This window comes from Tachypleus tridentatus, chromosome 2 (genome assembly GCF_004210375.1).
Source record: "Tachypleus tridentatus isolate NWPU-2018 chromosome 2, ASM421037v1, whole genome shotgun sequence".
Lineage (NCBI taxonomy): Eukaryota > Metazoa > Arthropoda > Merostomata > Xiphosura > Limulidae > Tachypleus > Tachypleus tridentatus.
Window position 1 is genome coordinate 39,679,565 of NC_134826.1, and position 288,358 is coordinate 39,967,922.

Below are 288,358 nucleotides of genomic sequence, written 5' to 3' on the forward strand. Positions count from 1 at the left end.
TGACTCCAAATAATGTAATTATGACTAGCTGGATATCTGATTGAAATTATTAAGTTTATAAAGCTGATCCTCCTAAGAGTTAAAATTCTAGTGTGCAAATAACCAAAATACTGACTACAGATACGTTTTAAATAAATAGAAGTATCGTCTGACGTACTGCTTTCTAACTAATAACATTGACAAAACTGAAGCAGACAGATATGGAAACTACACAAAGAAAAACGATTCATGGAGCTGAAGTTAAAAAACAAACAAACAATTAACACGTGTAATGAGATTTTCTCTGGAACCCTTAATGTAGTACGTTACTTGTAGTGCGACTTCCACTGGAACCCTGAATGTATTACATTACTTGTAGTGAGACTTCCTCTGGAACCCTAAATGTATTACGTTACTCGTAGTGAGACTCCATCTGGAGCCCTGAATGTATTACGTTACTTGTAGTGAGACTCCATCTGAAACTCTAAAAAATGTCCTTTCCTTCTAGTATATTCAAGCAATATCTTATCAAAGCAAAATATTTCCCAAGGAAACATCATCGTTGTAGCCAAATACAAATATTTCCATTCCAGATTAATAAAGTATTTATATCTTACTTCTAGGTATCAGAGTTTTATAGAAAAAAGAACATGATAGTTTCTCTGTGAAAAATCGACTTTGTGAGAAGTTACTTTCTGTCAAAACATGTGGTTCTTAATTTTGAAACGTTTCTATACAACTCTGAAGGGCTTCTCAGGTCATAAACCGTTTTATTGGCTGAAAGTTTCACGGTATTAATGAGTTTATTTCTTAAATTTACTGCTTCATAAACAGTAACTCAAGTTTTGCCTCCAAATCTAGGACGTTTAGTGCAAGAAAAATATGATGCAGTATTTCCAATTTTACACAGAGGATGCAAATAAATATTGTTTCCATCCTACAAGTAAGTCGCTTCTCAGTATAGGCATATTTGATTATTTAAGTATTTGAACGAATACACTAACTGAATTAATACAAGAAAAGTGAGCACGTTATTCGTGATAGTAAAATATACAAATGTAATTCTTTACTTGACAGTTTCTGTTGTTTATAGCACTTGACAAAACAGCTGTCGTTGAAAGTGCTTAATGCAGTTGTTTTTAGAATCACTTGGTATGTATTATCATTAAACGACAAGAACACACTTCCTGCTGAAAATATATACCATTACTACTGTAAATGCTCCAAACACCTATGATTGAAAAATATTACACATGCGCTGTTGATGCTCAAATCATTATGTATATAGTTCCCCACGGACACATTTTAATCAACTTTGTCTACTTCTATACGTTATATTCTTCTGTAGTGAGCATAATTTCATGTAATGGTAAAAATGATTATTTGTTCGATGTATAGGGCGTGTCGTACTAATTACTCTTGCTACTGGGCCTGGCATGGCCAAGCGTTTTAAAGCGTTCGACTCGTAATCCGAGGGTCGCAGGTTCGAATCCCGGCCCCACCAAACATGCTCACCCTTTCAGCCGTGGGGGCGTTATAATGTGACGGTCAATCCCACTATTCGTTGGTAAAAGAGTAGTTCAAGAGTTGGCGGTGGGTGGTGATGACTAGCTGCCTTCCCTCTAGTCTTACACTGCTAAATTAGGGACGGCTAGCACAGATAGCCCTCGAGTAGCTTTGTGCGAAATTCAAAACAAACAAACAAATACTCTTGCTACTTATGAATTATATACAAGGATAATCGTATCTTTTCATGAACTTACATACAATTTTCTTAGAATTCGTGGCGTCTCCAGAATAACTTAGCTTGTTGCTTTTTCTAACTTACCATTATGTTTATATTTTTGTAGATATTTCTTCTAAAATATCTTTAATACCCTGACAGTAAGCCAATCAAACTGTTGGTATCGAGACATTCACTTATCAGATTAACAACTGAAAGAAAAACAAAAACAGTCACGGTTTTACTTTGAAACAATAATCCTAAGTAGCTAATAGCTCTTCTGTCACATATCAGTTATACTAGCCACGTGGTCATAAATCACTAACAATTCTGTCATTTTGTAACACTATTTGACAGTTTAAATATAAATTTGCTGTATTTAAACCCTTGTTTGTTTAATCCAAGCTTAAGTGTTAGCATCACGGGCTCGGAATCTTACCGCCAAACCCCCGGAAGACATTCTTCTGTGAAAGATGACAACAATTAAGTTTATTAGTTTAGAGTTCTGCTTCCTACATGTGAACCTCGTATACTTTATTGATTATATAAATATTCACATTTACTACACGGTCTAACATTTCATACTGATTTACTTGTCTGGCTTCTTCCCTTTTAGCAATAAACGTAATCATACCTAGGCTACACCATCAATAAATTACAGAAGAAAATCAGAATTTCACTGTCAAATAAATCTAGAACATTAGATTAAAATAGTACTACCCAGTCTAGTCCTTTCAATTTAAAGTGCAAGCAACGAAAAAAAGTTGTAATTCTACTCTGGGGAATGTCGAACTTTGTTTTTTAGATAATCAACAACACAGAATTATGCGATGCAGATTGTACTGAGAGCTGCTAGATAATGTAATAAAAGAATACACCTTGCCCCTTTATTATATCATGTTTTGCTAGCCACAAAACTAAACCATAAACCTGGGTTTGATTTGATTTGATTTTGCGTCAGAACACTGATGTGTCTATTGCAAGACATTTATTTCTAAACAAAACGCATGCTTTTTTTTTTCGTACAATGGATATATATGTGTAAAGCCCCCCATAAAAAAAACATCCGGATGTCTGTCTGGTTGTCCATTATCTAACTACTGATAAACCACAGGGCAAATCTCAACCAAACTTTGTGGGATGAAAGTTTGGAACAAGGGGCATGTTAGTGGGGGTTCGCAACCCCTCCATTCTACATTATTACTGTTATTTAGCATTTATTATTTTTGATACAAGATGGTGCCATGCCCTTACATAGAATTAAAATAAAGTTTTATTAAATTTTCTATAATACAACATACGTATAGCGTGGATGAAGGACACACAAATGGTTTATATATCTCAGAGAGTGTGCTACCACTCTTTATGAAAAAAATGCAATGCAAAAAACGGTTGTCACTACTGTTATATTACATAAACTCTGATGAAATTTCTACCTAAACAGCCACTACAAGGCAGACATAAAGATCCATTTTGGAGCTTTACCAACTTCCTACTTTGAACCTTGAACTTTTAACTTAGGCTCACAAGACCCTTCTGTGTCCAATGGCTCTCTATTAACTAACTCCGCGAAACACTTCAAAAGGACGTTAAGAACTGGATATTAAAAGCGGGTAACAGAAAACATTCATACCGTTACTTATTTTACCGCAATCTCTTCCTACAAAGTTATCTGATCATCACACAATGTCTACTATGTTTTAAGTATATACATAGTGCGTTCTTGAAGCTAACACAAGATGATTTCTGAAGTAATAATTAATACTGCAATAATGAGTTATAAATAAATTGTGTGAACGTTAGCATTTTTATATTACTTATCATAACATCCAACCACACATTTTTAACTTCATAATCCAGACAAAACTTATGTCATTATATTTGACCTGAAGCTACAAACATGATTAGTATTTTTGACTTAATATTTTCAACCACACGAGAAGAATATGTTACTACAGATCATTTATTCTTCACGCGAAAATGAACTACAAGTAAAGGTTGGTATGGGTAAACAAAATAGCAGTCAAGATGTGTCTGTTTAATTTCGAGTAAAATAACTCGAAGCCTCACTGTAATAGTCGTTTTAAATGATAGAGTAATGAGAAAGCCACAGCGTTCATTCCTAACTCATGGTCTTATCTTCACTGTCCTATTGACGTTATAACACACCCACGACTGTAAGAGCGAACATGCTTGGAAATGGGTTTTAATTCTGTTACCCTAACCATCAGACCAGCAATCAATAAATTAAACCCCTATCCAAAGTAAAGAATTTTACTTGTACAATCTATACATAAATAAAGATGTAGAAAATTTAACAATGACAATTTTTATTTTTTTTACATTCTTTGCCACTAAGCGTAAAAATCCCACTATCGGTAGGGATCAAATACTAGATTTTAGCGTCATAAGCTCTCATTATTATCGAAGAACTACCAGGGAAGGGCGTAATTGGATGTGTTAAATAGCATCCAGAGAACATTCTTTATAATCTGAAATAATGAACTCTCACTTCTTCAATAGGCAAGCTGTTAATGTTCCATTCAGTATTTAATAATCAAATAAGTTATGTAACGAACTTTCTAAAATATTACCAATTTAGAATTCACCCTTTTCTAAATTTATTCGAGAAAAAGGCATTGTGTTGTCGCCATCTTACGAATGCAAAAATTAGAAGCAACAGTGTGTATATGTGTGTTTATAGCAAAGCCACATTGAGCTATCTGCTGAGTTCTTCGAATTTTAGCGTTGTAAATTCGTAGACTTACCGCTGTAACAGCGAGAAACAGAAACAACAGAGCAATTTAAACGTTTACACCAACAACGTATCAAACATATTTCTGTTATTAAACGCGGTCCGACATTTCCAGATACTTAAATAACTCAATTCTAATCTGAGAGTCGCGGTTTCGAATCCCCACCAAACATATTCGCCCTTTTAGCCGTATTAATAAGTAACTATCACTCCCACTATTCGTTAGTAAAAGAGCAGTCTGAGAGTGGGCGGTAGGCATTGATGACTAGCTACCTCCTTCCTAGTCTTACATTACTAAATTAGGTAGGGTTATCACAAATATCCCTCGAGTAGATTTGTGCGAAATTCGTTTTTATTGTAGCTTTCCGTTTTTACAGAAATAATAAATCCCAAAAGAGGTTTCATAAACTCCTCAACTGTAATAAAAACAGATTTTAAAAAAATTACGCTACTTTACAGGAAACGATATTCAAGTTGAAAGCGATTTACAGAAAGTAAGTAAGCATCTGTGCCACCGTGTAATATAGCGCAGCCACCTCTCTTTAGACTTTTTAAAAGATAATGTTATCAGTGACTCTTCTGTTGACGTCAGCTTCCTACCGGAAGACCAGAAAAATGCAATTCTTATCAGTGTGGAAGCGTGTTTTCCTTTATAAGACTGTATGTAACAGATGGTTGCTGTTAAACTGAGAATACGAATCTGAGGTATGGTCTATTAATTCAAGATATAAAGTTTCACAAAAGTAGGATCTGTAAATGTTTCCGTCTTTCTACGACCCACAAGAAAAAAATAAAGAATTACTAGTGATTTGTGTTACGCTACGATTCCCATGATAATTTACTTGATTAACCATAAAAAAGTACGGATGATACGACAGTAAAAAGCGTTTCGCTATTGGTTATTATCAGTTACTATCTCCAGGCAGCAAATTGTAATGCTGTTATCATTGGCGGATTAATGAAGTTGCGAAGAAGCTTAATGACGTCATAATACTACGTGTATTTTGTTTGGTTTGCTAGAACTTTCCATTAGAATATCATTAAACATGTGGGATGCTCTGAAAGTACGTTTCAAACAGTTAATGATTTAACTCATAACCCTCAAACTAACCCTTTGCGTCTTCTTTAATATACATAATATATTAATCCTGAAGATGTTTGTTTGTTTTGAATTTCGCGCAAAGCTACTCGAGGGCTATTTGCGCTAGCCGTCCCTAATTTAACAGTGTAAGACTATAAGGAAGGCAACTAGTCATCACCACCCACTGCCAACTCCTGGGCTACTCTTTTACCAAAAAATAGTGGGATTTACTGTCACATTATAACGCCCCACGGCTGAAAGGGTGAGCATGTTTGGTGCGACTGGGATTCGAACCCGCGACCCTCGGATTACGAGTCGAACGACTTAACCCAAGTGGCCATGCCGGACCTAATCCTAAAGAAGCCGCAAAGGCGAAACGAGAGTTTAAATACAAATATAATCTTTTTTATTTATCTAGAGTGAAAAGGTCGTTCTTTCTTAACTTTTATCAAAACGTGTAAATCCCTTCTGTATGCACTACAAATTTTTGAAGGACAATAGAAAATAACTTAACTGTACAAAATTAACGAAAACAAAAGCAATTAAACGCTTGACAAATAAATAGTTCATTATTGCTGCTGTGGTCATCAAACGAAACTATGTGAGCAATAAACGAAACATTTGTGAAACGTACAGTTGTCTCTTTTTCCTCAATTCTGTAAATATGAAGTCTCACCAACTACAGTAATAATATAATAAAATATGATAAAACAACTGAATACAGAAACGCTTACCGTTTCATAGAGAAGATTATATTATTTTATATTTTTGACTCTTACAGTACCCAGTGAAATAGTTAACCAAACAGATACGCCAACAACGGCTATTAAAACCCAAATTTTAGCGTCGTAAGCCTACAGTGTTACAACTTAGCCATCGCAAGGCGACGGGTTGTGAATCGAGATGATTTTCTTTCTCGAAAACTAGATAAAGAGAAATGCGAATAGAAGTTTCGACAAACCAGAAATCAGTGGTTTTGTTTGGTTAGAAGAATTTGTTTTTAGATAGATGAACTCTTGAAATACAAAATGCCTGACAATAAAATGTAAAATAATTGAGCGTTGTGGAAAGAAAGTATTCAACCACTTTACACAAATCAGAAATCAATGATTTTGTTTGGTTCCAGGAATGTGATTTTAGACGGCTGAAATGTTGAAATACAAAGTACCTAAGAATAAAATGTAAAATGAAGGCATATACTGGTAGATGACAGTGAAAAAAAAAATCCACTGATTTTTTATAACATAAATGCATTGTGCTCTAAAATATAGAATAAGCTGTTGTTACATATGATATTTTTTTGTACAGTTACTAAAACTACATGGGTCCGGGATGGTGCTCGACTCGCAATCTGTTTGTCGCATGTTCGAATTCCCGTCATAACAAATATGCTCGCCCTTTCAGTCGTGGGGGGCGTTATAATGTTACGGTCAATCCCACTATTCGTTGGTAAAAGAGTAGCCCAAGAGTTGGTGGTGGGTGGTGATGACTAGCTGCCTTCCCTCTAGTCTTACACTGCAAAATTAGGGACGGCTAGCACAGATAGCCCATGTGTAGCTTGGCGGGAAATTCAAAACTAAAATCAAACCAAACTGAAAGAACATCATCTGGTTGGCCAAAATGCTTTCTCGTATAAAAGTATGAAAACAGTACAAACATAACGCCAATACGAATAATTAAATCGGAATTTCTCGTAAACATCACTTGGAACCAGTTTTTAAAAACTGAGTCTTAAAAGATTTTGTGTTTGTTTGTTTTTTAGCCTACTGGATTTTCACTGGAACCATTTCAAATAAAGATTTAATAATCTGCCATGTGTGAATTTATTTCAAACTTTACAGTTTAAAAACTATATAAATAATTTTGGTTAAACTTGGCACTCTAATAAAACTCCCTGTGACAAACATACAATGTCTTTGTCACAATAATCACCTTTCAGGTTTACTGATTTGCTGCTGCTATTCACCGTTTTATGTCTTGTAACTTGACTTGAAATGAATGAGGTTTTTAGGATCACTCCAGTCAATCGTTCATAACTAAATATAAAGACAAACTGAAAGATTGAGGCTCTAAGGATCACTCCAGTCAACCGTCCATAACTAAATATAAAGACAAACTGAAATAATGAGGATCTTGAGATCACTCCAGTCAACCATCCATAACTAAATATAAAGACAAACTGAAAGAATGAGGATCTTGAGATCACTCCAGTCAACCATCCATAACTAAATATAAAGACAAACTGAAAGATTGAGGCTCTAAGGATCACTCCAGTCAACCATCCATAACTAAATATAGAGACAAATTTTCCTTGCACAGCAACTGGTTAATTTTCTTCAATATTGAGCCTATGGACTATGTTTTGGACATTTATTTTCTTATAATTATTAAACAAATGGTTTATCACCCTTAAACTGACGAAGCGTGATTGGTAGTTGAAGTAGCCTTTCTCCACAGTAAGGCTAGTAATGATTGTAATTACACCAATCTTTCTTGTTTTAATTCGGTTATGCAGTAATAAGAATGTAAAATAACTTTAACTACATTAAGATGCATAATGCCTCACTGGATCTCATGTCTCGCAAGTGACTGATATAAATGATATTTCAACATTAAGATGCATAATGCCTCACTGGATTTCATGTGTCGCAAGTGACTGATATAAATGATATTTCAACATTAAGGTGCATAATGCCTCACTGGATCTCATGTGTCGCAGGTGTCTGATATAAATAGTATTTCAACATTAAGATGCATAATGCCTCACTGGATCTTAATGTATCGCAAGTGACTGATATAAATGATATTTCAACATTAAAGTGCATAATGCCTCACTGGATATCATGTGTCACAAGTGACTGATATAAATGGTATTTCAACTAAAAGTCTTACTAACAATAGCAACAAGAAGGAAGATTAGTTAAAGGTGTTGCATATTTTTCAAATTTCATATCAAAAACTTATATAAAGAAAACAGATTTGTTTGTTTGCTTGTTTGTTTTTAAATTTCGCGCAAAGTTACACGAGGGCTATTTTTGATAGCTACCTAATTTAGCAATGTCATACTATAGACAAGACAGCTAGTCATCACCACCCACCGCCAACTCTATGTTAATTCTTTGACTAACAAGTTGTATCACTGAGTGTAACATTTTAACGCCCCCACAGTTGAATGGGTGAGCATATTTGATGTGACGGGAATTCGAACTCTCGACCATCAGATTACGAATCGAGCGCACTAACCACCTTGCCACGTCGGGCCTAAACAAACAGAAAATGACTGGATTTAAATTATCAAACTTACTATGATGCAATATCACATTACTCATTTACGTTTATACTGTTATCTGTTACATTAAAAATAGTATAAATCAATGAGATAATATAAAATCAATCAATTCAGACAACTCCAGTTTATAAAATTGCGTTAAATTACTTTTTCTTATACCAGAACAGTGACACAATTCCAGTAATATACGAGTTTAAATTAAACGAATTTCAATATATTGTTGATTATTTTACTCTTATCATTAATTGAGTTCGCTTCAGCCCATGGACACTATCATCACTGCTCGTACAGCAGAAAGTGGTTTGCAGATGCAGACATAAAAAAAAAAAAAACACTCGTTCTTTAATTCCCTTTATGGACCCTGAAAAGTTACTTTACTGTCAACACCAGCTCATAGTAACTCTTTTTATCAATGACTAAGACGCCCAGCGCAATTATAGCCAAATTTCGTAAACAAAAGCGTCCTATAAATAGAACGAAACACATCTGTAAGGCAACAGAAAATGTTCTGCAGTTTAGGGCTTTCAATGGATCATTAGAGAGATAGGACAAGAGTCTTACCACTCACGTTCCTCCCACTCCATTTATTCGTTACTGGTAGTTTGTACGTCCCGTAAAACCATCCTATCTTCATTGATTTACTACACTATGCTAAAGTGAAAGACAATTTCGTCCACGTTGCCATTAACGACAAGCTACAATTTAAAGTGCTCCGTCGATAGAAATTACATGGCTTCTGAATAGAACTCTGGAATGCCCTGAAGACAAAGCTGAAACTTCACCTAAAGAAAAACATTTATGGGAATTATTCGTAGCCACGACAGTGTTTGTTTTCAACAAACATATAAGGTTCACAAGAAGTGTTGAGTGTTCTTACACGATTCAGACGAAATTTTCAAGTTTAATAATGTTCAGTATAGCAAAAGTAGTTTAGTATTTTTTATTGTTATGAAATAAACATTTATTTATGGAGATACCTTAATGGACTCACAAATAATGAAGTGAAACGAATGTCATCTCGTTTTTTTTATTCTGTTACATCATAAAACGAATAAATTTTCTTCTTTGCTATTAGTAAAAAAAGTAACTGAGTAATATGGCGATGCTGATTCTAGAAATCATGTTAGAAGTCATTGGTCTCCACTAGTCTTTGAGTAAAGATAGATTTGTTAAAAATACTCTTATATATTTAAAAACAACACCTTTTGCTTTAACAACTTCAGTTATTCATTGAAAATTAATTTAAGAATGTATAGTCTGCATGCTTTGATAACTTTTATGTTCACAACATGAAGTACACGATTCGATGGCTTAGTGTCCTCAATTCGCAAGCTAACTTTCTATGAGTCCCCATTATCGATTATTATGTTCATTACATAATTCTCCCATTAGTGCTTCAACATTTATACAAAAACATAAAGTATCTTGCATACTGTATGGAAAAGCAAGACTTTAATGGCGACTTTGGTGAATTGAAATTCTTGTTTCTGGAGCTAATAATTTTCATTGCTGTAAATTTGAACCAAGAAGTTCTCTATGCTGCGTTGATATAGACAAGTCACGAATCAGAACGTTTAGCTTCTACTGTGTGATCAGATGAGGTAGTTTATTTGAGGTATCACATGAATAGAATAACTATTCTGCATCCAAATTCACTGATGGATGTAGCACTGAAAGAAAGATTCTATGGGATATTTGTTTCATTGCAAATGCATTGTCTGGATAGTTAGTGCATTGTTCAGTTTTGACTGAATTCCAGAAGCATTATTCGTGCAGAAATAACAGACAGTTAGACGATCTTTGGATTCATGTACAAATTTTGTAGTGGTGATAAGTTACCCTTATCTTGTGGGTAATGTTTTTTTATTTATGAATTTTTTATATATATTTCAGAACTGTAGCAGAAACTATTTGATAATTTTCCACTTTCGGTCTTTATTTCAACTGGACACAACCAGAATTTCAAATTATTTTGTAAAAAATATTTAAGAGAACTATGTTTACAGAACTAGAGTTTAAAATATTTTGAAAAAACAATGTTTAGCGAGATTTGATTATATTCGTGGGTGTGATGCAAGTATGAAGATCGGACTTTGTTTTGGGTGAGCACGAAGGGAGACAAAGTGGCCAACTGAGTGAATGAAAGGTAACTGAGAGAGAGGCGTTTGATTCCGCCCCTTTTATGTTCATTCAAGGGATTTCTCGAATGTTCGAGCAAACAAAGCACACGAGGTTTTCGTGATTCTTCAGCAGAGTAGTTGAGCATGAAATGAAGCTAAATCTGTACAAACTGCTACAGTCATATCGAGATCAAATAGCAGAAATGGACAATATATATTTGAAATTTTACCCCAGTACTATACAATCAGTATTTAAAGGTATCAAATGATTGTATGCCATTTATCCATTAATCTGTCCAAGTAAACTTAATTTCACAGCAAAAATCTATTGTACTGATTTGATTGCATGATATTTCCCATAATTCTAAGTAAATATTGAGACATTAGACATTAAAATAAATCAAGTTCCAGAGCGATGGAAAAATTCTGACTACATTTTTGAAATCAGAACCATCAGTTTTCTTCAGTATTAATGTTATGTTCTTCAGTGTTATTGACGAGTATAGTAGTTATTTTTACACATGACTATACCAATAAACACATAGTTGGTACTATTAAAATATAAAACACGAAATTATATTTTGTAGTTATTTTGTGAAAATATTACTGAAAAGCAATGCCATAAATGCCACGATATTAAACGATAATAATAAATAATAGTTACAAAAATAATGTTCATCAAAATACTTAAATACGTCAATGTTAAGAAATGTTAATTACTATATAAATTTAAACCTTAAAGCAGTTCAGCACTTCACATCTAGACATAAGTGTAACAGAAATCATACAGAGCTTCTTTGTACCACAATAATATTCTATCTTATGAGGGCTAACTTGAACATACACTTGCAGTAAACAGTAACCGAAAAACTTTACTTACTGTTATTGTGATGAATGCCAGTAGACCTATAACTGTTAATTAACGTAGAGTTAACCAGTCTTTTTTTTTGTTCTATTTTCAACCAAGTCACTCCACACTTTATAAAGTAATCAGTCATTCCATTTTTTATTAATAGTTTGTTTGATTTCTTAAGAAAATAACAAAGAAAACTGCTAATCTATTAAATTTTAGCGTGTTCTTTTTATATATATTTAATTTAGTTCAAACCACGAAAAAAGTTAAGTTTTGGCAAAAGTGACGAAATTTCAATGGTTTTTTTCTTCGTTTTTTTTGTTCTAGGATGATAAATGTTTCGTGTCTTTTTTCTATAAACAGTTACTGAAGAAAATCAAACTATAAAAAACTGAAAAAATACGAAGTTTTAGTTAATATTTTGACTCCTTTACAAGTGTGATATCTTCATTCACATAACACTGATTCTGATAATACAGATTCACTAATAACGGGAGGAGGGGGTTGACCTGATATTATCCTGTAATGCAGTTCTATGTACTCTAATTATTGAAAGCTAACTAAAGGCTAAAGACAAGAGTGCAGTTAAAGTAAGATATATTTATTTAAGAGAAATACAGTAAAAATGTGTACTTAAACGGCTATAATGGACAGTAGCCATTAGCTCTTTGATCTCAAGCTCCGAAACGTATCCCACAAGATTACATTCTAAACGTTTAGCCTGAAATATACTTGTCTGGCTTCACGTACCGTAGGAACTCTTGCAATTGTCTTTTCTACGAGAATTACTAAATTACAATTACAATACTTTACAGAATAAATAACAGTACAATGAGCGCCTGAAATTAAATGATTTTTAATGACATCTTGACCAACGAGATGTGAAAATAGCACAAAATAACAAATTATGAGAAATTTCTATATTGCTATAGAGAGGTAGAAAACATATGGCATTTTGTATGCGACATTTCTCTTAAAACCTTTACTTCAGGCTATTCCTCAAGAAAACAATAATTTTAATTAGAAATCCAGTAGGAGTTAAAGATGCGTGTTTGTTAAGTAGTGGCGAAACCTTCTTAAAAGCTATGGTTACAGTTTGCTGTTTATATTTTTAAAAGCCACAATACAAAAAGGCAAACGTTCATAGTGACACAATGAATAAAAAATATTACAACTAAGCCTCTTTAATAAACACAGTGGCGATTGTAATAGGAAAAATGCCACTAAAATTTAATACAATTTGGTAACGGTTGCTAGAAAAAATACACTGTACCAATTCCAAGCAAAGATGAACACATCATAACATGTCAATCGTATAATCAGTAAGTAATTTTTATATCAAACAATTCTTTAACAATTCGAAACATTATAAAACAGACTCTTCTAAAAATTAAATATGTTAAAAATCAGAGAAACGAGCAGAAGAACAAATATAAAGAAAAACGTACTTTAATAATGAATTGAGGGATGACAAAAATAAAATTCAAGTATTTGCTAAGTGATGTAAAACTAAACAAAACCACATTAAAACACCTTGCAATATAAAATATATCCTGCAGTCACAGTAAATAAACGCTATCCCCTTTTCAGTCTTCTATCTGGTCCGAAATCGAGTATTTTATCAACGGTTCACGATAAGTGAATTGCTTCTGGGTTGATTTAGATAAAATTCACTAACTGGCTAGCTTTTCGCGGTTGACACGCGAGTTTTTCGCCACTGAAGTTATATGACGTTTTTGTCAAAATACTAACGTCGCCACATCAGGTGTTTATAATAAACTGTCTCTGAAACATGCAAATTGTCGTCTCGAGTGAGTTACCTTCCATAAGTGTGTGTGTGTTTCCTCATAGCAAAGTGTGTGTGTGTGTTTGGAATAGTGTGTTTTCTTATAGCAAAGTGTGTGTGTGTCTTTGGAATAGTGTGTTTTCTTATAGCAAAGTGTGTGTGTGTGTGTTTGGAATAGTGTGTTTTCTTATAGCAAAGCCACGTCAGGCTATCTGCTCAGGCCACCGGCATAGCAAAGCCACAGCGGGCTATCTGTTGAGTCCACTGAGGCGAATTGAACCCCTGATTTTAGCGTTGTAAATCCATAGAGTTACCGCTGTACCAGCGTGGTACTCCACAAGTAAAATAGAAAACTATACTCTGCAATGTGTCATGTTATATAATTTTCCAGCTCTTAGGTTTTTCTTTTCAGACGTCATGAAGTAGATAATTACCAGCAGAATACAAAACTAATATATTTCAGTTAAAGTTATCAGAGCCAGAATTAATGTTCGTGCTGTAACTGTGATATATATATATCAATACACAGAAGAAACTCAGCTTTCTCATTACATAGTAGAAGTCACGTGTGCAACAAGATGTGCTGAGATGAATCTACTGAGGTCCATGCAGCGAGTCTATAACTTCTGTATCTCAGCTCAATCAAGCAAGTTATTCTTTCAAAACATCATACAATGTTTCACCTCTGAAACTCACTTAGTAGCTTACCCTGCAGGGTTACAATACTTTTTTAGCTAAGTTCGTGGAACTGGATTGTTTCTGGCGCATACAAAATAAACGCACAATCTTAGAGTTAATATATTCTTCCCTTTATTATCTTCTAATAGTGCCTTTTCTGCCATATAGTGCCCTCACCTATCTTTTCAGGCATAAATCTATGCATTACATCCATACGAAATTGGAGTTTTTTCTCAAACATTAATTTTTCCAGTAATAATCTCTCGTTCCCCTTTATCGTGATGTACAATAAGTGTTCATCCAGATCGATTAGAATTGAAAATCTTGGAAAGTATACACTTGGCAGCTTGGATTATCCATCTAAGAATAATAATATGAAGTATATGTTTTCACCACATCTAATATTTTGCACAACACAGAGAACATTTGACTATTGAAGTTACTGTCCTGATTTATATCCATCTCTTCAGTTGTTCCAAAGCCAGCTTATCCAGTGTTCTGCCAAGGCATCAGCAACAAGCAGAACATACTGATAAACTTGTTTTCCAGTAGCTCAGCATTATATCTGTGGGCTTACACACTAAACACTTGGTTCCAAACCAAAGGTAGGAACGACATAGCCCACCGTGGAACTATTTGTTTAACTAAAAGCCGAGGTTTACTTTTATTCTGGGTGTAATATTCTTTAGAATTAGTCATAGATTAATTCTTTATTAAGTTCTAGAGTAAGTTAAATGAAACAATTATATTTAAAGCAATCATATGTTTAACTTGTCATAAAAGATGTTTGCCTTCACTGGGCGACTCGGCATGACCAGGTGGTTAGAGCGCTCGGCTTGTAATCTGAAATTCGGGGATTCGAGTCCCCACACACACACACCAAACATTCCAGTTCCTTCAGCCGTAGGAGCGTTATAGTGTTACAGTCAATCCATTATTTGTTGGTAAAAGAGTAGCCCAAGAGTTGGTGGTAGGTGGTGATGACTAGCTGTCTTCTCTCTATTCCTACACTATTAAATTAGGGACGGTTAGCACAAACAATCTTGGTGTATCTTTAGGGGCAGTTAGCACAAACAACTCTCGTGTAGATTTGCACAAGATTCAAACACAAATGGACTTTTACTATGGAGTTAGTACTATCTCAATAATCCCAAATTCCAACGCTGGATAGTCCATTTAGTAGCTTTGTGCTTAATTTTAAACAATCCCAAATCTCTCCGCATCTTCTTCCAAAATACCCTTCAGAGATCTTGTCTCAGACTGACTAATTGTTAGTTACTCCAATCGCTAACATCAGAATTACCCAGAGCAACTAGCGCTTACTGGTCATCTCCCAATGAAATAAAAGAAAAATCATTACATCCAGAAGTTATCTAGGCACCAGTGAAAAGTAAAGCTGTCTATTTTCATATACAACAGGAAGCCCTGCATAGACAGGTGATTAGAGCACTTGATGAGCAATGTGAGAGTCGAGGGTTCTAATCCCCGTCATACTAAATATGATTGCTCTTCCAGACGTGGGTGTGTTATAATGTAACGGTCAATCCTGTTATCTGTTAATAACAGATTAACCCAAGAGTTTGCGGTGTTAATGACTAGCTGACTTCCCTCTAGTCTTACAAAGCTAAATTTCCGCTTGCCTAGAGCACACGCATGTCTGACATAATAAGTTTAATTAAATTCTATCTTTTTTCCCTCATCCATAGACATTTTACTTCCATCGTCTGTGATATTCGTCACAAAAATTCGTCTGCTTATCTACCATAATTCTAATGAATTATGAAATTAAATACAGTTAAATATTACCAACAGAACAGTTATTTGGAACAAAACGAATACTAAAACTTTTTCACCACAAATTATTCAAGTTTTTCTTTAATAAATCATCCGTCTTCTTTTGCCGCAAGCCTAGAAATATATATTTTACAATTGAGATTGTAAGACGATTCAAAAGAGTAAAAAATTGACACATAAATATTGAAAGAGGAATTATTAATTACCAACCTTTCATGGGATTTTTCTTTTCATGTAGGAGAAAAAAAAAACTGACACATGGCACTTAGTCGTGTTGAGAAATATTGATTGTTAAGACAATTTGAATATCCTCCACTTACCTGAGCAATAGGTCGTAAATCCTAATGCAACAATTAACTTAAGCCCCCCAATAATTCTTAGTTGACATTAACACCTGTCAACCTGTTTTGTAACAATCCCCATTCAAATACGCCAGCCTCTGTTATTTTGTACATACACGGAGCTAAGACTTATTTGATATACAAATATACGAGGACAGCGTGTGTGAGTGTGTGTATGTGCTTTTAATTTGAAGAGAAGGCCGCTAGTCATCACCACCCACCGTCAACTCTTGGGCTACTTTTTTTACCGGCTTAAAGGGCGAACATATTTGGTGGAACGGAGATTCGAACCCGCAATTCGTAGATTGGGAACCAAGTACCCTAATCATCTGGCCACGGCAGGCCAAGTCCAATTAGAGAGATTTCAGTCCGTGAGGAAAGCAAAGTAACGAACAGTCATATTATATGTATTATTTAAATATTCTAACATTAATATTACAACTCTATCTTTTTCACACTTCTTTTTTTTTTTACATTTTCTAATAATACACAATTAAAACCCACTTGTTTCTTTGTCTCGCATACCCACTATGATCAGAGGTAAGTTTACATATTTACAACGCTAAAATCCGTGTGTCAATTCATTGCGATGAACAGAGCATATTGTATATCTTTGACCTAAAAACAAACCTAATCTGGGTGCTTTAAAACAAATTTTAAATTAACTATTTAGGTTAAAGAGTGCTAATGTGTTAACTTAGGAGGTTAGAAAATAAGTAAAAACAAACAAAGTGAAATCACCGAGAGTTCTGGATATAAATCACTTTCTGTTAACAAAAGTATTTCAAATCCGCTAAGATATTTTACATATTTTAAAATAATGTAACGTCGAATGTCATTTAATAGTCAAGTGGTTAGGGCGCTCGACTCGTAATCTAAGGGTCAAGGGTTTGAACTGCTGTCACACCAAACATGTTCGCCTTTTCAGCCATGGGGACACTATAATATAATGGTCAATTCCACTATTCGTTGGTAAAAGAGTAGCCCAAGAGTTGGCGATGGGTGGTGATGACTAGCTGCCTTCCATCTAGTCTTTCGCTGCTAAATTACGGACGGAGCACAGATTGCCCTCGTGTAGCTTTACGTGAAATTCAATAAACAAACAAACAAACAAACCATTTCAGTTCCTGCAGAGAATGAAATCTACTACGAGAAAGTGGCAAATGTTTGCAGTGAAAGATAATAACGCATGCGTAAATATCATTTAGTGATATTTAAAAGTAATTGTGATAGTGGTTGTTTGGAGGCAACTGGTGAGTGTTACTATAATACGAAGGCAAAAGTTACTGGCGATTGCCTACAAAGATAACTTTAACGCTTTCAGATTAGGCCTAGTAGCTAAACAGTGACAAAACTTTACATTTGTATTTCGACCTAGGCTTTTCAATATGTAATTTATGAAATATAGTTTTAAAACTTAAGTGACTTACAAAATTATCAATTACTAAAATATTCAGGTTTTCCACGAGCCCCAAAATGCACGTAATCCATGGCAGAAGGCTAGGCTAAAACAATGTTTACATTGTTTGAAGAAGATAAAAAATAAACACAACTTCACCTCGCTTATTGGCCAGATAGTTAACATATAAAATAAATTAGCCCTCGGTCACTGAATTTCTTTTTCAAGAAAAACTGTGACTAGAAGTGTGACTAGAGGGAAAAAATATTAGTCAAAAGTACCAAGGTTAATTCTTAAGCTACTCTTGTCAAGTCGAATAGCTGGCTTTTATGGTTACTTTTGTAACATAGCCATGAGTACTCGGGTTTACAATACAGGTACGCTAACTATTTGGTCAAGTTCAGATGCTACAAAAAGTATATATTCTTGTGTTTTAGAACGACTGGTACGGGTATTAACACTTTTGTTGATAAGCAAAGAACAACATTTCGACCTTCCTTAAGTTAATGGCGCCCGGCACGGCCAGGTGGTTAGGGCACTCGACTCGTATTCCGAGGATCACGGGTTCGAATCCATATCACACCAAACATGCTCGCCTTTTCAGCCGTGGGTGCATTATAATGTAACGGTCAATCCCACTATTCGTTGGTGAAAGAGTAGCCCAAGAGTTGGTGGTGGGTGGTGATGACTAGCTGCCTTCTCTCTAGTCTTACATTGCTAAATTAAGGACGGCAAGCGTAGATAGCCTTTGTTTAGCTTTGCGCGAAGTTCAAAACAAAACAAACCAAACCAAACCAATCCTTAACTTAATACCCACACCAGCCGTTCTGAGATACATTTTCATTTCAAGTGGGTTTCTCGTCATCAAGAATATAGAATCTTGTTAAAAAAAAAATTTGAGGAATAATAATATGACATGCTACTGTACAGACATACACAATTTACATAATTTATGTTTCTTGTTGAAATTTATTCTATCATCAGTTTTACTAGGGTTTTTTTTTTTTATAGAAACCATTTCACTTTAAAGCGCTTGTAATTGGAATAAAGTTCGACCCTATATCGATATAAAAAATATAAATCATGCATCAGACGTTTGTGCATTGTAGAAATATTGTTGATAAGAGCTTGCACATGATGGTAACTTATGAACAATTTTTACAAACCTCATATAGTTCAATCTTTGGGCTGATTTCCTTATGATGTACTCGATTACCGTCAGAGAAATTTATCAATATATTACTTAGATGATGTGACTACAAGTAAGTTGCATGGTTTATTGTGATTTCAAGTACTTTTGACACTTAAGTTTGTTTATGGCGATCATTACTTACATACGAGAGACACTACATCAAGCCTTGAGTCATCTTCTGTACAAGTCAATCTAAGTAAACGACACAATTGGGTGTGCTATTAGCTCGACTATTTTCAGTATCAACGGTAAGTTTTTTTGTGGCGCTCAGCAGATATCAGTGAAGGTGAGTCTTTACTATAAAAGTCAAGCTAATAAAGTGCCCAGCCTTCACACTGATTGCCAACCGAGAGGTTGTGTTAACTTAATGACTATTGAATACTAGGCAGTAAAGAGTTAAACCAGACAAAAAATAAGAAGTTACTTTTGGTCCCTCAGCGCGAGCGAGTCACGACAAAATATGATATAGTGATATCCTAGCGGGCTTCTCTCGTACTACTGCCCTTTTCTCTCTCTGATGATTCGGTTATTTTATTCGTTTTATTCAGTTGTTTTGTGTTTTTTTTCTTGTGAAATATTTAGTCGGTAGAAAAGCACCGTGGGGCATATTCCTTGCACTCGCTTTCTTACAAAATAAAAACATGCCATGTTCTCTATTTGCGTAGGTGAACTTTTCACCAATCTACATAGGTCAAAGGGTAGATATAATAAAAAAAACTAGTTGAGAAATATGAAGGCTTGCACGATGATGCCGCACCTGTGCGTGAAGTCTATTTTACATACAGATTATCCAGTGGTGGGTTCTGAAAGCAGTGGGTGGTCAGGTTAATACTCATGTTTAACTCCTCCCCCCGAATAAATCCAAACTATATAATGCAAAAAAAAGCTCTTTTACTTGAACCCACATCAGAATGTGTGATAACGTATAATCAAGGATTGTGTTTCAAGAGGCTCTAAAACAATGTTGTTTTTATTTACAATCACTACTTAGCCTTTATTTTGTTTGTTTTTGTTTTTTTCTGAAAACCAATTGTGCAAAAGTATGCCTTTACTGTTATTGGTATTATTTAGATAATATTTTTTTTAAATATCAAAAAGTTAATTACTCAGGAAAATATAGGATTCCTTCATTAAAAAATGTAAAAAAATAATTCTTAATATGTGTATTTCTCAAAGTACAGAGTTACAAGTGATTTGCCACATTAAACGTTACATCAGGGAGAATACAAGGGCTGCTTTATATGTGTTTTGGACGTTCGCTCTAAGATAAGGAATCTCTATCCTACCCGTTTCCAATTTATAATCGATATTTTAGAGGATATACAACTATTCCGCAGCACCATCGCCAACTCTTGGGATCTGACAGTTGCTTTTATAACGCACCCATGGCCCAAACACGCGGAGCGTGATTTTGTGCAGCTGTTGACTCTTGGGTTCATAGTTCAATCTGCTAACTACAAGACCACAGCATATGAGGAAGGCAGTTTTATCAATTTAGTGTAGTAGTCTGCACGTGCTCAGTAGAAGCGATTCGAAATCGTGTAATTTAAGCAGATTAAAAGCGTACTCTAAAGTCGGCTGGTATGGTAATTAAAACTTTAATTAAAATAAACCAGAGAACAACGTTTCGCCCTTCTTAGGTCATCTTCAGGTTAAAAAAATCGATTAAAAACTATATTACATGGACTTCTTTCATGTCATTCGAAATAGCAATTATCTTCATAAATTTCAACCGAGTTCTGTAACGGCTTTAAATATTTTATTGAAAATACAATAATTAATATAATCATGTTCTTTCTTTTCTTGTGTTATGTAATGTTATTTATTTAACAACACTAATGATCTTTAGTTTGTATATATGTATGCAGCCTTTGTTAACTTAAAAGCATTATTACTTTACAATAATAATTTCAAATAATTGTGTCAGGTTATAATCAGAGCTTTATTTTCTTCTGCTTGTGTTAATCAGTGATGACTTGTAGAGAAAAATATATATGTAAAAACTGCTGGTATGGATTGAGAAACATTTTATGTAGAGAAGCGAACAACGTTTCGACCTTCTTCAGTCATCGTCAGGTTCACAAAGAAAGAGGTAACTGACCAATAGCTGACCACATGTTTGAAGGGGGTTGTGTAACTGAGTATAGGAATGTAGAGGGTGTGCTTAGATGTTTGATTATATTTATTAATATAGGTATAAAGGTGTTCCTTTGTATTGGTTTATTTTGGGTTTGAGTTGTTGTATAAGCAAGGCTTCTTTAATTTTGCGTTTGTTTATGTTTATTTCCTTATTTAGTATTTGGGTGTTTTCTATGGTTATGTTGTGTTTATTTGACCTGCAGTGTTTGAAAACATGTGAAGGTGACTTTTTATGTTCTTTGAATCTGGTTTCTATTTTACTACTTGTTTCTCCAATATAGAAGTCGTGACAGTTATCACATTGTATTTTATAAATAATGTTGGTGTGGTGTTTGTCAGTGTAGTTTTTACATAGTATAGACCTTAGTTTTGTACCTGGTTTTTGAATAAATTTGGTATTAACTGGAATGTCATATTTTGTTACTAGTTTTTGTCAAATGTTGGTTATTTTTCTGCTAATGTCGGGGATAAATGGTATGCAGTGGTATATGGTTTCGTGATTTTTTAATTTGTGGGATATATTTACTTTTGTTGGTTGATTTTGCTTTTTGTCTAGGTGTTTGCGTATAATGTTTTCTATGGTTTGTGGAGGAAACTTATTGATGTTGATGAGGTATTGTTTTGTTTTGTCTAATTCATCGTTAATTTTATCTGGTGAGCTGTGTTTATTTGGTTTCTTGGTATGTTGAGTTTTTGTTTTGTTTCATGTGCTGAGTCCCAAGGAATGTATAGTCCAGTATGGGTGATTTTTCGGTGGATTTCTGTTTTAAATTGTGTGTTGGTTCTTGTAATTTTGACAAACACCACACCAACATTATTTATAAAATACAATGTGATAACCTGCACGACTTCTATATTAGAGAACAAGTAAAAAATGGAAATCAGATTCACAGAACACAAAAAATCATCCTCACACGTTTTCGAACGCTGCAAATCAAATAAATACAACATAACCATCAAAGAACACTCAAATACTAAATAAAGAAACAAACATAAAAAACGCAAAGTTAAAGAAGCCCTAGTTATACAATAACTTAAGCCCAAAATAAACCAATACAAAGGAACATTTTTATACCTATATTAGTAAATATAATCCAACATCTAAGCACGCCCTCTACATTCCTATACTCAGTTACATAGTGATTTCTCTATCCATACCAGCAATTTTTACATATATATTTCTCTGCTTGTGTTATTAGTATGAATTAAGACAAAAACAAAATGTATTGAAAGAAATAACTCGCAAGCACGGATTATTAATGGAAAGCAATTATCCTTACCTTCGATTACTTTCGTATCATAACATGTTAATATCCATGGTATTACGACATTACGTAACACATTTGTACTAACATTTGCAGTTTTATCCAATGTCAGCTGTCATAGGTCTTGCTACGTGAATAATAGATAATTCCACTTGATGTGTAAGATACTTTGACTTATTTTTTTTATTTTTCTAAAGACACACGTTAACACTCATGAAGTATAAAAGACCATTTAAGTTTGTTCAGCCTATAGCTAGATTTAAAACATATATTATCTTCGTTGACTTACATAAAAAATAGCGCTCTTTTTATGGCTACCTATGAATTACAGTTTCGAGAACTGTTTTCTATCGCTTTGCTATTAGGCTGATAATTAAAAAACAAAACTAGCACCCAATAGTTTTGGCGTTTAGGAATAGAAGTTGTCTTGGCGTCTACAGTAACATATTAGCGTGTTAAGAGCAAATGGTGACCGTCTTTTCTCCAGATAACCATCTTAAACTGAGTTGTTATTTTTTCTCGAAACGAACTTCCTTTAAGAGTAAGCATCTTAAACCACACATCCGTCTCTTTACAGAATCCTTTTTTTTTTCGGTTCACTCGTCGTCTTAGTTTAAGATGACATTTGGAAGAATAATATAACTGAGTTATGCATTTTAGATAGAAATGTCCAAATGGTAGCTTATCCGTTGTAATGTATATCGGTCTCAGATGTTTCATAGGATGAGTTTTCATCCACAGAACATATCTAAAACTGAAGGTAAATGGCACTTAATATAAATGATATTTCAGGTCTCATGCTGCCCTTGAAACTATTTACTCTATTGCAGCTCGTGCTTTCTAATAGCCACGATTACGCAATATTGCCTAACGCCGCAATTTTCATTGTAAAATGTTTCTGCGACCGGCACCATGTTAATCGTATACCACGAAAAGTTTCTTTATACCTTCCACTCTACTTGAACGTGGGCTACCAAAACTACCATAAAGAATGGCACAGAAGTCTTCCAGAATTGCCTCAGGTGAGTCGCATGAGATTGCTGTTATATCACTTACTATCTTTCTAATAAAAACTGGCTTTGATTCCAAGTTGTCGCTAGAAGCATGTGACCTTTTCTTTGATAACAAATTGTTAACTTTAACTAATTGGTGATTGTCTTTTTAATCGTACTATGTGGCATGCCTGGCTTCGCCTGAATGTTTTGTTTTGTTTTTGTAGTTATAATTTTCGCCTTTCGAAAAGGTGTTGTTGACGAATAAATGGCAGTTGACTTATAATTAGAACAAATTCAATATAATGTTATCACAATGATGAGAATAGCCTGAGTGTTTATGGAAGAAAAATATATTGGTTGTTTCGTTGGTCAGTTTCTTAAACCATCCAAGTATTGTTGTTGTTGATAAAGAAGTTATAACTTCCTGATTAGGCCACAATTGAATTACTGTGTTCAGTTTGGGGTTTCTTGTTGTGGGAAGGGCATAAAATTGTCTTAAAGGAGGGATATTAAGATAATAACTTGGATAAAAGATTGTTATACGAGGGCAGATAAAAATATCTCAAATTTCATTATGAGGAAAGAAGAGTTAGAAGAGATCTGATTGAGGTTTATAATATTGTTAAGGGACGCAATAATGTTGATACATCGTGTTTTAATGGTGAAAATGATAAAATTAAGAAACACAAATTTAAACTCTGTTGGAGCAGAAGTCATATTCGACTAATACATTTTTACTTTTCTAACAGAGCAATTGGCTTTTATAATTAATTGTATTCAGATGCGAAGGATCCGGCATGCCTGGTGGATAAGGCATGCGACTTGTAATCTGAGGGTCGCGGGTTCGCATCCCTGTCGCGCCAAACATGCTCGCCCCTTTAGCTGTGGGAGCGTTATAATGTGACGGTCAATACCACTATTCGTTGGTAAAAGAGTAGCCCAAGAGTTGGCGGTGGGTGGTGATAACTAGCTGCCTTCCCTCTAGTCTTACACTGCTAAATTAGGGACGGCTAGCGCAGATAGTCCTCGAGTAGCCTTGCGCAAAATTCAAAAACAAACAAACAAAAATTCAGATGCGGTGGAAGCAGTAAATACAATGGCATTTCAAGAAAACTTGATACATATTTGAATGATAACAGGAGCTGACATTCCTACATGTAGTTAGTTTAGTCTAACTTAGATCAGTGGGTAACACACTCTACACCGCTACCACGCTGGTACAGTGGTAACTCTATGGATTTACATCGATGAAATCAGGAGATCGATTCCCCTCGGTGAACTCACCAGATAGCCTGATATAGCTTTGCTATAAGAAAACATACACACTAAACAGACCAAGAGGTTTTCCCCAAATGTTGTGATGTATAATAAAATATTGTATTAGTTTTTGTCCATTACTTCAATTGCCATTTTTACATTGTTGTAATTTCCCTTCTTTTGTTATCATCAGTGATCGTTATCGATTGTCCCTGATGATCTAACTTTATTCATTACCTCCTGTTATCCACTCGATGTCTCTTGTAAAGGGTCAGATATTATGTGAACTTAGTTTAGTTGAGTTTAATTTAATATGTATACAATTTAACTAAAGTACCAGCATTATAGCCATTTATTTATTATTTCTACTCAGTTGTTATTTTATAGTTCCATAACTTCAGTTTCTGTTTACATTTTTGGTATTTTCAGATGTCACGTTCGTCAACAATTACACCTTCTTAAGGGTGGATTGTGAAACGTTTTGTTTACGCACCACTATGCTGATATTAATTTGTTTAACGAACGTTAAACGTACAACAACACTTGAGGCTAACAGCTAGTGTTTACGACTTTATGTGTTCCGTTAGCTACAAGTCTACAGATTTACAAAGCTAAAATCAGGGGTTCAATTCCTCTCTGTAAATTCAGCAGATAGCCCGGTGAGGCTTTGCTATAAGAAAACACACACACACATTCCGTTAGTAAGATACACTATTATTTTTTACGTGTAACTTTAATTAATAGTATTGTTAAGAATGTTTACTATAACTCGTTTCATTATTCCAAGATTTTATCATTATAGCTTTATTGTTTGTATTATTTTGCACTAGTAACTTATATTCAGGACTAACCTAAACCTCCTAAACTTGTTGAACTTTGTGAGATTTTAGGTTTTAGGACTAAAATAGTGTTATCCACAAAGACAGTATTCAAATATTACAACAATGCATCCTAATCTTTATAAGCAAGAACTTATTACATTATATTTAATTAGCTATTCTCATTACCGGGCTCACGTTTATTTTCGGTCTAAGAAAATAGCTTGCTCTGATAAGAACTTAACATTGGTTTATCTTTCCAGTTAAAGATGCCTGTTTGCAACTAAACCTTTTGGACTTTTGTGATATATCTAAACGAAAAAATAGCATGTATTATTTCATATTAACTTTATATCGTGCATATATTTTAAAGGAAAACTGTATCTTTCTTCTCACTCATTTCTCTAAGTGTACATGTTATCAATGCGCCATGTACGGTTCAGTGATCCGCAAGACATATTTTCAGTACACCGTATTGTTACGTACGAGTTTTGACCTGACTGAAAATAATCAATTCATGGCTTCACTGTGTCAGTTTCATATCACGTAGTTTTCACGATTAATCTTCTAACTGGGAAATTAACAACAGACTTACTTTGATGAATGACGTTTGTATCAGTTGATTTTTGTGTAATACTTAAAATTATAAAGAGCTTTTTAATTTACCGTCTTTTTTCCTAATGTGTAATATGATTATTTATAAAACACCCAGTAAATAAATTAAATATATCATGTTAGAGTTTTCATATCTTTTAACTTGCGGTTTTTTCTTATTAATGTGTAGTATAATTATTTGTATGAAATCCAATAAATGTATACTTAAATATACAACGTAAGTGTTCTTTCGTGTATTTTCAATTTGCTGCCTTTTTTATAACGTATAATATAATTATTTCTACATTGTTGTTGTTTAGATGGAAGCACAAAGTTACACAATGGGGGATACCTCGCTAGTACAGAGGTAAGTTTACGTATTTACAACGCTAAAATCAGCGGTTCGATTCCCCTCTGTGGACCCAGAAGATAGTACGACGTGGCTTTGCTATAAGAAAACACACACACATACAGAATGGGCTATCTGCGCTCTGTCTATCACAGGCATAGAAATCCCGTTTCTAGCGTTATAACTCCGCAGACATATCACTGTGCCACTGAAAGACATTATTTGTAGAATATCAAGTAAATGTACATATACATACATGACGTCAGATTTTTTTCTTCTTGTTGTCTTAACAGGCTTGCTTACCCGGATGTAACTTGTATTGTTCGAAGCTGAAGAAATATTTGGATTCAGTTCCAGGCTGTCTATGTCGGAAAATAAATGTTGAAACCAATGACCTGTATCTTTTATCACAAAGACATTACAATTGGACAGTAATATTTCTGAATTCCTTTACGATTTCTACGTCAGTATTTATTTCGTTTTCCAAGTAATTCTTCTTCAAGATATTAAATGAAGGTTCTTTTGCTTTTTTAAATTCAGTTTTCTATTTTTATTCTTAAATTATTCTGATTTCATTCAAATATGAATTTCTATTTACGTGTTTATATATCATCATCCTTCTTTCAGTTTTATTCGAGATATTTTATATCTTAACGTGTCGTTGGGTGTGTTTTCTTCGTTTTTCTTCTTATACGTGAGGATTAGGTTACAGGAAGATATTCAAACTACTGTCACCAATATCAATACTTCTGACGTTTTATTTTATTTGCTATGGATTTTCGCTTACTGCTGGTGCTACACGTGATATTATAACCTCTTATTATTAAACCGGCAAGAATGATTGTTATTAAAGATTTCGTATTTAGTGTATTCTAAACAATTAATGATATATTAGCTTTGATCTGAAAAAAAATTGCAAAACAAATTATCGTATTTCGGTTCTGTACTAGCAAATAAATATTATTTAAGTTTATTATCTTTGAATTTGGTTTATGTGATTTTACAACAAAATCTTTCGAACCTCGAGCTAATTATTTTATTATGCTTCTATGCGTGACACGAATCGGCTCTAATCCGATCAACACACTTTTTCTGTTGCTGGAGGGAATTTTCAAAAACAAGTATTATTAGCCGGTGTTATTGGAATCGCTCTTGTTTTTGTATAGAGATTTGTATATTTCAAAACATTTGTTTAAACCTACGTCCCGTGAAACAGCAATAAGTTTAAGGACTTACAACATAAAATCCGGTGTTCCATTTCCTACGGTTTTGTTATAAAATGAACAAACTTAAATCTACACTAAGTGTTACCTGCACATAACCAGCCCTAGTCTTAAACTGATAGGCTAAACGGAAGACAGTTAGCCAATAGCACCTACTGTCAACGTTTGAGCTGTTTTTACCAAATAAAAAAATCTGGTTGCTCCTCCTACAGGGCATCACAAACATCAAAATGTGGAACAGACTTTTAGAACAAAAGGGCCACAAACAATGGTTCCTCAGAGGTACATTATTAACCAATAAAATAATCCTGGACCATTGCTATTTGTATGAAGCTCAAAATGTTAGCTGTAAGATATAGGATTTTTTTTCGTTTAAGTACTTTGGTGACGTTTTGAGAACTTTAGGATTAATATAACAACAAAGGATGTTATGGTTTGTTTGTTTATTTGTTTGTTTTGAATTTGCGCAAAGCTACTCAAGGGCTATCTGCTCTAGCGCTCCCTAATTTAGCAGTGTAAGACTAGAGGGAAGGCAGCTAGTCATCATCACCCACCGCCAACTCTTGGGCTACACTTTTACCAACGAAGAGTGGGATTGACCGTCACATTATAACGCCCCCACGGCTGAAAGAGCGAGCATGTTTGGTGCAATGAAGATTCGAACTCACGACCCTGGGATTACGAGTCGAACGCCTTAACCCACCTGGCCATGCCGGGCCTGGATGTTATGGTATGAGTGATACAGAAATGTAGTTATTGTAACAAAACAATAGTATCTATATTGATACTTCATTCTGGTACTTGATGAAGACTGTTTCACCCACTTTAAATGTCTCCCTGTAAAATGTCTGCAGTTATACCAGAGAAATTTATGACATATTTTTAACTAGTTTACAAACCTTCTACTCTAACGCTTATTGGTAAATAACCTATCCAAAAAATTACTGGTATTCGAAATATCGCTTTTTACCTTTACGTACTTGTTTCAAATTCCAAAATTCCCAGAATAATAGTTAAAAAAATAAATAGAACTCCTGTTTTTCGGTTTTGTTTTTACAGGGGCGTATTTTGGGAAATGGCAACAATCTAAATTTAAAACTAGTGAGCAACAAGTACAACTACTGTGTGGTAACATCTTTAAAAATGGTGTAAGAGATGAAAATTAAAACAAAGTTTTCGTCAACCAGCTTCATGGTGATGTTTGACCTAAATGTTAACTACATACTACTTTTTAATTCTTTTACATGTCTTTCACATTACTTTGTCAGAAATTAAGCACAAAGCTACACAATGGGCTCTCTGTGCTCTGCCCATCACGGGTATCGAAACCGGTTTTCTACCGTTCTAAATCCATGGGCGTCCCGCTGTGTCTGGGCTAGGCATGGCCAAGTGGTTAAGGCACTCGAATCGTAATCCGAGGGTCACCGGTTCGAATCACTGTCACATCAAACATGCTCGCCCTTTTAGCCGTGGGAACGTTATAATGTAACAACCAATCCCACTATTCGTTGGTAAAAGAGTAGCCCAAAAGTTGGCGGTGATTTGTGATGACTAGCTGCTTTCCCTCTGGTCTTATACTGCTAAATTAGGGACGGCTAGCGCAGATAGCCCTCGTGTAGTTTTGCGCGAAATTCAAAACCAACCCGCTGTACCACTGAATGGCACTTTTGCATTGCAAGGTCAACAGGATTAAGTAAGATAATATTTTACTATAAGTTATTTATTGTGCAACTTTCATACCATTTAAAACATTTCTATTGTGGATATAATGAGCTCTTTATTTGTCTGATCTTTATGCTGCTGGTTTAGTCCTAGTTTTAGAAATGGGCAAAATTAAAAAAAACAATGTCGACTTTAACGAAAGTAGCCTTCAGTCAATAATTAATTGTAAGTTTTCTTTGTTTCAGTCACTTTTACTAATTTTTGATATCGAGCAGGTTATGACGAATTATAAAAACTCGTAAATGAAAACAAAGGAAAAACTTTATATGACCACAACATCTATCATCTACGAGAGCTTTCACACTCAACAAGGATTTTTCAGGCCTGATGTATTACGACAACTCCAGTAAGACTAGCTTTTGGTGCTATTTATATATTATGTTTTATGAGCTACAAATGTTATGGAGTGGAAGAGATAGCGGAAATGAATTCTAGTTATCGCCAATTATAACAAAGTTACTTACAAATCAGAATTTTTGGGTAATAATTAATAACAGTATTTTTTTTTTTTACTTTTTGGTTATCGACATATTTTTATTTGGTTTTCGAAACTAATTAATATAAGGTTTTGTTATTAAATCACAATGGGCCCGGCATGGCCAAGCTCGTTAAGGCATGCGACTCGTAATCTGCGGGTCGCGAGTTCGCATCCGCGTCGCGCCAAACATGCTCGCCCTCCCAGCCGTATGGGCGTGATAATGTGACGGTCAATCCCACTATTCCTTGGTAAAAGAGTAGCCCAAGAGTTGGCGGTGGGTGGTGATGACTAGCTGCCTTCCCTCTAGTCTTACACTGCTTAATTAGGAACGGCTAGCACAGATAGCCCTCGAGTAGTTTTGTGCGAAATTCCATAACAAACACACAAACAATTAAATCACAAAACCACCTGACAAATTTGTGTGTGTGTGTATATGCGTGTGTGTGTGCTGTAGTCACTACAAAATTTGCAATAATAACAAAGAAACATTTTTGATTAGATACTTCAGACAGTCCTTAATTTGAATATAACACCTCCAGCAGTAGGAAAAGTACAGGGAGCTAGTTGTGTTACTTTGTGCTCTACTCCAAAGAAACAAACAAAACTGAATATAATATATTCATACATTAAGCATACCAAACAAGTCTAAGGTAGATGAAAAATATACATATTTTTAAATTAATATCAGGGTTTATTATTAGAGTTCACAAAATTTTAGGCTGCGATTTTACACAATTTAAATGGACTGGCGTTTCTAAAAATTTTGTATTAACAGAAAATATTGCTGTAATTTATTCTTACTTTATTTTATTATAACAAATTAGTTTTCGCAGACTTACAAGATAGAAAGGTTGACATTATTGCTGTAATCAAATCAAACTTAAAATAATTTATTATGTCTGACATACACATAAATACTGTTGCGAGTTGGACTTGGCATCAAAATGAACTGCAATTATAGAACTCGTTCCAAGTTCTTAACTTTAAGGCCAGGCATTTTCCAGGTTGTCACGTTGCTCGACTCGTAATCTGAAGGTCACGGGTTCGAATTCCCATCATACGAAACATGTTCGCACTTTCAGCCGAGGGGACGTTATAATGTGCCAGTCAATTCCACTATTCATTAGTAAAAGAGTAGACCCAGAGTTGACTGTGGTAGTGGTGACTAATTGTATTTCCTCTAGTCTTACACTGCTAAATTAGGAACGACTAGCGCAGATAGCCATCGCGTAGCTTTGAGCGAAATTTAAAACAAACAAACAAAGCTTCCCTTAACTTTGAATAAGTTTCAGGTCGAATTTACAATGTTAAAAGCTATTCGTTTAAATAATACATTCTGTACGAGTGTAGAGTGGTTTGTTTTATTTGTCGCCTAGTGATTAGTTCAACATATTTGTTTGAGCAAACAGCAAAGCTTTTACTCATAACAACAGAATTCGTAAGAACATAAAATAAACTTTCAGAAATAGAACTTGCTTGAAAACAAAATTTTGCAGTCCTGAAATAAAACTATTCTTTCCTTGGGCATAGCAACTAAATGTTCCTATTTTTCTTTGAAGCAGTAAAGTGTAAGATTATGAAGTAAACATTTTAACAAACGCACTAGAAAATCTTTATAATTTTCGTTGTTAACAGTCGTATCATGGATCACTGAGCACGCACTTGACACTGTCGTTTGTATCTTTATTGAGTCGATTAATCCAGTCAAAAACACTTTAACGACTATATCTTCATAAATTTGAGTTATGTAAAAGAGAAGAAACACAAGAAGTTATATACTGTCGTTTCTGGAGACGTGTGATCTATTAAAAACAAAACTTAACATTACAGTACTGACAAAACTAAATATAATTTGTAGTATCTTAATAGAAAATCGCTTGCAGATAACAGACAACCGTGAAAGGCAAGCTACGCATAAGAAAGTTTGTATATCAGTTGACGTATCCAAAATATTCAATTAAGCATCGATGCGAAACACTGCCCACGGTGCAAAAGAACCGCCAAAGTAGTGATTTCAGCTCACGCTTCTGCTTTATAACAGGAAAACGTAATCTTAACAGTTTATCCCCAACAGAAATAAGAATAACATCTTCGTTTCTTAATAACCCAATACAGTTTATTTAGTACATTAATGGATTGTTTGTTTCTTAACCGTCTTCTAAAGTGTTTAAAAACATCAGTAAATACAATAAAAACATTTGCTACTGAAGTTAAAATCGTAGCAAAAATTTCTATAGGATATTGAAAGTAACATAAGTATGGGCTAATTTACAATATAAGCTACAAGGACAGTTGCTTAGTTACATGTTCCTCCTGGACAAGCATGAAAATTCTTAGCTCCTACGTACAATTTATTCTCTAAAAGGTAGAATATTTCAACAAGCTAGTCACAGGAGAATAAAATATTATTACTTTATTGTCAAGTAATTTGTTTTGCGTGTGTTTGTTGAAGAATTCTAACTAGAGTTTATTTTGTTTGTATTTCATAACTAGAAGTTTATTTTATGATAGAGTTTAAATTTAGTTTGTGCACGCTCTTTACAAGCTAGCGAATCGTGATCATAATTAATTATGCCTGCCATACAACACTGTGTTGAGTTTTTTATATTTATTAACACTATATTATTAATATTTAGGGAATTTTAAGAATTAGAATGGTGTATAATAATTTTTCAAACATACCATATACACCATATACATTACTGACGACACGTTTCACTCAATTCAGAGCTCTTCAGGCTGGCTGGGTTACAATGAACAAATCAGTGGTCGAAATACTACTTTAAATTGGTCATTTGTTACAACAACCGTTATGTTGTGATTGACTTTTATACACCCCTAAGGGACTATATAAATAACGTAGTGACAGAAAATATATTAAACTTAATATAACGTCGTATGACAAGTATCGTATTTATTTTTGTTTATCCATTTTTATCTTTGTAATCAAAGTTTATCTCCTCTCTCTCTCTCACACACAAACATCCTTGTTTTAATAAAAGTTGAATAATAAAATTCAATACATGTTTTTATGAGAATATTTTATACCTTAGCAATTTGATATATCATAAAAACTCCCATAAAAGTCTTGTCGATGTCTCAAGAGTAGCTCTAAAATTTAGTGTGTAACACTTATTCATTTGTAAACTTTTGTTAAACTAATTTGATTCTAATTTTATAATATATATAAAAAATGTTAGCCTTGATTCCTGGAAAAGTCGTATAAATGTTTGTATCTTGATGAATGATGTTTCTCAAATGTCTTTGTATCGTAATATGTCTTATGCATCGGTTTTGGTTATCCAACCTCAGTTGTGTTTTGTTTGTTAACATTTTTAAAAGTCGGTAACTCATCATACGACACATGCAAAAAACTACAGAAGCACCTTGCTTGTTTGAAAGGAAAAGTAACAGATGTGTCTTTCTGATACAGATGATCTACAGACCTTCCCTTTTGGTGTTTCTGTTTTTCACAAAGACGTCACTGTCCTGAAAATAAAGTACGATCATTGTAAATATAAGGATCTGATATACAAGTCTAGGTTACCATGCCGACACGTTTACACAGGATGATTCTGATACAGGGTTGCGGGAAGTCCCCACCTTAATGCTCAACGTTCTTCCCGATGCCCTAATCGAACAATCGAATTGAACTAAAAATCATAATCATGGATCATTGGCTGGATCAGATGCAATCGAACCCTTCGTGGTTCGCGCCCCTACTATCGCAAAAATGTGCCTGTAAAAGCCGTGGTCAAATTCAACTCGGACCGGCATGGCCAGATGATTAGGGTGCTTGACTGGCAATCTGAGGGTAGCAGGTTCGAATCCTCGTCATAACAAACATGTTCGCTCTTTCAGCCACAAGAGCGTTATAACGTGACGATCATTCCCACTATTCGTTGGTAAAAGAGCAGCCCAACAATTGGCTGTGGGTGGTGATGACTAGCTGCCTTCCTTTAGTCTTGAACTGCTAACTTAGGTACAGCTAGCACAGATAGCCCTTGTGTGCGTTTTCGCGAAATAAAAAACAAATAAAACAAACAAATCCAGCTACTTTGGGTCCGGCATAGCCAGGCGTGCGACTCGTAATCTGAGGGTCGCGGGTTCGCATCTCCGTCGCACCAAACATGCTAACCTTTTCAGCCGTGGGGACGTTATAATGTGACGGTTCGTTGGTAAAAGAGTAGACCAAGAGTTGGTGGTGAGTGGTGATGGCTAGCTGTCTTCCCTCTAGCCTTACACTGCTAAATTAGGGACGACTAGCGCAGATAGCCCTCGTGTAGCTTTGCGCAAAATTCAAAAAACGAACAAATCAGCTAATTCGTCAGACAAATGTAAAACAAGAAAAGGTAGTGGTTGTTGTTAACTAACTGACTTTTCTTGACAAACCTTGGATCACTAAGCTTGAGGCAAAAACCTTTTACGTGATCAAAAATCACCAAAAATGTTGATACATTTTGTAATGAAGATAATATAAATAAGAAATTAAAGTAGTATACAAGTATAATATAAAGTTCAATAGGGATTCGAGTCGCTTGCCTCTAACCATTAGGCCATGCAGGGCAAGTTAAATAAAACCTTACATATTAATGTTGTAAGTCCATAAATTTATCATTCGCTCTCTAGAATATCTATATTTTGGGAATTAGCTATTATAGAGTAAATATAATAAGATGTCTTTCTTTTTTATGGTTATCTGTTGTAAATTGTATCTAATAGAATGTTTTATAGCGTTACTTGTCAAACTGATTTTAGAAACTAGAAATATCCAACTCATTGTTATACTGAAGACAGTTGAGTACGTTATATTAACACTATGTTGAAGCTTCATAACGTCATTACAGTTCATATTTTCGAGTTTAAAGTTCATCTGATGACCGTACATTTAGACAGTATACCCGCAGTATAGTTTCCATTGTAAAAGTCTCTATTGCATAGCTGTCATGTTCACAGATCATTTGTTTTCTTTGCATGTTTCCCATTATCAGTCAATTGTACGAGAATGACTGCTTTCCACTGCCCGTTTGAAAAGTCCAGTTGCACAGACATCTATTAGCGCTGCTCTTGACGATTTAACCGGTTTTGCCATCTTGTGGAACACCATGAGTACCTATTTCATTTACCAGCTGCTTTGCAGTAATTGAATAAATATGTTCATCACACATAACTTCTGTCCCTTTTCCAGACACAGATCCTTCTTAATTATGTGGAGAACTGTTGGCGCAGTAAGTAGACAATTATTACAACTGACTTTTGTGGTTGTAGATTCAACTTTTACACAATTCTACATTTTTGTATCGAGTCTGGAATACGACTTTTTGCGGGTCTTTTTCTGGATGGCCCTGGCGCTACAAGTTGATCCATATTTATTTATTTTCCGTGATAAGTAAGTTCTGGATATCCCCGTTTTGGAGATTCTAAATCTCGCACTGAACATATGTTTATAAGCAGTTTTTAATTTAAATTTCAGCATAGGATTTCAGCATTAATGTATTCGAAATTATTTTAACCGCATACTTTCCACTGTACACAAAAACAAGTATTTGTTTGTTTGTTGTAATTTTCTGGAACATGAGGTATGAACATTTTGTTAATTAAGTTCCTCTTGAATTCTGGAAACGCATGTCGGATGCTTTGAAACTTATGCCACGTCGAGTGCAGATTATTGTCACATTCAAGAGTGGTACATCACAATATTAAATGAAAGGTCTGATAAAACAGCCATTCAGTGAAGCTCTTTAAGCTGATTTTACGGGTAAAGTTAAGCAAGTGAAAGGGTTTGACTGTGTAAGTTTATTTCAAACTAAATGAAAATAATCTAATTTAGCAAACAGAATATGATAGTTTTAAACAATATGTCCGTAAAGAAGAAAGGTCCACCTTTCGAAAGCGTTCGGGTTATAGGGTTTTTATTCATACTTTTAAACAAAGGTATTCTGCATAACAATGCTCAAAATCCTCAGAAAAAAATTCAAACATTGTTAATCACAATAATAAGATTATCACTTGAATAACTAGTGAATTACTTAATGTATGTTTCTTTTATACGTATCACAATATCATTAAATGTAAAAACAGAGGTTTTTACGTTTGATCGCAAACCTATCAGTTTTTAAATAATCGTTTTTACTGAAACGCATTTTGAATTAATTGTCATGAGCTTTAAGACGAAGCAATTAAAGTAGAATACAAAAAAGGCTTAATCTTACTTGAAATTGTTTTGCTATACAAATTTTACTTCTAAATAATATCGAATGACAAAAAATGTTTGAGCTTCATGCATACCTAGAATTAAGAAAAAAATTGACTTTTTTTTTCCAAAGTTCACATTTTAACTGCAATAGAATTCCTTGCTTGATATCAACAGAAATCCAATATAGATCAGATAAGTTTGTTTGTGTTTTTTTCCCTGCGTAATTTAGACATTTTTCATCGTGTTCCACTTGCGGAGTAATGAGTTAGAAAGAACATAGATGTGGAATAGTTTTCGAAGTGGCTCACAAACTCTTTCTCATTATCTCCTCATTAGTGAAGGTTAGAAGACGACCAAGCCTCCTTTCTTTTACCTCTCCCTACCCCCACCCTGTCGGTCTGTCCTATCTTGGACCCCCGCTGAGAGACGGCTCGCATATCTCAGATGTCTACGGTGTTTTGTTGGTTTAAAAATAACTCACAACGACTTCATTAAAACGGCTGGTTTTGGCTCCCATACAGGGTTTCCTTTAAAGTGTTACAAACATGTCACCTCGGTAATTCAAGATGAGTTTTGGGATCTAGACGTGTACAGACCTTCTGTGTTCTGTAATTGTATGTTTGGAATTCCAGTTTTTCACAAGAGAATCTTTTTATAAATAATGTTCTCTTGGCGTCTTCAGCCTACCGACGTATACAAACACCATTAGTTTGTGGCATCTATAATTTGTCTTGTTAAAATATATGAACAACTGTTTTAGATATTCAAAAGTGTGTAAGTGTAAGCCCTAACATCAAATTAACTCAAAATTATCTTGAAATATTAGAACATAACAAAAGTGTAAGAGTATTTAACTGCACGCGAATTTATGTGCTTACTTTCAATCGATCTTTGACTTCGTTTGGCTTCATTGGTGCCTGTGACCGTGAAATATGTGATGGTCAGTAATTACTTGAACAGGTATACAAAATCGAAAAGGTAGTTTACCTGAGTGTTGTTGTTTTGAATTAAGTACAAAGCTACACAATGGGCTATATGTGCTATGCCCACCACGGGTATCTAAACTCGGAGTTTAGCGTTGTAAGTCTGCAGACATACCGCTGAACTACTTGGAGGCGTTTCCTCAGTGTAACTTTAACCTGTACTAACTCAATCATTACTACACTAGTTCAGTTTAAAATGTTCACCCCGCCAGTTCTGTTTTTCTGTAACTAATCCATAACCATCTCATGTAAAATTCATATCATAGAAATCATATTATGAAAGGTTTCAGTGAATGGGAAGTAGGAAGTCCTTCAGAGTTAAATGCTTAATCTTGTATACACACGAAAGGAAATCTTTAGTGATGGTGTATCTCGAAATATACTCAACTAATCGTTCAAACCAACAACTGGAACATTTTACCTTGTTAGTGTTGTCATCTTTCTTTTATTTATATCTGAATTAGCACGAATGGTTTTAAAGAAAATGGCGTGACTGATTCTATTGTCTTGGAACACTCAACAGTGATCTGCAATACGATTAATTATAACATCATAATCGTTGTTCCTAAATGATATATGTAAACTGTACTTAGTTTTGTAGTCTCTTCTGAACTAAACCTAATACTCTCTTACCCTCTATAGTGATATAAGTAGTTTTTGTTGTTCCTTTTTTTAAGTATTTAATGTTTAGTTTATGCACTATCAGGGCGACAACATGTGGTCAGAGGTTTCTTGTTTCAGCCACTTTAGCCCTCTGTTCTTTTGTTAGAGGATGTCTAGTGCCAGCAAAGATATTTCCGTGTATCTTTAGTTTAGAATAAAAATACTTAGAATTAAAATGTCCTTTGCTGCTCAAAGTATGGAATCAACAGAATCTGAGGTAACGCTGTCCGCTAAACAAAGTAAGTTGTTTGAAATTCAAGCTCTTTCCTTGTATCGCTTTTTTCCCAGTTTTGTAGAAAAAAAAAGACCCTTCAAAGTTTCCTCACCATTTTAGTGTTGAGGTGTTCTATCTTGTGAGAGAGAAAACTCTAAGAGTAACTGTTACATGATTGGAGTAAGAACTGTCTGTCATCACACTTTGACGCGCGCTCAATTTTTTGTGCTTTGGTGACGTAATAAAAATTACTTAAAGTGTTCACATGCTTTTATTTCTACACTGACTGCCGAAAAGTCAGTCCAAAACTCTTATGCGGAAAGCTCACTTAAATTACGCGGTCGAACTTATTGTTGGCTTGATTTTGAATTTCGCGCAAAGCTACACGAGGGCTAATTTAGCGGTGTAAGACTAGAGGAAAAACAGCTCGTCATCACCACCCACCGCCAACTCTTCGGCTACTCTTTTGCCAACGAATAGTGGGATTGACCGTCACTTATAACACCCCCATGGCTGAAAGGGCGAAAATGTTTGAAGGGACAGAAGTTCGAACACGTGACGGGCCTGATTTGAAAATTCCACACAGTTTATCTTGTTAACCAACTTGCATCTTTTGTCAACATTCAAAACTATCTTCGTATATTCATTATTAGTTATTTTGAAAAGGAAACTTAACAAAGAAACAGCAAGCCAATTATTTTCGTGCTTATCTCTAAATTTTGGTTTGTGTTCTTTAGATATACGATAAAAAATTCCTAATTAACTAACTAATGATAAGATATTTAAACGGTCTAATTCTGTTAAGACCACTTTAAATTTTGACAGATTTTCATGTTATGTTTTGTCTAGTTTTAGCATGGTACAATTTATTTTACAAACTTAGATATGTCTCTCAAAATAGCTCACGTTTTATTTAAACATCAACGGCTGGTCCAGTAGTAAACCTCAATGTTTCTAATACTAAAATTTGGGGTTCAGTCCCCGAAACAAACAAAACGCAAATAATCCAATGTTCTAAAAATATATAAACCTTATCAAAATAAATTCTCTGTTATCCAATATTACTACACTGTTTCTTTAACTGATTTTACCTTTAATATGCTTTTTTTACTAATATTTCGTAATGTCGAAGCTTATATTCAAAATTATAATCAATAAATAAATTAATAAAATCAGTTGATGTAATTGAATTTGTTTTGTTTTTAATATCATTAAAGAAAAGTGACTCTTTCACCGTACAGGCTATTAAGATACTTGGTGTAATAAAGTCTTGAAAATTAGAAAACAAAATTTGAATATTCTTTTTATTAATATCTAATGGTAGTCTATAGCAAAGACTTTTTTAACAAATGTGCTTGAAATATGACAGAAATAATTTTAAATTATATTATTAAGGTAAGCAATAAATCATCTACCAGCTTGGTTACGTATTCGCTAATTTTAGTTCACTCAAATATTTTTCTCTATAAAAAAAGGATTTTTTCGGTTTTCTTGTTTTTTGAATTTCGTGCAAAGTTACACAAGGGCTATCTGCGCTAGTCGTCTCTAATTTAGCAGTGTAAGACTAGAGGAAAAGCAGCTAGTCATTACCACTCACCGCCAACTCTTGGGCTACTCTTATATCAACGAATAGTGGGATTGTCACACATGCTCGCCCTTTCAGCCGTGAGTGCGTTATAATGTGACGGTCAAGCCCACTATTCGTTGGTAAACGAGTAACCGAAGATTTGGCGGTGGGTGGTGATGACTAGCTGCCTTCCAACTAGTCTTACACTGCTAAATTAGGGACGGCTAACGTAGATAGCCCTCGTGTAACTTTGCGCGAAATTCAAACCACTCTCTCATTTTTGGAAATTTTTATCCTTGAATATTGGGAAATTGATTTTAATGGGAAGTCCAAAACAACTCGGAAAATTGAAGATTTAAATCATTATAAGAATACTTCAAAATTGTAATCAGAAACATAGCCCGAAAATAGTACAAATCTTAAACTTCATAAAAGCTAAGTCTCTTTCCTTATATACTACATCTAAAAGCTGGAAATAAATCCCCATTTTTCACATAAAATATCACACAGTTAATTAGTGCCTTTTTAAAACAGACGTTTAAGCTTAGTAACTATCTCAATTTTTGATAAAGCTTTAACAAAACAACGAACTTCGTTTATGATGTTCTGGAATCACCAGTCAGTAAAGTGCCCACTTTTGTTAAACTATACCCAATTTTACGCCTTACCTGTTCTCCGTGAGCTTGCATAGTCTTTGTATATTGCTAAATAATATGACAGGATTATACTTAGACATTTTCTATCCTTCTTAATATAAACTGCTGGCCAAAATCTTAAGGCCAATGAACATAAAGAAAAAAATAAGCATTTTGCGTTGTTTGACTCAACCACTTATTTGAGTAGAGCTTTAAAAGATGAAAATAAGAAAAGGAAAATAAAAGTAAAAACCTTTTTAGCATTTAATAGGGAAAATGTGAACACTATGAAATTAGCCTAAATACTAGCTGGTCAAAATTTTAAGACCATACTAAAACGAAGCGTTAATCGGTAAACACGTAACGAAATTTAACCATTTGTGTTCAAGCATTAGCGTTGTAAACATCTCCTGTATTACACTGAGTAAAAATATGACAAAGAATAAAGAGTTGACAGAGATTGAATGTGGCAGAATTGTCGAGCTGCAAAAGCAAGGTCTTTCTCAACATGCCATCGTTGGTGAGATTGGGCGTAGTAAAACTGTTGTTGTAAATTTTTAAAAGACCTAGAGGGACACGGAACAAGAATTTCAAGTGGTCGGTCCAAGAAACTTTCGCCGGTGTTGAGCAGGAGAATTCGACGGGTTGTCTGGCAAGACACCAGCCGATCGTCGAACCAGATTAAGGTCTTTACGGACGCAGAATGCAGCTCAAGAACAATAAAACGGCATCTACGAGAGAAAGGCTTTAAAAACCGTAAACGTCTTCAAACGCCACGTCTCTTTCCACACCACGAAACAGCTTGGTTAAACTTTGCTGAGAAGCACCAAACATAGGACGTAGAAAATTGAACGAAGGTTTTGTTTTCTGATGAGAAAAAAATTAACCTGGATGGTCCAGATTCCTTCCAACGTTACTGGAACGAGAAGGATATCCCACCGGAGACATTTTCTACACGACACAATGGAGGAGGTTCTATCATGATCTGGAGTGCCAAATTGGCATGTTGGAGAGAGCATCATTATTGACTGAAGGCCCTCGCTTGTGTGGAAATGATTGGATCTTTCAATAAGACAACGCTACAATCCACAATGCCCGCAGGAGAACTGACTTTTTCATAGCGAATAGCGTGATTATTTTGGACTATTCAGCGTGTTCGCTCAAACTAAACCTTATTGAAAATGTTTGGGGGTAGATGGCAAGAAAAGTCTATAGAAATAGATGTCAATTTCAAACAGTGCATGATTTTCGTGAAGCCATCTTCACCACTTGGAATAACATTCCAGACAGCCTTCTGCAAACGCTTATATCGACCATGCTAAAGCGAATGTTTGAAGTTATTCACAATGACGGCCGTGCAACTCACTACTGAGACTTCTTGTTGGGCATTTCCTACCCTGTTTAGGACTTCTTTTTTGGTATGGGCTTAAACTTTTGACCAGCTAGTATTTAGGTTAATTTCATGGTGTTCACATTTTCTCTATTAAATGCTAAAAAGGTTTTCTATTTTTATTTTCCTTTTTCTTATTTTTATCTTTCAAAGCTCGTCTTAAATAAGCGGTTGAGTCTAACAACGCAAAATGTATATTATTTGCTTTATGTTTATTGGACTTAAGGTTTTGGCCAGCAGTGTATGTGTTTTTGTTTCTTTAGAATTTGTTTGATTTAAACAAATCAGACTGTGAGCCCTAAAAGTAAGTGTACCATCTCTAATTCTCAGGGCTCATAGTTCGTATCATGTTGTTGTCAAACGCGGATTTTACAATCTTACATTTTAACTGTTCCCAGTTTCGTTCTAGCAATATATGTAACTTGTCAAGCTCTTACTAAGTTGTACTTGTTGACTTACTGAAATAGAATATTCGTTCAAAGACTTATATTTCCCTCTCCTTTTTATGGTTACCTTTTTCTTTGAAAGTGCTCTCTGGTGACTCAGAGGTAAGACGGAAGTCATAAAATACGTGTTTCGATCTCTGCAACTATTTTAAGCGACTACAATTATAATATTGCTTTGTCTTAGTAATGTTTAGTTTAATCTAGCATGATTATTAAACGTCTTTAAAAGTTGTTGACCGACTTGGGTGTTTGATATTTAGATCATCATTTACCGCTACGTTTATACAAATAATGTCATCAGTTTATTGAACCATCATACTATAATGGAACTCTTGCTTGAATGATACTGGAAAATATTTTTATTACGTTATGTACAATCCACAACTCCGCGAAATTTTTATGCTGTGTGCATGTAAATTAGCAATAGGAGTCACGATTTTCTCGTTTCACCTCTGTTTCCTGCCATGAAGAACTTTTTCTTCACTCTTAGGGTGCAGATATGACGTCATGATTACCTCACACATAGATCTAATTCACTGACGGCATCTATAAAAATGTAATAGCACTGTCTGTTGTATGTCCATATTAATACTTTGTACGCTATAGATGGATCTTCAGAAAATTGGTACTGACGTTCAATGTGGAGAGGGGAGTCCATAGAGAAATACACACAAATTTTCAGTTTTGCATTTTACCGTTTTTACGAGTGTTTTGCGGTGCTTTTTTTACCATTACTTTCTCTCTGTTGAAGGTTATGTGGGTCCATGAAGAGATAGATTCAAATTTATGGTTTGATATTTTGTGTTTTGCTGTTTTTATGGGTGTTTTTCTATTATATTTAAAGAAAACAATGTTTAGTGTCCTAAAATAACCTTACATTAATCATGAATTTACATAATTTACGTCCAGGGTAGAGATGTCCCATCTAGTATTCCTAACGTGAAAATAGGGTCACTGGTAATTTATGTTTTAGAATAAATGATTGAATGATAAAATTACAAACTTTTATTTGTGAAAATAATTCAACATACACGATAGTCCTTAAGATATTTCACTGTTTTGTTCTTTTGAAACTTTGCCACTGAGGTTAACTCTTAACGACTTAGTTCTACGAGTCGACGACCCATTTAAAAAGCAAGAAGGAAAAAATAGTTGTAAGAGCAAGTCATCGTATTTCCCATGTTTCCTGTCTTTTTTTCTCAGTCATTAAACATGTAAATAGAAGATGGATAAGATATGTCCCCTTTCTGCCCCATTTAATCCTTACGCAAGGCTTAAAAAGGCCTCTCTTTGCATACTTGATCTGTGTTCAACTGCACGGCCGTTAATGACATCAGGAAACGGTTTCTTTCGTCAAGCTTCAAATTCCACTTGTCTTTATTATAGAGCCTCGAAATGCCATTTTTGAGGAGGAAGAAGGCTTAAGTTTGATACAAAACTTACTATGTAACTTTAAAAATACATCTAAAGACTGATTTGGTACATTAGCCATATTTGATGGCCATTCATTTCAGTTTCTACGCGTCATAAACTGAAATAGTGTTTGGATTGATCTCTCACAAGTAGGTAAATACAATTCAATAGTTTATTAATACTAGAAATAAACAGCCTTATAACAACACGATGTTCTTTTTATTTCACTAAACACTCAACGTTTTGCTTTACAGCTTCTTCAGAAGCGTTCACTAAAACACAAACCGGTTTCTGTTTCAAAATATTGTTTTAATAACCCTTTCTTTCCAATAAGTCTATTAATAAGGTAAATTAACACGTAACAAATACTTATTCCGGTCAAAGAAAGTAACTAACTCAGAGCGAAAGACAAACCAGCCTGATAGCAAGTAAAGCTGTTAGATGTACGTTTTACGCTCTTATTTAATAAAGATTATTGTAGCTTTTTTATCGGTTTGGATAACCCTCGCTATTAATGACATATTGTGCAATTATTTGTTTGTTTTGGAATTTCACGCAAAGCTAGACGAGAGCCATCTACGCTAGCCGTCTCTGATTTAGCAGTGTAAGACTAGAGCGAAGGCAGCTAGCCACCACAACTTACAGCCAACTTTTAGGCTACTCTTTGACCAACGAATAGTGGGATTGACCGTCACATTATAATGCCCCCACGGCTGAAAGGGCGAGCATGTTTGGTGTGATGGGAATTTGAATCCGCGGCCCTCAGATTACGAGTCGAACGTCTTAACCTACCTGGCCATGCCGGGCCATATATTTTGCAATAAACTCAATAATATCTCACGACAATCGGCCAGCCAAGATTTAGATAGACCTAAATACATACGAGCTATAGCTCGTATAGCTAATAATGTAAGACAATTTCTATAACAAAAGTATCGTAATAAAAATTCCAGTTGAAATGATAAAATCAGATACATCAAACATTCTAGTCAACACTGGAAACAAAATTAGAAATAAAGATAAATTAATTAACCACAGAAGGAAATGTATGCCAAATTTAAAGTCTGTCTTGTGAGTTCACAAAGATGTACAGCGTAGCACTCTTAAACAACACAGCATATGTTCAAGGTGTAGTTTATCGTGTGTGTGTGTGTGTTTTCTTATAGCAAAGCCACATCGCGCTATCTGCTGAGCCCACCAAAGGGAATCGAACCCCTGATTTTAGGGTAGTAAATCCTTAGACTTGCCGCTGTACTGATGGAAGACATAATTTATCGTTCACTACAAATCGTACTGCGTTTATAAATCTCATTTAACACTTGTTAACGATATATTATACTTGTATGTTTCATGTTATACTTGTATGTTTCATATTATACTTGTATGTTTCATTTCTGCATTATCATTGACAAATGTGCACTTTATGGAAGGTAGGATCGTTAATCAAAATTTAAGTTTTCGTTAGAATATTAATGATAAAAATTAATTTCTGTCCATTCTGTAAGAAACGTTGGAACACAGTTATCAACCCTATGCTGTTTTAATTCGAAATTTTTTATGAAATAAAATTATTTATTAAAATACGACACCGTTTCATGTCTTCAGAGAATATGGTGTCTACCCACAAGAAAACAAGTAAAACATCGTGACTGGTTATTATCTGTAAAAGTCGTGTTTACCAGATTGAATTATTTTTTTTAAATCAGACTTTAACTAAAATTTTATTTTCATACTTTATATTATGAAGTACAAAGTTAAACAGGGAAAATCTCATGTTATAAAGTTCAGATTCTACATTACTTAACACGTATTTCTGAAACAAAAGTAAAAGTCGAGTCCTGGAATTTCTGTTGTTCATTTTTTCTCTTACACCAGAAGGTTTTGAAAGAACCAGAATTTTTTGGTATTTTATAGAAACTGTAAGTTTCGTATTTATAAAGGTATAATAACATAGTTTCAGTAAAGACATTATATGTTTTTGCTGGTTTATTTTATTTTGCTTTTGGAAACTTTGTGCGTGTGGTGTGTGTTGTTTCAGCAATACCTCATCTGCTGTATCTACTGACGGGAATTGAACTGTTGACTTTAGCAATATAACTCTGTACATTTACGCCTGTCGCACTGAATGGCTTGAAAACATTACAGGAATTATTAGAATAATTATGTAGTTCTTAGAAACACACAGGCCCGGGTTCAAATCTCCGTCACACCAAACATGCTCGCACTTTCAGCCGTGAGTGAGTAATAACGTGACGGTTACTTCCACTATTCCTTGGAAAAAGAGTAGCCCAAGATTTGATGGCGGGTGGTGATGACTAGCTGCCTTCCCTCTAGTATAACACTGTTAAATTAAGAACGGCTAGTGTAGTTAGCCGTCGAGTAGTTTTGCGCGAAATTCAAAACAAACCAATCTGGAAATCACGATTACCTTACATTTTATGGTAAAATATGTATTTCTTTTTGTTACTAATTATCATTTCTGCTATTTCCAGATGGCTTAGGTTTATTTTAAAATGCTATCATTTTGGTATAAAATTAGCACTTTATTTATAATAGAATTACGTGTAACTTAAGATAAAATGTAAAAAAAAAAACTGCTAGATTTTATTTTCTCTATTCATTACATTGAGAGCTTGCCATTACTTGACGGTTAGGACGCTCGACTTGCAGTCGAAAGAGTTCGAATCCCTTATTGAATTTGCTCAATCTTTTGTCAGTTGTAACATTATAATGTGACAATAAATTCTACTTTTCGTTGGTAAAAGATTAGTCTAGGAATTGCCAGTAAGTGGTACCAACAAGCTATCTATCACTTCATAATTAGGAACGGTTAGCGCAGATAGCTTCACAAATTTCAACAAATAAATTATATCTTGGACGGGCTGGGTTAGTTACTATGGCATCGAAACGTGTCCCTGAGGGTCCCGCTGCCCACACCTGAATAAAATAGTAATAATAAATTACGTTCTCCACTTTGAGGGCTTGGTAGTGTTGTAAAAGAAAAAATAAAGTTCCGCTAGTGATTCTGAGTGGCCGAAAAGTTAACAGGTGCTGTTGACCACCTGTTTTATTTCTAGACTAGCAGTTCAGAAAGAGGGAAGGGCAGTTAGTCCAGATAACAGTATGTCTTATTCCGAATATCTAAAATAAACAATTTGTTGGTTTGTTTCTCGAATTTCGCGCGAAGCTAAGCAAATAATTTCTCTCTGAGTGTGAGTGTGTTCTTATAACAAAACCACATCGGGCCATATGATATGTCCACTGATTAAAATCGAACCCCTGATTTTAGCACTGTAAATCCGAAGTCTTATCACTGTTCCACCGATAATCGAGAAAATTTAGCAGTGAAAGAGTATAGGGAAAGCGTCTAGTCATCACCACCCGCCGCCAATTCTTGACCTACTCTTTTATCAATGGATAGTAGGATTGACTAAAACATAACATGCCTACAGCTAAAAGGAGAGCATATTTGGTGGAACGAAAATTCGAATCCCCGACACTAGCCTCCTGGCCATGGCGGACCTAGAAACAATTGATATCTTTTAAGTAAAATTGTAATCACTTGTAGGAAATAAATACATGCCGCAGTAAACGTGAAATTGGCTATTCTAACATCGGTCTACCTTATGTTGTCATGGGTGTGAGATTGTAAATCAGGCAGTAATCTACTGAAAGAAGCGAAAAAAAAAGTCATGCTGTGTGGTTAATCGGGTAAAATATGTTCTTAATTTATGATAACTAAAAAAATGTTTCTATTGATTTTCATTTTCATTGGATCCTTCCCTCCTGTGGCTCAAATGATAACTCTGAGGGCTTATAACGATAAAAATTTTGTTTCGATACTCGTAGTAAGCACAGCATAGATAGTCAACCCATTTTCACCTTTGTGTTTAGCAACATATTTTATTTCGTATAGTCTATTAGGGTGGTTAGAAATATTTTTATATAGTATTGCGTATTATGCCAAGCTTTAATCTATAAAAAATATTCGAAACTATAAGGAGATTTTTACCCATACTACTCTCAAATAGCGTTTTTTAAGGTTCTTTTTTTAACATGCTCTAGTTAACACACCCAGATTCACCGAAATACATTGGGTTGAAGCCATAACATGTAAATGATTGAATACTTGAATTTTTTTTAAGATTTCCCCAAAAAATGACAAACAAGCTAATCAAATGTGAAAGAAACTCCCTGATTTTCAACAAAGTTTGTTTCTTTGTTTTTGAATTTTGCGGAAAGCTACTCTCGGGCTGTATGCGCTAGCTGTCCCTAATTAAGCAGTGCAAGACTAGATGTAAGACAGATAGTCATCATCATCTACCACCAACTCTTGGGCTACACTTTTACTAACGAATAGTGGGATTGACCATCACATTATAAAGCCTCCACGACTGAAAGGGTGAGCATGTTTGGTGTGACGGGGATTCGAACCTGTAACCGTCAAATTGCGAGTCAAGTGCCTTAACCACTTGGCCATGCCGGGCCTTTAACAAAGACGTGGGACTATTTTGTTTGAGAAATCAATTACATCTATGATTTCTTTAGAAATGATAAAAATTAATTAAGCGTTTGTTTGAATAAATATTAAACAAAGTACCTAAATTTTTTAGTTTTATAGTGTTTTACGTTGAATAGTGTAAATTTGTCATAATAAACGTTATTATCTGACACTTTATTTATAACAAATGTCACAAAACCAGCAAATAAAATATAATCATAAAAAGTTCAGTTCACCAACTTAACCTAGTTCACATCAAAATAACTGTTGTTCAACTAGTTGATGAAATAAATAACCTATACTATGCCTTTTTATTCCATCCGATCTGATAAGGCCCTGGTCTCACGGTACTGAATATAACAGATATAGTGTGAATAACAAACAATAACAGTCTTCTTTACTTTCACTTATATGTTTTTATTATTATTAATGTAATTTTCTGACATTCATTTTCTGGTCAACCGATCCGTTCGGGAATCAATTAGGCTGATTTACTGATTGTTTACCAGGTCTTCTGAATCGTAGGTAACATTAATCAAGTCAGAACAAATAGATGGATAATGTTAATAATGGAGAGTTTGGTGTTAAATATATAAGTCAGTTGAGCTTAACAAAAACTGTGGACTGATTCTTATGTGTGATGACTTAAATTTATGAATGCTACAGTTCATCAACTTAATCTATTTTACACTGAAACTGTTGTTGTTCAAGTAATTGATGATATAAGTAATGTCTAGACCCTTACTATTCTGCTAGCCAGGTATAATTTGTATTTTTTACTTTTTATTTCAATGTAAAATGTTTGAACGTTTTCTTTCGTTTCGATTTTCCCGTTATACTGGTCAAGAAAGTCGTTAAGTTGATTTAGTGTTAGTTGTCTTAGCTCCTTTGTCATTCTATTGATGTCACAATTATTATGTTAATGTCCCACGGCTGTAATGCTGAAAAATGTGCAAGAATGTTGACAGAAGTGTCTTTCAGTGGTAGTTTAGGTAGTATCTTCAGAGAACGACCAGACACTTGGTTAGCGCTAGTTACTCTGGTAAGTCTGACTTTATAGATTCGAGTAAATAAGGTAGGATTTAAACAGTTTAAAAGGTCATCTTAAGTTTATCAGTCAGTTTGAAAGTAAGTCATGAGAGAGTAGAACTGATGTAATTAGTTCCCAACTCTACTAAAAACAACTGTCCAGTGGAATTACACACACTGCTTTTGTGAAGTTCACGGAGGTCGTTTCATACTTAGCGTCCAGTCTGTTTACTTCTTAGCACAGACTCAGTTATTTTAGCTGAATTCAAAATTATATTTTAGCTTATCTTGCCGAACCTCTCGTTATATAGCAAGACTTACCTAGTTTAGTCTTTCGGGAAATCAATTTACGTGAAAATACCTCACTAAGCCTCTTATATCTTTGCCGGGCTTATGTATCCTAGTACTGATCGAGAGGTCTCATTGGCACTGAATATAGCAAAAATATAATGATTGGCATGTTATGGATACATTATTGCTAGTAATATTTACCATCAGAAGGGGTACTCTCAACCGAATGAGGCTGACTTTCACACTTATAACACATACAGCTGCAAATACGAAGTGTGCTTTTCAAAACTGCACATAAAAATTCATTGCTCTTGCTTCAGAATTGTTAATAGTTCAGTGTTTTAATTTCTAAATGTATATTCATACGTTTTATTCATATGCTTCTAAAAAGTAAGCCTAAAACATTAAAATATAGAATGGCTTTAAAAATAGTTATTAATTAAATTTAAATACATCTGAATTTAACAAAATACGAATATTCTTATTTAGACGTATGCGCTAATTTATAGAAGTTAATGGACAAACAGGTGTAAAGATTATACTGGCCTGCGATGCCCCCTCCAGTGGCTCAGCGGTATGACTGCGGACTTACAACGCTAAAAACCGGATTTCGATACCCGTGGTTGGCAGAGCACAGATAGTCCATTGAGTAGCTTTGCGCTTAATTCAAAACAACAGCCTGCGATGGTTTTATTGTCTTGAAGTTTTGTACATGTTCTATAATAATTCCTGTACGCCGAATTCGAAAATGATATCTATTTTTTTTCATCACTTACAGACTTTTGGCAAAACGTCATATGTTCTTTAACATAAATGAATCATTTTCATTGAAATCAAGTCACATTTTGTTATGCTTAAAATGTTGGAAACCACTGGCTCTAGATTTTTCTAGACCAGTCCAGATGTGAGAGTTTTATTTATCGTTCTAGAATCCACGACATACACATAGGTAAGACATGAACGGTTAAAAGGCCCGCATTCTTTACCAGTTTTGGATAATATTATTTTTTGCGTGCAGTTTACATTATTTTTTCTCTTCAATGATATTATTCGTCGCTGTGATAACAAGTTATATAAATAAGTCAAACATATTCTGTTATATTTGAGGTAAATTTGATTTAAGTAAGAGTGTTTGCTTTCCTCATATTTGTAAAAGATCCTTATGTGATAGAAAAAAAGTTAATATTATTTTTGAAATCTGTGTCGCTGAATTAAGGAAAATATATTATTAAAATCGAAACAAGTATTGTCAACTATAAATTCGAAGGCACGTTTTACTTATTTTTTATCAAAAAATATATAACTCGTATGTTTGTGAGCTTATACCGCTAGAAACTGGAGGTTTCGATACTCGTGATGAGCAGAGCACTTTGCTCTTTGTGTAGCTTTGTGCTTAATAATTAACAACAAAAACTTATTTGTACATCCTTAAGCATTACTGAGTAATTAGGTTGAATTAAAAATTTAAACATAGCTACCTGAAAAAAAAGGCTTGTTTAATAGTTGGTTGTTTGGCGTTTTACAGCGCAAAGCAACAAAGCTACCTGCACCAAACTTGTTTAATCCGTGTATCAATAAGGTTTCAGTGAATCTTAAATTGCTATTTTGTTTTAGAAACTAAACAGATTCGTAAGACCTTCTTTACAAGAAAGTTCAATTTTCTAATAAGTTAGATTTTTTGTTCACAAAGGCATATTACGGCAGAACGTGGCCTGGTGGTTGGCTTACAAGGCTGCTGGTGGTAAAGTCCGAGGCTCAACCGGCGATATTTTTGCTATACACATTGTATATTCTAGCTGTGGAGACTTTATAACTGTATTACTCATCCCAGTTATACAGCATGAACGTATCTGCACAGACGACGGGTGTTGATGACTGGTTGAACACCCCCCTCCTCCGTTCAGCTGTTTCAAAATAGGAATTAGCGCGCCTGAGTCACGGAATCTCTGGCTTGTCGGTTTAACAGATGTGTTGCATAACGTGTCATTCAGTTGAACATAACATGCAGAATAAGTGCTGAAAACTGAAGAAAAATTATCGCATTTTAACTTAATAACTGTCATTATTCATATGGAATGTAACAATGTTTCAGGATGACGTTTATATATATATGTACAGTAATTGAATTTTGCTGCATCTGGTTCCCTTAACCTAAATTTGTGTTCCTTAAAGAACTTTTTTATGAACTTAACGTACTTTGTTCAGTGTGTTTTTCAGATATTCGCACAAAAACTACCAAAATGCAATATGCGTAATATTTGTCTTATATAGAAGTGTTAGGCAATAGAAAAACCAACTAGTCAACGGCACTCACACCCAAATCTAGGGCTAACTTAATCGAATAGTGAGAGATGATTGTCACTTATAACAAACATACGACCCCAAAATGCGGAACAGGATTTTGGAACAATGGGATGAAAATTCGTGATCACGAGAAACCCGCTTGAAGTAAAGGTGGAATGAAAACAAAATGGACCCTATAATTCACAGTCTAGCACGTTTATCACGTGGTCACTTCTGGTCACTTTTTTCTAGAATACTTAAATATGTGAAAAGATAAATAATGGTTAATTTAACAAATAAATAGACAACGAGTTTAAAACGTTCAATAAGTCAAGTAATAAGTACATTAAGTAGAGCACCAATAGTGCAATATATTTTCTAAAGGTAGAGATAACAACGCAATAAAAATAGATTGCATTGATAACAAAGAAAGACAAAATTCTATAGTTAAATCATTAAACCTATCATTTGATTTTATCTAAGTTTCTTTATAGTGTTATAAGGGGTTTTTCTCAATGGCTTTATTGGTCATTTCTAATGGTCAGTTGTAAGACAGCATTACTGTTTACATTTTCCTTTTGAATTAAACAGACAAAAATGTCTTATCATTAGTGTTTATAACTTAAGTAAGCCAGTAAGCCTATTTAAGAAGATTTTTGCTGTAGAGTCTAGACTTTATTGAATATTCTTTCCTTGTCATTGTTCACCTAATGTTACAGGGAGTGTTGCGCAAATGAGTATGTTTTTTACTCTCAATTTTTTCCTTTCTCTATCTCTCTCTCATATTTATGATTACTACCTTTGTATATACGATTAAGATTGATTTAACAGTTTAGATGTGCTAAAAGGATAGACTGTTGGCGGCTACTAAAGGAGTGAAAACCATTTAAGTAGGCGTCATTGCTTTTGTCGTGGTGCAAAAACCTCTCCCTAAGATGCGGGGCGAATCGCTAACTATTAGGTACTTCGTCGAAATTCAGTTTCGAATGCCATTCTCCAGCCATGTGGGCAAAGTGGCCAATTACATGATCTCCAGTTGATCCCATTACACTGTTTTAGGCTTTTATTCTACGGCCATATTTTTGACAGACAATTTATTCGCGCATTACAATGTCTACACTATTTTAAGGGTTTTTTTTTTTTGATAAACTGAGTACCTTAAGAAAGCTTTTGAAGAAAGCGAGATAAATTTTCTCATGCACACACACACTCATACAAAATACACGTCGTAATCTATTGGAGGTGCATTAAAAAGAAAGGAAAGTTCCACATTATATTCTCAACGCGTCTCTTCGTTAAAGATAAAGTATAATACCGTGTCGTACCTAAACTTGGATAATATAGCTGAGCATACCACCTTCTTCCTCTCATAAAAAAAAATTGTATGTGTCCATGAATATATAGGGAACATATGAATAATAGTAAAGAGTGTGTGTGTTTTTCTTTTAGCAAAGCCACATCGGGCTATCTGCTGAGCCCACCGCAGAGAATCGAACCCTTGATTGTAGCGTTGTAAATCTGTAGACTCACCGCTGTACTAGAGAGGGAGCTAATAGTAAAGATTAATATGTAGAAATGTGAACACTTTAGTGTTCGATCATAGTTACTAATTATAAAAGTGTCAGTTATAAGACTAAGTTTTAAAGTTGAGGTCAGGTCAAAATCCAGTTGATAACACAAACTATGTTTCTCTGTAACACACACAATTGATATAAGCTATGATTATCATACACATGAAATCGAATTACATAATTTCTTTCGCCAAGTAAGGAAGGAAAGGTATTGAAGTGGTGGAAAACATGAACTACAATATCATTTACAAGTTAATTAATTAGCTATTTATAAGAGTTGTATTGCTTTTCTTCTCAGAGATACAAAAGGAACAAGTTTCAAAGTATTTCCCCCTGTCAAACTTACATGATGAATAATTTCCCTGATAAGTTAGAGCTAATTGAATACGTCTAAAGTATTTTTTTCTCAAACTAGAAACACTTCGAACACTACATGCTGATAAAAATTGTTACGAAATTTGAATTGACTCTTGTATTATACACAGCTGGTTTGTTTTGAATTTTGCGCAAAGCTACACGAAGCCTATCCGAACTAGCCGTCCCTAATTTAGCAGTGTAAAACTGGAAGGAAGGTAGATAGTATCTACCACCCACGGCCAACTCTTTTACTAACGAATACTGGGATTCACAGTAGCTTTATAACGCCACCACTGATAGGGCAAGCACGTTTGGTGTGAAGGGGATCAGGACCCGCGACCCTCGAATTACGAGTCAAGTGCCTTAACCACCTGGCCGTGCCGGGCTATTATGGACAGTTGTTCAGTTATATTTACAAGTATAATAGAAAAATAAATTTTATAAAGACAGGTAGAAATCGATGTATACCTTCACTAGTTAGCTGTAGTAATACAAAAAGTGTTAACTATACATAAAATATTGAAACTAGAACGTCAATATGACAAAAACTGGCAATTTATGAATGCAAAATAAAAAAAATTAAAGCACGTTTCTTACCTTACATTACTTTAGGTTATATTTAAACTAACAAAACTAAAAGACAATAGGCAATCCAAATAATTAGCCCACCAGTTGACGTTATGAAATATTCGATTATTTTTATGCCTTGTTATGATATTCTAAACTCCAAATAAACACTTTAAGCATTACAACTACAAATACAGTATGAGAAAATAACTTATAACATTACATTCGATATTGTAGCGCTACTTTGTAAGATTGGTTTAACTTATTATTTAAACCTAGGTACTGGTATGTAATTACCAAATAAGAACATCCAGGAGTGACGTCATCGATGAAATAAATCAGTTTCATCAAAGGAGTGTGCTTATTCGTTTTCATTTAGCTTTGGTTAATAACAGAGTATATGTGACCACTTTATATGCAAATCACACTTAACTAAGGAGTCAACAAACTGTTAGTGCTGCAAGTCAAGTCTTGTCTAAGTAAAACAGATTTAAATGAATGGCAACTAACTCCTCACCACATTATGATAACTTTTAATATTTCTTCCATAGGATACAATAAACTCTCGTTTTTAAATATATATTTCTTCAAATTAGGCATTATTTCCTTGCTATCGAAGCAGGCTTAGCAATTAACAAACTAACCACTTTGGATCATTATGGCACTCTAGTAAAACGTTATTCAAGTGCGTAACGTGAGGTAAAATTGATAGAAAATTTCTAGAATTCTACAGTCTTGTGTCTCACTTTCGTTTGGTTTGTATTAATCCTAAATCGGGTCCTTTTTTTCTGTTCTACCAATTGATAGTGATATTATATTTAGTTTTTATTGTACACATATTTACCTCCCCTATTTTCCTTCAAATTGAGGCCTTCTGGAAGCTCTACAAATATCCACGTTATTTGGAAAAACCCTCTTTTAAGCCCCCCTGCCGGGTTTAGAACTCTACTCACTACAAGATTTATCTTTCAACGAATTATCCTGCTGAGCCTGTTCAGTCCATTTGAGCTTCCATTGGACTACTTCTTCAAACAGTGCATTAACAGTCTATTCTTTACTACCAGGAAATGTCGAATATGTCCAGATGAGAAAGCATTAAATCTTTCTTTTCTTCTCAGGAACTATTTTATTTTACATCTTAACTGAAACTAGTCTTTCTCATGAAAAAACTAATTGGATCTAGCCTTCTTATGAAAAATGAAATAAATAATGGATTAATGCTTGAATAAGTCTATCTTTTAAAGACATTAAATGTAGAGAGAAATCTAGTTAACTAAGGAAGAAATTGACAGTTTTTATTGTAGTTTATTAAAACTTCAACCGTATTGAAATTGGGCTTATGCGTTTGTAGAGAAAACTATAAACGTCATTTTAAACAAATAAAATAAAAACGATGACTAATGTTCAGATAAATGCTGTGTTTATAGAAACTTGTTTGTGTTTTAGCGAACACTCCAAAAGAAACTGTAAAGCGAAACGTTGGACGCCTAATTAAACAAATACATTTTGGTTTTATAAAGTCGTTTATTTCTAGTATCAGTATGTCTTATATACATCAATATATATATAATTCAATTGGTATAAGTTATTGATAGAACATGTTGTCTCAGAGATACATTTCTGGGGTTGCTCTGTGTTTTGCACTTAGTGTGATGCCACTGAAAACTACCTACTTTTGGAAAAGGTACATAACAGCCCTTTTCAACCCAAGTAAACATAGTCTGAGGTCATAAAAATTGTTTATATCATGGATTTATGATTTACAGGACGGAGATATCCATCGCATTTATTGACATTGGAGAATCAAGGAATATGAATCAACTTCAAAAACCAGGACCATTATAAACGAGACCTACAGTAGGTCGTAGATCAGCAGAACACACAGGCCAATGACAACAGTGCATAATATGAAATATAAAGATTTCATTCTAAAAAAACACAAGTCATGTGTACAAAAGCCGCTTCTACAAAAATCTTAGTTCGAAATCGTATACATAAAACAGCAAAAGAATGAAATGAGTTTTCATGTTATTTCATACAAGTACATACCACTCATCTTACGTAGCGCTTATAGACTTATCTGCAATTGGACTATTGAAACGAGAACTGGGAATCGTCATTCTTGTACACAAAATGGATTGTGTTTAGTATGAAGGAAGGAATGGTGTATTTTAGTTATGGCTTTTGCAATAAAAACTACGTTGCTGCACTATTATCCAGATGTACAGTTGTCAGATGAAGCATGACTTGATGTGGTGTTTCAGGCCTTAATGACTTAGTGTGGCTCCAAAATCATTTAAAACAATGTACTTAACCTCGGTATAAGCGAGAAACATATCCTGTGTGAAAATACTGGGACGAAATAAACATTTAATAAGAAGTAAATTGAGGTAGAATTGAGCTACAAAGTACGTACTTACTCCAAGTCTAAAGGGCAAGTGAAAATTTAAAATACACTTTTCTCGTATTATCAAAATTACTTTTTTCTGAACATTAGCACAAAACATGTTTATTTATACCATGAAATGATGAAGAATACTGACAAAATGCTTACTCAAATGACGTAAACATGGGCAGAATTGTCAGACATAGAAATAAAATGACAACTTTAATAATCAACCAGTTTCCCTTAAAATTCAAATAAATGTATTAATAAAAATATTCAAATGAATAACACCATAAGTTTCAATGTCAGGTGCTTTTCCTATTATTTATGAGCGTAAGCTCAAATGTCAATGTTTAGTATTTATAGAACGAAGTGATCACAAATAGATAAATACACTCATGTTTTAAGTATTATCATACTAGAAATCATTACGTCATCAATGAAATGCATGTTTTCTTAGCTTTCAAAGACAAGACTGACTACTACGCAAAATTTACTGCATCGTTCCGCTCAATCTGGGGAAAGCTTGAATAGAGGGAGTTCTCTCGCCGTCATGCCCTGTTGAAAGCAGACTGCTTCCGGAGCTTGGTGAGCTGCATCACTATTGACTGACTCCCTTCAGCACGGGGAAAATGAGATTCTTGGATCCCTGCCGGTTTTATTCATTTGTCACATTTAGGGGAGACACGACAAGACCTTTCTCTGGCATATATATGGGACATTTGCTTGCTGCGTGGAACTCCGATTATTACCTCATGTTGCAGTCACTGTTTTAAATGCTGTGTTTATGAAGACGAAAATCTTATTAGGTCCAACCTTGTCTACACTAAGCGTGACAAACATCTAAGGAAGACATTATTCGACGTTCCTAAAATATGGTGTAATACTTTCTGTGCCATGTTTGTAATATTTCCTCCTATGGAATCCCTTGATTTTTACGTTATGTCGCCGTTACTTTTTTAATTGCTGTGTGCTATGTCATAGGCAGCCTTATTCAGTCCAATTTGTTATCACAGGGTTAACCCAAAAGTAAATAAAATAAACATTTTCAGCATTTTGACACGTCCTTATGCGACTTTAACGACTGCTTATGACATAAAGTTGTAGCAACTATTCTATTAAATTAGTTTTAAAATCTCCACTACTTTAAGTGATAATAAATAGCTGATAATAAATCACTGTTTGAATTTTATCATTTGTTAGATTTATAAGTTCAGGAAATAAATTAAAAACGTTGAACGATTATTTAACAATTTAAGTCTTAATATTAATAAAAACCCTTCAAATTAATGAACTATATATAATTAGGAACGGATAGCGCAGATAACCCTCATATAGCTTTGCGCGAAATTCAAACAACAAACAAACTTGTTTAGGACTGTTTAGTAAGACTGATCTTAAATTTCTACTGTTGATATGTTTTGGAACGAGTTTTGTTTCGTTTTCATTTATAAAAACTATGCAAACGTGATTCTGAGCAACACTACTCATATTGTATTCATTTTCTACCTCACTAGAGGGCGTGTTGTTGGTTAGTTAAATGTTTTAGGTACAAAATTAAAATATATTATTTATCTCAAAGAGTTTTGTTTTCATACTTCTTAACATTCAGTTGCATTAGAGGAGCAGACCATTCAACAGTTTCCTGTGAAGGCTTGTCTGATAATTTTCCATTAATCAATTTCTATGAATTCAACATTTTTTCAGTAAATAAGTGTAGTCAAACAAGCATAAATCAGATAACACGAAAACAACGTTTGCTTGAATCAAATGTGAGCTATGTTTTAAAAAAATTGTTTTTCGGAGACAATATATATTAATGATAATAAAATACGACTTCCGTCGCTCTATACTCTCTTGTATTTAGCCCCTTGTCTAGAATTGCTTGAGAGTATTGCGTCATAAATAGTTGATAGGATTACGACTCTAGTCATTATTGCTAATACGTCATTTTCGCGCCCTCACAGCTTGTCTCTTGGTAAGAAAATATATCTACTGCTACCGTTTCCCAAAATGTTTATAAATCACGTCGATAAAAGTGACATCTGAACATCATTGCCACGTTAGCTGATCATTGGTAACTGAAGTGAACGAATCACACCACATCAACAAACGAAATGACTTCATACATCAGTTTGGTTGTTGTTTTTTTTTATAATTTCGCGTAAAGCTACTCGAGGGCTATCTGCGCTAGCCGTCCGTAATTTATCAGTGTAAGACTTGGGCTACTCTTTTATCAACGAATAGTAGGATTGACCGTCACATTATGACGCCCCCATAGATGAAAGGGCGAGCATGTTTGGTGCGATGGGAGTTCGAACCCGCAACCCTCAGATTATGAGTCGAACGCCTTAACCCACCTGACCATGCCGGGCCCAGTCTGGCTGTAGAAACTTCACTGGAGAGACAACCGCGCATGATTGTTTCAAACTTTAAACTTTACATAGGTTTTAGCAAAGTGATACATCGTACAGAGTGATAGATTACATAAGTTTTATGACTGAGAAAATTATGAAGGCACTTGCAATACGGCAACAAAACCGGGAATTTAATAAAACAAAACAATATCCTAGGACCGTCACAATGAAAATATCAGGTAAAAACAAATTATTATAAGAAAACAAAAATTAATGAAATATTTAAGTAATAGTAAAATTTATTTCAAAAGTTAAAACTTGTAACTAATAAAATAAATAATCGGTGTAATAGCTGGGAGCGAAAACGAAAAAGGGGTGTTTGTTTATTTTTCAAATGTTTGTGGTATGAAACTAAGGCAAAAACATTTAAATACAAAACTGATTTTCATGGTTTGTTTGTTTTTTGAATTTCGCACAAAACTACTCGAGGGCTATCTGTGTTAGCCGTCCCTAATTTAGCAGTGTAAGGCTAGAGGGAAGGCAGCTAGTCATCACCACCCACCGCCAACTCGTAGGCTACTCTTTTACCAAAGAATAGTGGGATTGACCGTCACATTATAACCCCCTCCACGGCTGAAAGGGCAAGCATGTTTAGTGCGACGGGGATGCGAATCCGCAACCCTCGGATTACGAGTCGCACGCCTTACGCGCTTGGCCATGCCGGGGCAAATTTTTATGGAAAATAGAGTCTATCAAAATAATTATCACAGGATTAAAGTATGGAATATAATTTAAAGCGAGGAAATAATGAAACACTTCTGTGGAAAAAAGATATAAGAGTACATTATAAAGAATATAAATACATATTAAACAATTTAGAGAAGAACCAGAAAACTCTGATATTTACCTTCTGCTACTACGTAAACAAAAACTCAGTAAGACGGTCAAAATGACTTTCATTGAGAAAACAAAGAATAATCGTAAAAAAAACCTAAAAGAAACTGTAACTGAAAAAGAATTGGTTAAAAAAGTAAGACGAGGTGTACAACTGGATGAAGTGCAGCTAACCGAATGAAAAGTAAATACACAGCGTGTATAAGATATCAGGTTCAAAGTAGGGATTCATACAACACCAGCTTCTAATTAACCTGGCTCTTTAGATAATGAAGACAAAGACGAACCTGGTTGGGCCCCTCAAATAAAGTAAAACATCGGATAAGGCAGTTTTAATTATGGTCATTTATCATTAGTAACATCGTGGTTGTAGTTACCATGGTTTCTTTGCCTATTTCCATTAGGCAACTATAGAGAATTTTAACATAAACAACGCTTTCTTCGCAAAGCCTATTAATTTACGAGTTTAGTCTAGAAAATAAAACATTAGCAGAGATATTTTGAAGTGTTAATTTCTTGTTAGTTTTGAATTCAAAGTGAAATCCTTTTGAAACAAAGCGTTGATTGATTGATTATTAATTAAGCACAAAGCTACACAATGGACTGTATGTGCTCCTCCCACCACGGGTATCGAAACCTGGTTTTTTTCAGCAGCGTGAATTCACAGACATACCACTGCACGACTGGGGAAGCAGAAATCAAAGCGTCTTCAAAGAATCTTATGAGTGAGTGAATAATAGTTTTCTATGTGATTCAAATAAACAGGGTATAATTTTTTGGTAAGTATGGTATTTTTAAACAAACATGCGTTATTATTAAAATTCTAAAAATTAAACCACTTTGTCATTTTTCTTAGAGTTAATTTTAAGCCAATAAAACAATTTCAAAACATTTTCTAAACTTTGATGGAACATTTATCAAGATATTTTCATTTTCAAATTTCTAAAATGTACAACTATTGTATATTATTATATAGTTCATTAAAAGCTTTGGTTCTCTGTTATTAAGCGCACTGCTACACTGTGACTTAACTGTGATATTTCCACGACCGATTTTAAAGTCTGTATAGTTGTGGTTAAATTAATTTCATAACAACATTTATTTAGATTTTACCTACACTTACATTTTCATTTTCAAAATTTTATATTTGGCCGGGTTTGGCCTTGTTGCTAGAATATTTGACTTGCGAGGGTTCAAAATCCATCACTAAACATGTATAGTCAATCATCTTTGATGGTGTTATAATGTTGCGTTCAATCCCACTATTCATTGGTAAAAGAGTAGCCCAAAAACTGATTACAGAATGTGTTGCCATTACCCTAGTCTATATCTTCAAAATTAGAGATGGAGGGCTTAGATAGTCCTCGAATTGCACTGCGCAAAATTCAAAACATACTATATATGGTCTGTTTTTTTTATGTATTTCTGAAAAAAAAAGAATTATCGCACCACATCTGAACCTTTAATATATTACCTACTATTAAGTAAGTAAGTAGCAAAATATAAGACTGGAAGTTATAGAAGGAAAACAGGTGCTACAAAGTACAGAAACATCATTGGCAGCGTTAAGATAGATTTTTATGTGATGAAAAAGCGCAAACTTATCTCTCCATCACTAAAATATAACACACTTTATATTATCATACCAGTTTTTTTCAGGTTTATGATCTCAGAAATACTTAAGTTAGTAAAAGAGACTTGATTCACGGGAGTGGATGTTCATAAGAATCCCAAACGGAAGAGACTTTAAGAGGAATGATGCATTAATGTGTTTTTGAAATACTCCGTAATGTGTAAAATAACCAGCGCAACTGAAAATACTAAAAAAAACAACTCTCCCTTTATTATGGTGAGAGGAAAAAGCGTACATGAAAGCTTTTGATACCTACATATGTTTTTACGAGGTTCGTGTGTTTCATAACTCTTGTACCAAATAAGGAGAGAAAATCCTGAGCAATGGTAAAACAGTTGTTGGCGTAACCTTTGCACCTGAGCTCGTTACGTTCCTATCAGTTGTGGCAATGTCTGTCAACTTCACTGTACCGCTGATTGGGTGAGATAGTATAACACTGAAGACAGCCCACTTCCCCCACACACAACATAGACGTTTAAAATTATCACCCTAATTCACTGTTGATGTTTTGGTTGTTTTTTTCCTTCTGCGTGCTAAAATATAGTCCAGCAAATCCCAAGTGGATCGCATGACTTGTCGTGGGATTAAATGTGAAAGTGATAAAAGCTTCAGTTAATTTACAGCCTCGCTGGATGGGAACGCTCGACAAGTACCGACGAAAGAAATGGAAAAAAGAATAGTTAAGTAAAGGGAAATTGTCAGTTTGATTCTTGACATGCGCCAGCAATGGGTAGCCTAACGTCGGAAGTAGTTGGAGCTAACTGATATAAATCACAGCTCAGCAACACGTGTTTCCTCTTAATGTGTTGAATGCAAGAAACTAGCAGTATCATAATAAGCTGACGTTATGTTCTTATTAAAAGCACAACGAAACTAAATGAAAACACCATGCGCTTAATATATGTATTATGCACATTGTACTTTTATTTACAGATATGAAGGAAGTCTTATTCAAAATTTTATACACAAACGTTTAACTATCTTACTTACATTTTTAAAAAATGATTGATGCAATCATTTTATATGTTCCGTAAATAAAGTATACTCTTTTATTTCCTTATTTTGACTTTTATTGGCTGTGTTGGTAAGAATACTTAGAATGTCTATTATTTTTAAATTTTACTTATTATTATTATACTTTTAATACAGAAATCGTTTTGTATTGTGAGCTTAATATATATATATATGGGCCTAATTATAATTTCCTAAGCTGGTGAACTATCATAAAATATTACTGGGATTACGTCCGAAAACGTCGTTAATAGCAAGGGCATCAAATTGGTGAAACAACGCATTCTAATCTTTATAACTAAGTGCGTAAGAGAAGTATATTCAATTAGCTATACTTATTACCAGGCTGATGTTTCGTTTTGCTTTAAATAGGTAGTTTGCTCTGAAAGGAAGGAAATTAATATCGGTTAACTGAAAGAAACTTTTAACTAATAATTTAGGTGTAATAATTGTGGAAAAAAAAAAGAACCGCGATAAACGAATCAAGAAAGAAAGTGGAAAAAGTATCTACAGTCTATTATTGTCACTATCAAATTTATTAGGCTTCATATGGTACAATACTTCGTCAGCTTTTAGTAATCAGTTCCACACTAATAATGTACCATTTTCTTGTAAAGTTTGTAACGTATTGAAGTATTAATATTATGCTTATGAAAATAATTAAACAAACCCTAACTTCAGAAAAATATTAAGTTTCTGCCTTTACTAAGAAGACTTTACCATTCATACTTACAGTACAGTCAACAACAGTTTAATTCTAAAATTATATATTTTTTTTAAGATAAGCGTTAGGCTTAAGCTGTTTTTAGTTGTAAGTTTGCGTGTGGAGCCAAAAATTGGTTAATAAAAAAATTGAGCAAGTTTTCTATAAATAATTAAACAATTGAAATAAGGAATGTTTATTTTCTAAAGGCAATTTGCTGATTTAACAGTTAAAAGAACAATACGCTCTATAATAATATTTTTTGTTTAAACGCTAGGATTCGAGGTTTGATTCCCCCGACGGACAAAATGCAGGTAGTCTATTGTGTAGCGTTGCGCAAAAACAAACTTCTGTTTGTCTAAAAAGAAAACGCTTTCACTGTCAAGTTGTGAAACGGCTGATTTTGTTTGTTGTTGTTTTTTATTTCGCTCAAAGCTACACGAGGGCTATCCGCGCTAGCCGTCCCTAATTTAGTAGTGTAAGGCTAAAGGGAAAGCAGCTAGTCATCACCACTCACTGCCAACTCTTGGGCTACCCTTTTACCAACGAATAGTGGGATTAATTGTAGCTTTATAATGTCCCTACGGCTGAAAGGACGAGCATGTTTGGTATGACGGGGATTTGAACCCGCGGCTCTCATACCGGGTCTTGAAGAGGCTGATAATGTATTTATGACGAGATTTATTTTCGCTACGTTCGTAGACTGAAATATATAATGTTCGTAGACGAAAATTCATAAAGTTTTTAGAAGAAAATATATAAATTTCATAAACTAACATATAAACAACTGATATCAGAAAGACTGCACTGTCCATCAGGTTTACATGGAGCTATTTATACTTTATTTGGACAGCGTATTTTAAAAGATGTTTATTCGACACTTAAGTTCCTTCTTTACTTATAACAATAGCTTCGAGGTATTTGAACACAAAAATAAAAACCGAGTTTCGATTCTCGTGGTCTTTCACGGGTAGACTTAACAAGAAACATTAGTAAAACAATTTTAATGTTGTACTTGTGGAGCGAGTGCTGATACACAACCGTACATTAATCTGAAACACGTGAAAAATGAAAAAAAGTAAAAGATTTTTTGCGCTTGAGCAACAAACTCGTGAACAACGCTGTTTTCCAAAATCAGTTTGGTTTGATTTTTACGTAAAGCTACAAAGTAATTATTCTCGTTAACCCTCTCTAATGGAGCAGTGTAGACAGTTATAATAATCTACTGCAAACTATTAATATTAACCGTTACATATAGCATCACCGCTGGAAAGAGGAAAATATATTTGGGTAGAAGGAGATTCGAACCCGCGCCACTCAAATAGCAAGTCAATCGTCCTAACCACGTGCCCATGCCGGATCGTCTTGAAGGGTTAATTCTAGTCATTAGCCACATATTAAATTCGTTTATATTAAACTTTTTATATATAAAACTTTCGTATAAAATAGATTTTTTGGTAACAAATTATAAATTAAACCAGGTTCTGACATGTACTGTTGCAAGTCGCTGAATAAGCAAGTGTTAAACGTGCATTCGCAATTACATCGCAAGAAACTTGTTTGCTTTGAAATTTTCCGAAGAAACTAAGGTAGCACAATAAACTGTTCTTATACTAATTTAGTTTAGTTGTAACTACTGGATTTAATTGTGTTTTTTATAACAACAACAAAAAAAGATACGACACGCATTGCATTTCAATCTGTCTACATTTTCTTAAGATACTAAAACTCTTAAGAAATGTTCTTCTTAAGGCTGATAAAACAAAGGCAAGAAATCAGTTGGCGGTTATTTGAGCAAAAATCGTGCGGTAAGTAGGATTTAATACACGAGATATAGATGCAATCCTTTAATGCAGAAATATATAAAGTGTATTTTTTAACTCTTTAAATACAGAGATTTAATCTGTGTTTCGCTCTTATCTGTTTGTTATCATGAGTTAGCTGTGGAAGTATACGATATTAATACGATTCTATGTAGTATTTCTTGATATTTTCTATTATGTACAATTCATTTTGTTTAACGAGAAAGCTGCTTGCTAGCAATAAATCCCAAAGTACGAATGTAAACGGTCTTAAAGGATAAAACATTATAAAGTGCTTTTAGGTATGATTATAGAACATGGAAATGTTCGAGCTTCCATCAAACGGGTCAAACACGCAGTTCTAAAAAAAAAAGGCAGAAGTGTTTCCATTAACCGTATGTACTACATCGTTTTCTTCTTTATGACAGATGTGTATGAGAAATACCTTATGTTATAACATTCTCTTACTCCTTTTCAACGAAATATCTATATAAGGTGGCCCATGTGAAAAATGTAGTTTAAGTAATGGTTATCAGTAGTTTAAAAGCCTGAAAACGTGGGACATGGAAAGAAATGTTATAATACTGAAATCTTCTAGAATGAACAAGTATGAATGAAACCTTAATGCTTGTTTGTTTAAAATTAAGTACAAATCTACACAGTAGGTAATCTGTGATCTTCTCACCACAGATATCGAAACAAAGTTTCAGTGTTGTAAATTCACGGATATATTGATGTGCTACAGGGGTGCTTAAAACTTAATGACAATAAAATTATCACAAAACCCTTAAAACGTATCGTAAGAACAACAAGATAATTTTTAATGAAGTCTAGAAAAACAGAAAAAAAATATTGAAATGGTGTTACAACGTGTGCATTCACACGTGGATAGTACATAATGTGTATAGGTTATCTCTGGTCAAATGACTGAATTCTTTTTTGTTTGTATGTTTAAAAAATTGGGCATACGTTTATTCTTAGAAAAATACTGTCAAACGTTGTCCTTCACTTTATATTATGAGAAAGTAAGTAATAATAGAACAGTATGATTTAAATTATTGATGACGAGAAACCCATTTGAAGTAAAAATGTATCTCAGAACGACTGGTGTGGGTACTGACATTTTTACTAATGGGTATCAACACTTTTACTAATAAAGCAGAGAACAACGTGCCGACCTTTTGAAGTCATCTTCAGGTTGGCAATTTTAACATAATGTCAACCTGAAGATGACTTCAAAAGGTCGGCACGTTGTTCTCTGCTTTATTAGTAAAAGTGTAATACGCATACCAGTCGTTCTGAGATACAATGTGCTTTGAACATTTAATAATAATATTCATAACAATAACGTTAATTAAAACACACGTTTCTGATTCATGTGAATTGAGAGTATAAAATAAGAAATATCACTATTTTTTATGATTTCGGATGATGCTAAAACGAAATAATTCAAAACGATATATAAAGAAGACATATTAATATGCAGTGAATAGACATATCATCTCTTCATCACACACAATCTAAAATGCATCGAATAATCACATTTATTATATTTATTCTCCATTCCAGGAGGCCCTGCATGGCCAGGTGGGTTAAAGCGTTGGACTCATAATCCGAGGGTCGCGGGTTTGAGCCCCGGTCGCATTATACACGCTCGCCCTTTCAGCCGTGGGAGCGTTATAATGTAGCGGCTAATCCCATTATTCGTTGGTAAAAGTGTAGCCCAAGAGTTAGCGGTGACTGGTGATGACTAGCTGCCTTTCCTCTAGTCTTACACTGCTAAATTCGGGAGAGCTAGTGCAAATAGCCCTTGAGTATCTTTGCGCGAAATTCAAAAAACAAACAAATAAACCTTTCCCGTAAAACAACGCTTGGATTTTTCTAGCTTTACTACAAAGTTAAACTATCTACTGTTCCTTTTAGATGTTTTATATTATAATAGAGCGTGTTGCTAAATTCATTCAGTTTGAAGTTCATTCACTCAAATGATCAAACCGTAGCCTTTCTTAAATTTAGAGTTACTGGTTTTTGGTTCGTACTAAAGTTTGTTTGGCACTAAAGTTAAAATATGTTCCGGTGTATTTCAATGAACATTGGCTGGTGTGAATTCGTGTTTCAGATTTGATTTGATTTTCCAGTAACACACGTCCCCAACCAGTTCTAAGTGTTGCTACTAGGAAAATGAAGGAACTACAATAAGTTATAACTTTTTTACGAAGTGTAATACCTTCCCGTAACAACTTCTTGATTCGTATTTTACCTTATAGCAACATAAATTATCTTATAAGTTAGAAATTTCTAAAATTTATATCACTGGGCAAACAGCAGGCAGTTTTACTATAAAATGTGAATTTTTATCTTTCTTACGATTTTACACAAAACTTTAGTATGGTAAAGCACTTCAATCAAGTAAAAAGAAAAGTATTTAGATTTTGAAATATTTCATTTCATATAATTGACACATAAAGATGGAGCTCTTCATTACTGAAGTTCGGTTTCTGAGGAAATTTTCTTTAAAACGTTGTTTGCAGCTGACATATTTAATATTAGGCGAAGTGCAATGGAAAATAAAGATTTCTGTTTAGTTCAAAGATTTATTCGTAAACGCCTCAAAATACCTAAAGCACGACAGATCTTTTGTACAGGTTATTGACGACCTTCGAAAAGCCAATTTCAATATAATGCGCCTTTCAAGAAGCGAATATTGGAGAATTGGATTTTAAGAATCATATTTTGAAAAGCAATTTTTCTTTTCTATGTGTTATAGGCATAGAACTGTAACTAGAGATTTCCGAATTCTTGGAGAATGCAACATCAGACCGAACAAAATCATTCTATTGATCCTAAAGTGATCTGAGAAAAACTAACGTACAACACAGAAATCTGAGCAGAACTGAAGTGCGTCATCACATGGAGATTGGATTTTTTTCCTTTCATTACTTCCTTTGTTTTTCTTCTTCTTTTTTTTCTTTAAACAAACAGGCATTTCTAGACTTCATTGTTGTTCTACAATCCAGAAAAGTCAAAATCCCACGCAAATAATAAAGAAAATAAGAAACTGTTGATTCTAGACTATTTACGACATCCATACGTCACAGGCAGTAGATATGGACCAAAAGTGTTTTTCGCTTCCTTTTAATTTATTGAAACTAAAATGTTGGCGAAACAAAGAAAACTAAAAACTTTATAGACTCTACATTGTAGGCACTTAACCAACGATTAGTTTTATAATCAACTCAAATTGAAATATTATAAGCGGTACACCAATATAACTAACATACAATAATATTCCTAGGTACCTTTTTTTTAAGAATTACTAATGGTTTGAAGAACGAACTACCTTACACTCTTTGAAGCTGCAGAATTTTAAACTTTTAAGTTTATGAAAATGTTAAGTAATGTAATATGTATCACAATACAGAACCCGTTTAAAATTTTTATGATTCGTTTTAACTCCCACAGCAAAGTCTAAACTTTTAAATGAGAAAACCATAAATTAAAAAATCGTTTGATCAGTGTTATTTTTCAGTACAGAAAGGAATACTAAACTGTATTTTGTTTTATAAAAATATTGAAACTTCTTTAAAAATTGATTTAATAATTTCAAAATTCTGGCTACGAATTGTATGTGGTGATGCACAAAGCTACACGAAGAATTATCAGTGCTCTGCGTGTGTTTTTCCTTATAGAAAGCCACATCAAGATATCTGGTGTGTTAACCGAGGGGAATCGAACACCTGATTTTAGCGTTGTAAATCTTTTGACATGCTACTGTGCCACGGGGGGGGTACTCGAAGGTACCTCATTGTTTTTAAAGAGAGGTCAAAATATTTGTCTTTTTTTTTTTTTCAATGAATCAAATTAAAGAAGCGATAATAACTCAGCGTAATAAGTTAAAACTCAGTTCTCAGTTTAGTTTGTTTGTTTCTTGCACTGCATATCTCGAGTATGGCAGATCAATCTGACAGCTCGGCACAGCAAGTTTGTTCTGTCTCAGACAGTTGTGACACCATGTCATTAAATGCAATTCAAGTGTTCAGAAGCATAGTCCGAAATATTTTTAGCCAGCTTTCTACAAACAATTATTTAAAATAATTGCCAGAGCTCAGGTTGAGTAAACTTCCCATGTTAAGAAACTATTGTTTACAAACTAACAATCTTAGTTAATACAGTTGAACAATTTCTTTAATTTTAAGACGTAGTTTGGTATGCTGAATGGTTTTATTTATAATTATTTCATTAACTCTTTAATTGTACTAAAAATTATACTTGAAGCTAATTCATGTAAGATAAAAGTATTGTGTTGATCTACATAAAGGTACTTCTTACACTGATATTTATAAACTACTACTCCAATGTTTTCGAAAGAACTTGCTCTGATTCAAACTCGTGTAAGATTTTCAATGTAGTAACACGAGACAACTTAACGCTGATGAACCAGCGGTAACGACTTCATCACTCATGGGCTTGTCAGGTCTCACGATGGATTGACTGTATTTTAAGTCTGAATAAATTATAGGTTAGATCAAACTCGGTTCGACAACCAATAGCTCTGAGGTATTTTAAGTTGTGAAAAATGCCATCTACCCACGTTAAGTTGTGTAGAGCTGTCTTTGACGAATATTGAAGTACATAACTCCATGCAGAGCTGTCGCAGACGAGTATTGAAGTACATACACTTCATGCAGAGCTGTCGTTGACGACTATTGAAATACATACACCTCACGCAGAGCTGTCGTAGTACATACACTTCATGCACAGCTGTCGTTGACGACTATTGAAGTGCATACACTTCATTCAGAGCTGTCGTTTACGAATATTGAAATACAAACACCTCATGCAGAGCTGTCGTAAACGAATATTGAAGTACATACACTCCATGCGGAGCTGTCGTTGACGAGTATTGAAATGCATACACTTCCTGCAGAGCTGTCGTTGAAGAGTATTTACATTTCATAAATTGTCCCATTACGTATGACAATAACTTAACGGAATTACTTTAAATCATCTGGTTTAAACCCAGTTCTTTCGATTGTAAGCTACTTTCTAGTCAACTGATATGGTAATGGAAGTTAAGTACAGACACGGATGACAAAATACTGTCAATTATTTTACCTTTCTTGTTAAGCCTAAAATTAAAATGTTTTACCTGCTCCTCTTCTTTTTCAGTATAGATGATAGAAATTGCACATTGATTTATTTAGGCTTTAGTCACATTAGCTTCGAATTTCCAATTAAACGTATTGGGAGTTTCTAACAGAATTGCACTCAAGCTCCAAACACTACCTAACTTTCCTATGTATTCTCACAACGAAACGTCGTTACATTACGTTTATATGAAATACTTTTCAGTTCTAACTTTTGGATATAATGAACACGTGATAAACGAAAATTTACGCTTCCAGATAAGCTAATAAGATCTTTACTACGCAGAAGATCCGTTGTCTATCGAAAGCTTTCCAGTTTGCAGGATACAAATTATCCCAAATCACCTTAATAGAAGTACAAGATATTGTATTGAATACTATATATCCTTTAAATCTAGTATGACTGTAAGTTAAAGTGATGAGTAAAAAACAATTAAAAACATTACACGTACAAAATACCGCTCACCCCTATGAGATGACATGTTTTTTAAATCGTCAGTCTCCATGGCTACTGCTATAGACTAAAATTCCCTTATTTCATAAAACTGATCATTCCCAGATTGCCCCTGAAGAAGAAAGGTCTACTGCTACAGACTGAAATTCCCTCATTTCATTATACTGATCATTCCTAGATTGCCCCTGAAGAAGAAAGGTCCACTTATCGAAAGCGTTCAGGTTATGAGGGTCTCTATTACAGTTTTATCAAGACTTCTTGGACCCACTTGTTTTCAGCACATCATGAAATGACTGAAATTCCCTGATACTAGTACACCTACGTGAGAAGTGGCGAATAGATCGACAAATGGTACTTATTATTTGTTATTAACATCTAAACAACGTTACGTGTATTTAAAATCGTAAATAAAATATGTAGTGAGTAAGATACAAATAAAAACAAAACACAAATAATACACAATTTGCTACGAAAAGAAGCCCAATATTGTGTTTTCGATTTGCCTTTACCCGAGGTAACTGGAGAAAATGTGGGATTCTTCGAAACCGATAAAACTTCGTGAAAAAAAGTGAAATGAAAAACAGACTTACCTTCATGTTTAATTTCAAACTTCAACAGAGTTTAGCAACAGAACTATTAGTCCTAATATAACACTGAAATATATGCAGTAGAGCTGGTCCGGCATGGCCAAGCGTGTTAAGGCGTTCGACTCGTAATCCGAGGGTCGCGGGTTCGAATCCCGGTTGCACCAAACATGCTCACCCTTTCAGCCGTGGGGGCGTTATAATGTGACGATTAATCGCACTATTCGTTGGTAAAAGAGTAGCCCAAGAGTTGGAGGTGGGTGGTGATGACTAGCTGCCTTCCCTCTGGTTTTACACTGCTAAATTAGGGACGGCTAGCACAGATAGAGCTCGAGTAGCTTTGTGCGAAATTCCAAAAACATACAATATTCAGTAGAAAAACATTAATAACCCATCTAATATTTTTGTGCACAACAACCGTACTGTTGACTAAAATTTTGCCAAACTCCTTGAACATGTATTTCAATACTCTGATGGGCAGAGCACAGGAAGCTCGTTATGTAGCTTTGTGTTTAAACTACAACGAACATATCTACGGGAGACAAAATACATCAGAAATCTTCTCGGTTGTACAAGAGCAAATATAGCTATCACTGTGTAGGTTACGCTCTAATCTTGTTAAATCTAATTTTTTAAGCAGTCCTGTGAAAAAAGTTTATTGATTCATTAGCAGTTTTACCGGATAATATTTTGATTTGATTATTGATAACAATAATTATGTAAATTATCTTCTGTGACCGAACAACATTTATTACTTTCCAATAAATCAGCGATAAGCTTGAAAACCACTAATACTAAAACAAAACAAGTTAATGTATTTTAAGAACTTAACATTTCCTTGGTAAGATCCGTAAGAAAAATAATGACATATCCCTGAATATATTCAGAACAATTAGTTATGCTACTAGGAAAGCCTGGCATAGCCTAGTGGACTGGGGCTCGACACGCAACCTACTGATAGTAGGTCCGAACATACTCATCCTTTCAACTGTGTGTGAGGGTGGTATAATTCGATGATTAATCCAGAGATTACTAAACTTACTTATCTTAAAATAAAGAACAATAAATCTAGAAGTAAACCAAACAATCACCTCTTCTCGCCACGACCTTTAAACTCAGTTGCTGCTGGACATATATTGCTTAAGCCTTTTAAAATTTCACATGTGGAGGATATCAAACAAAATTTTTTGGTTTTATATATACAGTTGAATAACCAAAATATCATACCTATAGTGATACCATAGAATTTCACTGATTTTTTAAGCTTAGTAGCCAAGATGTATTGAGATTTTGAAAAATATGAAACTTTGAGCAGACTAAAGACATAACCTACCTTCATGAAATCTTGGTTCAAAAGAACGTCATAACCTTTCATAGATAAAAATGGCTGAAAATATCACTAAGGGGACATTCTATACTGTTAATTTGTTATTCATATCATTAATTGTAGTAAAAGTATATAAGGGACCATTTCATAAAATGCAAAGAGATGAAAAACACATTAGATGTGAAAAAAATGATTGATGGTGCAAGTTAAAGGAAAAAAATCAAAATTAGCGAGGCACGTCTCTGCAATCAAAGCACATGACATTTACAGCATAAATTCATTCATTAGTTAGCCAAGCCACCTTATTTGTTCAACTTGAGAAATAATGGTGGGTAAAACAAAATACGCTGCCTAGCTAACTAATGAATGATTATCAGTAGTAAAATGTTCTTACCAATTTACGTGTCAATTTTGATTTCATTCCTTTAAGTCACAAAATCCTTTTTACGGCCTCATCTTTCTTTTACACACACAATGATTTTGATTAAATATCATGTCATGTTCAGTACACACCAACAAACTACAACAAGTAAGAAAGTGACACTCGACAGTAACTCACATTAGATATCATGTCATGTTTTTCTCAGTACACACCAACAAACCACTACAAGTAAGAAAGTGACACTCGACAGTAACTCACATTAGATATCATCTCATGTTTTTCTCAGTACACACCAACAAACCACTACAAGTAAGAAAGTGACACTCGACAATAACCCACATTAGCTTTAAAATTGCAACCCTGTTATTCGGAACAAACTTATACTTTACAGAAATGACCAGATTCTTTAAAATATACGATGGTAATTTTCCTCTCTAAAACTGTGTTAGTGTCTTTTTTTTCATAGTAACGCTACTGAATTTAGATTAATAGTGCCTTGTCATCACCTGCATGCACTCGTACAACCATATCAAGCATTTTTATTTACGCTAATTGCTTAAAGTAACATCATGTGATGATAAATGCTTTTAAATTAGGACGCTTTCATAAGATTAAGCAATCTTTTGCTTAAATATTGGCAATGAATAACAACCGTTTACTCGTCTGATTCTTCTGAAAACGTTTGTTAGAAACTGCTAATATATTTTCCGTGACCTAACCAATACTTAGATATCTATACGTGTTTTCACCTTATAGTTTTGCCCTATAAATCTGCCATCTTTAATCTGTATGGTAGAAACTAAAAGCAATCACTTTTACTACTAGGTGAAGCTACAGTAAAAATTTCGAACAGATAGTTTATGTTACTTTTTAGCATAGGAGTGCGCAAAAATATTTGGTCAAATTTGAGCGGCTTTTGTTGAATAACTTTGCACATGTGACTTATAGTTAGACAACTCTTGACACCTAATTGTAGGTATCTGTTAGTGTATGAAATGTAAAAAAAACCCGTAAAACTTAAACATGTTTTTCTGTTGAATAAAACTTCCGTTTTTCTTGACCTAACTAATACTTATCTACACAGCTTTTCACCCTACAGTTTTGCTTCTCTAAATCAATCGTCTTTAATCCAAATAAAAAAACAAATAAAAATGGTAAAATTTTACTCTTAGCTGTATTAAAATAGTACTAAAATTTTCGGACCGATAGATCCCATGAATTTTTACTAAAATTGTTGGTCCCATTTGAACGGTTTTTGCTGAATAACTTTGCACGTGGGAATTATATTTAAATCAAAGTTGATACTTAATTGTGGATTGTAAAGACCTATCTGTGTATCAAATTTTTTTTTAATCATAAAAATTAAGCATATTTTTCTATAAAATAAAGTTTTCTTACTTTCGGGTTCAATCAAAATTCGAGGTTTTTTGTCTCGTGTATTTCTTAATGAATTATCTCGAAATTTAGTACCTAAAGTAAGTAAAAATCTAGTGTGACACATCTTCTGAGAATATGTTGTAGTTTGTAACACCACAGCTTGAGCTACAGAAAGTAGAAATTACTGAACTATCATTCGTGTCAATAACATACATTATGACCTGTCGGTTGGGCCTGGCATGGTCAGGTGGTTAAGGCACTCGACTCGTAATCTCAGGGTCGAGGGTTCGAATCCCCGTCACACCAAACATACTTGCTCTTTCAGCCGTGGGGGCGTTATAATGGTCAATCCCACTATCCATGGTGTAACGGTCAATCCTACTATCCATTAGTAAAAGAATAGACCAAGAGTTGGCGGTGGGTAGTGATGACCAGCTGCTTTCACCCTAGTCTTACACTGCAAAATTAGGGTCGGCTAGCGCTGATAGCCCTCGTGTAGCTTTGCGCGAAATTCAGAAACAAACCTATAGGTTGTTTTCACCGCACGACACAATACCGCGTGTCTTCTTGAATATATTACACACAAAGTTAGGATAGATACACGACTAAAACATTTTTAATTCAGACCTCCTCTAAGAATTATGCAGAAATGGTAAACCTGCAAACAGGTCGCATGACCTAGTTAAGGAAAAAGAAATGTGACACTCTTATGTCTTGCAACTTCACTCCTGCTGATGACATGGTAAACGTCTAAACATGTAGATTCAACAATTTAGAAGCCAGAGATTAGCCTGAATTCAAAACGTTTTTAATTTTGTATATATTTTAACGTTTTGCGTTATTTATTTATTTTTTTTTATATTAAAGAATTTCGACAACTCCAATAGAATAACCCTAGGACTGGTGTTGTGTGAGGTATATTATATGTTTTCTCCACAACCTATCAATTGTAAAATTAGAAATGGCTACTGGAAATAGCCGAAACAACATGTCCGTCAGTATAAAAGTTTTTGTTCCACCGAGCGTTTCTCCAGCATTGTGGCTTCTGCTTTGAACTACAAAATATTGTATTTGTCATATTTTTTATTTGTATGTTGTTGTTGTTGTTCTACATATTACAACAAATAGATATGTAAGAACAACTAAGTTGATTTGTATGCTAAAGATATCTGGTATGGGTATTAAAAACTTTAATTAAAATACAGAACAACGTTTCGACCTTCTTAGGTCATCTTCATGAAAAGAATACATTTTTACTTCAAGTGGGTTTCTCGTCATCCTGAGCTAAGTTGATTTATTACCTTTATTCATCTTTCATTTGAAACTGTGAAAATGTGTAGTCAAATTTAAAACACTTGTAGGTGCGCCTAAAACAAACTAAAACAAAATATCTCAGTGGTATATGGCAGTGTAATCCTCACGCAACATCACAGATCAATTTTGAAAGACTCAAAAACACCCAATGTTTACCTATTGTTAGAAAACTTTAAGAAAACACACTCAGCAAAAAAATAAGACATTTCCAATAAAGATATAACCTTTGTGCCCATTAAGAAGAATTCAATATAAAATACGACTTGAAGTACTTTTATTTTTCTCCCTTACGATTACAAGCTCATTTCTACACAATAACCAAAGTGTCAACACATAAAACTTGAACACTTGTTTTTATTTGAGTTACCGAAAAAAATAACTCCACGTAAAAATTATATATTATCTTGACTACTGAGTAAAACGCCCCCCTGTGGCACAGCTGTATGTCTCCTGATTTACACTGCTAGAAACCGGGTTTCGATGCCTGTGATGGGCAGAGCATAGATAGCCCATTGTGTAACTTTGTGCTTAATTACAAAAAACAAACAAACTGTGTAAATAAATAAAGGTCACAAATATATAATCTTGATTTCAGTTTGGTTTACTCTTAAAATACAAATAATCTCACGACAGATAAAGAAATTGTTTCACATAAATTTCGCCTAAAAGGAAATAACGTAACCAAGCATGCAGAACATAAGGAAACAGTTGTTGTTTGTAGAAAATACCTTTCTCTTTAGGAAGTTTATCGACAGTTAGCACTAGATCGATCATCCTATATTGACTCTCATAACAACCCCGTTGACTGCTATCAACGGAAAGTTTACGCTGCTATAGAATATAAGATCAAGAGAAGCAAACTTCTCGTGTGTGAAAAGAATGTACCCTGGATCATCTCTGTTTTATCTTCTTCTGGAAAACTACTAGTCACCTGATCCAGGAAGACCTGTTGGGTTTGATTGCGGCTTTCATATTGAACTTACTTCATGCTATTTAAAGTACATGATGATACATTTTGTTCATCTTCTTCCGACTAATATGAAGGACATGAAGGTTCTTGTTTGTTTGTTTACTTCTATTACGGAACATTAAATCGACTTCCGACAGTGGAAAGCAATTCATACTTGACGAAACATCAATGTATGTCTTCAACCAAGATTATGAGAAGCTACATAAACCACAAACTACTGATGTTATAATTTAATTACCCAAACGTTTACCAAAATAAATACTTTCATTTCCAACAACAGTTGCCCCCCAGTGACATGGGTATCGAAACAACAACAATTAAAATAACTAGATGTACTTGCACAGGGCCCTCGAAAAGGTTCTATTTCAAGAACAAATAAACCCCAAAGTATGAATAACAAATATTTTAATTTCTTGCTTTTGAAGTTCACGTGTCATGATGTGTTTAGCCTACAGAGAGCATAATTCTTCTCGTGATTTATGTAAGGTGCACGTTTTGCTGACGTTACCACAATACAAATTGCAACGTTAAGCATACTTCATGTGACATCATTTTAGTGCCTGCTGACTGAGTGACAAACACTACACTACTATATAATGATGCGCTTAGTCACGTAAACAGTTTACTTCTGAGAAACACGGATTTCTTACTCGTCTTCCTAACTATAAACATTGCAGAAAAAAAAAACATTTTGGTAAAGCACTTTAACTCAGAAGATGGGGCTTTACGTAATTAATTACAGTACATTAAGAATTGTAAATTAATTTAACAAAGACGTAGACACTTACACAGTAAGTAGTATTTTATTTAATTTATGTGAAATCTACTGTATCCCATTCAAATCAGCATAATTTTGTTATCACAAGGAAATACAAACATTCTCGTTATGTACTTTCTCGGCCTGGAAACTTTGACATCACATAACATGTCAGAAACTAAGTCATATATTCTGCAAGAACATATGTTCCGACAGACGTAAGGTTAATATTATAGACATCTTGGTTCATCGTCAACTTATCCAATACAAGCAATTTCTAATATATGCAGGTGTAACATTTGTCCTCGAATATACAAAACAATGTCCATAAAACCCCATTAATTATCCCACTTCATCAAGACACATTTCATCTACGTATCACCTTATTATATTGTGTGATTCATGGTCTTTCATGTTGGAGGAACAGGACAAACAAGTAGATATTCATCGGTAAGTCTGCGGGCTCATACCGCTAAGAACCGGGTTTCGATACTCGTGTTGGGCACAGCACATATCGCCCATGGGGTTGCTTTGTAAATTACAACAAAATTATGATACGAAACACCTTGACATAGCTACTACATATAAAACACGCTGTTAAAAATACAGGTATAAGTAGAAACATTAGAGATATTCGTTGCCTTAGGCCGAATAAGTCTTAATTTTATGACTGATTGAAAATTGTACTTAGCTTATCTCACTAATAATTTATAGCCACAATTTTTTTCATTTTATTTGAAACAAAGTATTTCGAACTTGTTTTGTTGTTTTTTTTTGCGAATTCTGGTTCTTACATTTTTAAAACATTCTTCGATTCTATTTTGCTTATGGTAGAATAATTTTATTTTTATTTCAGTTTAACAGCTGAATTTCTATAACAGGTGGATTTACTATATCTTTAGTTTGCTGTATAACTTCTGGTTTTAATATTTCCTGTAAAATCCTTGATATTTATTGTATCTATAACCACTTCTAATATTCATACTTGTGTTTTTACAGCCATGTTCTTTCTTCACATTTACATATATATTTTTCACTTTTGACAGAAAAGTTGGATATAACCTGATAATTATATACCTATGTCACATCAAAACAAAATCTGCCCTTATATTTCATTTTATTTAATGGGACAACTAAGTGCTTGAACAAACAAAATCATTGCTTGTTACCAATGAACTTCCAAAAATATTACGTATAAAGAGTAAATTAAACCATTTGGTCAAATGGATTTGACAAAAGAACACAACAAATGCTTCCGTCAAACAACCTTTTTCGAAACAATGGTAAATGTTTATAGCCAATTATCGTGTTTCTTTTTCGGTATATTCGCTGTAGTTTCTCTTTTTCAAGTATATTGGCTTACAAATGATTAAATATCCTTGGATTTGTAATTAAATTTGTCAGATAATTGTCTGTTCTAAGTCGGTAAAAAGCAGGTAGGCCAACATATGTGCACAGTTACGTGAATAGTAATAGTATTCTGAAGTATATCTGTTTTGTTAAACCAAATTAAAGTGGTTTGATATTATTACTGTGTGTAATTAACTCTATAATTTCCAGTAGAATTCGATTTTGTCGATGTTTCCATTAAGCTAATAAGTGAGCTTTGATCACCTTAATAAATTAAACTCTTCTGTTTGTTGTTTTGTGTTTGTTTTTAATTTCGCACAAAGCTACTCGAGGGCTATCTGTGCTAGCCGTCCCTAATTTAGCAGTGTAAGACTAGAGGGAAGGCAGCTAGTCATTACCACCCACCACCAACTCTTGGGCTACTCTTTTACCAACGAATAGTGGGATTGACCGTCACATTATAACGCCCCCACGGCTGAAAGGGCGAGCATGTTTGGCGCGACGAGGATGCGAACCCGCGACCCTCAGATTACGAGTCGCACGCCTTAACGCGCTTGGCCATCCCCTGCCATAAATTAAACTCTTCATTTAACCCTATACAAGAAGAGAGAAAAAAACAAACACCAATAAAGGGTAATGTCTATGCTGGTAGAATCTTCTGATAATGTAGTACGTATAAGAGTAAAAAATAAAGACATTTGGTTCCATACATGATAGTGGACATTCTACAGCATCAAAATTCTACTATTAACATATTTTTAGGCCTTAAAATATTGAAGTGTTACTAGCAGTTATTGATTTCGCTTTAAGATAATATACCATAAACTTACCCTGTTATTATCATATGGTAATAAATGATAAAGTCATACATTTTTAAAAATAGGACATAACCCATTTAACCGGCGAAACGTTGAAGCGGAGTGTTTTGTACTCTTTTTTTATATTGTGTTTTTATTTTTGTTACACTCATTTGTTCCCAAGATTTATTGGATTACTCTCAAATTTCATACATTCTCCTTTAAGCGTAACTACAACTTCGTCATAACAAATGGGTGGATGAAATATTAGGGAAAAAAAACCAGTTGAATATATTTAATTTAAGAATTATACCACTTTTAGTGTCAATAGAATAACCAATCATTTTGACAGAATGTTATTTTTACTACAATAAGTAATTCTAGAAACAGTGTAGCAAGACCCAATGGTTAAAAGGCTCGACTCAAAATCTTCAAGTTATGGGTTCGAATTTCCTTCACTGGACTCACGTCCTTTTAAACTTTGGGGCATTATAATTTGATGGTCAATTCAGCTATTTGCTGCTAAAAATAAATGTAGCCCAAGAGTTGGCGGCGGCCGATGTTGGCTTGCTGTTGCCTTTCCTCTAGTATATTGCTGGTAAATTAGGTAATGCTAGCGTAGATAGCTCTCAAGTAGCTTTGAACAAAATTCCAAACAAACAAAATCGTGGTGCTATAAAATGTCTAAAAAAATGTGATTCTACCGTTTTTTTTATTCTTTGTAAAAATATTTTTTGCACAGAAAATTATTATTATATAAACCTTTACAAACTATAGAAATATACATACAACAGCCTACAAGTATAATAAAAGAAATGAAGACTGGAAAATCAGTTTTATTTTTTATCTGTTGAAGCCGTACGGTCGATAACAACAGCCTTCACGTTCGTTCACTTAGATGTAAAAACAGCAATTTTATTGACACTCGACTTTTGACCTCTATAAATTGTATTATTCAAGCACCCATTACCTACTGTGAGAAGAATGTGTTAAACTGTGATTTGGAGAAATGAACTGTACTACAGAAGCATTCCACGATAATGTACAAGAAAAGCCATGAATGTTGCGAAAATCACGGAATATTCTATCATGCAGAACTGAAGGTGATAGCAGTTCAACGGACATTTTGATGGATAAAAATTACGGGTTTTAGTCGAACTGGATCCATGTTTTTTTTATATTTTTCATATAAAAACCTGGTTGAGTTTAGATAATACTGTAAAATCATCGTGCCGTAACCTTCAATTGGACAATAGGCTTTGTCTACGGACGTAATGTCTTAGAAGACAATATGCTCGTTTGTTTGTTTCACAGCACACTGCTAAGTTTTCAACTGGTCCGATATCCAGTGTTAAATATTGCAAAACTGGTACACGTCACTTTGGAATATTAAAGGTTTTAATAGGAATTAGCTTTCTTCAGAAATTGTTTCCAATCTGAAAAGAATCCAAACTATCTTTTATTAAATATTAAAATTGTTAATATCTCAACGTAATATATATTCATTTTTTTTATATTTTATATCCTGTAGCAACACTCACGTTAAATAAGATGAAACTCGTCTGATATTGTTTATCTCTGGATATCTTTCTAGTGATTTGTTTAACTTTAGCTTAAAATAAACCGTATTAAATAATTATTAAATAATATTTGGGTTAGCTTATTACATTAAGATAAGATAAACATACAGATGTTACAGCAAACAAAGCTTCTAAACCATAAAAAACACTGGAAATTCATTAACCTTTCAAATTTTGTTACAAACTTTAATGCTTGTGTTTACTGACGACAAAGTTATGCATGGACAGATCACGCTAAATCCCAACATAAACAACTAAAGAAAAACATTTTCGAAAAAAGTAAGTAAATATAGGTATGCCTAATATCATTCTTTCGAAAACAATCTGAACAAGAGAGTTAGTAGGGATGGTATTTACTGTTATAGAAATGATGTAAATGTTATCTCTACTATCTTGGTTAAGTTGTTTTTGAAGGTTTGACATCAGCCATCCTAACATTTACTTTCTTTTCTCTTTGAAAAGTTTTCTTTACTTGTTTGCTTGTTATTTTTAATAAAGTGTTTCAATAGACATATGAAGGTTGTATTTTTAACCAAGTTCCAAATTCAGTGAGGTTCCAACTGTAATATTCATTATTTATTTTTTATTGGCTGGTAATTCCTGTTTTATTCGACATTTATTTTTGTTAAAGAAACACCAAATTACTGTTAAAAAAGCCAGCTTCACTGAATAATGGTAACATAATTTACACTATAATTACGATTTTTTAAAATCACTCCTAGTTATTAATAATACTTATAAAACTATGTCACATCAGTAAAATTGGTTAACACCATAGTTTTAATTACGAGTTATCATGTAATAAAAAAGAAACATGATAAATAAGGGTAAAAAGTCAAAACGTTTTCTTATAATATTTACAAACATTCCCAGAACTTCTGACTCAGTCACTACATATATATTGTTATAATAGGAAACACTGTAGAGTATTGTAAAGTTCTGATAATATATTCAAAGATATTTAAAATATCATTTCGATGAACAACGCGAATCATCCACACGGAGGCAGTGCTGACGCCTGCCTCATATTAAATTTGTGTAAGATACTTTTTCTTCATAACAATGAAGGAAGGTAACGTGTTTGAGTTTCCCAAATCTTTAGAAACATAATTTATCCCATTTCTCTATACTATTCATGCCATTAGTTTAAAACATCAATTAACAGTTTTCTGTAGTCGTTTTTTACAATTTAAACAACCTATCAAGAACTAATAAGCTGATTCGCAAGGTTCTATGATTTGTTTTGACTAATATGCATGGGTCATTTCCCAACGATCTGTGTGACCGCCCACGTATTGTAAAGTAAATGAGACACAATTAGAGTACAAAACATCACACACACTGGAAATTATAGATTTCCTGTCAAACGCTATTTTTCGCACGTGTGAACGAGTCCTAGAGGCTAAATCGATAACAAGTTTGCACAATTAGACACAGGGTACTTTATATAAATGATCATACATATAAAGAAAAACAAATGAAAATGAATGATGGATCCAATATTATATAAAGAGAACAGGCATTTCACAATAGTATATGTTTCATTTTTTTTTTAAATATTTCTTTTGTAAACACCATTTTCAGGAGAAGAATATCCAAGATACAACAGTTCCATTGACCGATCATGAGGTCAAAATATAAACAACCACTCGTTCTATACTTTTTCGTATCAAGTTCATCCTTAATTTCACTTTTATTAACGTGTTCCAACTAATCTTATATAAGCAATCACGTGAATCATATCTTTCAATGTCAGTTACTTTCATGTCCAACAAATTACACACTAATTTCTTTAACGTGTAATCAACAAATACTTTACGACTATTACAAGTTGGTTGGACGCTTAAACAATCCAAACCTCAGACTGAGCATTTATTTCTCGTATCAACTGAAAATTGGGATACTTTGCACAATGGAATCTTAAGTGAATAATTTTATTATAATAATGCATTTGCTATTGTAATATTATAAACAGTAAAAGATTATAAAATAATAACCGACATACTTCATTACTATAATGTTAATCTGATTCTACAGCATAAGTGTCACGATACCTTCATATTATCACAGATCATGAAATCTTACAGATATTGAAAATCAAATTGAAAGTATTTATTTGAAACAGATTAAGACATTTGATCAAATTACGAAGATCCGTTCTCTATGAGCTACACTCCCCTCCAGAGGCACAGCGGTATGTCTGCGGACTCATATCACAATAAATCGGCTTTCGATAGACGATAGATGGGCAGAGTACATATAGCCCATTCTGTAATTTTCTGTTTAATTCTGAACAATCAATCAATTGAAAACTTTATGGACAAAGGATAGTTCCACAATTGAAAAAAAGACACATTAAATCAAAAGTCGCATATATTTATGGTACGTAGGAACTCCATCTATAATGAAAAAAAATCCTCTGAAGCAAGGTTCAAGGATACAACTAACCTGCCTTTGATAAGTGCTACCAAAAAATGACTTCATTCAGCAACCGTGTAATTAGTTTAATTAAAAGACTCGGTTTCGGTGTTACATTTAATTATAGGAAATGTATCCAACCGCTTTCTTTCTGTATGTGTGTAAAATGTAGTTTTCAAAATAAGTTCTTTAGGATAGAAGTTACTGAATAACAAGTGGAATCATTAAAGCTAGGAAGAAGAAGTAATTATTAAAATTGGGAGTTTTACTGAAACTGTGAAGTTGTTGTTTCTTGTAGTTGTTTTTTTTAGTTTAAGTACAATGCTACACAAAGGGCTATTTGTGCTTTGCTCACCACGTGTATCGAAACCTGGTTTTAAGCACTGTAAGTCCACAGATTTTCTGATATGCCATTGGGGAAGCAAAAGTGTAAAGAAGTCTTAAGCGATTATTTATCGGGATTTTTACTTAAACTGTAGAGAATTCTTAAATGATTATTTATCGGGATTTTTACTTAAACTGTAGAGAAGTCTTAAGTGATTATTCCTTTGTATGTTCAAGCAGCTCACGTGATCCTTGGTAAATTTGGAGTGTTCATTATTTTGTTAAAAACGAAACTGTATATACCAACTGTTCACAGAACTTTCCCAATAAAATGTGTTTTATCGCCATTCTGAATTCCAATTTTAACCAACTGCCGTGAGGGCGTTATAATGTGAGGGTTAATCCCACTATTTGATGGTAAAAGAGTAGCCTAACAGTTGGCGGTGGGTGGTGATGACTAGCTGCTTCCCTCTAGTCTTACACTGCTAAATTAGGGACGAGTAGTGCAGATAGCCTTCTAGTAGCTTTCACGAAATTAAAAAAACAAACAAACAAATTGACCATGAAGTGATAAAGCTTTTCCAACACGGTACAAATAATGTAAAAAAACAACAACATCCACGATATATTAAGGTTATCGAATATTTCTTATTTAATGCGTTTTTTTAAACTGATGTAATGAACAGTAAAGCAAAAGAGAACTTTAATTGTTTTTCAAATTACAACTGTGTTTTCACGAACCACAGAGAATGAAACTGAAATTCATGTTATCCATTTTTTCAACATATGTATGAAATCATCCGACAGCACAACCATGGACTTTGTGTTTGTTTGTTTTTTGAATTTCGCACAAAGCTACTCGAGGGCTATCTGTGCTAGCCGTCCCTAATTCAGCAGTGTAAGACTAGAGGGAAGGCAGCTAGTCATCACCACCCACCGCCAACTCTTGGACTACTTTTTTACCAACGAATAGTGGGATTGACCATCACATTATAACGCCCCCACGGCTGAAAGGGCGAGCATGTTTGGCGCGACGAAGATGCGAACCCGCGACCCTCAGATTACGAGTCGCACGCCTGAACACGCTTGGCCATGCCGGGCCTGGACTTTGTGTGCATTTGGTTTGTTTAAATAAACAGAAAAATAGTAACCAATTAGCACCACTCATCACCTTTGCGGTTAGTCTGAATAACGATGTTGACTGTCATATTTATAACGTTCTGTAGCTGAAAGTGTCTTACGTGTTTAAACGGCATATCGTGATTCGAACCTTGAAACTTTTCATTTTTAACTCGGTACACCAAAAAGTAAGCCATGTCTAGTCTTTACTTAAACTGAATCTATTAAGTGTTTTAGAATTGGCCTTTATCTCGTAATTTGCAAATTAATCACAATTTAATAGAAAATTATTAGAATTGATAGCTATAAAGTCTCACATTATTTGATAAGCATAGTCATTTGCTGTCGTGTTTAATTATTTCAAACGTAGTTTCTTAAGAGACATTTGGCGTTTCTACTGAAGACTCATTGGACTTTAAAGACCCAAAAATCCACTAAGAACTACTACTTCTACCTTCATTGTGTTCAACTTAATAGTCATTTACGACCACGCAATTTCCAGTCTAATAATGTCCTCAGAATGACCACGAAAGCACTTCCACAGATCCGATCCCCCACGGCACATGACGTCATATTTTAAAACTATATTTATGCAAGCCATTGTACAAAAGTCAGTTAGACCAGCTTTGGATAACTTGTTATATGATATCATTTACATCAGCAATCTTTTCAATCAAAACAGTTGATGATTTCTGGGTATAGCTGAAGCCTTGTGAATTTTTGTCACCTTCCAGTTCTTATTTGTCATCATTTTTTACAGTAATAAAAGATATGCTCAACTTTATCACAATGGCATTTTGAGTCGAAAGGTTCTTTTGGAACCAAAACATCCATTTTGGTTATTTTTAGTTATGGTTTCAAAGTCTGGCGATATTCTTAGCCTTTAGCTCAGACGTTTGACATGACCCGATAGTTAGGGTACTTGACTGGCAATCCGAGAGTCACGGGGACGTTATAAAGTAACAATAAATCTCACCATTTGTTGGTAAAAGTGAAGTAAAAGAAATGGTTGTGGGTAGTGTTGAATAGCTAGCTGCCTTTCCTCGAGTGTATCGTTGCTAAAATGGCTCGGCGTGGCCAAGCGTGTGAAGGCGTGCGACTCGTAATCTGAAGGTCTCGGGTTCGCATCCCGGTCGCGCCAAACATGTTCGCCCTTTCAGCCGTGGGGGCGTTCTAATGTTACGATCAATCCCACTATTCGTTGGTAAAAGAGTAGCCCAAGAGTTGGCGGTGGGTGGTGATGACTAGCTGCCTTCCCTCTAGTCTTACACTGCTAAATTAGGGACGGCTAGCACAGATAGCCCTCGAGTAGCTTTGTGCGAAATTCAAAAACAAACAAATGAACAAACAATCGTTGCTAAATCACGGACGGCTAGCAAAAACAGCCCTTGTGTAACCTCGCGAGAAATTCACAACAGAACTTTAACTCTGTATTTCTATGACATTAAGGGTTTTTTGTCTCTCCCGCGAATGTGGACGACTTGAAAATTATACCTTTTTTTATTGTGAACTATTATGGCTTGCATTTCATTCACAATTTGTACTACTGGAAATAAACAATTATTACTGCGTTTATTAACATATGCGTTCTAATATTTACTAGTTTTCACAATATGGTATTAATAAAAGGCTAAAATGCAAGTTACTTGTTTATACAAATGCTTAAAACATTCAATAAATCAACTTTTCTGAATAAACAGTTTAAAAACTTCATTATGAGACTGTCAACGATCTCAAAACAAACACTGCACGTATTTCGATCTCCAATCACATCATCTTCAAGAGTGTGACGTTAAAAAAAAGTTCAGGCCATATACACCAAAGCCATTAGTGATATGACTCAACACTACCACTTAATTTATACACTGAAGTCAAAGAAGATCACACTGTTTGCATACTTTCTGACCTCGTGTAACTTTGCGCAAAATTCATAACATACCAAACTAATTTGTTTTTATAAAAATCAGAATAAAGGAATATAAGGGAAACTTCATAAATGTTAAAACTTTGCAGTAGTTGAACATGCAGGTAGTACCCAGTCATATCATTCAGAAAGAGAGGAAAATGATATGACAGTTAGAAACATCAGATAACCTATAAAAATGATGAAACACTAAAAATTATAATCATATCTGGAATAAATATGAAGGGTTGGCAAGTCATAAAGTACGCAGAGGGCGTGATCTTTTTTAAAATTAATTGTTTAACTTAAGTACTCAGTATTGGGTCACGGGACTAATGGCTTTAGTATATACGGTTAGCACAGTTTGTTTCTTTAAATTCCTGGGAATGACATGATTGTGTCCCTCAGTGAGAAAGTTATAAACTTACTGAGTTACTACGTTAAAATTCGAGGTTCGAAAACCTGTAGTTGACACAGCAGACGTATGTTTGCACTAAAAATAAACAAACAGAGGTGACTGTCTCAGGAAAAAGTTATTGAATTGTTTATGGGAAAGATATTGATCCGGCATAGCCAGTCATGTGGCTTGGGCGCTCGACTCACAGTCTGTCGGTCACCGACTCGAATTCCTATCTTATCAAACATGCTTGTCTTTTCAGCAGTGTGGGCGTTATAATGGGTCGATCAATACCATCATTCGTTGGTAAAAGAGTAGCTCAAGCGTTGGCGGTGGGTGGTGATGACTAATTACCCTCCCTATTGTCTTAACACTGCTGGATAAGAGACAGCTAACGTTGATAGCTCTTGCGCAGCTTTCCGCGAAATTCAAACCAAAATCTGATATTTTGATTGTTTTAATTATTCAGAACAATATTTCACGTTTACTTTTACCTCTAATATTAATTACTTGATGCTGTTGTTTCAAATGGTGATAATTTTGAGTTTCGAACTAAAAGCAAAGCTAGGTGTTTGTTAACAATCTTTAGAAATACATCAACTAAGATCAAAACTGCTTCTTTCGCGGGCCACGGCCCGGCATGGCCTAGCGCGTAAGGCGTGCGACTCGTAATCCGAGGGTCGCGGGTTCGCGCCCGCGTCGCGCTAAACATGCTCGCCCTCCCAGCCGTGGGGGTGTATAATGTGACGGTCAATCCCACTATTCGTTGGTAAAAGAGTAGCCCAAGAGTTGGCGGTGGGTGATGATGACTAGCTGCCTTCCCTCTAGTCTTACACTGCTAAATTAGGGACGGCTGGCACAGATAGCCCTCGAGTAGCTTTGTGTGAAATCAACAAACAAACAAACAAACAAATCGCGGGCCACGCTATTATAACCTGTTCTAAGCTTCAATATTTCGGTAAAACTACATTGTTTTGTTATACTGCAAAATTAGCAAGAATTTGATTGTTTTCTAATATTTCAAATTAAGTTTCAGCCAGAAATTATATTCTTTTCTTTCCAAACGTTTCTGTGAAATCCGTTACAATTTTATATATCAGCAGTAGTAATACTACATTTTATATATAAACTTATGAATAAAGGTTATTTAAATAAGCTTTGGAAGAAACGTTGCAAGCCAAATAGTCAATGGATTTTCTATTTTCTTTTATTTTGACTGAATGAAAGAACATTTCTCTAATAAGCACAATTTATGTGGACAGATTTTACTTTTACCTTGTTAATTTTTCAAACGATTTGACTGCGTAACAACTCGTAAGCTCTTCAATGCCACCATCATTCTTTAATAATCTGCTGATTATGTGCATATAAATATTTCCCTCTGCGCCCTCTGATAATTTATACGACATATCTTGTTAAAAAGACAATGAAAAGTAATGGTACTTTCAAGATTCAATATCATAAATATTCATTATTAACAATGCCTGAGGTTTTTCCATAACTGTGGGTAAGGAAAATAAACATTTTTAATTTATTTTAGAAATGTATGGTAAACTGCTTCTAAAATATCTGAATGTAAGAAAATGTGTATATCGTACGGCAGGGGTTCGATTCTCCTCGGTGGAGTCAGCAGATAGACTGATGTGGTTTTGCTATAAGAAAACACACACATATTGTACGGATTGCATTAAACAAGCTAAGGTCAAAGGTGAACGGAAAAAATATTAGCAACTCATCGTTTAATTAGTTGCAAAGTGTTATGTTTCAAGAGTAAATAAAATCAATATGAGGAATAGCAAATATTTTTATTTCTCGCTTTTCACGTTCATTTGTTATATTGCGTTGTGGCCTACAGGGTGTGTAATTCTTTTTGTCATTCATGGCATGCGTATGTTTTAATGATGTCACAACAGTGCAAATTAAGAGTTCAAGCGTCTCTTACATGACGTTATTTTAGTGTATACTGACTGAATGTGTGTGTTTTCTCATAGCAAAGGCACATCTGGCTATCTGCTAAGTCCACCGAGAGGAATCGAACCTCTGATTTTAGCTTTGTAAATCCGTAGACTTGCCGCTGTACCAGCGGAGGCTGACTGAATGAAAGGCAACATACTACTGTATAGTGGTGAGAGTGATTACAACAGGTAACTCCATCTCGGCGACTTTCGGCCCTCTTTCATGGAAATAAGACGTGACAACAGTACAAACTGTAAAGCTAAGCTTTCCTTATGTGACATCATTTTAGTGTAAAAATTGACTAACAGACAACACACTAATGAATAATGGTGTGAATGTTTAAAACAGGTGACCTTCTGAAAGTTACATTCGGTCTTCTTTCGGGGAAATAATAATTTAATTTGCAACATAAGTTAGTCCTGTGTTAGTATACAGTTTTAGTTTAAATTTGGAAATACCTGATGATTAGCTGTGTTCGAAAACCTTGAAGTAATAAGTAATATAAGAGAGATATATGTAAATCCTGTAGAATTTAAACACCGCTTAAGAAAACTCTCTCCAAGGGAAAAGGAATTGCTTCCTTGCGCGTATCAGATAAAGAGTTAAATATTTTACGTTACTAATAATATTATTATTGTTAAGTGGGTTGACGTGTACGTCATTAAACATGGGGGTAGGGGAGTAATTGCGTATGTGGCGTATTAGAGAAGAGTTTTAGTTCTTAGATTGTATGTCATATTTACGATGTATTTTATTATTGCTTGATTAATGTTATCTTATATAATGGCGTACTGTGTTAAGAAGACATTTCAGACTGTTAACTTACGTTTATTTTATGGACTCAGACGAACAGCTCAATGTGGCTTTCCTATAAGAAAAAACACACGCATGTTTATTTTATGACTGGAATGTTAATTTGAATTAAAATAAAGCAAATGATGGTAAGCTGTTGCTACGTGTAAGCCCCTTTTCATTTTAACCGGACTTTCTTTGTTTATAACAGAACGCGAATTACCATTCTGGTTTACCCTACTCTATCCTTACAAGTTGTCTGGCTAAAATGAAACTAAAAAGTGTTTGTTTTTGAATTTCACGCAAAGCTACTCGAGGGCTATCTACGCTAGCCATCTCTAATTTAGTAGTGTAAGACTAGAGGGAAGGCAGCTAGTCATCACCACCCATCACCAACTCTTGGGCTACTCTTTTACCAACGATTAGTTGGATTGACCGTCACATTATAACGCCCCCACTGCTGAAAAGGTGAGCATGTTTGGTGCGACCGGAATTCGAACCCGCGACCCTCAGATTACGAGTCGAACGCCTTAACCCACCTGGCCATGCCGGGCCACTAAGAAGTGTGGACGCCAAGCTCATTTCTTTGTTCGTTCGTTTGCTTTAGAAAAAGCCTCATTAAGTTACCTAATATGCCTACTGGGTGGAATTCGAACTCCGAATTTTAGCATTGTAAGTCTGTAGACTTACGGCTGTCTCACTATAAGACTGCCTGAAATCATTCGGCTACGAGAATTTATGTATTTTAATTTATTATATTTTTGTATAATATCTGACTATCAAACGAATAATTATCATGTTATAAATAAAAGTACATAATAGCTGGTTTTATATCCGAATATCTTACACCTCATAAGGTTTAGTATTGTAATAAAATAAATATACTGCTACAGTCATCAAATAAAGATACAGTAATAATACTATTTGAAGGATTGTAAAAATAACTATGTTATGCACAAGTTTTATTCTGAAGTAGCCATAAACCATTACTATAATAAACAAATATTGAAATTTGAAATTAAACAAAAATTAATCAACTATATCATGAGGAAATGTGGGCGCCGAATAACAGATTTCTTTTTACAGTTTTACTGGTTCTAAATATTTATTAAAGAAGGAAGAATTAAACAGTTTTCTCTGAAACAATACTTGTCAACCTGTTATTCCTAAAGGAGTCATCCATATTTATATCTTCACAAAACTAACGAACCTAACTTAATTGCAAAGTGGTTCATCAGACAAAGGAAACAACCTAAGTTGCTTGGGAAAAAAGTACAGATGTTAAAAGCTCCAGAGCGAAAAAAGGGTGAATTAGAGCCTTAAAATAAACGATTAGAAACAGCTGTTACGACTCTGCTATCAAAGTGGAATAATTTACTCCTCTGATAAGCTGTTACTTCACTCAGTTGTCGATCAGAGAAAGACTGGGTTTTCTTAAAAGCTGCCGTATTTCAACTGTACCAGAAACATGCTTAAGCTGAATGGTTGCCCCAAATCAAGTTTCTCAAAATTCACATAAGTAATTTCTTGAAGATTAATTAATCCATTACAACTCCTACGGAGATTTAACCTAATTATTTTGTTATGTTTTTAAAGGTACAGTTGTAGTTGTTCGTAATTTTTAAAACGTTGAATTTGGACTATATCGGAAGAATCGGAATAATTTGTAATTAATTAATTCGAAACTTTGTTAACTAAAGCTTAATTAATGTCATCGTGTATAAAAAATAATATAAGAATTTTTGATTACTGTAAACAAATATTTGCTGTTCTAAAAAGCGATAACGATAGATAAGCTTCATGGACCATAGAAATTCCTAAGCTTTTAAAACAAGGTAAGTTTGTTTGTTTTGAATTTCGCACAAAGCTACACGAGTGCTATCTGCGCTAGTCGTCCATAATTTAGCAATGTAAGACTAGAGGGAAGAAAGCTAGTCACCACCGCCCATCGCCAACTCTTGGGCTGTTCTTTTACCAACGAATAATGGGATTGACCGTAACATTGTAACGCCCCCACGGCTGAAAGGGCGAGCATGTTTGGTGTGACGGGGATTCGAATTCGCGACTCTCAGATTACGAGTCAAGTGCCCTAACCACCTGGCCATGGCGGGCCAAACAAAGTAAGAACAAAAGGAAACAGATTTACGGTACGTGAAACTTTGGCGCATAATCGTATTGTTTCTTTAATTAATTTTGAAGGCATGATTAATTCTGAAATAATGTTATTGTTTAAATCTTGTGTAACTCAATTCAGAGTTATAGTACTTCTGTTTGTCAGCGAAAAAATCATCGATTACAACAGTTTAAGCTGCATACTTCTTTTGAGTCAGACGACATAACCTGCATGTATAAATAAATATGTTTCTGTTTATGCGTATTTATCTGGAAGCAACGCCATTTTGAATTGTTGCGCGTGTCTACCACGCGTAACACAGCCTCGGAGTGTCGGGTTATAAATCCGTAGATTTACCACTGTTCACAATAAAATGCCATAATTTTATTAAAGTGTTTTGAAGTTAAGAAGGTGTAAGTTGGTTTGTGTGCTTGTTAAGCAACACAACGATCTTTCTGTGCTGCGCCCACTACGAGTTTGAAACCCTGTGTTTTAGTCTCATAAGCTCAGAGACGCACCATTGAGCCATTAGGAACGTGGTGATAGTCGCTGACATTTACATTTTATACGAAATAGTATATTACTTTTTGTTTTTTCAGCGCCAGTAATTAAAAGAAACAATGGACTTCTTAAACACTGCTATTAATTCGAAGAAAGTCTTCACCTATCCAATAAAAAGACGTAAACTTTATTGTGTTTATTTTAGAAGAAGACGATGTATACGCCTGACTGGAAACGAAAGGGGACGAAGAGGAACCACAACGTTCCTGATCACCCCAGTTGGAGAGAGAAATCTTCAGATTCTCTCTCTATATACTAAACCCCTGCCATGTTAGTTTGCGTTTGTGTTTATTTTAACGTGCGCTGTACGAGTTCTAGATACTAGGCCATAACCTCTAGACCTCTGTCATTTTTGTATTAGAGACACTCTTAATGCAGTGAGTTCTTATTATGTTGTTAAAATGTATTCATTTTAATGCTATAACATTTTTAAGCGATGTCATTTTTAACGCAGTAAATGTTACTATTACATTGTTAAGTCATATAATTTTTAACGCAGTAAATGTTACTACTACGTTGTTAAGTTATATCATTTTAACGCAGTAAATGTTACTACTACGTTGTTAAGTTATATCACTTTAACGCAAAGAGAAAATCAAAATCATCAAAGGTTTATCAAGCTTTATTTACTTTTCTTGGCGTTAAACGTATACATATATTTACAACAAGAGCCCTTTAATTCAAGGTTTGATAGCTTAAAGAAATCTATGAGTCTCAGAATTAACCAAACTTAAGAAAATTCCATGAGTTTTATATATATATTTTTCAAATACATAAAAATTACTCTAGAGAAATAACTGTTAATATTCTAGTCGCATTTGAAATGCAATAGTAAAGACTGAAAATAAAACATTATGGATTTTATAATCAGAAAACAGCTGCACTTTTTGTGAAATGTAACAGGTTTGTTCATCAATTCCGAGAAGTCATAACTAAAAGAACAGTTTAACACCAGTTCAACTAAAATAAAACTATGTAGTTACCTGTTATGAGACCCATAGCAGGTGTTACTAAACTTTCTCGGCAAAACTGAAAAGCTGCCTTTTTTCCCAAGAGATCTAAAGGTATTCTTATAATTGAGTAAATAATATGATACATTAATAACCGAATTATTTTATGAGATATTGGAAAACGTGTGGAAAGAATTCTCTACAAAACTTGCAAAGTTTTAGCTTAGAATGGTAAACTTTGTTAAGCCTAACGGTCTTCTAAGTTAAAAGGGAATACATTTAACAGATGTGAGGTCTTCTATTTGAGGTAAAATAAGTTATTTTATTTTTATCATTATAACTGTTTAGCGTACGTTAAAATCTCAGTATGAAACAGTATAGATCATCTTGGAAAATACTTAAAAGTGTACGTTGTACGTCAAGCGTATCATAAAATGTATTAGTTTTTGTTTGTTTGTTGTTGTTTTTTAAGTTCTGTGATTTTATACGACGGTATAAACTGAAAATCTTTCCTCGTTTATTTTTAAAATATATTTCTGTAGATATAGTTATGTTTTTTTCACAGCATGTTACTTTACTTCCTTTGTTAATAGGCCCGGCATGGCTAGATGGGTTAAGGCGTCCGACTCGTAATCTGAGGGTCGCGAGTTCGAATCCCTGTCGCACCAAACATGATCACCCTTTCAACCGTAGGGGCGTTATAACGTTACGGTCAATCCCACTATTCGTTGGTAAAAGAGTAGCCCAAGAGTTGGCGGTGGGTGATGATGACGAGCTGCCTTCTCTCTAGTCTTACACTGCTAAATTAGGGACGGCTAGCGCAGATAGCCCTCGAGTAGCTATGCGCGAAATTCACAAACAAAACAAACATCCTTTGTTAATTTGTTTGATTTATAATTTTTGCGCAAAGCTACAAAATGGATATTTTCGACTAACTGACCATAATTTTGAACTATTAGACAAAAGAAAAGGCAACTAGTCAATAGCACTCTTTTCTGAACGAATAATGGGATTTGACATTTACTGTTACAGTATATTAAAACCCTCAATATGCGAGACGCGTTTTTGCAGCCTTCCCATTGGCTGTAACCGAAGCATCAGGGCTCACAACAATGAAATCCGCAAATAACTCATTATATAGCTTTAGGCTTTTAAACAAACAAAAGTGTCTATGCAATAAAACATCGTATACCACGAATCCTCGTGTTCATAATATGGATGCATAAAGCACAAGGCCACAGCCGATTTACCAACTACTTTGATTTGGTAAGTTGAGTTGCTGTATTCATAATGTACTACATTATAAGTACCTTAGAAAGTCACTCACGTTTATACAAACATTTTATAAACTCAGCCACTTTTAAGGTCTCAGCCGATATACGAAACGCTTACCATGAAATGGAAGTTCCTAACATGCTGTTAAAATCCCACATTCCCGAATTGTCGTAAATCTTTCGGGATGCCTCACAAACCTTTACTTTGAACAAACAATATTGTGTATTCATGTTTACGATGAACCATATTTATAAACTAGATGAACATTTTTAAGTTTTAGGCCCAACGTTCTAACTGTAAACAACCTGTTTATATCATGGCGTGAAAACATGATGAATTGGAAAAGGCGTTATGAATTCATATTTCAAGTAACCTATACTATATAATTGTTATTACGTTTTATTTGCATCATGATCTAGTGAGGAATATATATATATATAACGAACCTTGTTTCAGTATAATAAAAGCGTAAGAATATTTTAATTCAAGTACAGGTCCTAACGGAAATTACATTAACCACGCCAAGTAGTCATCAATAGCTGTAAAAATACTGACTGGAATTCAAACTAAGTATTTGTAGTATGTTTTACACGAAAAGCGCCTACTGTTCTTGAGGAGTAAACCGTTTGTAAGTCAATCAGAGACCCTAATGTACCCTGCATTAATAACGTCAAGTGTTCCTAAATAGATGTGAAAATATTGTTGGATTTCATTCAGATGCTGGCTTATATGCAGCTTACATGAAACGAGTAAACTGTTTAAAATTCAACCAGAGAATCTACTATAGCCCTCATTAATAACGTCAAGTATTTCTGACTACATGTGAAAATATTGTGGGATTTCAGACGCAGGTCTATGTGTAACTTATAGTAGCGTCCCAACTGTTTAAAATTCACTCAGAGACCCTAGTATACATTGCGTTAATCACGTCAGCTGTTACTCCGCATACAAAATACTATTTAGAAACAAACAAAGATCTATTGGTAGCTTACTTTGCTCGCGCCAACTGTTCTTGGATATCAACTGTACAAATACTCGAGTAGCTTATATTCTTTCATTGACATGTTTTAATCATATTTTAAATCTTATTTTGTCTGACAGGGAAACTGGAATGTTGTGGGAAAAAAAGTTTCGTGCACGTGGTTTTAATTTTGGGAATCTTTTTTTTTACGTAAGAATTGAAAGTGTACTAAAAGTGTTCTATTTTATATAAACCTGACAGATTCTTAAAATTTGCACATTTAGAGAATTCTACTTTTGAAGACAATTAATTATGTTAAATTATGCCTTGTGTACTTATATATTTATGTCAAAGCTACTAATGATATCGGTTGCTGTCCCTAATTTTGAGCTGCTGACCAGAGAAAAGACAGCCAATCAACGGTACTCTAACACTTATTGTAAGAGATTAACTGTAACTCTTATAACGACACCACAGAAAAATTCTAAAGAGGGAATATTTTACGATTTCAACACGGATTCGAACCCTTCTTACTAGCTCTGACAGATCCTTGCAACAGAATATATTGTGCAATATATAATATAATCAGCCAAAGAAAATTCAAAATTTGTAAGCCTAAAAGTGGTAATAAAATATACAGAAAAATAAACGCAAGTGAAGTGCATAAAACTAAGACATGTAGACTTACCATGTGGACACCCGACCACCACATCCATATATGCTTGTTGAACATCTCATTTCAAAACAATGGGCATTAATATAAAGTTGGTCCCCCCTTGCTGCTATAACAGCCTCCACTCTTCTGGGAAGGCTTTTCACTAGATATTGGAACATGGCTTCGGGGATTTACTCCTATTCAGCCACAGGAGCATTAGTGAGGTCGGGCACTGATGTTATGCAAGAAGGCATGGCTCGCAGTCGGCGTTCCAATTCATCCCAAAGGTGTTCGATGGAGTTGAGGTCGAGGCTCTGTGCAGGCCAGTCAAGTTCTTCCATACCAACCTCGCCAACCATGTCTTTATGGACCTCGCTTTGTGCACGGGGACATTGTAATGCTGAAAAAAATGGGCCTAGTCCAAACTGTTGCCACAAAGTTGGAAGTACATAATTCTCTAGAATGTCATTGTATGCTTTGGCATTAATATTTCCCTTCACTGAAACTAAAGAGCTCAGCCCAAACCCATGTGAAACAGCCTTAGACCATTATTCATTTTCCACAAAACTTTACAGTTGGCATTATGCATTCAGGCAGGTAGCGTTCTCCTGGCACCTGCCAAACCCATATTCGATGTTCGTTGTGGACATAACACAGATTGTGTAGCTTTGTACTTAACAAGATATAAACAAACAAAACTATTAAAATCTTTGGATACAAAACGATTGTTCAAGATCGTTTTAAATAGCCATTCTAACCTGTGTCCAAAAAATAGCACGAATGAAATATATAAAACGTATCAGGGGGATAGTGGTCATGTGACTTCTTAGTAGTGTCAGAAGGTGGATGGATTGTTCCAAACTGTGTTACTAGTGAGCATGTTGGTTCCAAAATGTATCATTAGTTGCCGATAGTTTCAAAACATGCCGATAGGGATGGATAGATCCAAAGTGTACCACCGGAGGCATTTAAAGCATTTATTCGACGAAGACAAATGTTTTGTAAAGCCTTTCGTTTGCAAAGAAATCCCTCAGCAGCCTGAGCAAGTGTGTCATGTTACACAGTTAAAACCTATAGATATATATATATATCCTATGCATCACATTATCTAACCGTAAATAACTCTACCACTTACATTTATGACTACACACATGCCAGATTATCTTAGTAATACCCAATCCTGCAAAGCACTGTATTTCATTTTAACATAATACATTTAAACTCTGAATATTTTTATTTCAATCATTCATGAAAACTAGGCAGTACAACAGCACTAAATCTTCTGTGACCAATGTAACCCTGTTTATATTCTATGTTTGCTTTTAAAATTGTTTTATTCCACTTAAATACACTGAAACCAATTTCACGCTTTCTAAATAAAACGTTTGCCACAGATGGTCGAATCAAAGCTGAAAGAAAAGGTAAACGTCTCGAGGCGGAACAAGCTCGTATCTAAGGTGAGAAAAAAATTAGGATAAAAGAAATGGAAATTAGACTCAACTCTGATCAATCAAGGCAAAATGACGACGTTGAATTCAATCGATATATTAAAGAACCAACATTTAATAAAAACGAAGTTGATAAGCATTGCCAACATTTTGAGAAAGTTGCCCAAATCACGGAATGGTCCACTGAAAAAGGGTCATTGTTATTACAGAGTGTTTTAACGAGTAAGGCACAAGAAGCTAATGCCGTCCCCTCTCTAGAAGAATGCACCAATTATGATAACGTTAAATCAACTATTCTCAAAACATGAGAGTTAGCACCGAAAGCTTATCGCCAAACATTTCAAGGTTATTGCAAGCAAGATATTCAAACTTGTATGGAATTTTCCACAAAAAAAAGGTTTATTTTGATTGATGATGTAATTCTATGCATAATGACAACAGTTTTGATAAATTGAGACAATTATGTCAAATGGAGGACTTTAAACACTGAAGAAGTGACACCTTCAGAACTTATTTATTTGAAAAGAATATTGAAACACTACAGGAAGCAGCTGCTCTTTCTAATGACACTACAAGTTAACTCATAAAACCATTTTTCAAAAAAGAAATTCCTACCATTTTGAAAAAATCTTTATTTGTACACTCCATTAAAGTTCAGGATTGTTTTAAAATATCCAATTTATCTACTTCGAAATGTTATTACAGACAAGGTAAAACTTTAACAAAGTCATCTAAACCTGTCAGCAATTTTTGTAAAACACCTGGTAATGTTATGTCCGACTGGTAGTATTCAAAAAGAAAAGGAGGCAACATCCAGTGTCCACATGTAGATGTAGTTTCGTCATACTACCCGATGTTGTTGATTTGACCAATGATAAAAAGGCTGATGCAATTGGGGAGGGATTTAAACCATATTTGTCTGTTGGTTCTTTGTCTTTGACAATTGGCACTGATAATTACATACCTATACGTATTATGCATGATAGTGGAGCGTCTCGTCATTGATTTTAGAAGGTACACGGCCTTTAGGTTCGAGTTCTTACACTGGTGAATCTGTTATTACTCAGGATATTGAGGGTTGTTTATTAATGTTCCTCTTCATAACATTTATTTAAAAGTGGACGTAGTTTCATAACCAGTTGTGATTGAAGTAAGACCGGCTCTGCCAATTCAAGCTGTTTCATTGTTGTTGGGAAACGATTTTGCTAAGGGAAATGTTGTTGCCGAACTCATGATAGTTAGCGATCTGATTGCTGTTGCATCTAAGGACAACGTTGTTGTTGAGGAGAAGCAAGATATGTGTTCGGCATTAAGCCAAAACTAAATTACAGACACGTAGTCAGACGACATTATATATTAGTCTCAGACATTTTTGGGTCCTACACAGTTCTTGTGAGTAATTGTCCAACTGACAATTTATTAGTGAATGACAATGATGAACTTGAAGAATTTGGTTCACTTGGCGAAACTTAGTTTGCTCGAAGTAAACTAATCCATGAGCAAGAAAAGGATTTGCAGATCTCTTCACTATTTAAATATGCACTCCCAAAAAATGAACTGGAGAAAGTTTCATGTAACTACTTTTTCAAAAACTGTGTGGCTGTGAGAAAATGGAGAAGACCAAATGTGTCAGCTTCAGAGGACTGGGTTGTAGTTTATCACATCGTTGTTAAAAATTTTCTAACGCCAATTTTTAATTCCCTGAGGAGTGAGATGTAATGGATTTAATATTATATATTTATTTCAGTATCGATATTTGTTTTAGTTATATATATATACTATTCAAGAAAAGAAACGCAAAAGGGATATTTTTGTTATTTTAAAGAGAAATATATGTAATAACGTTACAAGCTCAGAGTATGTGATGTTACACATGTTAAGGCACTGATTGTCAGACCAAAATGACAATAAAAGTTGTGCACTTTGAAAACGGAGGAAAACATCGGATTTTTCGCCAAAACGCATTCGTGTTCAATAAATTTGTTTGAGAGATCTGCATGTTCTGCAAGTGCAACATGTGCAAAATCCCTATAAAAGTGACGGGTTCTCGGTTTTCATAGCTCAGTGTTAAGCCACCGACACGCAATACAGTTACGCCAAGACTGACTGAAGCATAACGTAACAACGCCATTGGTCGCTTAGAAGCAGCCGAATCTCGATCAGATGTTGCCAGAGCTGTGAAAGTCCACCCAAGCACCATCACAAGGCTATGGAATCGTCATCAACAACATGGATCAACTTGTGACCGTTCACGATCTGGCAGACCTCGTGTGACCACGCCCGCACAAGATCGCTACATCCGGTTACGTCACCTTCGGGATAGGACCACCACTGCGACGTCTACTGCCTCAACCATACCAGGGCTGTGTAAGATTTCCGATCAGACCGTACGCAACCGTCTACGAGATTCTTAGACCCCATGTGCAACCCATCATAGTGAACGTCAACGACGTTTTTCAACATGACAACGCCCGTCCTCACACAGCCAGACTCACCACTGTCTTCTTGAGACACCACAACATCAACATTCTTCCCTGGCCCTCCAGATCACCAGATTTATACCCCATCGAACATCTTTGGGACGAGTTGGACCGACGTCTACGACGGCGACTACCTCAACCGCAGACTCTACCTCAGCTTGCAGCAGCTTTGCAGGCTGAGTGGACAGCCATTCCACAGGATGTGATTCGTCATCTCATCGCTTCCATGAGCAGGAGATGCCAAGCAGTTATTGATGCTCACGGGGGGGCATACTCGTTATTGACGTTGAGTGACGTTAAACTTCAACTAGTGAGTGTGGACTTCGCCTTTGCAGACTTTGGATGTTCAGCAGTGAATGTGCAAAGTTTCACACATGTCATACAGAACTACCCGGAATAAACTTGTTAACAATATGTCTCAAATTTTGCCTTTTGCGTTTCGTTTTTTGAAGAGTATATTTAGAAATGTACATAACTTATACTGTTAAATGTGTATTGCGAAATTCCCGCCTATTCTCTAAATTTGTAGAATATTCTCGAGTGTAAAAATCAACAATATATGTTTTACGTTGATGCCAACTGAACTTTTGAGAACCTCACCTTGAAAGTTTATAAATCGACACAATGAGAGAAAGATTTTTTTTTAATATTCTTAACTTGCTAGAGTCAGTACACTATAAACCTCGGAAGCTAGAACTGTGATAAATATTTATTAATCTGAAAACTACAGATATTTGATTAGAAACATTTATAGATTTCGAACATTACAAACAGTTCAACTTTATATGATTAACTTCGAATGTTAGTATTTCTGCAAGGGCATTACATAACTTTCTCGGTGAAAAGGGAGCTTATACACCGCGTGAGGCCAGCCATGAATAGAGCTAGCTAACCTTCAAGAGTAGTGTTCCGATGAATGAACATTGAATTAATTCGCTCTCCGTGAACCGTCGATAAAAAAATTCAGTTCCAGATCAGACAGAGGACTCAGTATTGTTTATAAGTTTGTAAAACTCTTAAATCTAAACCAATATTTGTAATAACCGTTATTATAAATGGTATTGTTGTTTGTGTATTAAAATATGTTGCATCTTATAGTAGAATAAAATACATTTGGTGTGTTCTGTGTGTTAAACATTGTTTTAAGTACATCAGTAACAAAACGAAACTATGAAAGAGGACAATTTGAAACTGCCAGTTAACAAACTGTTATTATCTTAAAACATGAATTTAACGTAACAAACACATGTAATGTTGATTTGCAGTATTTCCTTAAAGGTTATGACGTAATCCCTCGTCTTGGCGTCAATTATGCTCTCTGTAGATACAAAGCCAAAAATCACCAGGCTTGTACATCGTAGATGGCAGAGAATGCATTAAATAAATATGTTGACTTTACATAATTCTAGCCTTGTACCAATAAGGTCTGCGAGAATAAGCGTCAGCAGAAAGGGGTCAAGAGGGCCCCCCTTACATTTTACAAGTGCATTGCAAATAACCTAACATCGTAGTTAAACCAAATATTTTTAGTAATTTTTATCAAAACTAAAACTTTTTTTGCGTTTAAGCACTCATAACACATATTCCTTTGGTCTGATAACTGTGAAAGCTGATCCCCTACAAACATGTTTTGCGTACCCCCTATAAATATTTCTCTGGCCCCCTGAGAGTGCGGGTACTCTAAACTGAACACTCAGTTATAATTACTACTAATGTTCCTGATTTAAATTCTTATTTTAAATTTGGCACATCCAAAATCCCATTCCTCAAATAATAGTTTTCAACCACTTCTTACTTTATGAAATCATGGAAAAGTAACTTTTCCTCTGTGTAAGAGCTGCGTAGGAAAAAGGTGGTCACCACCACGTGAACACTCGGATGAATAATGGGTTTTTATTGAAATCTCTTTAGTGTAGATACTAGATAACGGGTATTTACAAAATTTAATAACATGCTTCTAATTCTTTCCAGAATACATAAGAATGTCTTTTAAAAATTAAAAAAGGATCTTCCATATAGTATATTTATTGCAAAATGTTAGACTCTCAACAAGCCTTATTGGTGTATGAGAAAGTGTACAACTTAACCTTGACCAGATCCATACTAATCTCAGAAGAAGAGCGCTTTGTAAGCTATGTATAACCCCATTTTGAAGGCAAAACGCAATTTGTATATATATATATATATATTCTGTATAAATCACATATTGTGGTCTAATTCTTCTAAACTGACTACAGATGTTGCCATAAACAACGACGAAGTCACTGCTATCCTTTCAAAGGGAAGCGTATGCATTAGTATCTTCTATTAGTAACTAGATCAGACCAGCGTTTATTGGAGTCTTACAAAACACTAGTCACGCGTTAAAAGTTACTTCGTAAACATTAAAATGGTAAACAAATTGTAAGGTTATTTCAAGTGTACGTCATTTACAGACTGTGGTGACATGTATGTTAATGTGAATCAACATGGAAAGGACAGGGTTAGTCCCATACCTACACGTGCAATTTTTGATAGAGTCACTTTTAATTAGTTCTGTAACATAAAATCGATTCGTTCATTTTTTCTGTTCAGTACTTTGTATAATAAGACTGGACAAAGAAGTTAATACATTAACGTCTTTTTCAAAAGACAAAAATCTTACATGGCTATTACACATTCATTGTCTATTTGTGTACTCTTGAAATGTGATATGTCCAAATTCTTCCTTCTTTTAATCTTCTGTCACCATTTACGTTCGCCCATTCCCACAAAATAAGAAAATATTCACGTCCAAGTCTGCAGATAGATATAAACATGTAACTCTCGCGAAAATATTGAGATTATAAGATAAAATAATTACAATTTACCTTTACCTCGCAGATGCTGTGCTGCTATGATACATGAGCTTGAGTTTTGAGGCCATGTTTTATAGAGTTAAGATCAAGGTTCGGTAATACCCAAATCTCCTTTGTTTGTTCGTACAGCTAAACTTACTTCTTAAAGTCTGGTGAACATAAAACCTTTCTGCTGTATGCAAATCATGTTTTGTGTTTATAAACACCGTGAATATAGATATAGAGATATAAAAATTGTTCATTAAATCGATACTTATTATTTACGAACTAATTTCAAATTTCAAAGTATTTAATTAAATACTGGACTAAAATCTTTGGTCACAGAAGTAGTTTGAAATCGTTATGAAGAAACACATTCGTGTGAAACAAGAACCACCATTATCGTGTTCTTGTTTTCCCTAAGTGTATCATGCCTTATGATTCCTCATTGTGATATGTATCAGAACTAGTGTTATTTGAAGAAAGTTCTTACATGACAAACGTCTAGTGATTTTCAGTTAAAGTAAATGTTTTAAAGGAAATTGTAGAAGTTGTGATGTCCTCGAAGATACTATTACAAAACACAAAACTGTAAGTCTCACTAATTGTTTCATTTATTTCTAATAGTTGAAAATACGTTTTTGAAAAGCTTGCATATCTGAATAGATATTTTTGTGAGTAATTCGTTTAGCAAACCGTTAGAGAAAGTATGATATTAGTGTTACTATATTTAGTTGGAATAAATTATCGTACGGAGTTTCGCATAGACGAACATAAGAATGTACATATGGTTGATTATATAGTTCGAGGTACATTGAATTCAGTTATACTGCTCATTACATTTGGTTTATATGGTTCAGAAAAAATATGTAAAGTTTGAATACATTAAGTTTATATGAAGAATAGTTCTTTTTTCAGGATTATTTGTATGTAAGATATTCTGTAATCATACATGTCAACTATTATATCAAAGTACACAGCATTAAAGCTAGTTAAGGTGGCTAGGTGGTTAAGGTGCTATACTTCTTTCCTTCTAGTCTTACACTGCTAAATTATGGACGGTTAGCGCAGATAGCCCGCGTGTAGCTTTGCGCGAAATTTAAAAAGAAGCAATGCATGAAATATATAACCAGTTAGAATGTTTTATGTAGATTTATGTGTAGAAAGCAGTTCTCTGTATGCATTGTAAATTAAACTAATATAAGTATATTCACGTGAATAAATCCTAGAATATGCAGTACTAATACTTAAACTATATGAAATATAAATGAAACAATTTCTACTTATTCAAATTTTATTTGTTAGTACAAGTTGAATAGACAATTGTACAGTCTAGTTTCTGTTATTGTTTACTTCGACTTAGAACTTTAGTTGATGTTTTCAAGTGATATATATCTAAAGTTTGAATGTTTAATGTTAGCACTTAGTCTGATTATAACAAAACGTTTTTTTGACTTTCTAAAATGCTTTCTTATAATTCACAGACAGTGATGAACAAACGACCATTCCTTTAATTTTCCTTCGCACTTACAACTTGAGTTAACGTTTTACATTTCTAGAGTCTATACGTTTCAGGATGACATTGAAAAAGTTTTATACGGTTTTGTAAGATAAGTTGATGTATGGATAATCATGAAGTACACTGTACAGATAGCCAAACAGTAATTAATGAAATATTAAATTTTCCTTTATAGAATAAAGTGGGACTATATAAGTTATGATAAATTGAATACAGTCACATAGTCTTTTTTTCATTTTAATTATTATTAAAATAATTAATATTAATTAATATTAAGTATTACCTTTAGTTTTAATAATTCTCATAAAAATATCAAGCTCAAATCTAGTAAGAAGCGAAATAAAACACTCCTTTTGAGCACTACGTAGACTGTTTGATAAATTAGTGTATGGATAACAGAATGATATACAGGATAAGTGTCTGGCGTTTAAATGTAATATGTCAGTTTAAAATGTTAGTTCTTTTAAGGAATAAGTTGAAAAGTAAACTAATGTACGTGTGTAAACTTAGAGATATGGTTTATTAGACAATCTGTAACGCATAAAATGTTCATTTTGCGTGTTCAACACTGTAATAAAATTTATGTTTTGTTTGTTTTTTTTAAATTCGCACAAAGCTACTCGAGGGCTATCTATGCTAGCCGTCCCTAATTTAGGAGTGTAAGACCAAAGGGAAGGAAGCTAGTCATCACCACCCACCGCCATCTCTTGGGCTACTCTTTTACAACGAATAGTTGGATTGACCGTCACATTATAACGCCCCCACGGCTGAAAGGGCGAGCATGTTTGGCGCGCTGTGGATGCGAACCCGCAACCCTCAGATTACGAGTCGCACGCCTTAACACGCTTGGCCATGCCGGGCCAGATTAAATTTATGTTAAAGTGAAACTATAAATTAGAAAGTTGAGCCTAATAACAGTGTAGTAAGGTGTTAAAACTGTTGAAAATAAAACTTTAGTGTTTTGTTGTATAATACGATACACCTTATAGTTTACGTTCAAACCCTCTAGTGCTTCACGATGAACCATATAATAAAACATCTGTCCTTGCATCTTAGATTATCTTCTCACCCTCTAGTCCTATGATTTGGAATTATCCACCCCTAGTGACGCAGTTATGAACTATTACTCTAAGATGAGCTTTTCGTAACTTTCAATCTTCTGTTAACCCTGTTTGGAATTACATACTCTTTTGTGCCACTCGTTGAGACAATGACATCAAGTGACCACACATTCTATCTCCCCACTCTAGAAATGTATCCACTATAATCCTCTCATGACTGAGAGTCTATTCAGTTAGTTTACAAAGACGATTACAAATGGACTGTGTTTGTTTATCTTGTCCTAGACTAATAAATATACGAATGAATAAAAAATAAGTTTGCTTATACTTCAATTGTTTTGAAAGAGTATCTGAAGTACATACAATCCAATGACAGTGAGTCACCAGGAATCGTGACGATGAGAAACGCCTTAATAAAATAAACACTTTGAAATTCTATGATTAAAGTCGTAACTACACACGACATAAAAGGGTTTTCATCATAAATGTTTTATTGTTACTAAAACCTCGCAGAAACGACTTATCTGTAGAAAATTTCAAAATTCATTTCGTAAGAAAAAAAAATTAAATTATAGGTTAATCGGATGTCAACTTTCCATTGAAGTTACCTTTTAAGGTTTGTCAATAGTTGTTCGTAGATCAAACTTTTTGTTTCTTATTTACTCAACCATTTGTACAGAAACGTTATAGCTGAATCCCCCCCAGTGGCACAGCGGTATATCTGTGAACTTACAAAGCAAGAAATCGGTTCTTGATAGCCCTGATGAACAGAGCACAGATAGCCCATTGTGCAGCGTTGTTTTTAAGTACAAACAAACAAACAAACAATTACTTATGAATTTTTGGTGATAATATTTGTTGTCATAATAAACATAGAGAAAGTATATGAAATGTGGTTTGGCTTAAGCGTGTGAGATTTGAGTGGAAGAAACACTCTGCTTAAAATGGAAGTCTACGGCTAAGTAATTTTTTGTGTATGATAATCACTGAGAACCTTAAATAAACCTGCTTATTTAAATCTGTATAAACAATTTGTAGCTCTGTTGCTCAAAAAGTAAACAAAAATTATTCTGTTAAATCCTGCGTTACATTTTTAAATATATTGTTTCCAAACTTCCCAGCTGAATTCCATGAAAAGTGAATAGTTTTAGGTCTGACTAAATCTTAGTTATTGATTTTATAAGGTTTATTAGCTTAGAAATAACACATTGAACACACAATTAGCAATTTCTGTAGTGGTAAATGTGACTGTTAGACTTACAAGGTGTCTTAACAGTTACAGAAGGTTGTATGGACGTCTTTCCCGCATCTCATGTATTAAATATCCACACGTGTAAGAAAAACACGTGTTTCTATCCAAATTTTACCCCAGAGTTTAACTTCGACAGTTTATGTTACTGTGCATGTAAGCCTTTGAACATTACATATGTGTTTCATCTGTTGATTTTTAATTAACTCTATTGTATTTTAAAATGAAAAAAATTATAAATAATCGAAAGAAATGATTGTGCCATTTCAATGTTTGCTACAGCTAAAATATATTTGTACACAGTTATATGGATTATACACTTTCGATAAAGAAATCCTTATTGTCTTTCTTCGCAACTTTCAAATTAGGCTAATAATTCATTACTTTAAGTAATCATAGAAGTCACTCACGAGATATGAAGAAGTAAGTGTATCATGTTACAAGATGATAAACTTACAACACAACAAATGTCAAGTAACATAGGAAAAATCATGTGCTCATCAACCACTAAAACACCAGAAATATAGGGGGCAGCACAAGCTTAATATTCCATTGAAATGAACAACAGTATTTACACTGAGAAGTAAGATCAGTGAACCTTGCACCCCCAGAATGGGAACATCACCTTTCTACATCATATACAGAAGCAACATATTACACAATTATAGATTGACTAGCCACAAGCGAAGTTCTATCTCCCTTCGTGTACAGTTGTTACTTTGAGCCACTACGAAAAATACATATCACCTTTCATAACTCAATTTAGTTTGAGTAGGACAACAGGCTGCTCGAGCTTCATCTGAGTTTTCTCCAACACCAGAGTTCAGAACTGTATTGTCACTGGGATACTTGAGCACGTGCGGAAACGAGAGAGTTGAACTTCCCTCCCACGTGTGTAAATTGGGCATGCTTTGTAGCAGTTGGCTATCAGGCGCTACTTCATTACTGGACGTAGTGTCAAGATCTGGGCTAAGAGAGCACGATATTCCATACTGTTCATTCTCTGAGCTGCTACCAGAGACGTCCGAATCAGAGGGACTACTTATACCACTATAAGCGTTTTGGGGGTGAAGGTAACCCTCTGGAAATAATGTTAGGTGACGCGTGCGAGGAGAAGTGAGCATGGAGATGCCTTCAAAAGGATGGTCGCAAGGTTTGGATACTAATTCATTTTTTAGAATGCTACGTATTGGCCAGTTCTCTACTTGTGAGGATTCTTCGACGTTGTGTTGTGGCGCCCGTGAATTGCTAGCACCGTTTCTTGGTCTAATTACACAATCTGCTGCTACAGTTTCGTAAACGTGATCTATACGTGATGGATACGTGTCACAGGAGTGGTGATGATGTATCTGTTGAGGCCTATCAACAGTTGTGATCATTCCTTGTGAAGGATATAGTAAGATTTCGGAGTTTTCAACAGATGAGGAACCGCCTATGAAGGTAGCCCGATCCACAACAAGAACACCTCTTTTGCCTTGATTCATTTTCCTATAAGAAGCAGAAAGCCAATTTCTCAGACGGTGATCATCAGTTTGTAAACCCACCATGGGAATAAATGGGAGATCTGGAAACACAAAGAAAGATAAACTTATATGATTAACCGTATTAAAGTAACTCTTAACAATAAATTTGTGTCGTGAATTAGTCTTTAAAATATAGGTTTTAATGGAAGACATTAATTTGTTTTAAACTTTGAACGCAAGGTTTATGCATGTACAACATTGACAAATATTTAACCTAAAGTGCAATGTCTTTAATATAAGAGGCAATACCTCATAAAATACATTAAATTATAATTTAATATTAACAATACGCTTAAGTACACTAATTTTCAACTTTATTAGACTCCTGATTTACAGATGTGGGCAGCTGAATACGGTATTGTTTGTTTGTTTTTGGATTTTGTGCAAAGTTACATCGGTGTGTCTCCTAGTTATATATCCACTATTATGCCCAATTGAAACTTAAGTAAATTCCTGCTCTCACTTGCAGATTTACAAGCTAACAATTATATACACTGGTCTGTGGATTTATGTGTCTCAATTAGTCACTGATACATCACACAGTTAGTCCATTTTTACTGTGTCAGTAGATATAATGTTGTACAAATGTATGTAAGTATAGATCCTTATGAAGGACCATCAACATATAAGGTATTAATTTAACTTTATTTTATTTAAATAAGGCTTAACCATGAGTCATTAACGAAACATATCTTTATTGAACAAGATCTTTTTATAAACCAATAACTTAAATTTTTAATTTTTAAGTTAAGGCTTTGAAAATCAAACATTGCGACAAATTTGACTTTTAAAGAGGTTATTTCTCAAAGTCCACTAAATTATGTTCTCTTTCGGCATCAAGTAACATGGTACTAAGTTAACTGTAAAACATCAAATTTTCTTTTAACTGTGAGAACACCATATATGACGCATCTACTTAGTGCCACCTTCATATATAGATCCCAGTTTAATTATGAGAACACCATACGTGACACATCTATTTGGTGCCACCTTCATATATTGATCCCAGTTTAACTGTGAGAACACCATATGTGATACATTTATTTGGTGCCACCTTCGTATGCTGATCCAAATTTAACTGTGAGAACGCTACACGTGACACATCTACTTGGTTCCACATTCATATACAGATCCCAGATTACCTCTGATAACATCAGATATAATTACTCACAATTACTACTTTCTAAAACTAAGTATGGAGTTAAGTAAACCATCATTTCGTCATATCGACATTGTAAAGTCAATGAAATTATGTCTCGAAATATAATTACTTCATGTAATGATAACTCTTATATATTAGGAGTATGTTACATTTTAAACCAATGCGTATTGACAATAACAATTTTTATCAGGTCATTTTACGAACCTGGTGTGATAGAATTCACGATGGCTGACCTGGTATCCCACGTTTGATGGTCCTTCAATAACCTCCATGGTGGGCGTGGTAACTAGAAGTAAATCCAAGTACATGTTAGAATTCACCTTATGGATCAAATGAAGACGTTCATTGCAAGAATTATGCATATTGTCTTTCGCTTCCACACGCTGTACCTTCATATTGTTTCAAGTTACGGTCTAGGTGTTAGACAGGTTGTTAGAATTGTCAATATTTGCAGTAGCTGAAACGATTCAGTTGGAACAATAAAATTATTTCTTGGCATGCGGAATGTACTGGTTTCGATCACTGGTCAGACTATACAGGACTATCTCTACTGCGTATTGATAAAGGACTGGTTTGGTGTGGTCTGTTTTGAATTTCGCTTAAAGCTACACGAGGGCTATCTGCGCTAGTCGTCCCTAATTTAGCAGTGTAAGACTAGATGGAAAGCAGTTAGTCATCACCACCAACCACCAACTCTTGGGCTACTCTTTAACCAACGGATAGTGGGATTGATCGTAAATTATAACGCCCCCACGGCTGAAAGGGCGAGCATGCTTAGTGTGACAGTACTCTTATCTGACTTAGATGTAAAGTATAATGTTCAATTTATAAATGTAAACATATGCAACTATTCAGTATTTATTAAGTTGTTTAAAACAATTTTCTATGTTAAAAGTTTCTAAGACAAGCACAGCCTTCGAATAGTCTCTTCAATATTACATACAAGTAAATAAGAAAAAAATCGTTAATCCGTTTCTGTAATTTTGAAACTCAATTGACACGAAATAAATACAATAAGTTAAATAATATAACTGTCACAGTTTCAAAAGTCGAAACTATAGTTTACACCTTTTTTAACACTATCTAGATCTGGTGCTCGAAGTCCTAAAGTTGAACCTACACAAAAATAAATAGAAATTCTTAATAAAATTAAAACTACTAAAATTAAACTATTAAATTACTATCTTAAAACAAAACACATTGTTTGTCGTAATAAAATGTTAGAAGACAACTATTTCGAACTAATTTGTTGGTAATACCTAAATTTTGTATATTTATTGGTGTGAAATAAGTTGCAACAAAGACACTTCTGTACAAAGTGTATTTAATAAAAGCCTTCTTTCCTTGTTTGTTGAATTTTGCGCAAAGCTCAGTCCTTCCTAATGTTGAGGAAAGGCAACACCACCGATTTAGCTACTCTTTAACACCGAATTGTACCGACACATCATGGCGCACCCCCATGTTTGGCGGCAGGATTCGCGCCTGCGACTAGCACAAACGAGTTGATTTCCCTAACTTCCGGCCCGGCATGGCCAAGTGGGTTAAGGCGTTCGTTGGTCGTGGTTCGGATCCCAGTCGCACCAATCATGCTCGCCTTTTCAGCCATGGGGGTGTTATAATGTGACGGTCAATCCAATTATTCATTGGTAAAAGAGTAGCCCAAGAGCTGGCGGTGGGTGGTGATGACTAGCTTCCTTTCCTCTAGTCTTGCACTGCTAAATTAGGGACAGCTAGCGCAGATAGCCCTTGCATAGCTTCGCGCGAAATTAAGAAAAAATCCCCAACTTCCTGGCCATGCCAGGTCATAAAGAAAGATGTAAAGGAAACGTTAACCGTGTGACGTTCAGTACTTGATGACCAGACTTTGTTCATAAACAAAGTTATGTTTTTCTTTGTTATTTAATCACTAAGTGAAATACCATTCTTTCCATAAAATATTTTAACTTATTTTCGAAAATGTGCCGTCTGATCTTAAAGCTGATTGGCTAACATATACATGCACGTCAAAACACGTATTCAATATCACTAAAAATAGGGGGCACAGTGATATGTCGGCGGACTTATGCCATTAAAAACCGTGTTTCGATACCCGTAGTGAGCAGAGCACAGATGACTCTTTGTGTAGTATTGTGTTTAATAATAAAACAACAGCAAATGTTATTGGTAAATACAAAATACGTATAAATATATTTCATTGAATGAAAGTTTATTTATAACATTTCATGTCACTCGCTTCATATTTTTAACCATGTAGTCCCCCGCTGGGACAGTGGTAAGTCTACGGATTTACAACGCCGAAATCAGGGTTTCGACTCCCTTCGGTAGACACAGCAGATAGGCCGATGTAGCTTTGCTGAAATAAAACATATTCACGCACACACACACACACACTAACCATGTAACACGTTAATATTCATCATGTTGTAGACATGAAAACTTTGTAAGTTAAAAACAGAAGTGTGTGAGAAGACAAAGTTTTGGTTTATTCATTTTCAAACTATATATATATATATATAATGGGGTTTTTTCTTTTTAATGGAAAAAAATCGACAAAAGCGTCTGTATGTAAGGTAGTATTGAGGTTTCTGAATAGACATAAATACAGATGAGGAATGTAGACGCTCGTGAGGGGGTTGAATATATCCGTATGTGAAGAAATATTAAGGCACGTGAGGGTGTTACCTACGCCTACATAATGAAGTAAAATAGACGCACGTGACAGAAGGAGCTGAACACATACACGCGGATGAAGTTTCTTGTTTTAAAATTCAACCAATACCTGAATTCGCAACAACAAAACAAAATTGAGTCATCAGTATCTACAAAAACATACTCATCGCGATAACTGATACAGATAGTCCACTGACAACTTGGTTATCATGCCGTCAAAGTTTGCCATATGCTGGATTTTGCGTGTGAATATTTTTCAAAAAAAAATTTAATAGAAATCTGTACAATAAAAAACTATTATGGTAAGTTAGCTTCTTACGATAAGTTAATTTCTTATGGTAAGTCAACTGCATCATAAAATGCAATTTAAAATTTTATGATTTCATTTATTGGTCTCAAAAAAACATCAATAAAATTTATATTGTTATTTATATTGTAGTGAAGATAAGATTTAACATACAGCACTTAACAACTTAAACCTAATTAGAATTCTTGTAACAGAACGGACAAACAATCCGATGATAAATCGAAAACAAATCTCTAATCATGCAAAAAAATAACAAGAAAAATTAACAAAGTTATCCACATCTAAAAAAAAATACCTACGAGATAGAACATGGAAAAGCAACAACAGAGGGGGTGTTTTTATTTTTGAAAACGTAATAACAAAACAAAACATGTGCAAAGGTAGGATGTGTACCTGAGGACAAGGAAGTAACAGAAGTAGGGGTGGGAAGAACAGTACTACCCACACTATGCTGGCCACTGATTGACGAGATAGGAGCCGCTGTCATCAAGCCATTCGTGTGGACGTAAAGGCTCGGCTGGCTGTCTTGTGTTTTGGACTTTCTGCAACATTTCGGTAGCCAATCAACTTGATGGTGGGTTTTCCAAAAAGCCTTTCTAACCTATAAGAGCCAGTTATTCATTTCATAAGTTTAACTTAAAGTGCATTTCCACTTAGCTATTTCCCTCGGATAATTTTTCAGCGATTGGTTCTTGCACTGTTATCTGTAAAATGAGTTTTACTGAACTCAACGAGTTAGCAACACGTTAGGAAATTTTTTATCATTATAATGCATAACAAATTCACTCTTATTTAACGTGATATAACTTTACGATAACATATAGGAGGAACACTAAACCATCTGTTTTCAAAATTTAGGCAAATATGTCAGTTTAAACATTATTCAATTCTTGGATTCATTTGTCATTATAAAAAATAAATTATAGGATTACTTGACAACCCTTGTGTTTATAATCTATTCTATTACTAATCTTGTTCATATATTTCATAAAACAAGAACGTTCAACTCTTAAAACTGTAACATAATTTATTGTATAAAGTTAAAAGTAAAATATAGAACTAAAAACATTATACGGTGATTTCTGAAAACAGGTCTAGGCCATGGTGTCACAGATGTGAATTTTTAAAAATCTACTTTTAGATGCCACTGTATGATATACAAATTATACGCGTATACAAGCTGTTATGAAAATAAAAAATGAAATTTCCTGTATTTTTTCTGGTCTACTAAGGATGGTGGAGTTCTTCCAATGAAACATGTAGAGTTTTCAATTTTATACATTAATTTTAACATTGTACAATAAGTTATTGAATGCTCTTACTTATTTTACCCTATAGTTATTGTATTCATAAATATAAGATCAGGTATGAACAAGTGGCATTATATACACATTTAATACATGTCTTACCTCAAGGTCTCTTATGCAGAATACAATAAATATTATGAAACCCTGAAGAGAGTTGAGGATAGCGAACACGTATGCTATCAGAGATGTTCCTTCAAAGAGAAACCACAGAGCTGAGCCCCATGTTAGAGTCGTTACTGACACCATCAACAAATCTTCTCGACACCATATTCTGAAACACCAAAGAAACTGAAGGTACATCACTTCTCGAGGTTTACATTTTTGTTTAATTATTGAAAAACACGGCCTTTTCTTTCAGACAATAAATTTCATCTGAGCATTTGAGACCTTAGAACTGTTTTTACTTGTATTTACTTATTGTAACATAGTGAACATGTATTTTCGAGCACAGAAGAAAAAGTTTAACAGTTAGTTTTGCTAAAATACTAGATATTTAATCGATTGAATCCCTATAGAGACTTAACTCAAGATACAATCTGTTATACTGTTGTTTGTTCCCACGCCCGCACCCTCGATGGGTCAGTGGTGAGCTTGAAGGCTTATAACAGTAAAATCCTATGTTTAATCCATGTGTTGATTACAATGCGGATAGCTTATTGTGCAACACGCTTAATACTTAACAACCATAATTTCAATCTGTACTTACCATTCGCATTAATAAATAATTTAGAACCAAAATCTCATTGAACATTAATAGTCGTTGTTTTACGTTTCTGTCCTTTTTTATAAAAAAAAACATGATTTTTGAGGAGAATATTTTTTACTTTTCTCATAACATACGCTGAAACATGGTATGTTCCTAAGCAAATTTACATCTAGCATACATATTTAAATAAAAATGTAATAGAATTAATTCAGCTTTCGTTTATTCATATTCAAGAACAAAAAATCATCTTTTGAAGTTAGCGATGTAGAAAAGAAAAAGAGAATCCAGAAGATTTGCTTACTGTTTTATTGAAATTAATATCTTCCAGATTTAGATTTAGTCGAAAAAAATACATAAACTCCATAAATGAAATAACGTATGTTACACAGTATGATGCTTTGCACAAATCTAATCCCCTAAAAATTCATTATAAAAAATAACATATAAAACTATAACTCAATAGCAAGAGATGAACTGCCCACTGATATGTAATTTTTCGTAAGACCGTTTTCTTCAGAGTAAAATATTAGAATAATTGGTTTTTTTGCCTGAACATTTTTTTTCCTAACATTGAAAGAATCTTCTAGGGCCCAGCATGGCCAAGCGCGTTAAGGCGTGCGACTCGTAATCCGAGGATCGCGGGTTCGCATCACCGTCGCGCCAAACATGCTCGCCCTTTCAGCCGTGGGGGCGTTATAATGGTACGATCAATCCCACTATTCGTTGGTAAAAGAGTAGCCAAAGAGTTGGCGATGGGTGGTGATGACTAGCTGCCTTCCCTCTAGTCTTACACTGCAAAATTAGGGACGGGTAGCACAGATAGCCCTCGAGAAGCTTTGTGCGAAATTCAAAAACAAACAAACAAAACAAAGAATCTTCTAAGGCTTAGAAAAGATTACAGTTTCAATAATCAAATCATTAATGATTGATTGATTATTGTTTCTTCAGATTCTTTGAAAAATCTGACATTTGTAAAATTGTTGTGTTTTCATGTTTATAATTTTTGAAATTTTCAAATGTTGGTTATTTTCTTTAAGTACAAAGTTACAGAATTGGTAACCTACGTTGTACTCACTTCAAAGATGAAACCCCAGATTTTAGTGTTATAAGACCTCAAGCTTACACCTGAGCCACCGAGAGGGAACAGTCGTCTCAACTGTAAATAACTGTGAATTTGTGGTTCAGTTAATACTAACACATAAAAGTTAATATCTCATACCCTTTGAATGATTGAAAGTACCTTTATGTACATTATTAATTTAACAGAACGTACGAAAAAGCAAATATAAACTATGAAGTGGCTGTTCTCAGAATATTTGTATGCTCTATTTAAAAAATTAGAAATGCATTAATCTTTCTTGGGTCAAAACAAAATTCACAACTGAACCCATTAGTCGACTTTCTGTTTTCAAAAAGAACCTTTCGAATTATTCAACTTAGTTTAATTTTTTGCATTAATGTTGCCCTCTACCACACCACAAATCCATGTTATGAAATGATAATATAAGTAATAAAAATATTCACTTTACTTGCCCAAATATCACCATTTATTTATATCTATATGCATTCAAGATATATCTATGAGAAACACGAGAGAGCTGGTTTACCCAAGTTTCCCTCGTTAGAAACTAATGTGTTATTTAGATTAATATACGTAAAATTAGGAATAATTTATTTCAGTTATTCGTGCATAGACATCTAAACTAAGGCTTTTGACGCTAGGCTTTTCTAATTTTGAATTGATAGACTTATAGGAATGGACCATTAAATTAAAAAAAAATAATTGTCTAATTTTGCAAAAAAATGTTAATAAACCTAAAATTCTAGATTTCATGTTTCATAATATGAAACTTCAAATATCATCTGCTTATACGAAGATATTTTATTTAATTACACATTAATATAACAGAAAATGTAACGTAAGTATATCATACAGTTTATTTGTGATTTAAGTTTTATGTTTCATTTAATTATTTTCGGATACAAATAGACCTACAGTGAATGTTTTTGAAACATCAATAAGAAAACATTTCGGATATTACAAAATGACACATAACATGGTCATGGCGTAAAATCATGCCAAACTACAAGCTTACTTTTATAAAATCAGGTAAATCTAGAGGAAGTACACAGGTAAAAAAAGTACAGTATCGGAGAATGATGCATTTTGAAATTCTTTATTAAACGTAATAGTGCACTTCACGAGAGATGACGAATTAAATTACTTAGAAAAAGTCAGAACACTTGAAATTGTTAGAGAAAGAGAGAACAAAATGTTAAGATCTTACCTTACGTTAGATGCTTTGGTTGGGTCCTTATTTTTCATTGTATGGGCATTTTGTACTTTATAACACACTTGGCACAGAATTAGAAACAAGAAGAAAACACAGGCCTGTAAAATAAATAAATAAATAACGAATTAATCAGTGAACAGGCATGCAGTATTAATTTCAAATTCCTATATATTGTATTCTATATTTAGAAGCATATTTATACTTAATGATAATGGGGGTTAAAGCTGTTTTTCAACAACACTATTTTGCCATTACTGGGCTACAGTACACTTACTTTGTTCTTTGTTACTACATATCTCTGAACTGTACAAATTAAAAATATATTATTGATAAAGTTATCAAGGCTAAAGTCTGCTCTCAAACGTTTTACCCTTGATCTAAAAATGTTACCATTTTTCTAACTGGTGTTCAAGGAACAAATATTAAATATATATAACAAAGAAAGACGTAGAAACCTCTCAAGCAGAACGAAGCACATTTAGTCGAGGACTCACCACAACGAAAGCTAAGGCTGGTCCTACGAAGCTAAATACGTAATAATTCTTCATCTTCAGCCAGCAGAAAGACATTGTTCCGTAACTGTAAGGATCAATGATGGAAGAGACACCGACAACGACAACAGGAAAGCCGTAGCCAATAAAATAGTACCACTTCCAACGGGACTTCTCAGCCTGTAACGTTTTCATTACCATCAGAAACAGTTGAAATGATTCCAGAAACATCCAGACAAATACGACGAGAAGGAAGTAGTGAAGAAGTCCTGCTATTACACCACACAGAATTCGGTTGTTGATTTGGTCTATACCACCGATAAAGATAGCTTCAGCCAGAAACAGACAGAAAGAGATATTTTTATGGATAGTGCTGCGAACTCCTTGCAGGTTCCTAAACAAGAAACGTGGGGGTTTAGTAAGCTATTGTTCTAACTTCTCTGTAATGTTGCATAAAATTCCCAAAACTGTTTTTACATACAGCTTAACCTGAAAATATATAATATATTTTTAAGCCTGTTGGTATACTTATCGCACTGTTTACAAATACACTTCCTTTTTCTTTAGATGACAGTGTTCAAACGAAACACTGACGGGTTCTAAAAATTGCCCGATTAGTAACATTTACGTATCATATATTATGATATTTTGTATGATACCACGCTTTATATGAGTTTAATTTGATAGTTTAGTCACAACATCTAACGAGTTTTATAATCGAAAACTGTGGAATCGACAGCATTGATCACTTCTTTCAGGAATAATCCATAAAATTATATAAAAACAATGAAATTCAATGTGTATTCACTGCGCTTCAAATGATAAGAATCTTTCTAAATAAATTAAGACCAATGTATTTCGTTCTTCGAATTCTTAAAGAACTCACCTTACAAACTGAAGGATCACAAAAGTCAGTAACAAAAAGAACAACGCCAAGGCACAGCCGACAGTAAAGATTATTCGAACCGCAACATTGTCCGTTCGTTTAGTCTAAGTAAAAAAAAACAAACGATTTTTGTGCTTGAATTTCATTTAACATTTTTCTTTCAAAGTTGTTGAGTATCTAAAGCAACATGAAGACTCGCTGTTATTAAATCAAAAGAAAAACTGAAACATTATATGTTGTCTATTTAATATTACAAATTAACTGTAACCGACAGCAAAAGATAGCGAAGTGCTGAGACTCTGTTTTAGGCCTAGCAAAAATTTCAGAATAATAGTTTAGCGTGCTTGTTGTCTCTAGTGTTCGTTTTTATTACAGCTTTGTAATAAAAGATATGTAAAAATAGTATTTGAGATCGATTTTTATGTTTGTTACAAATCACTTCCGAGGATAATTCATTAGATAGGGAAACACTATAGCAATTAAAGTGTATCTAAAGTATTAGTTGTTCGTAGTATATGATATTCAACGCATTGCTTAACTGTTGAATTTTAGTATTGAACAAAGGAACGCCTGAACAGTGATTTGTATCAGACAGAAATAAGGATAGCTGGGTCTGAAATGGTAATTTTACACATCTCTGACTATAAAGTCATACAAGAGTAATTAAAAGGAACATATCTACAGTCAAACGTAATTGTATCACTTATATTACGAAAACCAGAGAGAGTAAGCTCTGTTTTATCTCACCTGATTAACAGTTACCTCCATCAATAGAGCAAAGTTAGTCAGATGGTTACAAGAACATACAGTATGGGTGTTATTGGTTTTCCTCAGCCAACATCCTTCCGTTGACCATTGTCTAGAACAAAATAGCATATATAGTTCAATTAAATCATTTTCTTTTTAGGTTTCAGTTTCAAAACAAATATTTAGATTTTTTATGGTTTTTTTTTCTTTTTTTCTGTCCTTATGTTTTTACAAGAAATTTTGTTTACTTCTAAATAGGGAATCCAGTCTAAAAATATCGACTTATCAAACAAAGCATTCTCTCTCTCTGAACCCAATAGAAAACATGTGATTGTATTATAGATTAAGATATGAAATATTAGTGTTTTACTTCTGTTGCATAGTTGAACGTACCACTAAGTTAAATTTATTGAGGACTAACCCCATTATATGCCACAATGGGTTTACTTATCTTATTTAAAATCTATTAGAGCAAAAAAGTAATGTGGACTCTTATTGCTAGTTATACCCTTTCCTTCTAAGTCTACTATAATAAAGATCTATAGACCCAAAAGGAAAATTAAAACTTTTATTTAAGTAGACTACACTTAAACAATGGGAATGGTTGAGCTTCGTTACTTATAAAATAAATTGCTAAGCAGTTCGTTTGTTAGTTTTTTCTTAAGAAAATTAGATCTAAAGTTACTACTATAAATTACACTATATGGCTAGTTTATATAAGTACCCAATAGTTCAAGCTCTTAAAATAAATAACTTATTCTGTGTAAAATTGCTTGGATACTTTGTTATATTAAATGTTCGTCATTCTGGTATAGTTATTTTTGAAGAATGTATTTAAATAAATCTTCAGCACTATTTTTCGTTTAGTTTTTGAATATAAAATGTATTTCCACAGCTAAGCTTGTTATTTGTTTTAGAATAAATCCACATTAAGTTAGCTGCTGTGTCCACTGCGGGAATCTAGCCCTGGGTTTTAGCATAGCACTAACCTACTTTCCACTAACCTCCCGGGCGACCCACAATTAGGGATAACCAACGTCTCACAAATTGGCTTAAAACAAATTAACTAATTGAGACAGGTCGGATTAAATTACGGTATTGGAATATTTTAAAACAAAAAAATCAAATTAGTAGACACTTTCTAAAGTTGTACGTGAGTGAAATATAAGTTTCTATGGTAGTTTCCAAGGTTACTAACTTTTTATATCGACTGTTTTATAAATAAGCAGAATTAATTATGATAATTTTATGCAATTTAAATATGAAATATTTTCTTTTTGTAAATGAAATAGAGGGAAGTGTTTTAATATAAAGAAACATCTGACTGTACGCTATTAATGAACATTAAGTTTCTAGTATTGTTACAGTAGCCTTACATTAAACTTCATTTTACTCACCTGGAATCAAAATTCCAAAACACACAACAAGGACTGGTCATATTCTCTTCCTATTATGAAAAATAAACATTTATTGAAAATTTGATACAATTTTGATGCATAGATATAAATATGTGTTATTGATTTTATTATTGTTTTTACAACAATTCCCATATGACCTTACAATCTAGTGACTTGTGACTTATTTTACATGCTTTAAGTTTCATTATTATGTACTAAACTTTCTTGGGGAATATAAATTTAAAACAACAACACATATTTCAACCACGCTTAAATAAAATAAATAGCATTTACTATTTTTGAATTAAAATAGAAATAAGTCTTTTGTCGCTTTTTACACCTTATTTGACTATACAGTTGCTGGAGCAAAGTATTTCTAATTTGGTGAAAATAAACATTACAGAAATGTATAGTTGTTAACAATTTAAGGCAGCACTATCTCTGAAATAGCCAGATGGTTAGGGCGCTCGACTCGCAATCCGAAAGTCGTGGGCTCGAATCATTGTCCTACCACACATGCTCGCTCTTTCAGCCGTGGGGGCGTTATAATGTTACGATCAATCCCACTATTCGTTGGTAAAAGAGCTGGCGGTGGGTGGTGATGACTAGCTGCCTTACCTCTAGTCTTACACTGCTAAATTAGGAACGGCTAGCGCATATATCCCTCGTGTAGCTTTGCGCGAAATTCAAAACAAACAAACAAGCTTTTAAAGAGCACCCCTTATATTTCAAAATTCACATTTTGCAAATTCAGCCTAATCGAAAGTTTAAACTCTTTTCTACATAAATAATCCATTTATTTTTTCCTAATGAATCTGTAGAAGGATATTAAAAATTAAAGTTTAGTTTGTTTTCATTCCTTTCCCACTTCGTCACTAAAACCAATACCAGTATGAAATTTATAACACCTGTTGATACAACATTCTCCAATAGCTATGTTGCTATTTCAAAAATATTTAACAGTTGTTTGGTTATAAGGGTATTTGCCAATAACAAAGACATTAATTAAAATTAATTGCCCGCAGCTCTTTAATATCGCAGAAAATTCGCAAGGGTTTTAATTCAAGCCATAAGGATGTTCACAAAGGGAACGAGTGTCAGTTTTCACGTTTTTATCATTCTAAGTAAAGTTATGATGTTAAAACAGTTTATATGCTGCACTTCTTTATACCTGCCTTATTAAATATGCATGTAATATGTACGTGTACGTTAAGAGACTGTTACGTCATACTCTGTTTTGTGCTGAAGTTGAAGGTTATAAGAAGTTGTTTCATAGGGTTTCTCCAGCATGTAAATTTGCCCAGTTTTACAGGTCAGTGCTACCTTAAACGTTTTACAAGAAGTTGTTTCATAGGATTTCTTCCATTTTACAAGTCAGTGCTACCTTAAACGTTTAGAGCAACTCTAGAATGCAGAATCGTGTAATTAAAATACACGCATTTTGTTTAGGATATTCGCGCAGAAAGTCTATATTTTTAAAATAAAAGTCAGAGATAATACAGCTGGTTAACGGCGTCTTCCGCCAACTTTTGGGTTATCTAGTTTGGCTTTTGCTCTTATAACGCACTCATGACTCCAATGTTTAGAGTGCGATTCAGATGTAACGGGACGCAAGCCATAGACCCTCGGAATCGCAGTGCGACACGCTAGCCTATAACCAATCTCTGGCTGGCACGTAGCTTAAATACTTCATCAAATATTTACGTGAAAGCATCAAAAGCTCTCAATATAAAGTTGTGGTAACGTAAGAAGACCTACAGATGCGTTGTCCAATATTAGAAAATAAGAAAGAACATTTGTCATTTTTAGACTGAACGACATGGACTTAACTATCAGGTTAGAGATCCCAAAGTTCAGGTACAACCACCCGTAATTTCAAACTGTCATTCAGACGGAGAGTAATCAATCAGCATTACCTGTCACCCTTACGGTTATCGTTAACCAAATAGTTCCTCCCCTCCAGTGGCACAGCGGGATGTCTGCAGACTCACACCGCTAGATAACAGGTTTCGATACCTGTGGTGGACAGAGCACAGATAGCTTATTGTGTAGCTTTGTGCTTAAATCCAAACAAACGAAACTTTAACCAAACAACGGAATCAACTGTAGAGGTACCATCACCCTCACAACGGCATCGCGAATCGAACATTTGACTTTCCAACCTGCAGTCAGGCACGCTCTATTCAAAAAAGAACTGGATTCGTACAGTAAGTTAGTTTTAAGTTACTTTCGTTTCTTTAACTAGCTAATATTAAAAATAATCTTCATAAAAATATAATAGAAATGACTTTAACGAAACATTCGCACCTCTAAATACGAACGATCCAGTGTTCATTTCACGTTTACCATTCCTTACCTGCAAGTGCTTTAAGGTAACAGTCACGGGCTGATGTAGTTTTACCATTCGAAAGTTGTCAACCGACGCAGAGATAATTCTAGAGTTGATAACCTGGGTGGAGTTTGTTAAACCAGTAACTGAACTAACAGTGCTTCCGATATTGACTGGGAAGTTTATATCTAAGGATAAGAATTCTTCCACCCTGTTGTAAGCTACGAACACTACTTTCACAATCCCTGCAAAAAAACAAAAAACACAGATGGTTTAATTTTATGTAGTTAATCATGCTGTCCTTTAATATCCTAGCCGTAACTTTAATTGAGTGCACGAAGCCTAAATCGCACTAGAATAAAATCATAATAGAATCTTACATATAAAAAAACACAATACATCCGGGTTAGTAATCACTTAGTTTTGTTTTGGTTGCCTAGCCAACAGTACATCTGAACGTCAGTAGAACATTTCAAATTATATTTTACTCAAGTTTGAAATGAAATAAGTGAGATAACACTGCGAAATTTCATTTCATAGTAAGTTATCTGATATCTCGCTTCCTGTTACTCTCCTTTTTGTAAAAGAATACAATTAAATACCAATTGGGATAAAGTTTCTTTCACTTAGTATGCCAGTTTTTAATAACGTTTGATGTACGAAATAGTTCTGTACATAAGTTCAAATACAAAAATACGAAGAAAACATGCTCTGTATTATAAAGAAAATGAACAAGTCGCAAAATGCGAAAATAATTCTGTTCATTTCCAGTTTGGTTTTTGTTTCAGTTGTTCGCACAGAGTTACACAAGTGAGATCTAAGATCTCTAGTTTTACAGTGATTAATTGAAGAAAAGACACAACTCAGCTGCCTGAACTCTTGGACTAGTGCAATCGAATAGTACATTTCACTGCTGATTTCTGTAATACCTTCATAAGCCCTAAAGTGTGAATCATCATATTCAGAGTCCCTCATGTTGAAGACCTGGCCAAGTCTGACCCACTTGTAGCTTAAAAAATGTTACAATAATTATAAAACGTCATTAATCCAATATTTTCATCGTCTGTACCAATTAATTAACTTTCTAACCATTCAGTGCGCTTCCCAATAACGCAGCAGCTGGTAGAAGTATAGAGTCCTCCATTCGATACCATCGTGTTCCTTCTACGTCTTCTGGAACAGGAAAGTAGACGACGGAAGCAGCCCAAGTTTCTACTAACCGAACGGATACCACTAGAAAGACAACAATATAACATTGCTTTAAGCTGTACGTTGTTTTCATATAAGGTTAAATATATTGGTATCGTATATGCTACTATATACATTATCTTCGGAAGGTAGAACACACAGTCGTAAAATTAACGTATTAATTGGATAAAGAAGAATACAAGACAGACATAACAAAAGATATAAATCAAACCTCAGTACTACAGTACACGTAAATATGATATTAGGCCCGATTATTGTAGTACTTTGAAGGAAGCTTCACCACAAAGAAAAATAAACCCTTTTATTCGTTGCATGAAAACCATACGTTTTCCTGATAATGTCCTCAGACTCCCCTAAAATGTGTAGATTATCTCGTGGCTACAACTAAATGTAATAGAAATACAAATTACTGAAAGTCAATCACGTAAATGCTACATAAAAAAAAGATAGCATATAACTTTACCATTCCAGCGTTTAACTTGTTGCATTCTGATAATTTAAACATAAGAAACACAATGACTAAGAAGATATTAAATATTTCTTACAAATATTTGATTCGGCACGTGAAAAACGTCTTCCATAAGACTGTGAGTCGGCCAGTAACCATGTGATCTGTTCCAGTCTCTGGATCAGGGCTGAAGTCGCTAGCCGTTGTTGAGGCACAGGAAGATCTAGCCATGACTGATTCTGAAATTCTTCCAGGAGGTTGCTGCTCACTTCCTGCACAGACTACAGAGGGCAGAAGAAAGAAACATGTTTCAGGATGTAAACAAAACATCGCTTGTTTATGTTTCTCTTAAGAGTTTGTTTGTGTGTTTTCTGAATTTCGCGCAAAGCTAGAGAAGGGCTAGCTTTAGCTGTCACTAGCCGTCCCTAATATAGCAGTGTAAGACTAGAAGGAAGGCAATTAGTCATCATCACCCACCGCCAACTCTTGGGTGCCTCTTGTTTCCAACGAATAGTGGGATTGACCGTAGAGAAGGGCTAGTTTTAGCTGTCACTAGACGTCCCTAATATAGCAGTGTAAGACTAGAGGGAAGGCAATTAGTCATCATCACCCACCGCCAACTCTTGGGCGCCTCTTGTTTCCAACGAATAGTGGGATTGACCGTAACATCATAAAGCCTCCAAGCTTCAAAGTCCGCGACTCTTGGATTACGAATCGAGTGCCCTAACCATCTGGTCATGCCGTGCCTTCTCTATTAAGAATCTTTAACCAACGAGTTTTTACTATAGATTTTTTAGGTTATTTTTTTATATAATGAGCAACGTGAAATCTTTTTGTTTATCTATTATACGGGGAATTAATTTTCGCAATAGTTTTAAGGAAACAAAGAATGAGTTTTCATAGCAATTTCTTATTCAGCTATTTAGTAGAATATGACTGATTCTTTATATCATAAACAGGAAAATGTTTTGCATCTTTGACAAACACATAATTACTATAGAGATTTTTTCACAATTTGTAATAATGATACTGTGATGAATAGTTAGACCTTACAGCATTAGAAAGTCTTGTAATGTAGATTAATAGAGTTTGTTTGTAATTAAACATAAAGCTACACAATTGACTACCTGTACCGAGTTCCTTGCGCTTCAAGTCTGCACACGTGCCTCTATGACAACAATTTGTATACTTTGTAACACTTAAATCTCTTAGGTGCTCAGCAGTAAGACTTGAACCAGTTTGTTTCAACAAATGTTTTTATTTGTGATTTAATTTTATTTCTCTCTAAAGAGAACCTACCATTTTCAAGAACTAAGAGTGATAAGCTGGTTAGCAGAAGACTATTAAGTAAATTAGCACCCTGTGGTTCCAAGTTACCATAAGTCGTGTTATGGTATCATGGATACCAATCTCCTAGTGCAATATTTAACAGGACATCTCGCACCACAGAGAGAATGTTAGCAAACAATACAAAACATTGTTCAGAAAAAAATAAAATAAATTTCGTTTAATCCTCAAACTTTGCAAAGAGAAGTTTTTTAAAGTATTTTTAGAGAAAATGAAGTTATTTCAAAAATATTTCAGTTTCGAGGGAAATTTTTATCAAAATGTTGATAAACGAAACTATTCTATTTGAAGTTCTTACAAGGTGCTGTTTCCTTTTATTTTTTTTTACTGAATGAAACAAAGTAATCAATTAATAATTAAACTCCTATCGTTATATACCAATCCTTAACAGAAAACTAAACCTTTAACAGAGAACTAATCCTTTAACAGGGAACAAAATCTTTAACAGAGAACTAAATATTTGATAAAGAACTAAATCATCAACAGAGAACTAACGCTAAAGTGAGAGTTTTCTTACCAAACAAGAAATTTATTAGTGTCACAGTGTAAAAGTAAGATTCGTATATCGTCTTGTCAATGTGTTTGATCTCCAACGTGAGCCTTATCTCCTTCTCATTTTATCTCAGCAACAAATAGAAGTATCCAAATACCAACATAGTTGTAACTAGGCTACTACATTCCATGAAAGTCAGATGCAATAAATACAAATATCAGATCTTTATCTCGGTGATTCCAGAATAATAGGAAATAATTTCTTATGTTTCCTCTTTTTTTACTTGATTCTAAGAATCGGGAAAATAAATCTCCACTAATTCTGACGTAATCTTTGCTTAGGTATCTATCGATCTGTCTGTGTGCCTAATTTCTTTAACTTATAGCTACTAACCTATTCATTTATTCTTTTTTTTTCTAAGTTGTTAACCATTCATCAGTCTTTTAAGCGCTCTAATTTTTAACAAGATTATTAATTAATTAATCTATACTTCTGTTTATCTCGACCCGGCATGGCCAGGTAGTTAAGGCGCTCGACTTGCAATCTGAGGTTCGCGGGCTTGAATCCCCGTCACACATACATGATGCCCTTTCAGCCGTTGGGGTTTTATAATGTAACGGTCAATCCCACTATTCATTGATAAAATAGTAGCCCAAAAGTTGGTGATCGGTGGTGATGACTAGCTCCTTTCTCTCTAGTCTTACACTGCCTAATTAGGGCCGGCTAGCGCAAATAGCCCTCGTGTAGCAAAGATCTATAATTACTACGATTTTCAGTTCACAGGATTTAAATAATCAAATGTTTGGGTCTCAATACTCTTATTCTGTAATTCATTTATTTTTTTACCACCAGTACTGTCTATCATCTGAACTAAGAGCTCATTATTCTAGCCATTAATGTATCTAAAACTATTATTCTACTCTATTAATTTAAATTCTATCACTTTTAACCAAAATACTCAAGTGACCACATAACTATGTGGTAAGTTATCCAAACAGTATGTTATGAATATGAGTTTTCGTTATTCAGCAACTACCTATCTCTGTGATATGTTATCAATATAAAACTACCTACGTAAGTAACTAGTTATTTGGTATGTTACACTATGTTACAAAATGTTTACTTTTTCTTGTTCCAGAGCAGAAAGTGTTATTTCCCAATTGCTTATGCCTAAAGTAAATGGAAAAGACCTATTTTTCTCTTCAAACTTTGCTTTTCTGACCTGGGAGCGAATAGCGAAAACACGATGGGAGGCTACATTTGGGGCCTGATACGTGAAAGTGATTTACATTACTGTCGCAAATCTCGAAAAACTACTTACTTCTAAACATTTTTGTATAACTTTAGTATAAATACATATAAATCTTGATTCATATGTTGTTTCATTCAGATCTTATGTAAATGAAAATGTGCAAATTTGTCCGTTTTTACGTGGTAAATAGGTTAAATTCTAAATTTCATTATCCAGGTCACAAAAGCAGAGTTTGAAGGGAATAATGGCCATTTTCTGTACTTTTACAACATAAGCAATTAAGAAGTAACACATACTATCCAGGAACAAAATTTGTGTTACATAGTATTATCAATATTGATGTTCATACTTCAGTAGTTACCTAATTGTGTGATATGTTATCATATAAATCTTCCTACTTAGGTGAAAAGCTAACGTCGATATGAGTTGTTTACATATTATCTAATTAAGGCTTGTGAATCTGATAAAGTTCGTTTTAATATTACATAAATAAAGTATATAAAAATGATAAAATTCGTTTTGACGTTATGTAACTAAAATCTATGAACATGTTAATATTCGTTTTGATGTTATTTTATTGGTCTTTCAACGTGATGAAATTCGTTTTGACGTTATGTAACTAAAATCTATGAATATGTTAATATTCGTTTTGATGTTATTTTATTGGTCTTTCAACGTGATGAAATTCGTTTTGATGTTATGTAAGTAAAGTCTATGAGGGTGATAAAATTTGTTTCGAGCTTAATCTGACTAAAGTCTATGAACATGATAATCTGACTAAAGTCTATGAACATGATAAAATTCGTTTTGATGATAACGTGGAAAAGCGTTGACTTACCTGAAGCATCTCTCTGATCACTTGGTAGCGTTGTTTGTCGTCCGTAACTTCTTGGGCACGATCTGTCACTTTAGAGACAAGGCGATGGAGAATGACCAATGTCTGAGTTATGTCTCCCCCGAACAGAGGTTTAGTTCTAGTGATTACAGCCAATTCTGCTGCAATACCTACTACCGAATCTCCACCATTGATCTGAGAAACAAAGGGACGGAAAACGTAAACTTGTACTTCCTTTCATGGTGTAAAACGAATTAAAAGTTTCACTTTTTTTCACATTGTGGAGATCGAAATCAAAAAATTATGTTTTACCAGTTAGATCACGAGAGACGATGTTTCATTACTTTCAATGCAGGTAACTGTTTTTAATATATAAAAGGTTAATATTATACAATTAGCAAGTAACAAACAATTAAAAGCTCATTTGTTTTCGGTTTAAGACGTTTTAATGACAATACAATATCAGTATAATTTTTCAAAATGTAGACGACAAACATGTAAACGAAAATCTTAGAAAAGCTTTAACAAAATCATCATACGATAGATAGGCGTTAGTTATATTTTCTAGTCCTCGCAGATAAGATATAAATAAGCTTATGATTTTCAAGTAAAACAATGACGTCATTGGTTTTTTACTGTACCGCTTGAAAAGGCCTAATCGTTTGACCAGAAGTTGTCACATTCCCGAAACCTATTAAGCTAAATCTAAACATGTTTGGAATAGGCTTTGTTCCGTTACATTTATAATTCCAAGTTTATTACTTCCGAATTCCAGAGACCTTTCGACAGTATAACTTATATATTTTATGCTGTATAATTGGCTATTACAGGGATTGAGCCCCGAGGTTTAATATTAAAAGTTCTCAATAATACCCCCGAACCACCAGAATGCTTCTTGAAAATACATTTGAATTTTTATATAACTGAGATTTTAACATAATAATATATGTATATATCTTATCCAATAATATATTCTGAATACGGTCTTGGTTTCGTCAAGTCCGCTGGACTGTGAGTCCAAAGATTCTTGGTTCGCTCCCCGTTTTGCAAGTCGTGCTACTCGCTATGGAGTTGAAAAAGCGTTATAAGATTGATAATTAAGTCCCCCTATTCGATTAGAACAGCCAAGAATTAGAGGTGGACACTGCTGGCTATGTAGCTGTCTTCTTTCTAATATAATAGTTCTAACTTAGAGACGATTAGCACATGTATCTCTTGTAGAGCTCTGCTCGAATTTCCGAACACAGAAAATAATATTTCTGATACGTAAATATTGTGGAAATTATGGTATTAGTTTTGGGTTTAATAAAATGTGCTCTACAATATTTAACGAACTTACTTTTTGTAAACGTATTGTTAAAGGTCGTACCTCAGATCTAATAGCTTTTCTTGCGACTTGTTAATATCAGACTTCCATTCTAATGAAACAAGCAGCACAAACAGATATTACAGATTACTTCAGCAGTTTATCTGCACAGTAAAAACATTTTTCCCTATTATCGCACGCCTCTGGTGTATTTAAAACTACTATAAAAGTATAGTCACTGGTGTTGACTTTTCGTGGGATTATATAACAACTGTCTACTTCAGAGCTCTAAAGAAATACGAATGAACTATATTACTATTTTCTGCCAGTTCTTGCGGAGAAAGTAAAAATGAGGGCTAATGGTCTGTAACAAAACAAGTAATGATGTTGCAACAGAAAGCTCTGGGTTTGACACAAATATACAGTGGTAGGTAAGGTATGTTAAAATTTAATATTCAAACAGAACCCTATGCTTACATAATCCTCAGGTCTGCTGAAGTATTCTCTACCAACAACACTTTCATCATTCCTTCAACATTTTATCGATACACTATCGAGGAAACGCTTACCCTTGTCTTAAGGCTCTCAACCCATGTCGACTGGCAGTTGCTGAGATCAGGAAAAGAACCCACCCACCGAGGAGGACTTAACCCACACTGCCACCTTGAGCGACCTAAAGATCCACAAAAAATACACTAAAAAGATTATTACTGTTTAAATACACTAAAAACAAGATTGTTACGGTTTAAACACACTAAAAACAAGATTGTTACAGTTTAAACACACTAAAAGCAAGATTGTTATGGATTAAACACACTAAAAACAAGATTGTTATGGATTAAACACACTAAAAACAAGATTGTTATGGATTAAATATACTAAAAACAAGATTGTTACAGTTTAAACACACTAAAAACAAGATTGTTATGGATTAAACACACTAAAAACAAGATTGTTATGCATTAAACACATAAAAATAAGCCTGTTATGAATTAAACACACTAAAAACAAGCTTATTATGAATTAAACACACTAAAACAATATAGTTACGGATTAAACTCATTATAAACGAGATTGTTACAGTTTAAACACATAAAAAATAAAATTGTTACGGTTTAAAAACACTAAAAAATAAGTTTGTTATGAATTAAAAACACTAAAAAATAAGCTCATTATGGATTAAACACACTAAAAAACTAGATAGTTACGGATTCAACACAGTTATAAAAAGAAACTGCAAAATTTAGAAGGCATATGTATTAGAATATTAGTGGTTAGGAAGTAAGTAATTGACAGACACTGATTAGAGTAAAGTATAATTTGTCTAACAAACAAATACTAGCGATCACAACTTTTTTTTTTGTGTTTGAATCTTCGTCAACACTTGGACTACTCTGGTTTGACCATGGACCCTAGGCTTCATAGTCAGGGCATTCTAATCACCAGACGTCAAAAAGATATATTATTTAGAAAGTAAATTTCGTATATCAGTATTGATACCTTCATGTTTTGAAAACCCAGAAGAACTGAAGTGAACGAAACATCCTGGCGATCAGAATGACTACAGAACACATACTTAATTTTTTCAATCACATTAACTCTATACATCCCAACATTAACTTCACATGTGAACAGGAAGAAAGCAATCAAATATCATTTCTTAACCTCAAAATTACAAGAACCGACACACAATTCAAAACAGAAATCCACCGAAAAATCACCCATACTGGACTATACATTCCTTGGGACTCAGCACATGAAACAAAACAAAAACTCAACATACTAAGAAACCAAATAAACACAGCCATAAAACTATGCTCACCAGATAAATTTAACGATGAATTAGACAAAATAAAACAATACTTCATCAACATCAGTAAGTTTCCTCCACAAACCGTAGAAAACATTATACGCACACACCCAGACAGAAAGCAAAATCAACCAACTAAAGTAAATATATCTCACGAAACAAAAAATCACGAAACCATATACTGCTGTATACCATATATTCCTGACATCAGCAAACAAATAACCAACATTTGGCAAAAACTAGTAACAAAATATGACATTCCAGTTAATACCAAATTTATTCAAAAACCAGGCACAAAACTGAGGTCGATACTATGTAAAAACTACACTGACAAACACCACACCAACATTATTTATAAAATACAATATGATAACTGCCACGACTTCTATATTGGAGAAACAAGTAGAAAAATGGAAACCAGATTCAAAGAACATAAAAAATCACCTTCACACGTTTTCGAAAACTGCAAGTCAAATAAACACAACATAATCATAGAAAACACTCAAATACTAAATAAAGAAACAAACATAAACAAACGCAAAATTAAAGAAGCCTTACTTATACAACAACTCAAACCCAAAATAAACCAATATAAAGGAACGCCTTACAACCTATATTAATATAATAAAATAAATAAAATTATATATTCAAACATCTAATACCGCCCTCTACATTCCGACATTCAGTTACACAACCCCTTTCATACACGTGGTCAGCTTCCGGTCAGTTACCTCTTTTTTTGTGAACCTGACGATGACCGAAAAAGGTCGAAACGTTGTTTGCTCTTCTATGTAAAATATTTTCTCAACCCAAACGAGCCGTTTTTGCATATCTATTTCTCACCAAGTGGGTTTCTCGACATCAGTGAAAATAGTAATTATTTACTGTTGTTTTGTTGCGTTTTTGAAACTATGTGTTACGGATATTCACAAGAATACTGCTCAGCGATGAAAACACACATCAAGAGTTACTACAATTACGGTGAAATGATAAGAACAGTGGCGGATTATGATTTTTGTTGACCCTACATCCCATGTAATTATACAAAAAATAAAATTATCAATGGGCGTCCATTAAGACCATGTGCCCTGGAACTGGGCCCGCTCCAGTCCCTACCCAAATACACTTGTGGGTGAGAGCAGAAAAGACCCTTACATATCAATAATCAAACTAACGTACTAAAATAATGAAAAGAATGAATATTCCTCTTCTTTATGCTGTCGTTTTTTAGCGTAAAATTGCATAATAGGTCATCTGCGCTCTGTTCTTTGACCTTCTAGGGACCCCTTGCATAAGCATAGAAAAGCAAATGCACTAAAATCAGTCTTAAAAAGTATAGTTTGAAGACTAAAATTAACTATAATAATAATGGTAAAAATGGTGCATTTCTAGAAATATCGAAAACTCAAACTAATATCAACAGTAATTACAAAAATACAAAGTTTTACCAATGTCTAAAGATAAAACTAACTATAATAATGGTCAAAATAATGAAATTATGTCATTCTCTAACAATACTAAGTAGAAAACAATGGTCGAAGTAATATAAATTTATAAATGTGTATGAATCAAACTAGTTACGGTAATAATGATTAAAATAGTGTTATTCCGTGAATCCCTAACAATCAAACTAGTTACGGTAATAATGATTAAAATAGTGTTATTCTATGAATCCCTAACAATCAAACTAGTTACGGTAATAATGATTAAAATAGTGTTATTCTATGAATACTTAACAATCAAACTAATTGTAGTAATTTATTTTTAGTTAAGTACAAAGATATACAAAGATGTGCTCTGCTCACCACGGGAATCGAAATCACATTTTTAATGTTATAAGTATTCAGACATTTTGCTGCGCCACTAGGGGGAGTCACATCAATAATGTTTTTGTTGTATTGAATTAAGCTACACAATGAGCTATACATACTCTGCTCTACTGCGGGTATCGAAACCCAGTTTTTAGCGTTGTAAGTCCGCAGACATACCACTGAGCCACTCGGGAGCCATTTGAATAATGATTAGTAATTAAACATCAAACCTTTTTGTAAATGAAACTAACCTTACTAACAGTGTCAAGAAAATTGAAATTCTGCACTGTTTAAACACTCAGAATTACCTTACCAATAACCATAATAATATTACAGATTTGCACAGCCAGAAGAAGCATAGATATTCCATAATTAATTCATAATGTTAGCAGTTATGCATCATGTACATTTTATAAACATATATATAGAGAGGGGTACTGAACAAAATAAATTAATATCAATAAATCGTTGTTATACATTTTGCAAACTATTGACAAAAATGTATTATATTCTTGAAATCGCGGTAGTCCAAAATTGATAACTCCACTGCTGTCCAACAGCCGTGTGACATATCACATCTCCTAGTTTAAGAGTATCTGTTTACGGTTTTAAAATATCGAAAATCGGTGTTCTAGAAATATTTTGTTCGCCAACCCAGCTCTGAAACGTCATCTTATATCCTCTTTCATCTTTAGGTTAAATTATGGAGAATATTTCTCCATACAATAGCCAAAGCTAGTACTGAAAAATACACACACATATATATATAAATATATATGTTAGCATCTTTATTTTCACCATAGCTTCCTGTTCAAAGTAGCCAGTTATCGAGCATAACCGTCCATCAAAAAGAAATTAAGTCAAACGATACCATCATAAAACTTAAGAATGGACGCCAATATTTCATTCCTATAAGGCAATAACGTTTCTAATGATGTACAAGACACCGAGTCCTTTAGAATTTATGTCTTTCTACACCCTGAAAGAGAAACGTTCTCTCCTCGATTTATTTTGTTTAGCATATAAATACATTGAAATAATATAATAGTATTGTCTGTTGTATGTCTGAAAAAACTAATTCGCAGGATATGGATGGATTTTCACCAGGTTTGGTACGGAATTTCTTTAAATACACGGGGATAGACATACACTGCTGGCCAAAATCATAAGGTCAATGAACATAAAGAAAAAATATCCATTTTGCGTTGTTAGACTCAACCATTTATTTGAGTAGAGCTTCAAAAGATGAAAATAAGAAAAGGGAAAATAAAAATAAAAAACGTTTTTAGCATTTAATAGGGAAAATGTGAACACAATGAAACTAGCCTAAATACTAGCTGGTCAAAAGTTTAAGACCATACTGAAACGAAGCGTTAATCGGTAAACATGTAATGAAATTTAGTCATTTGTGTTCAAGCATTAGCGTTGTCAACATCTCCCACTGACATCTCCTGTGTTACATTGGGTAAAAACATGGCAAAAGTTAAAAAGTTGACAGAGTTTGAACGTGGCAGAATTGTCGAGCTGCAAAAGCAAGGTCTCTCTCAACGTGCCATCGCTGGTGAGATTGGGCGTAGTAAAACTGCTGTTGCAAATTTCTTAAAAGACCCTGAGAAATACGAAATGAGAATTTTAAGTGGTCGGCCCAAGAAAGTTTCGCCGGCGTTGAGCAGGAGGATTCGGGGGAAGGGGGTTCTTTGGCAAGACACCAGCCGATCGTCAAACCAGATTTCGGCCCTTACGGACGCAGAATGTGGCTCAAGAAAAATAAGACGGTATCTACGAGAGAAAGGCTTTAAAAACCATAAACGTCTTTAAAGACGTCTCCTACCACACCACGAAACAGCTGGGTTAAACTTTGCTGAGAAGCATCAAACATGAGACATAGAAAAGTGGACGAAGATTTTGTTCTTTGATGAGAAAAAATTTAACCTGGATGGTCCAAATAGCTTCCAGTGTTACTGGAACGATAAGGATATCCCATCGAAGACATTTTCTACACGACACAGTGGAGGAGGGTCCATCATGATCTGAGGTGCTTTCTCCTTCCATGGAACAATGGAGCTTCAGGTTATACAAAGGCGTCAAACAGCAGCTGGCTACAATAGCATGTTGCAGAGGGCATCTTTATTGACTGAAAGCCCTCGCTTGTGTGGAAATGACTGCATCTTTCATCTGGACAACGCTGCAATCCACAATGCCCGCAGCACAAAGGACTTTTGTCATGGCGAATAACGTGATTCTTTTGGACCATTCAGCATGTTCTCCGAACTGAACCCCACTGAAGATGTTTGGGGGTGGATGGCAATGGAAGTCTATAGAAATGGACGTCAATTCGAAACAGTGCTTGATCGTCGTGAAGCCATCTTCACTATTTGGAATAACATTCCAGCCAGCCTTCTGCAAACGCTTATATCGACCATGCCAAAGCGAATATTTGCAGTTATCCGCAATGACGGCCGTGCAACTCATTACTGAGACCTATTGTTGGGCATTTCCTACCCTGTTTGGGACTTTTCTTTGGTATAGTCTTAAACTTTTGAACAGTTAGTATTTAGGCTAATTTCATGGTGTTCACATTTTCCCTATTAAAGGCTAAAATTTTTTTTTTTATTTTTCCTTTCCTTATTTTCACCTTTCGAAGCTCTACTCAAATAAGTGTTTGAGTCTAACAACACAAAATGTATATTTTTTCTTTATGTTCATTGGCATTAAGATTTTGGCCAGCAGTGTACAAACATTCAATTTTGCATTTTGAATTTCCGTGTTTTATGGGTTTTTTTGCGCTTTTTTACCATAACTAAATTTGGCATGGTGGTTTGTTGAGTTCACGCGGAGATGCAAGCAAATTTGTGATTTTGCATTTTGTGTTTTGCTGTGTTTATGGGCGTTTTTGCGTGTGTTTTTTTTTACAATTAGACATAAGGGAAGCTTTGTTTGTTTGTTTTGAATTTCGCGCAAAGCTACTCAAGGGCTATCTGCGCTAGCCGTCCCTAATTTAGCAGTGTAAGACTAGAGGGAGGGCAGCTAGTCATCACCACCCACCGCCAACTCTTGGGCTACTCTTTTACCAACGAATAGTGTGATTTAGCGCACATTATAACGCCCCCACGGCTGGGAGGGCGAGCATGTTTTGGTGCGACCGAGATTCGAACCCACGACCGTCGGATTACGAGTCGAACGCCTTAACACGCTTGGCCACGCTGGGCCACATAAAAGAATCAACTTTTCATATCCTAAAATAACCTTTCATTAATTATTAATTTATGGAACTTCCATCCAGGAAACGTGTACTCCAACTAGTAAATAAATGTATTTACTGATTTTTTATGTATTTTGTATCTATTCAGACTTTTAAGATTATTTTTCCAAAATGATCTTTTTATAAATCTGATCTTAATGGTTCTTTTCCATTCCCTATTTGGGTACAGATTAGTTATAATGTATCAATATTATAATATGGATATTATTTCTAACATTTCTTAATGAAGTCCAAAATTCTGCAATTCTTTAATGACAAACTTGTACAAAATTTCACATTAGGAAAATAAATCTTCCTTCGACTCTTTTTAAAGAAAACTTTGCAACTAGAAAAAAATGTTTTGCATAGCAATTTCTACACATCGTTTCGATAATATTTTGTATTATAAATTTAAACCTTAGAAACAATATAATAGTAAGACGCCTTTTCATTTTACATACATTGGTTTTTAAATTTACTATTGCTAAGGTGTGACTTAGAATGTTCATTTTGTATCACAAGTAACATATACGAAATATAAAAACTAAATTAAAGGTTACGTTATGAAGTAATCTACCTGTAGAACCACCAGGACATTGTTGTATTGCAACCTCTCCTTGACGAGTCCAGTTCCATAAAATATTTCTGGCCATTGTTGGGGCGCAAAATTCTTCTCTTTCTGAGAAACTTGGTGAAGGTTGCCAGTTATAAAATGTTGGAGTTGTTTCTATTAGTGAACAAGATAAGAGTTTATTTACTTTTATCAGCTGCTATATAATATTATGGACGTTATATAAGAACATACACATCTGACTAGTAACTGAATCGTAAATCCAGATGAATATCATAATCACACGTTAAGGTATATAAAATAACGTATAAACATAATTATGTTACAGAATAATTTCATGTGTTCTACATAAAAAGCTACAGCCAATCCTAAATGTTGAAGTTTTACGAATAGGTGTCTGTTTTCCCAGGGTATTGCCCTTGTTATCTGATGATATGATAAAAGTATCACATATTCTCATAACTCTATCTTTCACAACAGTATCTGCTTCTCCCTGTTACAGTAGTACAAATTACGGAACTGAAGAGTCTTAGCTGACTTATTCTCCTAATATTACCACTTTTCTGTAGTAGCACAGGTTTTGGAAGTTACTAACTTAATTTTGAATATTCTGAATGTAATCGTATTTTGAAACGGGAGTAACCTGATTGGATACTTTTCCAATCTGTAGGACGAATAGTCCGAACTGCGCGTTATAAAAGCGATAGTTAATTTTGTTCAGGTAATAGGGACAGTCAAAGCTCTTGTGGTGACGAATACTGTTCACTAATAAATAGTACGAACTTGGGACTAATATATCTCGATCCTAAAGGTCTCTGACCTGATTATTTCGCCAATGTATCGTACAAGGTGACTTTATGGTTTAAAATTCCAGTTATATTTCCACTTTCAATCGTTCTTTGCTGTGTGTGGTCTTTAAACGAAAATAATAGAAACCGTACATATGCTCCAAAGTTTTGAGAGAGGCCTTAGTTTATGAATTACCTTAACCTTTTCTCTCACATTGCTTTCTTAGATCTCATATTTAAAATATTAAGTTAAAGAAACTATCAAATAGGCAACTATTTCTTAAACCTAGAAACCTGTTCTCCCGTAAGAAATTAGGGTGTTAGAATTTTAAAGACAACAATAACATTCATTATGATAGCAAATTTCAGAAACAAAATTCATCTTAAATCACTTTCATATAATACAAAACGGACTTGCAACTTAAAAAGTAAACATTTTACTTATGGACTTCCTTATTTAATTCACATTTTACTCGATTATCTAGATATTTTCTTCAATGATAAGATCATGGAAAGTCCAAAACGACTTCTCATATTAAGATTCTGTTTCGTATTAAATAGTATGTTAAGTGATACTTGAGTACATTGTGTTTATGAGTTATTAAATAGACTCAAAAGCACATTATCACGCAACATTCATATTTGTATTCCCATAATGTTTAGAATACAGCTTCAAAATAATAAAGAAATTGATCTATTGCCAAGCAACAAAACATACTTAACATTTTTTTGCAATAATCTTAATAATATTAAGATCATATTTTTCTGTTAACTCGGAAAAAAAATCTGTACTTCAAAATGAAATGAACAGTTTCATTTATAACTGTTTTGTATGTACTATATTTTTTTAGGTCTTATGGTGAAATATTTATTACATATTTCAAAATAATCTACTGTCAATACTTACAAGCGGGATATTTTTCTTAAAAAAGATTTCGCTTGACATGCAACCCCCCCACACACACACACACACAAAAGAAAATTACATCTTTTAATAATCTTGGATTTTTTCATTGCCAATTCATCAGGAGATACGTGTATGAATAATTAAATTGTATGTTTCGGTAAAAGAAAATTTTCCGCATGTCATTACTTTGAGAACAATAAAAAATTCAAAAAATTATATTTGTTTTAAGGAGGATATTAATAAAAATTAAGAAACGAATTCCAAGTATTTCATCATATATTATTTCATGTTTGGTATTTTCAACACGGACGGGACCTTATGCAATACATCAAAGACTCGAAGATTCAGGTTCATTAATTTCTAACTTATTTATTATATACAAGTCTACTTTTAATGCAATAACAAAATTTACTCTCACTTCTATAACACATTCAAAGCTGAAAGTATCAAGAGTTCAATTCTTCTTTTTAGGTAATCTGAAGATGACCTATGAAGGTCGAAACGTTTTTCTCTACTTTATTTTAATAAAAGTTTTAATAACCATACCATATGTCCTGAGATACAAGTATCAAGAGTGTCCAACGACATATTGCGGGCTCAAACTTTGGACTTCTAAATACATACTACTATAGGCTGACTACAAAACCACGCCTGAATCTTTGATGGTGTAATTTCTATTTGTACTCAAAGCTCATGATCTATGCTACAATTTGTGAACAAGTTAATCCCTTGTACTAAAATTAAAACCTCAAACAACGTTTTAAATGCAGACTAAACACAAATAAAAAATCTCAAAGCATCTATCTCATTTCAAATGTACGATTTTAGAATAATGTATCTTATAAAATACAATTTGTAGAAAACGTAAACAAACACATAGAAAACGAAGTGTACTGATTTATTATTATTTATTCTTCATACCAGTACAAAACTAGAACTCTCCAGTTGCTTCCAACTTGTGAAAAAATGTATACAGAGAACTTTAACGTCAGTGTTCAGATACATCCCCACTACAAAAGGCTATTCTTGTGAAGTATGTACAATATGAACTAGGAGAAACCAGGTGGCTGCATTCAAGCAATGAAACCATTATAGATTCCACCTGAAATGTGTAATTTTTTAAGGTTAGTCTCTCTTTTGTTTGAGCAATTGCTACCAGATAGCTAACCAACTCCATGTCTGCACCGATAGTCACTGCTTTATCACTACTGGCGTTTCATTTTATATTCTTGCTTAGAGATGAAAATGTCTTAACGTTGGGCTTGTTCGTGGTTCAATAAAAAAATCCAGTAGTATTTGAAATTCGTTTGTCTTCCACGGATTGTTTCGTTGCTTTGATTCCTTTATCAGTTTAAATACTTGGTTGTTGAAATCTACGAGTGTGACATTGCCATATACAATTTTGGCGAGTGCCATTAAGTCATGAATTAAATTAAATGGATTTATCATCGAGTACGTGATGGTATTTAGCATCATTTACATCTCATTCGTCTCGTTACATACGATGTCATGCAGCTTCCTTGTGAAACATTTGAGAACGCATTACCTTCGTGGGAACAGTGTTAGTTGAGCTCTAATGGGAGATGATGGACCATCTAGACAAGACTTCTGGATTTGAAGTTAAACCCATTATGCTCTCTCTTACTTTCCTATCAAAGTTTACTGTTTGTTTTTTAAGTACTATGTATGTCCAAGTCATGTCATTGTTTCCTTTCACAAATTGCATTTTCACACCAACCTTCTCAAAATTTCCATATAATGCCTAAAATTACACCTAGTAATTTATCCCTTCATAAAAATGTAAGTTGTGTGTGTGTGTGTAGGAGGGGAGCGAATTTTAGATTTAAGCCCCCAACTAATCGTTTTGTTTCTAACATTTGATCAATACGAACATATTGGAGATTAGATTAATAGATAGATTCCACTTATAATTGAGTGTCAAAATTAGTAAATAGTAGTAGCAGTTAATTTATTCTGATACACAATTATTATTGATTTTTCTCTGGTCTCAAAGGTTCTGCATAAGTCACTAATAATTCTACAGTTCCTTTTATTTGTTTGCTCTTAAGAAGTAAGCTACAGTGTATTTATATATAACTTTATTATTCGAATAGAAGTCCGTCCTTAAGTCTTTTCAAACCAGGATTGGAGTGAAACTTAATTTTGGTTACGACGATATCTTTTTATGTTACTTTCAACCTTTTCTGATTCTTGTATACGTTAGCTGATTGTGTTTAAAGACAGACTTTTTTTCTCACTCAGTTTTAATCAACTGAAGAATTGCGCTGAAAAGTTAAACTTACGTAACACAGATAGGAAACTAGATCAGTCAAATGTAAAATGTGTTGATGCCAAGTCCATTAATTTAATGCAGAAAATTTCGAAAGTTTTAGTGAATTGAGTTTTTTGAAATCATTAATCTTATCTATTCAAAAAAACAACTTATAAAACATGTTCTGATTTTTAGAAATCTTCATTAAGTGAGTTGTTTAAAAAATCGTGAAGTTTGCTTACTAAACTTATTCCATAAAATTTTAATGTTCATTTCCTAAAACTGAAAATTCATATACTACCAACACGTACCATACATTAATATTCTTAATTTAAATGACAAAGAGCATATAACCAACAATTAAAAATAATTTTTCATGGTATTATCAAAACCGATTACTCCTCCTAGCGTGATTTGACTTTATTCATCAACCTATGCTCAGTAATAAATAATTAATATATGTGTAAAAAGTACCCAACCCATTAAGTCAATTACCTTCAACAATATAATTTGCATTACAATAGAACGAGTTCAGCTCAGCTATTCTTGTCATACCTGTATGAAGGTGAAACATTGTTTTATGCGTTGAAGTCCTATCGAGCAGTCCTGTAGATGAAGAAAAATCTCCCTTATGAACTCCTGGCGGTGAAACAGTGAACGATGGCAATGTTGCAATGTACCTTGTGGTATTGCGAAACGTTGATATCCTCGCTGATGTTGTTGTAACTGATGATACGGTAGATGGCTTTAAAGTTGTTGCAGTGGTTGTTGAAGGTTTTGAAAATGACGGTCTGTAATTGTTGTATGTCACAGGAATAATTATAGGCGGCCTAGTGGTAGTTGTAGTCGTTGTTGTAGTTGTTGTCGTGGTTGTAGAGGGTGTTGTAATTTCTAAATTAAAACGAAAATGAAATAGAAACGAGAAAAATATATTATTTTTTATTACTCGTGAGTGATATAATTATTTATTTAATAAGATTTAAACATATGTAATGTTTTTCACTGTTGACTGATCTAACCACAATTCAAACAAATAAGTAGATTTTACATAGGCCCTTTTAAGAAGCAAAAATTTAAATATTAATGTAATATACACAAAAGGTTTCATTTTGAAATTAAAACTGAAAGATTTTCTGAGTCTTACCCAGATGAATGTTCCTATAAAACGCCATAAAACATACAAATAAAAATCTTCGAACGAAAAATTTAACTTCTTTAGGCAAGTAATAAATTTGATTTGTCTTGAAATAACAAGTATTAATAATCATTTAGAACAAAATAATATGAAACTTTTTTATCAAATGTTCAAGTACATTGCAAACTAGGTACATGTCAGATTTAACATCACAAATACTCCAGTGTATTAAAGACACTTAGCCTCATATCGTACTTACCACACACCCTCAGATGTCGTACAAAAATACTGAAATAGAATATGTATGTAGAAATTCGTCATTACGAATAAAATACAATACATTCGTTCTCGATCCGTTTAAGCACACAAAACGTTATAGGAAAAACAAAATGCACACACACACACACACATAAACAGTTTCAAAATGAGTGGAAGAAGTAAACTTAGCAAGCAAAAAGCAGCCACGTCAACAACATAAATAGTTGTTACTTGGGTAAGAAAGCACATTATGCTAATATAATAACAAGTTGGAACGATACGTTTTTGGGAAGCATACCACGTGTTTCGACAGAACATCAGTCCGTTTTCTACAGAACGTTATACGTTAAATAATAGTGATAGGAACTGGTAATGACAGTTTTTATTATTTAAACGGTAATGACAGGAACTGGTAATGGACAGTTTTATGAGTATATTGATAATGACAGGAACTGATAACAGACAGTTTTTTGTCGTTGTTTGTCTTATAGCACGGATCTTGGTTTTGTTTTATTAAAGTTATATAGTAATTATTTTTTATCGCCTATATACTTTGATGTAATATATAAAATTGATACCATTGCACCAACTACACGTATAAATATATAGATGTTCATATGAACTTTCTTTATTTTTCAAATGGTCCAGTGCATTTCGAACTAGTAACGTTTTAGACATGGAATAACAAATATACCAGTGTTATCAAAGGTACCACATACCATGCTCAGATGTCATACAAAAGATGGATATACATTCTTCCGTACTTAATTAGAAAACAAGTCATTAAGAATAGATATACTTTTTATGTTTAAAACTAGAAATGTCTAAAACTTTCCTCTACCTGCAATGCATTTGTAGTGGGCTTCTAAATACTTCACCGTGTCCGGACATGGGTCACCAAAGACAGAGCTGGAGGCAGGAACACTGCAGCGTTTCTTCATATCACAACTTCAAAGAGAATATGGAGGAGAATTTATATAACTTTAGTCCAATGACCACGCATTTTTTTTCCATTGCATTGTTTGCTTTCTTTGCTTTCTTAGCCAAAAAGCGTTTACAGCTCACTAGTTGAAAACCTGGAAATATCTTGTTTGTTTTGTTTTTTTTAATTTCGCGCAAAGCTACGCGAGGGCTGTTTTTCGCTAGCCGCCCCTAATTTATTAGTGTAAATCTAGAGGGAAGGAAGCTAGTCATAACCACCCACCGCGAATTCTTGGGCTTCTCTTTTACCAACGAATAGTGGAATTAACCAAACTTTATAACGCCCACACGGCTGAAAGAGCGAGTATGTGTGATGTGACGGGAATTCGAATCCGCGATCCTCAGATTACGAATCGAACCTCTTAGCCACCTCTAACACCGGTATTCGAATAAGGATTTAAGTACATGTTATTCTGTCAAAATGGGTCTTTTCTTTCCTGGAAGTGAAAGTAATGTTTGTTTGTTTTGGATTTCGCGCAGAACTACACTAAGGCTATCTGCGCTAGCCGTACCTACTTTAGCAGTGTAAGAGTAGAGGGAAGGCAGCTAGTCATCACCACCCACCGCCAACTCTTGGGCTACTCCTTTACTAACGAATAGTAGGATTGACCGTCACTTTATAACGCCCACACTTTTGAAAGAGCGAGCATGTGTGGTGTGACTGGAATTCAAACCCACGACCCTCGGATTACCTTAACCAATTGACCATGCCGGGCCGTGAAAGTAATGACACATACTTTTAATGCAATTGTAAGTGTTTGTCAGCGAATAATGTCGGAGTGCCAGCCTGAAATAAGAAATATTTTGCACTTCATATTATTTTTGAAAAATAGTTACGCTGTGCCTGCCAACCAGTAAAGTATTTTAAAACTTGTTTCTCCTAGCTCGAATGACGTATGAATGGTGTATATAAATCTTTAAAAATATTTATTTCTGATTTAATTTAGTGCATGCGTGGGAAAAATGTTTTGAACAACTATTGCACCCCGCATGTTGCAAATAAAGATCCACGTAGAAGTCTTTACGGTGTAAAATTTGATAGTCGTCATTTTCCTTGCAGAGCACGTAAACCAAGAAAGAAAATTAATCTAAAACACAGCGTCTCTGGACAGGCAATGCCAAAAGTGGTATTGGTAAAATGCTCAAAATGCAGCTGAGAGCGAGAATACTTCGGAAACAGAGCTTATAATCTCACACACACAATCGCTGTGTGCAAGAAAAAGATGCTCTTAACAGTACGCCATCAGATTGATTTTAAAGTGAAGAATCTATTTAAGTTTTCTTTGATACTGACAACGTGAATTTTATGTTGCAACTGTTTTAAGGCTTAGCTTCCTAAACCAACACCTACTTACATTTGTAATTTACGATTATTGCAATTATATCAGTTTCATAACTATTAATCAGCGATAAATATCCGCTTTTTCGCACCGTACAAATTATACAGTTGTGTAATTATAAAACTATTTATCTAATATATGGTTAAACACTAGAAGATTTCAACCATGAAATCAGTTGAAACCTCCCAGTAGCACAGCAGTGTGTGTGCAAATTTACGACGCTAGAAACCGAGTTTCAATACCCGTGGTGGGCAGAGAACAGATAGCCCATTTTGTAGCTGTGTGGTTAATTACGAACAAACCAGTTTGGCTTTTCTTTTATTTGTTTGATATTAGCCGTTTTTTACGACTATAACTAACTTCCATATTTTTATATTATAATAAAACTGCATAATTTTTGTTTGTTCGTTACAGATATTTCCGCAAATCTACATAAAGATCAACTGCACTTACGATTTATTTCGTCCTAATTAGGTCTTTGGTCAATTTTAAAAGATATATTTTTACTGTGAATTTCTTCTCTTCGGATATGTCGATGTATAGTTTTGTTCGGAATATTCGTGCACGACTACACACCTATGATCTGCGCTAATAAGGCCTAATTCCTAATCGATAGATTATGGATAAGGCAGTTAAGTAACAACATCCATCGTCAATACTGGGTTATTTTAATCGAATATTGAGAGTTAATAAATGTGTGATGCACGATTTTACGCAACGGGACGTGAACCATAAATTCACAAATCCGGCATGCAACCACTATACCATGCCCGGTTTCATGTCGTTAATAACAGACAAATTTTGTTGTCTTTGTTTTTAGGTATTTTTATAAGTAAATTTTGATATACGTATATGTGTATAACTATACCTTATAGTATACTATAAGTATTTTTAAGGTTAGAGTCGTGGAGAAACTGGTAATAAAAATAACTTTGTAAAAAAGAAACTTAAAACACATTAAGTTACTTATAAGTAAAATAAAATAGTTTTAAAACAAACGACAGTTCGTGATCAGATGTTTTGTAAAATTGTTTATTTAGTGCTTATTTTGTTACAGGTATATTTCCAAATATTTGTTTAATACGTTAATAAGTATTCTATGAGATACATTTCTAAAAATTCTTAAGTGTTTGCATACTAATTCCATGACTCGATAGTACCTGAAATCTATATCCTATTTTATTAATAAGTTTATCTTCTAGGCAGTGTTTATAATACGTACATTCGGATGAAAGGCATTTTAATTCAATTTATTGGACACTGAACTGAAATATTAAAATAGTAAGTAAATATTTTTGTTTCCCATTTGTTACAGATACTTACTGTAATAAGAGAAATAAACAACGTGATTTTCCATTTCTTCTGAAATACAAATTGTACATACAACTATAGATATCGACAGCTACTATAATGTTAGTACTTATGAAACAAAAGTAAAGACACAACTTAAATTTGCAAAACTGAATCTGGCCCGGCATGGCCAAGCGCGTTAAGGCGTGCGACTCGTAATCTGAGAGTCGCGGGTTCGCATCCGCGTCGCGCCAAACATACTCGCCCTCCCAGCCGTGAGGGCGTTATAATGTGACGGTCAATCCCACTACTCGTTAGTAAAAGAGTAGCCCAAGAGTTGGCGGTGGGTGGTGATGACTAGCTGCCTTCCCTCTAGTCTTACACTGCTAAATTAGGGACAGCTAGCACAGATAGCCTTCGAGTAGCTTTGTGCGAAATTCCAAAACAAACAAACAAACAGAGCTGAATTGTTTCATTAGATTACACATGTTGATAATGGAACGTTCATGATCTATTCAATAGGTGATATAATAAACTGTTCTCATATTTCATCATGGGGAGTGTAGCCAACAGACTTGAGTTTGTTCGAACCAAAACGTGCTTTTGTAATGGCTTAAAACTGTCAGCTTTCATACACTTTTAATAAAATATATTTGGCTATGAATCACAAGGTAAACAAGACTTTCTGTCATTTTCAAATTCATTATTTTCGTAATCTATTAATTTAAAATAAACTTTAGGCTAATATCTACATTGTTATCATTTTCAATCATAGTTCCTCCTTTTATTTATATCGTGCTATGAAATTTTAAGCCTCATCTTCATCTTACTCCTGACATATGAGTTACCAATAAAAAAAAACTGAGGTACAATCTCAGTAAAAAATAAATTTAGGTACCGGTTTTGGAACGACAGTGTTATACTTGTTATTTCTACTAAAACAGTAGCTGAGATTTGTGTTAGCTAAGACAAATTTATAAAAACTAGCATCGCGGTTCATTTTCGATAATGAGGGAAAGAAATGATTTTGAAAGTGAATAGAAAATATTTAAAAAATTGTGATTACAGTTTTTATAAATACCCTATTCCCTAAGACATTAAAATAAGAAAAATGTATATGTTAATCATGCACCCTTATTGAGTTTAATAAAACTCATAAGTTCATATTTAAACACTACACCGACGGATAAAAAAACCAGACTAATTAGACTAGGTTAGGAGAATGTTTGCCATCAAAACATCTACCAGATTGAGCCTATTTTTACCATTCAATGGAATTGTCAAGGATGTTAGCATTAACAGTTGCTTTTTAGAAATATCATTTAGCAGCAGCATTTAAACTAAAACAAGTACCTAATGTTTCCGGAAATAACTTACTGAAATTTATAAAATAAAACATTCCAGCTTTGTTTCAAAGTTTTAATCTATAGTAGGCCTTAATCATGACCAAGTTTTTAAAGTACAGAAATACGCAATATTGTTCAAATTTTGAATCGGTAAGTAGACTTTTTACACTAACAGTTCATCAATATCGTAAACGTTTTGAAGAATAGTAAGTCTAAATTTTAAAACTCACACATATTCTAGTTTTAATGTATTCTTAAGACGGCTTGTATCAGTATTAAAACTTTAATTAAAATAAAGTACAGAACAACGTTAACCTGAAGATGACATAAGAAAGTCGAAACGTTGTTCTGTACTTTATTTTAGTTAAATATTTGATAACCATACCAGCTGTTTTGAAATATATTTTACTTCAGGTGGGTTTCACGTCATCACGAAATTCTAGTTTTACTGTTCTAGTTTTTAGTTTTAAATTACGTTTACATTTTCAAACGTTTGTAAATCAATATTAAGCCTAAAATTGTAGACTCAGAAAAATTATTCTAGAGACTACGTTTTCAGAATTTTTCAAATCAGCATTTAACTCAAGTTTTTAAATTGTCATAAAGTCCAAGTTTCAGACTTTTGCATTTTAACAACAAATAGAATTTCCAAATTCTAATAAGTAATCATTATGTATAAGTTTCCAGACTTTTTAAAGCTAACATTATATCTAAATATTCTACCCCATCTCCAAGTTTAAAAACCCAAGCAGCACATCATCATATTTACATATTTAGACTTTACGAAATCATCATTACGTCAAACTATTTTCAATGTATCCGTTTTTAAGTTAACTTAGACAAAGAGAAACATCTAAATTTTAATAACTCATAATGAGTTATGCTTAAAACCTCGATATTGAAAGCCATAGAGTTATCTCAGAACAAAGCTTCATTATTAAAAACCATTGTGTTATCTTAGAACAAAGCTTTATTACTGAAAACCATAGACTTATCTTAGAACAAAGCTTGATTATTGAAATCCACTGTGTTATCTTAGAACAAAGCTTTATTACTGAAAGCCATTGTGTTATCTTAGATTGAAGCTTGATTATTGAAAGTCATAGTCTTATCCTAGAACAAAGCTTGATTATTGAGAGCTATTGTGTTATCTTAGAACAAAGCTTGCTTACTGAAAGCCATTGCGTTACCTTAGAACAAAGCTTGATTACTGAAAGCCATTGTTTTATATTAGAACAGAGCTTTAATACTGAAAGCCCTTGTGTTATCTCAAAAAAAAAGCTTGATTATTGAAAGCCATAGTCATATCTTAGAACAAAGCTTTATTACTGAAAGCCATTGTGTTATCTTAGAACAAAGCTTGATTATTGAAAGCCATTGTGTTATTTTAGAACAAAACTTGCTTGTTGAAAGCCATTGTGTTATCTTAGAACAAAGCTTCATTATTGAAAGCCATTGTGTTATCTTAGAACAAAGCTTGACTATTAAAAGCCATTGTGTTATCTTAGAACAAAGTTTGATTATTGAAAGTCATTGTGTTATCTTAGAACAAAACTTGATTATTGAAAGCCATTGTGTTATTTTAGAACAAAGCTTGATTATTGAAAGCCATTGTGTTTTTTAGAACAAAGCTTCATTATTGAAAGCCATTGTGTTTTTTAGAACAAATCTTCATTATTGAAAGCCATTGTGTTATCTAAGAACAAAACTTGTTTATTGAAAGCCATTGTGTTATATTACAACAAAGTTTGATTATTGAAAGCCATTGTGTTATCTTAGAACAAACTTGATTATCGAAAGCTATTGTGTTATCTTAGAACAAAACTTGATTATTGAAAGCCATTGTGTTATGTTACAACAAAGTTTAATTATTGAAAGCCATTGTGTTATCTTAGAACAAAGCTTGATTATTGAAAGCTATAGTGTTATCTTAGAACAAAGGAATGTGTGAATATGGCTTCCTTTATTATAAATATTTTAAGAAAACTGAGATTAGCAAGTTATCATTATCTTCAGCGAATGAGCTTTTTTTTTTTCAAAAATGACTTACAAAATTCGACATGTTTATTTTTGGAAAGGCATTATCTTATTCTATTAAATATGCAAAAATGTCTACAATACACTTTTGATCAATAATTGCAATATAAATTTTGATTAAGATGCTATTAGAGTGATATATTATCATCAAAATCATTACCTGTATTCAACAACAGCTGAACTGAGATTAAACAATAGATTATTAATTACATGATGTGCTATTAAAGTTTAGACATTGTTTTTGAAACTTTCACAAGAGATAACTTGTTATCACGTCTACAGATAATTACGTCGTTTGTTACGTACAGTAGAGTAACTGAAGTGTATGTTTCTGCTACATTAATATGTATGTTCGTGCACTTGCAACCAGCGAAGCCTAAAATATTTATTTTGCAGTAACGAAAAGATAATTGACTTGTATATTTTAGGTACGACAAGACAAATTCATTCCTATGATATAAAGTCATCCCCCCCACTCCCATTTCATTTTTATGCACAAAAGGCATAAAATCTGAAATGCAAATGATTGTTCATTCAGGCTATCCTTGTAAATGAACATTTTGTAGTGATGGCTGTACGTTTTTACAGATAATAACATTTCATGTTAATATGGAGTACGGTCACGAATAACAAAACAGCTTGTTACTGATGTTGCATGCTTATAATCAGAGCGTTTATAAAACCTTACGTGTGTATCCTCGACCACTCCTTTAATAGAGGTGTTTCTAGGGCATCGTTAATGTATGGATTCATTTGAAGGCATACGATGTATCTCATAAAAGCATCCCACATATGCCTGTTGAGATTGAAGTCCAATGAACATTAAAAACTCTTCATTCGCGAATTCCGCTTCTGCAAAGAAGGTTTTCATTATCTCGACCCAGTAATTATGTGTATTATCAGCCATTAGTACCAACTGAATCAGCATATTGCAACTGAGGTGGTTATGAGATGTGGTCCGTATAAACGTTCTGCTGAATATAGAAATGGATACAACCATTAGTGCACATTCATTCCTAAACCATACCCTAATCAGCACCGCATGTGTCACGTTCATCTAAAAAATGGGTCTGGAGACCTGATTCCAATTTATTGCAAACGAATATACGCCTGGTATCTGGCTCCAGTGCAGTTTTTCTACATTTACGTGTAGATGATTTTCTAGACGTCTATGTTCTATGTTCTTTGCTACAGCGCAGGCGAGTTGTTCTGTGTCTAAATGAAAAGGGCATGCGCCAACCTCAGATGGCATCTGGCCTGTACGCTGGCTTTCTGAAGTCTGTTTTGAGCCATCTACAGACCGACACAGCATTCATCCGCATCTGCGACCATATGATTCACGCTCAGAATGGACATCCTATGATTGCAACTCCAGGATGGACAACTAGCGGTTGTCTATCTGTTTTATGGCTGATTACCTGTGTTGTCTGTGTGTCTGAGAATCTGCGCATTTGGCTTGAAAGCGATTATAAATTTCGTTAACACTACTTTTAAACACTTGTAGCTCATTTCCAACAGAGATACTGACATTAAATATGTACTACCCGCCCTAGCTTCTGTTGTTTCATTAATTACTTGTCTTGTAACCTGTCATATTTTGTTAGAACCCACAAAAATAGTAGGGATTTCTACATAACATATCGAACAAATACGTGTGTTATTTTTGAGTGTATGTACATAAAATAGACTGCAAAAATTAGTAAAATTTAAACATCACTTATTTCATCATCACGAACTTAAAAAACGATGACAGATGTTTTATTATCAGAAAGCAGATATAACCATAAAATTATTATTGTTATTTTACAACTACCAAATACACCATTAGATAGATCTTCGTCCTAGGCCCGACATCGCCAGATGGTTAAGGCGCTCACCTTCGAGGGTCGCGGGTTCGAATGCCGGTCACACCAAGCATGCTCGCCCTTTCAGCCTTCAAAGCGATTTAATGTGACGGTCAATCCCACTATTCGTTGGTGAAAGAGTAGTCAAAGAGTTGGCGATGGATGGTGATTGATGACTATCTTCCTTCTCTCTAGTCTTACACTTCTAAATTAGGGACGGCTAACTTAAATATCCCTCGTGTAGCTTTGCGAGAAATTCGAAAAACAAACAAATAAAATCATCGTCCAAAGTTAACTGTGGTTAACTGTGAAATGTGACAGAGGAAGCCCCACCCACAAACACAGACACGTGCAAATAATTCTGCACTTTGGCAAACCGGTAACGAATATAATTCTATCTGAAATGTTGTCGCACAAAAGACATGAAAGAGAAATTCATTAGTAACATAAGAACCAAACAATTCAGTTCGTTGTTCCAAAAATCATATAACAAATTACTTTTATAACTGCCCCTTTCCTAACAAATATGACAAGTAAGTTATCAAAATTTTAACAAATAAATTAGTTAAGGTAGAGAAACAGATTTTTCTTTAAATGGTTATAGTTAAGGGTATTTTATGTTACTACGATAAAGAGAAAAATAAGAACTGAATAATAATAGAGAATTAATTTTCACAGTATGTCACACGTTATCTAAACATCTACAAGACTTTAGGTTAATAGTGGCGAGTAAAGGACTGTACATATGAACCTAAAAATTACATACATTTTAAAACCATATGAGGACTACTTTCTGTTTCGCTCTTGCACGCAAAACTGATGCAAAAAATACATTAGATTTCTACGAGATTTCTTCTTCACTTAAATCATCGCTTTGGTGAAAGAAAGAAAGAAACAAATAAAGTAATAACAGCTACTGTTTAATCAGCTCTCTAAAATTATATGCGTCTTTAAACAACGAGACTACATGTACAATGCACAATAAACACTTGCGTTTCTTACGCACCCAGTTAATAATTTTAGGCCTCACACTTAACACCTGACAGTCTCTTCTGATCGGTGTGCATTTTACAGAATAATAAAAACTAATATAAAATCAAGAACTTTGTAAAGTGTTGAATTGTACAAACATTTTAAGCAGTTGTTACACTACAGTTATTCCTGAAATTATTCTGCAGTCTGTGTTAACTCAAATATACTGCAGGCTGTCTGGTTTCTACTGGTAAACCTATTGTTTTATTCAATATTTATTTAGTTTTTACCTTCTTGCTCACAAAACGTCTTCCGACAAAACTTTCAAGATTCTTAGCGTTCCACAAAAGTGATTCAATTTTAGTAAATATTTATTACTGAAATATGTTCATGTTTCGAGAACATAAAAGGATTTAATGATATAATATATATATGTGTTCAAAATGTCTTTTATTTTTTCACTAAAGGTGAAATTGAAACGAGAATCTGTGACGTAATGGTCTAATGCATTATTTGATAGACAATGTACCCTTTGCTGTGTAATATCGAATAACGAATTCGCCGAAGTGTCATAACTTTGTTCACATACCTAAATTAATTTAAATTACTATATTATGAAGTAAAAACAAGTAAAAAAACCTATATATTGGTATTAATATTTAAATTTTAACAAGTATACCAAGGATATTAATGACGACGATTTTAAATTCAGTTGAGATGTTTCTTATACAAATGTTAGCCTTGGAGTTCAAAGTAATAGAACTAAAGAACTCACCTCTCGTGCATGACGTGATACGATCTGAGAGATGTACATTTAACACTCCAGTCTAAGGCGCCTTGTTCGTTACAGATACTGATACTGAATCGCCCATAGTTGGCTCGGATCAACTGAATTAGGTGTCCTTCTTTACAAGTTATCTTTAAATCTCTTCCTTCACAGGCATAAACTGTTCGGTACTCCAGCCGCTCTACACCAAGAATACAAGTATATAATATGAATATACTGAAGAAGAGATGTGTCTAAATCAAATCAGGTTACGAGTGAAGAATATGAAGGTACTGAATAAGAGATATATCTAAATCAAATAAGGATACAAGTGAATAATATGAAGGTTCTGAAGAAGAGATGTGTCTAAATCAAGATATAACGATACACAAGTCTATTATTAGGTAATACGTGTGATATTGCACCACTATAACATTGATAACTGCTTATATGATACCACTTCTATTGCCCTGTTATAGATTTCCTCTACGACGATCACTCGTTTTGACTGGAAGGCTACGTTGACAGTGGTGACGAGTAGAAAAGTTATAACTGAAATGTTGTTAAATATAATCCTGTTCACGACCCTGTAAAGAGTATTTGTAATTAAAGTACAAACAGAAACGTCACGAATCTACATCAAGTCCAATGTACGTAATGTACTAAAATATATAAATCACGCAAATTATACACATGAAAACTGAAACCAATCAAGAATTCACAGTATGCCTTAAACCTTCTATCCAGTCTGTTGCTCTCATCAGTTGTCTACGAACACACTTCAAGTATGTTTAATGCAACTTATATTTACAAAACCTTACATCTGTGAGTAAAAGGGTGAATCAAGCAGAACTCGTCAGATAATTTAAACGTGTCCACTATTCCTGTCCACGTGTTCAATGGAAACACCAATTACTTTATTTTCATTGGTTGTTGTATATCTGTAGCATATATATAAATGAAGAAGTAAATTTAAACAGTAACTCAAGCGCCTTTGACGAGTTGTATTTTAATATTACTGTTTCTCTCTTACTTAAACATACCACAACTTCATTGGTGCCATAAATTCTATGAGCACATGTTGTTATGTTATATTGTTTGTAATATATTAAATACTATTTCGATTACATGTACGTAATCTGTGTCTCGCCTTCGAAATGTTTATTTATATAGCTGATGATGGAATTTGTAGATTTCGAAACGTGTGATTAAGACGTCTGTTTCCACCCAGTGTCCCTATTGAGTTAAACTATTATTGGTCTTATTGTTATGTATTTATATATATTACTGTACAAGTTTAAACGTTCTTAATAAGTTCTTAATTTTGATAAATTTGTTTTACTTTTAAGCTAAGTATTACGTTAGTCTTAGTATTTTAAAGTGCGTTGATGTTGCGAAGTTTCAACTAGTAAATATGAGAAGCATATTTCAGGACCATTTGCTGCAAGCTTTCAAAATGTGTTGTGTGACTTGTCAATTTGTAACACATTCAAATATAATACGAATAGAAGACAGCTCAAAATTAAGCAAACGTTTAGAATATAAACACATGAGTAGCAAAACAATGAGTGAAATATTTAGTATTAGATAAATTATTGGTGTTTTATAAAATATAAAAACGATCTGCATGTGAATATTCTACTTTTTAATAATAACATACATTCTGGACAGAAATATAAAATCAAACACAGTTTATTGATTTTAGTAAACTATTCACAGCAATTTATGCACCTGAAAATAACTGAATTCATCATTTCTCTTATTCATTATGTAACTACTTAGTGGATTCTTTACAGTAACAAATTATTTTGTTCAGTCATCAAATCCAAATTCACAGTTCCCACCTAGAGGTGTCTCGTTCTTGAAAAATTACCATAGCTTCAAAAGGGGATTTTCCAGGAAATTTGTTAATATATAAAACAATATATAGTTCATGCATTTACCTAATAATCATACTTTCTCCCATTTCTTGGTATTATGGTTCATGTTTGTTAGTACAGAAATCTTCATTATAGCTGTCAAAATTAACGAAGCTATAACAAAATCTGAATATTTAATTTCTTGAAGCAGAAGTATGCATTTGTTAGTAAATATATTTTTTATTTGTTCTTAATTACTAAGCTACACAATGAGCTGTCTGTCCTGTATCCACAACGAATATTTAAACCCAATTTTTAGCGTTACAAGCCCTTGTAATTGAAGCTGAGTCACTGGGGTAGGAAGAGACTTGTAAATAGAATACAACAAACATTTTGCCGCCTTTTGGTTTCTTTGACAAAAACTTCGAACCTCACTGCAATTGTCTTTGATAATTTTTGTTAGCCTTCTGGAATTAACAGAATTATAAATATAAAAAGTACAATTTGTAACCACATATAATGTGAATTCGAATAAAAAGTATTTTTTAACGTACATTGTTTAATAAACGTCATTTGTAAACAGTTTTCTTTTATGTTTTCAAAGAAAGTACTTCATTCAGCCTCACAGAAACTAGAAAATTCAAGAAGAAACTGTTTGAACAAACGACCAGCTATAAGCTTACAAAAAGATGAATAAAACTATCAGAAAATAAAAAAAGTAAATAATCGCACAGATCCAGGATTTTGTTCCTAGAGATCCTAATTGGTTTCTGCTTGGAACAAAGGTTTGTGATGTTTAAAAAGATATTTTTTTACTCGAGGTTAAAGTTAAACAAAGATTATCTATGCTAGTAGTCCTTAATTTGGAGCTGGTAAGCAAGAGGTAAGGCAGGAACTCATCAGCGTCCATTACCAACTCTATAGGATTTGACCGGCGCGCCCCCAGTGGCTCAGCGGTATGTCTGCAGACTTACAATGCTAAAAACCGGGTTTCAATACCCGTGGTGGGCAGAGCACAGATAGCCCATTGTGTAGCTTTGTGCTTAATTTAAAACAACAGCATGAAATTTGACCGTCGCTCTTATAACTCGTTCACGACCTCAAACTGCGGAGCGCGTTTGTATGGCACTGGTATGCTAACCACCAAATAGCAACCGGTCTTCTAAATAAAGACATTTTTATCGTGCAATTATAAACGAACACGACAAAGTTTTGTCATAGAAACGCAAAATAATGCCTCCGTTCAAGTGTGTTACGCGGATGGCGGGTGAAGGCAGCTCACAACTTAGTGAGGTTCGTCTAAATAAGAATGTTGTTAGAGTTGAGTTCTAATGACAGGAAGTTAACATTGTACGGCACACTTAGAGCAGTGGCAGTTGTTTTATTTTTGTCATATTGAAGTACATTACTTGTAGGTAACTACGGCTGCTCCACACGTGTCAAGGTTTGAATGAATATTGTTTTCTCTGTATTTGATTTTAATCGAATTTCATCATATCACCTAAAATTAAACGCGTAAGTCAAAATCAAACATTGTTTACGTAATTTCATTTGTTACTAAGATCATAACTTTGTTAGACATTGGCTTAAAACAGGTCTCAGGGAATGGAAGTTACATGGTCGCCATTTTAGAGCTAGTCCCCCATAAGATTCATTGACAGGTTAATCTGAACTGTCTGTTCATATAAATACATGAAGATTTTTAGTTGATTTATTTAATAGTTAGAAAGATACTCCAATAAAAGGATACACAATATGTCAACTGACTATCTAAACACAGAAATGTCTTTAGAATCACCACTTTAAAGAGAACTAATTATATTGTCATCCGAACTCAACATCACTGGCGTCGCCAAATTACCCAATGACACGTAACAAGCATCTTTATAACCTTTACTGCTTAGAAGTTTAACGGATTTTTAATCTGTGTACGTATGTGCATCCATTATATAACACAGGAGAAAATGTGTTGTAGCTGAAGTTACGAATTAATTATAATTGTAGTAAAAAATTAACACTTGAGTCAGCTGCAAAGAACACTTACAACAACTCACAAAACCCATTCTTCTATGCATGGACAAGTTGATAAACCATCTTACAAAGTCTTCCGAAGATTAAAAGTGACTGTAGGTGTTTCCCTTGCATAACTTGTGGACTTTGATTAACGCTTAATTATACTTCTATACGAGACAAGATGTTACTCAACATTGAACAAACATCATTGGTATAACACAAGAAGACGTCTGATAACGAGAATATAATGCAAAGGTTATTTATAGATTTCTATCGTTTTAATGATAACCGCACGTACCATACGTTTAGACTCAAACTTACTTTGTGTCAGCACGCTGTATACGAATGTGTTCCCATCCATCTATCAGTATAATCATGTTATGATATACAAGCTTTCAAAGCAAGTATTCTTCTGCTATTTTCTGCTGCATAATTAAAGTGAATACAGTGAAGCCTACATCAGCCTCCTTTTTCTTATTTCTTACGAAGCTATAACTCTTTAGTCAATGGATAGACATTATAACTGTTCATTATGTCGGTTTTTAAGTAACGTATTGTTTCAGATAGTGGTTTCCAGAGACCCTTCCCTTAAATTCGTGTTTTAATTAACTACTCGACACATGAATGCTATAGGATCTTATAAAAAGGCGGTTTCGGTTTGAAAGAATGTGTAATCTTCTGAAAAATTAAATGTCGGCTTTGGTATAGCAAAAAAAGAGACACACCACTTCACAAAGACGTATAAGACTAGAACATGTTATTAGTAGTTTAATTATACTCAACTTACTTATCGCAGTGAGATAATTCCCCAATACCGAAATTACACTCTTTTCTATGCATGATAAGCGTTAGAGAAACGTGAAAATCCGAAATTCTAACTAAACGCTGGAACTGCAACAACATACCAAGTTTATTCACATATGTTTTAAAAGATAAAATTTGGAAATATTCAGATTTCTGCACATTGTTAATTTATTTAAAAAAAACAGAACTTGGAAATACTCAGATTTCTGCGCATCTCATGAAACGTTTATTAGTCTTACTCAAAAACGATGACTAGAACTGCTGGAAGTAAACGATCATACAAATTCAAGATTTCGCTCAATAGACGACTTACGATTTTTTCAGTTTCGATGAAACTTCCGTGCTAGTTTGTATTTTTGTCGCAAGGTAAAAAGAAAAATAAACATAATTAAGAATAATATACAGTAAATTTCTTCTTTTCAAAATGGCAAATACTTGTTTATTTATTTTGGATATCCGCACAAAGCTACACAACAATTATATATGCTAAAACTTCCTAATTTCTGCTGATAGACTAGAGGAAAGACAACTAAACAACTTCGATTATCGCCTACTCTTGTAATAGTATATTTCAGAAGCTACTGACATTGTGATAAATTTCATAAATTTTTATGAAAAAAATGATCTTGGAGTGAAGTGCTTCTAACTACCGGAAGCTATCGTTAAAGAGTGCACTTAACGCAATAACACTTGGTGAGCTACCGTTGTGCTATTTTTGTTATATATTAGTATATCGTATTTCATTACTTTTCATATTACTTATAGATACAATCGATTAATTCACGCCTGCCACAAATAATATAAACTACTGTTTATTGCTAAATTCATTTGGATTAGATTTCATTATGTAATATAAAAGTATACGCGTAAATGAAATAAAATGTTACTACAATGTTATTTATGGAATTTCAATTTTTCACTAAAGTCACAGCTTTGTTAAACATTGGCTTAAACAGGACTCAGGAAGTAGAAGTTACACTGTCGCCATTTTCGAGCTAGTCCATTCCAGAGCTGATTTGTAGGTTAATCTGAACTACCTGGCCATATACATACGTCAACATTTTAAACTGTCTAAATTAATAGTTAAAGAAGCACTCCAATAAAAGGATACACAATATGTAAACTGACTCTTCAAACATAGAAATGTCTTTAGGATCACCACTTTAAAAATGATTGAGTTGCTACGCCTACTATTTATAATTGTCTTAGTTCTGAAAACTTCTAGAACTATTCATTGACGGGTAACTAAAACTAATATTTTTTTCCCATAAGCTTTATAGACTTTTCACCATTATACGCACATATGTTTAAACGTACTAACTTTATTTCTTTGTTTTGGAGCATATTACACTATCTGCTGTTTCTACCAGATTTTGTTGTTGTCCTGCAGGGGAATAATTGTAACTTAAGGAAGCGTGAGAGATAATCTATCGTATTCCAAATTAAGAATTTACACCCGAGTCATTTACCAGAAACGCTTGTAGCAATTTGCGAAAACAATTACTTCATGGCCAACTTACTGAAATACCTTACAAAGTACTGAAAAGTTTAAAGTCTGAAGTTATTTTGCAAGTGACTACAGGTGCTCTCTTCAAATAACTTACGGACTTTGTTTAACACTTAATTAACTTCTTATACGACACGCAAAGAAAGATAATATTCAATATTGACCACATACTTCTTATACGTGTGTACGCAACGTCATAGATGAAACTTATGAATTTTGTAAATGAGAACGTAAAGGTTATTTGCTTATTTTAACACATTTGTGTCATTTAATTAGAACAGCACATGCTTTACGTTAAAACTCAACTTGTGTCAGTCTTCTATATATGAATGTTATATCTTAAAACCAAATTATGATATACAAGCTTTCAATGCCAGCATTTCTCCGTTATTTTCTGTTATATAATGAAAATTGAATACAGTGAAGCCTACATCAGACTCTGTTTTCTTGTTCTTTACGAAGATGTAACTTCTTAGTCAATGGATAGACGTTGTGTACTGTGTGTTGTCTTGGTTTTTACGTAATGCATTGTTTCAAATACTAGCTTCAAGAGACCTTTCCCTTAAATTCGCCTTTTAATTAATTGTTTGACACATGAATACCATATGATTTTAAAAAGGCATATTTGGCAGAAAAAGATATGTAATGTGCTGAAAACATTAAATGTCGGATTTAATATAATAAGAAAAATGGGGCATTCCTTCATAAAATCTGTATAAGACTAAGAAAGAGCACTGGTACTTTAATTATGCCCAAGAAGAGTATAATTAATGTTCATCAGAGTGAGATAATTCCCAAAGGCCCGAACTGAAATGTGAAAATCTGAAATTGTGTCAGAAAACTCCAAGTTGAACAAAATACAAAACTTAAATGAAGCCCTGTCTTATTATTTTGAGTTATTTTTGTCGATTTTTACTGATTAGGGGTGGAATTCTTCCAAACCAGTATAAATCAGTGTCAAGAGGTAAAATCCGTTGATAGATTAGCCTTGAAATTTATTCTGTATTATAATTTCGTTAACTAATACAGACAACTCGGAAATACTCAGATTTATTTTCATTACATAGAACGTTTACGATTCTTAAGAAATAAACATTAACTTCTGCTGGAAACAATAACGATAACAACGACAACACCTCTGTACCCTTTTTAGAAAAATATATATACAATAAACGTTAGGATATGAACGCTTTTTCAAAGCTAATGACCCCCTAGTGGCACAGTGGTACGCATGCGGACGTAAACTGCCAGAAAACGGTTTTCGATACCCGTAATGGGCAGAGCACAGATAGCCCTTTGTGTAATTTTGTGCTTAATAACAAACAAGAACAATAAAGCTAGCAAAGTGTATTATAATAAATTATACCTATTATAAGATATGAGTATTAGGCCTAATATACTTTTAACACTGCATTCTTTATTTAATATATTAGAAGTTTTTCACTAATTACAGTACCCTGTAATTACTGTAATTCACTAATTACTGGTTCCGACCATACAGTGTTCACCATAAAAATAGTTTTGTCTTATTTATTATGAAATAAATATATCAATATTTTAATCAAACTAAAACGTCGAATAAGAACAAGTATCGCACATATTCAAAGAAACAAATCTAGAGAAACAGTCCATAGACCAAAAACAATAAAATAATCCTCAAATTATCACTCAAATAGAATGAGAATAATCATTGAACGTAGACAGTCGTCACATAGCGATATCTTTTATCTAGATATTGTATTCAACGTACCTGTCTCTACCTTCGGAAACACGAAGAAAGTAACACACTTTCTTTACTGATGGTTCTCTTTGTGTGACCAGAATGAGAGATTTTTACAAACAGATGTAAATATAAGTCTTTATTTTCAATGTGGTAGTTTTGGAGATATAATGGAAGTTCAAAAAAAAAAAAAAGATACACAGTTGAGCTCATCTATGTTTAGAAAAGTGCTATCTACGTCACTTCTTACTCCATCTCTAAACGTCGAGATAGGGTCCTCGTCACGTGCACGTGCTGTATGTATTTTTCCCAGTCAACACTGTAGAAGGAAGAAAATGATGCTGCCAATTCTTCACGGTCCGTATCTTTCAGCTTGTCTCACTCAGCACCAAGGCGGTACTAGTGCCTTTACTCGTTCATTAGAAACATGTCACAGTTGGCGAGGTATAGCAGCTGTGACTATAAAAAAAATATATATATGATCCAGCAAGCCTTTTTTATTTTTATTGTCGTTCGTTATGCAAGGAGCAAAAGCAATCATCTATATCTGTCTATCATTGTGCATGTCCCGTAACAGTGTGTCCCCTCCCGTTAAATTTGTGGACTTATTATTCTAGGATTTTGAATTCGATTCCCGAGGCCAACAAGGACCATTTCGTACATGCGTTTTTATCAACTTCGTAGATCGTGGGAACCATTAAGCGGAAACTAGTTATTCCTACTCAGTGCTCTGTGGATGTGTTTCTAATTACCAGTTGGTAACAAGGAAAGATTCACGTCATATAGTGGACATGAGGTGGTATATCAGATGGCTTTTGTAGTTTGTACGTACAAAATACACATAATATAAATTTAATATTAATGTGTTTTATTCTTTCTATATATATAAGGTCACTGTAGTTATCGTCATTGTAGATGGGTAAAGACAGTGTTTTTCATAAAATACGCTCTGTATGAAATAGTCTACATACCAAATAGGCACAAAGCATAAGACCTGTACGCTTTTCTTAGACATAATATGTTAACAAAAATAAAGAAAGCACTTGTCAAAAAAGAAGTAAATGTAAGGATAATTAATATTGATCCTTTAAGAACATCTTGTTTGTTGAAATGACATCTCTACTATCTTGTTTGTTGAAATGACATCTCTACTATCTTGTTTGTTTGTTGAAATGACATCTCTACTATCTTGTTTTCATTGTTTTTAACAAAACATTTATTTGGAAAATTTGTTTTCTTATTTTTTAATGCAATGTTTTAACAGACACAGGAAGGTTATATTTATCACCAAGTTGTAAATACAATAAGCTTCCAACTGTAATATTTATTGTTTATCTATTATTGGCCGGTAGTTTTTGTTTCACCCTCTATTTAAGCTATTTGAAGAAACACCAAATTCTTGTAAAAAACAAAAAGCTAGCGTCCATGAGTTAAAAACAATATAGTTTGCATTAGAGATGTGAGTTTTTAAAATTACTTTTAGTTATTAATAATGCTTATAAAAGCAGATACTCCATTTTAAACTATGTCGCCTCAGTGAAATTGGTTGACACCATTGTTTTGGTTTTTGAGTTATCAGGTAATGAAAAATAAGTAAGAGATATAAGAACAAGAAATTCAAACCGTTTGCTAAGATATTCACAAATATTCCCAGAACTTATGACTCAGTCATTACATAGGTATTGTTATAAAAGGAAACACTGTACAGTATTGTAAAGTTCTGATGGCCTATTGAGGACATACTTAAAATACTATTTGGAAGAACAATCCAACCTACAATTTCTTTTCAAGCAAATTGTGCAACTACGTTAAGAGTAAAAAATACAAAACTCGATGTTTTTTACTTTTAAATCTGTACCGTCTTCAAACAGGCAGCTAACGCCTGCATGATACAGTTTGATCAATGTTTCATCGCCAGATTATATCATGATCTCCAGCATCATTTGGGAGGTCACTACACTCAAATCTGGCGCAGGAACAGCCGATACCAAAATTCACTCAACTGGAAATTTACTATTTTTCTTACTCACTTTATTGTTCATTTCAATCACCTCAAAGTTAAAGCTATGAACAATTGAATGACGATGTGTTCTTAAATAAATATAAAAAAAAACTCATAATCAACAATTAACCGTGCGTAGAATTTGCGTCTAAACAACATGTACCAGCAAATTAATGAAGGAAACAAATATTTCTAGTTTATGACTAGATGTTCTCTTCCAGTACAGGGAATAGGAATATATAAGGTCGAAAATCATACGTCTAGACAAGATATCAGTATTTCTTTCACAAAGTATATAGTAGAAGTTGAGTAACACTAGTGACTATAACTGAGACTTCAATAAACCGCAATTTAGTCTTATTCGTAAGCACACATTAGTTTAGAGGAGTTTACGTACAAAGGTTTAAATAGATACATTTTTCTGTACAGGGTATTCAAATGTGTGTTACCATGGACACTTAACGAATTCTTCAGAATATGTTCCACATGCTATCATTTTAATTCGAAATAAGTTAGGATTAACAGCTGGATTAACTCGACCTTCTTACACTTTGACAGCGACATAATCAGTCACATATCTGAAATTAAGAACAGCTGCAAATCACCTGTGATTCCAGACTCTTCTATATATTCTGTCTACAACTTACTGGCGTTTTGTTCTAACGCAACAATTATTTTAAGATAACGTTGTACTTGAAAAATAAACATCAAGGTTATTTGCTGTTTTCTTCAACAGTAACTGTACAGTTTAGGACCAGTCAACCATTAAAATCATCTGATCAAACTTAAGAAAAACAATGACAATTGTTTACCCTATCGTGATGAAAAATAAAACCTAGTGCTTATCATTGTCTATTCCGATACAAAGCCCACAAGGAGTTATTCTACTCTATTATTAAGTCGTTGCTGTATTAATTAAGCAAGCTTGCCATAAAAACAAGTGCTGTTACATAAATTAACCTATAAGAATAACAAGAGTTGTAACGAGCGATACAGCTTCGAGTAGATATAGTTGTATTGACCAAATATCCTGTACAATGTTTTGAAAGGTTTGTGCATTTACGAAATTATTTTAATAAACAGTCATGTGATTATAAAAGCGGATAGGCAAACGACAAGTTAGATAAATAGATATTCCTTTAACAACTTTCAATTTTCATTTTGCACGAACAGTTTGTTGTTGTTGTTTAATATAGTTTCACAAGCTCTAACATAGAAACTACTTAAATTGATGTTGTTAATTCAACTACAGAGAAAGAAAGAAATTTGTGTAAAATAGTTAAACTGTGTTGATAAAAAGTCAGGTGTTTATTTCTCAAGAATACTGCTTTCTTTGAGAGTTCATGGTCACCGTCCAATTAACATGCCATAGGGCTAAGTGTAGAAATAACTCAACTAAACCAATCTCTTCCCTACTCTCCCTCAGGCATAATAAACCTGTCATCGCCAGGCAATTAAAACAGGGATTCGGCATGTTAAATTATCATAGGTAAATGATACACGTGAAAGCCGCTCTGATACCAAGATAATTTATTAATGGCTGGTTAATGTTGTAATGCCCCAGTGCATATATGTATTTCTGGTTAGATTAAGGTGAGTAAAAGAAAACTATTGATAACGCATACATCACGTTAAAGTTTGAACAGTTGAAAACCAAGTATTTGACAGACTCTTCAAATGTTGCTTATTATTAAATTAATTGTCTGTTTCACTGAATCCACAGTTTAAAACTAAACCTCTTTTTTTGAAATTCTAAAATTCTTATCTTGGATAAGATGGAGTTGGTTTATATTTAAAGAATGTTTATAAGTAGTGACAACCAAAATAAACTTAGCTTTTAAACCACAAGATCGCGAAATGTTTGTTTGTTTTCAAACGCGAAGCTAAATATTTGGTTTGAGAGATCGTGTATTTGAATAGATGGAGTTGGTTTATATTTAAAGAATGTTTATAAGTAGTGACAACCAAAATAAACTTAGCTTTTAAACCACAAGATCGCGAAATGTTTGTTTGTTTTCAAACGCGAAGCTAAATATTTGGTTTGAGAGATCGTGTATTTGAAGTAGATTCCACTGTAGTAAATAATGCCAGACTTGATTACCACGCTGTCTACTGTTTACCGCGTCAGGTTGCGACAGGGGATTTGAGGCCCGAAACGTAATACCTGAAAACTTTCAGCTGTGGGCGCGTTATAAAAGTGACAAGCAGTCCCCTTGATTTAAAGTGTGTAACAACTCACCCGTAAACTTCATGTGCTTTTAGCTAGCTGCCTCTCCCTCAGATCAGTAGTTATTTCAAAATAAAGAATAGATATACCTGGCCTTGGAGAGGAGGGTCTATAACATGGCAGTTCAGTTCACATGAGCTCGTGATATTGTTCAGGCTGGAAATTCCATTTACGTTTTCTTCATGCGTGATAGAAACGTGCCGACGGAGAGGGGCTTTACTTTTAAAGAATATAAACTTGTTTTGGTCAGCAAATGTTTATAATACATAGTAAAAACTATCGAGGTATACTATTACACGTGGTTAAATACATTGAACGAAACACCTGCATTATATTTATAGTTTGTTGTCTACTTTATCCCTACCCTTTTACCCTGAGCAAGAAATAATTAAAAATTCTCACTTTCTTAATTTTTGCAGTAACAACAAATGACTCAGACACTCTTAAAGTCCTCAATTAGAATTCGAAATACAATAACTCTTTAGGCGCTGTAAATTCCGAAATATTGCTTTGATCTACAGTTAAGCCCTAATATTTTTTGCTTGCGCATAAATATATTTATGTATATATATTTTTTCTAACTATCAACGAGTATAGTTTCAATTTACGAGGAAATTATCTGGCTAAGTCGTAAATTGCGAAAAGCGCTGACAGATGAATCAATTTTCACAATTTCAGTCATAACTGGATTGGGCATTGTTATCACCAAATAAAGGTAAACCAAGTTCGAAATGCCTAATGCCTTTTCTGTCAATATCGGTTAGGTTTGCCATAAATATAAGAAAATAACTACCTACTGACAAGTTTAGAGAATATGCAGATAACTGTCCGTAGTGTGAACATGTGAACAAAAATAGAAGAACAAGAGATAGAGATGTATGTATATGGACTTATGAACAGAAATTATTTGCCATATATTCTCGCTCGCGTCAATACCACTATCTTAATTCGGATTCACATGGTGATGTTGACAAAATTTCAGTTCATAATTCGATTGACTAGTTTTATGAACGTCCTGAATTTGACGGCTGTATAATTTTCTCATACACGAAACACGATGATGGTGGATAACTCTGAATACGAATGACCAACAAGTGGGCAAAGCATGTCGGGAAAAGACAAGCGAGTAGACGAAGTTCATCGATACGAGCTCAACCGCGGTCACCTGTCTTCGAAATTAAGAGAAAACAAGTTCTTGCTGGGAGGAGCTAGCCACTAATCCAGACCAGTCTACCGACCAGCTCTATGTATGAAAATTAACAGAAAGTACCCTTTCCGATTTCTGAGGAAGGATCCATGAAAAGGATTCTTTTTTTAATTTAATGGGGCAGCATTTAAATACTTATGTTGGCCTCTCTAACATAAAAGTATGAACGTAATAATAGCATATAACTTGTTCACTTGGTAACTTATTCGAAGTTTTAAACATGACAAAACTTTTTTTTTCACTCATAATCTAATTGAATTCCAGCAAAAGCTGGCGTAGCCGGATGGTTCTAGTGCACGTCCCGTTGCTTCAGAAACACACTCCACACTTTATGACTGTTTTTATAGCAGCGGTACACGAGTAACTAATCTTTAGATTCACAGTTAGGGCACACTTATTACTTGGCCACAACAGGCCCATTTGTAAAGATAGTCGAATCTTTAAAAAAGCACAATGAAAATATGTAAAATATAATGATTTTACACCAAATCAGTAAAAAGAAAAGAAAAATGGAAAAAAATAATCTAATCCTAGAATGAACAACTTATCGTCTGAAAAACAAGGTGTTGGTCGCTATATAAAATCATTTCAAAAAATGTATTTCAATATACATGTCCTCATTTCTCAACTCTAGTGATCACCGACTTTCTTTTTGTAATTGTAATCGATGCCAAAAATAGGATTTTGGCATCTTCAACGTAACATTGGCTACATCTTCCTGTTATAAAATCCCAGAGGCTCTGATATAGATGCCATAATTCTCAACTACTGACCAAAGGGAATACAGAGAGTCAATGACGAAACATCCGCCGTCACAGATATTTGGCTGGCTTTTTGAACCAGTCAACGCACTTACAGTTGAAAACGAGGAGCGCGTTCGTGCGTTCAGAATCATCGTGTCTCAAACTATGGACTGATCCATCAGTAATTCAACATGATATCCACCAAGCTACGATCGAGCGTTTAAGTTTAGTTTGAATTTCGCGCAAAATTACACGAAGTCCATCTGAACTAGCCGTTCCTCTTTTAGCAGATTAGTGAAAGACTAAAGATAAGGCAACTAATCATCACCACCCACCGCCAACTCTTGGGCTGTTCTTTTACCACTGAATAGTAGCATTGACCGTAACATTGACCGCAGCCTGAGGGTCGCGAGACAATCTCCCTAACCACCTTCCCAGTGCGTTTAACATGAAGGTGCTTATAATTTTATTAGAAAGAAAAGCAAAAATAGGGTGGCATTCCTTTTTCCTTTTTGGAAAATCAAAACTTTAATCTAAAAAATTGAATACATATCGGTAATGTTCAAGTCAGGATCTTTTTTATTAAGAATGATATTACTTTTGAATATAAAAATGATTCCCTTCAAAGCAATTTCGACTGATAAAACTTCAATATTATTAAAACCGAAAAAGTCTTGATGCTATGTATTTGTACTGCTCAGGGCACAACAAGTCAAGTGGGCATGTGCCTAATAGCGAGTTTATAAAAGAAAAACAAGCTGAAATAAAAATGAGGCTCATTGATCAAAATCATGCCCGTCTTTAGGCAAGTTCTTCATTTGTAAGCCTCATTAGGCAGATGTCTTAGATGGTAGATGGGCTCCCCCCGTGTCGCCGACTTTTTACCTGTCTTTTGCCTGATTTTCAGCAGGGGGCGCCGTACGGAGATTGAGTTTAACAATTATTTCATCCTGTACTTTAACAAAGACCAAATTTTGCTACTTGCTGATGTATTTTAAATGTCAGTTCTCTGTGCACACCCCTAAATATTAGACGGCTTTAATAAATCTCAAATGCAGAGGCCTCCGCTGATTCACAGTGCCCCCTGGCGACACATTCCCCGTCGTAGCTCTACCTCATTCATCAAGGCGACTGGAAGGTCGACCCTGTTCCTTCACGTGATCACCCAGCCAATATTCTTACATTGCCGCTTCTCGCCCTCCGCAATAAACTCCCATCCCAATAGGGAGTGGAACCCCCTGTGGCCACCCGCCCCTTCAGACGGCCCTGATGAGACTTCTAACGTCTAATATTCTCAACTAAGGTCTTTTTGTTGATAGCCTGCTGCTGCTATGTACACCCTGTGACCAACCAGTACACAGAAATAACTCTTTCTAGATTATTTACGTTTCGATGAAGCGCAGATGAAGTAAAACGAAGTCTTCTGAAGCGGTAATGGATTCTCCACAACCGTTTCATACGCACATAATAATTAATAACGAAAGATTATTTTGAAAATAAGTAACTTCATTTGGTAGAAGTGTTTTGAGCGTTTCCACATAAACAGCGTTAGTCCTTAATACTTATACGTTACCATGTAGTACAGGATAGTTGTGCATGGTCAGTTACTCGTCTGCGTATTTTCACTTTACTGATTTATACATCGCTGTCTGAAAATACTACCCATACGAATTCAAATACTCTTTTCTTCTGTTTAAATATAAACAAAGTTAATTATTTTCTCTTAAGTTTTTTTTTTCAAACAATGATTAATATTCTTCAAACACCCGGTGAAAAAAAGAAATGGGCTTCGTGTAAATAAAAATCTAGAAACTTACTTGATGTGCTTTAAGAGTTTAACTTTCTTGTTTATTAAAAAAAAACACGCATTTAGTAATAATATATACTCGGTAAGAAACATATTATATTAACTGCGTGGAAGAGAATTCCCGTTTGTTGATTGATTACTGGACCCACACATAGAGAGGCCTAGCATATTATATTTATTAATACACTTATCCTAAAGAAAACGTATCCTAATCCACGTGATGTTGCTTTTTATCATGCACTAAATATTCTTGGAAATGCATATCAGATATCTGGTAAAGTACTTCAGATGTACTTGGTTGTGTGTTGATTAAAAACAGATATAATTGACACGAATATATACACACAAACCTGTACATGTAAAGTCGTGAAAGTTGGTGAACGCGCGTGTTTGAGAGTGCTTTCCGTAGTAATTTTTGTCCTACTCCATTTGTGTGTTACGCACAAACATTGTTATACTCCGTAATAACCTTCATATGATGGTCTATAAGATAACTCCGCCCAAGTTCAATTACGTACATATGGGGATTTACTACTGGTTAATAGAACATCAGTCACTAAAATGTTCTACTTCTTTGAATGACTGTTGACATGTGGGCTTAACACTATACGTCAGGAAATATCATTCATTTTTTGATTCCTGCCCTTTTCAATAGAAAATGTTATTGGCCTTCCCTAATGTCTTTCTCCATCACGTATATTATGTTCTTTTTCGTAAATTAAAATGAAACTTAATTAAGAAAGATCTTTTGAAAAGAAGCCATTTTGTTTTAAATTTATGGAAATTTTGCTTACCGATCCCTAAAACTGAAAGACAAATACAGATTAAAATCTGAAAAAAAAGAAAAACAAAGAAATTTAGTTCAACTTAATGAGTCGAAAGCTTAACTGCATTAAAACAAATAATTGGGCCTAATTGCTAAGTACGTCAAATCCAATGTTCCTCACGCATATACTTCCATTCTTTTGTGGAGGTTCACCCTTCAGGTAAACAAAGATCTGACTGTCGGTCTAAAATTATAAAGTAACAACAATGAATAAAGTATTACGTGTCCCCCAGTGGCTCAGCGGTATGTCTGCGGAGTTACAACCCTAAAAACCGGGTTTCGATACCCCTGGTGGGCAGAACACAGGTTGCCCATTGTATAGTTTGTGCAAAATTCACAACAACATTAAGTATTATGTAAAAACTAAAATGCAGCGCTATTTTACAAATCTGACGCTACATTGAATTTCCATATTAGTTTAAAATGTCGCATCGAAAGAACTTCTTCCTTAATAATCTAACACAAAACACAGGCCTAATGGTTATAAAAAGGTGCCCTATCTGTGTATTACAATATATATGCTAAATATAATAAAACAAATAAAATTATTTCAATATAACAGATAAAGTAATGTGAAGCACAAAGTCAACATTCGAAAAGTGTTTTTTAGACTACAAAGTAGAATATAACACCGCGTTACGCATTATGGCCCGGCATGGCCAAGCGTTTTAACACTCCTACGAAAAAAATATTTACATCCACTAAAGTAATTTTGGGGCCTATCAGGCCCCATATATTTTTCCAATAGAAACACAGTGATTTAGCAACATTCATTACAAACAACTTTAGAATGGCTCTGACAAACATTTTGTTTACAATTTGAGCAAACAATTTTCGACTGTCTATCTTTTGATCTACCGCACTAATGGCATCGTCCTCCTTTTGCCCTTTTTGCAGGCGGTTCACATGAGGTTGTTTTGTCATTATCTTTGCAGTAAATTTCTTTGATTTCAAGCATCAATTGCCGTATAAATTCTCTTCTGGCTCTTGATTTATGTTGACGAAGAAATTCTGGATGTTTTGTTGAGTATAGAACGAAAGCATTGTACGCAGCAAGATCTAGAATGTTATAGAATATGCAGACTGACCAGCGCTTTGATCGCCTCTTTGTTTTATAATATCTCACCAGTTGATCGAAAGTGTCGACACCTGCCTTTGTTGCATTGTAAAGATTGACGATTTCGGGCTTTCCATTCTCTTCTACTTCACCAGACTGATGCTGAGAACTCAGTAGTAGCACATATTTTCCTGGTTTGTCTGAGTGCCTGAGAAGAGTGATATCGTCATGGTAGAAAAACTTTGGTGATAACTCTCTAGATTTTGCATTTATTTCAGGAGGCAGGAAGGTTCTTGATTTCCGTATGGTTCCAACAAGTCCTGTTCTTTTTGTTCGTAGGTATTTGGCAAGTGTCATTGTTGTGAAGAAATTATCTGTCGTTATTGTCCTTCCTTTTCCAAGAAATGGCTGACTCAGTTCTCTGACTATTCTTTCTCCTTGATTTGTTTCTGTCGTATTTCCAACCTTTCCAGTATAAATTTGAGCGTTGAGGAGGTAACTTGTCTTTGCATCTGTTGGGCACCAAATCTTTATTCCGTATTTGCCTGGCTTTGTCGGAATGTATGTTCTGAAGCCAACTCTTCCTTTGAAGTTACATAGTTGTTCATCCACTGTCAGGTATTCGCTTGGGTTGTAACTGTTTTTGCAATTTTCAATGAAAAATTCCAGACTCCAGAGATGGCGGCATCTTTGATTTCTCTATTTCTTTGAGAGTGGATGTCAAATCTGATTTTTGAGCACATTTTTTTTAATTTGTCTTGTGTAATCAGTTTTCGCAAAAATGGCAAACCGAATTCGGTTGAAAACATTTCGTCTATCGATGCATTTTTGGATTTGCTTATTCCAAGGAAAAGATTAGCTGCGATCCATTTCCAGAGGTCTTCTTCAAAAATTGGTTCTTTCATGACGGTGCTTGTTCAGTGAATGATCTGTTCCATCATATTATCAGAAATGAAAATTTTGAATGTTTCGAATGGTGTAGAGACTCTTGGAACAGCTTGCCTTGTAATGGCTGGGTTCCCATTGAATATATTGAGAGCTGCGGTTCTCCTGTTGATCCTTGAAAGTGTTGTTGAATAACTAAAATTCTTATCTTTGGACAAAAGTTCGTTCGCTGGCATCGTAGTAAGTAAGATCTTCTTGATTATTTTCTTCACTTTCATAAGGGTACGGCGCGATTTATTCATCATTTTCGGCTTCAGAAGGATCATCATCACAACTTTCAGAGTAGTCTTCGACATTATCATGTTCACTTTCATCGTCGGTGGTTTTGTCAGTAAATGTACAGCTTCATCAAGAGATATCATTTTTGACACGGTTTGAAGATTTCAGCTTCTATATATATAGGATTTGTGGATTCTTCTAGAATATTCTAGAAGCTTCAAGAATATTCTAGATTATTCTAAATACTTCTGTAAAGTTTCTAGAATGTTCTAGAACAGGCGTGGGCAAACTAGGCAATAATCAGGACCGTCTATAATTATTGTTGGAGTAGAGTTATTATCCTAAATATCCATCTTTTGAAAAGAAGTTGTAAAATTAATATATTTTTACTATAATTTGCTTTTTTCGGTTGCCAGGCCTGTTCTAGAATTATTCAGGAAATAAATAAAGTCATTTTTTATGTTTTTTGATCTGGGGCCTAATAGGCCCCAAAATACCCTTAGTGGATGTTTAAAAAAAAATTTTTAAATATTATTTCGCAAATATCTGAAAAGTCAAAATATTATTGCTCCTTAAAATATAAAGGGATAGGGTCAGTTAATGGCAATTTCATTTAAATACAAAATTATTAGCCTAATATTAATAACCTTTCAAGTTGCTCTGGGGCCTATTAGGCCCCAATTTTCGTAGGAGTGTTAAGGCGTGCGACTCGTAATCTGAGGGTCGCGGGTTCGCATCGCCGTCGCGCTAAACATGCTTGCCCTTCCAGCCGTGGGGGTGTATAATGTGGCGGTCAATCCCACTATTCGTTGGTAAAAGAGTAGCCCAAGAGTTGGCGATGGGTGGTGATGACTCGCTATCTTCCCTCTAGTCTTACATTGCTAAATTAGGGACGGCCAGCACAGATAGCCCTCGAGTAGCTTTGTGCGAAATTCAAAAACAAACAAACAAGCGTTACGCATTATAGTTTTATTTCGGACGAGTTTACAATTCATTATGTTATGTATGTTAACGTTATTACTATTTCAATTACAGGAAATTTGAAGTTTATATTATTTGCCAACAAGACTGATACACATAATTTTCTAAACACAAATATTTCAATTAATATACAAGCATAAAAACAGTACAATTTATAGTAATGGTTATTACTAATAGTTATTACAAATGATGGTTTATATACAAATTTTACAAGCTTACAGACAATACTGAGTCTTATATCCGGTCTAAAACTAAATATTTTATCGATTATCTAGATCCACGACGAGTAAATTAATTTTGAGTTGATGTTCCTGCACCTCGCTCAAGCTAGCTAGCTTGTTTGGCCTCACACTGTTACAAGTTCACTTCTTACCGATAAACATATTTAATGTCCTCGTAGAAATACTAACGTACGAAGTTATTCAAGGGAGTTGGACGGTTTGTAATGTTCGAAATCTATAAACATTCCTGGTGAAATTTGGTAGTTTACCGATTAATGAGCGTTTATCAGAATTATAGTTTCGTACACCGAAAGCGTATTGACTGTTGCTACCCAGTAATAATCTAATCTCTTCGGCTAGCCGCTTTTTTTATAAGAATGACGCGAGTTTGTAGAACTTTCAACATTATTCTCACGTGCTTTAGTCAAAAATGTATTGTTGATTTTTACACTCACGAATGTTCCATATATTTCGAGACCAGGCGGGACTTGCGCAATACAAAATTAACAACATACGTCACATGCAAAACAGAAAACTATACAGAAATAAGCGTAGGTATTATAATAAACGTATAACGATAAATCCGTTACCCCTGTTTAGTTTGTTTATAATTAACGAGCTAACTATGCTCTGCCCACCATGGATAACAAATCCCGATTTCTGCTGCTACTATGAGGCACAACATATTGAGACAACCAATTATTAGCTTGTTGGGTTACAAAATGGTATACAACACCGTATAGAGACAACTAATTATTAGCTTGTTGAGTTACAAAATGGTATACAACACCGTATAGAGACAACTAATTATTAGCTTGTTGAGTTACAAAATGGTATACAACACCGTATAGAGACAAGTAATTATTAGCTTGTTGAGTTACAAAATGGTATACAACACCGTATAGAGACAAGTAATTATTAGCTTGTTGAGTTACAAAATGGTATACAACACCGTATAGAGACAAGTAATTATTAGCTTGTTGAGTTACAAAATGGTATACAACACCGTATAGAGACAACTAATTATTAGCTTGTTGAGTTACAAAATGGTATACAACACCGTATAGAGACAAGTAATTATTAGCTTGTTGAGTTACAAAATGGTATACAACACCGTATAGAGACAAGTAATTATTTTAATACCTATTTCTTCCTATAATTGCCTTATGCAACTTTCCTGGCATTACTAGAAGTTCAATCAACTTAATATTATTGTTAGCCATTTCTCAAACATATTTTCGTTAAGGTGTAGTATGCTCAGTGTAACTGTTAATTATGAGCTGATCAATTAGAAGTGAAAAATGCAACACAAGTAGCGAGATTTTTGTGATGTTGCATAACACACATTTCGGAAACATAATAAAAAGCGTGTAGACAAACGACGTGAAATTAAGACTGTACGTTTTCAATGCTAAAAGTTGATATATTTGGTGCATCACACACAGTTTAAATTTACTGACTGTTAGAATAGCTAACATGTCTGTATTACTGTCTACACGACTTACTTTAATAAGATAAAAAGCAACGTTGGCGTCATAGAACTACGATCCACGTCTATGAACCGCATGTATTAGGTGTGCGTAATATATATATGCTACAAAATTCCGGGGATGGAAGAACGGCACTGCAACGGAAGGACAAGGCCCATAGCTTGTAAATTCAAAAACGAAACCGCAACGAGAGGCCAGGCGTGCGAAGCGGGATTTTAAACCTGTCTCGCAACTGAACAGAAAAAATACGTTTGACAAATTTTGGGTTGTTGCTTTTGTTGCAAAGCGACACGAGGTTTTCCGACTAAAACCGTCCATAATTTCGAAGTGATATACTATAAGAAAAACAGCTACTCAGCATTATCTATAAGGGTATACAACCATTAATTAGTTTGTTAGGCTACAAAATAAAATGTAATACTGTTATAATATTAGACCAAATAAGAGGGCTTGACCATCACTATTAAGTGACCCTAAACTGTGCAGTGTGATTGTTTTGACAGTTACAGAACTACAATCACGGCCACTTGTTGCTACGTCAAAGTAATTGTGTATAGATAAATAGGTACCCGTGTAGATAAGTATCTGCATTTTACGTTTATTAAATGTATATACATATCTATTTAATTCATATAACTAAATAAGAACGTTTCAATGTATTTAGTGAATGTTGAGCAGTGAATCTCAAACGTTTTTGACAGCAGGGGGCCAACATAATCAGATACGAAAGTTTTACAGACAGGTTTTGAAATGTAATTCAATTCTAATACTCCATAACCTTTTTCTTAGTACTCGTTTTTGTGGTATGACTTTTGAGTACTATATGCAAATACAGACATGCGATGCAATGAAAAATGTTTTTCTCTCTCATTAGTTTCGCAATAATACAATCAAATCATTCTGTTCAATTAAAACATGAAAAACTTCGTCCAGTTTCACGGACCAGTAAAATCTTACCACTGGCCGGGATTTACTAACCACCGATTTTAAGAAATTTGTTATTTCACACAGTAATTTTGTCATTTCCTTTTGTTTGTTGACCCTGCATGGCCAGGTGGTTAAGGCACTCGACTTGTAATCCGAGGGTCACGGGTTTGAATCCCCGTCACACTAAGTATACTCGCCCTTTCAGCCGTGAGAGCGTTATAATGTTACAGTCAATCCCACTGTTCGTCGGTGAAAGAGTAGCCCAAGAGTTGGCGATGGGTGATGATGACTAGCTGCCTTCCCTCTAGTCTTACACTGCTAAATTAGGGACGGCTAGCGGAGATAGCCCTTGTGTAGCTTTGCGCGAAATTCAAAACAAACCAAACCTTTTGTTTGTTGTTGTTTTACTGTTTCGTTTTTTTACTATTGAGGTTAATTTTACAGTTTTTCAAAGAGAAAACTGAGGCAATCTTTACTCGTTATAGAAATAAACTTTATCGTAATAACATAAAAACTTTCCTCTGTTGAAGAACGAAGCAAGTGTTAGCAGAAATCTCCATCGTCTTCTTCTTTATAGACGTTAAGTTACTATTATATCTACACTATAGAAAAAGACGAATCACTACACGTCAAGAGGGTCTAGCTTCCAATCAATTGCAGTCTGATCTCGTGCGTGAATGCTTTGATGTTTGAAATCTGAATTTGATTTTTTCAACTATGTCACACAAAAAAAATGATCTCATCTAGTGTGCCGCAAAGGCAGTTATTTTGGTCCTTCCTCCAATAAGATAAGTATGTCCTGCAGGTATTTTTGGTTTTCTTTATTCAATCTGTTAATGACTAATTCGATAGAGACCGAGACATTCTCCTAGGACCTATGAGATCGCACAAAAGTTTTCCAACACCCTCGAGCTTCTCGTGCTTGGAACTATCCATTTCCAAACTTGTTTGACCTTCGATATTATAATACAAGCGCTTGTCATCCAGAAGAGAACGTCGTGCGCTCAACCGAGCTGACGTAAATTGTTCGTATCTACCTACACAACCACTTGTTTCACATTAACAACAGCACAGTCAGAACATTAGCCATCATTATCATCCAAGCTTTACCTTCTATCACATCTTAAAAGCGGGCGTTTATCGATTCTACATTGAAACGAATAGCCCTATCTTATCAACTAAAACAATACCAAGAATATACCACGAAATACTAAAGGGAACGTTGATAGTTTTTTTCATAATGTGAGAAAATGATAGACGAAAGAATACTAGGTTTAAAGATCCAATAATTACCTTACACAAGATTTCGTTATCTTACCTTCATTCAAGATATCTTAATTACTATCTGATAAATGTTATAAATACATATCTTGAACCAAAGATGGTGGTTAAAAGCGTCTGAGTAAGCAAGCACTTTAGATGAATGAATTACTGTATAGGTCCAAATTAACGTCCCCTCTCTAGGTATTGTTCTCGGTATTTTTATAAAGCTTACCTTGTGTAATAGCAGTAATAATCCAACATATAATCCACTTTTATTACCCTAATATTTATTTAAAAGAAATAAGAAAAACAAACATATAATTGCTACTTAAATCAACAAATCGCATGTGCAAAATAGAATCTGGAACTCCGCAAAGACTATAATTAACGCCCCCTTTGCAGTTTGCAACGCCACGGACGGGCGTTAATTAGGAGCAGCACCGTTGCTTCAGTGGTTAAAATTGTCTAAAACGACAAGATATATTATAAATCAAAAGGTATCGCAATCATAAAAAATAAATTACAGAAAATTAAAAATTGAATCAGCAAATTTACTTTGGGGTTCAGTGAAGATCTTTTAAAATTTTTATTAGTTTGATTCAATAAGAATAATCATTTTATTCATAAGGCCCCAACTATGTGTATTGTATAAAGTACTTTTCATATATGACCTTCTATTCCATATTTAAATAAGAATAGAGACGCAGTAACATGATTATATATATAAAATCAGCTTCTGATACCCATCATGGGCATAACGCAGCTAGTCCATTGTGTAGTTTTGCGCTTAACAACAAACAAATATTGTTACAGAAACAAAAAAATATATTAAATTCGTCACTTCCTTCTAAGTCACACCAAACATGCTCGCCCTTTCAGTTTTAAAGCCCGGCATGGCCAAGCGTGTTAAGGCGTGCGACTAGTAATCTGAGGGTCGCGGGTTCGCATCCCCGTCGCGCCAAACATGCTCGCCCTCCTAGCCGTGAGGGCGTTATACTGTGACGGTCAATCCCATTATTCGTTGGTAAAAGAGTAGCCCAAGAGTTGGCGGTGGATGGTGATGACTAGCTGCCTTCCCTCTAGTCTTACATTGCTAAATTAGGGACGGCTAGCACAGATAGCCCTCGAGTAGCTTTGTGCGAAATTCAAAAAACAAACAAAACCTTCTAAGTGCTCCAAGGCATCTTACGGGTAACCTTGAAAACTTATAACGTTAACATTTAGAATTCAATGTCCAAAGCGGACACATCATAGATGGTTGGTTCATTATACAATTTTTGTAAAATCAGTCAAAGTTTCCAAGTAAATATTTTAAAGAAACTGATATTTAACAATTAAAATTTTGGCTTTGTGTTTCGTATAACTTTTTATTTCACAAACAGAATTGAGTAAATACTTTAATTGACATATTCCTCATTGCGTTTGCTAAAATATAATATATTCCAAAGCTTCTTTGTGCCGCATATTATCCTTGCGAGTTAAAACCTTTTCTGATCGTTAATCAAATAAAAACTATTTGTATTTGTATCGAACATGAGACTCCTCTCCTGGAAAGCGTTTTTTTGAAAAAGACATGTGACTTACTGTATACACAGTCGACATATCAGCTAAAAAGTTCGCTTAAATTGTAATCGGCCTCTAGTGACAGGAAGAAAAATAGTGGATGGATAGGCAGATAAAAGTAGCACTAAGGGAAAAAAAAAACCATCCACTTTATTTTTTGAAACCGGATCAGAAATCCTCCTACCATCATTGAGCACCACCTTATTTCGTTGCCTAAGGGATTATTTTCTCCTAAACCACTTCTTTAAAGTTGTTGGAGTGATTCGGGAGATGTATAGCATGAAAAGTAGCAGCTAGAAATTGCTCGTGTTGAGGCTGTGCCATTTGCTTTTTATCCTCCCGAACATTTCAGATTGTTAGTCAGAGTTGACACGTGTTAAGGAGATCATTTTATAGGTGGTTCGTTTTCATGATTGTCCATCCTCACATTTCCAGGAGCAAAAAACATTTGACGAAAATTATAAACGTATAAAAACAAGTAATGTGTCGTTACAGTGTGATTTAACTTCTGAAGCGGAAATAAAGCTAACGGATGTTGAAAGTACTCCTATTTTTCTAATTATCTTATATATTACACACTTTTTTTTAAATGCCTTTCGTGTGTAAACCAAAAATAATATGAACATCAAACTAGGAAATTAGTTTCAGTGAAGAACAACAAAAAATACTAAATCATAATATTTCATTAGCGAAAAAAATGTGATCTATTTATTACAAAAACAAGGCATAGTTGGTAGAAAAAAATACCTATTATTATTACTTCACCTTAATAAACATATTTTAAAACCAGATCTTACGATAAAATATGAGGGTGCTTTTTGTTTTATGTTTGATTATTTGATACATAAGAACTGTGGACATTTTTTCTTGAAAAGTTGATTTAAAAGTTCTTCTATCTGTAAGCTAATTGGCAAAAGTTGGTTTATTTTTACAGAGAGTTGTCTGATATGTAAGACATAACTGATTTGATCGGCTTATACACAAAATAATATGTCATACGTCTTTAATCTGTTCAGTCAATCCAATCATATCCTCGAATTCTTCACGGATATATGACCTAATACACCTTATGCAAGAAGCACATATTTATTACTTTTACATTTAATTAACTTATGATTATGATCCTTATGGGTCAATAAGAACGAAGTCATATGTCTCGTGCTGCCCTTGGAATTAATTACTTTGTTGTCAACAATACTCATTCTGATTGCCTTAATTTTGCACTGCTCTCTGCAGCTTTCATTCTAACTAGTTTCTGAAGAGGATTAAAAAAGTCAATCTTAGATCACATGTCTTCAGAAATCTTTCACAGACCATTCACTATACTTGAACGTCTGTTTCCAAGACCACATTTGAACAGACAAAAAAAACCATTGGAACTGTACTGAAAAACTTTTCAGGTTTTAGAACTGGATTGCTGCGATTCCAGTTTAGTCAGACAACTTTCACAATAAGACATTTGTAGACATTTAGCCATCTTACATTGAAACGTGTCCTTGTAACTTCGTTAAAATTTTACCAGGAGGGTTTTCTTTAGGAAGGAAAGGCGTTGCTCCAGATAGTTTAGGGGGTTCCAAACGGAAATCCATTGCTATTTTAAACGCTCTGCTGTGCGAGTTTCTCTGCAAACATGAAAAACATTCAAGTGTTGTACCCATTGGCCCTATATCGTTTAACAATCTTGCTACATGAATGATATACTTCCTTGGAAAAGGCTGTGATATAATCTTGCAGCTATAAGTCAACCCTGGTGGCATAGCTCTTTCGAATGGCTGGGAATTCGCAGTGAACTAAATATATAGGTGCTAAACATGTCGCCTGTGGCGGCAAGGTTCACATCGATGGTGACACACCACTGCATTGATACACGCGTATGTTTTTCTAAACTACGTACGAGTGAGTCTGTTTCCGTTTCATTTTTCTTTATCTTACGGCCAGTTATTCCTGCAAACTGGATCGCTTAATTATTTTATATATCTGGAAATATTCGATTTAAGGCATATTGTTTCAGAAAATTGTTACTGTATGGCCATACCGCGGCTCGACAGAAAGAAAATGCTGCCCTTTCGTAAATGTTATTGATGTATACAAAAGGAATACGTTTAATAACAACTTCCCGCTCTTACAGAACACTGACTTCACAAGATTAAATTACGCTTTTATTAAAGGCACACTGTTGTTCTTAAAATACTGTTAACAAGAAAATAACATTATTCTATTTTTTACTGGGGACATCAAAATTACAGATTCTGTGTAGATTCGATCACCTCTTGCTGGTTCTGCGGTATCAAATGCATCAACAGAAAACACGTCAAGTTTCGTTATCTGTGAAGATTATTCATGTCGTTTTTATTTCTCTTTTTATCTCAGGCTCATTCTTTATAGTTTAACGCTAACCAACGACTTTTGATAAATTATAAATAGTTGTAGTTATTGTACTTAAATATTCTCATGCGCATATTTGTCTTCCCGACAACGGACACGAAGATATAAAAGTAAGAAATACATTATTTATTACACTTTAAGAATACATAGTACTATATTTAGTTAGAAAAGGTCTAAAAAGTATGGCATTTTAAACTGTTTTTTGAAATAATTTATCCTAGAAATGCAGCTTAAAACACTCCGTAAAAATCTTTGGACGTTTAATAGATGTTTAACGCTGAAACGACTGAAATAATAAATCTTATATACAACACGCACACACATATATATATATATATGTATATGTATACGATTTATAAGTTGGTGTAGATATCCTATTGGATACAATATTATTCCATACGATTCTCCCAAATCAGAATTCTGTATTCAGAAAGTTTGTTCGAAAAAATGGAGTTTCCAGGAACGAAACGACTGTGGGTTAGCTGTAGTTTCAGGTTACTCTTGTAACTAACTATAACCATTAGAAGTTCAACTTTACAGGAATATTCAAGAAAGAGACAACATACAAAAGAAATAAGCTACTTGTTTGCTCATGATTAAAATAATCGTGACTTGTATTATTATTATTTGATTCTAATAGTTTCAAAATTTTCTAACTTTTGACATTGAACTTTCTCAGCCATAATAAAAGTGTTGACAATCATTTAAAGAGTAATACAGTTGAAATAACTACAATGTTCTGGCTAACTTATCATGGTAATATAGTGCATGAAACTTTTGTCATACTTTATGTTGTAATATAGTATTAAAATGTTTTACATAATTCATCATTATGAAATCAGTACCTAAAATTATATTGTGTATCATTGCAGTATATAATACCTAAAAATGTTTTACATAACTTGTCGTTATAAGGCCTGAAAATATTTATAATAATTTATTGTCTTGTAGTATAGCACATAAATCGTTTAGCATAATGTATCGTCTTGTAGTGTAGTACCTAAATCGTTTAGCATAATTTATCGTATTGTAGTATATTACTTTTAGCATATTTATTGTCTTGTAGTATAAAACTTTTAGCATAATTTATCGTCTTGTTGTATATTACTTTTAGCATATTTATTGTCTTGTAATATAAAACTTTTAGCATAATTTATCGCCTTCTAATATAGTACTTAAACTGTTTAGCATAACTTATCATTGTAGTTTAGTACACAAAACATGTTCCCTACTTTATTATTGTAATGCTGTACTTTAAACATTTTACATAAATTTCCACTGTAATACAGTACCTATAGCATTTTACATAACTTATCGTTGTAACGTAGTACCAAATACTTCACATAATGCATCGTTGTAATGTAGCACGTCAACATTTAACATAATTTTTCGTTGTAGTGTAGTACCTAAAAACGTTTTGCTCAACTTATTGTCCTAACTTAGTACCTAAAAACGTTTAGCATAATTTATTACTGTGGTATAATAGCTGAACATGCTATCCATTATTTTCCGTTGTGATAACGAGATTTGCTTCCCAGTACTTTGTTTAAGAAAGTTCTTTTGAGAAACATTTGTAGAGCACATCTATGATTTCATAAGACTACCGCCTTCGGTCTGGCAACGGAATCAATCGATATGACCCACACCTCAAGAAAATCCTCTACCGTCAGTAAACAAGATATTCTGTACCACCACCCGTCAGTAACAGCGTAGAAAATCGTGACTGCTATTCTCTCCTATTGATACACTTTGAAAAAAAAAAATAACAAAATAATTTATCAGAAGGAAATGAGATGGAGAAAACCGCAGGAACGTGGCACAATCACTATCGCTTATGTAATCTGCCAAACTGTATTTTTGAAAATTTCAGTGAAATAACATGCAACATATATACATTTATATATGTTGTGAAATTAGATGAAGGAAAGCAATTAACGTCTAGACTCATATTGTCTGATATACTTATAAGTAAGTGGCGCATAATTATGGATGATAAGAATCATTTAAAAAAATGAACATACAGAATGTTTGCCAAATTAGTGACTTAACGTAATTATCACAAGGTTTGTTTATTTTCTCAAAATGTTATCTTACCTCCACGTCTAGTCGCCGCTTCCATCAGTAACTCTGCAATCACAAACAGTATTGTCCACTGTCTTCGGAGGTAAGCGGCCATCTTGATCAGTCCAGTTGTTCTGTTATTATTCTTTCACAAAATGGCGAGCTGAGAGACACGAATGAAACAATTAGAAACTCACTGGTATCTCTTTTAAAAATATAGTTAAATAAATATTAGCAACTTCTTCTGTTTCAAAGCGTATTAATTCTATTTAGCGTTACGTTGAAATATTTCTTAAGCTTTAATATTTACGTTGTTTATTTACGAAAACAACAGAATATGCTAATTTTGTTTGTAAATTATTTCTAAACCAACGCTACTTGGTGATTATGCCATAGGAATGTATATTAGAGCTGGAATATAGATAACATATATTTAAAACTCTTTCGTAACTGCACACATGTTTTTCTTCATATAAATGTAAGTAACAAAATTACTATTGCACATGCTACTGTCCTTAGATTTTTTTCAACATTGGTTAATCAGCTGATCTCTTAATGCTAACTCTATAATAAAATCTTACATTTATACGTGAGAATAGACTACATTTTGATTAACGGAGAAATAACAAATTCCCTTCTGTGCTGAAATCTGCCAGTTTCTGTAAATGAAAAATAAAGGATGCTCCTGGTTCGGAGACTTAGTTTACTTTTCTGTTTTAGGCTTAGCTCAGCTCTGATTCGAGACAGTAAGTGAATGTGATGTGAGTGTATTGGGCTTTTTTTTTTGAAGCTATAAAGCAGTAATTCCCAAACTTTTTAATCTTAGGATCTCTTAATGTGAGCAAAAACGTATGAGGCCTCCAACCCATAAAAATGCTTTGAAATATGATTTTAAAATTCTCCCCACCACTTTAGCACGGAGATTGAAAAACGGCGCTGCAGTAAAAAACGATAACATCTTCTTTCAGCATAATGTATCATTTAATTAATTCAACATGATTTTTATTGGTTTTCGGCCCATTTTTTGGGCTTCCACTTGGGGAAACATTTCTTTAGAGTGCTACAGGAAGCCAGTGGAACCGTTATACACAGATCCTCATGGTAGTAATTAAGTTCATTCAGAGATGTGAAGGAATTGCTGAAACATTCATTATAAAATGTTCAATAAAAGTTCATTTGACATTGTAAATTCTATTGTGGAGTGGCTTTAATCATAAGTTTTATCCTAAGCCCTATAAACAACTCTTATGCTATTAACCATATACTGACTAAACATCTGTAGGTTTGAGAACTTTAATGACCTGCAACTGCCTGTTGAGAGAAAAGGAAACAACGTTTCTAAATAGGTCTCACTCAGTAGAGAAATTAAAGCAGTATCTCCTTTTCTTTCAACAAGCATTTGCAGGCCATTAAAGTTCTCAAACCTATTATATATAATCTGCCTCAAATTTCACTGTAACGACAGGTTAAGTATTTTATTCAATAAAACTACAGACTTAGAGACAAAAATCAAAATACATAAAACTGAACAATAGTTGGTTTCTAAATAATTTATATAGCGAAGTCTAATTGAACAACTGAAACTGTAACTACAATTTACGTTAAATGTCAGAAAATGTAAGTTTATTCCAACGAGTGAAATTTCAAATATAGAATTTCCTATTCTTAAGTTTCGTGTTTCCAGGGGTTTTATTACCTTGACGAGTTCAAATCTACCAAGTTTCTATAGGTTTCTCCAGTCCTATCAAGGGCTCATATTAAGAGTAATAAAGCTCTTTCGTAATGATGCAATGAATGCTTAAGGAAATACGTAAATTAGCTTCCTTTTCCCGTCATTAAATCTTAGATAGGGTTTCTCGTATTAAACATTTTTGCTGTAATCAGAGAAGGCCGTAAGCATCAATTAGTTTTATATTTGACACTTCAGTCGAAATGATTAAAGAAAGCAGTGATTTACAGTTACTCTTGTAATGAATGACTAAGAAACTTTTATTGGTGTAAAATATCTGACAAAAAGAATTATATAACAACAAAAGTAATTTTGACAGTTGCATATAGTTTGTTGACCTTTAGAAAAATAATTTAAATTGCCCTGATACAAAAACAGCAAAAAATAATTCTACTATTTGAAATAAAGCTTTGCAAACTTTCTACAGCATTTGGCCTGGCATAGCCAGGTGGTTAAGGCACTCGACTTGTAATCCAAGGGTTGCGGGTTCAAATCCCCGTCACACAAAACATGCCCGTCCTTTCAGCCGTGGGGACGTTATAATGTACGTTCAATCCCACTATTCGTTAATGAAAGAGTAGCCCAAGAGTTGGCGGTGGGTGGTGATGACTAGCTCTCTTTCCTCTAGTCTTACACTGCTAAATTAGAGACGTCTTCCGCAGATAGCTCTCGTGTAGCTTTACGCGAAATTCAAAACAAACCAAATCTACAGCGTTTAACCAGAACTTAACTGCATAACCTCTCGTTTACAATTTTTGTCTTAAATTTTATGCTGATGCAAAACTTAATGCATATACATGAATTTACTTTAGTATATAATGTTAATTATTTCGAGATTTCCTTCCATGTATGCTTCTTCTTCGAATGTTATATGATTGTTTGTTTGTTTTGAATTTCGCGCAAAACTACTCGAGGGCTATCTCCGCTAGTCGTCCCTAGTTTAGCAGTGTAAGACTAGAGGGAAGGCAGTTAGTCATCACCATCCACCGCCAACTCTTGGGCTACTCTATTACCAACGAATAGTGGGATTGACCAACACATTATAACGCTCCTACGGCTGAAAGAGCAAGTATGTTTGACGCTACGGGGATTCGAACCCGCGATCCTCGAATTACGAGTCGAACGCTTTAACCCATCTGACCATGCTGGGCCCAATCTTATATGAACAGGGTGAACTAATGTACATTGCTCCAAGTCCTGGCAAGCAATATTTATTTTAAAATCTTAACCATTGAAACTTAAAATTCTACACAAAATAAAATAATTATAAAAAGGTATTTTAATTATTACCAGGAATATGAGGCCAATCATTAATATTTTAATAGATAATAAAATATTTGGGGCTTCTTACTTCTGCCTCACCCTGTAAATAGCCGTATATAGCATCAATAATAACTTAACTCCATCCGTATTTTTGCAGCAGAAGAGAATTTCTGTTAATCAGTCATTGTGTTAAAACATAATGGTTGATAACATGTGTTTACTATAAACCAAAATGTGTGATTTATCGTTCAAACACCAGATTGAGATACAACAAGCTATACCGATACAATTTGACATTTCAGACTATCCGAACTTTTACTGAATACTAGTCGTTACAATATGACGTTTCAGGCTATCAAGGTTTTTATGGAATGTTAATTGTTACGATCTGACATTTCAGACTATCGAGACTTTTATTGAATATTAGCCGTTACAATCTGACATTTCAGATTATGAAGGTTTTTCATGAAATGTTAACCGTTACGATCTGACATTTCAGACTATCGAGGTTTCTATGGAATGTTAACCGTTACAATCTGACATGTCAGGTTATCGAGGATTTTATGGAATGTTAACCTTTACGATCTGACATTTCAGACTATCGAGGTTTCTATGGAATGTTAACCGTTACGATATGACATTTCAGGCTATCAAGGCTTTTATGGAATGTTAACCGTTACGATATGACATTTCAGGCTATCAAGGTTTTTATGGAATGTCAACCGTTACGATATGACATTTCAGGTTATCGAGGTTTTTATTATGTTTTACTCGTCATGCCTCGGATACTTGAATTTTGAAATTATTTTTTATAAGTAACGTACTCACAATGATTACATGATTTTAGTTTAAATCTATGTATTTGTTTGGAGCAAAGTATTGCCTAGGTAAATTTCAGTACCTATTTCTTATGTACAAACACATACATATATCACTTTAGTCTATTACATTCATTTCCATTGTCCATAGTGACTTTAGAATAGATTTTAATTTACGTCCTGTGTCTAAAAGGTCATGATATCTGTACAAACATTTTTAATACGTTCTAGATTATTGTTCTTCCACGATGATTTACGACGATTGAAATATATCACTCCTTCGAGGACAGAGCCAAACCTACTTCGAACTACACACACAGGGTATTAACACACTCATTTATTTCCCTTTGTCATTCTGTGAAACCTGTCCAGATTTTCTCAATTTAGTTTGCAACAAGACAAAAGAAAATTATTTCTAGATTTGTATTGTAGACACCTTATAAGTAGCTAAGTCAATTTCTGCGTCTTTCAAAGTGTTAATGGTGTTATATTTATTTTATAAATGTCAGTTATGTTGGAAAGAGAATGGTGAGGAAAATTTCTGTCCATTTATCAACGGTTGCATATGGAGAATCCCTGAATATGTGTAAACTTATTATGTCTTAGGTAGTACATAGGTTTAATAAGAAACAACTGTTGGAAAACTACCTGTTGAATTTTCATTAATTAATCGTGCTATAGATTACCTGCACATCACGGGCACGATAACGTTTGATATACGCTAAAGAAACCAGTAAATATTTTTACTAACCGTCATGAACAGTTGATCAATATTTGTCCTTCATATACATGAACATGTCTTAAATAAATCTAATAATTGCTTTAATTCTAAATCAAAATATTCAAATCTTTGTAAATGTTTTGTTTCAAAACCTTTCAAAGAACTATATTTATGAATAAACTATGCAAGTGCTATTTTTTTTATATTGTGGCGACAGATGATAAATTAATATATATGTGTTGAGTAAAATACATGCGATATTGATGTTATATATATATTTGGCTTCATTAAGTTGCTGTTTAGTTCTGATTTACGTAATAAGTTATCCGTTTAAAACACCACGTTAACAGAAATTAAACTTTTTTAGAAACTCCTTCTAAGAATTAGTCTCTCTTAGCTTTGCCTCTGTTCTGTTTAAATAAAAAGAAAATGTAATATCAAAACGCAGATAAGTTATTTTTAAACTAATTAAAGACGTTCCCTTTGTAAAACATTGATACCTAAATACAACGTGCTGTCTTTCTATATTTAATTATATCATTAACATCTTACTAATAGTGTGTTCCTAAATACTGGGCACATGCCGACCAATCGAAGAATCACTAAGACCTTTAGTTATGAACACTTATGTTTCTTACGTGGATTTATTTGCAGGAGCAAGATTTTTATCCGCAACATATCGGCTCATAGAATGGATCCGAGTTTGTTTTTCACGCAGAACATATAGTCCATAGTTCCGTCATCTCTTCACCGATTTGAAATCTGATTGCAGTTTTTTACCCAAGAAGTCAAAACCTTTCCATTAATTTATTTGACAACGTCCAAGATTTCGTATATTAATTTACTCCAACCATGAATTAAACAAATAACGTTTGAGGATAAGCTGGTAAAGATCCTGATAAGTTGTAAAAATTAAATGGCGTATGCGCGCATCCCATGTCTGATACTGCTGGCGCACAAAAATATAGCAAATGATAATAATAATGGTAAAACACCTTATAGAGTAAATTACTCTATTCTTATCTAAATAAATTAAAGTGTTGTGACTATTAGGACCCCTCCTATTTAAATACTGGCCCGGCATGGCCAAGCGTGTTAAGACGTTCGACTCGTAATCCGAGAGTCGCGGGTTCGAATCCCGGTCGCACCAAACGTGCCCGCCATTTCAGCTGTGGGGGCGTTATAATGTTACCTGTCAATCCCACTATTCGTTGGTAAAAGAGTAGCCCAAGAGTTGGCAGTGGGTGGTGATGACTAGCTGCCTTCCCTCTAGTCTTACACTGCTAAATTAAGGACGGCTAGCGCAGATAGCCCTCGAGTAGCTTTGCGCGAAACTCAAAACAAACAAACAAACTATTTGAATATATTGCCGTATATATTAAATTAAGGACTTTGACTATAAGCAGTCTTTAGTCAAAAACTTCAGTTCGGCGACGGACAACAGGCTGTCTGTTATGAGGATATAAGCTAATATCACTGGCATCTAACTATTTAATAAAATTGTTATGTACACGTTGCATTAACCACTAATTATATCTCTCAAGACTATCAGAAAATGAAAAATAATTAACCATTAACAGCAGTTAGAATACAACGTATGTTCGATCTTTCACGTCTGTATATATATATATATGCGTGTATTTGCTCAAGCTTGAGTAATCAGATATGTTTTTAACTTTTTTTACCTTTGACCCGTACTATATCAATTCGATTATACGCAGACTTTGTCTGTCAAGATGAGATTTTAGAAAAACGAAAGGCCTAAAAATCTGTTGAAAATACATCACGAGACTTGCTGCGATTCCAATTTCTTCTACTTTTTATGTGTGTGTGTGAAAACATCTGTTGATTTCGAGGTGTGGTTGGAAGCTTGTTAACCTTCGGTTGACAGAATTTTCTTCTGTAACCATACCCTTCACTTCGAGAATGAGGGCGTTACACCGGAATGAGCTGGGGTGTGGTTTCGAAGCCTGTTGTTGTCCTTAACGCTCTACTGTGCGAGTTTTTCCGCTTCCATGGAGAGCATTAAAGGTTCCATTCATCAAAACGCTGTTTTCTGAACCTGCATCGTTTAGTGCAGTATATTTTCCTTTTCTTAGGAAAATCATGTTGTATAATATTCAGTCACATGTCTACTTATTATAATATTCTAAAGTCTAATATTCGCGATAACCTTCAGTCATAAGACTACTCGTCACCACATCACCTTGTCTTAGCTTTGCGACAACCTTTAGTCATAAGGCTACTCGTCACGACATTGCCTTGTCTAATCTTTGCGATAATCTATAGTCATAAGTCTACTCATCATGACACTACCTTCTCTAATCTTCGCGATAATCTTCAGCCAAGGGTACTTCTAAAGACATTGTATCATCTTATCTTCGTGATAACCTTCAGTCATACGTCTACACGTCGCAACATTGCCTTGTCTATTGTTCATAAAATCGCCAGGAAGAAGTTGTTTGTTTGTTTCGGAATTTCGCGCAAAGCTACTCGAGGGCTATCTGTGCTAGCCGTCCCTAATTTAGCAGTGTAAGACTAGAGGGAAGGCAGCTACTCATCACCACCCACCGCCAACTCTTGGGCTACTCTTTTACCAACGAATAGTAGGATTGACCGTTACATTATAACACCCCCACGGCTAAAAGGGCGAGCATGTTTGGTGCAACGGGGATTCAAAACCGCGACTCTCAGATTAAGAGGCAAACGCTTTAACCCACCTGGCCATGCCGGGCCAAGAAGGAGTTGTTAAACACAGATCTTGTGGTGCTATGGTTCGCACCTAGGCACCATGTTATCGTATAAGTATTTTAAAAACTGCTCAAATGTTTATCATTTCTTTCAATTGCAGTGAAAATACTGTAGATTGTTTGTTGTTTTTTTTCAAATATTCTTCTTTGTAAAAAAGTAGTGCTTTATAGAGACTAAAATAAAGTTATGCAATATTTGTACATAATTTCAATGAATTGAAATAATTCTGTGATATTTATTTTAAAAAATGTTTTATTCAAAATTTTGTATTTAACGTGCATCATTTGTAATCATTCATTTAACTACTGTTGTTATCCTTTTTAGGTTCCAAGTTCATGCATTTTCAAAGCTGAATCGTTAAATTACCATACCTATAAATAATTTAAAAATTTAAAAATCACATTTTGTTTAAAATTATCCACGTTTTAGACATAAATAAGTGTATAGTTTCGAAATTTAAGAAAAAGGGCATTCCTACCAATGTTTGTTTTCGTTAAATATATATTTAAAAATGCATGTAACTTATACTGTTAAATGTGTATTACGAAATTCCCGCCTTTTACCTAAATTTGTAGAAAATTCTCGAGTATAAGAATAAACAATATATGTTTTACGAAAACATTAGCGTGTTATTGGGCCAACTAAAATTTCTAGAACCTCCCCTTAACGTTTATAAACCAGTGCGCCTAGAGACATTATTGCATTGTTGGTATACTGTCGGTATACAATAAGTTCAGAAGTGAAAAGTCGGCTTGTAAAAGGCATGATACCAGCGAATAATACAGAGCTAGCTAGTTCCCTGTTAAGTGGATCGTATCTACGTTATTTGGAATTAGTTCGCTCATCGTGAACTCTGGTAATATATCAAGAAAGTTCCAGATCATTAGAAAACATAACATTATTTGTAACTTTGTAAACCCTTTGTATGTAAATCATTATTTGTGTTAATTGTATTATAATAACCGTTATTACAAATTGTATTGTTATTTGTTTATTAAAATATATTTGTATTTAAAAGGAAAAATGTGTGTAAGAACCTTGATGGCAAACATTATAAAATTGACACATCTCCGTATTCAATTAACTTTTAAATTTTAATTTATTGTTTCATGCTATTTGAAATCATAATACGTAACATAATAAATTGGAGACTCATCCTGGATAAATTATAATACATAACATGCTTATGTTACAGACTAACCTTCTACATAATCTCTTAATCACTAGTTTGGCATCAGATTCATGTCAAAAAAGTTTCCTGAATCTTTGTCGTATGAAGTCCAGACGCTTTAAATCACATTATTTTTCGTCTAAACTTCGTGCACCAAATTAATTGTGGGTGACTAATAATTCAGGAGTCACAAAACATTTAAACAACAATACCATGAGCATTGTAATTAAACATCCTGATGAATTATTTCAGCCAATTAATTTTTATCAATCGATTACACCGAACTTTGTACAAGGCAAAAACATAAAACTGTTAAGTGTACTGCAATAGGTGCCCCCGCCACCTGTTGTGAACGGCTTAAAACAGATAGATATTTTGAATGTTGAACTGATTATTTCAAAAATATGACGATTTAATTATGCAAAACGTTTTCTATGTGTTGTGTTCAAGGAAGAACAAAAAGTATAAGACCCGACAACTGTTGTGACATCACACTTCATGAGCATAAAGCTTTGAAAATACGTTTGCGTGTGCCGAACTAATATATAGTTCTTCATTAAGCAAAATGTGTCTAAACCTTTGTCTACTTTAATTAGCGTGAGATACGGTGTGGACGCAAAAACCGTTTGATGTTTTTTTATCCAAACGAAGTCAAAATAAGCTCATAAACAGAACTGCACCACAAGAGACAGGCCAGAAAGCTTGTAATTATTTTGAAGTAAAATCGTCTAGCTTTTCAAAACTTAAAATTGAATGAACCCATTGTTATGAACATAATCTATTATTAAATCCGTAAACATTATAGTGTTTGCTATTTCTAAAGTCACAGACGGACAAACACGTAAAATTAGTTACTTGTCCCAATGGCCGCAGCGCTAGACGATGACTCAAACACTTAAACTAAAATTAATTTCCTCGAGCCACTCCTTTCCTTGTTCAGTCTCCCCCTAGATCAGCATTTTTAGTGTTTTCTCGTAAAAGTTTCATCATTCACGGGTGGGAAATCAGGAGACGACAACGCGCTGACCATCCTGAGACGTCTACGATTCCTGCTCCGAACTCTGTTTCGTAAAATCCGGTATACAGTTTCTCTCACATTATCAGATCAACAAAACGCCTACTATGAGTTGTGGTCGGTGTTGTGAAAATCTAAAAGGATTAGATTTCGTCCATAATAATAAGTCCTTTCGTACAGAGGCGAAACAAACCTGAAAGAGTATCAAACGCCTTGCACGTGAACTTGAAAGCGTCGCTTATAGATTTTGATCTGAGCTGTGAATTAAATTCGTCATTACATGTATAATAGATCAATGGAACTACTAAGCAGTTGTCATTTTATTTATATGTGTACGCACAGGCGTACAGTGATCCTATATTTCACGTATCATAGTTTTATATACACATATATATATATTCTCCCTGCCAGAACTCAGATAAAGAATTATTCTTATAACCTCAGATATAATCAGTCCATACTCAATGCGACATATTATTTTGTTGTATGTAGGAGCTCGTAAACGATGATAGTTAGGCTTTAAAATAGGGTCGACTACAGCTTCTCAAAGTATTCGGTAACTAGTGTTTTTATCAACTCTATGTGTTCACGTGTATTTGAGGGTATAATACTTCAGAGTACTTCAATTTATGAGTACGTGTAAACCTTGATTTCCAGTTATTTAGGGCGCGTTTCTAATTATAAACTAATACTTACCTGTTTAGCTTTATCCCCTTTTCAGCAATAGACAACCCAATCGACAAGTAAGAATGGTATAACGCAATCCGATATAACTCATTGCTTCAGTGAAAATAAATATTGTCTATTTTCTAAACGCTGACACTGATCCCGTCTCGGAAGGTCTGATGTTTCATGTAGCATGGTTATTTAACGTTGTATCAAACCTACATCAATACCAACTTGCTCGTGCCTGTCTCATTGCTGTAACATGTAGCATGGTTATTTAACGTTGAATCCAAGCTACATCAATACCAACTTTCTCGTGCTCGTCTCACCTCACTCACATGTAGCATGATTAGTTAACGTTGAATCCAAGTTACGTTAGTACCAACTTGCTCGTGCTCGTCTCACCTCACTCACATGTAGCATGGTCACTTATTGCTGAAGCAAGTATATCATGTCCTAAAATCTCTATTGTCGAAAACTGCTAAAAATGTATTTAAATCAGCCAATATCTAAATATAAAATGACAATAAATAACGTACGAAAGCACTTTACATTTGAAAAATAAAACTGCTACATACATGATAAAGATTAGACAATATTTATGCAAACGAAGTCTGCGAAAAAGGTTTAATATTCGAGATTAAGATTAGAAAGTTATTTAATGGGTTTTCCAAGAGTAAAAGATGTATTATGCTATAGTAGGATCTTCTATTTTATAAGTTTCTATCAATTATAAAATTCCTTACAAATTTATCCGCAAAAATACGCAGGGAACAATAGATAGATGTATATAAAAAAAAAAGAGTTCTTGCGTCTAATAAAAATATATTTGATCTATCTGAACTCTAGTGTCTTAGTTTATTTCGAGAGTTGTGAAAATACTAAAACAAGCTTTGAAAGTGGCAATACGGAACAATTGTGCTTTTCTTTTAAATAATATGTTTTTTTTATATATTCAACTATTTGAAAACAGACTTTGAATTTGTAATTCATTTCGTTCCTGGTTTCGCTAAATTCAAGAAAATGTTGATGAAAATCTCCAAAGCAAATGATTTATAAATCACTATATACACTTTACTAGTCGTAAGATACGAATAGTTTGTTTGTTTTGAATTAAGCACAAAGCTACACAATGGGCTATCTGTGTTCTGCCCACCAGGGGTATCGAAACCCTGTTTTTAGTGTGTAAGTCCGCAGACATACCGTTGTGACACGAATAGTTATTATGAGACAAAATAATTACACGTTTTACATACTGATCTCGTTATTAATTTTAAATGACTTCAACTTGATTTTTCAACTTGATGCGACACATGAACGGGAGACTCTTGAATTTCAGGTATAGATGCTTTTAGTGACAAAAGAAAAGATATTCAATTTGCAACATTGTCCGTCATAAAGTCTTTTTCTGTCTTTGAATCGAATTACAGGACTGACTAGGTTCAGGAACACCGCAGCGTGAACCCTGGGCCTCCCGATTCGTAGCCCGATACGTTGTTAATTAGTTCACCCCGGCAAAAGTGAATAGATGAATAATTCCTTTATATCTCTCACTAATGTGATTTATTTGGCTAATAATAGTGACACGAATTTACAAACTTAACTTAATGATTTGTAGCTTAGTAATAAAAAAATAAATTCATTGTTGTTTTCTTGTTATTCTTTTTACTTCTAAATTGATTTTAAAGCAGCTAATCGATGGTAAAAGAGTAGCCCAAGAGTTGGCGGCGGGTAATAATGACTAGCTACCTTTCTTTTAGTCTTTCACTGCTAAAATAAAGACGGCTAGCGCAGATAGCCCTTGGGTAAATTCAAAACAAACCAAACCATTCAAGCATCTAAAAACCTGACTTTCCCTGGTCTAAAACATGGACCGACTTCCGATAAAGAAGAGGACCTAATAGCTCATAGGGCAATAGTCTGCGAATATAAAATGTTCAGATATTGTAATAATTTATTATATTTCTGATATCTTAATATCATAAAATCATTAAACCACTGTACAATAATATGTTTGAGACGCTCAGTGTCTTACCTTCACTCTGTAATATGCAGTACTTCAAAGTAACTGCAGAGACTTAGGTTTCATCTTTAACAGAGCTAGATAAGGCCTTATGGTTAGGGTCCTGGACTCGCAAAATACGGATTCGCCACTGAACGTGCTCGCCTTTTCAGCTCTGAGAGCATTATGATGTATTAGTCAATCCCATTATATATTGGTAAAGAGTAGCCCAAGAAATGGTGATGGTTGGTGTTGACTAGCTTTTTACTCGCTGGTCTATCGTTTCTAAATTCGGGATGGCTGGTGCAGATAACCCTCGAGTAGTTTAGCATAAAATTCAAGGAAACAGTCAAATCTCTTGAACAGAATTGTGATTAAAAGATCGGTCCGTTTATGTATTGAATATTGTACATTTCTTGGAGTTAATTTTGCTTTAAGTTTGACACACTTAAATATACTTTCATCATGCAACAATCCACGTTCAGAATTTAAATGAGTATCGATAAATCACTCAATATTCAAGGTTCTTTCACTTAGTCCGTTTCCTTCCACATACATAGAGGTTTTGCTAAATTATTAAATAAAGAAAATATACTGTAAATAGCTCTCTGGTTATGTTATAAAATACGCGAATAGGCAAAACCTTTACTTTCAAGGCAGCCATTGTCTACTGACAGTAACTTGTATTTCAGTATATACATCACGTCAACACTGTATGATGCATTATTTAAAAAAAGATACAATAGACTCAGCGTTTGTATAAACACCTGCCATAGAAATGGCTCCAGTATTCCTTGATACTTTTAATAAAGGGCAGACACAATATTTGCATTAACAGTTTCCATAGAAACAGCTCTAATTAACCTTGACACTATACACAGGTGATAAATGTATCACATCGTTTGTATCAGCTGTTGTAACAGCACCAGTAGCTGTCAGTTCGGAAAGACCAAAAACAGAGGTCAGCTAGAACGGACTGACACGAATAAGTTAACAACACTTTAGCGACAGATAAACACCGTTTATTCAGCAGAGCACTCCAGTTAAAAAAAACGGAAGAAACACATACCTCTGAAATTGAATATGGATAATGGAATAATAAGTGAACTTAAACCAAAAGCTATTACGCTAAAATCAGTAGTTTATGTATTATACGTCATATAGTTAAATAAACGAATGGTTCCATAAGTGTTTTTTTTTACCACTTCTTTCCCCTTAAAGGGACTATGCCAAGGAAATATTTACTATGCAAATAAAAAGAATGTCGGAATTGTGCTATGATAATCAGTAGGGAAAATAAACATTTATCACACAAGGAGGAACAAAAAACAAAAGATTGAAGCTTGAAAGTTTGATTTGTTTTGAATTTCGCGCAAAGCTACACAAGGGCTATCTGCGCTAGCCGTCCCTAATTTAGCAGTGTAAAACTAGAGGGAAGGAAGCTTTAATAATTGTTGTTGTTTTTGAATTAAGCACAAAGCTACACAATGGGCTATCTGTGCTCTGCCTACCACGGGTATCGAAACCCGGTTTTTAGCATTGTAAGTCCGCAGACATACCGCTGAGCCACTGGGAGGGCAGCTTTGATAGAGTAAAGCGAATCTGTTACGATTCACATATAAATAACAAATATTCTCACTGCCAACTCTTGGGCTATTTCAGAATATTGGTTATTTATCTGCGAATCATAACAGTTTCGCTTCACTCTATCAAAAGATAAGTCAAACTGTAACAGAATTGTTGTGTGTTTAACTGGTATTGCTCATAACAAAATTAATTTCCTATGAACTTACTGGTTCTAATTTTTACATCTGACAATGGTGCAAATAACGTATCTGCAAAAAACGGAAAAATAACTTATAATCTACGACAGTCGTATACTTCAACACTTCTAGTAACTTATAATCTACACCAATGGTATACTTCTCCACATCTAGTAACTTATAATCTACGACAATGGTATACTTCTCCACATCTAGTAACTTATAATCTACGACAATGGTATACTTCAACACTTCTAGTAACTTATAATCTACGACAATGGTATACTTCTCCACATCTAGTAACTTATAATCTACGACAATGGTATACTTCTCCACATCTAGTAACTTATAATCTACGACAATGGTATACTTCTCCACATCTAGTAACTTATAATCTACGACAATGGTATACTTCAACACTTCTAGTAACTTATAATCTACGACAATGGTATACTTCTGCACATCTGTTTTCAAATAGTTGAAAACATAAAAACATATCATTTGAAGAAAAAGCATAATTGTTCCGTATTGCCACTTCCAAAGCTTGTTTTAGTATTTTCACAAGTCTCGAAATAAAGATAAGACACTAGAGTTCAGATAGATCAACTATATTTTTATCAGACGCAAGAGCTCTTTTTTTATACATCTATCTATTGTTCGCTGCGTATTTTTGCGGATGAATTTGTAAGGAATTTTATAACTGATAGAAACTTATAAAATAGAAGAGCCTACTATACCATAATGTATCTTTTACTCTTGAAAAACCCATTAAATAACTTTCTAATTTTAATCTCGAATATTAAACCTTTTTTGCAGACTTCGTTTGCATAAATATTGTCTAATCTTTATCATGTATGTAGCAGTTTTATTTTTCAAACTAAAGTGCTTTCGTACGTTCTTCATTATCATGTTATATTTAGATATAAGTTGATTTAAATACATTTTGAGTAGTTTTCAACAATAGGGATTATAGGATATGATACACTTGGTTTCAGCAATAACTAACCATGCTATACGTGAGTGCGGTGAGACGAGCACGAGCAAGTTGGTATTGATGTAGCTTGGATTCAACGTTAAGTAACCATGCTACATGTCACCCCAGTGAGACGAGCACGAGAAAGTTGGTATTGATGTATTTTGGTTTCAATACTAACTAATCATGTTACATTTCACATCAGTGAGACGAGCACGAGCAAGTTAGTATTGATGTAGCTTGGATTTAACGTTAACTAACCATGCTACATGTCACTGCAGTGAGACGAGCACGAGAAAGTTGGTATTGATGAAGCTTTAGTTCAACGTTAACTAAACATGCTACATGTCACCGCAGTTTAGACGAGCACGAGAAAGTTGGTATTGATGTATTTTGGGTTCAATACTAACTAACCATGTTACATTTCACATCAGTGAGACGAGCACGAGCAAGTTGGTATTGATGTAGCTTGGATTCAACGTTAACTAACCATGCTACATGTCACCGCAGTGAGACGAGCACGAGAAAGTTGGTATTGATGTATTTTGGGTTCAATACTAACTAACCATGTTACATTTCACATCAGTGAGACGAGCACGAGCAAGTTGGTATTGATGTAGCTTGGATTCAACGTTAACTAACCATGCTACATATCACCCCAGTGAGACGAGCACGATAAAGTTGGTATTGATGTATTTTGGGTTCAATACTAACTAACCATGTTACATTTCACATCAGTGAGACGAGCACGAGCAAGTTGGTATTGATGTAGCTTGGATTCAACGTTAACTAACCATGCTACATGTCACCCCAGTGAGACGAGCACGATAAAGTTGGTATTGATGTATTTTGGGTTCAATACTAACTAACCATGTTACATTTCACATCAGTGAAACGAGCACGAGCAAGTTGGTATTGATGTAGCTTGGATTCAACGTTAACTAACCATGCTACATGTCACCCCAGTGAGACGAGCACGAGCAAGTTGGTATTGATGTTCCAGAATTGTTGTGTGTTTAACTGGTACTGCTCATAACAAAATTAATTTCCTATGAACTTACTGGTTTTAATTTGTACATCTGACAATGGTGCAAATAACATATCTGCAAAAAATGGAAAAATAACTTATAATCTACGACAGTGGTATACTTCTCCACATCTAGTAACTTATAATCTACGACAATGTTATACATCTGCACATCTAATAACTTACAATCTACAATAATGGTATACTTCTCCATATCTTGATTTTTTTTTTAATAAACGTGAAGTTACAATATATTTATGTTTGAGTTAAAAAGATTTTGTTCGCTACCTTCCCGTGATATCCTTAAACACTAGAAAACCGTGAAGTTATTAGATTTTTGATTCTCCGCAGTTTTCTGTAGTGTTTTTTCTATCGGTGAGTTTGGTAGACATAACTTTTAGGGGTGCAAAAGAATGGTTCTTTAAGCTAATGAGTGCAAAAATAGATGTGTTTATATATATATATATATATATATATAATATTGTTTCGGAAATTATTATTACAGTAGCAACGTGATGATCAATTATATGAAACTCGCTTTTAACGCTTGTGAAAACAGAATCGGCGTCAGAACATATATATGTGTGTGTATGTATAGAGTAAAAGAATATAACAAAAGAGATATTGTTTGAGTGGAATAGGCGGGCGCCAATCCATTTTAAAACTACTTCAGGCATCGTACTAAATATTTGTTTTAAAAAGGGAAAAATTAGAAGATTCTTAAAAAAGACACGGGCTGAAACTCCTTAATTTTTTTTGTTATAATACGTGGAGGTCTTCAGGACCAAACCAAAACCCAGGGCTTTCAATGAAACTTTTCTTATTTGTTATTATAGCTGCCATTGTTGTTGTAAACGTGCGTAATTCCAGATACTGTAGCTCTAACACAGCAAGTCTGTCCTTTTTTAGACACAAGTGATTAGTCAGTTCACGATCATTACACTAACAGTGCCAATGCTGGAAATATAAGTCCGCAAATGTACCACAATGTGAGTGAATATACCAACCCATACTCATAACATGAGTTTGTTTCGAATTTGGCCCGAAGCTAAACGAGGAATATCTGCGTTAGCCGTCTCTAATTTAGTAGTAAAAGACTAGAGGAAAGAAAAGGCTTTGATCGCCATCCGCCAGTTATTAGGATGCTCTTTAATCAATGAATAATGAGATTGACTATAACATTATAATGCTCACACGGTTGAAAAGGCAAGCATGTTTGGTGTGACGGGGATTCGAACCCGCTATTTTCATATTAAGAGTTGAGTTTCCTGACCGCCTGGCCATGTCGGACTCTGTCCGAACAGAATGTTTAAAAATAACCAATGTCGTTATGCACAAATAAATCGATTTACAGTATTGTTTTCTTTCCATAATTCTACTATAAAAACTATTTTGAAAAAGAGAAATCCTATTTTGCTATGAAGCCATACACTGCCATCACGTTAGTAACGCATTTGAAAGTGGTTACTGCTTAAATATTTTGTAAAACATATAGCGGTACAAGCACAGAAGACCGCTTACGGGTAAAGCATGGTCACGATGTTGTTTTTATCGTCACCACCCACCGCCAACTATTGTGCTACTCTTTCGCCATCGAATAATAGGATTGATCGTGACATAATAACGCTCACACGGCTGAAAGGACGTGCTTGTTTACTGTGACGGAGATTAGAACCCACGACCCTCAGATTACGAGTTGAGTGCCCCAAACACCTGGCCATGATAACTGATACACAATCTAATAACACAGTTTTGTGACTTTAGTTAATTCTACCGTTTATACGTAGATATGTATAGATATATATAGATAGAGAGAGAGAGAAGTTACTTTAAAAAACTAATATTTCTATTAGTTTGCTTAGTTTAGTATTAATCTATAAACGTCACGACAAGCTGAAATAAGCTTAACCTTGTACCCTAGCAAAAATAAATGTTCACACTAATTTATGTGTTATATATTTACATATATCAATATGTATGTTTAAACAAGAAAATAAAACTTTACGTGAGCAAAGTAATAAATTAGTTACTGAATTGGTAAATTTATTTATTTTGATCGTTTCTCCACAAATTAAAGTACAAAAATATCTGCTATCAATACAAATATTACAGAGACTCCTAGTTATACGTCTTTTTGTCATTTACTAATAATTACATATTTATAATAAATTTAAACCTTATAGTGCCTATTCGAAAATAAATTCTTAGAGCTGATGCTATGCTAATTAGGACTGTCAGGCTTGAAATGAACACCATCTTAGTTGCTGTTTTGAATTAAGCACAAAGCTACACAATGGGCTATCTGTGCTCTTTCCATCACTGGTATCGAAACCCGGTTTTTAGCGTTGTATATCCGCAGACATACGGCTATGCCATTGATGGTCACACAATCTCAGACAAGCATAAATATATTTTGTTCCACTTCAGGTGATAGACGTAGCTGCTAAGTTAAAGCTATAGAGAAACGGCCAGATTCGATTAGGAATTATTTAGGCGGGTGTGCCACAGTAGTTAACGTGCCCAGACTCAGAATCCGAAAATTCATGATTCCTTACCCTTTGCCTCTAAATTTTCTCCTCACTTTGTGGCCATAGATGCGCTATAAAAACCAAAGTGGAATCCTGCTTTTCGATCAGACAATAACAATCCAAGAATTGGTGGTGATGTTGACCAACCGCCTTTCGTCTATTTTTATCTGTGTGTAGCTTTGTGTGAAATTCTCACACCAACAAACAGGCTTTCGTGGAAAATATTCTAAAAAAAATCAGTTATTTTATATTTTTGACGTATCCAAATGATTTGATACTGCTTGGATAATAATGTATTGGTAGGTTTTGTTCAGATAGAATAGATAAAACTGCGTAGGTTCTATAAAAAACATCTATAAAAATAATAACGTTAGCAAATGCGATTATTTTCCACTGTACGTTGCCTTTTAAAATAATAATTATCACATAGGTTACTAGTATAATCAGAGTGGTTCTGAATAGAAAACACAACCATATCATACTGTTAGTTAATGTAACTGGTAACAAGTAATGCATAACGTTAACGTGAAAACGTTTCGTTCACAACAAGAACACGTGGGCAATGAATATGCAGAGAGTGCTAATATCACGTCCTTGTATTTGTTGTTATTCGAAAAACCGAGGTTTGAATCCTATATATCTAACAGCTTTCATCTGTACGATTATTTATTATGGCTAAACAAAGAATATAATAACAAATAGCATATAAAGTTAATGTGAAAAAAAAAAATTAACAACATAAACACGTATGCAATGAATGTGTGAAGGATGCTAATCTTATTCTTTGGTTTTTGGTTCTTAGAAGAATTTAAGTTTAGTATCCGTATATCTTACAGATTTCATCTGTAGAAAACCAGCGATTGGCAGACAGATTAATATACTGATTAAAGTTTAACTTAGAATAAATATTCTTCTTTCTTGTATGTTTGGGACGTGTATAAATGTATGTATATATACAGAAAAAGATTAAATCGACAGAGAACAGATGAGAAACAACGATAGAACCCATCTCAGGAGCCATCGTCTTAATAGTTTCTTTTTGTATGTGTGTGAGTCTGAGCTGAAGAATGGCTGAGTTACATGGAAGTGCCAGTAGAGATAAGGCTCGTTGGTCTATGTCAATCTAACTCGTGTACTAATGTCAGGGCGTCGTAGAGGGACAATATACGACATGAAGACGTTTCGGCCCACCCACTGTTGCCTGTAAGCCTACAGGTTCTGAAGTGGCAAATCTTCATGCAAAGTACGACTAAGACAGACAGTGTGGTGTGAAGGTAAGCTTGGTTAGATAGGATCAAACATTTATTATTCTTGCAGGTCCGCAGATACTTAGATTACGTTCATTAATCAACGATCCAGTGACATCGAAAGCCTTCGCTTAATAGTTTGTTTTTTTAATGAAAATTTCTTGTAAGTTCTTTTTATGCCTTTTTTCATAAATAATTGCATTTGCTGAGTTCTACAGAAAGTTTGATTTTAAAATATATTAGATAGCGCAATTTATTTTCTAACGAAGGCAAAAACATTAAAAATATCTATGTATTCTTATTTTTCATGTTCTTCCTAACGGCACGTTTTCAAACATATATATACACATTTCATATTATTTCTTCATCACTCTGTAACACTCGTATTAATAACTAACGCCATTCGACGATGGTTTCAGTGACTTAAATTAAAATAAACGTCATCATCTTCTAGCCTATGATCGTTAAGAAGAAACTTGACATATCCACATCATAAAATACGATTTACTGTAACGTTAACAATTTCTATTTTTTGTCTAACGCCCCTGTTGGAGTTTTAAGAACATTTTTATATGGGTTTTATTCTGTGCATGGGTCACAACCGTGAATAAATTTTGGAGACTTTAAATGAAGTGCTTACATTCAAGAAATAAAAGAAGGTATGTTCATATTATCTGTTACTGGCGCCCTCTCTTAGCAAACAGAAGAGCAAAAGCAACAATGATAACTTTAAAACAATGAACGATTTAAAGAACGAGAGATGGCTGAGGCTAATCGTAACAGCTTCAGGGAAAAGTTGCATTGAAAATTAACACACTTTCCATGTTAATGTTATTAAAGTAAATTAAATGTGAAGTGCTTGAGTTTGTCGAAAACTTTTCACATGAGATTTCATTACAAGGAAATAAATCATGTAATTACTTAACAGATAAATCATGTTTTAGATTTTTTTTCCTTTTCTTTGCATGTGGACTTCAAATGTCATTTGCTGTGAACATAGGTGAAATAAAAACTGATACAGAATATATATAGTCATCGTTCGGTCATGACTTGTCTGAAAACCGCACATCTTGAAAATAGCCCTTCAGCATAGTTTTCGTGGTAAAACTGTCATATCCAAATCATACAATTCCTTCCTACAGCTTTTTCATAATCCATTTATGGCACACATGCAATGGTTTCCAAGCGCTTGGTTCAACAGTTCCATTGAACAGACGTTTATAGGCAACTTGATCAATACGTATTTGTGTAGAACAGCATCAATACCCATTTCATTCTTCAGATGTTTGAGGCATGTGTTATTTGAACAAGTGGTATGACTGGAAACCTTGGCTTGGTGAACCTACACCCTATTAGCTTCGTCTATAGATGGAGATCCTTATTGATTATATTACGTATTAACGTATTATTGCTTGATACACGTGGACGGTTTTTTCCACCATCCTTTGTGTTCGTGAATTCTCACCTGTAATAAGATGCTATGGTTTGCTGATGTGTTAACACAGGTCTCTTAATTAGTCCTAGTGACCCCAGGTTCATACGTATTACTTTGTTTTCTAAAGCAAGTAAGTGGAATTAATATCCTCATCCTCGAAATCCCGATTAGAAGTCACAAATATTAATTGCGTGCATGAATGATTTAGGTCGGAAAGGGTTCTTACGTATCCTTCCCAAAGCGCTCAATTTTTGGAAACATCACCTGAATAACCAAATGATGTAAAATATAGTTATGATACAATCAGTACCATCACGACTTTATATCGGCTGTGGTTATCATGCTATTTGCTGATTTACATATTAACTCATATGCAATCCTCTCAATACAAGTTATTTTCACTTTTACATAGAAAGGAAATGCGCAAAAGTTATGGCTTAATTTTTATTAAGAACATCTTTTATTGTTTAGTATAATTCGAGACGCATTTATATTGAACTTTTATGGGCCTGTTGAAAGTTGTATCAAATAAAATAAACCAAACAGAATATATGAACAACATTACATTCACTAAAATAAACTAACTGGGATATACCAACTATTAAATACTGACCTGAATATATCTATCAAACATATCTACCAGAATGTACCAACTGGCACAACTTTCTTCTCCGAAGTTTTCAGTAAACCACTATATTCAGCGAAGACAGTCATTAGCAAAATGTTCTCGGCTGACTTGTTTCACATAATCCCACCATGAATCCAGAGCCAACACCCGAAATTGATTAGATTATAAAAGAAACATGGTCAAGAATTTTCTATTTTCAATATCTCTTGTCACTAGTATGAGTGAGGACAAAAAGCACTCCATATATCGCAACCAGAGTATTTTAATATTGAAAAACTACAAGTTTAGAGTTTGTTTTGGAGACGCGTGGTGGCTGTTATTGTTCGTTATTAAGCACACACATACATAAAGGACTATCTGTGCTCTGCCCACCACAGGTATCAAAGCCCAGTTTGCAACGGTATAAGTCCGCAGACATTCCGCTGTGCCACTTGAGACCCATGTACATCTGCACCTTATATTATTTTCAATTACCTGATAAACGCAGAAACGTTAGTGAAAGTTGAAGCCTGTAAGTGATTGAAAACATTTAAACAACAACTTATTGCTGGTTTCTCCTCATGTATTTTTTCAGCTGTTCATAATACGTTCATCAGAATAGTTTTTTGTTTTTTTTTAATTTTGCACAAAGTTACACGATGGTTATCTGTGCTTGCTATCTCTAATTTAGCAGTGTAAGAGTAGAGGAAAGACAGTTAGTCATCATCACCCACCGAGAACTCTTGGGCTACTCTCTTACCAACGAATAGTGGGATTGGCTGTCACATATAACGCCCTCACGACTGAAAGGGCGAGTATATTTGGTGTGTTGGGGATTAGAACCCATGACCCTCAGATTACGGGTCGAGCGCCTTGACCACCTGGTCATGCAGAGCCCCATCGCAAGAGAATTTGGAAAAATTGAATCCTAATTTGCTCTAATGTCATACACTACCATTACATTAGTAACACATTGGGAAGTTGTTACTACTTAAATATTTTGTAAAGATGTATCTGTACAAGCGCAGAGGACCGCTTAGAGGTATACCACGGTCATGATGTCGTTTGTGTGGTTAAAGATCGTCCAATCTTTTTTGAATTTTACAAAGAGCATTGTCATTTTCTTTCCAGTCTCTGAATTAAAAAAAAAACAACGTAGTAAGAGTTACCCATAATATATTGGAATCTCAGTAAGATAATCAGTCATAATATACTGAAAACTCAGTATAAGAATGAATTATACTGTATTGCATTATCGAAAAAACAACAAAGAAACCAAACAACACTGATTTTTTCTAAACGTACTGAATAATTGAATATCTTTAAATATACCCACTTATAGAATATACTGTAACACAGTATCGCAAGATCTCGATGTTTACTTAAGTATAATTAATAAAAGCATTACTGCCTAAAGTTGTCTTTATATAAATGACTCTGCTCATCTGAAACTCATTTAAAATAAATACTTACACCTATAATATAAACTTTCAGTGGTACACAAAGAAGGCAACTGTTTATATTGAAACGTTTCGTGCTAATTACTAGACTTGAATATTTTTCAAGTTATCTTACATTATAATTTTGTAATTCAATGTTTTACCTGCTCTGGATTTAATAACAGGTGCGGTAGAATTTTCAGTTTCGTGTGTGTTGTACGTGTCGTTAAAGGCAGAAAACGTTTAGACTGTAGAAAGATAGTCAGATATAAACATTCATGATCCACATGTCTACTCCTGCTATCTACGAAGTTTCATCCACGAATGTAATATTTCTTGCAATCTTCATTTATTACAAGGATAGTGAGACGTACGCTTTGGTAACAATACAAATCGTGAACTTATTTCTATGTAAGTTTGATCGAAGTACCTGCATAAAAATATGGCTGCGTTTGGTGATCTGTGAGCCTTTGGCTACACCTGGCCAGTTCATGATGCTCATTTCAAATGCACGAACACGCCTCCGCCATTTCTGACGTCTTTATAGAAGGGGAGAACCAGCCATTCATCATCGTTCTCGGAAATTAAATAACAACTGATGACCCACAACAAACTGAGTCTATTTCTTTCTTCTACTCAATTCTGAAACATCCGTTTCGTTTTTGTTCTTTATTTCTTGTTTCCTTTGTTAAGAAGTCACTGATCAGGTATTGCCAAGACATAAAACAGGTAAATGGTTCTTTGAAAAGAGCAAATCAGTCCATTTAACATGGATTATAAACCTTGTCTGATCAAGAAAACTTTACATTTTAACTCACTTCTTAGTAAGTACCTATAGTGTTTATATGCTTTTAACGGAAAGAGAAAAAGTGGCAAATATACAGAACTTTCCAGTGATTAAATTTTGAAATATATGTATAAATACCGTTTAAGTTTAACACTATATTTTATGTCTGTGAAAGAAAACATCGATTACGTTAAATATAATGTTCGCTGTACTCTGTAATGCTAAAGAAAAACTAAGTTTCAAAACAAACAAAAGTTATTCATAATATTTAACGTAAGTATCAAAACTAGGCATTGCACCCATGGCCGATGGCATACAGTGCATTAATTAGTATAACGAATTGAGTGTACAAAGGGAAGGTACGTGTATGGAAGCTGAAGGAATGGAAGGTGTGGCTAAACTGGAGGGTTGGAAGATGTGGGAGTTGCTGCTTAAGAAGGAGAATTTGAAGGTGCAGTTACAGTTAAAGCTGAAGAGTTAATATGCGTGATTGAAGTTGGAAAGTTAAGTGATGTGGCTGAAGTTGGGAGGTTGGGAAATGTGGCTGAAGCTGAACAGGTAAGAATTTAGATCGAAGCTGGAAGGTTAAGAGGTGTGATTGAAGTTGGAAGGTTAAGAGATATGAATGAAGCTGGAGGGTTGGGAAAGACATGTGAAGCTACAAAACTGGGAGCTGCTACTGAAGTTATAGAACTTGAAGGTGCAGAAAAAGATAGAAATGTGCTTGAAGCTGGAAGATTGGAAGGACAAAAGAGGTTATGGAAGAAGGATTGGGAGGTATACAAGCAACTTAGCACATTTTTACAAACAAAGTAAAATAACAAAAGTCAGACGAGTTCGGTTCATAAAAATAATAACGCTCTCGTTGTACATGTTAGAAACAGGTGTAAGTAAAATTAATAATAGAAAATTCGGGAAAGAAGTAACATAATAATGTTATCTAATAAAGTGATCCATCGAAAAGCAAATATTTGTCCTGGAAATAAAACATAAGTGACTAAACAAGGAGATCAGAAACAAATCTTATATTCGTTATTAATGCGTGTTGTATAATATGTATCGCACACAAGCCAAAAATAATGAATCTTTAGTGGGCTTTTCTTGTAATTGTAAGAAACGTTTACTTATAAACGTAACGCGAAACAAACCGAAACACAAAAATTTATTAAGGAATGATTAACGTTTGACATGTTTAACAGCTTTCTTGGAAATTACTTCAAAGTTTTTTTGAAAAGAAAAACACTAAAAGCAAAATTGAAAATACAAATTCACCCAAGATTATAGTCTGTAAATAAAATGGAAGTCAGGAGTATATATATATATATATATACATGTTTTAGAGCCACCAATATTATTATAAAGAAATATATCACAAGTTATTAGAATTTTCACGGAATCTTATTATTAACCAGACTATTTACTTTGTCAGGAGCCCCCACGTTGGTAGTGAATGAGTTAAATGAATAGTCAAATCCAGCTTCTCATAATCGGTTTGATCCTCAGTCAACCAGCGATTCCACTTGAAGAAACAAACAAACAATGAATGAAGGTCGAAACGTTGTTCGCTCCTCTGCATAATATGTTTCTCAACCCGTACCAGCCATTTTTACATATTTATATTTCTCTACAAGTGGGTTTTCTCGACATCACAAATCACACCTTTCATGACTTGTTGGGTCTATATTGGATTTACCCGTCAAAAATTGACGTGAAACACTGTTGAATGATTAACAAAAATTATAGAATTTAGCTTAAACGAATTTATCTATACCTCCATTCGCCGCTAGAACAGAGGTAAATATTCGAATTTTTAACGCTAAATTTAGAGGTTCGATTTCTGTCGGTGGACACGCCAATTAGCCCGATGCAGCTTTATTGTAAGAAAATGCAAATATTTAGAAATGAAATGTTATCTTAAACAAAAATATATTTGTATTCTGAACAAAACTTAAATAGCACTGTTGAGCCTTTTCACTTTGAAAATATTCCATGTCAGGAAGTAGAAAACATAGTGCGAACACTCCGACACAAATTTTGAACCCTTCCGACTGTACAAAGGATAAAAAATATTTGGTTTGTTTGTTTTTTTTAATTTCGCGCAAAGTTACATGAGGGCTATCGGCGCTAGCCGTCCCTAATTTAGTAGTGTAAGACCAGAGGAAAGGCAGCTGGTCATCACCACCCACCGCCAACTCTTGGACTACTCTTTTACCAACGAACAGTGGGTTTAACCGTCACATTATAACGCCCCCACGGCTGAAAGGGCGAACATGTTTGGTGCGACCGGGATTCAAACCCACGACCCTTAGATTACGAGTCGAACGTCTTAATCCACCTGGCCATGCCGGGTCTAAGATGTTGGGTAGTAATAAACGTTTATTTTTCTTTATTTTAGTTCTACTTCCAAATGGCCACCCAGTGGCTCAGCGGCATGTCTGCGGACTTACAACGATAAAATCTGGGTTTCGATACCCGTGGTGAGCAGAGCACAGATAGCCCATTGTGTAGCTTTGTGCTTAATTCAAAACATCAACTGCTTCCAAATAATTTGTTCCTGCATGGCCAAGTGGTTAGGGCGCTCAACTCGTAATCTATGGATCGGGGGTTCTATTCCCCGTCGCACCAAACATATTCGCTCCTGTTAGTCGTGGGAGCATTATATTGTGACGGTCAATCCCACATTTCGTTAGTAAACAAATAGCCCAAGAGTTGACGGTGGATGATGATGACTATGGTCAATCCCACATTTCGTTAGTAAACAAATAGCCCAAGAGTTGACGGTGGATGATGATGCCTAGCTGCCTTCCCTTAGGTCTTACACTGTCAAATTAGCGAAGATAGCTCTCGTGTATCGTTGCCCGAAATTCAAAATAGCTCAAATCAATCTAACAATATGTTTTTCATAAAGAGCTCAAGTTTAAAATGCACTAAGATCGAACGCGCATAAATATCAATAATCCACTTTTGCTCAAAAGTTTATTTACCTTTATTTTATTGGTTTACTCTTAGTTTAGCTTTGACTTGAGAAAACATTCCAAAAGACAAACTAACATGACAGAAACTGTAGGCAACGTTTGTCTTACTTCAGGACAGCCAGCTTCTCTCTAACCCATCTCGTTGGGCTGTAATTACTGCTTGTTTATCTGACGCCTAGATGTCAAAGTGAGCGATGCCAGAAGTTCTTTAAAAAAAAAAACAGAGTTCAAACATACAGGCTCTAACCATTCCAAACAAATACAGACCTGGAGCAGTCTTGGTAGCAAACACGTGCCTCAAGATTTCAACGTATATCAAAGAATGTACTCACTAGGAAATATACACACTCCATTTCAAACTTCAAAATATTTGACTTTGTGGTTTTGTTTCACTTCTTGGATAGTTTAAATACCAAAAATGTTCCTCAAAATGTTGCCGTCCATTTCTAGCCTTATACTTATGATCGAGTGCAATGGAAGGTAAATAGGATTTTTTTTTTTTATTCTGGTGACTACTAAACGTTGCAGAATTCTTAAGAAGGCAAGCACTAGTAGCAAATCTTAGGTTAAACTTAAGGGCATGGCTTAGAGAAGGGAGGAAAAAGGAAAAAAAATCACGAAATTAAATACCTGACCTTAGAAGGTGCCCCAAGCAGCTGAACCCTTTCCCACCCTGTCTGTGTATCGAGCCTCCACCAACCGCGGGCTGTGATCAACATTACAGTTGTCAAGAAAGACTGCAATTTTCAGTAGACCAAGGATGACGGATGGATGACGGTTTGGGGATATTTCTCGGGGTCAAAATTTCATTCCTATTCTTCAGAAACCCATAACCTAGCATTAGACGCCCTGGTTAAATCATATGTCTGGCAACACCTTGTCTGTGGCTGAAACAAACAAACTTTTCTAACAGTAACATTAGCTATGAATCCAGTGATCTCTTCTTCTTTGTATATTCAAGTTACTCTAATAACATCTGACAGAAGAAATAAATATAAAGTATATAAAGTACAATATATGTTTGTATATGCACACTCGTATCTTATGAGTACAAAGTGTAATACTGAAATTGGCAGACACGTACGTACAACTTATCTGGTAAAATTATATTTAACGTACAATCCTCGATTACAAAGATGTAACTTATGAACATTTTGTACCTAATCTACATGTGTGAATTATACACATTTTTGTCATCTGCAAATCTATAAATATTCATAAAAGTACAAGATATCTAAAATAACATTAACGTATTACGGGCTTTCCACACTGATACAACAAGTAGAAAAGGTACAAAAGGCCAAAAATAACGTAATTGTAATACGGGCTTTTCACACCTATAGAGCAGGTAGAAAAAATACGAAAGGCCAGAGATAACATTATTATAGCATGGTTCATACACATTAATACAAAAGGCAGAAAAAAACAAAAGGCGAAAAAATATTATCGTATTACGGTTTTTACTGTTGATACAACAGTTCTGAAAGGAATTTTCTCTTTTTATACCCAAATGACAAGCTTCTGCAACTGTAAAAAAAATTATCATTCATTAATATAAAGTTATAATGTGTGTATAATACTGACGGCTGAAAATATATTTATTTTCTCTTTATAATCATTTTCCAAGAATCTATTGTTATCACAACGTAACAGATAACTTAAACATCTAAAAATTAGCATTATATAATAGAGCACTTTATACAATATGTTTGTTTGTTTTGAATTTCGCGCAAAGCTACTTGAGGGCTATCTGCGCTAGCCGTCCCTAATTTAGTAATGTAAGAGTAGAAGGAAGGAAACTAGTCATCATCACCCACCACCAACTCTTGGGCTACTCTTTTACCAACGAATAGTAGGATTGACCGTCACATTATAACGCCCCCACAGCTGAAAGGGCAAGCATGTTTGGTTCGAATCCCGGTCGAACGCCTTAACTCACTTGGCCATGCTGGGTCTATACAATATGTACACGTATGCGAAATGCTTACTTTTCTAAAGCTATGTCTTATAATCACATAGCGTAAGAAGAAGAAAAACTGAAATGCGACATATCCTTTAACTATTAACACTTAAATTACTGGTAGGTTCATTGTACTGCATCAAATTTGGTAGTTTTATGTTTTTACCTATTGCAGCATTCAGTGTGAAGAAATGGCCATAAAACATTTGAGATAAGTCACTAATTTGCTTTGTAAAATTCATAGGGCACTCTAGCGGTTGAATTAATTGGATTGGTTAAAAGGTTAGTGACATTTGATTTTGTTTACATTTTCTGGGTCACTCGTATCATATCAAAGAGCTTCTAACTAACAACGTCATAAGTCATCAAGAAATTCAGTGCATAAATAGTAGTTTAACCAATGTTATAAACAAACAATAAAGTAAGCGCAAAATTAGTTTAGTTTGTTTGCTTGGAATTAAGCGCAAAGACACACGATGGGCTATCTGTGCTCTGCCCACAATATACATCGAAATAACAGTGTGAATCCGCAGACATACCGCTGGATAATTAACTGGGAGGAAGGCTTGTTTAGAAATTGCACGCAAGAGGTTTCTGTGTAGAGAGAAGCTAGTCAATAACACCCACAACTCAACTCTGGGGCTACTTTCGTTTCACCAAACTGTGGGACTTGACATCCACCTTTATAGCGCACCCTTATGACTAAATGCAAAGTGCACCACTCTGATTCACAGTTTGAGCAAAGTAACCACCAGGCCAAGTCCAACCCAACATATATAGTTCAGAAAAAAAAAAATCAAAAATAAGAAAATGTTCCGTGATCAGAAATTATACTGCTTTATTCATTATTACAAGAAATGAATTATCAGATAAAACTATAAATATATATATACATCTATAATAATCTTACGCTATATTTTTGAAATTACTTACTTTCATTTTCGGGAGAAGAAACAACTATTTTTGTGAAATATTTAATATAATTTGTAATATAAACCACTAACGTGTTTCATACAAGTAATCTGATATAAGTAATGTAATATTATAAACTATTATAAACATTACACGTTTATTTAAGTTGTTTGTTTGTTTTTGGAATTTCGCACAAAGCTACTCGAGGGCTATCTGTGCTAGCCGTCCCTAATTTAGCAGTGTAAGACTAGAGGGAAGGCAGCTAGTCATCACCACCCACCGCCAACTCTTGGGCTACTCTTTTACCAACGATTAGTGGGATTGACCGTAACATTATACGCCCCCGCGGCTGGGAGGGCGAGCATGTTTCGCGCGACGCGGGCGCGAACCCGCGACCCTCGGAATACGAGTCGCACGCCTTACGCGCTTCGCCATGCCAGGCCCTATTTAAGTTGAAAAGAACATGCTTGTCTTTCGAGAGGGCCCGGCATGGCCAAGCGTGTTAAGGTGTGCGACTCGTAATCTGAGGGTCGCGGGTTCGCATCCCCGTCGCGATAGCCCTCGAGTAGCTTTGTGCGAAATTCAAAAAACAAACAAACTTTCGAGAGAAATTTTAGTTCTTCGTATGGTGTGTGTCTGCGTGTGTGCGTGTTCTCTTAAATCAAAGCCACATCGGGCTATCTGCTGAGTCCACCGAACGTTTGATGGTCATATACCATTGCTTTAATTATATATTCCTCACGTAACTGTAGTATTATTCAGAAATTAATAAGGTTATATGTATACATACAAATTAAATGTATTTTCAGGTTATGTATACTTTGTTGCATTTTCAAAAAATTATTAATTCTGTATAAGAAGAACAAGATGTTAATTATCGTATTCAGTTAGACTAACGTGGATTAACTATCACCTCCGATTACATGTACGGAACACGTTATTTTTTCATATAACACATACATTTTTACTGTATCTTTACGCCTTCCAAGGAGGTGTTTTATTGTGTGTTGTTGTTTTTCAAAGTATAAACGTTAAGACTCCATTATAGAGGTAATAAAGAAACTCTTCTCCGTAAATTCTTGTAATATCTTAAACAAGAATTATGGTTTTGCTATAATTATAATGTCAAGACTTTAAAAAATTTCCCAAGCTTTAGTGTCCTTATTGTTAATGATACTGCAACGAGCTGTTCTCATATACGTACTTAAAGAAGACGAGACGCTTTATAAAAAATAAAACAAGCTAGTATTAAGACTTGTAATAAACAGACGATGGGTTCTTAGTAAATTTCAGACACTTTCTGTTATTGCACGTGCCACTGTGCGAACTTCGAACTGTTAAATTGCGGTAGTTTATTGTGATGATCCTCTCTTTATGTCACGAAAAGTTATAAGAATAGGCTAGTGTTGTATTTATAGGCCAATGTAGATTTTTGTTCTAGCTTTTATGAATAGGAAGATATTTATGTCTTTTATAGAGGATTAGATATTTGATATTGTAGAAGGATAAGAATCGCCTATTGTAATACTGTGTCGTGTTGATAATCTTTTTATGGATAAGAACTTCAATCCAACATAAAAACGCCCTCTAGTGGCATGGTGGTATGTCTGCGGACATACAAAGCTAGAAACCGGGTTTCGATATCCTTGGTGAGCAGATCATAGATAGCCCTTTGCTTAGCTTTGTGCTTAATTGCAAACAAACACATAAGAAGCACATATGCCACAGCTTGTTTAGTAATTAGTACATAATTATCTAACGGATATATTACTCAGGTATTCCAGTGGTCAGCACGGTGAATAAAGATCGTCCTTTAGCGTTCAACAAATATAATCTGTTTTGAGTAAAAAGCTACATTTGTTTGAGAATACCAAACAGACCGTACTGATTGTGAACAGCTAAATCAAGCAACATGATTTAAAACACTTGATATCAACATCCGGATTATATATGGCACATCGGAATTGCAAATCGGAAACTACTGACTAAACGGCATACAACCCCTTAGCAGCACCCACCTACGCGGTTATTCTTAACTGAACAGAAAGATTGACCATTACAGTTTATAACGTCACACCCACCCACCTACACACACACAACTAAACGTGGGGAGAAAAGTCACTGACATATCGAATCACAGACTTTCCAAACCTCGACTTATCGCGCTAACCACTGTGCCATGCCAGGCTTCTCCTAACGGTTAGAAAATCAGACATCGTATTGGAATGCTAAATCAAAAGTCCATTTGAAAACTCTGAAAAGTACAAAACATAGGCGTAAAACTTTTAATCAGTAAGTAGATTTAAAAGCTATAAATAACACTAAAATAAAATACATTATATTACTTAAATCTCTACAGTTGCAATAATAGCATTCATTACAAAAGAGAGCTCTCTCTGCTTGCCATCTGAGGGTCGAAGATTCGAACCACGTCACCAAATTCTCTCGTCCTTTCAGCTGTGGAGGCGTTCTAAATGACGGTCGATCCCACTCTTCGTTGACAAAAGAGTTTGGAGTGCGAGTTTGCGTCAAAAGAACACAAACGATAGATCATCGGATTCATAGTTCGGCACGTTAACCATTAAGCTACGCCCGGCCCAGAAAGCAGAGAAATGAATACAATAATAGCTTACAAGGATAGCGGTTTAGTTGCGTAGTAAGTGGTTTAAACACTATGTACTATATTCAGACTTTCAAGTATAATAGTTACTTTTCTCTATGTGTCCGTGATGAAATTGTGTTCCCCTAGGGTATGAATAAAGGTGTTCCTGAGAAAATTATACTTCCTAGAACATGTAGTCAATATGACCCTGGCAAAATTTTTCACCCCTAGGACATGCGGTTAATATGCCCCTGGTAAAATTGTGCTCCCCAGAGTATGCAATTTTAAAGATACAATCACTTTAGATATAAAGTATTATTATAAAGAAAAATCTTAAAGACATATTTTGCAATTAATCTGCTATTTTCTTTTTTTCTGCGCAGATAGCCCTCGAGTAGCTTTGCGCGAAATTTAAAACAAACAAACATCTGTCTTTCTACACATAAGTTGACCCCGACAGATCAGTGGTAAGTTTACGGACTTAAAAAGCTAAAATCAGAAATTCGATTCCATGCAAAAGACAAAGCGGAGGTTGATCATTGTGTAGCTTAGCGCTAAAAACCAACCCTAATCTTGCGTGTTAAACATGATAGATAAAACATCCCATAATGATAACATTCCGTGAGTTGCTTAAGAAGATCAAATATAAACTCTGAAAATGAAATGACTTTCTTTTCTTACGTACATCAATCATATGAAAATTAAACTCCTACTATTTTAGCCATCACTGAATATTAAAATTATAGTCGAAAATGGCAGTAAAAAGATTAAGTAGACATTTCAAAGTAAACGACTAAACTGCTCATGCGCGAAACTATTTTAGAATGTTTAATGGAAACATGGGATGAAAAACACTTTGACTTTAATTATCCTCTCAAGATTGACCAGGAAACGAAGAAAGGTTTTATAAACATAAATCAATAATGAAACATTAATAATCTGCTACTACTGATATGTTAAAAACTAGGAAACCACACAACAACACTAAGCTAGAAACCTGACGATGACTGAAGAAGTTTGAAACGTTGTTCGCTCCTCTACTAGTGCTTTTTCTACCCATACCAGCCATTTTTAAATATACAATTATCAATAATATTTATTATTGTAGGTAGCTTCAATACATAAACGTTAATGGTTATCAAAACGTTTTTTTTTTAAATATACAATTATCAATAACATTTATTATTGTAAATAGCTTCAATAAATAAACGTTAATGGTTATCAAAACGTTTTGTTATGTTTATTCAGACACAAAGATGCACAATGGGCTATCTGTGCCATGTCCGCCACGGGTATCAAAGTCCGGTTTCTAGCGTTATAAGTCCGCAGATATACAGCTGTGCTGCAGACATACTGCTGTGCCACTGGGAAGCACATTTATATGCTTATGTACAACAGGTTTTGAGCTAAATGTACCGGAGATCGAAATATATGTTCTACAAAATCTAAGAACGGCCTGAAACGAGTTCTAGAATATTCTCTGATATTTTAATATATTAACTTAGGCGTCTCTTCTTCTTCCATTTTTGGTTTTTAGGAAGTTTTCTTTTGGTAATTAAGAGCCAAGCTACACAATGGAATATCGCTGTACACACCACAAGTATCGAAACCTGATTTACAGCGTTGAGCCTTCAGCCATACCATTGTACCATTGGGGGCATCTCGGAGTAGAAAATATAACTATAGCAGTCGTTCAAATGGGGTATCGCTAGTAACTGGAAACGCATAGTTTGGTTGGTTTCAAAATTAATGAATTCTCTGTAATTAATCAAACAACTGAAATAGGTTGTGAAAATCGTTTTCCTTAGACATCGTTGTAATTAATGTAATCTTGCATAGCTACCCATAACACTACCAAAATCTCATTTGCTAACCCTAGTCCTCTACCGACGGAAATAAGGAAATTTATCACGAACTGTTACCTACCATATTTCTTCTCCCTTGTTACTTATTCTCTGCTATATTTCTCTAGTAACCAATGTCTTGTAACCTTTATTCACACCTTTACGGTATGAATTATAGTAGGACAAGTGGCGGTTAATATGCGATCACTATTGATGTATATAACCTGCATTTGTATTACGTATGCAACCTGTATAAAATTTGAATAATGTCTATAGGGGGAAGTGACAGTCAATATACAGTAATAATCTCTACTTATATATATAAGTATATTATATATATGTATATATATATAAACACACACACTGTATTTAAAATAACATGCACAAAGTTAGGCCTACATCGGATCGAACATAACGTCGCCGTCTTCATAAACTGATTAGTATTGGCCGGTTTCCTGTACGCCAATCAAAAATGTCAAATGTATCTCATCACGTTTTCTAAATAATGCTAGACATATTATAATAACAATAAGTGACTGGATGCTTATCTCTTGTGCATTTCAGCTGCATAATATAAGAAACAACGACTAAGGGTAATATGAATCAAGGACAATTTCGGGGGATGTCATTTTTTCCCGTGGACAAGGTACTCCATACTAAAACCGGGGACTTAAGGTATGGTCACCCTAGGTATAAAAATATGTATTACCTATTACGTCCCTTTTATGTATTAACCCCAGACAAGCATGCTTCTTTCATATGTATTATGCGCGTGGTTTATAAATACTATGTAATTAGTCACGTTCTTTCATTTATCAAATATTTTATACTATTTTGTACGCAGTTTCCCGTAACCCTTAATCAATAAATGTGTTCAGAGCAAACTATATTAACATTCACTGCATCACTAATCAAGTTATTATGATGTTAAATATTTACATCCGAATTGTACCCAACATTCTACCGTTAATTTTTACCCTAGTCCGATTGCACAAACTTCGCGGATCGCCCCCGAGTGGGATGAAGAGATTCGCTGTAGTGAACAATCAGGTATGAATATAGGAGCATATCAATGATATCTGATATAAGATATAAACTTAAAAATAAAGTTTCGAAAAATGCTGTAAGAATATTACTATTATTAAGTAATATAGTAACAACAGTTAACATGGGAACATGACATGTACAATAAATACACAGGTTGGACAATGGTATAGTGTAAGGCATGTTAAGAAAGGGGAAGAGTGCCATATCACAATCTTCAGTAGGTACCCATCACAACGTTCCACAGTGAACATGTACCCTGTGTGACTATTACAACGTTCCACAGTAAACATGTACCCCGTGTGATTATTACAACGTTCCACAATACATCTGTACCCTACGTAACTATCACATTATTCCATTGTAAATCTGTACTCTATCTGACTATTACAACGTTCCACAGTACATCTGTACCCTACCTATCTATCACAGTATTCCATTGTAAATCTGTACTCTATCTGACTATTACAACGTTCCACAGTACATCTGTACCCTACCTATCTATCGCAGTATTCCATTGTAAATCTGTACTCTATGTGACTAACACATCATTCCACAATGATTTTTTTAATAAGACACTAACTCTCAAACAGCTTGACACATAACAGAAATCTCAATGTGACTTTCCTCTAAAACAAACAAGCAAACTCAAGTAGTCGCTTCTACCCCCTCAAAAAATAGCTCAGTTGTAAGCGCAAGGGAATATAACACTTAAATTTGGGTTTCTTTATTCTTAAAGGGCAGAGCACACATCGCACAGTAGTAACTTTGCACTTAACAACAAGTAATCACATCAAACTGCTATTTCAATTGTGTCGAATGGGCTTTCACGGAACCTTTGCTAAATTCATCCGATTATAAGATTTCTTTTGTTTTCATCTAGTTACTCAACAGGACATTGAAGCCTAGACGAGTGTGTTTCCTTCAAATGTTCTAGAAAGGGAATACTACCTTTATCAAGTCGAAGTCAAAGACATTAATTAAAATCATGAAATTTTCACCATTTTCAGTTCTGTGTTCGAAAGTATTTCTTGTACTTATTGCTTCTCATAATTTAATTAATTTTACACGTTGCTCTCCGAAGCAAATGCAACCAAGCTGCATTATTACACACCTATGAACTAACACTCCAGTCTGTACTTAAACAAAACCTATAACAGTTTGGTATTCTGTTAAACTAATACTCTAGTCTAAATGTGGACAAAACCTGTAACTCTTTGGTAATCTGTTGACGTAATACTCTCGTCCGCATGTGGATAAAACGTCTATTTGTTTGATATATCTGTGCAGGATTACTAAATCAGATTCAACATATTAAGAATACTATTTCGTTAAGTACAGTTCTAGCATGCTTCTTTACGTGTGATTTCTAATACAGTTTCTACGTGTAAATTGTAATATAGGTTTCAATGTGTATATTGTGATACAGGTTTCTATGTGTATATTGTGATACAGGTTTCTATGTGTAAATTGTAATACAGGTTTCTATATGTAAATTGTAATATAGGTTTCAATGTGTATATTGTGATTGTCTATCAAACAGTGTAACTTGTAAACATTATATGTGCTCTGCTTGTCCATAAATATTTTTACTTGTGACCGTATAGTTTTTTTTTAAAGCCTACAGGTTGGTCTTAGAAAGCAGAAAATATGCAACATACATATGGGACTCTCGTACTCTCTTGTTTCTGATCAATGCCGTCGTTTGCACGCAGGAACGTGCCGTGTTGACGGGAGTGTGAGAGCTTGGAATTTACTGTGTAGTCAAACCGCTGAAACTGCCGCGTGTTTTCAACTGCTAATGGTAACGTTTCACCCGATCAATGCAGTTCTCTGTCCCTGTTATTGGTGGTGCCAGCCAACCCTTGCTCTCAGTGAAACTGCCTCTGGCATTTTTCGATACCACCAATGACTCGATAAAAGCATCGAATTTACGAAGAAGTCTCTCTTTCGTACGTCTATCAAAGCTGAAGTGACATTAAGATCATAGACGATTGTTTAGCCTGATAACCTATTACAGGTTGTCTCTACGTGATTCAAACGTCTACCGAAACTAGCAGCTCTTATCAGTGTACTGAAACTTTAAGTTAGCAGAGACTGAGAAGAAAAACTAAAATAATAACTGGAGTACTTAGAAGTATAAGATTTTGAGGTTTTTCTTAGGCCATTAATTTCTGGGAGATAAACATATTTTTGTGTGTGATTCATTCACTCACTTCATATTCAACCTCGAGAATCATAATATATATTGTATTGCAATATATAAATAATGCGTATTTACGCTTTATGAAACAGGCACTTACGACACTGTGTACAACACGCTGTGCAATAAACGTTACTTTAAAAAATACCTTATGTGTTTGTAACATAATTATTATAAAATGAAATAATAATCAGACCTAAACGTTATCAAACTTACCATTATGATACTAAGAAACCACATAGGATATGTTTAAAAGATAATAAAGCCATATCTTTCAAAAGGATATTACGTGTTTAAAGAGTAGCTACGCCGCAGTTTTCTAGCCGATGTTGATATATTTCAATACAGTGTGAGCAAAACAGTATTAAAAACTACATTGCCATGTTTAGTGATGAAATATTAGTTTTGAATAGAATACGTTGGGATTTGGTGCAACACAATACATTTGAAACATTAGACAAGTATTAAACTCCTCATGGATATCTGTTGACCTAATACTCTCGTCTGTATTTGGACAGGACCTGTAATCGTTTTGCATCTTGTTGAGCTAATACTCTCCATTGTTTAACCAAAATATTGTTTGGCAATAATAAACACTTTTACCCTTATTTTTTATAATAAATGATTAACAAATATATAGTATCCTTTTCAGTATGAAGACTGTCGTTTCTAAACCGGATCAATATTAAATGTTTGTGTATCACTGAGAAACACAACGCTATGTTCCTTTAATATACTTTATATCATGAGTAGTGGGAATAAAGTAGAAGGAAAATTATCCATTTCTAAAAAATTAAAGCGTGTTTTCCACTTGAATCTGTGTACTATAGGAAACTACAAACTCTGAGTAACAGCTTGTCAGTTTCAAACAAGATTAGGAGATTGTATTTAAATCCTCGCTAAGAGCTTTAGCGACTATAATTATATTAAGGATTTTTAATCGTTCACAGATTTTGTTCATATTCTTGGCATAAGTCGTTCTTTTTCATCCATATACAACGTTTTATAAATGAGCTCTAAAACACAATTGGGATTCACTATACGTTATGGAATAAAGAATCTGCAAACACGTAAAATACAACTGGGATTCATTATACAGTCTACATAGACCACAAGCTTTGAATTTTATCTTATTTGTCATAACGGAAAACATACATCAAAGGTGGACTCGCATCTTTCAGTATATAAAGAAACTTTTTTAACTCTTTATCTGTGTTAGGGCTAAATGTATGTGCTACATGCACGTTATAATCAGATTGAATTTCGTATTCATATTTTCGCTGTTCAGTAAAAAAATACATGTTTTATAGGTTGCAATTACTTGAATTTTCACACAAATCATTCCTTGTGCGTGACTAGCTCTCTGTGTTAGCACTGCAATTATCTCGCAACTATGATATTTATGAATATTCAGTGTTGTCTCTTTCGTTTCCAGGTTAATAATATAATATCTTTCTTTATGACCAAGAAATTGTCAAATGACTTGCATGAAATATTACATCATTTTTATTTTATGGTAAATGGGTTTTGAATCTCAACACACGAAACATAATACACATAATGCACTACCCGTAAAATGGTCTCTTAATACATATAATAATAAAACCACTATACGTTATCATAACAGTATAATGTTCAAGTAATTATACAGTCTCAAAGACATAGAATGCTCAACCCACTTTACGTTATCGTAGTGTTCTATTCACTATAAGTTTTCAGAACATATAATGTTCAACCAACTACAGATATCATACCACACCTAATATTCAATCCACTATACGTTATCATAACACATAATGTTCAAACAACTATATTTATCATAAGACATGCAGTGTTCAATCAACTATACGTTATCGTAACATATAATGTTCAACCAACTATAGATATTATAACTCATATAATGTTCAATCAATTATACGTTATCGTAACAAAAATAATGTTCAACCCAGTATGCCATCAGCAGGCATTTCACGAGCGGGCTTTATATAAGACTATCCTAGATGGTTTCAGTAGCAGCGTATACTCTATAGTCTTAAACATCAATTATATTAGGCTGGTCCATAGTTTCGTCTTATCAGTCACGTCAAAAACGATATGACACAGAAATATTTCATCCTTAGAACAAAATAACTCGCTTTAAAAACTCTGAAATCAGTCTAGTAAGTCGCAGAATTTGTATAAAAACGTTTGAAATATACAGCTGTTCATTATAATCAACAACCAGTCCTCGCGTAGAGTTTTAACTATGAAATTTTATTTGAAATCAGATTCTTATAATTTTGCTGCTATAAGAAAACTTCCAATACTAACGTAAATAATACACGAATTTCTAACTAAAACTAAACATACTTATAAGTTATTTTATGGCTTTGTTATGATTTTTACGTACGTAACATATGCAGCGTTTGTCATGACTATCGTATGTAAATTACATCTTAAAATGTTGGCTAAAAATTTCAAAACAATGGATATTCGAATACAGCATAACATTCATCACTGGTCTGAGAAACATTTCATCGTTTGCCCTGCTTTATATTTCAGTTTGAGCGCTTTAGTCTTCTACGTATTACTGATTGACATGCGAAATAACAACCAACACTTATCGCATTTCCAATGGTATTGTGAGAAATATTGCAAATACATGAACAGCAAACGTACAGCAGCTTGATTGCTAATCTATTGATTTGAATCATCTCATAAAGGTCCACTCAAAAGACCCGGCCACCTAACTGATGGATTTTATTAAATCAGTGAATAAAATATTATTTCTGGACACTTTTTACCTAAAGCAGACTCGAAGAGTGAAAAAAATATATTAAATTTCAAATATTTGTGCTCATTACTTATGACTTCAAGTTTTTTGCCGCATTAATTTAGAAGAAAAAATCGTCATTAATTTTCAAGTTACTAGTAAGTGTATGATAAGACGATGGACCGGTTTTAAACATGAACACATGAGTAATCTAACAACATTATCCTTTCCATCGAGGTCGACAAGCTTGGTTTGCGAAAGTAGTCGGATTTTTTACACTTTTTTTTTCTCAATTCTTTAACAATTTGTACATTATTGTGGTGATGTATTATTCTTGTTATTTTTTGAATTTCACAGATTAATAATCCTGCTTTAAATATTGTTTCAAGTACAAGTTTTGTAAGAACACGAGCGTTTCAAGGGCTACAGAAAACTTGATACATTTTGCTAACATTTTAACAGTGGATCGTCATGCAATAACGTGTTATAACAACCAGTTTACTTCAAGAATTTTTTCCACATTCCTCTTAATGTGTCTATTGTGGCTAGAAACCAGAGGAATGTAATAAGTACCATTTCAGACCTATCTATTGTCTTTTACAACTCACTGCCCAGTAAAGTTTTCGTTCAACACCATAAATCATAAGTTGGGTTGGACAACAATATACAGAAAATCTCAAGAAAATGTTTATTTTGGCAGTATCCATCAATAGATGGGTCTAAAATGATGTTTACCACACTCATCTGATTCCGAGCCACAGTGGACAAATAAGAAACAATATTTTAAAAAATTGCAATTAAATCATTTTTCTAAAAAAAATAAAAAGCTAAATGATTTTATTCTGGACTTTCTTTTAAACCATAATCATCATAACATGTTTGTCAGATTTTTCAGGAATGTTAGTCTCAAATTCTTAGTTATGATATTAAACAACTTATTTGAATGTTCAATTTTATAGGATTTTCGTGTGTTTTTTTAAATGAAAGGTTTGTTTGTTTGTTTTTGAATTTCGCACAAAGCTACTCTAGGGCTATCTGTGCTAGCCGTCCCTAATTTAGCAGTGTAAGACTAGAGGGAAGGCAGCTAGTCATCACCACCCACCGCCAACTCTTGGGCTACTCTTTAACCAACGAATAGTGGGATTGACCGTCACATTATAACGCCCCCAAGGCTGAAAAGGCGAGCATGTTTGGCGCGACGGGGATGCGAACCCGCGACCCTCAGATTACGAGTCGCAGGCCTAAATGAAAGGTGATTAATTAATTTGTCATTGGTTTGTTTGAAATTTCTCGCAGAGCTACACGAGCGCTATATGAACTTTTAATCTTTCAGTCTCCATATAATCCACTAATATAAGAAATAACTCTTTTATTCTACCAATAATGGGAAATTTCTGACCTTAACAACTACTGATTATTCGTTTTACCAATTTTAGGAGAAATATAAAAGGTTAAGGGCTAGAACATCTCAAAATGTCTTCTTCGAAACTAGTATAGTCCGGAGGAATTGGATAAAACGAAGTTGATGGTTATTTCTTGATAGAAATTGATAACATCAAATCATATTTTATCATCCGGGTTTGTTTCGCAAACAGATGTAAGTAGAACTACAGTCTCGACGCAATCCTATCGCAAGTGCTCGTACTAGTTAGTCTGTATGGTGGTCTTCTTACACGCCGTCGTTCGCGCACTGTATCTCAGGTCCTTTGTTATAGAAGTTTTAGAGTGTCCAAAACTGAGCATATATAATAACATTTCGTTGAAGCGTAACATCAAGTTATTCTACTTGTAAATTCAAAATGAAATGTTTCTTTTTCTTCCATAGTAAAAACTTGCCAGTGATTACAGGATATTCATATGACAAAATTGGAATATTTCTATTGGCTTAAAATTTGTCAGAAGTAAAGCTTGAAAGAAAAGTCAAATCCAGTGAATTTTTTAATGACCCCTGTTAGTTGTTGAAGTTTCGGACCGTATAGCATCTAGTGATTATTTATATTGCTTTATACTGCTCACAATTAAGCATACAGTCTATAAACATATTATGTTTAGATATCTACTTACTTGCCGGATGATACTTATGATGTGTTATATTCTAATAAGTTTTGTTTACGGATAGCAACAGTTAATGAATCAGTTAACACGTAATTATTTCAATAGGTTTAAAATACAAAAGAGACTCACAGTTTTTGATCTCACACTTGCTTGTTCGTTATCTTCAAAGTTCCTTTAGGAATACAACTACATGCTTTTCGAATTATGTCTTCTACAGTAGAGGTGAGATACTGGTTATACATACGGAGTCACAGTTAAACCACAGAAACGGTCAGTGTCTCTGAAACTTCTGCTCACGAACTGACACTTCTGGTAAACAGTGTACTTCTTGGACAGCCCTGTATTTCTACCAGGAATGTTGAAATCACTTTAAGAAACTTCCCCGTAGTTTCAAAAATGCAGTATATAATTGTTCATATTATAATGTAGAGAAACGAACATATATATTTGAAATATCATTAACAACTTTTCTAAAGCTCAACGACCACGAACATTTAAGAATTTTTCTTCTTTTCTTTGTGATATATGTTTTAAAGCACTAACTGCCTATTTTTGTAATCGCAATCATTAGAACAATTGTGGATGTATTATGATCACTAAACAGAATATCTCGCGAGTTAGTTCCTTCCACTGGTCAACCAACAACGAACTGGGCGCCCACCTCGTGCTGCAGACGGCTTTTCACGACCCTGAATGCACGTCACTAGTTCTTGGTCGTTTACCCACGCGCATCAACCTATTGCCTATAAACCCGAAAGTTACTTAAAGCAGCGTGTAGTGCCATCTATTAGCAACTTTTACATACCGTTTCTGTGCGAGTTGCTCACACACACACACACACACGCACGCACACACACAAAGGAATGATCCATAGACATAAGATGAAAAAATGTAAGTAAGGAAGAATACATTTTTATATTTAAAAATCCATAACATTAATAACTAAATTAAAGAGCTATAAGTCAGTACAAATTATACCTAAGGTAGCTGACTGTTACAAGTATATTATAATTACAAAGATTGAACCACGCAGGTAAAAAACAACCATTTGTAACACACAAAACAATTTGCAACAGTATTTAGAATACCTTCAAGAATGTTCTATTTCATGGTTCATCAAAAATATCTCAGTATTCTTGCTTCTCATCGGAGGCTAGAATAGTGATGGGAGGTTACCCTATCATTATTGTGTCAGACATGATGTATCACAGCTTATGCCTTTTTGACGTCAAATCACGATATTTTTTTAAGAAAGCGAGAGCAAATGAAAAAAGATCTAAACTAGATAACACGAACACAGGTATTTGTTTCTTTCTGCAGTCAGTTTTTCCTGCAAGTATTGTCACGTGTGTTTAGCTGACTTGAATATTCAGGAGCTATGACTTCTTTCTTTTTTCAGAAGAACAAAGACTGCTTCGGTAATTAAGCAATGCCCTAATTATGCACATTGGTAATGAATCTGGTCACCTCAGCCAAAGATAAAGTTCTAGAAATTTGCATATCACACGTTCGTACTTCACCTAACTGATAATTAATCATGATTCATCAAATCGAGGAGAATTTGTAATATCTCATTACGGACACCCCTTCCAATAGTTTTATTTTTGTACATCCCAAACATGACCATTTTACACACCTTCTTTCGCCCAAGTCACGCCTGTCTACCTGTATTTTTGCCGACAAGCTGTTATTATCACCTTTTAAGATGTCGTTCCCATCTGTACTTACTTCACTCAACTTCAATTCATCTTTATCGATTATAAACACCTAGTAATGATAATAATAATAGCACTGAGTAAAAATATACGTCCGCCTTTTGTTATTTTTTGACTTATTTTGCTTATATGAATGGTTGCGTTCCATTGGTTTGTCAGGTTTCTAGAACTTCATATTTATTGTGTTTACTGTCAGTTGACTCGTAATTTTATTTACACCTTTATATATATATATATATAAATAGATAGATAGATGAAAACAAATGCGCTGATAAACATATTATGTTTAAGTAAGTGCGAAAAGATATGTTGAGAAATTATATAATTTCTCCTATTACTGCGTTCATATCAGGAGATTACTTAAATATTGGGATTTCTAGGACTCTATATTTACTTTGGACAGTTTCAGTTAACACCTAATCCAGTGTACACGCTGTATCATATTATACAAATTAAAATAAACACGTAAATTAACGTATGTTCAAGTACGCACTAAATAAATTGTCTCATCTGTTTAATAATATCCGTGTAATTGATGCTTTTATGATAACAGGTAAATTACACGAATCGTTGTCAACAAAACAAAAGTCATCATACAAAAATAAGTGAAATCGAAGATACAAAAGTTAATCATACTTCTTAAAAACAATGACATGTGCTAATGGAGTGATGCACAATGACGTATTTAGTACTTATGTTATTTAATTTGCATTAAGTTTCCAATAATTCGACATAACAATACTGTTATTGTACTTTGATAACTTCAAAAGTAGATCACAAATTTTTCTCTCAGGAAGTGTTCTCTTTTAGCGAGACAACTACGCCAAAAAACGCAGCATTTTAAAGAAAAGTGTATTCAATCTTCTCCAACAAAATATTGGAAAACTCACACTGCTGAGCGATTAGTACAGCAAAGAATCTCGAAACTACACAACAAGCCGATTTGTAGAACTTCGCTCCTCAACAAAATAAAGGTTGTGATTAAGAAGAGGAACCTTCCGACCCAAAAAAAACACCGTGATGAGGCAGAGCATATCTATCAGTAATAAACAGAAACTTGAAAGTTAAGTAAAACTCAACTTCACGAACCTGCAGCTCATTTAGAAATCAACGACTATTTACTTCAGAAAGGATACCGAGAAAACGGGAATCATAACAATCACACGTACCTTTCAAGTCTACTGATGTAATTCTATTGACGAATAAGGTTCATTCAAAAGAGCATTAAACATACAACATCGTTTTATAAACCGCAATTAGGAGATAAATAATTCTTTATCGCTGTATAGCTTCTGCGTTACATGGCAATTGTTTGTTTATATAAGTATGTATTCCATTTATATATGTGTGTGGTTAACCATGTGTATGCTATTAAATATAATTATGATAACTTATAAATAAACGCTAAGAAAAATATGTAATAATATCTACACTATATCCACCTATATTTATCTTATCCAGTGTTGTCGAGGCTTTTTACCAAACATCAAGACGCATCTGGTCGGTTGGAATACAACAGATATGAAAGTGGCCCAGGCCCTACTTACACCATCAGTTTCACGAAGAACGCCTGCTAATAAGTGAACTAAGTTAAGTAAGTGAGTTGTAGTTATCAGAAATTTTGTTTGAATAATTTACAAATCCGAATAAGAATCATAATTAATTATACAGTGTTGTTTATCGACTTATTTTAACATTCATTATTTATTATAATAATTATTATTTTATTTTTATGAACTTTAATGTCATTCAGAAAAAAAATGGAGATCCTGTAAAGTAATCTTCTCTTTCAGACGTACACCGCTATAATATGGGTTTCGATACCCCAGAAGGGCAGAGCACAAACAACCTATTGAATTGCTTTGGGCTTAACTTCAAACAAACAAACAAATACTCTTTCCGAAACGGTTCATACAACCACAGCTTCAACCGGAAAAAAACAACAACATTGGTAATTTTAATAAATTGCGAATGAAATCATGCAAGAATTTGTAGCAACATGTCCGTTAAGCTATATATGGGTGCCATATCCAGCGCCGAAAAAATCTTTGGCCAAGTACCAAGTTTCATCAGACTGGCTGAAACAAGACAGACATAGTAGTGGTGGTCCAGGTGTTATGTATATGATCAGTTTCATGACTGACAACTGTTACGACGCGAATTAGATGAAGTGAATTGTAATTATTATTATCAATTTTTAAAAACATTTGACACATCGCGTTAAGACTGCAAATACCTTTGACCTTTTTTTCTCTGCTCAGTATATAAGTTTCAAGTTGGATAGTGTCTTGACATTTCAACTGATGTTATGAGCCATCATTATCAAAATATTTTACTCTATAATGAAGCTCATATAACCATCTCCCTGTGGAACAACAGTCTAAGACAAACAGTGTACTAGAAAACAAAGAACGTGATGTGGCCTAATGGTTAGCGTATTCGGTTTAGGTTTATAGTACTTTTTTTCTGTCTCCACAAACACATGCTCCGCACTTCGGGTTGTGAATACTCTATGTGAGTAAAGGTCAAATCCCACCATTTTGTAAACACGAATAACCCTAGAGTTATCAGTGGGTGCTGTTAACTAGCTACCTTTTCTCTGTTCTATCAGATGATAATTAGGGATGGTTGTGTGCAGATAGCCTTTTTGTAGTTTACCACCATAATTTTAAAACAAAACTATTAGCATACTATATTTTCCAAAAGCTTTATGTAAATATTACACAAAGAAAAACAGTTTGTAGTTGATGTATTATGCATCACAAATTAAAATTTACGACACTCCAATAATCGTAATATGTTGTAATCTAAAAACCAAGAATATTTCAGATGTTTAATCTCGGTTACTGCATTTTCTCATTTATGAAATAACGTTCCATGCATTTCTGATAACATAGGTCAATGATCAAGCCTCCGGTACAATTTCCAGATAATACGAGGTTGTTATTATATTAGAACTCAGGTCAATAATCAAGTATCCAGTACAATTCCCTGATGATGCGAGATTTTTTTACCACATCTGAACACAGATCAATGATAAATATCCAGTACAATTCCCAGATGATGCGAGGTGTTTTTTTTATTAGATTTAAACAGAGGTCAATAATCAAATATCCAGTACAATTCCCTGATGAAGCGAGATTGTTATTAGATTTGAAGTGATCCTTCCTCTACAACGGAATATATATATAAATGAAACAGAAGAATGCTTTTACAGGATTTATCCAGCGACATTTCTCAAAGACAACAGAGATTAAACTTATGTAAACAGTCCTTAGAAATGTCCTGTCTGTCAACCACGATAAATGCAGGACATTTGCCAAAATAAATCTCTTCTTCTTCTAATCCCAGCTATCGTGTCAATCCAATATATTGGCAATGAGGTACGTTCTAACGTTAAATTAGTTATTTTCTAGTAAGTACACAGTGTAAACGTGTTAAACTTGTTGGACGTGACAAGTCAGGCCGCCTGTCGGAGTGTGTCCAATACGCTAGTCTGACAGATTCTCGTCTCTCTATTTTTCATTCGTCTAAGGAGAGTTTTTGTAATAAGATATACACGTATGCCGGAAAATATAGCTACACGTATAAATCTACATTCAACTCCCGTCTACAATGAACCATCACGTTAAGCTTACTTCACTGTACAAAGATTCATGCTTCGTTTATTATTAACATTTTCTATCTCACTCACTCCTGGTCTTAAAACCTGAATTCTTTTCAATCCAGCTAACCCGGCTAAACATAAATCATCAAGATGTCATAGGGCTCTCCACGCTCGCTGCCCTGTTTATCAATGCTATTCACGTTGCTCAGTTCCTGTTCTGACCCTCTGCAGTAGGCAGGGATCTTCAGATCGTTACAACCGACCGAAGTCTGATGAAGTCCATTTTTCGGGGGCTATTTGACTTGTAATTATTTTGTCTTTGGTCAACCGCTCCAGCTGGTCTAAATCGAATGTGACAAGAGTTCCCGAAACTGTTAATTGTCGCCACCGACATGCTATGGTTAAAAAAAAAAAAACACAATCTCCTAATATTCTCCTCTTCTTTTGTATCTGTCTGTTTGTGTGTGTTATTTACTGTATTATCTGGTTCTAGGAATTTTCTGGAGTACAAAGCGAAATGAGGGCAGAATGAAATATACAACAAAACGGAATAAAAAAAATTCGGCTGAACCTTTTGATATTGTTTTTTTTTTATCCCTTTTGAGCGACTGTAACTAACACTTATGTTCAATTGTTTGCAAACTATTGGTGAATATAGCTCAGTCCATCGAGATAAGGCCCGGCATGGCCAGGTGGGTTAAGACGTTCGACTCGTAATCTGAGGGTTGTGGGTACGAATCCCCGTCGCACCAAACATGCTCGCCCTTTCAGCCGTGTGGGCGATATAATGTGACGGTCAATCCCACTATTTGCTGGTAAAAGAGTAGCCCAAGAGTTGGCGGTGGGTGGTGATGACTAGCTGCTTCCTTCTAGTCTTACACTGCTAAATTAGGGACAGCTAGAGCAGATAGCCCTCGTATAGCTTTGCACGAAATTCGCAAATTCAAAACAAACCATCGAGATATATTGGTGAATATAGTTCAGTTCATCGAGATATAATGGTGAATATAGCTCAGTTTATCGAAATGTATTGGTTAATATGCTTCAGTTCGTCGAAATGCATAATTAAGTTTTCTAGACTTTTAGCTGTAGTGACCTCCAGACAGCTGAAACAATATACACTAACTAAAAGAAAACTTATTAGGTATCCAACTGACAAAAAGGTATTACATTATATAATTATTAACAATAAAATTCGTGATTAATATTTTGCTGTTAATGATGGCTTTGTTGTTCAATACAAATTTAACTTCTTTTCGTCTATAAAATGTTTACCTAATTTTACCTAATGTTTACCTAATTCTTTGCTTTACAGAACTTTGGGCCTGGCATGGCCAGGTGGTTAGGACGCTCGACTCGCAATCTAAGGATCGTGAGCTAATATTCCCATTACACCAAGCATGCTCATCCTTTAAGTCGTGGGGGCAATTTAATGGTGCGATCAATCGCACTATTCGTTGGTAAAAGAGTAGCCCAAGAGTTGGCGGTGGGTGGTGATGACTAGCTGCCTTCCCTCTAGTCTTACACTGCTAAATTAGGGACGGCTAGCACAGATAGCCCTCGAGTAGCTTTGCGCGAAATGTAAAACAAACATTTAGAGATTTTACCGTCTTTTCAAATGTGATAAACAAAAAACGTAAAATTAATTGCTCCAAACTAGAAAGCAAACTAATCCTAATAATAAACATACATACGTTAAACAGTTTCACTCAATGATATGAAAATTGCATTGAGAAGAATAGCATATAAGTTCCTTATAAAAAATATAACATAAAAACTAGCTGTTCGCATGTGCTTTCCTTAATTCCCTGTTCATTGGAAAGCTAGATACTATATTCACAACTGTATATAATCCCACTTAGCAACGTCTAGTGACCAATAAATATCCATTAAATACTTTCTGCGGTATAACTTTGGAGAAACTTATCATCTAAGATACAAAATATGCTATTGTTTAACTACAGAGCTGGGAACCAGTGTATGACAGATAATAACCAAAATAGAACTGGTGTTTATGAGGATACAAAAAAAAAGTTTATAATCGCCAAACTAAATTTATATATAGAATCGTGCAAAACATAATAAAAACACAATGCTCTAACTGAAATGGCTAAGTTAAATGCATTAAAAAGAATGAAGTAATTTACTAAACATACTATGAGCTATGTATAGCACTTTAACTTTACCGTACATAGAAAGTGTTATTTATATAGCGATTATTTGGAAGCAGAATCTCGCTGAAATGTATGAGCAATAATAAAATACAAGAACTATTTACAATAATAATAGATCTTTAAAAAGTACCAACCATGGTAACCAATTAATGTAATTATTAGGAACCAATGTAACTAAACTAATGATGTTCTATAAAAACCTGGAAAGCTGTTGGTATTAATTACAGTAAGAGCTTGAATTTAAGGGAAATGAAACTACTGGTACTACACTGTCCATTACTGCATTAAATAATTAATTAAAAAATTATGATAGTTCTGAAAATAAAAAGTTGTATTCTTAAAGTTATTAACCTTACAGTCGGTAGCGAAATCTGGTGTCAAACATACATTGCAAGAAACTTCGTTTGTGTAATATTGAACTAAAAAGCTTGTAGTACTAAATATTGTAGCGTAATGTACCTGAATTATATTTATTCGGAAACTTTATAACATCAAAATTAATTTAGAATTTTAAGCTTGGACGTTAATTTAAAGTGCTTGCATCTAAAAAACTTGAGCACAGAGTGAATTTTCCAAGAGTTTACAATGACCACTCTGTTCTTCTGTTTTCATGACATCTATTATTGAGATGTTTCTTCTTGTGTGGTTGTGACAAAGATGCTTGACTACCCATAAATATTCCACAATAAATATTAAACGGTAAAACCGTTACACAAACGTCCCCCAGTTGTCCACAAGAGTAAGTTGCCTAATTATGAAAATCTCCCCAACAGCAGATGGTTCTTACTTTGTTCATCTCTTTGGACCCAGAAACCCCTTAGGTCTTCGTTTCAATATAATCACATCTTCTCACGCACCTATAAAACAGTTCTTGTTATGAGAAACTCGTAAAACACCGCCCGACAGTCTTAATTTATAGCGTGGGTAATCAAAACATATAAAATAATTAAATCCTAAATCACAAACTAACTTTCAAGTTTCTTTAGTTTACATGAACATGCTCCTCGCTGATAAGATAAACCTAAATTATTCTGCTTAAGAAGTTGATGGCTTATGATAAGTTGTTGTTTTTTTCTAATTAAATGGCCAATGATTCAGACAGTCTTACACTGACATTAAAACACTCAACGTAAACTTGGAACTTGAGTTATAATAGAGTTTATTAAAAAAAAGAATCAGCCAAGCTCAGTTCTAGTACTAGTCTTTCCAGTGTTTGGGGTTTTGTTAATGTTTCTCTTCCTCTTGTGTTTGAACTTTTCAGTTAATACTATACATTTTCATAGCAATACTATTCTACAAGAAATTATCTAAGAATACTATTATTCAACAGAATGTTATCTAAATCTATATATTAATTTACAAAGATAACATCATTCACCATCAGAACAATCAATAAATGATTTGTTTTTAAATTATGTTAATAATTTTTTTTCGAATCTTCGTAAATGTACTCATATTTTACATATAAAACCAATTTTTCAGACTAATTAAAGTTTTCTGAACTGCGGAAAAATCCAGTGAGAATTAATAGAGTATAAGGTCGAATAACTATATTATGTCTTACTTCAGTTTTCCGTTTAACTAATTTAAAACAAGGCTTATGTAACCCAGTTTCTATTAATTCGGCGTAACAGTTTCGAAAACACTCTTTTTACACTTTGCTGTTTTTTTAATTGGATAATATGCCCCAGAATACACTTCGTCTCTTTATGCGTCTCACATAGATAACACAACTAAAACATTACTGCCAAAACAATAAACACACTATGACCACCAGGACAAAGCCGTGCAGACTATATAACAAATTAATAGACCATCACAAATCGTATATACAAGCTAACAAACTCAATATAACTATAAAACCAATTACAATAATTTTATTTAGACTACAGCGTTCGCAAATTATCAAACACGAAACTACTCTGTTTTATGAAATTCTGTATTTTTAGCTGAAATTTCTTAATTGTCTTTAAAATGTAACAATTCAAAAGTCTATGAAAAGAACAAACTGTATTAATATGACAGGATCAGTTATAATTACTTGAAACCAATTCAATGAATGATTTTCGCATACAGGAAAAACAGTCATTATTATCAAAACGAGATTTATGTTCTGTACAATAAATTTTATTTCCTATAACTGTAAATAGATAACAGGTTAGTGTGCATTTGAATGTCTACTATAAGACCTGATATCTGATATTCTCATATAAGGTGCGAAGAATCGTCATATTGCACAGTTGAGTTTATGTATTGTACCAATCAAGAACTTGCATTATTTTATGTGATTTCTACATGTCACACTTTGTTGGAAAGATTAAGAAATAGAGTTGTGGGATGTAATAAATTACACAGTGTGAATGAAATTCGGTAATAGAACGTAAATATCACAGTAAAGCGTATGTATCTTTATTTATAGCAAAGCAACATCGGATTAGCTCTGAGTCCACCAAGGGGAATAGAGCCACTGATTTTAGCGTTGTGAATCTGTAGACTTACCGCTGTATCAGCATGGAACCACAGTAAAATATAGGGAACTGTTATTATAATGATAATGTATAGGTATAGGAAACAGGAAATATTGTTCGTATATTCTTAGAAACAAAATTACATAGATAAACGAAATTCCTTATGCGATTATTTCTTTTTTTGATTAGCAAACTTATACATTGAAAATGTACGCAGTTACTTCTGGAATCGTTTTCTGATTCATCACAATTTGATCGCTAACTGTACTTTAATGATTGGTTTACCTATAGTCTTCCAGAAATGTTTCAATTTGTTTTTACCCAGTCATTATTATAAAGTTCACAATTTTCAAAATAAGATACAGAATTGAGCACATTCTTGTAATAAACCATTATTTGATAAAAGTCCGAGAGTACGTTTGCCTCTTTTAACTGGCAAACCGCTGGACTGACTGTCACCTGGTCTATATCCTTAGATATCCCCAAAAAGTTGCGTAAAGAGTTGTAGTTGGGATATTCTTCTCCTATGTCGCTTCTTGGAACACCTATGTCCTTCCCATGAGTTAGCCTTTGCTAAAATAACAGATGATAATCCCGGATTGTTTGTTGCAGGATTTACAAAGAGTTATACGCTTACGGTCCCAAAATACAAAGTCCTGAAATATGACCTCTCGGATTCAAAGCCGGAGCATCATATCACTAGACCATTCCCGTCCGAAGTAGCTCCTGGGGTTTAGCGGAAGTCTGTTATTAAGCTGAAGATTGGGTTTCGATCTCCTCGATGGGCAGACGGATGACAGCCCGTTATGTAGCTTTGTGCTTAATCATAAACAAACAACTTGTCTCATGTTAGCTCGGTATTTTCAAGTATATGTTAAATAGGAAGACACAAAAAGAGGGATTCAGGCTTAATAAAAACCATTCTGCAACTCATTAGGCCAAGTCATTTTGTCCAAAGATATCAAAACATGAGGTCGCTCTATTCACTCAAATACCGCCAAAAACTGATGAGGATAATGTGAAACAGACACTTTGTTGTTACCTTTCGTTCTTCTTTCTGAGTTCGTAACGAAGAGATATGGTATACCATCCAACTAGTTGTGTTGATGGTAAACATTTACGTATCAAGCTTTCGTAGTAACTCGTGATGATGGGAAACCCATTTGAAATAAAAATTTATTCTCAGGTTAACCTGAAGATGACCTGAGAAGGTTGAAGCGCTGTTCTGTACTTTATTTTAATTAAAGTTTTAATACCGATATCAACCGTCCTGAGAACACATTTTGTGGGAACTCGCATATTGTTTAAAATCCTATTATCAAGTTATTGTTTCTACGATCACTTAACTCTAATTATTAGTAGATATTGATTATTAGTTGGTTTATAGCCTTAATTTGTATTGTTAACGTAATATTTAAATATTAAGAAAGGCCAACTGTACGAGGTAGGAAGGGATAGCATTCGATCCTGGGGTTTCTTTGGTGAAAAAGCTGTTGGGCTATCCATTCTTCTAGAGTCTCTCCCGTTACAGTTATAATTTAAGTAGCTATATGTATAATTTCAAGGTGAATCTGTTTGTGTGCCTGGTTGAGTTGTCAGTCCTGTAATCTGTTTAGCTATGTGCCTGGTTGAGTTGTCAGTCCTGTAATGAAAAAGCTTCTTTTATCCTTCTTTTTCTCGTGGACGGTTGATAACTAAATAATTGTAGTAATTAGTCTATATACTTATATTAAAGATCGACATTACTGGTTCTTGTTTCTCTGTTATGTTCCTGAAATATTCTGACTTTTTGTTTTTATAGTTTTTCTAATTCATTGAGCCCCCCCCCCAGTGGCTCAGCGGTATGTCTGCGAATTACAACGCTAAAAACCGGGTTTCGATACCCGTGGTGGGCAGAGCACAGATAGCCCATTGTGTAGCTTTGTGCTTAATTCAAAATAACAACAAAAATCTAATACATTGGAACTTGTATTCACAAAATATGTTGCAAATAGTGTTTTCGCTAACCGACGGGTCTTTAAATATTTGTGAGAATGTATTGTTTTATGACTTCTGAACACATGAGTTTATACTGTCAGCATATCCTCTGTATATTTTCAGAGACATCTCTGACGTAGTGGAATATGTTTATCTTCTTTATTTCCTTCCAGCTCAAGTGTTCTGGGTATTTATTGTCAGAAAGGATTGCGATGATGTGTGTTCCCTTATTCTTCTTAGATTCGTCTTTACCGTGTTGAAGTGGTTTGATTTATAGTCGAAGTGTTTACCAATATTTGTTGTTTTCCTGCAAATTCCTATGGTATGTGAGTTATGTTTCTTGGTAACCATCACGGAATATGAGTTTGTTTGTTTTTCTATTTATATTATTATATGTAACACTGGACGTTATCTATTCAGCTTATTCACGAATCCAAGAAACTTGTCTATAGGGTGTGCTAGTGTTATGAAAGTATCGTAAACATATTTCAGTCAAACCTGGATTTGAAAGAGGCGTTTTTGAGAACGCTGTTTTCCAAGTAATCTACATAGAGGTTACTGGGTATTAACGATAGAGTTGAGCCCATGTCTGGTTTTTCTATTGTTGGTAGTATTTTTCTTCGCATAGGAAGTAAACTGTGTTCCTGCAGAAAGTTGTACGTTGTATTATTGCTGTTATTGTAAAGTGCGTGCTTTTCCCGAGAGTTGGCGATATATCATGTTGTGTCTCAAGTTAGATACACCGATTGTTGTATGTTGTGAGGTTATTGTAATTGTTTTCAGATATTTACGAAGTGTGTTCAGTTTTTATTGTTAAACCTATTAATTATGATATGTAATCTGTAATATGTCCAGCTAAGGTGTGGCTTGGTGAATGTTCGAAGTATATTGTACTGACAGCTGTTTTTTATGTTCCAAGTTCTTTTTCAAGAAAACCCAGTGTTGGATCGCTATCCATAGCACCATATATATATATATCTGTAGTCCGTCTTTGGACTACAGGTTAATAGCCGAAATGCAGGATTTAAAGTAATTAGTACTTAATAACTACACTTAGGTGACACTGTAAGCTGCGAAGCATGACAGCGACAAACTGTCACAAACATACCCTAAGTACTAACTAATAGCAACATTACACAAAATAGTATATATTTATATTAATCAATACCAGTCTTAAATCATCACTTTATGAGAAACTACGTGAAAAGTGTTTGTTCGTTGGTATGCACAATGATACATAATAAGCTATCTCACATTTTAACCCTAAAAGAACCACTTTCTTTTTATTATTTAAGTCTCACACGAAACTAGTAATTTAAGTCTCTTAATGTTCAGCCGCGGCATAGTGACTCATAGAAAAGCACTGATTTTTTTTTTCAAGTACAAACTTTAAGCTCATAGCTCTATCTCTTGATCGAGTCGAGATCTAATTAAAGCCGCGGACATTGAGGATTCCCTCTTGTTTCTCACTGCGTGTGTTGTTTTTCTATCACAAAGCTTCAAAAATAGGCTATATACCCTGTGTCCACCGCGAGGATCAAATCCTGAAGTCTATCGTTTTAAGCCATTAGACTTATGGTTGACTTAACAGGGGATCCTTTCTAACCACATACAATTTCATAACAGATAATACGAATATAAATTATTGTTAACCGTGAACATGCTTTACAGTAACTCAGCCTATTAAAAGTGTAATTAAACAATGGTCCTTTAGTTTTCTACAATTCTGTTCCAGAAGCTTCCAAGCTCTATTTCGTGTTACATCACAATGGAAAGAAGCATGGATTCATCCTAACAACGAGATATCTTCTGGACGGTAGTAGAAAGGTCTTTCAGAACAGAAACACGTCAAACGTTTTGATAACATTTCTTATTAGTCACAGTCCATTACTCGAATTCAGCTCCACTCCCAAAAGACTCAAACTCACACTTCATCAGAACATCCTGATAAGTTGGAGCAACCAATCATCGAGAAAACGTAAACTTTACAATTAAATAAACACCTGGCCCGGCATGGCCAAGTGTGTTAAGGCATTCGACTCGTAATCCGAGAGTCGCGAGTTCGAATCCCGGTCTCACCAAACATGCTCGCCCTTTCAGCCGTGGGGGCGTTATAATTTGACGGTCAATTCCACTATTCGTTAGTAAAAGAGTAACCCAAGAGTTGGCGGTGGGTGGTGATGACTAGCTGCCTTTCCTCTAGTCTTACACTGCTAAATTAGGAATGGATAGCACAAATAGCTTTCAGTAACTTTGCGCGAAATTCAAACCAAACCTAAAAACCTGCAGGTCTTATATATATTGGCCAGGAAGGTTAAGGCATTCCACTCGTAATCCGAGGGTCACGGATTCGAATCTCCGTCGCACCAAACATGCTTGCTTTTTCAGTAATGAGGCGTTTAATTTCACGGCAAATCCCACTATTCGTTGGTAAAAGAGTAGCCCAAGAGTTGGCGATGGGTGGTGATGACTAGCTGCCTTCCTTCTAGTCTTACACTGCTAAATTAAGGACGGCTAGCAAGCACAGATAACCCTCGAGTAGCTTTGTGCGAAATTCAAAAACAAACAAACAAACAAACAAACAAACCAGATAGCCCTTGTGTAGCTTTGCGGGAAATTCAAAAACAAGCACCAAACAAACATATATATATAATCATACCCTCTAGGGAATTGAAAAAAATCACCTCATTCCAAACTTCTTACATTGTTTATTACTAAAAACCTGTTATATATAAACATGCTTCCAAGCTAATTAAAAATTGATTCAAGAGAAACATCGGGCAATTAATTTCACTGAAAATTACTTGCGAAACTTCACAAGCAATTAATTAACTTGATGGCAAACAGACAGATTAACAAGTATTCACAACAAAAACCTGTATCGTATCATTAAAGTAATATATAAACGTTGTTCCTTCTTTTCATCTATTGATGTCTTTACTCTAAAGCTGAAACACGATATAGTACGACAACCTTTAACTCTTACATTAATTTTTATGTATAAAACTCGTCTTCTTATCAGATTTCCAAGATTAGAATTACTATTGTTGAACGAAAGGTTAAAACGTGGAATTATTATAAAAGCCTTACGTTTCTAAAGGTAAAAATGACAGCAAGGTAAAAAAATGAACCTTCATGAATCCTTGGATAAAACAGGCCTGCGAATTTAAACTTAATAAAAAAATTGTTTTAGTTTTAATAACGAATTTTCCATAATTCAGCTACGCAGATTCCGAAAATAATATTTTTTGGGGTTTTTTGCCATCACGTAAAGGTTTTTCACAAATCTAGAAGGAAAAACAAAACTCTCACACAGATTAAATTATTATCCCGTTTACCATAATGAACGTTTTGTTATGTTTTGTTTTTTACTATTATGTTTGAGTTCTAGAACGATCGATAAGACTCTCACGTCGCGATTGGTCTAGAGAAATCTGTAGCCAGTGACTGTGAACATTTTAAGCACAAGAAAGTGACCCAATCGAAATGAAAATAATTCACTTGTGTAAAAGTGCATATGACGTTGTTTGAAAAATCTGCTTTGTTTGTTTGTTTGTTTTGAATTTCGCGCAAAGATACTCGAGGGCTATCGGCGCTAGCCCTCCCTAATTTAGCAGTGTAAGACTAGAGGGAAGGCAACTAGTCATCACAACCCACCGCCAACTCTTGGACAATAAAAATTGTTGTTGGTGTTTTGAATTAAGCACACAGCTACACAATGAGCTATCTGTACCCAACACGGGTATCGAAACCCGGTTTTTAGCGTTGTAAGTCCGTAGACATACCGCTGAGTCACTGGAGGGCGAAAAATCTCTACGTGATGGAGAAAAACGGATATAGCTTCCAAATTCAGCGCACAGGGAAAACACGCAAAACTTTCAAGACACTAAAGCCATCGCAGGCCAGTGTAATCAATAGGAGAGGGGAAGATTATTGATTTGAAGAAGGAGAAATGGGGTAACTTAGCGTTCCTATAAACTGATTGCAAAGTAAACTGTGCCACGACATATTTTGTTTCTATCAGATGTTTTATGTGATCTCATTAAAATATTCTCAGAAAATAAAGTCAAATATAAAACTTCCTTGCTAAATAGAAACGTATTACAAATATGCTTAAAAACTAAAATACTATTTTAATTGTCTGATTTGTTTTGCTGTTTTTTTTAATTTCGCTCAAAGTTACACGAGAGCTATCTCCACCAGCTGTCCATACTTTAAAGGGATGGTAACGAGTCAACGTCGCCCACCGCCAACCCTTGGGCTACTCTTGTACCAATGAATAATGGGATTGACCGTCCCATTATAATGCTCTCACTGCTAAAAGGGCGAGCAAGCTCGGTGAGAGGGGTTCAAACCCCCGACTCTCAGTTGCACTTCTATTATTTTAAGATTTGTTTGTTTTACGAATACAGTTACATAATATTCCGTTCACTCTTCGAAGCAAGAAAAGTCGGAAAAAGATTTTTAATTCAAGGGGCTCCTGGTGTTTGTCAGATATGAATCCAAGATACTTCACTCTGTTAGGGCGCCATATACAAACATTTTCGATCTGGATATCAAACAACGATGGATCATAACATAGTTAACAATTTATGGCGGTAAGTACCAAAGAAAGTACTTTTTTAGTTTACTAACATTAAAATGTGTTTCTCAAAGACCCAAGCTCCACTTTTTTGCTCACAATTTGCAGATGATGTTGCAAAACCCAATAACAGCAAAATACGAAGCACGACCCCTACTAAACGAAATACAATTGTACTGCAGTAAGTGGAAGATTAAAATTAATTAACACAAAACGCATGTCATATTATTATCACACTTATATCCAACTTTCTTGAAGGTGGCAAAATCAGCAAAATTCTTAGGAATTATATCCAATTCAAAATTATATTGGATATCACACATTAATAGCATAAACACCAGAATCTGGAAAAGAGACAATTATCTCAGGAACCTCACTCGTAGCAAACAATGAGATTCACCAAAAAACATATTAAAAATTTCTATTACACATATAAGACCAGCCCTACAACATACCTGTATAGCATAGATAATTGTATCAAAAACACACGTCAACAAACCACAGCAAATAGAAAACTATATTTTAACGAAAGGGTGTAGAGTCCTACGATCAACAAATTGAAGAGTTCTGGATAACTATTTAAACATGCCAATCGTTTCAATATAATAAGAAAAATAACAATAAAAATGAGCTGACGAGCAAATTAGAGAGTTACATAGTACATGATGAACTAGGTCCCAGGTGCCTCTCCCCTTTAAACGTCATAAATAAGAATCTTACAAGCCAAACAGTGGTAGGCTCACTAAATCCTACACACAAACGTAGATAGATCTGTTTTAAAAGAAATAGGATTTCGAACAAATACGAACAATGGACAAAATTTAAGGTTGTGTGAGTGATGAAAGAACAACACAACAAGGGTCATTACCCAGTATTCAGTAACAGTACAAACAAAGTAACAATAGGGGGGAAACGGTCAGCCTTGAACCAGACCTTCCCTGGTTCAAAAAGTGGACCGAATTCTAATGGGGAAGAAGAAGAGAACTAGTATTAAAGTAAGATGCCAGAAGCGACTCCGAACCAAGAAGGATTTTACTAAGAGTGACCGTTGACTTGCAGTTTGTACTTAGATCTGTGCCATCAGGACATTGAAAAAGATAAACGGGGATTTATAGGTGGATATATCACTAACTTAAAGTTTATAAGCCAGAGGTATATAAACCTAGCCCAGTAGAACTCCTGCACCCAACACAAAAGAACGAAAATCAAAATCAATAAAAAAACTTTTGAAAATTGTCCAAAAACAATAATCTTTAGGGCTCGTTAACGTACAGTACCAAGCGATCTCAAGTTTGTGTTTTCTTAGGCTCTAAATATTAACTGTTAAAGTAAAGTAATTGTTATGGTGTGAGCGCGTTTTCTGAGCTGACGCAGTATTATTATAATTGATTACACTTGTCTTAAGACATTAGTATTAAGACCATGATATACATATTTTTAAAATAATTTTTATACAGTCCCTTACGGCTATTCAAAACGAATAATAACGTATGAAAGTATTTCAACCACACTATGTCCACCATATTCATCGCTTTATGGCTTATATAAATAGTGTTCCCACCGTTTCTATATTTGTTATATATCAACCGATCTGATGAGCTCTGTATTAAGCAAATGGGCACGGCGAACATAGTATGGTTGAAAGATTTTCATGTACTCTTCATCTTCTTAAAAATCCCTGAGGGACTCCATAAATAATGTTGTTTTTAGAATACAATAAGCTTAATAACTATGTCTTGAGACAAATGTAATTAATGTTAAAAATAAAGTTTTAATGTTAGTGTTTAAAACATTATATCATATAAATAGTGAATGTCAAATTATACAGCTTCTGAATTCAGTATACTAAATAACTCAAACAAATAATTCAAATATCTATTAAATAATATGATGTTTGCATCCACAAGATGAAAACGTCAAATACTGACATTCATTGAAAACTCATATTTTGGGAAGTGTCTGTCAAAGGCTAAGTACTTGTATTTTAAACTCTCTCTGAATAAAATACAAACACACTTAACCGAAATAGATAAAAAAACATGGATAAACATTTTCATAATGCCCCATTAAAAAACAGAAATCATTCTAAATTTTGAAACTTACATCACAAAGTTAGTGTGTTCTTAACATAGGGGAAAGAAACCCGTATTTTCCTGCTTTAATGCTCATTTTAAATATTATATGTGAATAAAATTACAAAAATCGATTTTATTTTTGAAGTGTTAATAAAAACTTTATAATTCCAAACTTACTGTAAAACGTGTATGAGTGTTTTCATATAAAAACCGAAGGTGATCGAACCGCTAATGTTTGTTTTAAAAATCCGAAGACTTACCACTTTCCCACAAGGATGCGATGTGAAGTGGAATATAACAGAAACATTCTCATAAAAATGCATTGAAATACCTAATAAACTTTGGAAAGACAACTTTGTAAATGGATAATGTGTACAATATTTCAAAAATTTAAGATCTTTACTGAGTCTTTTGCCCTTCCCCCATACCTCGATGGTTTCATTGTAACTCTGAAGACTTGTAACACTAAACATTTAATTTTGATGCTAGCAGTGAGTTGAGCACAGATAGCCTATTATGTAGCTTTCTGTTTAACAGCAAGCAAACAACTAAATCGAAATCATTTGTTAAAAATGATTTAATGCTGTAATTCTTTTGAACATTTAGCAAAATGAAAAAAAATTTGCTACAGTTTAAGTTTCAACTGAAACAAATTATAGCTGTCACAGTAACACTAAACATAGTTTAATGTAAACTGTATTTATAACATACTGTCTATAAATAACCACTCTGAAACAAATATGCTCGCCCGTTAGACTAAAATATGCTCGCCCCCTCAGTCGTGGGGGCGTTATAATGTGACGGTCAATTCCACTATTCATTGGTAAAAGAGTAACCTTAAGAGTTGGCGGTGGGTGGTGATGACTAGCTGCCTTCCCTCTAGCCTTGCACTGCTAAATTAGGGGCAGCTAGCGCAGATAGACCTCGTGTAGCTTTGCGCGAAATTCAAAAACCTAAAACCAAATCAAATACAGGGTGATCTCACAAGCTGAGACATTCTTGTCGATTTCACAAAGATTTTTTTTCGAATCTGAAAGAAAAAAGACTGTTTCGATTTCAACTGTACATTTTTTTATGTGATAGTAAATTTTCATTTCAACGAAGCTAGCCTTGGAGAAAGAAATTGAAAATATATTGTATTCAATCGTTTTGTAGAATTTTTATAGAGCTCAAGAAAAAACAAGTGCGAGACTTGAATTTCCTCTACTTTCCATAACAAGGAAAAGCTTACGAGAAAATTAATCGGCGCGCCTGTAACTTAGTTTGGCTATATGGCAATGTGACCGTTCTTACCCTGACGTCAAACCTGCGGGAGTTGGGAGTGTGGCTTGGGGCATTCCATCTTGTAGTCAGACACAGAGAAAATGAGTCCTTTGATAAGCTTCACAATTAACCATCATTACTCAAGACAGTTGGTACGTAAAAAACAGGAAACTGTAGTTCAAACAAAATGGCTTGCCTGAGGTGATATAGATACACGTCATATAAGAATGCAGCATTCATAAAAGTGCCACCTAGACATATACACACACGCGCTAATATTTATAAATTTTCATCTGTGTGTGAAACAGAGAGTAAGACAGTTATGAAAGGAAAACAATGCGGCAGCATGTTTTTATCTGGCACTCGTTTCAACTCATCTGAAATGCTTTTGATTTGTTTGAATTTCGTGCAAAGCTACACGAGAGCGATACGCGCTAGCTGTCTCTAATTTAGCAGTGAAAAACTAGTGGGGAAGCAGCCAGTGAACACCGCCATTTCTTTAGCTACACTTTGTACCAACGAAGAATTAGACTGACCGTACCATTATAGCATCTTTACGGCTGGAAGAGTGAGCATGTTTGGTAGGACGGAGATTCAAACCCACGACCCACAGATTGTGAGTCGAGCGCCCTACCTACCTAGCCATGTCTGGTACATTTGAAAGGGCGCTTAGAAACAAAACAAACAAATTACTTAGCATCGAATACGCTAGTCATTTTATCAAGAAACAATAAAACAGCACATACTAACACTTCACGACAAGATTTATCCAATCAAAAATCAACTATTAACATGGAAGGCCGACGCTAGTAGGGTGGGGGAGCAGGCTCCCCAGACTAATGCCATCCATAAATCTAGTGTTATTTTCTATTTATTTTTATTATATATTCTAATGGTTTCCACCCCCCTTCAGTTAAGAAAAGCAAACATGACTAACACCTTTACTATGTAACACAAATTATGTTCCTGGATAGTATGTGTTATTTCTTACTTGCTTATGTTGTAAAAGTACAGAAAATGGTCATTATTCCCTTCAAACTTTGCTTTTGCAACCTGAATAATGAAATTTAGAATTTAACCTATTTTCTATGTAAAAACGGGCAAATTTGCACATTTTCATTTACATAAGGTCTGATTAAAACAACATGTGAATCAAGATTTACATGTGTTTATACAAAAATTATACAAAAATTAACAAAAATATTTAGAAGTGAGTAGTTTTTAGAGATTTAATGCTGTAATATAAATCACTTTTACGTATCAGCCCCCAAATATAGTCTCCCATCATTTTTTCGTTGTGCGCTTCCAAATCACAAAAGCTAAGTTTGAAGAGGAAAATTGGTCTTTTCCATTTACCTTAGACATAAAAAATTGGGAAATAACACTTTCTGCCCAGGAACAAGAAAAAGTAAAAATTTTGATACATAAAATAATCAATTACAATGGCGTTAAAGGTCTAGCCTGTCGTTGACTTGTTTAGTGACTATAGAAGTCAAATCTCTATTTTTGGATATCTCTTATTAAATACACAACAAAATAAGTTGAAGCTAAAATGTGCTATCGATAAGTGTGTATCTTCTGGCTTTTGTTTCTCATCATTACGTAGCAAATATATTCAGTTTTCATTCCAAGTTATTTCCAATACAACGTGACACGAAAACGTATACAAGAACAGAACAGATCTCACAACTGAAAGAGCGAAATGTGTTCAATGTCATATCTCGAACCACGGATTATTCGATCATTACCTTTTATACCACGCTCGACCCTAGAAAAAGAACAACGTTGGGCTGAAAGTTAGGTGGTTTCTTATAACAAAGACACATCGGGATATCTCTGAGTCCACCGAGGGAAATGGAACCACTGATTTTAGCGTTGTAAATCTCTTGACTTACCATTGTACCAGCGGAAGAATGGCTGAAAGCTAAAAAATTTGTTTTTATCGTAAGCTGCAGACGATAGTAAAGCATTCTAGTACATTTCATGGTTAACATTTCATTTGTGTTCCTTTTTTTTAAAAAAAAAAAACAATAACAGTTGCTAGGAAAATGTTTCAGAAACATACTAATAATGGTTTATTGTCAAAGAAAATATTACCAAATAACATAATACTTTTTGTAGATGGTCCAGCATGGCCTAGCGTGTTAAGGCGTTCGACTCGTAATCCGGGGGTCGCGGGTTCGACCTTACAGCCGTGGTGGCGTTATAAAGTGACGGTTAATCCCACTCTTCGTTGGTAGAAGAGTAGCCCAAGAGTTGGCGCTGGGTGGTGATGACTAGCTGCCTTCCCTCTAGTCTTACACTGCTAAATTAGGGATGGCTAGCGCAGATAGCCCTCGAGTAGTTTTGCGCGAAATTCAAAACAAACAAACAAAACTTTTTATAGGAAGATATATAAAACTTATTAACATAGATTATCCGGATTTGTGGAATTAGCTGACATTTTAACCAAACATATTGGCATTAAGTGCTCTTAGAACATTTTCGAATAGTTTTGAAACTGCTCAGTTTATACTGAAGTAAAGCTGTTTCTGGAGTTTCCAACAGCACATAAGCTATCTTGGTTTTCATAATGCCGATTTAATTAATATTAAACAAAATATTTTAGATTACAGTATGCAATACCCAAGATGGCGAAGAACGGATCTTCCATGGGTATTAGGTATAATAACAATTTTAGTCACATATTCTTTAATCAACCGATATGGATTTCCAGTAACAAAAGTGTTTGTTATCGTTTTAATTATATAGTCTTCGTTGTACGTTATTACAGATGAGTCTTTTTGGTTCAATAATAAAACTCATTGGACCGGATGGGTAAAGTGTACAAAAACCTCATTTGAAACTCTTTATATATAATATATATATGATTCGTTCACGAAACGTCAAGGCTCACGTGTATAACACCTGAACTGGCGAAGCATGATTATAGATAAGCTTATTTGGCGTCTCGATACGTAAAAGTACGAAGTGATCGATATTTCTGTTTGTTCTTGCGTTTGTTGCGCATGAGAACTGAGTTAGAACTGTGAATGATGAATCAGCAGCTACTCCCAAGTATTTCTTCATTTTCTACACTAATTTAACTCTTGCTTACAGCTTCCTCACAAACCAGAAATTGTATGTATTCTGTGTTTCTCAACAAAACAGAATAATGCATGAATTGTGAGTTAATAAACCCAACTTTAGTGTTCTTTTCATTGACCAAACACCAGCGATTTTCTTGGTTACTACAAATATAATATTTTTTTATCTTAAATTATTCATGCCACGATATTACCTCATATTTTTTTCTGGCCGTAATGTTCAGATTTTTAATAACCATATTAAATCCAGTTGGTAAACGTCAGAGAAAAATTTTAACAGTTTATAATCTACCACTCGCCAGAAGTAATTCGCGTGTCAGTCAATTTCACAAACATGCACGAACATCTTCATTTTTCAGTACCTAACCAAACTCATATTAATACAGAGAAGAATACAATATATTGGCCAGCGCATCCGAAAGATGTAAATATATGTTTATAAATTCCTTTTCATAAGTGAAATCATAAACTATTTCAAAATAACCAAGCGACGCGTGTATAAACACAAATTCTCTCCACACGTTTGTTGCATTTAAATTTTCAGTTCAGTTATAAAGAGTGAGTTCATGACTGTATTAGTTAAGCTATATGGTGAGATTATGGGTGTATGAGATAAACTATAGATTCAATGTATGGGTGTGTTAGATAAGTTAGAGGTTGGGTGTATAATGTTATGATCAATCCCACTATTCGTTGGTAAAAGTGTAGTCAAAGAGTTAGCGGTGGGTGGGCGGTGATGACTAGCTGCCTTCCCTCTTGTCTTTCACTGCTAAAATAGGGACAGCTAGCGCAGGTAACTCTCGTGTAGCTTTGCGCAAAATTAAAAAAAACAAAAACATCGACGTAACAGCAAAAATAAAAGTTAGAAAATATTATACATAATATCTGATAATATAAAATAAAATAAAGAAATCAGAAACCTTTGGGGGTTTTATGTACGCATTTTGATGTCTTGATAGTGAGACGTTTTGCTTAAAATAGTTCTGTAATTTTAATCTTTCATTATGTGAAATATAAAATAATTTAATAACAGAGAGTTTGCCCGTTAGATAAACAACATACACATATGAATAGCTTTCGAACTACTGATTACGTTAATTGTTAATAGACGATTGAATCAGCGCTATAAAACAATAATGAAATATTGAATATCACATTACTGTTATCGGTCCAGATTATTAACTCACTGTCATACCGGATAATGTCTATGGTAAATAGCGCCCAAATGCGTTAGGGATATCACATCTATCAGACAAAATCCAAACACTGATGTTAATCTAGTCAGCCGTCACAGAAAATCAAATAAGTGCACGAAGCTGGGTACCACAATGTCTCAATTTCTATTGTATTTCACTGTCTATAGGCAGTTGTGGAAGTTATCCTTGCATTTCTTCTTTAGAAAGTAAGAATGAAACCACCCTAACATTTCTACTAGTTAAATCCCCATCGTTACAAAAATACAAAGATGGAGTATATTTCTGTATTAAATTATAGTATATTTAAATTTAAGTTATTTCATTAATTATAAAATTATCTAACAAGTTTTACTCCCCTGCTAGGACAGCGGTAACTCTACGGATATGCAACGCTAAAATTAGCGGTTCGAATCTTTACGGTGGATACAGCACATTTTCTGATGTGACTTTTCTATTAGAGACAAATCTTTTCGGTCTATTTTAGTATACAGTGTAAGAACTTCATGTGTAAGGGTAGAACTGACGGTTTTTGAAGAACTGAAGTTATTTAAACATTTCAAAACTGGAATGTATACAAAATCATATACTTCATTAAGTAAAGTATTTCAACAAATACTATCAATAGACAAGAGGGTTTAAAATACAGATATCTTTAGTTAGTTATTTGAAATACAGTTCCGAAAATTATATATTAGTGGTTTGTTTTGAATTTCGCGCAAAGCTACTCGAGGGGTATCTCCGCTAACCGTCCCCAATTTAACAGTGTAAGACTAGGTTTGTTTGGGAATTTCGCACAAAGCTACTCGAGGGCTATCTGTGCTAGCCGTCCCTAATTTAGCAGTGTAAGACTAGAGGGAAGGCAGCTAGTCATCACCACCCACCGCCAACTCTTGGGCTACTCTTTTACCAACGAATAGTGGGATTGACCGTCACATTATACACCCCCACGGCTGGGAGGGCGAGCATGTTTAGCGCGACTCCGGCGCGAACCCGCGACCCTCGGATTACGAGTCGCAGGCCTTACGCGCTAGGCCATGCCGGGCCGTAAGACTAGAGGGAAGGCAGCTAGTCACCACCACCTACCGCTAACTCTTGGGATACTTTTTTACCAACGAATAGTTGAAAGAGCGAGCATGGTTGGTGTGACGGGGATTCGAACCTGCGACCCTCGCATTACAAATCGAGTTCTTTAACCACCTGGCCACGCCGTGCACACATATCAGAGAGCAAAGAATTTTGTACAAACAATCCAAAACATCTTTAAGTATGGTGTTACAAATCCCACTTGGTACACCTGGTTTATGAACATCATTTGTCAGGGGTAGTCGTAATTGTATATCCTTTTTGAGTGGACCAATCAAACATAATTATAATTCACAAGATAATAAGAGGAATAAGTAATATCCATATCCTCAATATTATAATCACTCTAAACTTCTAATTAATATTTATTTTGCACGCCATCCTAACCGTGTAAACATATAACTTTTAACCTCACTAGAAGTAAATAAACATGCATAGGTTTTGTTTCTTTCTGGACAACACTCGTACATGCATAGTTAAAAACAAAGCAACTTCATGCCTTCTTAGCGTTACCATAAACAGAAATGTTATCACTTACTTTCGTAAAAAGTTCTTTAAACATGTTGTATGTAAATAATCTGCAATTATAGTTCATTGTTTCTTACCCCACATTTTAAGCTTAAGCAAGATGTTGAAAACTATATAATGAAGTCGAAACTATAAAATATTGTATCTAAGATAAAATATCTGGTAACAATCCTTATTCTCTAGCAATAGTAAGGATTGTATATAGAATCTTTTCATTAGCTGAAGTAGTGATTTGTGTCTGTGTCCTCTTTCTGGGTTGGCATACCCATCTCAAGAAGTGGCATAGATACTTGGATAAATTGATATGAGCCGGTAGATGTTCTCCTATGTGTATGTTATTTTAATTAGTCGATGACGTCTGTTGCTTTAGATATTGGGTATCATACTTGAGATCTTTGCCTGACTTGAAAGTGCGATATACCATAATTCTTTTTTTTTTTGTCTTTATCTTGTCACCCAGTAAACCTATTACTCGGAGCAAAGAAGCCAACCAATAAGTTATAAATTTTTTCACCTCTGTTTGTTTCTTTTTCCTTTGTGTTTCATGTTTGAATTTATTACCTATAATTACTGTGGACGCTTTAAATTACCATACAGATATCAATGAAATACCATAATATTTAAATAAGCGTATACGCTGAGCGTGAGGCTCGAGCAGGAATTTCGTGACTGACAAATCATCAGTTGACACTTTGATTAGAAACTGTCAGCACGTCGTCGCAAGCTACTGAAACGGAAAGAAACTTTAATTTTAAAAAGTCATAACAGTTAAATTAGCGTTAAACCTACCGAATGTTTAGATAAATCAGTAATAAAAACATACAATACAAATATATTCATTTTAAACTCACAGTTTGCAAAGGATTAAGGGAAAAACTGTTAAAACTTTGAACACTTGAAATCTTTAGAAAGTATACAATCAATTAATTATAGGTAGAAAGTTAGAGTACGTCATCTTTAATGGACAGAAATATTCATCATACAAGTTACAAGACTGAATGTCCATTTCTAACGTGTACAGTTAGTTATTGGGAATACAGTGCCGAAAATTATCAGATATCAGCGAGCAATGTAATTAGTACATGTCAAACACGTCAGGTCTCGAAATATAAAAGTTCAACAGAGAATGGACTGATATTGGCGCTAAATCAAGGACTGAACTGTCAAACCAGACACCGATTGTACAGTTGGAAATAATTTAACAGTATTATTAATTAATGAAACGTTTGCTTCAAAACATCTGAAACAACCATGTAATGAACAATGTATACTAAATCACATACTTCACTGAGTAAGTATTTCAACAAATATTATCATTAGACAAGAAGGTTTTAAATATAGATATCTTTTTAAAGCATGCTTATAACTAAATTTTCAAAGTTTCTTTGGTGTACTTTACAGAATAATGAAAATGTGATATTTGTGTCTAGAGAATATGTAAGTTCTTAAATAACTTTATATTTACATACGAAAGATACATTTCTAGTACATGGAATGGATTTTAAGTAGCTAGCTCATATGAGGATACAAGTCCTTGAATTTTAATACAATTCATCAGTACAAATGTATGTCAGATCTTAGCTCTTTCGGGAGTAGTTAGATACCTTTAAATCTGTAAAAAGTTCTATAATTATCGAAAAACTCTGCAGTACATTACATTGGTGCCTGTGTGCCAACAGTGTTCATAAGATCATACACTAGCAACAACTAATGTATGAATAACATAAACAAGTCATGAAATATTAAAAACAAATTAATTACCTGAAATCCAAATGACTGAAAGAATCGAACAGAAGGGTAACGTTTGAGCATGTTCTTTATAAATCTGTAAAGCATGTGCTATGTTCCAAAATTTTATATCATAGTGTCTGTAATTTTAATTCGCTAGTGACTCGAACATCATATGAACTAGATAAATTTAACATATGTAATTACAAAGAAATAAAACAGCATAGCTTAAGAATCCAACATTATACTGCCTCCTAGTGGCACACCCACATGTCTGCGGACTCAAACCGCTAGAAACCGAGCTTCGATACCCGTGGTGGGCAGAGCACAAATAGCCCATGGTGTAACTTTGTGCTTAATTCAAAATAAAAAATACATTTTGCTACATTTTCTGATTCAGTTTCATTAAAAAACGTCAAACTAGTTTTGAATATATATATATATATACATGTACATTCGTTGGTTTGGTTTTGGTACTGCCTTGAAACTGGACAGAAATAAAACAACAACGAGTTTCACTTGTTTTCTTTTTAAAAGATAGTATGCTCTAAAATCGTTTTTTCTGTTCAATCCACATTCAACTAATATTATCCAAGTCATACTGCTATAAATCATAGCTCATTTTGTAAATAACGATCTTACATTACTGTTTGAGATGCAAATAAAAATACACTTACTTTAATTTTTCAAAGACTTCTAGAATTTTACAAAACGTAATGTAATATATTTGTAGTCTTATTTTTTTTAGTCTTGATCCAAAAATAGTTTCAACATTGTCTTGACGAGAACACTTTTAAGAATGACGTTTCTCAAGTTGATAGCCATCCAGATTGTGTGTAACAGTAAATCACAGTGAAACACGACACACTTGCATATTAAAACAATTGATTGCATGAACACGATCCTATAGTCGACATACAAATTTAAAAATGTCGGTCAGTCAACCTGCATACCTCGCGATTTGTATAACACATCGATATGGATTTAAAATATTGTATTTATTACATAATTTTGAAAATGTTTAAAGCAAACGATCAATAAGCTGTATGTTTGCTAAATCTGATTTTCTACATAGCAAAAAAAAAAAAATGAAATGAATAAAGTAATACCTTTAAGGGACTATCAAACACCAGGAAATTAAATCACAAATAAAAAAAAACACTTTTTGAAGCGAAATGGTTCAAGTACGCTTTCACCACATATTATCTTTAGGCCCGACGTGGCCAGGTGGGTTAAGGCGTTCGACTCGTAATCTGAGGGTCGCGGGTTTGAATCCCCGTCGCACCAAACAGGCTTGATCTTTTAGCCGTGGGGGCGTTATAAGTGACGGTCAATCCCACTATTCATTGGTAAAAGAGTAGCCAAAGAGTTGGCGGCGGGTGGTGATGACTAGTTGCCTTCTCGCTAGTCTTTTAGGGACGGATAGCGCAGATAGCCCTCGAATAGCTTTGCGCGAAATTCAAAAGAAACAAACAAATATTATCTTTATTACGTTACGAACCGTGCAGAAGAGAGAATAATGGAAAAACCCTTATAGCACTGAGTTTTAATATAAGTTAAAAACACTTAGTGCTCCTTAAGATATATTCGCTATAAGATACATTTTACGGAAAATGTATTTCACTATAATGTACTTAAAGTTAGATGTTTTTGAGCAGGTGGTTTTGGTTGTGTTTTTCATCTTAAATTACTTCCTCTTAGTTATCCTGTTTTTACTACAATGTCGTTTTCATTGTGTTTTTTCTGCTTTTGGCTGATTTATGCCATAAGTATAATTGTTTATTAACAATCTTATGTTGTTTTTTAAACTATAGCTATTAAATAACTTTAATGAGAATGAAATACGTTTGAGCCCCCAAAAGCTGAGAAGAAAATTTTTCGTAAAAATATTTGTATGAAAAACAAATAATATTTTGCAATAGTACAGAAGTATACTTAATAGTTTTAGGAACTCGCCTTAGCTTTGTATTTCTCACACGTTTTTGTTGTTTTGAATTAAGCACAAAGCTACACAATGGGCTATCTGTGCTCTGCCCACCACGGATATCGAAACCCAGTTTTTAGCGTTGTAAGTTTCTTTTCATTAATAGTCTGTGTCTTTCAAATTAGAAATACATAAACAAATATAATATTTCAGACTTTGTTTCTTTCTGTCACTAGCTAACCAGCAAGTATTTTAATCAATATCGGAACTCGTCTGATATGTTGGGCTTTTTACAGCATAAAAGTAAGTTTTATACATACAACGATCACAAGCTTAATACAGATCTCGTGGACTGTGACTTGCAACATAAAGTCAGAAATGGTTGTTTTCACACACACTCAATTCTAAACCCGTAAAGGGTTTATTAACAAGAACGTGTTAAGTCTAAAAAGCCTTATTTCTTCACCAGTTTAAATATTTTGAACTGTTGTATATCAAAACATAACATTAAAAAAGATAATCATTTTCGATTCTTGTAAGTCAAAGAAAATACAACAACACTTATGTGACGTCATGTTCTCATGTTCTGCGTAACATATCAGACAATAAATAAACATAACGTATGTACTCTGAAATAGAATAATCAATACAAAATAACACCTTCATTTCTACTTAAAAACAAGGGCTATTAAAATGTAATATTCTCTCTGTTGTAACATTTTGAAACGTTATATATCTATATACAACATTTATTAAAACGCGTGCATTACAATTTTTACTGTAGATCTCTTGCTACTTTCAGGACTTTTGTTTTCCGTCTAAATGCTCTAATTTCTTTTTTCTCGCCCAAATATGTTAATATCCTTTTCGTCTAAATGTGCTAACGTTTTTTTTTGCTTGTACTAGAACGTCATATTCCACACAATGGTAAGATTATATTTGGTTTTGACTTTTTATCCGAAATTTTCAACATGTATCAAAACAGAGTACCTGAAACTTGAATTACAAAGATGTCGTCCTGATTAACACAGTAAATCTTTATTTGACGAACGAACTCCAATGAGAACTCCTGCATAGTAATCTTTTTGTGTGTGTGTCTCGTATTTTTCTATTTTTCTTGTTATACGTTGTGTTTTTATCTAAAGCTGTATCAACGATTTAATCATAACTCTCGTTTTATTAGACGAACATTTTTTGCCAGTTTAGCACGACTGTGAAATCGAAAATGAAATTTGTCGAAAACGATAGCGACTGACATTTTATTTCGAGTTATTTTAATTTTAAACAACGTTAACTATTTATCATTTAAAAGCTAAAGACAGTCAAACGTTACGATTGTTTTTTGTTCTTTTTTTTTTTCATAAACTTGTCCTGATTTTCCAAACGCTTTTCGCCAAAAGTACTGACGTGAACAGACTGGATACAATACCAGCATCCAGTACAAGAGAACCCATAAAATACTAGTCATTAGATCCATTCTTTATAGCCTACCTTTTAGTTCACTAACACATGCATCCAGGTGACGCATTCTGGACTCCAAGCGTCTGTAGCTTGAATTACAAGCTGTGCAGACAAATACAAAAGGTCAAAGAAAAGCAAGAATCAAACTCTAACCGAGCTTTTAGCTGAAACGTTCTAACCGTCAGGTTCGTTTCCCATTTAGTAAGTTGTAGAACTGCATCTATTCTTCGTTCGATAAAACCTTATGTGCACATTTAGGGACGTTCGTATTCCATTCACTCCCCTGTGTATTTCCTACCCCCTTGTTTTTTCACACTGAAGTATGCGGTGCAACTCCTACCCCTCCAGTGTTCTCCTCCTTTTTCAACAAACAGCCATTCTTATGATGGGAGAAAAGGTTTACAGACTGGTTTAAATAGAGTCATCAACCATCATGACTCAGTGATGTCACCTGCCATCAAGATGGTTGTGGGATTAGTTGTGTGTATGTGTTGAGGTAGCCATGACCATTACAAAATATATTATTTAGATGCTATAGTGTAAACAGGCGCTCTTACTAAGCTTTGCAAAATAATTTGTTATTATACTGAGGTGTGTATTTTATTTCTTGTTTACATTAAAAATAAATTTAAAGAACAAAAAAAATAGTTATTGTCATATAAGAATGAACAACTAAGTCCAAATCATGCCAAACAAAGTAAATAAAATCTATGCCACTATAAAGATAGTAAGGAAATCAGGACAAGCCGAAAAACTAGTGTATTGCCTTACAACAGAAATAAGCCATCTGATAAAACGACTAATGTATTATAATGAAAAATTACGTCGAATGATAAACATACTGATATATATAAGACTAAACTAAGCCATGTGATAAACACATATGGAAAATACAGTACTTATTTAATAATCTCAAACAATTTCATAAAAATGGTTATAACATTGCTATATTAATCAGAGATCCAGTCCCATTCTCAATATGTAATATTAAAACAAAATAAGATTCGTCCACATTCACGACATGGTTTTGCATAAGTAGATAGAGTCACATTTACCACATCCTGTAGTACAGTAATCATAAGTTGAGTCACATTTATCACACGTTATTGTACACTAATCGCAAATCAAGTCACATTTATCATATGCTATCGTACGTTAGCTATAAGTCGAGTCACATTTACCACATGCTATAATACAGTAATCACATGTCAAGTCGCATTGGTGGCATACTATTATAGAATTATTTTATTCGCATGCGCTTATAAAAAAAAAGACTTAGCAATAATCTATATAACACTAAGCACTTCTGAAAGAATACCACCATTGGATAACGACAATACATGATTTGACAACATAATGCATTCCAAAATGAAAATGAAATGATATCCCTTACACACTGTTGATCCGACTATGTTAAAAAATCTGTAAAGTCAAACTTTATTCAACTACGTAAATATCGAAACGTAAACATTACTTTAGATGTTAAAGAAAGATGTGCTCACTGAAGAGTTTTACACATTCTCACGACACACTTTAAGCTGCGATTACATTGAACACCCAACGTTTCTCAATTACATCGCAAGTTATTTCTTTAAACTTTATATTTTGTACTAACTCATTTATTCTTTGGGCCTCCACCAGTTATCATTTTCATTTACAGATTTCGTTGTTTACTAATAGTCATCTATCAGATATTTATAATCCAGCAAAAAATGTTGACCAGTATACGTTTAATTATTTGTGACTCGAAATAAATTAGATATTTCTCAGACTATAAAACTTATAGTTTAGTGTAGTCTATTGAAGTTGCGTTTTTTATTCTATAACGATAGAAGAAGTTCAGAAACCTCACTTGAACAACCACAGAATAAACATACTTTTAACCCTACACTGTTAATTGACGTACTCCATCAACGATTAACTTTGAACAAAGTGTAACCTTGTAACTGTTTGTTTGTTTTGGAATTTCGCGCAAAGCTTCTCGAGGGCTATCTGTGCTAGCCGTCCCTAATTTAGCAGTGTAAGACTAGAGGGAGGCAGCTAGTCATCACCACAATAGCAAACTCTTGGGCTACTCTTTTACCAACGAATAGTGGGATTGACCGTAACTTATAACGCGCCCACGACTGAAAGGACGAGGATGATTGGTGTGAAGAGGATTCGAACCCGCGACCCACACGTTACGAGTCGAGTGCCTTAACCAACTGGCCATGCCGGGCCACCTTGTAATTAGAGCTGTAACATTACGTACTATAACTAATAGTAACAACTATATTTAGAATCAGCTTATTAAGTTTCAGAAAGAATTTTACTCCCAGTTAATGGTAAAATACGTTTAGAATTTTCCTTGAAAATGTTTTGTTTGTTTTTTAATTTGGCGCGAAGCTACATTAGGGTTATCTGCGCTAGCTTTCCTTAATTTAGCACCCTGAGGATAGAGGGAAAGTAGCTGGTCATCACAACCCGCCACCAACTCTTGGGCTACTCTTTTACTAACAAATAATTGGATTGATCGTCACATTATAACGTCTCGATGGCTAAAAGGCCGAGTATGTTTGGTTTCGAACCTAACCACATGGCCATGCCGGACCTGTTTGAAAATGTAAACAGAAACATGACGTAGATTCGCAAATAAATTCTCGCGATCATAAATTAAATTTTCGGCAGTTCTGTATTACTTCATCCTTCTAGGTTACTACCATGATCCTAAATTCTTGTCTGAGCTCCAATCGAATTAGCTTAAAACGTTAGGACGGTCGCCTTAGTTTGAATTGCCATCGAATATGTTTGTTGAATTCACGAGCTAAATATTTGCACAGTTGTTAAGATTAAGTTATATCCATTTATTTTACCAACAGTGACTAATACAGCTGCCATGCACGTTCAATAAATTCAGAAACTTCATGACTAACTTTAGACAGCAAGACTGGAATTGTGTAGATACAATTTGGAGCAAAAAATTCTATATCAGAGAATTGTTATAAAACGAAATACATAACTATATTAAATTGCATTTATTTTGGAATGGATAACAAACACAAATTACAAATGAATTAGATATTATTTCACAGGGCTGTGTGACTATCTTCGACGTGAATTATCTTTTAGATTTGAAATTACTCCAAATAAAACATATGTGGTTTGTTATGACCTGGTGGTTAGTGTGCTCGACTCGCAATCTGCACTCGCGAGTTCGAGCCTCGTTCATCCAGGGTCACCCTCTCAGCCTACTACTCATTGGTAAAGAATAGCACAACAGTCGGCAGTGAGTGGTGGTGTACCACCATCAACTTTGTCTTTCGCTGCTAAACTGAGGATGGCTACTTTAGGTAAATCTACTGATAATGCGTTAGCAACTGGTGTGCTCTATCAGCCATAAAAGGCCTTAAAACTAAAAAAGAAAAGCGATAAAAACAAGTTTTGGTTTGAAATAATATTAGTAGAAATTGATTTTTTCATACGAATAAAAATATGTACTCATCATGTACGGAGTTTAGTTAGTTAGTTCTATAAAGAAAAATTTAAAAGAAATACGTATCCTCATTTAACACACGTGAGTCTCACTTTGTTTCAATGTTTAGCATTTCTTTTGTTACTTACGCTTAGATATTTACGTGGATAATTTCTGTAAGCTGGACGTCAATATTTAACATTTCTCTTCTAGCTTGAGACCCGGCATGGCCAGGTGGGTTAAGGCGTTCGTCTCGTAATCTGAGGGTCGCGGGTTCGCATCCCCGTCGCGCCAAACATGCTCGCCCTCCCAGCCGTGGGGGCGTTATAATGTGACGGTCAATCCCACTATTCGTTGGTAAAAGAGTAGACCAAGAGTTGGCGGTGGGTGGTGATGACTAGCTGCCTTCCCTCTAGTCTTACACTGCTAAATTAGGGACGGCTAGCGCAGATAGCCCTCGAGTAGCTTTGTGCGAAATTCAAAAACCAAAAAAAACAAATCTTGTGTAGCTTTGAGCGAAATTCAAAAAACAAATAAATAAACAATCTTCTAACTTACGTTTATATATTTACGTGGATGATTTATATATACCGGCCGTCAATGTCTAACATTTTTATTGTTACTTACGTTGAGATACTTACATTGGTGGTTTGTATAAAACGAACAACGATAAAAATTCAATTGTTTTAGCTCTGGTTATTTCCACTACGCCACTGGACAGTAGTGAGCGACCGCGAGACTTACTCATCTAAATCAAAGCTTTTCTTAAACTTTTAACCGGATTTTTCTTCGTAATTTAGTTGTTCTCAAACAAACGGCTTTACTTTACACAAACAGTGGTTTCCCTCAAAACTAAAATCAATCGTCTAAAGTACTAATAGATGGCGCTGCTGCAAGAATAAGAAACTTTACGTTAACATTTAAAAATCTGTTTAATTCTAGTGTTATTTCATCAGATTCTTCATCAGAACATAAATTAAAGCGATCAGAAATTTGCTTGTTGGAAGATACTTTGCATGTTATATAGTTTCATACAACTTATCAGCATTATAATTGTTATTTATAGTACATTTTTTAAGGTTAATACGTGATTTTCACGATCATTCACATCTTTACTTATTATTAATGTTATATATATAACAACTACCCTTAAAAGATCAGGAAATGTGCTACTTATTTAGAGCTACGTAATAAACAAGACGTTGTTTTTTTTTGTAAACCTTGAACTCAAAACTGTCGCGTCAACAATTGTAACATTAAATACCTATTTCAAATAATATGTTTTTGTTTTGTTGTTCATATTACTCACTTGCATTGTCTTAAACTATAATTTATTTGTCTAAAACGTCACTCCTATCAACTAAAAAAATCATTAGAATTAAATTCCTACAATTTGCGACAATCGCTTGCATTTCATACATGTTCTAATCAAACATTTTGATCTACTTTTCAGGGTTGAGTAACTATCAGTGAGAAACGAATATTAAAAACGTTTAGCTACTGACTTATTTTAGAGACAAGCTAACTTCTGCTGGATATTTTAGTCTCGGTTAAACCATACACGTTAAAAACTGTGAAAACGCAGCTCACTTACAGCAAGTATAGCTAAACCACACACCTTAGAAACTGTTAAATCCAAGTTGATTTAAAGCAAGTATAGAGAAACCACACACTTTAGAAACTGTTAAAGTCCAAACTGATTTAAAGCAAGTATAGCTAAACCACACACTTTATAAACTGTTAAGTCCAAGCTGATTTAAAGCAAGTATAGCTAAACCACACACTTTATAAACTGTTAAGTTCAAGCTGATTTAAAGCAAGTATAGCTAAACCACACACTTTATAAACTGTTAAATCCCAAGTGACTTACAGCAAGTATGTAAATTCTACATATATATCAATGTTAATTTTTATAGTGAATACAGACTTAAGTTACAGGTCTTCAAAAATATTTGAATAGTTACCTTATCCATGTTCAAGTGAAAATTAATACTTCATTTTTATTAATGAAAGATATGATTCCACAGAAACAATTTAAATGGCATTAATACAGGGTGTTCGGAAAGTCATTGTGCAGTTTTGTAATCATATTTTATTCAGTCTGTTTCAAGCCAGCAACTGATAGCGGTGTTTAGAAGCAAAATGAGAAGGATCCAGGCCTGTACTGATGTCAACGGGGGTCACTTTCAACATTGTTTATAATTGTCATTCATATTTACCTCCTGTATTCTATATTGAAACATGTCTGTTAATAAATATATAAGTGCACAATGACTTTTCGAACACCCTGTACATATAAGTAGAATGAGGAGTTTAGAAGAATGAAAATAACTTAAAACCAATCAAGTATTGTTCAACAGAATTAAACTTACTCAAAGGTAAAGATCACATATAGCTGTAAACTATAGATTACGACGATGCATTTCGATAAAAGTCTCCATATTTGGCCTATGGGGATTATCTGAGGATTTAGGACCATCCAGAAAGAGACCTGCAGGAGTCTCCATATTTGGCCTATGTAGGTAGAAATCCATAGCATATGATTGAGCTATATAGTTGTTTTCAATTTAATGCGTTTGTTTTGTAGCTAATGTCTCCTATCTATCCAACAGCTTGTAATCGGAACGATAACCTGAGAGCAGACTACAAATGAAACAAGGTATCTCAATCTAACTTGAAACTGTTTTCTTTTCATTATTATTATATATATTTATAATGCTCTCAACATTATATCTGGAGGATTTTTATTAGCTTTAATTTGGAAGTGTTACACTAGAAATAAGGTAGTTAGTCAGCACCACCCACCGCCAACTCTTGAGCAACTTTTACCTGATCAAACAGCGAGAAATTGCGGTTCATCGTTAGTGATTTTCAATTCTTTTTATGAATTTCGAGAGGTAGTTCTTCAGTTGGGAACATTACTACTGAACAATTCCTGGAGAAAGTTTGTTTTGTAGTTCTCGATACAGTTCCATCATTTGATTATTGCTATCAAAAAGAGAAATTCACAGTAGCTATAACAACACTGAGAACTGTTCTTTTCGCCTATCTATTTCTCCTCATTTCCAATTTAAGAGTGCATTTGACAAATATTTGACTTTTTTTAACACTATCTTTAGATCACAGGAAACACATGTTTTAACTAACATCCTCTTTAATTACAGTAACAGATTACTTAAACCTTAGCATATTAACTTAGGTGAGCCAGTTATTTATATATTCACGAACCCTCCTGTAACACAACTGTATATCTAGCATCGAGGTTTCAATACACCTAGTGAGCAGAGAAAAGTTAGCCCAGTGTGTAGCATTTTTCTTAATTACAAACAAATATAAATACTCACTACCAAGAAAACATTAAAAACTATTAAGCATGTTAGTGGGTTTAAAATGCTCTGTTGTTGGTAATGTCTTCATAGGCAAATCTTTTATTTTTTTTCTTGTAGCAGATAATTCATATTTTCTTCTTTTCTGTCGATGGAACGAAAGAATAAGCCACGAACTTTGCTTGCAAGCGTTTTCTTCAAGTTGTAGAGTGAAGTGTTTTGTGGGGAGAAATGCACTCGGGATTCTAATTAATCCTAAGTGATGCTCTGCTGAGATTAGTTTGACCTGCACATCGGCTGTATGGAGTATTGTTAAACATAATAAGGTATTTCTTCCACTGCATTTGTTTTAGTTTTTCTTCTTTATCGTATATCAAAGAAATAAGGAAAACTGACCTTGTATTCTCTCCACAGTACCTAAAATCCTGTGCGATTAAAGCGTTCTCGTCTGTAATAACATATCAGAACTTCATTTACAGTATCTTTATTTAAAGTATTAAAATGCTCTACACTTATCACGCGAATAAAGACAATATTATGTCAAAATCTTACTCTTAAAATGCTATTAAACCAATAGGATATATTGATTACTCTTGGTAGTAGCAACAGCCATAGTAATCTACTAATTATTCAGCATCAATTTTTCAACTTCTTTGCTTGGTAATTATCATACTTTACCTTCGGCCCGGCATGGCCAGATGGTTAAGGCACTCGACTCGTAATCCGAGGGTCACATCAAACATGCTCGCCCTTTCAGCCGTGGGGACGTTATAATGTTACGGTCAATCCCACTATTCGTTGGTAAAAGAGTAGCCCAAGAGTTGGCGATGGATGGTGATGACCAGTTGCCTTCCCTCTAGTCTTACACTGCTAAATTAGGAACATCTAGCGCAGATAGCCCTCGAATGCCTTTGACGCGAAATTCAAAACAAGCAAACTTTACCTTTATATTCACACAGGTTGTGATCTCTATAATACAAAATTGTATTGGTGCGTTATTTATAAGCTTTTAACAACCAGCAGTGAGTTAGAGTGTTGAGTACTTTATATTAAAAATGATTTGATATGCAAATCAGCAAGTCACGTGACAATCACAGACGATATAAAATCACAGTGTAAACGCATGTATCAGAAGTAAGTACATCTTGATATTGGTTAGTGTTTCGTAGGTAACGTTACGCAAACAAACATTGATTATTTTTGCAAAGAATATGTAACAGCCCTTGCCAACACGAATTATGCATACACATAGATCACAAAAGTCTTTTCAGATTAGATATCTAGAATTTGCAAGACAGGTTTATCTCCTCTCCTTAATAGCATTAGAAAACAAAAGAATGGGGATTATCTGGGGATTTAGGACCATCCAGAAAGAGACCTGCAGGAGTCGTATCTTAGCCATGAGAGGCAAAGTTTAATACGCTGTAACTGGTAAACATCCAATGATACATAAGTCAGACGCAAAAGCCGTCCATGTGCGCCAGGCAACAATAAACAACATAAACAAGAAAAGTAACACGAGTTAGGTGTACAAAATTTCAACTGTTACATACCTAATGTAGCTGGAACATGGAAGGTGTATTCATATACTTCTACATACAAACTCATACCATTGAGCCACCAGTCACAGAACATGTAGATTTCTTTGTAACTAAATTGTTGAAACGGGCACTGAGAAACTGTCGTTCGTGTACAATAGATGGATTATGGAAAGCTAGCAGGGAGAAATGATGCTTTGGCAGTGACAGTTTTCAAATGAAACCCTTTTTATTGCAAACTACAATGCAGGGCTATTATGAAAATGCTTGGTCGTCAGATAAAGCACGACCAGACATGACGGCATGGGTTTTAATGACGTTTGGTGGCTACAAAATTCGTTTAATATAACGTGCAAAACATCTGTTTATCGGTTTCTTATTTCATTGTGCAAGGAATCTTTTGTTACTGTTAAGCTTTTCACAGGTGTCATACACGTATATCATGTTTCATTCTACAATGAATGTTCGTTATTACAGAACTTTTGACAGCTGCTGAGAGTATGTGTTCCACTGTGTTAAAAACTCTTAAAATGAATGGAAGTATGAAGTATATGGTTCATGTTATTTTTTCTACCTCCAAAACAAAAAGTCTTTTCTCAGCACTTAACTTCTAACAACAATCTGAAGCAAGATATTAATATAATAAACACTGACATAATGCTTATTTATTATTTGAATAAAAATCACTGTTCAAAAACTGCTGAACATATTTCAAAATGATATATTAATATCCGTGTTTTACATAAATGTATATGTTCATGGAACTCTGGATTTTTAAGCCGAATGTCAGCGTATCAGATCCATAGAAGTAGGGCCGAGCATGGCCAGGCGGTTAAGGTAGTTGACTCGTAATACTACGATGCGCGGGTTCGAGTCCCCGTCACACCAAACATGCTCGTCCATTCAGCCGTGGGAACGTTATAATGTAACGGTCAATCTCACTATTCGAATAGCCCAGGAGTTGGCGGTGGGTGGTTATGACTAGCGGCCTTCCCTCTAGTCTTACACTACTAAATTAGTGAGGGCTAGCGCAGATAGCCTTCGTCTAGCTTTGTGCAAAATTCAGAATAGAAACAAACAAACCCTGGACTTCACCGTTGTAAGTTCAAAAACGTATTGCTATCCGACTCGCTGATTGATAACAATGATGTTTTACTTAACAGTATCATGGTTTCTTTTCTATTTAAAACAAATGCTGCAATGATGTACCTGCAACAAAAACATCTATTATTTTAATTTAAAAAGTGAAGAATATTTAATTTCCAAAAATATGTTTCAGATTCTTTGCCTGATTCATTTTATTTTGTTTGATTTGTTAACCACGGAGAATCAAACCTTGGATATTTTGTATGATGAAAATTAATATAAACATTTATCGCTAACTCTTACGCGTTTTCGGTGGCTATAACCATTGCATCTGTAAAACTATTTGATCTAGAGAATATAAACTGTGAACTAAAAAATGCTGCTAGTAAGCAAGTAATATGTTGATATTACTGTTTGTATTGCAATTATGAAACTAGTTTATCTAGAGAACATAAGCTGTGAATTATAAAACGCTGCTTGTAAACAGCTAGTTTGTTGTTGTTGTTGTTTGTATTGCACCTGCGAAACTACTTGATCTAGAAATTACAGGTTGTGAACTATGATACGCTGCTGGTAAACAGCTAGTTTGTTGTTGTTGTTTGATCGTGAACCGCATTGCGTCACGACACGAGCTTCCGTAAAGTTGTTAGATTCTTCTGATTTTAAGCAGAGCCTTCGCTTGTCTTTTGTCCGCCTTGAAAGCCGTGACGGTGATCGTGTTATGCATGCCGATTAATTAACGTTCAGCGTCTGCAAATGCCGCATCGAGTTTAGCGTTTACCTCGCGTGCAGTTTCGTTTATTCTTGAAAAGTCTACCGTACGGAGTTAGGTAATTCCTTCTTGCTTAGATCGGAAGACGACAAAAGAATAGTACTCGTGTTCTGATGTTGACCCTGCAGGAAACCACACGTATTTTAATCGTGAGCTGATGTCGTGTTAATAGGGGAGGTACGAGTGGAGACCGTGAGGTGTAATTATTTATGCTCGTAGACCCCTGGACAAAACTCTTCCTTCTGCTGACAAGTAAAATATATTTCTTTTAATGAGAAATAATCATACTTTATTTGAAGGTTAATAACCAAAGACGTTAACGGATGTAGCTATCAATCATCCAGTAACATATAAAAGTTGGTTGAGAAAGTTAGCACACACACACACACAAACAAGTTTCGTATTCTTTACACCAGATGATCAATCTCCATCGTATCGCTATGAATGTTTACTTTAACATTTTGTCCTCAGGCGAAATGTATCTTTGGATTAAAATGTGTATTATTAAGTAATATTAAGTTAATAATACTAAATGACAATTTAGTATATCTTGTGTGTACTGGGTGTAATATAATCAACTTTTTTTTCTTAATTAACTCAGCCGATGCCCCCCTCCCAAAAAATAAAGCCCATTGCATAACAGAAGCATTAATTACCTATGCTAATTATCAAAAATAACAAAAACTTGGCTGAAAGCCAACATAGTTTCCTTCCTTACCATTATTGATTTTTGATTGTTTGTTTGCCTTAGCGCAAAGTCACACACTGCGTTAACTGCATTTTTACAACCGTAGGAAATCGAACTCCGGATTTTGGCATTACAAGTCCGTAAACGTAGGCTGATCTACGGGTGTTGGGGGAACAAACTTTTGGGGACATACCTTATTTAATAACGATGTTACCCGCGGTGGACACAGCAGATAGCCTAATGTGACCTTGCTCTCTAACAACCAAATCAATAATGATAGTCACCCAGCGAGTTAACTGCATGTTCACGGGCGTATAACGCTAAAATCTGGGAGTACTATTCCTATTGGTGAACAGAATACAGTCAGCCCACAACGTTCGCAATATTTATCTGATAAAACATATGAAGAAAATTCTCAAGTTATTCTACGTGAGTTGAGTTGTAATTAATCGTATTTTTCGATGTCGCCCTTCGATAAATAGCAGTGTTTGTTCTTTGTTAGACCACAAAGCAACACAAAGGGCTATATGTGTTCTGTCCACTGTGGTTATCGAAACGCTATTTCTAATATTATTAGTCCATAGACTTACAGCTATGCTATCAGAGAGTGAAAAATAGTACTTATATGCTTTAAATATTTGGATGATTTTATTTGTTAACTACGTAATAAAAATGTTTACCCCTCTTTTTATTCGGGTAATATATCTTTGAATGAAAACGTATTCTCCAGACGGGTGGTATGGGTATTAAAACTTTAATTAAAATAAAGTACAAAAGCACGTTTCAACCTTTTTAAGTCATTTTGAGGTTAACCTTGCGAGTACATTTTTCTTCAAGGGGGTTTCTCGTCATTACGAATCTTTGAATGACATTTTTGCATATAGGTGTTGCAGAGCGACTATAAGCTAGCTATTATTGTAAAATATTCATGTCGTGGCAAAAAGGGAGGACCATCATTACGCTAAGTTTAAGAAATATTTTGTCTTTAGAGTTTCAAGCTTGTCAGCGAGACAAGAGGGTTAAAATTAAGTTATAAAGTAGGCAGATGCAAGGAAAAAATGTCATACCAGTCTCCCACAACTCCCACAGACCCCAGGCAGCATTTGAGCGTATCTTCCCTTATTGTAAGTGAAAATCAGGAGATAATGCGTAACGCGTCTGACTAACGACCCCTGGTGAGCATCATGTCGGATGTTTTTTTGTATTAAAGTGATTTTTCATGGACGGGTTTTCGTAACACACATACCAGACATTAACGAGCTGATGAGTTGCTCTTACCCCTGGGTCTGGCCCCCACTACACGAAGACTATTTCAGAGTTTATTGACTTGAAACCAACAGCCTGATCACAGCTGCTCGTGGTTTGTATAATATACACTGTTAGACTGGACAAAAGGCAAGTGGGTATATTACTCATTTATAGCTGTTTCTTAGAGCTAGTTATACAAGATATGAGGAATACAAATGTTACTTATTGATAAAAAATACTTATTTAATGACAAGGTGCTTCATGTCTAATAATACGAGTTAGTTGACAATGTGTTTTTGTTGTTGTTTTTTTTACATTCGTACTATACCCAGTATATTCAATGAATAAGAAACGAACGCCAACTACATGCTTATATCGAATACTAACCAGTAACCTGGTAGAGTTATCGGTGACGTTCACAACCAAGAATACATCATTTTTTCTACTGTCTTTAAAAATGCATTACCTTATTGAATTATTTTTAAGCTTCATAATACTTTGCCAAAATTTACATAGTTTGATAAAAACTGTGAATACATTTCAGAACTTTAAATAAATGTGATGTTTATTTACAAAAACAATATAAACATGTAACTGATGGGTAATAAATTAGCTGAATTAAATTTTGAATTAATAACTGCTTTATTTTTAACTGAGGGAGGGTAGAAAAAACAATAGTTATTTTATATCAGACATAATTTAAAAAATCTACTTTCGATGACAAAAAATGAAAAACAGTACACATTCACTCTTGGGCCTGGCATGGCCAGGTGGTTAAGGCACTCGACTCGTAATCCGAGGGTTGCGGATTCGAATCCCCGTCACACTAAGTACGCTCGCCCTTTCAGCCGTGGGATAATAATGGTGTGACGCTCAATCCCACTGTTCGTTGGTAAAAGAGTAGTCCAAGAATTGGTAGTGGGTCGTGATAACTAGCTGCCTTCCATCTAGTCTTATACTAGTCTTATGCTTAATTTGGGACGGCTAGTGCAGATAGCCCTAGTGTAGCTTTGCGCGAAATTCAAAACAAACATTAACTGTTTATGTTTATATTCAGCTGGATCTTAATTGGGTGGATTTACTAAGATTACTTCTTTGTGCTGACTTATTATTGTTTTATTCCCTGTTCAGTGGAAAATATCTCGCATGAAATTGATTTTAATTGATAACACTGCACAACAAAGTTTTTGCTTCTTGAACACTGTTGGGTGTTCCTTATAGATTTTTGGCTGCTGATCACGAAAATCGCATCCAAATTTGCCCATCACGTACCGTTTTATCGAAATCTTCAGTTTCACGAGAACATTGCTACAATGGAAAAACGATATCAGGGCAACTGGAATCCGTCAATGCTTGCTGACTACTGTTGAACACTGCAATGTAATGCACCGGACATTGAATACAAAGGAAAATCAGAAGCAAAATCAGCAAAAACTTTTCAGGAAGAAAAACTTTAAAAAAAATTGTTGTGCAGTGTTATTTAGAATTAAGCTCAAAGCTCTGCCCACTACGGTTTCGAAACCCGGTTTCTAGCAGTGTGAGTCTACAGACACACCGCTGTTCAACTAGGGGTCGAAAGCTACTTCAACAGATAACAGTGCGTTTGTGAATTTACGTTATTAAACTATATAACGCAGTTTGGTTTTCTGTTTGTTTTGAATTTCACGCAAAGCAACACGAGGGCAATCTGTGCTAGCCATCCCTAATTTAGCAGTGTAAAACTAGAGGGAAGGCAGCTAGTCATCACCACCCACCGCCAACTCTTGGACTACTCTTTTACAAACGAATAGTGGGATTGATCGTACTTTATAACGCCCCAACGGCTGAGAGGGCGAGCATGTTTGGTGCGACCAAAATTCGAACCCGCAACCCTCGGATTACGAGTCGAACGCCTTAGCACGGTTGGCCATGCCAGGCCCATTTTGGTTTTCTTATAAGCTTCCACCGTTTTGTCCTTGTGACTATCTTTAGTTATTATTCAGGCTTGGATTCTGCTAGAAAAAAGAAGAAAATATATGACATTGTCCCCCGAGTGAAGACTTTGTCTGTGATGAAAGTCAACTGACCATTGGAGAGTCCATTAACTTGTTGTGTCAAGATTCTGTAGTATAAAATTCAGGTATTTTAAGTCTGAGTTTGCTTATCTTTATTCCGTGGTTTATAATTGTCTTAAACCTCCAATCCTATCTTGTTATTTGTGGCGGGAAAAATAGGCACATAGTTTTGGTGATCTAAGCAAGACCTTTATCTTGTTGAATTAAATGGTCTAAGTTGGATATTTATCTCGTTGAATTTTGTGATCTAAGCAGGAAATGTATCTCGTTTCATCGAAAAATACGTTTGTGAAAGAGTAAAAACACTAAATGGAAGATAAACCTTCAACTAGAACAAGTAAAGAAATAAAATTGAAGATACTTTTAGAACTGTAAGTACAATCGAAATAAATTGATATAAGTCAGTTTGACTAGACTGACTAAATTCAATTATTGAGAAAAATGGAACTGTGAAAAGTCGCGAGCGATCTTTCAAGTCAAGTTAGTTCTCCTAATTACAGTGTTGAACTGATTTCAGAGTTCTATTTGACCGGGAAAGGTGGCTTCACCATTGATAGCTAAGCCAATCATAAATACGTAACAATACTTTTTGTGGGTGTGTGCTGGAAGGGGGTAATATTTCGCTCCTCACGAAACTGTCAGTTTCTACCTCACAAGATCAAGTGGATGGTTATCAAAGCCCAATAAACCAATGCTAACACGGAGTCAACTTAGGATGACAAAAGTTGTGGGGGAATAAATCCTAGGGTCATTTTTGCGAAATATAAGTAATGTTTTTGTTAGTTCAGGCCATAACCAAAGACATAGTTCTATATGTCAGAAACTCCAGGAAGCCATTGCTAAGAATTGTAACAACAACAATCCGTATATTTCTCATGAAGCTATATCGCTATAATATCACTAATCCTAATAGGGAACTATTACATGGAAGAGACTGATTTTGTTTTTCCATGATAAATTTATCGACAATTAAAAATCAAATGTTTGTTAGCATATGTTTAAGAGACTGTAGAATAATGTTTTAATGAACCACTTAAAGAAGACTCCTGTATTTTAAATAGCTGACAAAAGTTTTGAATTTCGCGCACAGCTACACGAGGGTTATCTGCGCTAGCCGTCTCTAATTTAGCAGTGTAAGACATCACCACCCACCGCCAACTCTTGGGCTACTCTTTTACCAGAGAATAATGGAATTGATCGTACATTATAACGCCCCCACGGCTGAAAAAGCGGGCATGTTTGGTGCGATAGGGATTCGAACCCGAGATCATCAGATTACGAGTCGAGTAAACATCAAAGATTGACTACATATTGACGTTTAATTAAGTTTATTAATTTAAATTATGATTTAATTCAGTTTCAGGCTATTTCAAACTGTAATACATAATATTGATAAGCAAAGGAAAATATAATATTTGAGGCACTGGGGACTTGGATACGTAAAAAGGCGAATTTAGAGAAATTCAAGCTATTTACATAATTCAAAATAAAACTTTCATTAACAATATGATGGAAAAAATATAAATTTATGTTGTGAAAGTTTAAATAATATCATGCTAGAAATAATATTTCTGAGTGTAGTATATTTGTTTGTTTTTTAAATTAATTACAAATTTTTTAGAATTTAGAGTCCTTCGTTAATGATGGATTTTGAAAAAAAATGTTTAATTTGATATTACGATTAAGAACTTAGCGAATTTTAAGTGGTTAATTTCTTTTTTCAGGTTTCGCAATAGTGATTATTGTGTCGTTGTGACGTTTGGAGTGCGGATCATTCAATTGTTTCCCCGCTGGTACAGCCGTAAGTCTACGGATTTACAGCGCTAAAATCCGGGGTTCGATTTCCCCTAGGTAGACTCAGTAAGTAGCTTAATGTGGCTTTGCTATAAGAAAACACACACACACACACACACACACACACTCATACATATGCTTATTCAATTGAGGATATATTTCTGTTATAATTCTAGCTACGAAAATATCAAAATTGTTAATGTGTGTCCTGAAATCGCCAAAATGTATGGCGTTTTTTTCCGAATTATTTTTCTTTAGAAGCTAGTTAAAATACTAAGAATTTGATTAAAGTGAGAGAGCAGGAATAGCTGGGTGGTTAGAGCGCTCGACTCGTAATCTGAGGGTCGCGGGTTCAAATTCCGTCACACTAAACAGGTTCGTCCTTTCAGCCATGGGGGCGTTATAAAGTTACGGTCAGTCCCCCTGTTCGTTGGTGGTGGATGTTGATGACAAGCTGTCTTTCCTCTAGTCTTACCCTGCTAAAGTAGGAACGGCTAGCGCGGGTAGCCCTCGTGTATCTTTGCGCGAAATTCAAAACAAACAAATTAAAATGAGCTCTATTGAAGATAGTCCCAAATACCTCTCACCTATAAATATATATTTAAGAAATATAAAACAAGCTGGCCACTACGAACTAGACGCTTAAAACTAGTTTTATTTTATTGTACATTACTTTATTTTTATTTTATTATTTTTTTAATTAGTATTTCATATATATGGAAAAAAAATATTATGAATATACAAGTGAAAAAAAAACAAAACTTTTCAAGACTATACATGGATATTGCCCTGAAATGGGCCTGAGTACGGTGTAATACTCTGGCCCAAAATTATACCCAATAACACACCCCAAAGAATAGACGACATTAAAGTTAGGGATGGAGGAAAGGTCTCGTGCACCTGACCCTTTTGGGTATTCAAAAATTAACGCCCCCCGCTAGTACAGCAGTATGTCTCCGGATTTACAATGCTAAAATTAGGGGTTCGATTCCCCTCGGTGGGCTCAGCAAATAGCCCGATGTGGCTTTGCTATTAGAAAACACACAAACACACACTCAAAAATTAACATACCCAAATACCAACACAGAAGAAGCAAAGTGATCTATTGAAGAGACAGCAACAGACTGACTTCTAACAAGCAAAGTTTTATGTGCTTGATTCAAAATTACGCCCAGACTTACTGATGAGCTATCTGCGCTAATCGCTTAATTTGAACTAGTACACTAGAGACAAGATAACTAATCAAGAGCACCCATCACCAACTTTTGAGCGAATGGTCGCATCTGATTCACTAAATGAATTTGGCAATCACTTTAGTGTATTCGTAGTTCCAAAGTACGAATCACGTTTTTACAGTGAAGATTCGCAAACCATGAATCACTGAATTTGCTGTGTAACCATATTAACCACTTTCTACCACTATTAAAGGACAAGTCCTCTAACAAAAGTTTTTATGTCACTAGACAAGTTAATAATGATATTATCAGAAGTATGTAGAATGGTATCCTAGTAATCAGGTTTCACTAATAGGTGTAATTTCTTAAGTTGTTTGTTATCACTGTGGCCTTGTAATTTTTTTTAACCAGGCCCATTCAACTAAGGATAGATTAAGTGGTTTTTGTTATTAAAGTGAAGCGCTACCATGAAAAACCAGTTTTTGTTTAATTATCCTATTAGACTCTATTTATTTATTTTCATAAATATCTTATCTTACAACATACCAACATCAAATGAATGTATAAATTCAATGTGATTTTAAACTTTTTTTTTCATGTACACTTTCAAACAATGTAATGAGACAGGTTTTGGTGTTGGGTGTGTTCATGACAAAACCTGTTCTAGATTCTATACTGCTTCTTCAGGATTTGTTCTTGACTTATTCAAGTGCAATCTAATTCAAGTTTTACCATCCAGAGTCTATAACTTTACCTACAGCTCATGTTGTAGTTTTTCCCATGAGAATTTTCGGGCATCAGAGAAGTGTTACAAAAAATGGTTATATTGCAAAGTTCATTGACATTAATGTTCAGAAAACAATTGGTAAAGTTTTGGATACTTATCAGAATTTCACGTTCTCGTGGCTGCAAAACTGCAGCTTTGATCCGTCCATATAATAAAATGTAATCTTTGGTCTTTCCTGGGCCCGGCATGGCCAAGCGCGTTAAGGCGTGCGACTCGTAATCTGAGGGTCGCGAGTTCGCATCCGCGTCGCGCCAAACATGCTCGCCCTCCCAGCTGTGGGGGCGTTATAATGTGACGGTCAATCCCACTATTCGTTGGTTAAAGAGTAGCCCAAGAGTTGGCGGTGGGTGGTGATGACTAGCTGCCTTCCCTCTAGTCTTACACTGCTAAATTAGGGACAGCTAGCACAGATAGCCCTAGAGTAGCTTTGTGCGAAATTCCAAAACAAACAAACAAATGGTCTTTCCTGAGTAAAATTTTTTCAATGATTATATTAAAATGTTTTCCAAAATTTTATTTAAATTCCGTAACATTTGTTTTCTTACAAAGGAAAAACTTCCATTTGATGTGGCAACTGATTATTTATAGATAATACGTCCGTACTATGTGTTTAAACGACTATATTTGCTCACCACCAGATATTTTTAACTATTTGTTCCTTTATTTAATTTTGCGTAAAGCTACACGAGGGCTATCTGTGCTAGCCGTCCCTAATTTAGTTGTGAAAGATTAGAGGGAAGGTAGTTAGCCATCATCACCCACCGCCGACTATTCTAACAACGAATGGCGAGACCATTATCTACTCAAGCTATCCTTAATTTAAAAATGAGATAGAAGACGGAAGCAACTAGCAAACATAATCCTCTTTCAACTCTTGTGCAACTCTTTAACCTAATAGTGGAATTGGTCATCACATTATAACGCTCCCTCAGCTGAAATGATGAACTTGTTCCATAGTGGAAGTCGATATCACGTCCCACAAATTGCAAGGCAAATGCTCGAACCACCAGATTATGCCAGAACATATCTTTAACACAGCATTGTTAGTAAACAGTAGTTATGATTGTTTGTTTGTTTGTTTTTGAATTTCGCACAAAGCTACTCGAGGGCTATCTGTGCTAGCCGTCCCTAATTTAGCAGTGTAAGACTAGAGGGAAGGCAGTTAGTCATCATCACCCATCGCCAACTCTTGGGCAATTCTTTTACCAACGAATAGTGGAATTGACCGTCACATTATAACGCCCTCACGACTTAAAAGACAAGCATGTTTGGTATGACCAGGATTCAAACCCGCGACCCTCAGAATTCGAGTCGAACGCCTTAAAAATCCACCTGGCCAAAAACAAGACGAATAAGCAGAGATTGTAACATTTTCTACAAACAACAAACTTACAGAAATAAACTACGGTATATATTTCTTCTTTTTGTTATCTGAATCTGAAAAATCGTTTCAGCAGCTGCAATTTAAAATTTGGTAAACAAATCAATACGCAGTGTCTTTCTAAACGCTAAGAAAAAATCGTAGTAAAAATATAAAGTTTATTTATGTGTTGTATATAATCAAGAGCAAAGCTATAGCTTTGAATTAATGCTTTGTGCGTTCATGGTTCATCGGACTCCATGAGCTAAATAAATATGTTCTGTTCGCCTGAACGACACCTTAGGCACACCATTGGTTAAATTACCATTGCATAAACTCCTATGACTTCAGGTATAGTCGGTAAGTTTGAAAAGAACGTTGTAACAGAAAACAAAAGGACATCCAACCTTGCTTATCAAACAACGAACAAAAGCAGTTCAGGAGAGAGGAAAATATCTTACTGGCGCCTGACTCTTCCAGACTTCCAAAACCAAAAAAGAAAACAGATGGCAGCACTCGTTTTCTTAAACGGTCTATCTTGTAAGAATAAAGGAATCGGTTGTCACTCTTATAACTCACCCACAACAATGAAAGTGCGATACGCGTTGGGTAGCAATAAGTCTCGAATCTAAGACCTTCAGACTTTTTTTTTCTACTTGAGCTCGTCAAAATGCACGTGAATGTAATTCATCCAGTAATTATATTTCACATCGAACTCAGATTAATAAAGAAGAAAAATAGGATAGCACATTTAATTAGAATATAAAACGTAAAACCCATAAATGAGTTGTTTGTTTATCTCGGTATTGTATTCACATTCAAAAATATGTTCATCAAAATTCAAACTTCTAATTAAAATTATAAATGACAACGAAATGCTAATAAGAAGAAAAAAAAATGCACACCGACTTGAAGTTCATCATAATTCTAAATCTGACACAAAGATATAGAACAAAATATAACAGCAATAATTACCAATGGGCGTAAAATAAATAGTGTACATGAAATATTCAGTTTGGAATAAAACCAAAAAGAAAAAAAGTTTGGAATTGAGCATCTAACACTACGTAAAACAGTCTTTCATCAAGCCATACAGTCTTAACAAATTCTTAACATTCGAAATTTTGACTGTACAGAAAGATTTCCTAGCATAGCAATCAATGGCTTATATAATTACAAAAATCACGCAGAGATATGACGGTTTTCGTCAAGTTTGATTTCAACACATTCCAAACCTTTATAGTTAGATAGTAGGAATAAACAGGTGTTCCGTTTCCGTAATGGTTCTTTTTTTTTTTTTTTGTTAACTTCCATACCACAGATATTATTTCACATACCACAAAACAACCGCAGCAAACTCCCCTGGGAGTTTTTATTCAACTTTCAATAATCTTCACACCAGGGGTCAATATCGACGCAATTCTTGAACTTCTCTCTCGTGTTTTAAACAATGATTATTTTCCTACAATTTTTTTCGGCTCATAACTCGTAATTGAAAATTTAGAAACGTTAAATAGAAAGCCCAAAACCTTTTATTTATGTGCTCACCTATCTATCTTACATTTACTTGGTATCTCGATTCATTATTGATACATTTGGAAGGTCTGCCATCATTATTTATCTGTTGAGAAATATTCTGACAATCGCAGGTGTTTATCAGACAATGCGCAATCTTTCTCTCGTCTGTTTAAATAACTTGAAAACTGCTGCAAAATGTTATTTCTGAGCCAATCTGAAGACCTACACACATATAACTACGTACCTTATCTCTTTTAATATTATGACAATTTAGTGATTTGTTTATACAAGTTTTATTTTCTTCATTAATCAAGGCCCGGCACGGTCAGGTGGTTAGAGCACTCGACTTGTAATCCGAGGGTCGCAGGTTTGAATCCCCTTAACACAAAACATGCTCGTCCTTTCAGCCGTGGATGCGTTATAATATGATGGTCAATCCCACTATTCGTTGGTAAAAGAGTAGCTCAAGAGTTGGTAGTGGGTGGTGATGACTAGCTGCCTTCTCTCTAGTCTTACACTGCTAAGTTAGGGACGGTTAGCGCAGATAGCCCTATAGTAGCTTTACGCGCAATTCAAAACAAAACTAAATCTTCAGTGAAATTCAGCTGTCTTCTTGTAAAATAGCGTGCAAGATGTCAGGAAAACACGTAGGTTCAAGAAATCTTAATATAAAATCATAAAAACCCTATAACCCGAGCACTTTCCAAAGATAATGTTTTCTTTTTCAGGATCAAACAGAACACAAATTTGTTTTTATTTTTTTAACTTATTATTCATATCTACTTTTCAAAATATAAGATACTGTTCCCGCTACGCATACCGTTGTGCTGTTACCGAAGATATTGAGCTTTGTTTGTTTCTTTAGAGAGAAGCACAAAGCTACCCAATGGGCTATCTGTGCTCTGCCCACCACGGGTATCGAAACCCGGTTGTTAGTGTGTAAGTCTGCAGACATGCCACTGGGGTGGCGTATATTGAGCTATAAAATAAGGAAATGTCATCTCATTTTCTTTTTATCTATGAGCCTAAAAGTGTATTGTTTTTATATATGTAACTATATTACCTATGAACTGACTGAATCATCTATGCTCATAATCAGAATTAAGCTCTGCAGATAAACCTCTATGAATATTCTATTAGATAATCCTTGTTAAAATATTCAATGAAATAATCCATAACAAAATATTATTTACATTTGTGTGAAAAAAGGTTACAATCTTTCTCGTAGCAGCTAGTGTACTGCGTTTTGAAATTTAATTTTTTTCCATATCCTTACAAAATTAATTCGTTCGAAATAATTAATTTTTTTAAAAAATGTCGAAAGCATTTTTTATGTATCTCAAATTATTTATACTTATACCGTTCCTATCTTAATGTGAATCTGTCTCCAAATGTGTTTTTTATCATGATTACAGCTAATTAGAGGTACTGATGCTTTTGTTTCCTGTTACACAGAAAAGTTCGATTCCCCTCGGTTGACTCAGCAGATAGCCCGATGCGGCTTTGCTATAAGAAAACACACACGCACAGAAAAGTTTTAATAATACTGAAAGAGTGAAATACGAATTTTATAATGTTCTATACAAATAGGTAATAATCCAGTCGATTGTGCTTTCATATCTATGAATAAAATGAACAAAGTAAGGACATGTGTGTATATTTTCTTATTTCAGGAATGTCACGCAAAAAATGTCATCTGCGCTCACAGGCTGGAGGGCAGCTGGGTAGTCCAACAGCACCCACTGTTGATTCTTGTGATAATCTTTACCATGCGAATAGTAGAAATTGAACGTCATTGTTACATTTCACCTACAGCCCCAAATATGGAACGTGTTTTTGAGACAACGGGCAGCAAACCATAAACTTTAGGAGTCACAGTCCGAGCATGCAAGCTAACCGCACCACGCCCGACATAAAAAGTTTTACAGATAAAAAGTTTAACGTAATGGTAATATTTAAAAAAAAATCTTTTTTTTTTAAGTATAAATCCTGTAGGTATCCCACACATCGCAGAATTTTAAAAGTTCAGAAAACAGCTAAAGTGCAATAGAAAACACGTCACGTTAAAACAACATTTGTTGAAAAGAAGTTGCATCTCGATAAACCAGTGGTACGCTTGAAAGCTTATGGTGTTAAATTTAGGGTTTGATTTCTGCAAAGAACTTACGCTCAACAAAAAAAAATGTTAAAATAATTCAGATGTTTCAAGTAGAACAACAAGCTAACTCTCAATATCAAGGATAAGATAAGATAAGCCTAAAAAAACACGCTTGAAATTGAACCATCAAATGTGTGTAAAGTTATAAAGTAGAAGAACAAGACATCTAAATGAACACGCATAACGTCTTCGTGGTGCTCCGCCCAAAAAGAAATAAATCTTTATATAACAACTTCTTCATTTCGCTCGAATAGCCATGCGCTTCTTGGAACCTAATGTCATTATGAATGAAACGTGTCTTCTAATTACCTAAATGCACTGATACTTCATCTTCTTGTGTTAACGTTCTACCCATACTTGTACTTTAGAAAACAGTGTAAATTAAAATATTTGCACAACATGAGTGCCAGTATCAACGCATTACATAATCATTCATATCAGATAATAGCTGAATAAAACGAATAATTACACTGGTGTATTACTACATATCCTTAACTACAGCTCTAAGTTTAGTGTACTGGGCGTTGTCAAATTTAGTCCAAGTAATCAGAACACCCATTGGAGATGTTAGGAATTATGTGGTTTAGAGATAATGTCTCTGTCCAATTAATGCTTACAAAACAAAACGAACGCATAATGAAAAGTTTTCTCAAAGTTTTCAACGTAATTTCAACCCTCTCTGTGGTATTATAACAGCTATTAGTTGCTAAGTCGGGGTAATTTCCCTCATAAAACAGTTATCATACGTGCGAATAAATGGCAAACAGACAGATGAACAGGTAAAAAATTAAAAATTATTTCGGTTTCAATCAACTCGATACACAAAGATTTCCACACTCATTAATATGAAGTTGTTACTTTACTATAATAAAAAGAAAGGTGAATGATTAAGTTTCTAAAGTTACTTCTCAAGATAATTTATTTCAAAACTGTCAAATAACACCATTTTTTTGCACTTCGCGTAATGCGTATATTTATTAAATAACTTATTCAGTTTTCAGTTAAAGTGGTTTTATTATATTAGCGGATGAGAATTATCTTTAATTAATTACTTTTATTTAATCACGGTTTGTATAAAATATTTTTAAATCGCACGTTCATAAAAAAAGAGAAGAAAAATGCACCGATTGCTCACTTTTAAACTAGATTAGCAACCACAGTATTAAAATTAGTATATATTATGTTTGACACATCATGGGTACTGACTACTAATTTGGTATTATCAAAATACAGTTAACAGATTTCACTTTGTTATTATTGTTTCTTTTTGAATTTCGCGCAAAGCTACTCCAAAGCTATCTACACCAGCTGCCCCTAATTTAACAGTTTAATCCTTCTTGTCTTTAGATTATTCAATGAACAACTTAACGGATTACTGTTCGTTTTCATTAACTACTATTTGAGATCTTAAAGTCCCCTGCTAGTACAGCGGTATGTCTCCGGATTTACAACCCTAAAATGAGGGCTTCGATTCCTCTCGGTGGCCTCAGCAAATAGCCCGATGTGAAACACACACACTTTGAGGTCTCAAAAGAGTGGATTTTGTTCTTTGAAACAGGAAGTAGTCGGTGCATCCTTAACAAATTACCACAGCTGCCTTTCACATATTTTTAGTTAGAGAAAGACTAATCATTATATTTTACTTTTTGTTTCGTTTAAACAAGAGTTCAAAAGAGTATATATCTAATAAAGACCGGAAGAAATAAAAACATTTTGAAATTTCGCTGTACTTATTATGAAGCATATAGACGTCTGCAGTTTTTTTAAATAACATAAACTGTTTACGGTCTTTGAACACTGCTCATAATATATATTTTAGGACAAACATGATATTTGGATTTATTAATCCGAATTTTTCAGTTATTTTTTCACTCAGATTTTATAAATTTCCGAATTAACAAGCAGTTATCCCATTGGAAAAATGATTACAATGGTTATATTTGTTTCAAGGTTTAAAGTGTAGTAATAAATGTAATAAAAAGTATTTATGCTAATAAAAACGAAAGTTATTTATCATTTCTCCTCTCTAAAGGTTATAGGCTAATAAGAATAACTGAATTCACGGCTTTTTCAATTTAAATGTTAACTCTCTTTTGGGTGGTGATTTTGAAGTGTTGTTTAGGAACTTGCTTAAAAATGGTTTCGTTTTTTTAACCGGTTTGTTTGTTTGCCGTTAAGCGCAAAGCTATACAACGGGCTGTCAGTGCCGTGCCCACCACGTGTTTCAAAATTCTTTTAAAATAGGAACATTTTAAGATAATGAAGTATTTAGACGAATTCACATTTGGCATCAGGCGTGTACAGGAAGTGAAAATATCACAGAATCCATAAGTTTCTTAAATATTCTGGCGTTGGCTTACATGATTTCAAATCTGCATCCAACTTTCGTGATAACTACAAGTGTGATATATTTAGCGAGCAAATACGCAATAATTCCATAGTAATAATCGTAGCTGCTTGTTACCAGTTGCGTCCCATTTATTTGGATGCTTAAAACACAACAGTTTTTTAAGCAGTTTATTCAGAAAACTGTGGCCAGGAATGGTCAGGTGGTCAGGATGCTCGTCTCGTAATGTGAGAATCGCGGGTTCGAATCCCTGTCACACCAAACATACTCACCACAACTCACCGCCAACGTTTGGGCTACTCCTTTACCAACGAATAGTGGGATTGGCTATCATATTATTACATTCCCAAGGCTGTGCATTTAATACACTGTACGTAAGTAAAGAGGTATTTGGTATTTTCAACCAAATTAAAACTTTCAACCAGTACATAAACCCTAAAGATCAAAGCCCTTGAGTGGCTCAGAGTTAAGTCTGTAGATAACACACTGTGTAACTTTGGGTTTAGCAACAACAAAACAAAACCAATGATCAGGCAAAGTCGACTGCAATTTTGAGTTGTAGCACAGCGAGGTCCTGGAGTCAGCCATACAACTAAATATTAGACTGGAAACTGTAACAAAAAACACAGTTAATTTAATTTATCAAATCGGGTCAGCCCTGGCTCAGTATCTTTAAATATATGGTTGTGATGTCCCAGTTCTTGAAATATATTTTACACCAGTATAAGCGATTTCTGTACATCAACCCATAACATATATTTTGTTGTGTTTATATTCCGGAAATAAGCAGGAATGTGTACATACTTTTATATCTTTAAAAGTTGTATCATTTTGCTTAATAGTCCTATACATAATTATCTGATTTACAAGTGTTTATGCAACAGGTTATCACTTCTTAAGTTAGTACACAAAACTATTTACTAAAAAATAACCTAGATACCAATCAATCAGTTCACTTTTCTGTGACGATCATTACTTTATTGTGTATTTAAAATTGTATTTCGAATATTCATGCAAAGCTACGCAAGAGTTACTTGCTCAGTCTGCCCCTGTATTTTTTAAGGAAGGCTAGTCCACAGCATCTCCTGTGAACTAGTCTCATTTGACCAAGTGTTGGGATTTGACTGTCACTCTTATAACGTAACCTTAGTCCCAAAGGGCACAGTGCGATTATGCAGCAACATAATGAAAACCACAATTTTCTGTACTCACAGTTCACGTAGTCGAACCCGACCGGTGTTAAAGATTTGGGTTTTGTCTGCATTATAACGCCTCCACGGCTGAAAGGGCAAATACGATTGGTGTGACAGGGATTCGAACCTCGACCCTCAGATTATGAATCAAGTCTCCTAACCACCTGGCCATGCTGGGCCTTACAAATAAGACACTTATGATAAAAATCAGTAATACAGTAACTTTTTATTCTATTTTTTTGACAAAGGTTATTACTTATTTTAATTTCTGTTTCTATATTATTTTATTTGAAATAGCTTTACTATTATTATAGCATGTTAAAACTCATGTGTAAAGGCAGTAACGAAATATTATGTTGTGGCTTTCCTTACAGAATACGGTGATCTTTTAAACTGTTTAAAAGACGTATCTTATGTGTGTAAGATCTCCCAGTATATGTCTCTTATATGCGACTCCCTAATTAAAATTAATGCTCGTTGATCTGCTTACAATACACTTTTCATAAAACTTTAACAATATTTCTGAATATTTCATAGCTATACCTTTAATCTCTTATCACTTTACATTTCTCTTACATCCTATTGTAAATACCGTAAGGAAATGTTTTTGGTTTAACTTTATATACATGAGAATATGCCATAACCTAAAGTAAAAAAAAAAAATCAAACAATCCTTGTGGAAAATTTCTAGAATTCTTGTTATTTGCTTATATGTGTAAAGTTAAACCTACCGCAGAACAAACTGTATTTTGTTATTCTTACAGAATAACAAGCCTCACGAAACAACAACATATATTTTGAGCTGAAATACAAATATCAAGGGACAGGACGTTATTGGGTATTAAAATCGAATTTTAAACCTGTACTCAATTTTTTGAAAAAGCAACATTGCTTTTATTTGCTTTTGTCGATATACGTTGAACAACCTGTTTCAAGACAATGCTGTGAACATAATAGTATTTATTCAGTTTAAATATTTATTACGTTATAAAGTTACCACAATATTGTCTATTGGAAAACTCGCTTCGTTCTGTATTATCATTGGATTTAGAAAACGTAACAGTATAGATTATAGAAACCTATTATCATGTTGTTCAATATAATACAATAGGTAAAAGGCACTCTTCGAGAGTATTTGCTGTGCCATTTGAGCTCAAAGTACATTTTACTCTGCCAAAAGCACACGAAAGTTAATAAACGGACGAATCTTACTGTCAGTCGTGGACTCTTATCGTTTTCCTATATTAACATTATAATGATAGCTGCCGAGGTTTATTCTGTTTCCTACAATTCGAAAGGGTTCTGTAAAGTGTAGCCAATTGAATCCTTCCTTACATTCCTAATTATGGTCAATAAGTTTAATGGCTTGATGATGCAAACAAGCGCTTATGAAACATCTACATCCCTCTAGGAAAAATACGCTTTTGTTTTAGTGTTCAGGAAATTACGTTGTTTTTGTTTCTATACGCTACGTTTTGCCTGATGAATAGGTTATTTCCATTTAAGGAACAAGCCTAAATCGAAAGAAATAAAACTGAAAGAAAAGGCAGACAATTAGTCGCAGTGTTTAGCAAATATCAAATACAAATTAGTCATTTAAAGGCTTTTTGTTGTCGTTGTTGTTATTCTTATATACTAAAGGGCCTCAGAATTCACTTAAAGAGTGGAGCGCTAACTACCATTAAGCACTGGAGATTGTGAGAACGCTAGCAAGTTTCCAGCTGATGTGACATCAAGTGAATTTTCTTGTCCATTAATGTACTTTTTCGTTACTTGGACAAACATTGTTAGAAGAGCCAGTGAACAAACGCTTTTTCGTTTCCCTACCTACCGATGTCATAAAATTCGTAATTCACCAATACAGTGAAGGAATTATTACGTTCACGAGCAATCCTCACACGTGACACGTTTATTATAGAGTAAAGTAATTAATATAGATATAAATCATAGTAAACACTTTATTTTCTCATTTCCATACGAGTCTACCTTGTTGCAGTCAAACTTTCTTAATCAAATTCTAAAATAATTATTTTTGTCTAGGCTGCCAACAACGAGTTGAGTTCCTTTCACGAAAAACTATTTGTTTAAAATACATAACATATTCTAAATCCATATTCTCCTATTTTCTATAAAAAGAAAAAAAAATAGTTTTACAAAAACGTTTTTGTGTTTTAATTTCGCGCAAAGCTACTCGAGGGCTATCTGTGCTAGCCGTCCCTAATTCAGCAGTGTAACACTAGAGGGAAGGCAGCTAGTCATCACCACCCACCGCCAACTCTTGGGCTACTCTTTTACGAACGAATATTGGGATTGACCGTTACATTATAACTCCCCACGGCTGAAAGGGCGAGCATGTTTGGTGCAACCGTGATTCGAACCCGCGACAAAAACGTCTTACTTTTAGTCCTTGTCAAGCACCTATGTAGTTACACGAAATTGCATAAGCTGTTTAACAGATAACTAGATTTTTTGTTTTTGTTCTTTAAAACGAAGTTATAGGATGTCTGAGACAATAAATAGCATAAGCTCTGACACAAATGAGCCACTTCCAATGTAAGATTATTTTATTATTACGAAGTTATCAATAAAGATCATTTTATGTTACATTAAACACTAACGTCGAAGAAAACTATGAATATTAAAAGTTGTTAATTAAAAGGTGTTAATTGTTTATACTAAGAGGTGTTAATTATTATAAGTTTATGCTAAGGCTTCTTAGCATTACTTCAGGTTTTACCTATTTGAATTTATTATTATGCTTTCAAAGTGAATAGTAGTTTATTGATTTAATGACAAAATACACATTTTTTTAGCCAGCTACATACCAAACTCGTACCAAAGTGGATAGATTGTATTTACTGTCTTGTTATTAAATCGGATCTGACATCGTAAATATTTTGTGTTTCTCATACAGAGTTTGTCAAGTAATGTTACTTATGCTTTTTTCGCACTAGTTTATTCAACAGGACTTTTTGCTATGGAGAAAATAATGTTACTTATAAAAAGTTTATTTCATAATTATTCTCAAAACTAGATACATCTCAGCACATTTTCTGCAGCAATGGGATGCGAACTGTGAATCCTTGAATTCATAGTCAGGAAAATCTAACCATATTTTAGTTCTGTGAGTACGGTTGAAACGTAGGGTTTACTCTAAATGACAAAAATTATTAGTCCATGATATAAGTGTTTGCAAATGCAAAGTGCTTTTATCAGGGAGAGCGTTATGATCTATAGAAGATTTGACTTTAAATATTAGTAATTCTAAGTGAGGGAAGTGTTATATTTCTGGAATTACATATTTGTTTGTATAGCATCGCTGACCTGCTGATTTATCAATGTGCAAACCCGGAGCTACAAGAAGCTTCACTGGTTAGCTCCACTAATATTGTATATAGTTAAGTGAACGTTAATAAGAAAATATGTCTCTTTAAATAATGTTAAATATAGTCTACTTCACTAATGTCTACAATATATTTCAGCGATATAGAAATGAGACCAGGACAAAGAGTATTAGAGGAATAATGTATTGTATGCCGCGTGAGTTATTCAAATATAGGAGAACAACGTTGTAATTACTACCGAGCTCCACTAGAAGGAACTCTATGTATCTATAAACCAGAAACGAGCATATTAGGTAAACTTTCTAATTCACTCCACCTCTGTGTTGCACATGTTTATTGTCATTGTTTCGAACAACTAATACTCTGTTATTATTTTACTTAAAATGTTGATTCGAATGGTTCGTTATTAAAGTAACTATAAGCTTAGCACAAAGTAAGCCAAATATAAACAGCCTGGAGTTGAATACAGTATTAATTGATATTTACAATACTACTACGAAAAAGGTGCTGGTTATTATAAACACAAATTTGATACATTTCTATTTTGCAAAAACACAAGTTATTTAAGTATAGTGTTAACCATCAGAGATGACAGTGTCAAGTAACAACACTAAATATAATCAAAGAACATATGCCCTTTTTGTCGTTGTTCGAAACATACTGACGAGAATGAAGAACACGTTGGTAAAACTGTAGTAATTTCAGGAAAGACTCAAGAAGTTATAAAACAGTTTCACTTAATAACGGGAGATTCTACAAAATTGGTACCACAAAAATAGTTCATGTCCCCTAATTATCGAAACGATAAAGAAAAAACTAAACACAAGTGACAGTTAAAGTGAGCCATCCTTATTTAGGACAAAGCACAGACAAATGTGTACTTGTCACAATAAACAGTTGTCTTTAATAGAGAGTTCGCTCTACTTTAGTAATGTCTAATTCCAATATATATGTCTCGAAGTTGGACAGTTATCTTTAATAGGAGTTCGCTCTACTTTAGTAATGTCTAATTCCAATATATATGTCTCGAAGTTAAACAGTTATCTTTAATAGGAGTTCGCTCTACTTTAGTAATGTCTGATTCCGATATGTATGTCTCGAAGTTAGACAGTTATCTTTAAAAGGAGTTCGTTCTAGTTTGGTAATGTTTAATTCCAATATATACCTCGAAGTTCGTGTTCAGGGATAAATAATTCTCACGTTAGATACTTAAATTTTTAATAAACGCGACTAGCATTACACAAGTGATTAATCATTCCCCCATGAAATGCAAGAGAACTTGATAACATAAAAGGACACTCATCTGCTTCTGGAAAACATATCTGTCTAACTTTACATAACATAAAAACTCGGGAATGCTAAATGTGCAAATCTAGAAGAATAACAAAGAATAAAAAGCAGCTTAAAAGACAAGTTTGTTTGTCTGTTTCACAGAAATCGACTCGAGGGGATACCTGAACTAGCCGTCCCTCATTTTGAAACCATAGATAAGAGGGAAAGCAGCTAGTGAACGCCACCCAATGCTAAGTGCAGGACTACATTTTACCAATGAATAAATGAAAGCACGAATATATTTGGGGAAAGGATTCGAACCCACGATTCTCAAATTGCGGGTCAAATGCCCTAACTATTAGGTGATACTAGCCCAAACTGACAAAAATTTAGTGACATTCGTGGTATGAAAATCAAGATAAAATAACAACCTTGTGACGTAGAAAACATATACTTTGGTTACATACGGCATTTCTCCTGCCGCCCTTGCATCAGGCTTGTCCTCAAACTAACATTAATTTTAAATTTAAACCTAATGCAACTTAGAAGCGCATGCTGGTTAGAGAAACGAGTAGCGTTCTTAAAGTCCTTCTAAAAAATCTTACACACAAAAACATAATTCTTTAACAAAAAATACTCAGTAATCTCATCACATATCCTCTAGCAGTACAACAGTAGAACAAAAACTTTAACAGAGAATACAGAATGTATTAGGAATCCCCTTAACAAAAATGTAAGATACCTTATCGAACAAGCATGAAATCATAGAAATAATCCTTACATTGATAAAAAAAGATAAAAGATAATATTTAATTGTTACATATTGCAAGAGGAAACAATATGCGAACAAATGTTTTTAGAATAAGAAAAAGCATGGAACACATTAACTTAGATACAGCTCAAAATCACATTATAACTGTGCCTTTTAACAAAAACCGAAAACACCGTCCCTTCAGCAAAGAAAATATGTTAAAATAGCCATTCAATACAGTAGCAAAAATAAACCCCTTGAGAATGTTAGAATATAAATACACAGTATAAAATATAAAATACACAAGCAAAATAAACGATAACGCAACCCTTCACTAATACAGAGCTTATTGATAAACTGGCTGTTTAAAATGGCAATACGTTTAGTAAACCATGCACGTATCTAAAGTTAAACCCTTAACACTAATCACACTAAATTATACACATACACCAAAGTGGTAAATTAAAACATTCGTATATACTAGAATCTGTTACACATTAACCAAAAATTAATACCCGTATACGCATAACCCACAAGAACATAATACAAAATTAACATTTTTAAACCAATGTTTACCACAAATTAGAGTATTTATTTTAGTTATTGTCTCCCAGTGGCTCAGCGGTGTGTCTGCGGACTCACACCACTAGAAACTGGGTTTCGATACCCATAATGGG

General features: G+C 34.2%; 1 protein-coding gene across 2 annotated transcripts; it reads right to left on the reverse strand.

The window, feature by feature from the left end:
- Positions 1-104,205: 104,205 nt before the first annotated feature.
- LOC143241298 (latrophilin Cirl-like) lies at positions 104,206-225,689 on the reverse strand. 2 transcript variants are annotated; one of them, XM_076484765.1, is made up of 20 exons: positions 225,082-225,689; positions 182,697-182,826; positions 152,846-153,038; positions 143,102-143,208; positions 141,423-141,758; positions 136,907-137,056; positions 130,037-130,140; positions 128,165-128,356; positions 124,332-124,515; positions 123,667-123,810; positions 122,605-122,822; positions 120,249-120,298; positions 118,852-118,963; positions 118,105-118,208; positions 117,222-117,612; positions 116,722-116,825; positions 113,830-113,998; positions 112,866-113,021; positions 109,648-109,729; positions 104,206-108,322 (listed from the first exon to the last, which is right to left on the reverse strand). In XM_076484765.1, the coding sequence occupies exons 2-20, from the start codon at positions 182,776-182,778 to the stop codon at positions 107,502-107,504; spliced, it is 3,699 nt and encodes a 1,232-aa protein (XP_076340880.1). In that variant the 5' UTR covers positions 182,779-182,826; positions 225,082-225,689; the 3' UTR covers positions 104,206-107,501. The 2 variants fall into 2 exon arrangements, with proteins under 2 accessions (XP_076340880.1, XP_076340881.1); XM_076484766.1 differs by having other exon boundaries at positions 112,814-113,021.
- Between the last annotated feature and the right edge of the window lie 62,669 nt (positions 225,690-288,358).

What these genes read in the sequence shown, in the direction of transcription:
- LOC143241298 (XM_076484765.1), bottom strand. Translation starts at nt 182,778, where the DNA reads ATGGCCGCTTACCTCCGAAGACAGTGGACAATACTGTTTGTGATTGCA. An exon ending in GTGATCCTTCAGTTTGTAAG is followed by an intron (nt 117,613 to 118,104) that starts GTGAGTTCTTTA and finishes TTTCTTGTTTAG; the next exon opens with GAACCTGCAAGGAGTTCGCA. An exon ending in CGTGAATTCTATCACACCAG is followed by an intron (nt 108,323 to 109,647) that starts GTTCGTAAAATG and finishes TTGTGTTTCCAG; the next exon opens with ATCTCCCATTTATTCCCATG.